The sequence below is a fragment of the Rhamphochromis longiceps genome, linkage group LG6, assembly GCF_057381845.1.
Source record: "Rhamphochromis longiceps isolate RC_006_pf linkage group LG6, R_longiceps_female_GT1.1, whole genome shotgun sequence".
Classification (NCBI taxonomy): domain Eukaryota; kingdom Metazoa; phylum Chordata; class Actinopteri; order Cichliformes; family Cichlidae; genus Rhamphochromis; species Rhamphochromis longiceps.
The window spans coordinates 30,153,967-30,418,817 of record NC_140562.1 but is presented as its reverse complement, the minus strand read 5'-3'; the positions used below and the strand labels follow the sequence as shown (position 1 = coordinate 30,418,817).

The window sequence follows — 264,851 nt, the reverse complement described above, 5'->3', positions numbered from 1 at the left end:
ATGTTATTTTGTTTTATTAAAATCAAAATAACAACAAAACAAAAATAACTAATAAAAAAAATATTAAAAGTATTCAGCAGTGTTTTGTGAAATTTGTAATGAGCCTTAGTTAAGTTGATGTCACAGAAGTTTCTGAATCATTTAGATTGTTCAACAAACTGATTCACTCAGGTAAAGATGGTAAGCTGGAGCAATGGTACGCTTGGAGTTCAGTTTAAGTTTTCAGACAAACATTCACTCGATCAGTTGCAGCTTCTGCTTTTAAATAAATGATTTAGCTGCAAATGTTTAGCTGCAGGTAGCAAAGTCCAAAAGTGACAACATTTCCACTGCAGTCTCTCCAGAAATGGCTTATAAACTTTTGACCAAATTAGACATTTATCCTTGGATCATTGACAACCCTGTAGGGTGAAAATCTTTAATTGTACCTTTTATAACATTTTAACAAGTTACTGTCTCCTGCTGCATGTTTCCTGTTTTGGCTGAACTTCATCAGCAAAGCCCTCAAAGCAGCATATGAAAGAAAGTCATCTTTCATTGTTGTCTCCAGCGTGTTAAAAGAGAGATCGAGCTCAGTGATGAGTTTTGAAGCAGCTGCAGGGACTTCTCGAAGGTTTTGGCTCAAACAGTCGCAGGATGTTGTTCACAGTGGTGACACTGTTGACTGGTGATTGACAAGCACTGAGATACTAACATGACAAACACAAGAAACATCATGACTTATTCTCCTGAGTGCCTGCAAAACACAAACACAAAATCAAACTCAAAGCTTTTCTCTCAGGTGCTGGTGTGGCACAATCTAATGATAAGAAAGGTCATGCTTACAGCTTTTGGAGCACAGCTGCACAAAATAACAGCTTTTGGAGCACAAAATGCATTACAGGTAAACCCAGTACCCAAACATGTTAACAAGGATAAAGAAAAAACCTGAAACAAAAGCAGGTAGTGTGGTGATTTATGTTGTGAGGATGCTTTCACTCCCATCAAAGTCGCCCAGTGTTGAGAACCCAAATGAGCCCAAAAACCTCAAGTGGCTGCAACCAACAGCGAACGTCAAGAAGTGGATACTTGCATGTTGAGCCAGAAACATGCAGAAAACCCAAAAGAGGCAAGACAGCACACCTTGGTGCCACTCAGGCAGTACGAACACCTGGAAAGAGGAGCCCACAGTTCAGACCCAAGGACACTGGTAAGGACACCAGCCAGCCAGTTATAAGTCTAGTTTTAATTTTCATTTTAGTTAGTGTTATGGCCTGTCTAAGGGTGGCCAGACCATAATATAAGGGTGATCCACCCCTGTCTGACCCCAAGCAGCACATCACACAACCAGTACAATTTTGATGGTGATTTTTTTTCACAGTGATTGAATTCTAACAAAGGAAAGGAGCGAACTACAGCTTCGGGGTGGACCCCAAAACAACAAACAAAAGGGACCGTATCTAAAGGATGTACAAAACTTATTTATGAAAAGAATAAAACCAAATAACAATGTCTTATCTCCCTAACTAACAAAAACATGAGAAAAGGGTAATCGAATAGAGTGAACCATAGACTGTATAAAAGATAGGACCATTGCAACTTTACTGCAGCACTTCACCCTTTCACATAGTCCCAGCTCTTCTCTGTCATGTTTTATGGTGCTGCAAATGTCTTCAGTTGGTGAAAGGTCTGGGCTGCTGGTGTCTTGTTGTGCTTGCTATGCATCCCTGACTCGTTTCTTCTTTCTTTTTTTTTCTTTTTTTTTAATGTATTTATTTATGCAAGTTTCAAAATTTTTTTACACATTCACAAACAGCGGGACAGAAGAACACAGACAATAAAGACAATAACAACCAAAAAAAACAAACAAACAAACAAAAAAAACAGAGCAACAAACCACACAACAGGGTACAAGGCCAGCACTTATTAAAAACAGCAGAGAAGCAAACAAAGCAACTGGTATACATGTCAAACAACTCACAATCTAGTGAGTCCAATCCACAAGATCAAATCCAAAGATCGCTAGGAGGAGCTGATAACAATCATGCAAAAACAGTTATGGGCAACAGCTCAGAATGAAAGCAGTTAAAACAATGTGGTCAGGACCCAGGGCGTGGACTGTCCTTCTTAATGTGGTCTATAAAGGGCCCCCATATCTTCCTGAACTTCTCCATGGAATCAGACGTAGAGAACCGAATTTCTTCCAGGTATAGACAGGAGACCATCTCCTCGAGCCACCTCTTGAAGCAGGGAGGGGAGGCAGATTTCCACTCCCCCAGAATCAAACGTTTGGCAATCACCATACCAAACATGAGGGCCTGTTGAACAGCAAAGGGAAGTGCCAAGGAGTCGCCGGAGCAGCCCAGGATCACCATAAGACAGTCAGGATACAGTTGCCTATCATAAACAGTGCTATAGAAACTAAAAATACTAGTCCAAAAGGCTGTAAGCGTAGAACAGGACCAAAAAAGATGCCCAAGAGTACCGTCCACAAGTTTACATTTATCACATTTGGGGGAAACGTTAGGAAAAATCTTGTTCAATTTGGTTTTGGAATAGTGCAGTCTATGGACAACCTTAAATTGAATTAACTGAAGCCGGGCGTTAACAGAGCATAGTTTTATCCGACTTAACACTTCAGCCCATAGATCGTCAGAGATAACCAAACCAGTGTCCCTTGTCCAAGCCTCTTTAATATGGCAAGAGGGGGCTGCCGAAGAAAAAAGGTTGACAAGCCGAGAAATTAAGTGTTTTGAGGTGGGAGGTTCGTTCATCATATTGTAAAAGACATGCTGTATGGGGATGGTATCTAAATTTGAGAATGCTTGCTTGACATAATTCCTAATTTGTAAGTACCGAAAAAAATGACTTGTAGGGAGATTGTACTTTGTCTGAAGCTGAGCAAAAGAGGCAAAATGATTGTCAATATAAAGATCCTTTATAGCAATTAACCCTTTGACAGGCCATTGTTTGAAAGCAGCATCCATTGTACTAGGCGTAAAGCTAGGATTGTGGCAGATCGGGGCAAAAGTTGACACTACCGGGAGGTTCAAGATTCTCTTAATTTGATTCAATATTTTTACGGAGTTGCAAAGAATAAAGTCATCACATGCACTTTTAATAACCGATTTTGAAAATAAGATAGCTGGCAAGGATGCTCCAGTGTGCTCGATAGCAGTGCTAAGCTCCAATTCGAGCCATTTAGGGCTGGACCTGCATCCCACAGCATCACCAACTATAGGCAGATTCCAGAAGACCCAGGCTCTGGCATTACAGGCCCAGTAATAATGTCTGAAAACTGGAAGGCCCAGACCACCCTCGTCCGAGGGCTTTTGCAAGTGAGACTTCGAGATGCGGGGGGGCTTGTAGGCCCAAACGAAAGGCATGATAATGGCATCCAACGCTTTGAAAAAGGAAGACCTGAGAAAAATAGGAACGTTCTGGAATAGGTACATGAATTTAGGGAGCACAACCATTTTGATTATATTGATACGGCCAATCATTGAAAGTGGGAGAAGTTTACACTTGAGCTCATCAGTTAGAACCGAATAATTAAGCCTGAAGAGGAGTTTTGAGTTCCTAGGGATGTTAATACCCAGGTATGAAAAGTAATCCTGGGAGACCTTAAAGGGCAAACTAGACAGGAAATCAGGGCCCAGACCAGACGACAGCGGCATAAGAACAGACTTCTTCCAATTTATGGTGAACCCTGATAGGTGGCCAAAGCTGTCAATCAGCTTAAGAAGTGGAGGAAGGGAGATCTTTAAATCTGAAAGAGCCAATATGATATCATCTGCATACAGACCGATGGTGTACTCTGACGTGCCACAATTTATACCAGAGATATGGGAATTGGCTCTGATGGCAATGGCCAACGGCTCAAGAGCTAAAGCAAAAAGCATTGGAGAGAGGCAACAACCCTGCCTTGTCCCACGGTGTAAGAGGAACGGGAGCGACCTCTCATGGTTGGTAAGGACCGAGGAACGAGGGCAAGCGTAAAGCAACTTAATCATATTCAAAAAATTCGACCCAAAACCAAATTTTTCAAGAGTAGCAAACAAATAACTCCATTCCACTTGGTCGAAAGCCTGCTGGGCATCGAGTGAAATCACCGCAGAATTGGGCAGTGTCGTTGAGTACATCGCATTTAAGAGACATCTAGTATTAGAAAAAGAGAATCTATTGGGGATAAAACCCGATTGGTCAGGATGAATTATAGAGCCTATGTGCTTATTTAACCGGTTGGTTAGGACTTTAGCAATTATCTTTTGGTCTGAGTTGAGAAGACTTAGGGGACGATAGGAAGAAACATTAGTTTCGTCTCTGTCTTTTTTCAGGAGGAGACATATATGGGCATCGTAGAAAGAATGAGGGAATGAGCCGTTTAACACTGCGCAATTTACCATCCGAAGTAGCAGGGGAGCGATAACGTCAATATGTGTCTTATAAAGCTCTATCCCGAAACCGTCCGGACCACATGCTTTTCCATTAGGAAAGGAGCAGATTGCATTTCTAATTTCCTCCAGCGTAAAGTCTGCATCGAGTAAGCCCCGTGCAGCCTCAGGAAGAGTCGGGATGTCTAAAGCATTAAGAAAATTAGTGATTTCAGCAACTGTGGCCGTAGTACTAGATGTGTATAACTGACAATAAAAACTGCGAAATCTGTCATTTATCTGCTTGTGATCGGACAGCAACTGGCCAGTTGCAGAGAGAATTCTGTGTATCGCCCTTTCAGCTTGAATGCCCTTCAGCTGTCTGGAAAGCACCTTGTCAGCCTTTTCACCAAGCTCAAAATGCTTCTGTTTTAATCGACGAATACAATTCATGACCTGCTCCCCCAACATGTGGTTGTAGTCATATTTCAATTTGAGAATGGTATTAAGTGTGTCAGCAGCCCCGGTATCGCGATACTTCTCCTCCAACACAGACAGCTCTGCCTCAATATTAGTACGCAGCCTGAGTTTGTCCCTCTTCTGAGAAGCTTGATAAGCAATAATATGGCCTCTAATAACGACTTTAAAGGACTCCCACAAAACAGAGTCTGAAACTACACCATTATCATTAAATTGTAAAAATTCTGCGATTTTAGTAGATAGGTAAACCGTAAAAGAGTCATTTAGATATAAAGAGGGGTTAAATTTCCAATTGTATTGGGGGGTATATAGGTTGAAGTCAATTACCGTTGAGAGAGGTGCGTGGTCCGAAACTAAAATACTGTGATAAGTGGAACTAACCACTTTCGAAATAAGCCTGGAATCAATAAGAAAATAGTCAATTCTACTGAAGCTGCCATGGACAGGGGAGAAGAAAGAGTATTGCTTTTCTAACGGATGCTGGTGCCTCCAAATGTCAACCAAGTCCAAAGATTTAGTAAGAGTATTGAGTACAGAAACAGCTCTCAAGGTTGGGGCCAGGGACGCAGAAGACCTATCCAACAATGGACCGAAATAACAATTAAAATCACCACCGATAATGATATTATGGTCATTGTATTGTGAGACAAGATTGAATATTTTACTAAAGAAGTCAGGGTTGTCAAAATTAGGGGCATAGATGTTCAAGAGGACTACAGGGGTGGAGTTGACTGTACCTGTAACAAGTATGAACCTCCCACCTGGATCACATATCTGAGTTTTGAATATAAAAGGAATAGTTCTGCGAACAAGAATGGCAACCCCTCTCGCCCTGGAAGAAAAGGCGGACTGGTACACCTGTGACACCCATACCGATCTTAATCGCCTCTGCTCTGAAGGTTGGATATGGACTCGTTTCTTCTTTCTGCATCAAGTAAGGAATGTAGTGAAAGTTCCCAAGAGGTTAAAAACACCACTGAAAAAATGCCATCAGACCTGAGTTGGGACACTTGGATTATGGAGCTTCTGGACCAAGAGAGTGGATGGGAGCATGTGTTTAATAAGTAAGAGAATAACGTCCCCCAAAATGTTTACATTTCAAAGCTCATGCATACATTAGTGATGGGCAGATGAAGCATTGAAGCTTTTCATCCAATTGGTTCACCCCAGCGCAAAGCTTCTTGAAGCTTTATTTGCTCTAGTAGGACACCTACTGGACGTAAAAATATTAGTTGGCATGAATTTGAAGAGTGTGGCCTTTTGCACACAGCCTGTAAATGTCAACAACAAAAGGAGTGTGTAAAACATGTATATTGTAGTGATGCAGTATACTGTGTATATTTATACTGGCAGTATGGAAAATGATTATTTGGAAATGCTTAAAATGGAAATGATCATTTACTGTGAGGTGAGGTGTGGTTGGGGTGTGGACAGTGGTTGTGCTTTTGTAACGTTGAGGTATGGACAGCTACACACTGAGGCGTCAGTCCTGCCCATATTTTATTCAGTAAAAACTAAATTTTCACTGCTTTTATGACCTTTTTAGTGGGGAGAACATAGCTAGGATTTAATGATTTAACAAATCTTATAAATCCTTTGTCCTCCACAATGCTAAATGGCTGGGAGTCCTCAATCACCATGCTAACCAGGTTTTCATCTATTTGAGATTGTTCTCCTGAGGAAAGACAATAAAAACAAAGCACAAATATAAATATCACACACGTAACTTATTACAGTTTGTATAATATTGTTATATCATTTAGTAACATTACGGCATGCTATTATTATCATGGCATTTGATGGCTCACCTGGTCTTGCTCAACAATCGCTGTTCCCCTTATTCTCATGCAAAGCTCTGTAGTGCCTAAGCATGGATGAGGTGTTGTTGTTATATCCCAGCTCCCTGGCACATAGCAAACACTTCACCTTGTACAAAAGTAAATACAGCTTAACTTAAATTGTATTGCACCATCAGTATTATGAAAATACATCTTCTGTAGAAATACCTTGTTGGGAGGAATAAGATCAAAATGTTCCCACACAGGGGAGGACATCCTCCTCTTCTTAGCTGGCTCCATTCTCTCCTGAGTTTCTCTCCTCACTCTCATAAACCTCCAAACTGCCTCCCAGCTGTCTCCAACTCTCACTAACCGCAGCTCTCCATCAAACACCCACATTTTGACTGAAGTCTGAGGGGTTTGTATCGCTGTCACATCTCGCGGCAAAGTTCGAACCACTTCATGAACCAGTCACGTGGTACAGCCGGGCAGCGAGGCTTCGGACGTCATCATTTTCAGCTCCTCCCATAAATGAAGCAAGCCTCGATACGTGCATCGCGGAAACGCCCCCTCCATTACTCGACACATCACTAGCATACATGCACATCTAGTGCTCAGCGTCTAATTGTGTGTTTGTGTTTTTACCTTTTTGCAGTAGCGTAGTGAAACATTTGGGCGGTGGATAAATAATGGAAAATAAAATTCAGACTAGAGACGGCTTCAGGTGAGTACACGTGGTGCACAAGGACCAAAGCTCACCTTCTCAACCTGGACAAAATGAATTATTTTACACTGATACTGTAAACTTTTGTTTGTGTGTCAGGTTTCCATACATCGGAAACAGCTGCTGCATCTGTAATTCTGTCCATCCTGAGGAGAGTCCACACTCTACATCAGATCCTTGGCTCACCTATAATGATGCACAGGTGCTGCACACAACTGGATCTGCAGCTTGTGAGGAACAGCAGCATATACGAAGGGGATAAATAGAATAAATAGGAATAAAAAATAAAAATACAAGTGAATTGCACATTTCAAGTATTGAGTCTATTGCACTGTTGACTATTTACAAAAGTATTGCACAAAAGGTATTGCACAGTGAGGTGAAGAGGCACTACAGCTTAGTTGTTCCCCCCTCCTTTGTCCTCCTGTTTCCCCTCCCTCTCCCCTCCAGAGAGGAGTTAAACAGTCTGATGGCGTGTGGGACAAAGGAGTTTTTAAGTCTGTTAGTTCTTGTCTTTGGGAGAAGCAACCTGTCACTGAACAGACTCTTCTGGTTGTTAATGGCCATGTGCAGAGGATGCCCAGCATTGTTCATAATGTCCATCAGTTTCTTTAATGTCCTTTTCTCTGCCACTGTCACCAGAGTGTCCAGCTTCATGCCGACCACAGAGCTAGCCCTCCTGATCAGTTTCTCCAGCCTGGATGAGTCCTTCTTTGCTGTGCTGCTCCCCCAGCACACCAAAACAAAACAAAAGAGATCGTTGACTTCAGGAGAGCACAGTGGGATCACTGCCCACTTAACATGAATGGATCCTCTGTGGAGGTCGTCAAGAGCACCAGATTTCTTGGTGTCCACCTGGCGGAGAACCACTCCTGCTCCCTCAACACCAGCTCCATAACCAAGAAGGCCCAGCAGCGTCTCTACTTCATGCAGAAGCTGAGGAAAGCCCATCTCCCACCATCCATTCTCACCACCTTTTACAGTGGGACTAATGAGAGCATCCTAAGTAGCTGCATCACTGTCTGGTATGGTAACTGCAGCGTATTGGATCGCAGTACCCTACAACGGATTGTGAGAGCAGCTAAGAAGGTCATTGGAGCCCCTCTCCCCTCCTTATAACACCCGCTTGCTGGAGGACCCCACACAGCCTTCAAACACACTCTTCACCCTGCTGCCTTCTGGAAAGAGGTCCCACAACATCCGGGCCCTCGCTACCAAACTACGGAAAAGTTTCTTCCCACAAGCCGTCAGACCCCTGAACACTCAGTGACTGCACTGGCACACGCACACCTTCACACATGTCACTACCAAGCACTTATCTGCAGTATCTCACACTCATATACATACATACAGACACCAAGTTACTTTTGCACAATACTCAGCATTTTGCACATTTCCATTGTCTTGTGTCTGTTTCGTCCTGTTCTGTCACGTTTTGCACTGTTTTGTCTTGTTTATTTTTGCAATTTATGCACACTGCACTTTATGTAGTCCTGGGTTTGTCCGTATATGTCATATATAGCACCAGGGTCTCGGAGGAACGCTGTCTCGTTTCACTCTGTACAGCACCTCTGCACGTGGTTAAAATGACAATAAAAGCCACTTGACTTGACCTGTTTTGTGTAGCAGTTGCTTGGAGACGAGCACCATACAGTTCAAATGAGCATACATTCCAAAATATGCAAATTTGCCCCATACATCATAATGATGATGTTTGCTGTTCAGGGTATGAACGTTCTATGCTGAAAGTTTATAAATATACAACCTTTGACTGCTTGTTTTCAGTTGAACTTTTGCAAAGCTGAGGAGATTTTGGCTGCGATCACATCAAGTCCAAAGATGTTTAAACTTCTTTTTCACAGAAAGGTAAGTTTGAAGAGACTCGCAGCACATTTCTATGAATATTTTCTTATGGTAAACAAGCATTTTTGAAACTTTTAAGGAAGCTTCTTGGATGATTTCTGTAAAAACTGAATTTTGAATCCAAATGAAGGATTTTGTATTTTCATACCATATACTTTGTTTTATGCCATTACTGATGTTGGTTTTCTTGTTTCTAAACAGAAATCACACAAACAAAACGTGGCAGAGAAGGAAATTCCTTCTACGTCTCATCAGAGGTAAAGAAATGCGCCAGTCTTTAATGCTGCTGGAGATATTTATAGCAGTGGTTGAGTTGGAGCTCTTTTATTTCCCTTTTATTGGCATTTTTCTTCCACCTTGTGTATTTACATCTTTTTTACTCCTTCTAGTCTTGTCTATAATTTATATTGATTCAGAGATTAGCGTTTGAAAATGTAGAGTGTAAATGTACAAAATACATGATTTTGTTCCATTACAGTTATTAATTTTTATCTGCAATCTCCAGCATGTACTCCTTGTTAAAAATTTGCACTTTGAAAAATAACATTTACACTTTTGTCCTCATCAGCATCCCGGATGCTCCTGTTACTGAAAATGGTCAAAAGAAGAAGAGAAAATGGAGACACCTCTGCTGTTCCTCGGTTTGCTTTTACACAAAACATATGAAATGCACATTCTCTTTAAATTGCACTTGTTAATTTAAAGTGACTTTACTTTTTTAATAAACGTATGTTTGTTCGTACTCTGCAGCAAACTGACAGCGATGCAGAGGCAGAGAGCAACACTGTGAAGACACAAAAAAAGTGTCGCTGGTTTCTTTTTAAATTCTGGAAGGTATGTTTTATGGAAAGAGTCACTGTCATCAAGCATTTACTCATCACAGTTAAATGAGAAGAATTAAGAGCAATTTAGCACACAGCCATGTCCTCAAATTAAGTTCAAAGATGTTTAAACGTTTTTTTTTCACAGAAAGGTAAGTTCGAAGAGACTTGCAGGATGTTTCTCTAAATATTTTTTATGGTGAATAAGCATTTTTGAAGCTTCATGGATGATTTCTGTAAAAACTGAATTTTGATCAGAACCAAATGAAGGATTTTGTATTTCATAGGACAAACTTTAAAACTCAATTTAAGGCATGAATAAATTGTTTTTATTTTATTTAAAGATATTCCTATATCTGCTTCATGAGCTGACAGCTCACTAAAGTGATAAATAATATGAAATAATACCAAATTCTCTAACTGGACACTTTTCATGGAGAGACCCACTTGGTATGTTTGTTTTATGCCATTACTGATGTTGCTTTTCTTGTTTCTAAACAGAAATTACACAAACAAAACGTGGCAGAGAAGGAAATTCCTTCTACGTCTCATCAGAGGTAAAGAAATGCGCCAGTCTTTAATGCTGCTGGAGATATTTATAGCAGTGGTTGAGTTGGAGCTCTTTTATTTCCCTTTTATTGGCATTTTTCTTCCACCTTGTGTATTTACATCTTTTTTACTCCTTCTAGTCTTGTCTATTATTTATATGGATGCAGAGATTAGCGTTTGAAAATGTAGAGTGTAAATGTATAAAATACATGATTTTGTTCATGTTGGTATTCCATTACAGTTATTCACTTTTATTAGCAATCTATATTAGCAAAATGTACTCCTTCTTATAAATTTCCACAACATTTACACTTTTGTCCTCATCAGCATCCCGGATGCTTCTGTTGCTGCCACACCAGCTAACCCTGAAAATGGCCAAAAGAAGAGAAAATGGAGACACATCTTCTGCTGTTCCTCGGTTTGCTTTTACACAAAACATATGAAATACACATTCTCTTTAAAATGTACTTTTTAATAAACTTATGTTTGTTCGTCCTCTGCAGCAAACTGACAGCGATGCAGAGGCAGAGAGCAACACTGTGAAGACTCTTTTTAAATCCGGGAAGGTATGTTTTATGGAAAGAGTCACTGTCATCAAGCATTTACTCATCACAGTTAAATGAGAGCAATTAAGAGCAATGAGGCACACAGCTATGTCCTATATATTTATATCAGGTAAGAAGCACCACGGAAACGATCCCAGCAGACCTGAGTTGGGACACTTGGATTATGGAGCTTCTGGACCAAGAGAGTGGATGGGAGCATGTGTTTAACAGGTAAGAGAAAGACGTCCTCCAAAATGTTTCAACTTCAAAGCTCATGCATCCATGCACATACACTGCTCAGCATCCTGACATCTTTCCTAATTTTGTGTTTGTGTTTTTACCTTTTTGGAGCAGTGTAGCATGCGGTGGAGAAATAATAGAAAGTCAAACTGGGACTATAGACTGCTTCGGGTGAGTACACGTGGTGCACAAAGACCAAAGCTCACTTTGTCAAAGTGGAGAAAATGAATTCTTTTACACTGATACTGTAAACGTTGTGCGTGTGTGTCAGGTTTCCAAACATCGGAAACACCTGCTACATGAACTCCTGCCTGCAGAGCCTCCTCAACATTGAGGAGTTCATAAGAGACATCAGGCGTCAGGAGGTTTTGTGGAGCACAGATCCAGAAGCTCAGCTCTTAAGGTGCGCTACGTCAACCTTCTACTTTCTTCAAAAACCTGAAGAACAAAGAGATCTAACAGCAGAAATGTCTGTTTACCCTTTCCTTTCTACAGAAGGCTCATTGATGTCAGGGACTGTCATGAGTCAACAGATTATGGCCTTAAAGATCACCACCTAAGAGCTTTTAAGAAGGCATTCAGCAGTCAAGCTCCTGAATACACCGGCAGTGCACAGAAAGTGCGTCAGCTATTTGGACATTTTGTTTTTTTGCTTTACCTTCTGATTTTGATGTACTGTTTTAAATCTCTCTGCTTTTCTTTCAGGACGCTCATGAATTCCTAACATTGTTCCTCAATGAGGTCAAAAGGCTCGCACCTCACCTGGAGAGGAACGCAGCTCTCCTGGGCCAAAGTTATACCTGCCCAGTAGAAGAGCATCACATTTTTAAAATGGAAAACATGAGGACATGCAAGAGGTAAGCCTGTCTTTCAGAAACGCAGAGCTGGTTGCAATATTTTCATATACCTCTTTTCCACCTACCTGATCTTTACTTTAACTACGTTACTCCTGAAATGTGTAGCTGTGGTCACCAATCATCACAGCACGAGGACTTCACCAGCTTGTCTCTTGACCTTGTTCCAGAGGGGTCTATTATAAACATGTTAGAGACATACTTGAAGGTAAGATCACAAATTCCAATAGAGTTGTAGTGTCAGCGATCTTAACACACCTTTTTTGTTAGTGTTTGTGCGTATGTGTGTGTGCATATGTTGAGATTTCTTTCTACCATAAAGCCTGTTTTCTCTGTGCTGTTGTTCAGGAACAAGAAATAGAATTTCGCTGTGATTGTGGAGGGACGGCCTCAGAACTGAAGTCGTCTTTTGATACACTGCCAAGGTGAGTAAGGTCACATCAGAATTGATCGACTGACCAGGTTTCCAAACTGTGGCGCATCAAATATCAGAGTTTTTCGAGACAATACTTGAGCAGTCGTTTTCTCCCATCTTCTGTTTGTGTTTGACACTCATTCTTCTTATTTTCTACCTTGTTTGTGTTTTTTTTTTTTCTTTTCTGCCAGAGTCCTGATCTTGCATCTGAAGAGGTTTGGCTTTACACAAACCTACAACATTAAGAAGGTGGATGACCCCGTCAGGCTGCAGAGGGACTTGGTGGTGCCATCCAATCAGGTAAAAACAGACTGCAGAACGTCTCAGGCTACGTCCACACTAGCCCTGATAGATTTGAAAACTCCGTGTCCACACTAGTGTTTTCAGTCATTTTCAAATAGTTGTGCGTCTGCATTGAAACGGCCGAAAACGCTTACGTTCCAGTCCTGCGCATGCGCAAAAGTGAGTGAGGATTACAGAATTTGAAGAAAAGCTATCCGGAGCATGTACAAACTGATATTAATCTTTTTTAGGGCTGTCAAAGTTGAGAGCAATCAAAACAACCGCTGTATAATGCACTCGGCTATCTTTGTTTAATTGCTCACATGACTGCATCACATGACTAAAATGCGTCATCGTTTTAGAAAGTCTGCGTTTTCGAGTGTCCACACTGCGACGGGACAACTCCGTTTTGAAATGTGTGCGTTTTCGAGAGCGTTTTCAAGATGCTGTGTTTTTCCTTGAGGAAAACGCCATCTCAGTGTGGACGGGAGGTCAAAGCGGAGAGAAAACGATGTGTTTTCAAACGAAAACGCATTAGTGTGGACGTAGCCTCAGCAAATCAGCTTAATTATGGCTCTGATGTGAGACTTTGTGAAACTAACACTCTTTGGATTTGTTCCTTCTCAGGGTGGTGGCTGTTATAGTCTTGTCAGCATCATCAATCATTATGGAGGCACAGAGTCAGGTAAAACAACAGACTTGTTACAAACAGAAAATGAAAACTTTCTACTTTTCAGTGAAGGACTCACACACAAAAGCTTTTGATGTTCTAAGACGCACTAAGTCAAAATCACTGTTTGCTTGAATCAGCTGACTTCCAGAAGTTGGATTCATTTGTCTTAATGTGATTTCAGGACACTACATCTGTAGTTCTGTCCATCCTGAGGAGAGTCAGCACTCTACATCAGATCGCTGGCTCACCTATAATGACGCACAGGTGCTCCACACAACCGGATCGGCAGCTTGTGAGGAACAGCAGCACTCGGCCTACATGCTGTTTTACAAGAGAAACGTAAGAAGACACAGCATCTCATCCTGAAGTGAGAGAATTTTTAAATGTCCTGTTACCTTGTTAACCAGTTTTGTCTTCATTCTCAGTTCTGAAACAGGAAATGGAAGGAAGGTCATCATCATGCTGAGAAGAAACAACACTCGTCCCAGCCCACCATCGCACACTGGAGGACAAGTACTGGTAAGTATTGCCCTCAGGAGGGAGGGTCCTCCCAGAGAGCCTGGTCCTCCCAAGATTTCTTCCTCCAGGAGGGAGTTTTTTCTTGCCACTGTCGCCCCACATTCACTGGTCTCATCAGCAGGGACATTTTTAACATCCTAAGACCTGAACTCTTTCATGGCATGCATTTTTAATTTCTCTGTGCCATTTGGGTTGATTGGGACCTGATGAATGTGAAAACAAAGACATCAGATTCGGACTATCTTTTTTTTGTTTCTCAAAAAAATGAGATCCACATATGAGGACATTCATTTTAAAGTTCGATTGAACAGGGGCAGTGTAATGTCCTCCCTCATAAGTGGATATCAGGTTTTTGAAGAGCAAAATTTTGTATTTTGGTCTCATAAATGTTATGTCCACATATGTGGACACCAGGTCCTAGGAGGTTAAAACAAAATCTACTAGTAGTGCAGCACTACTAGAGATCGTCCTTTTCTAGACCAGTGTTTGGCTTGCTCTCTGGAACAACAAATTAGTGCTGTCAGCGTTAACGTCATTTTAACTAATGACGTTTACGCTGACAGCACTAATTTGTTGTTATTATTATTAATATTATTATTAATTTATTTGTAAAATAAATTAAATTTAAAAAAACAAAGAAACAATTTGATTCTTTATGTTATTTTGTTTTATTAAAATCAAAATAACAACAAAACAAAAATAACTAATAAAAAAAATATTAAAAGTATTCAGCAGTGTTTTGTGAAATTTGTAATGAGCCTTAGTTAAGTTGATGTCACAGAAGTTTCTGAATCATTTAGATTGTTCAACAAACTGATTCACTCAGGTAAAGATGGTAAGCTGGAGCAATGGTACGCTTGGAGTTCAGTTTAAGTTTTCAGACAAACATTCACTCGATCAGTTGCAGCTTCTGCTTTTAAATAAATGATTTAGCTGCAAATGTTTAGCTGCAGGTAGCAAAGTCCAAAAGTGACAACATTTCCACTGCAGTCTCTCCAGAAATGGCTTATAAACTTTTGACCAAATTAGACATTTATCCTTGGATCATTGACAACCCTGTAGGGTGAAAATCTTTAATTGTACCTTTTATAACATTTTAACAAGTTACTGTCTCCTGCTGCATGTTTCCTGTTTTGGCTGAACTTCATCAGCAAAGCCCTCAAAGCAGCATATGAAAGAAAGTCATCTTTCATTGTTGTCTCCAGCGTGTTAAAAGAGAGATCGAGCTCAGTGATGAGTTTTGAAGCAGCTGCAGGGACTTCTCGAAGGTTTTGGCTCAAACAGTCGCAGGATGTTGTTCACAGTGGTGACACTGTTGACTGGTGATTGACAAGCACTGAGATACTAACATGACAAACACAAGAAACATCATGACTTATTCTCCTGAGTGCCTGCAAAACACAAACACAAAATCAAACTCAAAGCTTTTCTCTCAGGTGCTGGTGTGGCACAATCTAATGATAAGAAAGGTCATGCTTACAGCTTTTGGAGCACAGCTGCACAAAATAACAGCTTTTGGAGCACAAAATGCATTACAGGTAAACCCAGTACCCAAACATGTTAACAAGGATAAAGAAAAAACCTGAAACAAAAGCAGGTAGTGTGGTGATTTATGTTGTGAGGATGCTTTCACTCCCATCAAAGTCGCCCAGTGTTGAGAACCCAAATGAGCCCAAAAACCTCAAGTGGCTGCAACCAACAGCGAACGTCAAGAAGTGGATACTTGCATGTTGAGCCAGAAACATGCAGAAAACCCAAAAGAGGCAAGACAGCACACCTTGGTGCCACTCAGGCAGTACGAACACCTGGAAAGAGGAGCCCACAGTTCAGACCCAAGGACACTGGTAAGGACACCAGCCAGCCAGTTATAAGTCTAGTTTTAATTTTCATTTTAGTTAGTGTTATGGCCTGTCTAAGGGTGGCCAGACCATAATATAAGGGTGATCCACCCCTGTCTGACCCCAAGCAGCACATCACACAACCAGTACAATTTTGATGGTGATTTTTTTTCACAGTGATTGAATTCTAACAAAGGAAAGGAGCGAACTACAGCTTCGGGGTGGACCCCAAAACAACAAACAAAAGGGACCGTATCTAAAGGATGTACAAAACTTATTTATGAAAAGAATAAAACCAAATAACAATGTCTTATCTCCCTAACTAACAAAAACATGAGAAAAGGGTAATCGAATAGAGTGAACCATAGACTGTATAAAAGATAGGACCATTGCAACTTTACTGCAGCACTTCACCCTTTCACATAGTCCCAGCTCTTCTCTGTCATGTTTTATGGTGCTGCAAATGTCTTCAGTTGGTGAAAGGTCTGGGCTGCTGGTGTCTTGTTGTGCTTGCTATGCATCCCTGACTCGTTTCTTCTTTCTTTTTTTTTCTTTTTTTTTAATGTATTTATTTATGCAAGTTTCAAAATTTTTTTACACATTCACAAACAGCGGGACAGAAGAACACAGACAATAAAGACAATAACAACCAAAAAAAACAAACAAACAAACAAAAAAAACAGAGCAACAAACCACACAACAGGGTACAAGGCCAGCACTTATTAAAAACAGCAGAGAAGCAAACAAAGCAACTGGTATACATGTCAAACAACTCACAATCTAGTGAGTCCAATCCACAAGATCAAATCCAAAGATCGCTAGGAGGAGCTGATAACAATCATGCAAAAACAGTTATGGGCAACAGCTCAGAATGAAAGCAGTTAAAACAATGTGGTCAGGACCCAGGGCGTGGACTGTCCTTCTTAATGTGGTCTATAAAGGGCCCCCATATCTTCCTGAACTTCTCCATGGAATCAGACGTAGAGAACCGAATTTCTTCCAGGTATAGACAGGAGACCATCTCCTCGAGCCACCTCTTGAAGCAGGGAGGGGAGGCAGATTTCCACTCCCCCAGAATCAAACGTTTGGCAATCACCATACCAAACATGAGGGCCTGTTGAACAGCAAAGGGAAGTGCCAAGGAGTCGCCGGAGCAGCCCAGGATCACCATAAGACAGTCAGGATACAGTTGCCTATCATAAACAGTGCTATAGAAACTAAAAATACTAGTCCAAAAGGCTGTAAGCGTAGAACAGGACCAAAAAAGATGCCCAAGAGTACCGTCCACAAGTTTACATTTATCACATTTGGGGGAAACGTTAGGAAAAATCTTGTTCAATTTGGTTTTGGAATAGTGCAGTCTATGGACAACCTTAAATTGAATTAACTGAAGCCGGGCGTTAACAGAGCATAGTTTTATCCGACTTAACACTTCAGCCCATAGATCGTCAGAGATAACCAAACCAGTGTCCCTTGTCCAAGCCTCTTTAATATGGCAAGAGGGGGCTGCCGAAGAAAAAAGGTTGACAAGCCGAGAAATTAAGTGTTTTGAGGTGGGAGGTTCGTTCATCATATTGTAAAAGACATGCTGTATGGGGATGGTATCTAAATTTGAGAATGCTTGCTTGACATAATTCCTAATTTGTAAGTACCGAAAAAAATGACTTGTAGGGAGATTGTACTTTGTCTGAAGCTGAGCAAAAGAGGCAAAATGATTGTCAATATAAAGATCCTTTATAGCAATTAACCCTTTGACAGGCCATTGTTTGAAAGCAGCATCCATTGTACTAGGCGTAAAGCTAGGATTGTGGCAGATCGGGGCAAAAGTTGACACTACCGGGAGGTTCAAGATTCTCTTAATTTGATTCAATATTTTTACGGAGTTGCAAAGAATAAAGTCATCACATGCACTTTTAATAACCGATTTTGAAAATAAGATAGCTGGCAAGGATGCTCCAGTGTGCTCGATAGCAGTGCTAAGCTCCAATTCGAGCCATTTAGGGCTGGACCTGCATCCCACAGCATCACCAACTATAGGCAGATTCCAGAAGACCCAGGCTCTGGCATTACAGGCCCAGTAATAATGTCTGAAAACTGGAAGGCCCAGACCACCCTCGTCCGAGGGCTTTTGCAAGTGAGACTTCGAGATGCGGGGGGGCTTGTAGGCCCAAACGAAAGGCATGATAATGGCATCCAACGCTTTGAAAAAGGAAGACCTGAGAAAAATAGGAACGTTCTGGAATAGGTACATGAATTTAGGGAGCACAACCATTTTGATTATATTGATACGGCCAATCATTGAAAGTGGGAGAAGTTTACACTTGAGCTCATCAGTTAGAACCGAATAATTAAGCCTGAAGAGGAGTTTTGAGTTCCTAGGGATGTTAATACCCAGGTATGAAAAGTAATCCTGGGAGACCTTAAAGGGCAAACTAGACAGGAAATCAGGGCCCAGACCAGACGACAGCGGCATAAGAACAGACTTCTTCCAATTTATGGTGAACCCTGATAGGTGGCCAAAGCTGTCAATCAGCTTAAGAAGTGGAGGAAGGGAGATCTTTAAATCTGAAAGAGCCAATATGATATCATCTGCATACAGACCGATGGTGTACTCTGACGTGCCACAATTTATACCAGAGATATGGGAATTGGCTCTGATGGCAATGGCCAACGGCTCAAGAGCTAAAGCAAAAAGCATTGGAGAGAGGCAACAACCCTGCCTTGTCCCACGGTGTAAGAGGAACGGGAGCGACCTCTCATGGTTGGTAAGGACCGAGGAACGAGGGCAAGCGTAAAGCAACTTAATCATATTCAAAAAATTCGACCCAAAACCAAATTTTTCAAGAGTAGCAAACAAATAACTCCATTCCACTTGGTCGAAAGCCTGCTGGGCATCGAGTGAAATCACCGCAGAATTGGGCAGTGTCGTTGAGTACATCGCATTTAAGAGACATCTAGTATTAGAAAAAGAGAATCTATTGGGGATAAAACCCGATTGGTCAGGATGAATTATAGAGCCTATGTGCTTATTTAACCGGTTGGTTAGGACTTTAGCAATTATCTTTTGGTCTGAGTTGAGAAGACTTAGGGGACGATAGGAAGAAACATTAGTTTCGTCTCTGTCTTTTTTCAGGAGGAGACATATATGGGCATCGTAGAAAGAATGAGGGAATGAGCCGTTTAACACTGCGCAATTTACCATCCGAAGTAGCAGGGGAGCGATAACGTCAATATGTGTCTTATAAAGCTCTATCCCGAAACCGTCCGGACCACATGCTTTTCCATTAGGAAAGGAGCAGATTGCATTTCTAATTTCCTCCAGCGTAAAGTCTGCATCGAGTAAGCCCCGTGCAGCCTCAGGAAGAGTCGGGATGTCTAAAGCATTAAGAAAATTAGTGATTTCAGCAACTGTGGCCGTAGTACTAGATGTGTATAACTGACAATAAAAACTGCGAAATCTGTCATTTATCTGCTTGTGATCGGACAGCAACTGGCCAGTTGCAGAGAGAATTCTGTGTATCGCCCTTTCAGCTTGAATGCCCTTCAGCTGTCTGGAAAGCACCTTGTCAGCCTTTTCACCAAGCTCAAAATGCTTCTGTTTTAATCGACGAATACAATTCATGACCTGCTCCCCCAACATGTGGTTGTAGTCATATTTCAATTTGAGAATGGTATTAAGTGTGTCAGCAGCCCCGGTATCGCGATACTTCTCCTCCAACACAGACAGCTCTGCCTCAATATTAGTACGCAGCCTGAGTTTGTCCCTCTTCTGAGAAGCTTGATAAGCAATAATATGGCCTCTAATAACGACTTTAAAGGACTCCCACAAAACAGAGTCTGAAACTACACCATTATCATTAAATTGTAAAAATTCTGCGATTTTAGTAGATAGGTAAACCGTAAAAGAGTCATTTAGATATAAAGAGGGGTTAAATTTCCAATTGTATTGGGGGGTATATAGGTTGAAGTCAATTACCGTTGAGAGAGGTGCGTGGTCCGAAACTAAAATACTGTGATAAGTGGAACTAACCACTTTCGAAATAAGCCTGGAATCAATAAGAAAATAGTCAATTCTACTGAAGCTGCCATGGACAGGGGAGAAGAAAGAGTATTGCTTTTCTAACGGATGCTGGTGCCTCCAAATGTCAACCAAGTCCAAAGATTTAGTAAGAGTATTGAGTACAGAAACAGCTCTCAAGGTTGGGGCCAGGGACGCAGAAGACCTATCCAACAATGGACCGAAATAACAATTAAAATCACCACCGATAATGATATTATGGTCATTGTATTGTGAGACAAGATTGAATATTTTACTAAAGAAGTCAGGGTTGTCAAAATTAGGGGCATAGATGTTCAAGAGGACTACAGGGGTGGAGTTGACTGTACCTGTAACAAGTATGAACCTCCCACCTGGATCACATATCTGAGTTTTGAATATAAAAGGAATAGTTCTGCGAACAAGAATGGCAACCCCTCTCGCCCTGGAAGAAAAGGCGGACTGGTACACCTGTGACACCCATACCGATCTTAATCGCCTCTGCTCTGAAGGTTGGATATGGACTCGTTTCTTCTTTCTGCATCAAGTAAGGAATGTAGTGAAAGTTCCCAAGAGGTTAAAAACACCACTGAAAAAATGCCATCAGACCTGAGTTGGGACACTTGGATTATGGAGCTTCTGGACCAAGAGAGTGGATGGGAGCATGTGTTTAATAAGTAAGAGAATAACGTCCCCCAAAATGTTTAAATTTCAAAGCTCATGCATACATTAGTGATGGGCAGATGAAGCATTGAAGCTTTTCATCCAATTGGTTCACCCCAGCGCAAAGCTTCTTGAAGCTTTATTTGCTCTAGTAGGACACCTACTGGACGTAAAAATATTAGTTGGCATGAATTTGAAGAGTGTGGCCTTTTGCACACAGCCTGTAAATGTCAACAACAAAAGGAGTGTGTAAAACATGTATATTGTAGTGATGCAGTATACTGTGTATATTTATACTGGCAGTATGGAAAATGATTATTTGGAAATGCTTAAAATGGAAATGATCATTTACTGTGAGGTGAGGTGTGGTTGGGGTGTGGACAGTGGTTGTGCTTTTGTAACGTTGAGGTATGGACAGCTACACACTGAGGCGTCAGTCCTGCCCATATTTTATTCAGTAAAAACTAAATTTTCACTGCTTTTATGACCTTTTTAGTGGGGAGAACATAGCTAGGATTTAATGATTTAACAAATCTTATAAATCCTTTGTCCTCCACAATGCTAAATGGCTGGGAGTCCTCAATCACCATGCTAACCAGGTTTTCATCTATTTGAGATTGTTCTCCTGAGGAAAGACAATAAAAACAAAGCACAAATATAAATATCACACACGTAACTTATTACAGTTTGTATAATATTGTTATATCATTTAGTAACATTACGGCATGCTATTATTATCATGGCATTTGATGGCTCACCTGGTCTTGCTCAACAATCGCTGTTCCCCTTATTCTCATGCAAAGCTCTGTAGTGCCTAAGCATGGATGAGGTGTTGTTGTTATATCCCAGCTCCCTGGCACATAGCAAACACTTCACCTTGTACAAAAGTAAATACAGCTTAACTTAAATTGTATTGCACCATCAGTATTATGAAAATACATCTTCTGTAGAAATACCTTGTTGGGAGGAATAAGATCAAAATGTTCCCACACAGGGGAGGACATCCTCCTCTTCTTAGCTGGCTCCATTCTCTCCTGAGTTTCTCTCCTCACTCTCATAAACCTCCAAACTGCCTCCCAGCTGTCTCCAACTCTCACTAACCGCAGCTCTCCATCAAACACCCACATTTTGATTGAAGTCTGAGGGGTTTGTATCGCTGTCACATCTCGCGGCAAAGTTCGAACCACTTCATGAACCAGTCACGTGGTACAGCCGGGCAGCGAGGCTTCGGACGTCATCATTTTCAGCTCCTCCCATAAATGAAGCAAGCCTCGATACGTGCATCGCGGAAACGCCCCCTCCATTACTCGACACATCACTAGCATACATGCACATCTAGTGCTCAGCGTCTAATTGTGTGTTTGTGTTTTTACCTTTTTGCAGTAGCGTAGTGAAACATTTGGGCGGTGGATAAATAATGGAAAATAAAATTCAGACTAGAGACGGCTTCAGGTGAGTACACGTGGTGCACAAGGACCAAAGCTCACCTTCTCAACCTGGACAAAATGAATTATTTTACACTGATACTGTAAACTTTTGTTTGTGTGTCAGGTTTCCATACATCGGAAACAGCTGCTGCATCTGTAATTCTGTCCATCCTGAGGAGAGTCCACACTCTACATCAGATCCTTGGCTCACCTATAATGATGCACAGGTGCTGCACACAACTGGATCTGCAGCTTGTGAGGAACAGCAGCATATACGAAGGGGATAAATAGAATAAATAGGAATAAAAAATAAAAATACAAGTGAATTGCACATTTCAAGTATTGAGTCTATTGCACTGTTGACTATTTACAAAAGTATTGCACAAAAGGTATTGCACAGTGAGGTGAAGAGGCACTACAGCTTAGTTGTTCCCCCCTCCTTTGTCCTCCTGTTTCCCCTCCCTCTCCCCTCCAGAGAGGAGTTAAACAGTCTGATGGCGTGTGGGACAAAGGAGTTTTTAAGTCTGTTAGTTCTTGTCTTTGGGAGAAGCAACCTGTCACTGAACAGACTCTTCTGGTTGTTAATGGCCATGTGCAGAGGATGCCCAGCATTGTTCATAATGTCCATCAGTTTCTTTAATGTCCTTTTCTCTGCCACTGTCACCAGAGTGTCCAGCTTCATGCCGACCACAGAGCTAGCCCTCCTGATCAGTTTCTCCAGCCTGGATGAGTCCTTCTTTGCTGTGCTGCTCCCCCAGCACACCAAAACAAAACAAAAGAGATCGTTGACTTCAGGAGAGCACAGTGGGATCACTGCCCACTTAACATGAATGGATCCTCTGTGGAGGTCGTCAAGAGCACCAGATTTCTTGGTGTCCACCTGGCGGAGAACCACTCCTGCTCCCTCAACACCAGCTCCATAACCAAGAAGGCCCAGCAGCGTCTCTACTTCATGCAGAAGCTGAGGAAAGCCCATCTCCCACCATCCATTCTCACCACCTTTTACAGTGGGACTAATGAGAGCATCCTAAGTAGCTGCATCACTGTCTGGTATGGTAACTGCAGCGTATTGGATCGCAGTACCCTACAACGGATTGTGAGAGCAGCTAAGAAGGTCATTGGAGCCCCTCTCCCCTCCTTATAACACCCGCTTGCTGGAGGACCCCACACAGCCTTCAAACACACTCTTCACCCTGCTGCCTTCTGGAAAGAGGTCCCACAACATCCGGGCCCTCGCTACCAAACTACGGAAAAGTTTCTTCCCACAAGCCGTCAGACCCCTGAACACTCAGTGACTGCACTGGCACACGCACACCTTCACACATGTCACTACCAAGCACTTATCTGCAGTATCTCACACTCATATACATACATACAGACACCAAGTTACTTTTGCACAATACTCAGCATTTTGCACATTTCCATTGTCTTGTGTCTGTTTCGTCCTGTTCTGTCACGTTTTGCACTGTTTTGTCTTGTTTATTTTTGCAATTTATGCACACTGCACTTTATGTAGTCCTGGGTTTGTCCGTATATGTCATATATAGCACCAGGGTCTCGGAGGAACGCTGTCTCGTTTCACTCTGTACAGCACCTCTGCACGTGGTTAAAATGACAATAAAAGCCACTTGACTTGACCTGTTTTGTGTAGCAGTTGCTTGGAGACGAGCACCATACAGTTCAAATGAGCATACATTCCAAAATATGCAAATTTGCCCCATACATCATAATGATGATGTTTGCTGTTCAGGGTATGAACGTTCTATGCTGAAAGTTTATAAATATACAACCTTTGACTGCTTGTTTTCAGTTGAACTTTTGCAAAGCTGAGGAGATTTTGGCTGCGATCACATCAAGTCCAAAGATGTTTAAACTTCTTTTTCACAGAAAGGTAAGTTTGAAGAGACTCGCAGCACATTTCTATGAATATTTTCTTATGGTAAACAAGCATTTTTGAAACTTTTAAGGAAGCTTCTTGGATGATTTCTGTAAAAACTGAATTTTGAATCCAAATGAAGGATTTTGTATTTTCATACCATATACTTTGTTTTATGCCATTACTGATGTTGGTTTTCTTGTTTCTAAACAGAAATCACACAAACAAAACGTGGCAGAGAAGGAAATTCCTTCTACGTCTCATCAGAGGTAAAGAAATGCGCCAGTCTTTAATACTGCTGGAGATATTTATAGCAGTGGTTGAGTTGGAGCTCTTTTATTTCCCTTTTATTGGCATTTTTCTTCCACCTTGTGTATTTACATCTTTTTTACTCCTTCTAGTCTTGTCTATAATTTATATTGATTCAGAGATTAGCGTTTGAAAATGTAGAGTGTAAATGTACAAAATACATGATTTTGTTCCATTACAGTTATTAATTTTTATCTGCAATCTCCAGCATGTACTCCTTGTTAAAAATTTGCACTTTGAAAAATAACATTTACACTTTTGTCCTCATCAGCATCCCGGATGCTCCTGTTACTGAAAATGGTCAAAAGAAGAAGAGAAAATGGAGACACCTCTGCTGTTCCTCGGTTTGCTTTTACACAAAACATATGAAATGCACATTCTCTTTAAATTGCACTTGTTAATTTAAAGTGACTTTACTTTTTTAATAAACGTATGTTTGTTCGTCCTCTGCAGCAAACTGACAGCGATGCAGAGGCAGAGAGCAACACTGTGAAGACACAAAAAAAGTGTCGCTGGTTTCTTTTTAAATTCTGGAAGGTATGTTTTATGGAAAGAGTCACTGTCATCAAGCATTTACTCATCACAGTTAAATGAGAAGAATTAAGAGCAATTTAGCACACAGCCATGTCCTCAAATTAAGTTCAAAGATGTTTAAACGTTTTTTTTTCACAGAAAGGTAAGTTCGAAGAGACTTGCAGGATGTTTCTCTAAATATTTTTTATGGTGAATAAGCATTTTTGAAGCTTCATGGATGATTTCTGTAAAAACTGAATTTTGATCAGAACCAAATGAAGGATTTTGTATTTCATAGGACAAACTTTAAAACTCAATTTAAGGCATGAATAAATTGTTTTTATTTTATTTAAAGATATTCCTATATCTGCTTCATGAGCTGACAGCTCACTAAAGTGATAAATAATATGAAATAATACCAAATTCTCTAACTGGACACTTTTCATGGAGAGACCCACTTGGTATGTTTGTTTTATGCCATTACTGATGTTGCTTTTCTTGTTTCTAAACAGAAATTACACAAACAAAACGTGGCAGAGAAGGAAATTCCTTCTACGTCTCATCAGAGGTAAAGAAATGCGCCAGTCTTTAATGCTGCTGGAGATATTTATAGCAGTGGTTGAGTTGGAGCTCTTTTATTTCCCTTTTATTGGCATTTTTCTTCCACCTTGTGTATTTACATCTTTTTTACTCCTTCTAGTCTTGTCTATTATTTATATGGATGCAGAGATTAGCGTTTGAAAATGTAGAGTGTAAATGTATAAAATACATGATTTTGTTCATGTTGGTATTCCATTACAGTTATTCACTTTTATTAGCAATCTATATTAGCAAAATGTACTCCTTCTTATAAATTTCCACAACATTTACACTTTTGTCCTCATCAGCATCCCGGATGCTTCTGTTGCTGCCACACCAGCTAACCCTGAAAATGGCCAAAAGAAGAGAAAATGGAGACACATCTTCTGCTGTTCCTCGGTTTGCTTTTACACAAAACATATGAAATACACATTGTCTTTAAAATGTACTTTTTAATAAACTTATGTTTGTTCGTCCTCTGCAGCAAACTGACAGCGATGCAGAGGCAGAGAGCAACACTGTGAAGACTCTTTTTAAATCCGGGAAGGTATGTTTTATGGAAAGAGTCACTGTCATCAAGCATTTACTCATCACAGTTAAATGAGAGCAATTAAGAGCAATGAGGCACACAGCTATGTCCTATATATTTATATCAGGTAAGAAGCACCACGGAAACGATCCCAGCAGACCTGAGTTGGGACACTTGGATTATGGAGCTTCTGGACCAAGAGAGTGGATGGGAGCATGTGTTTAACAGGTAAGAGAAAGACGTCCTCCAAAATGTTTCAACTTCAAAGCTCATGCATCCATGCACATACACTGCTCAGCATCCTGACATCTTTCCTAATTTTGTGTTTGTGTTTTTACCTTTTTGGAGCAGTGTAGCATGCGGTGGAGAAATAATAGAAAGTCAAACTGGGACTATAGACTGCTTCGGGTGAGTACACGTGGTGCACAAAGACCAAAGCTCACTTTGTCAAAGTGGAGAAAATGAATTCTTTTACACTGATACTGTAAACGTTGTGCGTGTGTGTCAGGTTTCCAAACATCGGAAACACCTGCTACATGAACTCCTGCCTGCAGAGCCTCCTCAACATTGAGGAGTTCATAAGAGACATCAGGCGTCAGGAGGTTTTGTGGAGCACAGATCCAGAAGCTCAGCTCTTAAGGTGCGCTACGTCAACCTTCTACTTTCTTCAAAAACCTGAAGAACAAAGAGATCTAACAGCAGAAATGTCTGTTTACCCTTTCCTTTCTACAGAAGGCTCATTGATGTCAGGGACTGTCATGAGTCAACAGATTATGGCCTTAAAGATCACCACCTAAGAGCTTTTAAGAAGGCATTCAGCAGTCAAGCTCCTGAATACACCGGCAGTGCACAGAAAGTGCGTCAGCTATTTGGACATTTTGTTTTTTTTGCTTTACCTTCTGATTTTGATGTACTGTTTTAAATCTCTCTGCTTTTCTTTCAGGACGCTCATGAATTCCTAACATTGTTCCTCAATGAGGTCAAAAGGCTCGCACCTCACCTGGAGAGGAACGCAGCTCTCCTGGGCCAAAGTTATACCTGCCCAGTAGAAGAGCATCACATTTTTAAAATGGAAAACATGAGGACATGCAAGAGGTAAGCCTGTCTTTCAGAAACGCAGAGCTGGTTGCAATATTTTCATATACCTCTTTTCCACCTACCTGATCTTTACTTTAACTACGTTACTCCTGAAATGTGTAGCTGTGGTCACCAATCATCACAGCACGAGGACTTCACCAGCTTGTCTCTTGACCTTGTTCCAGAGGGGTCTATTATAAACATGTTAGAGACATACTTGAAGGTAAGATCACAAATTCCAATAGAGTTGTAGTGTCAGCGATCTTAACACACCTTTTTTGTTAGTGTTTGTGCGTATGTGTGTGTGCATATGTTGAGATTTCTTTCTACCATAAAGCCTGTTTTCTCTGTGCTGTTGTTCAGGAACAAGAAATAGAATTTCGCTGTGATTGTGGAGGGACGGCCTCAGAACTGAAGTCGTCTTTTGATACACTGCCAAGGTGAGTAAGGTCACATCAGAATTGATCGACTGACCAGGTTTCCAAACTGTGGCGCATCAAATATCAGAGTTTTTCGAGACAATACTTGAGCAGTCGTTTTCTCCCATCTTCTGTTTGTGTTTGACACTCATTCTTCTTATTTTCTACCTTGTTTGTGTTTTTTTTTTTTCTTTTCTGCCAGAGTCCTGATCTTGCATCTGAAGAGGTTTGGCTTTACACAAACCTACAACATTAAGAAGGTGGATGACCCCGTCAGGCTGCAGAGGGACTTGGTGGTGCCATCCAATCAGGTAAAAACAGACTGCAGAACGTCTCAGGCTACGTCCACACTAGCCCTGATAGATTTGAAAACTCCGTGTCCACACTAGTGTTTTCAGTCATTTTCAAATAGTTGTGCGTCTGCATTGAAACGGCCGAAAACGCTTACGTTCCAGTCCTGCGCATGCGCAAAAGTGAGTGAGGATTACAGAATTTGAAGAAAAGCTATCCGGAGCATGTACAAACTGATATTAATCTTTTTTAGGGCTGTCAAAGTTGAGAGCAATCAAAACAACCGCTGTATAATGCACTCGGCTATCTTTGTTTAATTGCTCACATGACTGCATCACATGACTAAAATGCGTCATCGTTTTAGAAAGTCTGCGTTTTCGAGTGTCCACACTGCGACGGGACAACTCCGTTTTGAAATGTGTGCGTTTTCGAGAGCGTTTTCAAGATGCTGTGTTTTTCCTTGAGGAAAACGCCATCTCAGTGTGGACGGGAGGTCAAAGCGGAGAGAAAACGATGTGTTTTCAAACGAAAACGCATTAGTGTGGACGTAGCCTCAGCAAATCAGCTTAATTATGGCTCTGATGTGAGACTTTGTGAAACTAACACTCTTTGGATTTGTTCCTTCTCAGGGTGGTGGCTGTTATAGTCTTGTCAGCATCATCAATCATTATGGAGGCACAGAGTCAGGTAAAACAACAGACTTGTTACAAACAGAAAATGAAAACTTTCTACTTTTCAGTGAAGGACTCACACACAAAAGCTTTTGATGTTCTAAGACGCACTAAGTCAAAATCACTGTTTGCTTGAATCAGCTGACTTCCAGAAGTTGGATTCATTTGTCTTAATGTGATTTCAGGACACTACATCTGTAGTTCTGTCCATCCTGAGGAGAGTCAGCACTCTACATCAGATCGCTGGCTCACCTATAATGACGCACAGGTGCTCCACACAACCGGATCGGCAGCTTGTGAGGAACAGCAGCACTCGGCCTACATGCTGTTTTACAAGAGAAACGTAAGAAGACACAGCATCTCATCCTGAAGTGAGAGAATTTTTAAATGTCCTGTTACCTTGTTAACCAGTTTTGTCTTCATTCTCAGTTCTGAAACAGGAAATGGAAGGAAGGTCATCATCATGCTGAGAAGAAACAACACTCGTCCCAGCCCACCATCGCACACTGGAGGACAAGTACTGGTAAGTATTGCCCTCAGGAGGGAGGGTCCTCCCAGAGAGCCTGGTCCTCCCAAGATTTCTTCCTCCAGGAGGGAGTTTTTTCTTGCCACTGTCGCCCCACATTCACTGGTCTCATCAGCAGGGACATTTTTAACATCCTAAGACCTGAACTCTTTCATGGCATGCATTTTTAATTTCTCTGTGCCATTTGGGTTGATTGGGACCTGATGAATGTGAAAACAAAGACATCAGATTCGGACTATCTTTTTTTTGTTTCTCAAAAAAATGAGATCCACATATGAGGACATTCATTTTAAAGTTCGATTGAACAGGGGCAGTGTAATGTCCTCCCTCATAAGTGGATATCAGGTTTTTGAAGAGCAAAATTTTGTATTTTGGTCTCATAAATGTTATGTCCACATATGTGGACACCAGGTCCTAGGAGGTTAAAACAAAATCTACTAGTAGTGCAGCACTACTAGAGATCGTCCTTTTCTAGACCAGTGTTTGGCTTGCTCTCTGGAACAACAAATTAGTGCTGTCAGCGTTAACGTCATTTTAACTAATGACGTTTACGCTGACAGCACTAATTTGTTGTTATTATTATTAATATTATTATTAATTTATTTGTAAAATAAATTAAATTTAAAAAAACAAAGAAACAATTTGATTCTTTATGTTATTTTGTTTTATTAAAATCAAAATAACAACAAAACAAAAATAACTAATAAAAAAAATATTAAAAGTATTCAGCAGTGTTTTGTGAAATTTGTAATGAGCCTTAGTTAAGTTGATGTCACAGAAGTTTCTGAATCATTTAGATTGTTCAACAAACTGATTCACTCAGGTAAAGATGGTAAGCTGGAGCAATGGTACGCTTGGAGTTCAGTTTAAGTTTTCAGACAAACATTCACTCGATCAGTTGCAGCTTCTGCTTTTAAATAAATGATTTAGCTGTAAATGTTTAGCTGCAGGTAGCAAAGTCCAAAAGTGACAACATTTCCACTGCAGTCTCTCCAGAAATGGCTTATAAACTTTTGACCAAATTAGACATTTATCCTTGGATCATTGACAACCCTGTAGGGTGAAAATCTTTAATTGTACCTTTTATAACATTTTAACAAGTTACTGTCTCCTGCTGCATGTTTCCTGTTTTGGCTGAACTTCATCAGCAAAGCCCTCAAAGCAGCATATGAAAGAAAGTCATCTTTCATTGTTGTCTCCAGCGTGTTAAAAGAGAGATCGAGCTCAGTGATGAGTTTTGAAGCAGCTGCAGGGACTTCTCGAAGGTTTTGGCTCAAACAGTCGCAGGATGTTGTTCACAGTGGTGACACTGTTGACTGGTGATTGACAAGCACTGAGATACTAACATGACAAACACAAGAAACATCATGACTTATTCTCCTGAGTGCCTGCAAAACACAAACACAAAATCAAACTCAAAGCTTTTCTCTCAGGTGCTGGTGTGGCACAATCTAATGATAAGAAAGGTCATGCTAACAGCTTTTGGAGCACAGCTGCACAAAATAACAGCTTTTGGAGCACAAAATGCATTACAGGTAAACCCAGTACCCAAACATGTTAACAAGGATAAAGAAAAAACCTGAAACAAAAGCAGGTAGTGTGGTGATTTATGTTGTGAGGATGCTTTCACTCCCATCAAAGTCGCCCAGTGTTGAGAACCCAAATGAGCCCAAAAACCTCAAGTGGCTGCAACCAACAGCGAACGTCAAGAAGTGGATACTTGCATGTTGAGCCAGAAACATGCAGAAAACCCAAAAGAGGCAAGACAGCACATCTTGGTGCCACTCAGGCAGTACGAACACCTGGAAAGAGGAGCCCACAGTTCAGACCCAAGGACACTGGTAAGGACACCAGCCAGCCAGTTATAAGTCTAGTTTTAATTTTCATTTTAGTTAGTGTTATGGCCTGTCTAAGGGTGGCCAGACCATAATATAAGGGTGATCCACCCCTGTCTGACCCCAAGCAGCACATCACACAACCAGTACAATTTTGACGGTGATTTTTTTTCACAGTGATTGAATTCTAACAAAGGAAAGGAGCGAACTACAGCTTCGGGGTGGACCCCAAAACAACAAACAAAAGGGACCGTATCTAAAGGATGTACAAAACTTATTTATGAAAAGAATAAAACCAAATAACAATGTCTTATCTCCCTAACTAACAAAAACATGAGAAAAGGGTGATCGAATAGAGTGAACCATAGACTGTATAAAAGATAGGACCATTGCAACTTTACTGCAGCACTTCACCCTTTCACATAGTCCCAGCTCTTCTCTGTCATGTTTTATGGTGCTGCAAATGTCTTCAGTTGGTGAAAGGTCTGGGCTGCTGGTGTCTTGTTGTGCTTGCTATGCATCGCTGACTCGTTTCTTCTTTCTGCATCAAGTAAGGAATGTAGTGAAAGTTCCCAAGAGGTTAAAAACACCACTGAAAAAATGCCATCAGACCTGAGTTGGGACACTTGGATTATGGAGCTTCTGGACCAAGAGAGTGGATGGGAGCATGTGTTTAACAAGTAAGAGTATAACGTCCCCCAAAATGTCCCTAACTAACAAAAACATGAGAAAAGGGTAATCAAATAAAAAGGCAGTCCACCCCTACATGCTCCTGTATAAAGAAACAAGTAACACAAAGCCTGCTGGTTGAGGTCCATGGCGGTGTCATCTTATATGTTGTCTCCAGGTCAAGCAGACAACATATAAGATGGATAGACAGACAGATTTCAAAATAGCCAGCTGGAATGTTAAGGGGTTGAATAACGGGATTAAGAGGAAGAAAATATTAACATATCTAAAGTTATCAAGAGTTTATATAGCCTTTATTCAAGAAATGCACATGTGCAAGTCAGAAGCCTTAAAACTTAAATGTTCCTGGGTAGGTAAAGTCTTTTACAGTCCTGGAACTGGTAAAAGTAGGGGAGTGTCGGTTCTGATTCATAAAGCAGTTAGCTTTGCTGAAACAAAAGTAATAACAGATAAGGGAGGTAGATTTATATTGGTTTATGGACAACTACTGGACACACCAATAATTTTATGTAATATCTATGCACCTAATGCGGACATACTCGCCTTTTTTCATAACCTGTCACAGTATCTTTTGGAATTAGAAGGTGCACAAATAGTGGTAGGAGGAGATTTTAATCAAATACTGGATCAAGACCTAGATAGATCACTTCCTAGGAGAGGCACAGAGAGTAAATCTGTAGTTGCCATAAGGCAGATGACCTCAGATTTAGGTCTGAATGATATTTGGTGGACAATGCATCCAGAAGGCAGGGAATATTCCTTTTACTCTCCGCCTCATAATGTTTATACTAGAATCGACTACTTTATTTCTGAAGCCTTAGTGAATAACTCTATAGATTCTAGTATTGGTAATATAGTATTCTCGGACCATGTGCCAATTTTTCTATGTCTTGGAAATATTTTACAGATACCTCAAAGCTGCAGATGGCATTTAAATGTGTCCTTAATTAAAGACTCTGGGTTTATTAAATTGATAAGAGATGAAATACAATTTTACAAACAGACAAATAATCGAGAGGACACTACATTGGCTACTTGGTGGGATGCTATGAAGGCATACTTAAGGGGGAGGATAATTTCTTACGCTCCCTTTAAAAAGAAGGCAGCTAACAAGAATATCATTACGTTAGAAGCCAAATTAAAGGCACTTGAGGCAGTACATTCCCATACAAAAGACAGAGTTACGTTGAATAAAATTGTTAAAGTTAAATATAAGTTGAATGTACTGTACAACAGAAAGGCAGAATACGCTTTATTTCGCATTAATCAAGCATATTGGGAAATGGGAGAAAAGCCGAGTCGTTCATTAGCATACCGTCTTAAACAGAAAGACAGTATGAACCATATCCCAGGCATACGACAATCACATGGGGTTATTTCAGCTTCTATTAGACATATAAATGATGGATTCAGGGCCTTTTACAATAATCTTTATTCTACACAAGGTAGTTTAGATGAACAGAAATTCGAAGCATTCTTTACTGATTTAAACCTGCCACAGCTTTCTACTACTGACCAGCAGATTATAGATGCTCCAATTACAGTGGAGGAGATTACCCATGCAATTAACAGTATGCCACTTAATAAATAATAATAAATTCCTGGTATTGTATTGGCGCATCTTTGTTCAATCGGTTATTCTGTTACTTTGCCACGTTACCTCTCGTGCTGTCGATGTTCAGTACAAGTCCATATGGCCGCTGTTTGACAAAAGTAAAGGTCAAAGGACATTTTTTTGGTTTATTCAGTCGTCATTGACAATAAAACTGCACATTAAGAACCCCAGTAATTGTGTCCTGTGTGGCTAATCATTTCCCAGGCTACATAATTTTGGTACCAGGAGTGGGGTGTGCAGCAGAAGGAGAGTTTTAGTTCACTAACTTATAACTGGCAGCACAGTGGCATGTTATTTCCTTTTTATTAAAAATACAAAAAAATACGGCAGTGGTGAAGACTACAGGGACTAACCATCACTGCGGGAGGACGTGCGGAGGTGGTGATTCTGCAGAGTTGCTGGTGCGGCGCTTGGAACAGAACCCATCTGGACCTGGCAATCTGATAGCAGCAAACAAGATTTGTCTTGTTCCTTGAACTGGACTTTTCCCATAGTATCCTTATTATAGCTAAACTATACTTAAGCTTGGACTGTGGACTGAATTAGAAGCGCCATTTCAAGTGCTCCAGATGCTGGGGATAAGGCCAGTGGTGGGGATTTATCCAGTCAGGGCCCATTAGAGCCGGCAGGACCAAGTAGGGCTCCAGATGATGAGATACAAAACCAGCTTCAGGAGCTGACGAGGTTGAGGGATGACCTTATCAGATTAACTGATGAAACAAGGGCTCAAAGGGACAGTGCTGGTCGTGCCCTTAACCGTTCATACATTTGTGTTCCACGTGAACGCCAGGTCCAAGTCTTTACAGGGGAATTGGGAAAGGACGGGAGGTCTGTTGAAGAATTTATTGAAGAGGTTGAAAGAGTGACGAGGTCCAGAGAACAGAGCACCGAGGAACAGTGTGATTTTATACTCTCATTGTTGCGTGGACCAGCACTTGAGGAAGTGAGGTTATGTATGACCCAGACCCAGGACCCTGACACTGAGTGCTTCCAAAATAAATAAAAATGTTGTCACCGTTAATGCAAATGTATGTGTCTTATATTACACACACTCTTTTTTTTTAACAGAGGGCACTATAATTGTCAAAGAGCCTGCTGAGAGCATCACTTTGAAGTGTTAAACAGAAGGAAGTCCCCTGAGCAATGATGGATATGCTGGGATGTATCTGTATCATAATTTTACTGAACAGAATGAGGTGTACTTCAATAACAAAACTGTGGAGCGACCAAGACTCAAAGTCAGAATTTGGGTAAATGAAGCTTTCATGAATTACGAGATCACCATCATTAATCTGACCGTGGATGATTCTGGTGTTTACACTTCTGTCTACAAAGAATTGCTTGACAGGAGCGTTGACTCCAACGTCTACAGAGTTTTTGTGAGAGGTGTGTGTTTTTTTTCTTCTATTTGTTAAAAACTCCACAATCTCATTGAGTAATTCACAATGCTTCAGAGTTGGCTAATTGCAGTGTACTGTATGCATGCATACAGTCCCATTTCCATCTTCAAGACATGATGCTTATCTTTTTCCTCAGCTAAGAAAGTGAAAAGTGCAGAAATGTCTAAGAATAGGAAGGAAACTTCCTTTACGCTTACCTACACAGTGATGATATTACACCTGAATGTGGTCATTTGATCTACAAGAAAGTCAGTTTCTCATAAGCCTAAACCTAAAGCTCACAACGTAGTCAATAATTATCCCCCTTGGAATGGGTTAAGGTCTATAAAAAGATTAAAAAGCATATAAAAAGTTACTGTATTAACACAAGTTTGGCACACCTACCCCTGTAGGTGTAGGACTCTTCATGTTAACATAATCTATTTATTTATTATTTTATTACTTTTTACAGTTTGTAAAATGATCTAAAAAGAGAATTTAACAGGTGGCATAGATAGAGGTGGATGGTATACACCCTTCTAGCTATCTGTATGACACATACAACGAGAATAGAAACATTTTTTTAGCTTTAGATGAGTTGTTCTTCAGTGCACATTGCATATTTATTGTTACAACATTCTAATAAAAGATGTACCCCAGAGTTATAGTGTAATTACAGGAAAACAACTAATTTGTTATAACCCATGTCTTCCTATATTTTCACAGGAAATGCATGTACAAACCGAGAAGAGCTCCAGACCACCGCAAAAAAGCGTTATCTACTACTGGTCTTAATCATCAGCACTGGTGTCCTCGGCATGCTGTTAGTCATAACATTCATCATATTCATCGTCCAGAGGGTAAGCTCATGTCCTTCTGCTTAAAATTAATCTTTTCTGGAATAAATCGTTTTGAAATCTGTTAAAATTGTTATACTACACACACACAATCACTGCAGTCTTGTTTTACTATTGACAGGTGAAACAATGGAGTAGCTGCAGGGCAATCCACTGATTTTGTAATCAAAGTTATACGAACACTGGTGTGCAACCTCCATCAGCTCCAGAGGAGTTTCCTTTGCAGTGCCGTTAAATCTAAGGATTTTCTTTTTGTTGTTGTTGATGTTGTTTTAACAATGTAGTAATTTCAATCAAAATAACTGAGACAAAATGTCAAACATTATCATGCTTAAGAGCTAAACAATCAATTCACTCCATGTGCACGACAATATCTGAATGGTGCAGAGAGATGACTACATTTAAGGATTTATAATCCTTTAGTTTGTATCTACCTAAAAGTTGTATGCCCTCCACCCCTATCAGAAATTATACATTAGCTCATTTATCTTTATATTATTACAGCAATTTATTTAATATGCTTATTCTTACTGGAAATTACTGCACTCCCCAGGAGGGAGCTCAGGCGCTCTGTAATCAGTCATCACTAAGTAATCAGAGATGACTCTGACATTAGCCCAGATCCTTTGCTTTGGGGACAAACAAAAAGACCTGTTTTAAAAGATTTTGGTGCATTGTAATTATGATTATTTTGTCACGATCCTGGGTCTTTTGACCCTGAGTTTTGAGTTTTAGTTTTTCTATGTTTAAGTCGTTTAGGTTTTCTGAGTTCATCTCTATTATGCTTAGGTTGCCGTTACAGTTCTTTGTTATTAGACTCCGCTTGTGTCTTCAGCCCTATGTTAAGTCTCCCTTGCCCTTCATGTGTTTCATGTCTGCATGTCTTTTGTCGTCAGGTTCGTGTAGTCATGTCTGCGTTTCATTATGTTTCCTGTTTTATTTTGAAGAGGTCCTGTGTTCAGTGTGTTTAGCTTTATGTTTCCCCTGTGATGTCGTTATTTTCATGTGTGTCAGCTGCTTCCCCATGTGTACCTACTTCCCTCATTAGGGCGGGGCCATCTGCTGCGACTGGTTGGGGTGAAGGACGACAGGATGAAAGACATGCTGTGGAAGAGAGCCAAAGATTAATAACAAGTGTGATTCATCAGATAGGTCTGTTAACACATAGTGAGTGAGAAAGGTGACTGAAAAGGAAATACTCAATGCATCATGGGAATTCTCCAGCAGTCTACACCTATTGCAGCATAACTAAGGGGAGGATTCAGGGTCACCTGGTCCAGCCCTAACTATATGCGTTGGCAAAAAGGAAAGGTTTAAACCTAATCTTAAAAGTAGAAATAGTGTCTGTCTCCCAAATCCAAACTGGAAGCTGGTTCCACAGAAGAGGGGCCTGACCTGAAAATGCATGGATTTTTTGCGCGATCGTGTAAAACTATATCTTCAGTTTTTTCTCCACTTTGCCCACAAGAGGGCAGAGTTGTCATGGCAGCAAATATACAACATCATAACCACTCATATAAATGAGTGTAGAAACAGAGATAGTGATAGATAAATATGAACATAAATAGATAAATATAGGGATATAGGTATAAATATACATATAAATATAAAAGGTGTGTGTTTATGATTCCTTTTTTGGTTTATGCCTGTTAAACATAAAAGAGAAATCTTAACTCCATCTCAGATCAGCTCTGTGAGAAGGATGTTGCTGTTTTTCACTAGTGTATCAATTAATGTACTCAATATACCAAATATTTGGGCACTAGTATTAACCACATGTTTCCTGCTTTTATAAGTCTTTAATCCAGGAATAAAATCCCAGGGATTCATGTGGCTAAAATGACCATTTAATCCACATGAATCATTCTGCTAGAGAGGCTTTCTCACTAGCAGACTATACTGGAAAGCAATATTTATGAGTTGGTGTTCGAGTTAGACAAGGAGGATGAATTCAGTACTTTGTATCAATCCTGGAACTAAACGTAAATGTATCTTCTGGCTCCATTATGGCAGAATTCATGGTTTATACATGAAAAGAATTCCTACATGAATGAATAACTAACTATATGAATAGTTTTATTACTTTTTGGGATTCGTAGTAATAGCATGAATTAAAACTATTGTTGATGAATTGAGTTCCCCCTCTTTTGCTTTTTAATGCTTGGCATATTTATGTGTCTTATTTGTTTTATTGAGTTCTTTATACATTTGTAAACCGTTTTATTCGTACACATTTTCAGAGTGTTACATAAAGCTACACGCTGTCTAAATGAGTGAATGTAATGAATGATTTAATCTCACAGGATGCACACATCATTGATCTACATCAAAAACCATACAGGAAACACTGCTTGTTGTCTGAACTGGTGCATAAGTATGCGCATTGTGTTTGAAACAGAGACTTTATGCTGTTAGTGCTGCAGAGATGGTACAACTCTGTTGGGCCATATTATTGATTTGTTATTATTGCTATTCAGGTATGTCCATTTACTTTTCTTATAATATTTTCTTGTGTTGGTATAGTTCAAGACTGCTTGGAACAATATTTACAAAATCATCAGACAAAGATATTTTTATCCATACTGACTTATTAATGTTGACGTTTATATATTATATTATATTATATTATATTATATTATATTATATTATATTATATTATATATTTTTACACCAACTAATCAGATATTTTATCTTTTTTTTAATAACAGAGAGCACTATAATCATCACAGAGCCTGGTGAGAGCATCACTTTGAAATGTTCCTCAGAAGAATGCCCCCAAAACAATAGTCGATATACCGGGATGTATCTGTATCATAGGTTTACTGAACAGAATGAGGTGTATTACTATATCAACCAGGTAAACAGCAAAGTTTCTGTGCGATCGAGATTCAAAGGCAGGATTGAGTCAAACGGAGCTCCCATGAACCACAGCATCACCGTGACTAATCTGACTGTGGATGATTCTGGTGTCTACACTTGTGTCTACACAGAATCAGTAGACAAAAGTGCTGAGTGCAAAGTCTACACAGTTTTTATAAGAGGTGTGTTGTTGTTTTTTACCCTTCTTCTTAAAAACTCTCTATTTTTATCCTGTAACTCGCATCTCTGTAGAGCTGGCCAAATGCAGGACATTGTCTGTTGAATATGCAAATCTATGCAATGTTTTGTAATCTTGAATTTTGTGAAGGTGAGAAATTGCAGAAATATCCAAGAAAAAGCAATATCATAACCTATGCAGTGGCGACATTACACTTGAATGTGATCTCAGCTTCTTTACAGCCAAAATTTAACTCCAATGGGCTAAATTATATAAATAAAAGACTCTTACTTTTATTATTGTCTTTCATATTGTTTTAATATTTCTTTCAGTTTTTAAAATGATGTGAAAAAGAAAATATCACTAGTCTACCAGTATTTTAATAATTTTTAATGTTCTTCTCTTTCTGGGTTTTTTATGGTTTCTGAGAATTATTTAACAAGCAGAAAATTTATTGATGGAAAAGTACAAAAGATTGTCGTGTAAATATTTTAAGGGCAGCTGCAAGATTTGAGACATTTGGTGTAACCTGCATTTTCCTTCATTTTGCACAGGGGTACATGTAGTGGAGAACTGTTCCTGTGAAAATACACCCAAGATACCCACGAGTGAGTTCAGTACACCGTTATTGGTTTTAAATAGCCAAATTTCTATGATTTTTTGCAGTTGGCTGCAAAATAAACAGGAGTTGTGGTTCTAATTTGACATAAATTAGTCCACCCTTATTTTTATTTTACTGCTTGCCTATATGATACATACAGTTTAGTTTTAGATGACCTCTCTTCAGGGTTTCAGAGAATTCTGTATTGCATTGCAAAGAGTAAAAACAGTACATTTAAAGACGTGCGACCAGAAAAAAAAAATTACAGCAAATTTCTTGTGTAGCTGCACTAAAATACCACAGCTTGTATAAGCAAATATCCAATTTTCCTATATTTTTCACAGCACATCCTGGACAAGATGACCAGCACATCTTGGTGTTGATCATCAGCATTGGTGTCTTGGGCGTGCTGTTAATCGTAGTCTTCATCCTATTGATCATTCAAAAGGTGAGTTCAGTTCTGTCTGCTTAAAGGTTTTAAAGTAAGGTCATGCTCTGCAAGCTATCATGTGCAGCAGTGGTTATTTTGTATAGCTGCAGATACAGTAAGTTTTCACATTTATCAGAATCACTGCAAATGCTTAGAACTGCTGTAATCATTATAAATCTTCTTGCCCTGAGTTCATGATAACATCTAAAACCACTGACTGCTCTGTTTGCATCTTAGAGTGCAGCTGCAGATGTTTGCACGCACACACACACACACACATATATGTATGTATGTATACAAACTTGTATACAAACTTTTTTGGTGTTTTACTACCAACAGGTGAAACAAAAGCGTAGTGACAACATAAGACCAAGACGTTCGATGCAAGAATCCAATGACGTTTACGAAGTCATGACCAAGAGTGACCTCTCCCCTGTCTCAGGGCACTAATCAAACTCAAGTCCCTATGAGTTTGATTAGTAATGCAGTCAAATGTTGTTGGCTCACTGAAGTCTCATGAAGTAATTTCAATCACAGGTCAAAATGTCAAACATTAATTTGTTTTTGGTTTTTTTTTACATTTTTTAAACACTGGTTAATCGAAACCACTTGAATTATTTCAAATCATTCTTAGTATTGATCAGCATTATTTTCACTGTCATATTTCATTGTATAGTATTGGTCTATATTTGAATAATGAAGCACAAGTACTGCAAATAGATAAAGGAGTTGGTACACACAATTGTTTTTCTTTTTCTTTTCTTTTTTTTGCTTATTTAATAGAAAATAGACTATTGTGTTTAAAAATATACACTTAGTGTGTAAATAGATCTTCGGCCAATTAATGGATTCTCATGATTAATTAGAATTAGTCCATTAAAAAAAGATAGGAATGGGTATAGTTTTGCAGCTGAGATGGACATTGTTGCTCTGCTTTTATATATGTGGCCAAAGACCAACCATATACGTAGTACACCAAAACCAGAGGAGAAAGGGACGCGTAGACAGTTGCATGCCATGGAGGTAAGTTTTTAGTCATGTCTGCACTTTCAGAAGATATACAGTGGCTTGCAAAAGTATTCGGCCCCCTTGAACTTTTCCACATTTTGTCACATTACAGCCACAAACATGAACCAATTTTATTGGAATTCCACATGAAAGACCAATACAAGGTGGTGTACACGTGAGAAGTGGAACGAAAATCATACATGAATCCAAACATTTTTTACAAATAAATAACTGCAAAGTGGGGTGTGCGTAATTATTCAGCCCCCTTTGGTCTGAGTGCAGTCAGTTGCCCAGCCCATAGACATTGCCTGATGAGTGTTAATGACTAAATAGAGTGCACCTGTATGTAATCTAATGTCAGTACAAATACAGCTGCTCTGTGATGGCCTCAGAGGTTGTCTAAGAGAATATTGGGAGCAACAACACCATGAAGTCCAAAGAACACACCAGACAGGTCAGGGATAAAGTTACTGAGAAATTTAAAGCAGGCTTAGGCTACAAAAAGATTTCCCAAGCCTTGAACATCCCACGGGGCACTGTTCAAGCAATCATTCAGAAATGGAAGGAGTATGGCACAACTGTAAACCTACCAAGACAAGGTCGTCCACCTAAACTCACAGGCTGAACAAGGAGAGCGCTGATCAGAAATGTAGCCAAGAGGCCCATGGTGACTCTGGACGAGCTGCAGAGATCTACAGCTCAGGTGGGGGAATCTGTCCATAGGACAACTATTAGTCGTGCACTGCACAAAGTTGGCCTTTATGGAAGAGTGGCAAGACGAAAGCCATTATTAACAGAAAACCATAAGAAGTCCCGTTTGCAGTTTGCCACAAACATGTGGGGGACACAGCAAACATGTGGAAGAAGGTGCTCTGGTCAGATGAGGCCAAAATGGAACTTTTTGCCCAAAATGCTATATGTGGCGGAAAACTAACACTGCACATCACTCTGAACACACCATCCCTACTGTCAAATATGGTGGTGGTAGCATCATGCTCTGGGGGTGCTTCTCTTCAGCAGGGACAGGGAAGCTGGTCAGAGTTGATGGGAAGATGGATGGAGCCAAATACAGGGCAATCTTGGAAGAAAACCTCTTGGAGTCTGCAAAAGACTTGAGACTGGGGCGGAGGTTCACCTTCCAGCAGGACAACAACCCTAAACATAAAGCCAGGGCAACAATGGAACGGTTTAAAACAAAACATATCCATGTGTTAGAATGACCCAGTCAAATTCCAGATCTAAATCCAATCGAGAATCTGTGGCAAGATCTGAAAACTGCTGTTCACAAACGCTGTCCATCTAATCTGACTGAGCTGGAGCTGTTTTGCAAAGAAGAATGGGCAAAGATTTCAGTCTCTAGATGTGCAAAGCTGGTAGAGACATACCCTAAAAGACTGGCAGCTGTAACTGCAGCAAAAAGTGGTTCTACAAAGTATTGACTCAGGGGGCTGAATAATTACGCACACCACTTTTCAGTTATTTATTTGTAAAAAAAAATGTTTGGAATCATGTATGATTGTCGTTCCACTTCTCACGTGTACACCACCTTGTATTGGTCTTTCATGTGGAATTCCAATAAAATGGATTCATGTTTGTGGCTGTAATGTGACAAAATGTGGAAAAGTTCAAGGGGGCCGAATACTTTTGCAAGCCACTGTACCTATGTTTCACCAAGAAAAGGCTAAGGAAAGACATAGCCAAAGTTAGCTTCACTGACTCCTCCAGAGAAAATAGATATAGATGTTTCTTACCTGGCTTATTAACAGCTGAGGTGAAACGTGGACTGACAGCCTACCCAGAGTGCCACCGTTTTTGAGGAGACTCAAGAGTAAAAGCATAAAATATTGCAAAATATTTAATTGACACATATTTTGTTTAATTTATTCTGAGTATTGATATTATTCAGAGTTAAAATATAGTTTGTGCTATTTGTTTTATTGATTTTGCAGACATTTTTACAGACCATTTTGGGGTACAGTCTATATTTACTCCCATCTAGCTTTGAAACTTTTACACGCAGTGACTTTAAACCCTATAGAAAATACTATGCTACAGTATCTTTTACCTACACTGCTACAGCATCAAGGTTATCAAACTATTTGTAACTGATTATGAGGCAAATACTTCTGAAGGCTAATGTGTAATAAAGCATCATTCTGATTATTTCATCTGTACAGTAACAAAGGAATGTAAATTATATCTAATCTATTTCTTTCACATCTTTTCTAAAAGTGTTATTTAATTCAAATATTTCATATGTCACTCTTTTATCTCTGTTTGTTGTCTTTGTTGCCACACAAAAATTAAATTTGTGATGCTCTTTCTAGTGTCCTTGAGCCTTCCTGTCCAACTTCAACGTGTATTCTTCTAACATGGGAGTTTCCCCAGTTGACATAGTTCACCTCAGCCTGTCAGACTATAAAAACTGTTCATGTGCTCATGCTGTCTTTCATTTCCAGCATCTGATATATACAGTGGGGCAAAAAAGTATTTAGTCAGCCACCGATTGTGCAAGTTCCCCCACCTAAAATGATGACAGAGGTCAGTAATTTGCACCAGAGGTACACTGCAATTGTGAGAGACAGAATGTGAAAAAAAAAAATCCATGAATCCACATGGTAGGATTTGTAAAGAATTTATTCGTAAATCAGGGTGGAAAATAAGTATTTGGTCAATAACAAAAATACAACTCAATACTTTGTAACATAACCTTTGTTGGCAATAACAGAGGTCAAACGTTTACTATAGGTCTTTACCAGGTTTGCACACACAGTAGCTGGTATTTTGGCCCATTCCTCCATGCAGATCTTCTCGAGAGCAGTGATGTTTTGGGGCTGTCGCCGAGCAACACGGACTTTCAACTCCCGCCACAGATTTTCTATGGGGTTGAGGTCTGGAGACTGGCTAGGCCACTCCAGGACTTTCAAATGCTTCTTACGGAGCCACTCCTTTGTTGCCCGGGCGGTGTGTTTTGGATCATTGTCATGTTGGAAGACCCAGCCTCGTTTCATCTTCAAAGTTCTCACTGATGGAAAGAGGTTTTGGCTCAAAATCTCACGATACATGGCCCCATTCATTCTGTCCTTAACACGGATCAGTCGTCCTGTCCCCTTGGCAGAAAAACAGCCCCATAGCATGATGTTTCCACCCCCATGCTTCACAGTAGGTATGGTGTTCTTGGGATGCAACTCAGTATTCTTCTTCCTCCAAACACGACGAGTTGAGTTTATACCAAAAAGTTCTACTTTGGTTTCATCTGACCACATGACATTCTCCCAATCCTCTGCTGTATCATCCATGTGCTCTCTGGCAAACTTCAGACGGGCCTGGACATGCACTGGCTTCAGCAGCGGAACACGTCTGGCACTGCGGGATTTGATTCCCTGCCGTTGTAGTGTGTTACTGATGGTGACCTTTGTTACTTTGGTCCCAGCTCTCTGCAGGTCATTCACCAGGTCCCCCAGAGTGGTTCTGGGATCTTTGCTCACCGTTCTCATGATCATTTTGACCCCACGGGATGAGATCTTGCGTGGAGCCCCAGATCGAGGGAGATTATCAGTGGTCTTGTATGTCTTCCATTTTCTGATGATTGCTCCCACAGTTGATTTTTTCACACCAAGCTGCTTGCCTATTGTAGATTCACTCTTCCCAGTCTGGTGCAGGTCTACAATACTTTTCCTGGTGTCCTTCGAAAGCTCTTTGGTCTTGGCCATGGCGGAGTTTGGAGTCTGACTGTTTGAGGCTGTGGACAGGTGTCTTTTATACAGATGATGAGTTCAAACGGGTGCCATTCATACAGGTAACGAGTGGGGGACAGAAAAGCTTCTTACAGAAGACGTTACAGGTCTGTGAGAGCCAGAGATTTTCCTTGTTTGAGGTGACCAAATACTTATTTTCCACCCTAATTTACGAATAAATTCTTTACAAATCCTACCATGTGGATTCATGGATTTTTTTTTTTCACATTCTGTCTCTCACAGTTGAAGTGTACCTCTGGTGCAAATTACTGACCTCTGTCATCATTTTAAGTGGGGGAACTTGCACAATCGGTGGCTGACTAAATACTTTTTTGCCCCACTGTACTTTTCTAGTTCTAGTTTTGATTAGCTGACAGCCTAAACACTTTTTACAGCATGCAACACTCACACGCACACTCTCTCTCACACATTCCTGAGCTCCACACCGATTTATAGTTTTGTGTTAACCTACCTTTGAATAAAGTACATTTGTTTTAGGGAAATCTCTTGCCAGATTCTTACAAGATTCATGGTAGAACATTATACTGCAGGATTGTATATTAATAAAATGCTTTTATTACTTAAAATTGTATTCAGAATATTATTCAGGCCGCATTGCTTTTACTTGTAATAGACGCTTAATTATTTTTAGGCTTATTGGGTTTGACTATGTGGTTCAACCAAAACTCCCAATGTGGTCCTAACACCAGCTGTGACACATCCAACCACAAGAGAGCAGCATTTCACAGCACTTCAACATACTTCTCATATTCATGGCTGATGTTAATGTATATCGTGTCTTCCTGAGTGATCGTTTAAACATGACTGCATTTAGACTGGTTTAACTCTACATAAAAAGGAGAAAATGTGAGTTTTGGTAGGTCAGAAAAATATGTGTTCATTTTCTTCTTTCTAATGGGAAGTATGTGGGAAATATTTCCTTAGCATCACATAAGCCTGTAACGGATACAGCCTACTAGCTTCCTTGGTGCTAAACTTCCACCCTGACAATAACCACTGAAGCAAAGCCGGTTGCTTATTTGTTTTTTGCCAAAGAAAATGGCTTCAGGATGAACTCCCTTATATCTCTGATGCGTTTGTCACATAGATTTTATATCAGTGTGACTAAGTAAACAAATTTCCCTTGGGGTAAGCTGCCCAACACTGGATAGATCCTGTTATCTCCTCTTTGGATACGTGCGTAAAAGCGCGTCAGTGGACCTCTCCACCCGCCCCCTCGTGCGCTCACGTTTCTTTTAACATGGTCTTGCGGTCTCGAGATTCTCAACATCCCACTAAAGTGCACATCATTGAGGCATATCTGCATCAGCACTGCCTGCAGTCACACAGTGTCGTCACGCACTCAGCTTTCTGCACAAGAACAAGTGCGGGGAAACTGAGGCAACAAAGTCAACTCCAGTTTCTTTGGTCGACGTGGTGAGAAGGACGACCGACAGTTGCAGCTTCTCTGCTTTTACTGACGAATACCTGAAGTGCACCAGCAGGAAACGCAGAGCATGAAGAAAGCTCAAAATTCGGGTACAGGTGAGTCACGAAAAAGCATCCTTTGAAATATCACGTGCACTAAACTCTTCAAAAAGTAATTACAAGAGTGATTTTTGTGTGTAATTAATGGCACAGACTGGGAAAAAAAAGATTTATTATATACTTTTAAAGTTTTGCATATTGTAATACTGCAGTCAAGTACTTAAACGTACATTTCTGATATATCTTAGATAATTGTAGCTTTTTTTGTAGGTCTTACATCTTAAATTCTATAAATCCAGGTTATCTTTTTTATAGTTCTTCAACTACTTAAACTCTGACTTGGGATTTACCACATCTGTTGTTCTGGTCCAATCTGTTTTGTGGCTGAGGTAGCAGCACTCATGGGAGCACCTCAGGGTCTCCTGGCCTTTACAGTCTGATGTGCATCATCTGTCCTTCCCAGTCTGACCTTCTGAATGGATGGAATGGACCCTTCAGGCTGAGCTGCCTTCCTGGACTCGATGCTGTCTGTGTGTCTGCGTTAACAATCATTTCTGACGTTTGCTTGCGCATGATGTCAGACTAAATGGTTTTGTGTAGCCTATATGTGGGACCCTGCCTTGTAAGTGCATGGCACAACATAGTGTGTGCGTGTTATACAACATGTCTCTGGCCTTGCTCAAGCCCCATCTGTGTGTTCACTCTCCTTTAACATTGGGAACTCAGGATGGGCTCTGGGGGGGGAAATAACATGCTCTAGATTAAACACGAAAATATGTGGCACAAGCTGATGCTGTTGGGGCTTGTGTTGAAAACAGGAGACAAGGTCCACACTGTAAGTGCTTGGACACTTAACGCTTCAGGCTCTGAAAATAAGAAAACTGAAATAAAACAATAGCCAGAACTTTATTTCTGTCTATGTGTTTACATTGATAAGGAAAGAAATGCATTGAGGAGTCTTCCAACTTCACAGGGCTCAATAATAAATTAGTGCTTGACTGTTTAGGGAATAAAGTTGTGGGAAAAGTGCATATGGATCTATTCATGGCTACACCTGCACTGACACAGTATTACTATACAATCACATTCAGTGATTACTGTGACTGTGTTATATTTAACAGCTTGTGGTTCCACTAGCTTAGTATATGGTGAGACTACTGAAGAGGCGGGCAGAAATAAACAGTGTCCAGTGTTTTTTCAAACACTTACCAGAGAAAGCAGCCTAGGAGGATTATCACTGCTGAGTGAATAACGCAAACATTTTCTCTCAAAGGTCTCTGTACACTTTGATCATTAGAGTGTCTAGTCTGCTCTCCCTCCAGAAGAAAGAAAACCCATAAGACCTGGCAGCCGCACTCACCCCTTTTTAGCTCAAAGCTTGTAACTCCAGCGTTTTTTTTCACGCAGCATCATGACCTTAAGGTGTCAGATTTTCTCCCAGGCTAGAGCATTCATGGCTGAACTGAGAGAGAACCCAATTAGTAGTATTGAAAATGCATTTCCCCTAATAAATATGCTTTAACGGGAAGTTTTTTGGTCTTTCTCATTTTGCATATCTTTTTTGCAAAGTTTTAGTTGAAGTGTAACATTACTGGGAGTGCAGATGTGTGAAGTTGTGCGGATGTATTCTGGAGTGTAGCTATGATCTGGTGCATTAGTTCAAACAGCCTAAGATAACAGACCATTGATGTGTAAAATCTTTCATTTTTCGTAATTACTTTAAACATACCTTCAAAGCTAAGGTTAAAAAGTCCCACTGAATATGCCTGAAAAATGCCAATGCTTTCAGAAAGAGCAACTTTTGGGAAGTGTCGGAAGGTTCTCTCATTTTCCTGGTACCTGATGCTGAATTTTATACTCTTAAGTGGGACCGTTGTGTTGTTCCTGGTCAGGTCACATATAAGATTATGTTATGTTGTTCTGATTTATTAAAGTCCGGTAAGACTAACAGTCTGTTGGGCTTGTTGAACTGGAGGTGCACATGTTGTTCTGTAGTTTCATGTAATGTAAACCTCAATGAACAGTGAGATCCAGCGGAGTCAAAGAAGCACTGTTGTCTTTTTTCTCTTGCTCTTCCTATGCATGAGAGATCCCAGTCAGCTGTGATATATATTGTCATGCTTTTTGAAAACAGCCTAAGCTTGAGTGGACTTTTTTTTTAATGGTGGATTTTTGCTGAGGGCTGGTTGTGTGTATTTGCTCGACTTGAATAGAAGATTTCACAGAAAAATGCAATGAAGCAGGAGATGTCGACTTGTGGACGAAATACAGGACACTGAAAAATGTGCAGCTGATAATTAATTTCACATTGCACACATGTTTTTATAGGAATTTTGTTTTGTCTCTCAAAATCTCTACTGCAGTGCTTTGAAGTTGATATATCAAAGGACACTGCAATGGGCACAGCTTTATTTTGAGTACACAGTCCTACCTTTTCTTATATTATAAGGAAATGGCAAATTATTAATGAGTCAACTTCTCTGCAGTGCACCAGCCCGATGATGGCCAGGATTTAGCCTGCTGGATTACATGTAGTGGGAGGCATGGCCCACTCACTACAATATACAGTAGAGTGAGCTGATTTTTGTTAGTACATGCTATACTTCTCATGTGAGTATTTGTATACCAGCAGTCAGACGTTTAGCAAATGTTTATTAAATGTAACTGTCATGTTAAAATGTTATTTTCCTTAAAAATTTTGTACATAATACAATTTAAGACAGAAGTACTGTCATTGATCAGAATACCTTTCTGTAAATATAATTGGCCTCTATTAAGTCAGTACAGACAAACAGTTATTAATATAACGTTTTGTTTTTTATTTGTCAGCAACCTAAAACTATTGATAAAGAATGGGGAACGTCAATCTATCCATGAGAACAGGTTGGATTTTGGACATTAAGACTGGATCTAAAGATTAATGAGCTTTAACAGCACAGTTAACATAAAAATAATAATGCGAAAGCATTTTAAACAGACATTATTAACACATTTACATTTAAATACACATTAACTGCACGGCCTAATCGTTTCTGGCGATGAAGGACCCTGGAATGTACTTCTTACCTTTTTTGTTCACTAGCGATCTCTTTGTGTTAAATATATTATCTCTCCCTGCTGGTAATGCAGCTTCTGCATGTGTGTCCATTTCATGCTTTGGAAAAGCAAAGCGTGAAATCTAAACATGTCACTTGCACATGGTAACAATAGATTTTCAACATCACGGTCTTTACCCACTGTTATGGTGATTGTACCACTAGCTAGCTGCTCGCTCCCTTTAGTTTATAGATATTGCTCAGAAGTTAGCACTATTGAGTCTAACTGATTTCTTTAAAAATCCATCACACTTTAAATTCCACATCATACAGCCTCCCACTAAACCACACCAGTAGGTCCCCTAGAGAAAGAGCAGATGAGGGAAGTCAATGCAGCTCTTTATTTCTTCCTAACAATGGCTCTTTAGTGACAGCTAAGCTAGATTCCCTTCAGTCTGAGTCACATATTGGCCTGGACTGCATTCACTACTTCTCCCTGTGATAATAAGGCCGCCTTTGGAGACTTTGGTATTCATCGGTATGCGTCTGTTTAATTCACTACCTTAGAGTCAGGCTGCCAAGTTTTCCAGTTCATATAATCCTTATCACTTTAAAACCCCTGCTTTAGCGTTTGACTGCTTTTATCAGTCCTCTTTCATGACTGCCATGTACAAAAGCTCAGTTTTATCCCTTAGTGGCGCTCTGAGATAGAAGTTACTCAGCCAAGGTTTTACTCACTGAAAGGTCTGGACTTTTTCCTTCAGATATTAGCCTAAAGCGTTCCCACCTACTGCAGAAAATGTCATTTGATTTTGCTCCGTCTCTTGAGGTTTTACATCTCACTTCGTCCCTGTTAATATCTGTAAGTCACATCTGAATAAAGTTGCTGATGAATAACCTGATATACCCTTGCATATACCCTTGTGCTTAAGTGTACGCGCATGGACACAGACGCACACATGCAAGTATGACATCATTTGCCACTGTGTCAGAGTTTGGCTATAAATAGAGAAGGCGGACGATGACGTTTCAGCTTAACAAAAAACCCCCGTGAATAACATAAGGATGAAAACAGGCCATGTCACTGCTGCTTATCATGATGAACAGCCAGCCAGTCATGAAAAATGTTGCTGCATGTTCATTAAAGAAACACCTGATGTTACAAGCACATGTCATTAGTTAAAGCATGGGATGATCATAATGAGGGCATCCACTGTCCCGTTACATGGTTATTATTAGTGTATTACAGGGACATTTTTTTTACAGTGAGAAAATGTTTCCTCTGAGGTATCAGACAAAATTCCAATGATATAAGGTATCCGTGTCAAAATATTAGCCTGACCCCTTTCACAAAGTAAAAAGACAGAAAGGCATGAATGATGAGTTGTGGAGGATGATCAGTGACCACTTACAATCATCCATTTTTGGCCAGTATCTTTATTTACATCAAACTGAGATGCAGTTTCCATGAACATAAAGTTGAAATCATGTCAGCTCACTTATTGAGCTGCAGAATAACAGAATGCAGTTGCAGTTGGCCAACAAGCAGCTGCTCACAGTCCAGTCCGGTGCTTAATGGTGCTTTTATTTATTGTGGTCCTGGTCTTTGGAACAAGCTGCCTACAGACCTGAGATCAATTATAACTGTGGATATATATTTAAAAACAGACTCAAAACCTTTTTATTCACCCAGGCTTACACAATAGGTCCCATTCTTTTGTTTTATTTTGTTGCGTTCACTGCTTTATGGCGTGGTAACCTACACATGTTTTTATGTTTTTAATCTTCTTGAGTTTATTTGATTTGAGGCTTTTCTGTGTGATGTTTGTATTTTCTTCGCTTCTCTGCATGGCTTCCATTGAGTTACTTCAGCTTCCTTCCATTGTCTAAATGCATCCATTGGATTAAACTAATTGGTGTGGCCGATTAATGGTATGCCACAGCTGTGAATGACTGTCTGTCTAATGTTGTATTGCCCTGCAACACACTGACAACCTGTCCAGAGTGTACCCCACTTCTTTCCCTATGACAGCTACAATAGGCTCCAGCTAGCCTTTGACCCTCAATTGGGTAAGCTGAGGAAAACGGATGGACAATAAATTCTACCTTTATTATGTGAAAATGATAACATAATAATTTGCTCAAGATCGTCATTCTCATGAAGATCTTGTATCACTTCTTGCTACTGTAGCTGCCATTACTACAATTATAGGTATTATTTGTGACTGTTGTGATTATGTACTTAAATAAAATGAAATTCCAGCACAGATTGTTAAATGTGTTTAAAAACAGCAACTCCATTACGTCTTTCTCCCACTGCAGACCACTTGTGAATTTTTTTTTGGCCCACTCATATCTGGGTCACAGTAATTTAATAATAACTGAAGTCACTCTTATCCAAAAGTCGCACTGTAACAGTATCTGCCTCTAAAATCCAGCATGACTTGGGGTCTGTTAAAAATCTCACTAATCTTTTTTTTTTTTCTCATCTCTTTAGAAAAGTCAGAAAAATGTTAATGAATTCTCTTTAACCTCGGATCTGTGCAACACACAGCTTATGTAATTGAAACTCTGTCTTCTTGCATTTATTTGGGACGTACTTCTTTGCCAATCTCCACATGAACACCGCAGAGCTCATGTGTCAGGCACTCGCTCTGTGTGCATCTGTGTGCATGTGCCTATGTGTATCTTTGCCTGTGTGTGATGAGTATGTGCATGTGCTGTCTGGATCCGAGTTGTGGATTTAGACATCAGGAGCTTGGCATGCTGATTACAGAGGTCTGAAGCCACAGGGAACCACAGGAACTCTCCTCTCTTTCTCCCTCCTTTTTCTTTCCAGCATTATCCCTCCATCAGTTCAGGCTAATTTGTAGAGATGGAGGTGAAAGCAGGAGGCCTGGGGCTTATGTGGCAGGATTCTGTGCCTTATGATAATCAGCCAAATCGCATAGCTTTGCTCCTCTCATCCGTGCTGTCTAAGCTTACCTTAGTCATTTACCTAATGCGCAGTTAACCACTGTGGACTGTAAGTTTATAATGCACAATGAGGTATATTACACACTGTAGCAAATGTAGCATTGCTGACAGACTGTTATTGTTAGAGCCTAACAAATCTCATATGGATTTGGGACGTCAGTATTTCAGGCTGTTTTTATTCTGGCTTCTGTGATAATCAGAACTCAAAATGAGCTTTTTAGAAAACAAGAAGTCCTGCACGGTTAATAACGATGCACAGCGGCTTCGGCTACTGTCTGCAGCATCTACTTAGTGTCCAAATATTTATCAGTTGCTGCAACAGACGCCTTATTTCCTGCAAGGGATCAAGAACTTTTAGGATATCCCATTTTATGCAGACTGCTGCCAGCCCACTATCACATCTAATGATTACCTTATGGTGAATAGGAAATAGCCAGCAGTGTTACCACAACCATGCTGGGATGGACAGACATGCAGACTGCACTACTAGCACTTTTACAGCCTCCGACAGTCCAAATGACCTGAGAATGGGATTTAAATTGTCAGAGAACTGGGAGAGAGGAGCCTGTGTGAGTTATAGCTTAAAGGAATGGGCTTTCCTGTGAACTGGATTTGGCTGGATGGACTGTGTGAGCGTGTTTCACTCTGCGTAAGTGTGTGTCATGGATTGGTTCACTTTCTGGTTCTCACAGAGGATTGCTTGAGTGCATCTCAACAAGGATGTACCAGCTGCTGAGTCAGCATCAGTAATTACTTCAGCTATGTGTTTTGTACTGCTAATATTATGAGCTGTGAAACATCTTCTCGGGCGGAGCCTTAACTGTCTTGAGATATTGGATGGCTTGCTTTGAAATTATTTACAGACCTCGGAGATACTCAAGGGATGAATCCCACTAAATCTTGGAACCCCCTTGAACTTGTATTTAGCGTCACCACAAGTTCTGTTCAGGTTCATAAACACGCTAACATGCTTCAGTAAGCTGGTGATCATGGTAGACATTATACCTGCAGCACTGCTATATTTAATCACAGCCTCACTGTGCCGCTGGTGTGACTGCAAGCTGCTCTTACTTCCAGGCGGTGAGTGGTTTATGCCACGGCTGTTCCACTTTGTTGCCTTCAGTGGCCTCTAATGCATCTACAAACACTTTTCAGGTCAATCTGTTGCCTTTTCCTTCCTATAATCTCACCAATACAGAGGGTTGCGGTTTAAATAACAGGAAATACTTAGCAATACGACATGATTAATAGCGACTTTGCTGACTTACGGCATCGTCATTAGATCGGGAACTGCGCCGTTTCTCTTCTGTTTGTTCTTGTGTTGTTTCTATAGTTTCCATTGCTGTTCATTCTGTGATTGTGTCGTTCGCACAATGAGCAGTGGGAGCTTGTTGAAAAAGCGGAACCATCTTAAACTCCCAATTTAACACACAGAGCTGTGCACACTCACAAGAGTGCAGGCCATGTGGCTAGCCATAGTGGTTCTCATATCAGTAACACATCTGAGATTTATTTGTTTTTATCACTTTAGGTCATATTTGTTGTGTTAAATTAATTTACATCCAAGTCAATTATGACCTGTTTATTCTTCTTGCGTTTTTTTAATATGATGAAAAGCATGCATAAAAACATGTAACGACTCCATCATGATTGGATTATTACCACAAAATAAACTCAAATTTTGTTCTTTACCCACAGGAGCTCTAAACATTGTGACTTGCATGTTTTAAAAAGGTGGTTTACAGTTTCTCGTGGCTGATTTCTTATAAGTTGGCCGGGAGTCTACGATCTAAAAACCTGGGATAAGATCTTCTCTCGTTCTTTCTTTTTCTAATTCCCAGATTGCTGTAACGATGAGCTCTCACGGTCTAAAAGTGTCTGAATAGCTCCTGGGCTTTTTGTGATTTAGTGACTTAGAAGGTGGATTGTTATTTTTAGTTCAGTACTGTAGCGTCGGAGTTCTTTTCTGTTTACAAAAATGCATTTCCCGAGGTTTGTGTGAGCACATGGGCCCAGTTCTAAATTTGGCTAGTGTAGATGAGTGATGTGAAGTGTTGTGTCTTCCCTGTACATGCCCCAGGTTGTGTGTGTAGGCTGGAGCAGCAGAAGCAGCAGGGGACGTAAATGAGGAGGACAGTGCCTTTCTCTCTCTCTGTGTGTGTGTCTCACTGTGTATGTGTGTGGTGCACATGCAGCAGGGGGAAGATGAGTGCTGCGTAGCTCTGTGGTGAGGTCATCAGACTGTGGCTAACAGCACCACATCACTTTTTGTTATTACTGTTTTTTTTAGCTCTCCACCATCTCCTGAGTGCAGATGGGATTCTTGAATACTGAACATTTGGAGAAAAGAGAGGATTTGAGCGAGCTGTGCACGTGTGTGTGTGTATGTGTGTGCAGTTAGGCATGTCACTGTCTCTGTTATTACATATGAATATATGTGTTTGCACTGCAGCGTGAATGCGCAGCATAAATTGCAATGTGTTTCTGTATGTCTGCCTGTGTTTTGACAGGTGCTTGTCTGTTTACTTGAAGCCAGATTTATTCTTACGTGTAAATGAGGTGTAACAGCAGAGATTTATTTCTTTAACCTGGAATCCATACTTATAAAGTTTGCTCTGGCTAAAGTGCATTTTCTCTTAAATGTAGCAGAATTCATGGTCACATGAAGATCACAAACATGATGACTGGTTATTGTGGGCTGAGTTTGTTTTCTCCTACATGACTCTAAAGACACCAAACAAGTTCAAGACAGACTCAGTTAGCCAATCAGAAGCCAATCTCCCCTGGAAGGCTCGTCCGTGCGAACATCATCACTCTCACAAGTAAATTAACAATGTAAATAGGATAATTTGGCCTTTTAATAATCATCACATGTAAAGTAAATATGTGACATCTAAAGGTAATAATTCACTTTAGTTTGTAGCACAAGTGTCAGCAGGAACATTCATAATGGCTTTCTTGTTCTGTCCCTGTTAACCATGCCATTGTTACACTGACCAACCGCGCACAATGCCAAGACCCTGAAAGTCAAGCAGCCAAATGAAATCCAACCATCATTCATTTCATTTTAAACTGTTCTCCCCCATCTCCCAGTAAAAATATCTTCCCATGAAAGCACAATGTTTGTAGATTTTCTTTTTACAACTCTTGCATTGCAGCGGCTGTATAACTACCTGAAAATAAACACTCAACTACAAATCAGTTTTAATTTGCCAAGTTTAGTTTTGTCTGTAGAGTGTGCAGTCTGAGTGTAGATCCATCTAAAAGGTGTTTTTCACTCCTGAAGACACAAGAAGCTTTCAGCTCTCACCTTTTCTCCTCTCTTTCCCCTCAATTTGCCTCTTTCACCGCTTCCCATGCTCGCTCCTCCTCTTCTCATTTCATCTTTTATCTTCTACTCGCTGTTTCTTTCTCCTTCATTGTGCACCGCTGCCCTGCAGGCATCCCTTTAGTGTTGGCTTACATGCTGGTGAGCTTTTTTGCCCGACTGTTATATAACTAAATTTAGCATGTTTGAGTCACGTTTTGCCCATAGGTCGGGCTATGCAGTGACGGCTTACATTAATGTGCACCCCAAGGCTCTCCATCCACTCTTAGTCAATGTGTGATAACCTTGCGTTCATCTGGACAGGGTGGGTGGGGGTTGAGCTTGTCGCACATGAGTGAACGAGCGCACGTGCCTTTCTGTCTCATGACCATCTGCCTTATTGGGTGAAATTGTAGGCTACATGCTGAATATAGTGTTTGTGTATTTATGTCAATGAAATGACTTAAATTCATAACAGAGGCACATACAGATAATAGAGGCTGATTATGTGTGTGTGTGTGTGTGTGTGTGTGTGTGTGTGTGTGTGTGTGTGTGTGTGTGTGTGTGTGTGTGTGTGTGTGTGTGTGTGTGTGTGTGTGTGTGTGTGTGTGAGATAGGAGGTTATCTCTCCAGCAGGTGATGGAGAGGTGTTGAAAGGTATGAATGAGGGAGGCCTCTGTCTGTCTCCCAAACTGTCTGATTTATGTCTTTTACAAGCTCAAAGAAACAAATTTCCCATAAACTACGCACAAATTTTGTTTTGCAGCACCCAAAATAAAGTCTTTTGGTCTGTCACATACATCTAAAATGTTTGGGTTTTGCTATACAAAAGAGATTCTTTCTAGGACCAAGGCCAGTTTACTATATATAGTTAAACAGAAGGCATATGCAAGAGAAACGAGGCCATAAATGTCATGTTTATTCACTGGGAACATGAATTCTCTCAAAACTAACACAGTTAAACCCCTTTTTATGAGCTGTTTGAAGCTAATAATGTCCCTCTTTAAACTTGTAATTTACATTCAAGCAGAAAAAGAACATTTAAATAAATAAAGCTGAAAGGTCAGTGTCACTTTAAATAAAGATCCAAAGCACTGCTGCGAGTAATCTTCCAGCAACACTTCCCCAAACTAGGTTATGTGAGATAATTAGGAAAAGAAATGGTAATTAAACTCATAAATAAAATGATAAAATATCTAAAATGTTATTTTGGGTTTTTTTTATCTTTGTTTTCACTTTCATATTAAATAAGTAAACTAAGTCATGGAATGTCTATTTATCCTTAAGTTATAATAATCTTTACTAACCCTAGCTCCTGCATCCACATCATCGGCGCCATTTAAAGGATGTTTCCATGTAAATGTGCACATTCCTGTGTACTAATAGATACCTGCACACACAAATCAGAGAAGAAGAGTGAGACATATATAACAGGGAGAGAGTGCAAGAAACATGATTCTGGAGCATAACTTGTCTCCATCCAAAAATAAAAGAAAACAAAAGTAGCTCTTAATGTCAAACGTGGCATTTTAACACATTTTGCAGCATCAAAAACTACATTTCTGTTGTGTTATATGTGAGTGAGTCAACAAATGCACAAGCACATGTTGTGTGTTTGGTGTGTGTGTGTGTGTGGGGCGGGGGGGGGGGGGTTCTGACCTTGTGATTAACTGCAGCTTTGTAAGTCTGGAAAATCATCGTGGGGCAGAAAGAGCCAGTGGCCAAAACAGACATATCTCTATTTTTAAACGCACACTTTTGTCACAACATCGACTTCCTGCTTGCCATATGGATTCAACGCCAGGACGCTCACTCACAATTTGTCTGTGTTTTTATTCCGATTTGGGGTTTAAAAGGTCTCCTCCATCAGAATTTTATCGTCATCTAAACTCACCAGACGGGTGGAATTCAGAGCTGCGGTAATTGTTCTCAGCCCTTGAAAAAATGGCTGATCTGAGGCAGACTTTCCAAGGTAAAAACATTGCAATTTATAAATGCATATGGATGTTTAGAAATATAAATGGAAATCTTAATTACAACCAACTTATGAGACATAAGATTTTACCAGAATCTTCGGTCAGGTGTTTGTATTTAAAGCCCTTTGTGCGCTATAATCCATGTGTTTTTATTTTTAAAATAGTTATTTTGTTTTATTAACCTTGTTAATGATATATAAAATGATTGTTTTTATTCTAGGTATTATTAAAACTCTAATTATTGCAATTAGCCACAGAGCCTCCCTGGAGCTAAAGCTACTTAAATCCTCACATCGCACCTACACTTGAATATCCCTAATCTGTTTCTTCTGCTCTGCTTCTCCTCACTTCCCTTTTGCAGATGTCAAATGATGGCCCCCGGGACTACAGAAGAGTGGAAGCTGTGTATTTTTTTGTATGTTAGTGGCGCTTCCTGTTTTAGTCAGGATGATCCACCCCTCTACCATTTGTGTTCATTTCATGTGGAAAAGCGTGTTGAAAAATGTGAAATAATGGGAATAATCTTTCCCTTACTAGCCCTGAAATTTGAAACACAGACAAAGCAAAACAAACATTTGGTTACAAAAGACTGAAGATGAAAGTGCTCTGGTAAAAGTGCACTCCAAATAGAGAAAATCTTCTCATCATTACAGGAAATACAGTACTGTGCAACGGCGCCAGACAAAAGGAGCCAGACCTGGCTGTAATTTTTTTTAAAGTTGTCTTCTGCAATAATTCTCAAGGTTTTATGAATGTTTTTCTTTGGACATTGGCTGCTTTTTCACTCACTTTCAGTCCATTCTTTGACCATTTTAATGTGTTTTGTTAGTTCAGCCACTTAACGCTCACCTAAAAATCATCTAAGCATAAAAAGGCATCTAACTCAAGAGATGAACCGGTGTTATATTTATGCATAACCCATTTTAATTACATCTTTAGGCACTTTCTTACTATACTGATTGTCACTGTACTTCTTTTGTTTCTTGCTATATTGTTATTTGTTATATTTGTTGTAATGACCTGGCAGGACCTGAGAAATATATCTGACTCATCAGAAATGAGGGTGACTGTCCAGAAGTAAACATGGTGAAGGCTCTGTCATGGTTTGGGTTCTGCGTTGAGATCTTGTCAAAATTGATGGACTGAAAACATTTGGATCTACCATGCAGTACCATCAGGAAAGCTTGGGACTGAAAGCAGCTTCATTTGTTAGCATTACAGTGATCCCAAACTCACTGCCAATGCAGTGAATACATACCTGAATAGAAAAACACACAATGGAACTCTTTCAGTCGTGAACTTGTGTTCCAAGACCCAAGAGCTCAACATCGTCGTGGCAGTGTACGATCATCTTGACAAAGTACAGAGCAAAAGGCAGCCAACATCCAAAGAAGAGCTCTGAATGCCCTTCAAGAAGCCCGAAGAACTATTCCTTGAGACTGTTTAAAGAAATTACAACAAATCCTGTCTAAGAGAGTTCAGGCTGTGTTTGAAGAATGGAGGTGGTCATACCAAATATTGAATTTCAAGCTCATTACAATTGTATAAACTCTCTCTTTGCCTTGCATACTTTCCATTATGTTTGCACATGTTTCAGTAAATCGCTGCACGTATTTCCCATTTTCCTAACAAAATATAAAGAGAAGAAGAGCGGCTCAAGACTTTTGGACAGTAATCCTTACAGGTTATTTGACCACTTTGTCCAAGGTCTGAATAAAGAGAGATGTTGTCTATCCGCTTGTTTTCATGTATTTTTTTGTGGGTGATACAAAGACTGTTTTAGGTTTATGCTTTCTGCTGACGTTAGCTTTGCAATTTAAAGAAGGGATGTTCCTTCTAAGAAAGAGGAAGTGAGTCGTTGCATGTTAGTCTATTACTCCTCATTCTTTCCCAGACACAAAAACAAAGATGGATGCGTATGAGTTTGTTTTGCCAAGAGAGCAGCTCCCTAAGTGGCCCTTGACCTTGTTGAGCAGCAAGCAGAGGGTCAGGCATGATGTGTGAAGTATGTGTGCATGCTGCTCTGGAGCACCAGTGATTTCTGCTGCTAAATCTGGTTTTGGTTTCACAGAACAATTATGCTTTCAGACTGTGAAAAATGTTGTCATTTCCTAAATGCTGAGCTGAAAGACACAGACACAGAGGTCAACAAGCTTGTTGGTGGAGATCTTGTAATGACGATTATTAGCAAGTTGCAAAGAAGCCTCATTGAGAGGCTCCTCATTCATGAGTGCCAGGACTGAAGTGTTTTTAGATTAGGTTGGATGAGAAATCTCTTTAATCCACTTAGAGACTCATCTGTGGTTTGAAATGTTGGCCTTGGTGAATGTAGGGTTTGTATATCCTGATAGCATAATTAGTATAGCAATGATGACATGGAAACATGTAGTGTGTGTTCTTGGAGTAGTTCAGGGAGTCCTTGTGGACTGTTAAGAGTATTTCTCTTGAAATAAGCGAGTTTATTTTCACATGAGGACCTATGGCCAAGTGGGCTGAAGTTCTATTTGAAAGAGATAATACAGCCTCAGTGTCACGGGAGCAGGCGAGATAAAGAGAAAGGAGGACTCGTTTCGGTATCATGGGGATAATATAAAACACTGGAAAAAGAAAAGTGGAGGGAGAAAAAAGGCGACAGTGAAAAAGTGTCCGCTTATGATAAAAGTCTGTGAAATATGTGTGTAGGAGAGAAAATCAAGAAAGAGAGAAAGAAAAGAAAGCAAGAAAGAGGGACTCCATATGACTCGCACATGGCTGTGGTTGTCTGTTCTGTTCACTTGTTATTCTGACAGACTGAAGACATTAAAACTTGGAGGAAGTAAGAGCAAGGGAGACGGAGGGAGGAAGAGGAGGGAGGAGAGAGGGAGGGTTGGAAGAGGGGGACAGGGTGACTAAGTCAGGAGAAAGGGGAAGTCTTCAAGCAGAAAAAAGAGAGGGAAGGAAAGAGAGGAGAGAAAAGCGAGAGGGTTGCATGTGGCTATCTGAGGTAGCCATTGAGTTATGGAGCGAGACAGAATAGCTGGTAAGTTCAACGTTTTGTTCAGCGTAGCTTCTTTTCTTTTGGTTAGACTTCAGATGGAAGCAGCTTCTTAGCAGTACGGCAGCATTCAGCTATAGCCACCCCACTTGCGTTTGCATTGCTTGATCTGTTGCGGTGGGAGCCGCTGCCCTGTGTCTGTGTGTGTTTGTGTGTCTGTGTGTGTCTGTGTGTGTTTGTGTGTGCGCGTCCGTCTACAGGTCAACTTTAACCTTCTGATCTACGTCTCATAGATGTTGCATGAGCTACAAACCTTCAACTTTTCTTCTTTGTTTATCATTGATTGAACGCACAGCCACAGGTACAGTAGGCTGTAAAGTGCTCAGACTATTTCTATCAGCTCTCGCACACAAAGAGCCAGTGAGTAAATCTCATGTGATGAGCTGTCAAATATGACTTCCCAGAAAGAGAAATCTTCCAGTTGCTGCTGAACTGAAGCTACCAGCTTTGGGTACAGTTGATCCACATACACAGCCCATCAGTAGATAGACAGAGCTGAGTCTCCTTGCTGTCATCACAGCATTTTAAGCTGCACAGCCTAGTTGTCAGATTAGTTCTAGCTGGCACATGCAGTTTATTTTAAATTGAGGGGGATAGGAAGCAGAGCTAATATTCCTGCTAATACGATTTAGCTCTGGAAAGAAAACTCTTTCAACTTTCTTGCATCTGCTGCTACTTAGTTCTCTTCTATTCTATACTCTTTTTAAATGTATAGATTTGCTAAATCTCTAATCTGACTTATTGAGCTTTTTTTAAATAATTAAATCCTGGCATCAAGATGAGCAACAGTCTCTTTAAATCAGGTGTTTGAGCTCAGTGAGTGGCATTATGCATAGACACACATGGCACACCTATCTTTGTTTCCACTTGATGGCACTGTTGCAGTGTCATTTTATCTCCTGCACTGTAGTCACCATTTCTCTCAGTTTGTGAAATTTCCCTTGTGGATGATTCATATTTTACAGCTGAAGTGATTCTTATGGAGGTTGATGAATTTAGTAAAGACTGTCACAATAACTGGGAGGCGGTCATGGGTGGTGTTTTCGAGATATGTGACAGAGCATTGTTTTGCCAACAAGAAAGCATTGTAGTTAGATATGACTTCACCCTGGTCCATGCAAGACTTCCTCTTATTTAAGGAAGTCTTGCATGGCTGTTTCCTGGTTTTCCGTCTGTGCTGTATGGTTTAGTTTGGACCTGTTGTCTTGACAGCTGCCCCAGCCCTTACACCACCCATCGCTGATCCTCTCAGCCTCTGTTTTGTAAATGGTAAGAGCTAAGACTGTGATTGCTTAAAAGTGCAAAAATAATTCTTGTGTGCATTTGTAACACAACCATCTTGTTCCTTTTCTTCATCTGTTTGGGATTGAAGTAATATGTTCAACATGAGATGTCATCTACCATGGCTGTCCTGTATGGTGAACACATTGACTTGTTAGAATTACTTTGAAAATACAACTAAAGGAAAATAAATCAAAGCCTACGACTTGACATAAGAGATGTGTCAAGTTGCTTTATGTGTTAGCATTTAAACTGGAAGGAAATAGCCATCATGACTGTTGCGATTACATTAATTGCAGTATTTTGTGGCCTGTTTAGAATCAAATGACAATAATTCAGTAGATGTAAAAAGGATATTAAATAGGACGGTTAAAGCCCTCTTTGATAGTTTTAAAAAGACAAGTTGATACACTTCCTTTGGGAAATAAGGCAAATAAACATCTCCTCACATTTGTTAAGATCAAGAAGTTTCATCAAGTTCTTGTCTCGACACGTCTTAGTATGATGCATTATATAAACTCTAAACACAAAGTTAGTCTGGTCAGGTTTTGTTAACACAGTGATGACCCAGCAAATTCATCCAAAGCTCAGACTGTGCAATGCTCAGTAGAGTCCAAGCTGCATCTTAGACTCTGCAGGCCTCAGTTAGCATGTTAAATGTTAAAGTTCATGACAGTACAGTTAGAAAAAGACCGAACAAGTATGACTTGTTTGGAAGGGTTCCCAGGAGAAAGCCTCTTTTCACTAAGAAGATCAGGAAAGCACAGCTTGGGGTTTGGAAAGTTGCTACTGAACAAACCACACTACTTGTGTTCTTCTGAGAAGTGGAGATGTCTGGCCACAGTGCACAGCCCCATGTTTGGTAAAAACCAAACATAGCATATCAGCACAAACACCTCATACCAATTGTCAAGCACAGTGGTGGAAGAGCGATGATTTGAGCTTGTTTTGCAGCCACGGGATCAGGGTGCCTTACAGTCAGTGAGTTGACCATAAGACCACATCGGTCCGACAGATAAAGCTTGGGTCATACAACAGGCCAATGATCCCAAGCACAAATCTACAACAGAATGGCTGAAAAAGTATTGAAAAATTGAGGTGTTGCTATGGCCCTGTCAAATTCCAGACATCAGCGTGATAGAAATGCTGTGGTGGGACCTGAAGAGAGCTGTGCATAAATAAATACTTGAAACTTCAATGAACTGAAGGAACACTGTAAAGAAGAGCGGGCCAGAGTTCTTCCACAATGATGTAAGAGATTGATAAAGTTGTACAGAAAAGGATTACTTCAACTTATATCTGCTAAACGAGCTTCTACAGGCTACTGAATCATAGGATGTGCTTTTTCCCTCTGTTTTCAAAAGACTGTATCTATCATTAAAAATGCAGTCCACTTTGTTTGCAACTTTTTGGTTTATGTGAATACGATGTTTGCTTTTCTCCTCGAAGTTATTATATTCTAAAAATGCATCTTAGATGTCTAATTATGTTTGTGGCTATTTATATTCGTAAACATCAGCACGCAACGTTTAGCATTATTTTTTAATTTTAGCCTTCAGATGAATCTGAGCACACAGTCTGCAACTTCTGTCTTTAATTAACTGTTCACTCTTTTAGCACATGCATATGGGGTTGTAGAAGTGCTGTTGTGGTGTATCCACTCTGAGAGCTGTATACCCTCACCCTAAAAGACACGTGCACATAACCTCACCCACATCCACAAATACACATGAACCCAGAGTTGAAGGAAATCAAGGAAATCACTCAGCTCACCATGTTCCATAAAAAAGGTGTACAGGACATCCTCTACGAGTGAACGCCTCGCAGTTCTCCTCCCGCTGCTCTCCCAGTATCTCACCTCATATTGTTTCTTTTATTATTACTTAGTAATGATAAATGAGGGAGCCATGAAAACAGTGCATAGAGTAAAGGAAACTGATAGGGAAGCCCCACCTTCACTCCTCCTGAGAGAGGATTTCTGACAGGTGATGTTATTCAACATGATGGAAACATGGGTTATTATAAGGGTGAGAAAACAGAGATAAACAAACTCCTCTGAAAAGTTCATTCGGGTGCGAACAACTGTACAATAGTGGTAAAGTGTCAAAATATGAACAAAGCGATAGCTGTGTATGGGGAACTTGTGGGAACATTTCATGGACAAAATACTCAGGCTTGCTTTTCATCCCTCATAATGTATGTCTCACCCAAAAACTTAGGAGGCCAATTACTTACACAGGGACTAGCATCCAAGTCTGCAGACCACGACAGCCTCCTGCCACTATAAATTGTCCACGCAAATTTTAAGCCAATTTATCTTACTACGATGGAGACAACATGAATCATTTTATGTTCTCACTAGTTTTTCCAGTGAACAGTCATAGTTAAAGCAAGGCCTTATGTGCCAGTGCTACCCTAGGTGACTGCAAAATGTGCAACCTATATCCAGGCCTAATGTCAAATCTATATAGAAAACAAAGTGATTAAATTATGTCTTTTTCCTAAGAGTATCTGTGATTTTGCTATGTTAGAAATGCTCTACATCTCCAACACTTCAAAGTAAAAATTGTATTTGTGTTCTTTGAGGCATTGATTATAATATAAATGTGCAATTAAATGCAATGTCTCTGGAAAATCCCATCAAGGTGATCTCAGCGTGAATCATTAAATCCCATTCAAACCCCGCTCGTGAAAACATTAAACTGCTCTGGGAATAACGCATTGCTTAAAGGGTTGAACACTCGCGCACAGGTAAAAGACACAAAGCAAACAGTTCTGGTGTCTTTCACTGCCAAAGAGACAGGACGCTGAATGATTCGGGCTCGGTTTATTACAGAGCTCTTTCAGGGACACGGACCCGCAGACACTCACAAACAAACCTGCGCCTGCAGTTACAGTCAGTTTACACAAAGGCACATTTTCATGTAATGTTACTCACAGATTTGTCACTCCAGATGTCACTCTGGATTTTTGAGCTCATGCTGTTGCCCTGCCTGGATTGTGTATCCATGTTTGGATAAATACACACAAGCTTAAATGAGGTGTGTGTTTCACAAGCCGTGTGTCCTTTAGTGCAACTGCTACAGAATCATGTTGCATATTGTCCACAGTGCAGCACAAAATCTACAGTCAGCATACAGAGAGAGCCCACACACACACACACACACACACACACATACACTAATATACACTATAAAGACCTGAACACACAGCTTAATCATTACTTTGCTCTGTCCTTTATTAAGGTGGACTTAAAGCTCAACACGTGAAAATAAATGTTAATATTTTACTATTGGATTTGGAATACACTGCATGTGCTGTGCTCTGTTTTTTGTCCTGAGACACCTTCACAGCAGTTGTATGAAGTAATGACACTGCACCACAAACACACAGTGTTATTCTGTGTTACTGTTGACCTCTCGGGTGTTAGGGTTAGGGGCCACTGGGTGGGCTTGGCACCCAGTGCACCTTAAAATGAAGCTTTTCATTCAGATAGGATTCCGCGAATGCTTCTTAAAAGCTGTAAATGTGCCACGCAACACTTAAGCCTCTTTGTCCATTCTTGTGGTGAAAGACGCCATTTAATTTGTGATACCTAATGTGTGACACTGAAGTAGGAAATACCAGCTTCCTGTGGTTTATTCTTTAGTTTTGGGTTTCCCTTCAATGCCAGTCGGGAATCATCTGCTACATTAATGCTTATGACCGCTACCATTAGTGTGGAAACTGTAAAACTAACCCAGGATCAGAGTGTATTTGCCACAATTCTCATTTGCAGTCATTCCTGTCTCCAAACAGGAAGTTGTGATAAGCTGCTCACTCATGACCAATCATCAATTATCGTGATAGCATCACTGCTGCATTGACTCCGCAGTAGATTCCCGCATAAGAAATCCAGTAGGACGTCCCACAGGGAGACAGTGGAAGTGGTTAAGTAAACGCATGGCTAACTTTGATATTTCACCACTTTGGGTTGTTTTGTCAGCACCTTTTCAACACGATTTCTCTATCGCTACAAAGATCAGTCACCAAATTGGTTAGAGCAGCCTCAAGGACGAGCAATGTAACCATATCTACCACATCAAAAAGCAGGCTTTTCATCAGTGCCACTGCCAGCAGAAGTGCAGTAGTGCTATATTACCTGTGTCCACGGAGCTTGAATTCCCATGTTTCTCCTGATAACACAGTCACACAAGGCGGGCTGGTGCACAAATCACTTGCTGATTGCCCTGAGGCGCCATTGTATATCCCTAATGTCAACTTTCTCCAGGAAGTCTCTCAGGTTTTCGTGTCACAGGAAAGCAGCTACTCCTGAAGTGACTGCACTCTAATTAACATGTCAGCCAGTTTTAGAGGTTGTTTACCCAAAACTGAAACCTCAAAGGCTCACTTTAACTGTAGTCCCGCTCTAGCTGTGCCAGAATGAAGGTATTCTTTATGAAGGTGATCATAACAGCCACAGTTGTAACAAAGATGTCTGATCTGAGTTTAATTTGGTTTTTGACATGCTGTCCACTTCGGCTCTCAGAGCTGTTCAGAGGCTGACTGAGGAAATCACACCTCAGGTTGGTTGGTTGGTTGGAAAGGGTCTCAGAGTGACGTCTGTTGTCTACATGAGTGTGCATGTATGAGTGTGTGGGGGGCAGGGGAAACACACGTACACAGGACATTTGGGAGAAGGGTGGGTGTGTAACTACAGGGAGGAGGAGAAGGGAGGAGGCTTGCCTTTTCTCTCTCTCTCTGAAGTCTGAATGCAGCAACATAGAGAAGTTGGTGGGAAGTCAGAGAGAAACAGCTGATACTTTAAGAGAAACTTGTGGGCTCCGACTTGTTTCACACTGATTCTATTTTTGAGTTTGTTCAAAAGCAACAAACTTTCTTTAGAAGTTGAAAGAAAAGGTTTCTGCCTGAAAAAATGTCTGATTCTGGAGTCAACCCACACTTGGAGGGAATTATTTCAGATTTTGAAGGTTTGTTATGTATTTTTCTGCATTTCTTTCACTCCATCTGTAAGACATTTTCATTGGCTAAAGGCTAAAATTGATCAATAGGTGGTGTTAATGTACATTGTGCTTTTCTTAGTTTCAAATATGTTTCTGTGGGCGGGGGCACTTGTGCATGTATTTAAAAAAACAAAACAAAAAAACATAGCGCTGGATGGATGCTAGCTTCCTGTACCTTTTGTCTGTTATTGATTATACTGAGGTTACAGCAATAACAGAAAGAAACGCAGTATTGAGACGACACAATACCATCACCGGAAAGCCTTCAGCTGTAAACACTGAAAGGGAGACAGTGAAAACCTCAGCAGTAAGAACTAACATCTGTCTAACCCCTCATAAAAAAACTCACAACTCTGTCTCTGTTTGTCAAGCCAGTGTGGAACTAGCACTGATTGCCTTTGTCCTCCTTTTCCTCTGCTATTCTGTCTTTCTTCCTTCCTCCTTGCTTGTTTCTTTCCTGTTCCTCCTCCTGTCAGTTCCTACAGCTGCTGTTTGGCGTGATGCTTACCGTCAGACGTCATGGGCTGATGCTGACTTCTGTATCCTTGAGATTGACCAGATTATTGAAATTACACTTTTGTTTGGATTGTTTAAGTTAAGCAACTTCTACCCAGTAATCTGGTTTACAGTGATTTGATACAGCTTTGATGCAGTTAAGCTGTAGACGGGGATAATATCCATAGATTCAAAAAATATAAGGCGGTATAACTGTTTCATGCTTATTGTGTGTTGTGTCCCGGCACTCTTTCAGAGGTATTTACATATGAGCTTGTTTTGGTCACATTCAGCTAAGGATTTTTTTTCTTTAAAACACTTTTTCAATTATATAAGAAAAGTCTCATCCACTGAATTGAATGCACCGATGCAGAAATTAGACAGACACTGGCAGCAGATGCTTTGCATTGGGGCCTCTGTGGATTAGGCTTGTTAGGACGCATCCCATGGATGCTTGATCAGATTGGGATCTGTGGAGTTTGGAGGATGGGTCAAGCCTGGGTGTTTCTCGTTTCCCTTCTTGAGCCTTTTTTGCTGTTTCACAAGCTGCATTCTCTTGCTGAGACCACTGCCTCTGGGGAGTGTCATTACCGTGGCGGGGTGTGCTAGGTCTGTAACAGCTTTTAGATTGATGAAACGCCTCAAAGTAACATCCAGATGAATGTGTACTTTGCATTGGTGGTTTTAATGTTGTGGCCATTCAATGTGTTATTACACTGACTACATTTTCCATTCAGGGTAGAGAAAGCTGCACAGCAAACACTTGACTGAGTAAATCCCCATTTTACCCCACATCATTATGCTTTACAGTGCATTGCACTCCACTATATTTCACACTGAGGAGGAAATGGGTACCGAAACAAAAAGGCAATTTAATTGGTGAACACACTGAAGATGTAATAATTCCTCTTCGGATAGACCCAATAATGGAATATGGGTGACTGAAACCTCCATAGAAACTACACACTGAAATAATATTATGACTTTCTGAAAGGAAGAGAACGTATCTGTCTAACCTTAGGAACAAGTCCATATTTATATATTCACAGAGACGTTTGAACAGTGGGCCTCTCATGTTTCTTCCAGCCTAAACAGAGCCAAGACATTTAGGCACATTATCTGCTTACAGGTGCAACATTTTTGTCCCGCGTGACATGCATAGACAGAGAGGAAATTAACATCGAAATGAACAGAGTGTCTGTGTGTGGCACATTTTCCAAACTTGGCAGAGAGGCAAGTGTGTTATTAAGTTGGTATGAGTGGATTATGTGCATATATGCAACACATTCTTTACGGTTCTCTGTGGTCCTGTTCATTCTGAGGCAGACATATTACAGTGCAGGTGGTAAGTTATTGCTAATATGCCAGTTAGATAGAGCAGAGATTTCTTTAAGTATTGTATGCTTGGATTCTCTGACCTGCAAGGAATTCGATTCCAGCCCCGTGTTAGTGAATCTGCGTTTGCTGCTTGTGACATCATCACACCCAGAGGCTAGAGATACAGCTGACAGCGCTGGATCGTCACATCCTTTATCTGTTAGTTTAGTGGCAGATTCAGTGCACCTGCTTCGTTTAAAGAATATTTTTTTTGCTGAGGCATCTTCTATTGTGTGTTGTGTGATTCATCTTGCAAAAAGTTCTTCATTTGAACATCATCATTTCTACTTTGAGGTCACTAAGCTCCAGTGAATCACATGTTTAATCTGCATTTTGTCAACCACTTTCTCTCCCCCTCACTCCCTTTATATCAGGACTTTAAGCCCAATCAGTTTGTTATCTGTCGGTAAGTGGAATGCAACAACTTTCTTTATACCTTCACTGATCACTGATGTAAATCTGTTTATTCATGTGGAATACAGTTAGCCAGTGGATGATCAAAGTACAAGAATAAGGATTTATCTCTCAGGTTACAGCCTTGAGAACCTAAAGCCAAGAACTGGGGTAGCCTTTCAACATCAGACTCCAATCAGTTTGGAAAGTGTGCGCATTAAAAAATCTAACAGGTGAAACTACCTCTTGGTTCTGATTAGAGCTCAGATCTTGGTTTTAAGCATCTGCTTCATCAACATTATGGCAAAAAATAAAAACTAAAAATGCAAATTTTGGTCATTTCTCCACACTCGCTTCTCCTCTAATGTCTTTCCACTTCACCACAACACCTATAACATTCCCAGAATTTCATTTTCCTCGGCCAGACCAGTGCAGACCAGTGCAGTAAATCTGACACACTGAGATGTACTGCTCCCCGGCACCATTAGCTAACCCAACACCGTCAGTGGGCAGCTGAAGGAAGTGTGTGTTTGACAGTTTAGCATTAAGGTTTTGTCTTACCCAGCAGAATAGCATAGTGTGAAATTCTATCGTTTATTGTTTGGCCTTGTCCTGTCAATTAAAGCCTTGGTCATGTTTTTCCTTGCCTGACCACATTGATATATATTCAGTGGCTACTGACATCAGATAAACTGCACTGTGCATAAAATGGTCTTAAATAACCAGTGTGTGACAGACAGCAACTGTCTTAATCACTTGACGTATGACTCTGAGGCTAGAATTACTGGACCCAGTTGTGAGTTCAAGGCTATGTAAAATGAAGTACGCCCTCTTATTAATCAAAATACTGATGTACTGTTTTGTTTATGTTGTTGTTGTTGTTTGCACTGCAATATATGCAGTATATATGCAATATACTTTTATATACATTTACCATCTAAAAGGACGTTACCACAATACTCAAATGAATGAAATGTTTGCAGGTGTGCTGTAAAACTACGCCTTTTATCTGACAGTCCTTTATTTGTAATTCTCCCAGTTTTGTCATCTTAGTTTAAAAAAACATAATTTTCTAATCTGCTCCTGTTTATGGTGTTCATTTGCTGTTAAAGCAGTTTGCTGTTAATGCAAACTAAGCACTTTACCCATCTGTTCCACATTAAATGCCTTACAGCAGTTCAGATGCATAATCCCTTCCCTTTCCCAGCGGACCTTTATTGGGCTACATACATAACAAGTGGTGAAGTTCATTAACAGGAACTGAACATCAATCAATTTAAAAATAAAAAAATAAAAATCAGTGTTTTTAATCACTGAAATAAGAACCAGTCATCTCTAAAACTTGCCAGCACCATATGCAATATATTTCATGTTGTAAGATTTTTGTCAATTATATTATTATATTTCCAGTCTTACGACCTTTGCAATCTTATTGCAGCAATGTAATAATGTGTCAGCTCATCCCTTAACAAATGATGTGCGCCTTTGACATACCAAATCAGTGTGGAAAGCCCTCACTCCCAGCTCATGCCAGTAATAGAAGTGCTTACAGTTTTGTTTTGGCTTCTCCCACTTTCTAGTGTTCTGCCTTTCCCTCCTTTCTTTTGTGTTTGTTTTCCGCCCTCAAAGCCCTGACTATCTCTTATTAGTCCATCTGCACTGAGATGATACCGAATGTTTGCGTTCATTTGTTGGGATGTCCTTGAGAGTAAGTGATGACACTGATGATAAAGAGACAGTGTGGCTAGGCACCTGGGCTGCATATAGGATAAATGACAGTGAACAGCTGCTTCTGTTTTTGTGTGTGTTTTGTTTTGGGTTTTTTTTATAGTGGTAGTCCTGAGATACATTGTCTGAGCTGCATTATCTTCCCACAGGAGATAGTGTGAGATACTGGAACACTGGGCAGTGATAGGTAGTGGAGGGACGTGGGGAGATGAGGCCTCTGGCTCCTGTTAATGAGTTTCCTCTGGGGTAGACTGGACCTCTCATTTCTTGCTCATAGTCTGGGAATGCTCTTTCACAGGGAACTATGCTCTTTCATCCATCTGTCAGTCCTGCAGAAATACAATTTCTATTGCTATATGATCCTGTACTTAGGATATTCTTTCTTCCTCTTTTTTCTTTGGCTAAACAAGAAAACAGAACGAGGTATGACAGACTTTATGAATAAGAATATAAGAGTTGACTGATGAGTGAATGAAAAATGCCCCCGAATGCCCTTTTCCACTCTCTTTATTCCTAGAAAAAAAAAAGCAGAGAAAGATTAAAATACACTTGTGCTCTTAAATTATGTACACTTGGCTGCACGGCCTCTAAATACAAACAACCTGAGAGCAAAGCACTCAAACCCTTTGCTCCAGTCACGTGCCTGAAGGCATATAATCACAAAGCAGCCAAGACCAGAAATACTAATCTGCAATCACTTAACAGGTCACTGGAAAACATTTTGGTTCAGCTCTCTGATTTTGGTCAGACTTGTGAATATATCCCCCAGGTTTCGCTTCTCACACTTGCAACTTCTCCAAAGTTAAACAAAAGTCTACAGCAAGTGTCAAGAAAAGTTAAGAGTGTGCACGGGTGTCTGCAGTCCTGACTGCAGAGGAGGTTAAAAAGAATGCCTCACTGATTAGACTCATGCATGTATCACAGCCTCTTTGCTTCCTGTGAAATGTGCAGACTGATTTTGGCACACCGACTCATTTTCTGGTCAGAGTTGAAAGTAGCCATAACCTTGGACTCCCTCTTAGGAATCATCAAAAACAAGACAGCAGGCGTAAGAAGGGCATAGTTCGGTTGCAGTGTGGGTTTGGACACCATTTACAGATTGCATATTCAAGTAATAGACTGTAAAGTTGGATATTGAACTTCAGGCAATAAGAAACAGAATTGTGAGAAAGAATATTGTTAAAGTGTTTATTAGTAGTTGTTAATGATCTTTTGTCAACGTTTCAACTTTTCTTAGTAAAACAGATGTTTTCCACACATAGCACAGGCGTTGCACAGCTACATTATATTCAGTGACTTCAGGTTTTATCTGCCTAATGGCTAAGACAACATTTATAAAACCAGTCTTCTACATAGTAATAGTGCCAAGGATGAAAGGTAACTGTACCTCAAGGTCCAGATGAGTGGTGTACAGGGAGGTGCGGGGAGTTAAAGGGATTTGTAAGACAAATCACCACGAACTCCAAGATGTGAGATCAGATTTATTTATTCCCGCGGTGCATGGGAATTTCCTTGGTGTGTCCAACTAACACAAAAAGGAGAACAAGACATCGGCTTTGGCCTGAATTTTTCTTAGACAGCAAATTGTATCAAATGTCCACCATGCTGCTAGGAGGCATCTCATGGCAGTAAATCAGATTAGGGATGCTGGCTGATGTGCAGCTTTGATGTGATTGTGTTGAGTTCCGCAGAGTTTTGAGAGCAGTGAAGCTGCAGCTCTGTGTCCTCCCTGTGTAGTTGCTTAAAAATAAACATGTATACATTCCCTCAACACATACTTACATGTCTTTACAAGCATTTTGAACAAAACTCCAAATAGTTGCATAAAGACATAGGCACACTTGGGAACACCGCAAGCCACAAACAGATCAAATAATCAGCACTGTGCTTTGGATTGTAAGAAACTAGAGATGCTCTTAAAGGGTGTGCGTGAGTGGACTAGTCTTACTAGTATATCATTATGATGCCAGCTCCTGGCCACTGGCTTGGCACAGCAACTCTGAGAGTCAAATTCAAGTTGACTCTCAGCCAGCACAGTCTTACCAGGGGGTGATTCCATCCTTCAGTGTCTTCTTGGACAGTGCTGTTATTTTCTCACATCACAACTAACCTTGGGGAACTATGTGCCTTTATCTGTGTGTTGACTTTGCTCAAAAACAGGGAGTCTTGGGACTTTTTTTTGCCCAGATGCTTGGCAGTCGATGTTTGACTGATTGCGTGCGCTATAACATGCCGTGAAACGCTTCGAGTGACTCTGTGTGAAAGCCTAGAATTTTATATTGTAGCGTACCACACACGTAGCAAGCAAGGTCATGACAAAGAAAGGCATGGACTGGCTTAAACATGTCAGTCCATACGGCAGCGAAAAACTTGCTGCTGGTGATTGAGAATGAAATTAGATACAGTACACGGCTTAATTACTAGCGCATGCTGTTTCTCTCGAGTGCCACCAAAACTGTTCCTACAGCTTCTCCACCCTCAAACCCCAGGCGCTTTACTACTTGGGTGCTGTTCATAATGCCTTTAGAAAAAACAGTTAACTTTTTATATTTCTCACTTAATTGGTTTGACCTTTTTGATGACTTTTTTATGACTTTGTTCCTGCTACTTGTAAATGTCACCGTTTATAAGCGAAGGATGTACTTGATTTATTTAAGAAATTGTACCAGTAAATTAACGAGCTTTCAACCAGTTGTGTTCTGTTTTATGTGAAAAGTAACCAAGTATGTTTAGTACAAGTTAGAGATACTGCTTGCATGCATTTGTCAAGCAGAAGAGTGTTTTTCCTCTTTTTTACTTCATTAACAATTCCACACTTGTTACAATGACCTGTGATATGAATATAAATATAATTTAAACTATTTTGATGCCAGACAGCAGTAAAAGAGCAAACTGCTACTTGTGAATTGAAGCATTTCTACAGGAACAACAATAGCTTAGTTATGTTGTTCATACATTTCTGAAGATTGTTTTTGTACTTATGTACTACTATTTGCTTACTTTAATTACATATGTAGTGGGTAACACTTTTACCAATATAGACCAATACTTTTGTGTTATTTAACCTGTGTTTTAACTAGATTTTGTGTTGTTATTAATCAGCGCTTTAATTTTCTATAATATTTTATTGTGAATCCACCAACTTTTTGCTTTTTTTCTAGATCACTTGTAAAGCACTTTGTAACTGCTTGCGTGCACTTGAATGACTGTATGAATAAAACGCTGTCTTGGTCTCCTTCATGCAGCCCTGAAGAGGTCCTTTGAGGTAGAGGATGTTGACACTTCATCTCACTCTTCACCCGGCTCCCGCCGGACAACCAACTCACCTCACCGTAACGCCATGTCTCCCACCAGCATCTATTATCGTGACCTCGGTTCTGCCACCCCGGCCACTAACAACAACAACCTCAACTATACCCAGCCCCGCTCTATCATGGGTGGAGGAGGTTCCAAGACTCCGGAGCCTGTGTCCCGCCGTTCTGAACTCTCCATCGACATCTCTTCCTCCAGCAAGCAGGTCGATAATGTCACCAGCCCTGCTTCCGCACGCTTTGTGAGCAACAGCGCCCTGAAACGCCCAGAAGTCCTGGGGCACTCCAAGACGCCCGAGACAAGCCACAAGAGGGAGGTGACTTTTGCCAAGACGCCAACTGACTCCCCGGTCACACGCCGCAATGAGAGCAGCATGAACAACAACGGGACCAGCCGAGCCCCTGAGCAAAATCACACCCGCAAGTTTGAGCCCCCTAGTCCAGGGGATATCCGTAAACCTGATATCAGCATCACTAAACCACCTCCCGAGAACAATGGCCACCATCCAGCAGTGCACCACCCGCACCACCCCAACCCTCACCACAACACCATCGTCACCACTTTCCGCTGCTCCTCGCCTAACCATGGACGCAAATCCCCCAACCCTGACAGTAAGTCTGCTTTCACCATATATCAGTCCAACCCACGCTTATTCCACTCATATTTTTCCTTCTAGTCGTGCCCTGAAATTATGTCTGCTGAACTCTTTTTGAAAAAACACGTCTGAAACACAGTAACTTTATGGTATCTCCATGAGATTTGTTAGGTTATTTGTTAGCCTCTCATCTGCTACTTGTATCACGCACCCTTAAGGCTGTTGTTTCAGATGGATGCTGTTGGTTGTTGATTTGGAAAATTCTCTTTGACAAACTGCTCAGATTTGTTAACATGCTATCTACTCATGCATTCTAACGTCTTTAGTAAAGTGGTGCTTTGGTGCATTGATATAGTTCACCAGCTTGTGTAATTGCTTTAGCATTGACTTACCATATTGATGTGGGAATATCATCAGTGGAAAAGAGATTAAAAGGATTATAAAAGACTGTCTTAAAGTCAAATGAAACCAATTACATTTTCTCATGTGATGAGAAACAGCAACTTTAAACTCCTGGCTGCGAGTTTACATTTGAAAATCCCCCAGTGAGAAATGTTGTCACATTTTCCAGATTGCATTTTATTTGATCTCTGGTGTTATTGGACTTCCATTTGGACTTTATTTTTTCCTGCTCCCTTCTGTACTCACACTGCACACTGCTCCATTCTGCACAAAGTGACCCAAGTATCAGATCTCTAACCAAGGAAAAAGCAGCAGTAAGAGCAGCTGGTTTGATTAATCTGATGTCTGCGTATCTGTCAGTAATACAAGGAAACGTATCTTTAGAGGCCTGTTTCTGGGTAGAAACAGTAGACTGGGCTGTCTGTGTTTGTGGTTATCCATGTCTCTCCTGAACAGCGCATTAGAGCCGGGGCAGTTTTGTGATACGATGAAAGCCTGACCTTTATAGTAATTATGGCAGCTAAATAGTATTTGTCTTAAGTACAAGGTAAGAAAGATGAAGTAAGACCATGAAATGATTTTATCCCACAGGACTGTGTTGTATTTCGAGCCGCTCGAAGCTCAAATGACTGATCGTGATACAGAATATAATTTTTGGTTATGTTTATGTTCAGGTAAATGTGGTATTTGACAAACTTCTTTATGTATTGGGTCTCTCTATGGTAGAGCATCACTTCCTGTTCATGTTACAACTCGCAGTTGTGTTTTTTGCGAAGCCAATTTAATTAAAAACCTATAGATAGTGTCTCAAAACATTTATTCTGTTCATCTAGACATAGTGTTTTCTGAAAACTCTACATCCAGCTACATGCCTTGTGCTATGCTATGTGCCTTGCACCAACTCAGTGTAGAGCAGCTACCTGAACGCTGCTCCCACAGAGCTCGATTGTCTTTTTAATATTTTTACTTCTTCAATGAGTACAATTCTAGACACAGTAGTTCCTCTGAAAAAGAAAGCCTTAAGTCATACTTCCCTGGTATAACTCTCAAATGCACACCTTAAAGCAGGTAACTCGAAAACTGGAGAGGAAATGGTGCCTCGCTAATTTAAAAGATCATAATTTGGCCCAGAAAGCCCTCTGTAAAGCTAGAACATCTTCACTGATTGAATGAAATACAAACAACCCTAGCTTTCTCTTCAGCACTGTAGCTGGGCTGGCAAAGGTCAGCTGGCAGTAGTTAAACCGTTACTAAAAAAGTCATCATTTGAACTGTCTTAGGTAATTATAGGCCAATCTCCAACATTCCTTTTATCTCAAAAATTCTTAAAAGAGTAGATATAAAGAAGGTAAATGATCATCTGCGGAGGAATGGTTTTAATTGAATAGTTTCCTTCAGGTTTCAGAGCATACATTTTATTGATATACACATTTGACACCCAACTTTATCTTTCCATAAAGTAAGATAACACACACCAATTAGTAAAACTGGAGGAACGTCTTAAAGACATGAAGACCTGGATGACCTCTAACTTTCTGCTTCTAAATTCAGATAAAACTGAGGTTTTTGAACTCATCCTTAAAAATCTTAAAATGCAGTTTCCAACCAGATTCTTAGTCTGGATGGCATTACACTGGACTCCAGTAACACTGTGAGGAACCTTGGAGTCATTTTTAACCAGGATGTGTCCTTCAATACACATATTAAACAAATATGTAAGACTGTTTTCTTCCATTTGCGCAATATCTCTAAAATTAGGAACATCCTGTCTCAGAGTGACACTGCAAAACTAGTTCATGCATTTATTACTTCTAGGCTGGACTACAGTAATTCGTTATTATCACGATCTCCTAAAAACTTCCTGAAAAGCCTCAAGTTAATCCAAACTGCTGCAGCAAGAGTCCTGACAGGGACTAGAAAGAGAGAACATATTTCTCCTGTTAAATCCAGAATTGAATTCAAAATCCTGCTCCTCACATACAAGGTCTTAAATAATCAGGCCCCATCTTATCTTAATGACCTTGTAGTACCATATCACCCTATTAGAGCACTTCGCTCTCAGACTGCAGGCTTACTTGTTGTTCCTAAAGTATTTAAGAAGCAGAATAGTAGGCAGAGCCTTCAGCTTTCAGGCCCCTCTTCTTTTGGACCAACTTCTAGTTTGGATTTGGGAGACAGACACTATCTCTACTTTTAAGATTAGGCTTAGAACAGTTTCTTCCTGTTAAAAGGGAGTTTTTCCTTCCCACTGTCACCAAAGTTCTTGCTCATAGGAGGTCATAAGATTCTTGGGGTTTTCTCTTTTTTTCTTTGTATTATTGTAGGTTCATTTCCTTACTATATAAAGTGTTTTGAGGCAACTGTTGTTATGATTTGACTGAATTGAATTGAATTAAATACCTTTGAGCTCTTTCAGCATAAGTGGCAGAAGTAAACATAAAGAATAAACCTTGTCTTCTGTACTTATGAGTAACTGATGATACTAAATTGGGCATGAGTGTGAAGGTCTGCTTCTCTGTATTAACACTGGGAGAGCCCAGCAACCTGTTCAGTGATGGATACAAATATGGATAAGGAATGTATGAATTGGTAGCTTTGTGTAGTTTTTGGTATAAAACTTAAACGTGACATTTTCTTTTTATTTCCTTGGAGTGTCGATTATTTGGATCTGCAAATTAATTTGCAAATGGCTTTTAAAGATCATCATTAGGATTAATTAGCAAAATGACTATAAATCTCTTTCACAGATTCAGGTGATGATTAAGTATTTTAATCACTGGGAGTAACCACTGTCATGTCACACTGTTTTCACAGTGTCATTTATTAAATTGTTATTATAGAAAAATTGGATTATGGCCACAGACTCTACAGCCATCTGCTTTATTTGTTAAGTTTTTGGCTGCACCTTTAGCCGCGAATGCCAATTAAATGGCCATTAGCTTGCATCATTCCAAAGCTAGTATAAAAATGCAAAACTCTGCTGTACTGGATATAAGCTGGATATATCAGCTTTTATCAACAATGCCAAGTATTTTGCAATTATCACTTGATGAAACATAATGTGTGTGTTTTCCTGCTGATTTTAGACATTTAATTTTATATTTACCTGGTTTGAAATATTACACTAGTTTTACCATGAAAACTGCACTTTATCATCTGGCAGATTTTTTGTTGTTCAAAAGTGTCCCAGTGCGCCCATGTGCCTGTGCTGTAAGTATGTCACGTTGTACTTATAGTCTTTTTTTATTGCATATTACTATAAATCTCTTGACGGTGTGCTGAGAGTTTTAAACGGTTCTCTTCGAGATTATGTGAGCTGTAGCCACTTATTTGTCCACAGGGAGAGGCCCAAATAGGGGTCTAAATGAGGGGTGACCTGAATGGGCCCGCCCTCTTCGGCAGAAACGCAAAAGAGAACTGTGGCAAAAACACATCTGCAAAGTTATGCTTATAAATGCACTACTGTCACAGATTTGAAATTTCTGAAGTGTATCTGCCTCATAGATAACAGGGAAAGTTATTTGCAACACTTCAACTAATGATTATGATTTGATTATTTTTTCCATATTACTTTTTTAAAGTGTTTTGCCCTGATTTCCGGCCTATTCAGTTTTTCCAGAAAAATGACATTACACATCATATGAGTACATATGCACACACGCACATGTGCGCACACACACACACACACACACACACACACACACACACACACACACACACACACACACACACACATAGTGTACGCTGTGCTTGCTTCCTTCCGTGTTCTCTCAGTGTGATTGTTTCCCCTGCAGCTGACCTCACAGCAGAGCGCTTCCTCTCACAGGGGTCATGTGATCTAAGTTAGTCAGCTTCCTCGACAATATCCCTCCGTACTTTGATGTGAGCATTAAGGGGAATGAAATACGCCAGGATGTTTAGGTAAAAGGTCAGCATGAAAAGAAATGTGCACGCACATCCACTGCTGTGTGACTTACAATCACTGGTAGATCAATGAATAGCACATACGTCATCTGAAGAGGGTTAAGTCAACAGAGGCCGCACAATTCTGTCAAATTTTATTATACTGCACCAAATCATAGCAACAGATGTCATCTCAGGCAACTGTACATACTAAGTTCATTATGGTGTTTTAGCTAGGGACGTGGACGGCTGTTCTACTCCCAACAGATGCACAAAGACTCAAATGCACATTTGGACTTGACATTAACACTTGTTGGAGTTTTCTTATATTTATCTGTAAGCCACTGTCTTCAGTTTATTCACCCTTTTAGTCTATTAGGTTCCATAAAAAGTTTAGTGTTAAAAAACTGTTTCATTACAGAATTCTAGTCAAAATTTTGCTGATAATAACCAAGGGGTTGAGCTGAACAGGGAGAGACGTGTTTAAATCTCAAACAAATTCAGAATTTTCTATCTTGTATAATGTGGTGAAATATTAAAAGACCTCAATATTGTCTCGGTTCAGCTGTGATAGATGGCAGCTTAAGTACTTGAAGCAGAAAGAAGCAGCTTTTTTAAGTAACAGCTTTAAACTGATCCAGCACATCTAAGAAATGTAACAACAAAGCTTCACTTCAGGCCAGAGGCATTCTGATGGGTATCTGGTCCACTCGTTATCTTGACAGTTAGGCCTGCTATTCACCAGTTCATTGCAGAAGGAGCCGTAATATCTCTGGACAGAAATGCTTGAACCACCTGTAGTCAGAATTTTTTTAGCACTTTTTTTCTGACACATTTTTCAACTTTAATACAATTTCTTCTTGCCGGAAAAGCCTTTATTTTAAGATCAAGCATGGACTTTTATAGTAACTCATTAGAGTGGCTGACCATAAATAGTGTCTTTATCTGTGGGATGATGGGACTGGTATAGGTTATCATTGGGAAAGGGTAACATCCAGTAACCTCATTTGCTCACTTCTTTAGTATTTTGTTGTGATAAGGGTAGAGAGGAAATTCAGAACATCAGAAAGTGTAAACTGTAACACACTAAAAATACAATTGCAAAGGAAACCAAGGCTATGGCTTTGAGAGTAAATGTGTATTTAATGGGTGTTACTGAGGAGTCGCTTCATGTAGTGCCATTGTGTCCTGTCTTCCTGTTGTGATGGTACGGAACAAAAGTGATATCCTCATTTCAGCTGGACAGAATATGTCTGCCTATTGCCTTAATTGATTCCTATTATTATTGACATTTCTGTTCATAATTAAAATGTGGTCACTGTGAAAGAAAGACCAAGTGAGGCCATTTGTCTTTAGTTTGGACTGACCTTCTAAAAGTGAGGAGGAGGCGTCCACAGAGGGTGGAGGGCGATTTGTCTCTGCTTGTCCAAAGGTCAAAAAAGGCCACACACGCACACACACATGCACACACAAACAAGCATGCTTTCTTAATCTCTCTTTTTGTGTGTATGCGTGTTTTTGTTGTCTCTCATCGACACACACACATGCAAACACGCAGCCTCCGGCAGAGGCACATGTGGGGTCAATCCTCTCCCAGTGTAATTACTCTGGACTGATCCCAGACCATTACTCAGTGTGACCCTTCGGCTAATTGCCAAGGAAAAAAATGAGAGCGGGGGCAGGCTTTACCTATGCGCTTGTGAGGAGGAGCTGTTCCTTAATGGGAATAAAATCCTACTTTAGTTTGTTGTTCTTTCATTAACGCGAGAATCATTTTGTTTGAATTGTTTGAAAATCCTCTCTTCTGTTGGATTATAATAATATTTTTTTAGATAGAAGTACATTTTTGCCAAATAATTCAAGATCCTTGATCATGATGATGAGAAATTTGTGGCTTAAAATGACGCTCTTGCGCTGAAGGGGAGACTCTTCGTGTCTGCGTCTTTGGCTGTGCTGCAAATTAATGAGCACTTTTGCTCATGTGAAGTCAGCGAGCCTCGAGTTTACATCTATTTTTTCAGTTCAAAAAACGCCCTGCAGTGACAGCAGTGACAAGCGTCAGTTCCTATTATCTTGTGCATGACTTTCACTGTCACTGTGCTTCCCTAACAAGCCAGCAGGAGGCAGTGTGTGATTAGTAAATCTTGAGTAACCCTATGTAAATAAATTATCTTTGAATCTGACAAAAACGAAATTCATGATATTTGGCAATCGTGTAAAGGAGGAAGAAGTCATTATGTCCATTAATGGAGAATTGATTGAAAGAGTTACTGAATTTTGCTTTTTGGGTGTCATAGTAGATGAAAATTTGATGTGGAAATCACATATCGAGTATATTAGAAAGAAGATGGTTAAAAACATTTATATTTTGGGAAATGTAAGAGATTTATTAGACTACAAAACAATGCGCATTTTATATTTTTCATTGTTTTTCTCATACTTTAGTTACTGTGTCGAAGTTTGGGGGAATACATATGAGAATACTATAAAACCTCTAAACTTATTACAGAAGAAAGTGATATGAATGATTCATAATATTAAATAAAGGGAACATACAAATAAATTATTTATAAAATCGAAATTGTTAATTAATATAATTAATTATGTTTAATGCTAAAAGTAATATTTTGCCTTTTAAGTTACAAAGAGTGTTTTTAATGTGTTCGGGGGGAGAAGACAGCAGAAGGAAATTTTCTTTTAAGCATCAGCTAGCTAGGACTACACAAAGATTAATGAGTCCAACGGTTAGGGGTATACGACTGTGGAACTCTCTTCATTATAATTTAAAGAATTGTATAAATTTACATTGTTTTAAAAAGTGTGACATGCTTAAAACGATAACTCAATATGAAGAATGTGAATGAAATTGGAGTTCATTGAAAAAGGATCCATTGTTTTTTGTTTTATTTATTTTATTTTCTTATCTTTTCTCCTTGTTACTATGTGGAGTGGTATATTCTGATTGTAAATTTGTTGTTTGGTTTGAGTCAGGACCGGAGATAAATGTTAATGTTAGTTTGTTCCTTTATTTGTGGTGCCCACTTGCAATATAAGTTGGATTGTAGATAGGGGGCAGGGTTTAATAAGAATATTTTCTTCTTCCTGCTCCTTTTCACACATTGTTGCAGTGCTTTACTGACAGAAAGTGTGGTTGGTTTGTCTGAAAGAACTAACTGTGGAAACTGTTGTACCAAGTGTGAAATAAATAAATAAATAAATAAATAAATAAATAAATAAATAAATAAATAAATAAATAAATAAATAAATAAATAAATAAATGAAATGAAATGAAATGAGTCTGGGTGGCAGGTAAAATAAAGCTGTGTTTCATGCTTTTTCAGACAGTTTAATTTTCAAATGAAAAATGTTATCATACAACTGCGCTTTCTCTCATGGCTGGAGCTTAATGAAGAAAAAAGCTCCAGGGTCAGAAATTTGAACCATGCTGGTGCAGAAAAGAGATGTCAGGCTTTTCCATTCATATGTTATGAATGTTTTTAATACACCAATATATCAGTGGGATAGACATTTTTTCAATAAACTGCTTTGCAGTTCTTTGAAGTGTGCAGACACTAAAAAGACTTAACATGAAATGTTTTCCTTATTTACAATGAACATCTTACACTGGAAGGTGGAGCTGAATAATGGGAAAGGGACAGCCCTTCTGCCTCAGATAAATAGTCCCACATACACACGCACACACACAGACCACAGACACACACAGTTCCCCTCTCACCCAGAAAAGGCTTTCGGAAGTTAAAGTTTACACTGAGCATCTGGGGGAAGTCAAGGGTTAAAGAAGTTTCCCACCACTGCAGAAAGACCTCTGTCCTGTTAAGTCATTATGCCAAATCCCCAAACTGCTGTAAACACCCCCTTCTCCATTCAGTTACCCCTGCATGCTGTGAACCCAAACATGTTCACATAGTTCTCCTTCACTTATATTTTAAAGCATATGTATACCCAAGCATTTACTACTTTGAATATACTAAACTCATCTGACTAGGAAATTAACTTTTGGCAAAACGTAAACAGCTCAGCTTTAGACTTTCACACACGCACACACATCACAAAGAAGCAGCGACCTTGCCGTAAGAGAAAAAGACAGATAATAGGATATGGGCCATCAGAGCCTAATGAAGGAAGGCAAGATAGCATTTAGTCTGTTGACATTATCTTCATTTATCTGGCCTTCCGGCGTATGATTCTTCCTTGTTATTTATCTAGATATGGGGCTAGTGATTCATTTGTCTTGGAAAAGCTGATGAGAAAATCATACCTCTTATCTTGGTCATGAAATTAAAGAGGAGGTTAAAATGGAATATGGCATGCTATTATCAGCCATTGTTTTGTTTTTTCAGTAAAACTTTGATAAATTTAAAGAACTGATCTTCAGATATGTTCAGGTGGTGAAACTGAGCATTAAATCCACTATTATCATATCAAAAACATTTACAAACAAACCTAAAACGTGACCAGAATGACGATGAATTGCATAATTATGATAGTAAGCAGCATTACACGTATATAACTCCAATTCTAAAGTTGACAAAAACAGTCGGGGTAAAATACATTTCAGATATTGATTGTTTAGAGTCGTTTCAGTGCAGGAGAAAAGTTCATGTGTTTGTCTCCACATTTTCTACTAATGATGTTTTATCCACTTGTTGGCTGATAGGGGGCTGTTTTGTGCATGGACAGACAGATGGCCTTTTGCATCACAGACTTACCATCTGCTGAAACGAGTAAAGCGGAGGGACTGGTGTGTTAGTATGTCTGAAGTGAATGTGCGTGGAAAAGAACCCAAAAATAAAGATGAGATTGTGCAGTCTCGTCCCTCATTGTGCACCAACAACAGGTGATTATCTTAAACCACTTAAAGACAGCGCAGTTATAAAAAATGTGATCTTGCTGATGCTGAACTGTGCAGACTCTGCACATGTGAAATTTAAAAGTATAAAATTTCAGTGTCAGTAAATGACATTTCATAACAGAGAATGAAGTTTAGAAAAAAAACTGAAGTGCTACATAACTTTTTATATTAATAATCTTCATCGCCTCTTTTGCGCTCTTACCTTCACCCTGCTGATTAATGTGTTAGATTAGCTTTGTAAGCCTGATTCAGACATGCTGCGCTGCTGACTGATTGGTTTCTCAGTTCAGAAAGGGCAAGCATCATTACTGATGCTCAAGTCTTTACTTTCCAATAATCAGCACAGACTCTAAAAGCAGTGATCTGGATCTTTTGCTATAAATGGGATTTACAATGATAGTTTAGGGATTTAGATAATATGCCTGCAGCTTTGTGGTTTTTAGTGCAATTACCTTGTTTGAAGAACCCCGTCATCTGTTGAGAAAAGAAATGTACCAATTGAGCTTGAAGGAACTTTGGGTGAACTTTCACGTCCAGCCTCGATGGTGTGAAGGATTTGCTAATGGTACACAGCCAACTGTAGTCATCAGCATCACTCAGCGGCAGAGCGGGCAGATGAGGGTGGAAAACACAACTGCACAGAGAAATGACAAGTTTCCTCAGATTCATTCGTCTCTCATGCACCATCAAACTGAGGTTCAATGTTCAGTGGAAGCCTTATGTGGTATTTTTGTCCTGTCGACAAACGAATGCTGACACCAGTTACAGAAGAAGGATATTTATAATGTCAGAAGCTGAACTTCATTTTCCATCTCTATCTGCTTCCATGTCTGTGCACATCCCAGGTTTCTGTTTAGATTTAATTAGCATCATAACATAGTTAGATGTTTCACGAAGACATGCCGTGACCGCACAAACAGTTTAATCACAGAGCTCCTTCCGTCCTGTTTTCATTTTTAGAATTGAGTCATCCCCAATCCTGGCCCCCGCAGACCTAGCAGGGGGCTAGGGATTCCCCAGAAGGCCAGTTCTCTGTAGTTTTTCTGCTTGGTGGTCAGCAGGGAAGACTAGAGGACATTGTGAGAGATCACACACTGGCTTGTATGGACTAGAAGTTTAACTCCTGGTCTTTCACTTGTGAAAGTAAGAAAGAGGTGCAGAAGGAAAGGCGCTTTGAGGAGATATGACTTCTACTTGCAGCGAGATGTACAACAACCACAAGACAGAACCCCTGTGTGAGTATCTGTTCAGGCATTGTCTTTTTTGTATCTGTGGGAGAGCTTGGCTGTTTTGGACTATCTCCTTACAGAGGCAGAATAACTGTCTGGTTTCCATTAAGGACAATCATGGAAAAGGATGAACAATGAATCCTCCTCAGATGGGGATGCAGGGAAATTGGTGCAGGAAAAGAGTTTTTTTTCCAACATTTTTTCAATTCACAATTTTGCAAAGATCAGTGTTTTAATGTCTTATGAGACACCATTCTGCACTTCCTCCTTTCATTCCTATGAATTGGAAAAACATGTTGTTCTTACCAGAATGGTGATGTGGTTACATTTGAAAGAAAACATCGTTATAGAAGAATGAGTGGGATTTTTTTTTAAATATGGTAATTGAAAGTGGAAGAGGCTTCTACTTCTCTTTGTCTTTTTAACTCATCTCTGTATTAAGCAGTCCAGCTGGGAATGCTTTAGTGGCTTTTTAAGAGAAACAGTAAACCACAAGCAGACACATCTCTTTAAACAACTGCTCGGACCACAAAATCACTTTATCTTCAATGGTTTCATCATTGTTAAAAACAAAAAGAAAGAAAGAACGAAGCACATTCTTTTCTAGTTTGGTACAGTGAAAAGCTAATAAAATACAAGCATGAGCATACGTCATAGTAGCCTTGAGATAAATTGTCCAAGCTGCAGGCTGAAGAAAAAAACCTGGAGCAGTGAAATATTTTACTGTCAACATGTGAAGTAGCTGGAGATATATTTGCAGACTAATCCAGCAGAACTGTTAATATATGTTTGGCGATTTTAACCAGAAGTTGAGTCTTGCGAGAACACTTTTGGGTGTCCTCGCTCATCACACATGCTGTCTCCATTTGCACCACAGGAGAGCAGAGCAACCACAGCAAAAAAAACACAACAGGAAGTCTCCAGCAGACCCAGCTATCTTCCCCATAGATATCTAGGCCAAGACAGATGTTCTTCTTCTTTCCCCTTCTCTGTCTTGTTCCTTACTTTCCCAACCACCCCCACCCGCTACTTTTCCTGCTGCTATCTCTCTTCTCTGCCTCCTCTTTCCCTCCCGGCCTTCCTTCCCTTTGCTTTCTGCTCTCTCCTCAGCTCCCCAACCTCTCCTGGGGAGGATGTGTCACTGAGTCCGCTGAGTCATGGAAGCGACTCTTTTAATCAGCTCAGTATGTGCTCTGCCCTGATTGGGTAGCCTTCAGAAATCAGCTTTGGCCTTAAGGCAAAGCTCGTATTCCCCTCAGCCATCCCTACATATTAGCATTCGGTTACCACAGGTTTTAATGGCTTGATGTATTTGAGCTGAAATTAAAGTGAAAGAGGAAACTCTTTATTTATTTAGATTTACAGTGAAGCAGCGATACGTGGATCAGGCCACAGATAGCACTGTGTGGCTGAAGTAGAGGTGATTGTTGGGTTATTTTGGCCGTCTGAATCACTTATTTGTTGTGCAGATATGAGTCATAGCATTTTAGAATGGGATGCATACTACACTCTAAATATACATTGATAAGTAAGGAAATGTATCTATAATACACAAACACACATATTGCACCCCCGCCTGCTTTTTCTGAAATCCGTCTTTTAGGCTCTTTGCAGCACTAATAAAATGTCTCCTCTCCTTTGATGTTTGTTTCCTCCAAGAGGAAATGGGAACTTCAGACACTGGTGTGTCGCAAGGTCCATACTGACAACATTGTTTATTGTCTGGTGACAACTGAAGGGAAAATATCTTCTTTGATAAAACAGAAATTTGTCAGAAAGCGTGTCACCCGAAAAGGCATGTGGGACAGTGAAAACATTTATCTTTTTGGTTTTTTTTCCCTTATGTAGCAAAAGTTCATTAGATTTATATTCATAATTGAATCTGATGACAGCTGTGATACAAGCCCAGGACATAGCCTAAACTGAACCTTGGAACTGCTGCATATAGCTTAAAGTTCTTAGATGCTTTAGTCATATAGATCACAGGAGAATTAACCATAAATGATGTCTCACAAAGTTATGCTGGTGTTCTAGATACAGACATCAGATAACATGGTTGATCCGGTCCTGTGGTAAAGCTAATCTTTTATCATGGTCCGAGTGAAGGAAGTGAATGTAAACTTTCTGAGCAGTTGCTCAGTATTAAATCGATTTGCTGTTTCTATGTTTGAGATTTCTTAATAGGTGTATCTTAAAAACTCGTAGCTTGTATATGCAAACTGATAACAGCAGTGAATATGTTTGGGTACCTGATACCCACAACACACCATATTGCACGTTTGCTTTGGTTTCATATTCACAACAAAACCGCTGCCAAGAGTCAGATTCAGCTCCATTTTTGACAGGAAGGAAGTATTTCTGCTGAATGTTATGAAAACCTCTGTCAGACCTTCAGCCTGCATGCTGATGGAAAAAAAAAGCAGAGCCAAGTCAACAAAGGAACAAATTAATCACGCTCTTCTTCCAGTAAGTTAAGATTAAATCCACTTTGTAGCAGAAATCTTTCTTTGTCTTTATTCATAAAAATCTGTTCTCAGAAAACAGCTCCTCGCACGCTGACTGCACTATTAGTATTTCTCAGTCGGAGGGATGGATTTGATCAATGTGAACCTCTATGTTGTTGGAGAGGAGGGACACAGGAAGCAGGAGCACAAGGCCTACACATTTCCAAGGAACATTTGGGATTTGGAAATACTTTCTGCTGTTTCGCAGCCAATGCTTACTTCAGTGCAGCTTCACACAAGTACAGTCTAGTTCTTACACGACTATTTCATACACTGAGCGGTGCTGGGTTACCACAGCAAAATAAAAACAGCATGTGTAACAGGGGGAACATCCAGGACATACGTTTTCTGTTGGAAAACAAGTAGTTTGGCATCACTGGAAATAACCGTATTGGGTTTTTGGTTGCAGGTTAAAACGGCAAAGACTTCTCTTACGTCTACCAATTAAGAGTGTACCTAAAGCCCACTGAGGCAAAGCTAAAGCCCAGCTGGCTAAGCATAACAACTGAAAGGAGAAGAAAACAACTAAAGTTAATCATTCCTTGAGTCTTTATATCAACCGCCTTGGACCACAGGAAGCCACTATACCTGGTCAACACATAACCCTCCAAAACAACACTCACTAATTGTTTGGTAAGCTTTACTGGGGGTGGGGGCGTTCTTACAAACTATGAGCTTATTTCCTTGTTGCCAGTTTTTAGAGGGAAATCGAAGCTGAAAAGGGAACGGTGCATAAAACAAGTAGATCCTTTTACAGCATTTTTCGCAAAATATTCCTTTATGTAGTTTTATTTTTATAAACTCTGAAATGTTCTGAATTAGTCATGGTTTTGGTCATGAGTCAGCTACAGCTGGAGGGAGAGGATGCATGTTGGTGTGTGTGTGTGCTGCCTATTATTTCAGAAAGAGGCGCAATGAGGACTGAAGGAAAGACCAAATGCTGTTAGTGTGCACACACAGATAATCTGTTACACTTCTTGCTGTGAAGCAAAGCAGTTGGGGGTGGTAGAGAGCATATGGGCACACATAAGGACAGGGAAGTAGGTATTGCCTGTTGTATTGTGCAAACACACACTCTTCTTTTGTAATTTCCTTTTCCCATAAAGACATAAAACTTTATCTATAATAAATGTGGTTTAGGATAGCTCGCTATATCCACAATATTCCTCATTCACTTTCTTTGAATGAGGGGTGTGACTGCCGAATGCCTTCTTAGCCACTTGGGATGGCAGTCACATGACCACGTGTGGGCGTGGCCGGGAGGAGAAGCGGCAGCCTGGCCTCTACAGCTGAATCTGTGATTGAGAGGAAGAAAGAGAGGAGAGGAAAGGGTTGGGTGAGTTGTGGATTTTTATGTTTACCGTGTACTTTTCTGTTTCGCAGTAACAGTGGGGAATGGTTTTAGAAAAAGTATAAAAGGGGGCAGGCTGTAAGAGGGAGGGAAAGGGAAACAAAAGGGCGGTGTGTCGGTGTGTGGGGAGGGGGTAAATGTGTCCTCTGGGGCTGTTTGGTGTCAGAGTTAGTTTGCTAGGTGCTTCATGTGTGCTCAGAAAGTAAAGTTTTGAAGCTGGGAGTAGATTAGATGGGGGGTTTTTTTTGCAGGAGATCTGTACAGCTAGCCAAATTTAGTGTAAATACCTTAATTTTTCTCCCTTTCCCACTCTTCTTCTTCTTTCCTATTGTTCAACTATCGGGAAGAGTTTGGGGGGTCAGCATTGCTACTCTCCCCCCTCCTTACTTTCCCCCTCCTCCCACCCTCTCCCTTTCTTTCTTGCTTTCCCTCCCCATTGTGTCCTCAACTCTGAAGCATGGATGGGTAGTCAGCCTCGCATAAAGAGGCAGAGTGATCGACCAATCAGGGTAGCCCGTATTCCTCTTTAAGTTGCATGCCTCCAGGGTTCTCTGTAGTAAGGATCCCTTCTTTTAGCCTCAGCTCTCCTCACATCACAGTTTCAAGGCTCTGTTTGATCCAGTGCAGTGGATTAGCCAAGGACCGATGGACCTAAGCTGTTGTGATGTGATTTAATTTTGTCAATCCCTTGTGTCTTCTCTCCAGAGAGTTTGTTGCCAAGTTCAGCTAAAGGTGAAGAGTCAAACAGGTCATGTTGTGAGTTTGAGATTTGCCTTGAGACTTTCTCAGGGAAGGACTTATCTCTTCCTCTAACTCCTGTCAGTTGCTTCAAGCAGGAAGAAAATTGTGCAAGGATGTGATTAGTCACTTTAGCTGTGATCTCATACTTTTGGTGTCTCCGATGATCTTCTCTTACCCATTTTTTTAGTACAGTAGCTGAACAGTTGCTTTGTTGGATACGATGCCCTTGAATCCCACTTATCTCATAGCTAATGTAGCAGATGGATCTTTCCGCTCCATTTGCTCTCTTGTTGTGTTATTGGAAATGTTCTCGTTAACCAACACGAACCAGCTGCATTTCATCTTAATGTCTGATAAGTAAAGAGATGCATTCATCCTTGCGTATTGCGTCTGCATGAATAAATGCATGCATTTTGTGTTGCTACCCTGAAGTCACTGTAGCGCCACAATACCACCAGAACATTATTGAATTAGGAAATTAATTTAAATGTGTTTTTCCCCACAGCAGTCGTGCTGCTGTCACTGTTACAGCTTATCACACAATACATTTGATATTACTTACTCCTAATGCCTCACGTCTGATTTACATGAAGCATTATTACAAAATCCTTTGGTTAAAGTCAGTCATCCATTGTTTACATGCTACTAATCAGATTACTGTAGCTGGATAATAATAAGTAATTCAATCACAACAGATAAACGCTTCATTAGGATTGTTTGGGGCTAGCAGCCCAAAATAAATGAAGGGGGTTACTTCCCCTTCTGTAATTAAGTCTTGCATTATCGTGAGCTTTGGCAGATGGATCATTTTCAGAGACTTATTGTTGTTTTGCGAGCGCATAAAGACTTCAAACCTGATCCTTTAAAGGTATAAATCCACCCCTGTGGACACATAACCCACTGCTGGTGTCATTTTTGACATTCAACACACTTTTGGTGTTCTTGACCAAAGAATTTTCCCCGAAGGAAGAAGAGCTGAGTGGAGAGGAATAGTGTGAACTTGTTTTACTATTAAGAAACAGGCTGACAATATGTTTTCACACATTAGCGTGCACACCTTTTACCCACATGTTAAAAGCTTGCTTGTCTTTCTTGTTCGCCATTGTGAAGTTTTTATTCATTCTTGTCTTTGTCAGGTGGTGGTAGGAAATAAAAATGCACGAGTCATAAATGTCACATTTTGTTTAAAAAATGGCTTGTTTATCTGCCCACAGCTGACATTTTCTGTCTGTACGTATGTCAGTGCCTGGAGGAAGTCAGACATGTCACGTCCTGTCAGAGGTGACAGTTTGAGGACCTGCCGACACTGGGTGGGTGGAGGGGGTTAGAGTGGATTATTATTTGCGGTGGTCTGCTCTACAGAACTGCACCAGTCTATAATATTATGCTCTGCTGTGGCATCTTGACTCTAAACTGGTAATAGAAAATGATACAATTTGGTCTATGGCTTGCACACAGATACCTCATGGTTCTTTAAATTAGAATCAGTTTTTAGCTTTGGCTCACTCTGAAGTCTTGACTTGTAGCTTGTCTATATAATTGCATTGAAAAGGGTCCGTTAATAGACCCGATTAGCTGGATGTTTTTCTGAACAGATAAAGGGTACAACAAAACTGTGTGCAGAAGAAGTGCAGAAGCCATTTGTGCACAGCGAGTTGCTTCTCATTTCCCCCAATTAAGTGCTGCCCATTGATATATGCAAACAAGCCAGCCCCTTTCCCACTTGATGCTTAGTGGTTGCTTGATTTATTCCTTTATGGTCTTTGTTTGTCCTTTGCCCTATCCTACTTCCCTTATTGCAGCTGTGGATGGTTCTGTGGTGAGACCCTCCTAGTTCCCCTTCCATGTTTCTCAGAAACGCCCGGGCTTCTGAGTTACAGCTGTGGTCTCTCAGTCTGCTGAGTGCTGCCCAGAACAGCGGGCTCTCACAGTGGTACACAGCACCACAGTGTCTGCCCTGCTGCGCTGGGCTTTGTATTCTCCTATTGTTTTTCAGCTTGTCACTGATATTGTTTCATTTGGCTCATGTTTCTTTTCCTTTTTTCTTTTCTTGACTCGTCCTTCACCTAAAGGGTCCTCCATTTACAGCTTTCTCTGGTCATCCACTCTCACTCTTTCAATCTTTGTGAGGTATTTTGTTAAAGGTCCTTAACAGACGTTTACGAGTGACAAGCATATCAACACCATCTGCTTTTGCTCCACACCGGGACAGCGGCTGCGTTCTCAGTGGGCTGTCATGTTACAAGACTGAAAGATGAAGTGGGCCAGTAGCCTTTTCCAGACCTTTTCTTGAGTTCTCATTTCAGTTTGTGTCAGCTCTTTCCTTGACTGACCTCACAAAATCACGCCATTTTACGGAGAAAGGAGAACCTTTAAAAGTGGATCTGTTAGGGGTTTCCCCCCCCAATTTTTTTCTACTCCTGGATCATTATTATGCCACTGAGACATTATACAGCAGCCGCTCAGACTTGCTTTTGAAACCTTCAGTTAATTAGAAGAAAGTGCAACAAAGTGTAGGCAAAAGAGCTAAAACAGCTTGTTTCAGTGTGAACTGAGGGGCTGCAAAAAGGCCCAGCAGATAAATAAAGATTATTTTGAAATAAGAATCATGCAAAGCTAGTCTACTAGAATGCAAAGGATAATAGGTCCCTTTTTAATCATTGTGTTCCTGTGGTTTGAACTTACAGATTGGGGGGGATTATGTTTGAGGGATTTCCTCTGTCAGGGATACACATGAGAGCCCAGTGAGAGGCTCCACTACCCTTCCAACTTTGAGCTGTCAGCCTCGCTCTGTCACTGCCTTCTGTAAACATGTCATCATGTTATCTCCATCAAACAGAACACAGGGAAGGATTAAGCTAGGGGCCTGTGCTGCTGTCAGCTTCACCAGGCAAAACCTGTCATAGGCTTTCATGAGGATTTAAGAAGGACTTGTGGATTGAGCGTTTACAATATGGATAAGATGATACAAACACCACTTGGAAATAGACCTTGACGGAAAAAGGAAATGTGAGCTAGTGCTGTGGAGAAGAATTCGTAGCATTCTCACACGATACGCAGTCGTGTTATTTAGACTAGTCGACTTTATAGCTTTTGTGTGTTTAAACTTCAGACCTGTGTTTGGCGTATGTGATCATTATGACTGGAGTCCTTCACAAGAATTCGTTCATGCTTGTGTGATTTAGGTGATTCAGTTTTATCTCATTTCTTTGAAGACAATGTTGTACGCCCTTGTAGCAGGAGTTGATGCTAATATAGGCATATATTTGAAGTGTAAGTGCAATATTGTATGCTCTATTTGTTTCGTTTTTTTAATTGCGTTATTTTGTCTGTGTCACAGTTTCTATAGGATACTTTTGTCTGATATTGCAACTATTGGTGAAAATGGTTAAAAAAAACAGCAGCTTTGAGTAGAACTGAGTTTTAATGCAATTTTGCCTGAAGATGAAAATCTTTTTAAATTCTTTAACTGATATTTGGCATAGAAACATTCCATTAAATTATTAGAGGATGCTAAATTGTGCGTATATTAACCCCACACTTCTATTACTGTGTACTCTTGTGGCTTCCTTCTTCTCTCTGGTCTATCTATTGAACTCTAGACAGCAGCTGGCATAAAATTTAACGATCTCTTCCTCTCGAGAGCGAGACGCCACCTCTGGAAATGTAATTTCTGGTTTAAGAAGAGAGGAAGGGATGAGGACAGCAACAGAAAAACACAAACACACACACATGGGAAAGGAAAGGATCAGGGGATTTGACTCATGGGAACCATGACTTTTAAAAACATAACAGAGCATTCAGAAAGCAGATGATGTTAAAAAGCTGTGTGAGTGCGACAACAAACCTGATCTTCCTTTTACCCAGGGTTCACTTCCCCTCAGGAGGGACTGGAGAGGTTTTGAACACAGGAAGAAAAAGGAGAATCTCAAACTGTAATGCACATTTACCCTCATTATTAAGATTAATTGAATGAAAGTGGACTTATCAGTGATTTAAGTATAAGAGCTAATCAAGATTTCCCAGAGAATTTTTCTTTTTTCGTCAACAGACATTAAACGCTTCACTTAGAGTAAAGAATCTGACTCTTTAACAAGTAACTTTCAGGGAGGTAATCAAGATCTGAAAATGTAAAGTTCAGTAGATTTTTAAAAACTCAAGTGAGTCCAAGACATAAACCAAGTCTTGTGTTTGTATTTTATTATAACAGAGATGCTGCTTATTAACATTGCTGCATGTAAACAAAAATTCAACCAATGCAATATATGTAGGAATTCTAGCCACGAGTAATTTGCAGACCATGTCCTTGGTTATTTTGGCATTCTGATGAGCCTCAGTGCAACAAAGTTAAATACTCTCTGACTGCTTCGGAGGATACTAGCAAAAAGTTTTTCATAATTCTGTCCTTCCTTTCTATGAGGCTAGAAACTTTTGTAGCTTCATGCACTTTAAACCATTTATCTGATGAACTGTTTGAATCCAGAAAAAAAGAAAGTTATGTCCAGCTGTAAAATCCTCAGATACTGGGTTAAGCAGCATATTGCTTTTGCCGGGGCCCAGGTTTGAGTGCATCTTGACCATTTGCTGCTCTCTCCCCAACCCCCACTCTTTGTTTTCCTGTCTACTCTACTGTCGTCTCAAAAATAAAGGCTAAAAAGCCTCACAGTAAGTCTTTAGGGGGGTGCTGTAAAATCCTCAAAATGCACAAATTTCAAAGTGTCAGTCATCGACCACAGCGTTTAAACAGTTTGGCTCATTTGCGCTAATTACATGCTGTACACGCACTGATTCATTTTACTCATTTCTTCTATCTCTCCTTCACCTCCTGCTTCCTTTTCCCTCTGCAGCATTGTCAGGGTCTTGGCTGTAGTCGAACAATAACAGAGAAAAACTTTCATGTAATTTAAAGCAGGGCTGAAAAGTGGTGATGTGGCGTCCGCGGATCGATGGAAACTGAATTTCTTTGGTTTGAGGAGGCTTTTCGAGAAGACAATAAAGGCTTTGTTTCTTGGGAAGGCATGTTCAAGTTTCACTTGGTGAATATTAAATGTAGAGTTGGATATGATATGCCTGATGGGATTTTAATGAAGGGCTTGGGAGGGAGTGTTGAGTTATGTGTGAATGTGGAATGGGAAGGGGATTCTCTGTTACAGCCAAACAGAGTATTATATCTGACAGAAGAGTAATACTGTGTGTTAGTTTTCCAGGAAGGTTATATTACAATGCAGTGGGTTTGGTGTCCAGGATTGCACTTTTTGATCTGTCAGCTGTATGCAAGTTTTGAAATCTCAAAGTGGTCTATCTTTCTACTCTTATGATATAAGAATTGCTGCCTGAAAGCCGTTCTGTGTTTTTGTCTACAAAAAACTGCTGGTGTTGAAGATAAACGGCAATCATTTCTGTTCTGTGAGTCGTGGATGTTGAGCTCTCCTCACTTTCACTCCCTCCGCAGTCCTCTGAGGACATTACCTGATGGAGATTAAAATGTCTTTAATCTGCCCCCTGACTGGTACGAAGTCTGAGTAATGCCCATATGGGGCCATGTAAGAATAGGGCAGATAACTTTCCAGTTAATTACCAGTGAGCGAGGGGTTGTCACGCGTCCTTGATAATGCACCTTCACCTAAACCACCCAGCTAGGGCAAACTATCAGCAGCCGTGTGCTACATGTGACAAAGGTCAACTGCATGAAATTCAACAACTTGGTTCTCCCAGAATAGTTCATATTTTTGTATGACATAAATTTAAGTCAGAGACAGTTTATTGCAGGCTTTGTGAAAGCTTTTTCATATAGTAGATGCAGATAATTATCTATTTTAAACTGAGATGTTCTGTAGCACTGTCACCTAAATCTAAGAGGTTTTCAGATTTCACTGTCCTGATCGTAGCGATCAAAGTTTGCAAGCTGTCTCTGTAATTGCATGGGCTTCCTCCATGTCCTGCACCAGCTCATAGACATGCACGTTAAGTCAGTCATTGACTCTAACTTGGTTGTCGATTTAAGGCAAAAGAAGTCTATGGACCAAAGCACTTTAGGAATGTATGGTTAAATAGGACTTGTCGTTTCAGGCTGGAAAAGCACGATCTACATGTCAGTCCATTTCTATTACATTAGGTATCAAATGGGATCGCTATGGAAAATGATAAGAAATAATAGTTCATTAAACAATAGTCGGTTTATTCAGTGGTACATTTCTATAAGATAAGGCCTAAATATCCTTTGCAGTATCTGCATGTACAAAACTCTGTAAGGCTAAAATATCCCCGATGACGTGTCTAACAACCTCGGGATTACTTTCACAGACTTGACAAGGTTAAATTCAGAGAAATGGAGGATACTGTACAAGTGCTAAGTGATATTTCTTGTGGCAAATTAATTGATCCTCATGAGTACAGTTTGCTGGTGTATGCCTTTAAGCTGTACAAACCGTTTCAGTGCGGATGTAAATGCTGTGGTTTGTCTGCTGTGAGGCCCTCTGTGACAAACAGGAAATCTTTTAGAAAACGTGCACAACTGAAACTCGTTTTAATAGAGCAATTATTTTGTAGCATGCAACTCCTATTAAATAAAGACACATTTCGCCATTAAGACAACATAAAATATGTTTGTGTGGAAAACTGTGTCGACTTCTAAAGAGCAAGAACAAAACAGCAAGATGCCATCTTGAGTGCAAATGAACGTCAGCTTCCCATAAAGTGCCCTCATTTGAAAATAACTAACAAGAGATTGGAGTAATCTCTTTGATGGGATCTATCCATTCATGCAGGGAAAAGGCTTGAACTCCTCTCCATTCATTAAACAGAGCTCTGAAATCAGTTAATCCCAAAGTGCTGCTTTTTCATATTACGAGGCAAAACATCCTCTGTCTAGTGGGGTTTTTTTTTCTTCTTTTGTCCTCTTCAAAGTGATCTTAAGACAGAATATTTTTGCAGATTAATAAAGCTGTTTTCATTTGAAGTAAGATTCAAGGGCGGTAAAATAAATGTAGTGTGCTTTATCGGTATAGGTGCTCGCTGAGGCTCCTTGATGCATCGTTGTAGTCCACTGCACTTTGCCATCAATTGCTTGCATCTCACAGTTTGATATGTTGTTCCATTATGATGACTCTGCTGAGTCTCTCTCATGTAGAAGCAGTCTTTATTCAACGGCTGTGGCAGCCAAATCATGATCTGAGTCACAGCCTTTGTTTCTGTTCATTTATGAATGAGGTTTGGCGATTAATATGTTCTGCCACTAGCAAGCGTTATTGGTGCTTTTCTTGTGGAACTTTACAACATTATAATCAAGATCTGATGAAAAAATGGTTTTAGCAGAATTGGCTCTTATGTACGTGAAGACCACAAATAATTCTTAGTAAAGTAGATGCCCGCTAGTGGTCAGTTAATGTATAGCTCAGCGATTAATTATATTAATCAATTAGCTGTGGGTTAGCTCAGAGATTAAAAATGAAAGTTCTTGGTTCTCCTTGGAAAAGGAGAAGTGACTTTAAAAACAGTTTCAGTATGCTTGACAGCAGAGCGCTTTCAGGCACTTTCCTGGTATTGATACTTGTTCTCCTTTTTCCCTACGTGTATCACACATTTGTCTGTTTTTGCAGGATTTCAGTAGCCTGGCTTGTTTGCCCCACCTAGCTGGTGGCTGTCCATTATTAGAAAGCAGACTTATAACGTAGTAGGTGGTCTGGGGCTGGCATGGTCAGGGTGACCAGAAGGCAGTTTGGCAAATGCTCTGGATATCGTCATTAAAGCAATCTTTCATTCTGTCATTCAAGAAGCTACTGTTGCATTCACGTTTGATGTCATTGTGCATAGTTAGCCAAACAACAATTTGTAAACCTGTACAAATATTCTGAAACACAGGCTAAAGAAATACCAATCCAAAAACCTTATTGTATCATGTCCAACAGACAGCAGTTATGTGTTGGGTTTCCTGAGGACAGCTGTGCTGCTCGAAATGATCACACTGTGCAGTATTGCCAGGAGGTTTACATCACAGCATGGGTTAAACTCCTGAATTGTTGTGGTGGATGGATTTTCCCCCCATCGAATTGAAAAAGAAATAGCATTTTAATTTCAGTTGAGTGATTTCTCAAGAGAAATGCATTGTTTAGTGATCACTTATTGCCTGATGATTGATTTGTTGAATTTTAGCCAAGTCACATGAGTAGTTCGTCCACTAAACATTTGGTCATCAGAGTCTGAAAGTCAGAGGTCTGATGGATACCACAGAGACTGCTGAAGGTGCAATAACCTTACTCGTGGTCCAAAATTGTGGCTCTTTGTCTCGCTCAGAGAAGAAGCGGTCATTGATTTCAGACGTACTCAGTATTATGCAAGTGTGTAGAAGGTTGAAATTATGTTATGTTAGTAGACATTCAGTTCAGTTCAGGTTTATGTATATCGCACAAGCTCACACAAGCTTCTCAGGGTGCTTTGTATTATAAATTGAAGCACCCATCTTTGAGACAGAACCAGTGATGGTCAAATGCTCCCCAATGAGCAAGAACTTGGAGACGGTGGGGTGGAAGAACTCAGTTTTAACAGGAAGAAACCTGCAGCAGGCTCAGGAAGGGGCAGCCGTCTGCTACACCGGTTAGTTGGTTGCTAAGTGGAGGAACGTAGAAAAAAAGATGACACAGAGACACCATGAACAGGAAACAACACAAACTATGGGACAATGTAGACAGATGGTAATGACATGCATTAGTGACGCATGAATGCGCAGGGAGTCGACAAAAGTGAGTGGAGAATGGGACGTCCCCCAGCAGCCTGAGCCTATAGCAGCATAACTAAAGTTATGGTGGTTAAGGGCCAACCCTAACTGTAAGGTTTAACCAAAAGGAAAGTTGTCAAGGTAGTCTGATAGCACTGCAGCCATTCCTGTTTGAAAACTCTTATTTAACTTCTTACCTTCTCGTCATGCATGTAGTTTACCTACTTTTTGTGTTATATCTATTAAAATAACTGGGTATCGGTGAACATGTGTGCACTGTTTTTCTAATCTTGGCTAAGGGAAGCATGCATGACTTGTAAAGTAGAAAAGTCTGTGGTTTTCAGGCTTGTGCTGACTAATGGTGTCCACTTGAGAGTGGACACCCACAATCTTGTGAGTCTTTGACTTTCAGCCTCTGTGGGTAAATCTCTGTTTTCTATGCCTGTAAACAACCAGCATGGTATCAATATAAAAACAAAACGCTCACAAAAAAATGTTTTTGTCTTACCCATACCCAGGAAGAGAGAAACTCTGAGCAGGGAGCAGTATCAGAAAGTTCATTGTCATAACTGCTTCATTTATATTTATAGCGTTAAAAGGCATGATGCTGCAGAAAGCACTTTATGGACAAGCTGTTGTTTTAGCGTGCCTCATATAAAGATAAATCCAGGATGGCTGTAACAGATTCAGTTTCAGGTACACGTCTGTGGTTTGTAGTGTCTTTGACTGCAGACCTCACGCAGGCATCGGCACACGCTGTCACAGTACAGGAAATGATATCTCCTCCTACCATAGGAGTGAGTCTTGCTGTTGATGCAAGCACATACTAGTACAGTTGGTAGGGTTGAACTGTTTTTTTTATTTTGCCTGTTGCAGCAGTGCTTTGGCACACAGCCTTCGCCTTCAATTGATCCGCCTTAAAGTGAGGTAAGCTGTGATTTATATTTGGTCGCTTCTTCCACCGAGGTCTGTTTCTTTTGTCTTCCTTATTAGTTTATCTTTACTGCAAAACACAGCTGCATTGTTTGACTGTGGCTCCAACTTCCACATCATTATTTTTTGAAAAAGTCAACAGCTTTTGTGCAATGGGTTGCTAGCGTGAGGTGGTTGCTGGAAAGTTTCTTGTTCTTCTATAATGTCTCATTTACACAGTAACTTGTAAAAGGGGGTTGGTGCTATGAATTTTGAGTCTGGTATCCTGTTTCACACAGGAAGTCAGCCTCTCAGATGAGTATCGTGTATGATTTGCACTCCTGACTTGGTGTTCACTGCAGTTAATAAGGTTTCACTTGAATTTATGTTGCTTGTTCAAATGTACTAAATTTAAACGTTAACTTCATAAACTAATGTGCTCAAACATCAAGCTTTGGGGATAAACACCAACAAAATACACTAATTTGTCCCCCTCTTTGTGTCCCTTAGGGTCAGAGGTCAATCTGAGCCATAGCAACATGTCTGAAGCCACCAAGCCCCAACCTCAAGCTAAGGGGGAGAAGACCCCGATCAGCGACACCAGCTATGTGGGCATCGATGCCATCCTGGAGCAAATGAGGAGGAAGGCCATGAAACAAGGCTTTGAGTTCAATGTCATGGTTGTGGGTGAGTAAGACACACAACATTACCCAGTGAAAACCTGTGCTGTTGACTCTAACCCTGTCTTGTCAAATTAAATGGCCAGAGGGGCCGATGGCGCGATATGGCAGCCTCGCTTCTGTCAGTCTGCCCCAGGGCAGCTGTGGCTACAACTGTAGCTTGCCTCCACCAGTGTATGAATGTGAGAGTGAATGAATAGTGGTATTGTAAAGCGCTTTGGGTGCCTTGAAAAGCGCTATATAAATCCAATCCATTATTATTATTATTATTATTATTATTAAATGGAGAAGCGGGGGATGCTAAAGATGCTAAATTATGGCATATAAAAAAGATAATTACAGTGAGTAAAGGTGGTCGCTTTCGTACAAATCTGTGGAATGATGTAAAGGCCTAATTCTAAATGTTTTCCTCCCATCTAGTCTGACCTCACACTTTAATGTTTATTATGCCTTCATGTTAGATTTGAATATAACTATGTAACCAGTTTAAACTAGCACAGATGTGTCCAAGAAGGCTTGAAGCTGTAATTGCTCCCAAATGTGGTGTGTTTGCAACAGATATTGTCCCAGTCCTGATTTCAGCAAAGCAAAAAAAAGGGGGGGGAATCACATGGGAGTCATTTAAAACTTTTCAGTTTGTGCAGCAACAACTCAAAATGCAGAACAAAGCAACGAAAGAAGAGTTGTGGTTCAAGTAACACATGAGTCAGCATTTAACTGAGACGCAACACACATCAGGAGCACACATATCGCCAGTTAAAAGAGGACATGCTTGGTTTGCTTGCTGTCGATTCAGAAAATCGCTTTTTATATCTATTACGAGGCTGCCGTAAAGAGCAAAGGCAGGACGAACCGTGCGTGTTTGATAGTGTGGTTCTACTTCCCTTGTTCTGGTAACAGTCAGCTAACGTGGCGACTTCCTCAACAAGCTCTCTTTTTGAGTGTCCACAGTTTATCAGACAAACACTCTCACTTGAGAGGATAAACTTAGGCTGTCAGGCTGAGTAATTGCTATAATGATGGCGATTACTCTGACAAGCTGAAGCACACACTCTGTGTGAGACTTCACGTCCTCAGAAAGCAGCTACGCACCTCCAGTTAAGCCTCACCATCAAAGTGTCAGTACATCTATCCAATCCTGCACCTGTGTGCATACATGCATACAAGAGACACAGACCTATGCTAATGTTGCTTATAAACAAAGGAATGTTATCAAGCTACATAACAATCAGAGATTTTATCTGTTTTGTTTGTTGGTACTGGCCTGTTGGAAGTAACTGTAAAACTCTGATTTGAGGCTCTTCGGGGCTATGTTTAGTACGGTGGCATGTCAGTGCAGCTTCATGGAAATGGATCATAGCATGGCAAATGAGGGCTGCTGCATAGTTACTGTTTATTGCATTGAGTTTGAAGTGAGAGTGTCAGATTTATATTGAGAGCATGATGGTGGAACATGACTCACCGAACGTTTATTTTCTGAGTAAACACAAAAAGCTCCCGAGTGAAACAGCAGCGTGTTTCAATCTCTGTGAGATTTGCATCCCTGCTTACACATTTGTGTTGTTGCAGGAAAACTGCAGATTTCTACCCAACATTGACATGTTTGCTTGCAGTGCCCCAAATGCATCAAGGATAACTGAAAATTAACTGATAAAGTCTATCGCTGTTAAATAACGCTCACTAGGAAAAGAAAAGGCAAGTTTCAACCGGCACGAGGCGTCTTGATTGCCAAAGGGAGCTTTAAAGCAACGTGTCAAGTTCCTCGGGCAATGTGTTAGCAAACACCTAGCACATGATTGGCATCTACTTCTTACTTTCCGTTCAGTGCTGGCCTGCCGTTGGGTTCTGACTGTTTTGACAGCAGGGTGTGCATCATTTTGGTGATAATTGTGAGACTGTCTTCAGCTCTTGCTCAAGGCCATGAAACACAGTAGGAATCTGGCTACCGTGTGTAGTCAGATTACTACTGTTTTGTTGTTGTTGTTTTTTTCTGTAGTTAGATTTGTTAGATTTCTTTTAGTTAACGTTAAGAGATAATCTATTCCCATTCTAATAAAGTTCCTGCTGGCTAACAGATTTGCTATTTGAGTGGTTAGTTGAAATGTAAAAGGTTAACTGGTGTTGGTCTTGTCCCTTGTGGTCTTGTGGTATTCAGAGAATGCATTTGACCCTAATTTCTCCCCTCAGCTACCTAGTCCTGGCCAATGTGTCTAAGTGTGTATGTCAGTAGAAGAAGGAAAGAAAATGGGACCATGTGCTTGTGGGTTAATGCATACAGCAGAGCAGACTGCATGTGAAGTGTGTGCTAAAGAGGCAGTGTGTTTATGTAAGGTGAGAGAGAGGCAGTAAAGGCCACCAAGAGGGGTCACAAAGGGACTGGCAGCTTGGCGACTCTCCATATGCCCTATCAGATACCCACAGAGTCTACATTTAGGATAGGAAATGTGGGACATGGCACACAGAGTGGGTCTGTGTGCAGTGACCCGTTAATCCGGTTACTCCTAATGTTTCAAAATGATGCTAGTATCAAATCAAGATTTTCGCTTCCACCTTGTATTATTTTCGTCCAGTCAAAGGAAACCAACTCGTTGTTGTTTCAGCACAAGCACGCATTTGTTTAGTCGATGTTTCCATTGGCTAAACAAGCAATGAATAGCATCACAGTATCGCTGTAAGTCACCTTTAACTTCATAGACTCGCCATGTTGGCATCCTCTGTCCACAAGTTCGACATATTTAATATCTGACAATCGTGCGTGTCATGGTTTTAAATAATGATGTCGTCAGGCATACAGCTAATGCTTAAGCCAGTCAGAGTAAAGTTGAGCTACAGGAAAGGGAGCTACAGCAACTGTGAATTATGCAAATCTACCTCAGTCTTTAGAGTAAAAATGTAGAAGTGGAAATGAGCAGATTGACTAAATTTTAAATTCATTTGGAAGTCAAAAAAAGAAACGTAGCCGAACGACTCTGGATACCATACTATGCAGGTGCACATTTTTTGAGGCTATTAGATGTCGGAGTATAACTCTTGTACTGATTAATAAATACTAAATGTAATGTATTGACAAGTATGATAAGTATACACTGTGGAAGGGGAAATTGCATTTTTATTCATGGTATCAACAGCAGTGGACCTTTTTTAATTAAGTAAGAGAAATGACACTATAATATTGTATAATAAGTATATATGCACTTTCTACTTAGTTTCCACCCACCCCATCTCACTAAGACCATATTCAGTAGAATTATATAATACTGGAGACACAACGTAAGAGGATTCAGCCCCTAGTGGGTGATGTCTGCATCTCTCTGTGTGGTCTGTACAATACTGTGGCGTCCAAAGGTGGCTCTTCTGGGGGCTATAACGAGGCTCCCAATGCAACTACACACCCACCACACAACCCATGCAGAAGAGCGTATGGTCCTGTTATAAGATGTAGTTTTCCCCACTCTGAGGTTTTAAAAAAGAGAAGCTGAATTGTGCTTTTGTCTTCAGAGGGATTTCCCTTCTGACCGCCTAAGATGGTTGTTTTCCTACTTTTACTAAATGTTGCATGTTCGTCTGTTCGTTTTTCGGATCAGGGCAAAGCGGCCTGGGAAAGTCCACTCTGATGAACACGCTGTTCAAATCCAAGGTGAGCCGTAAGTCTGTGCAGCCCAACGTGGAGGAGAGGATCCCCAAGACAGTCGAGATCAAGTCCGTCAGTCACGGTATGCCGTGTTTTGTAGCCTACCACCTGATGCAGCACATATTGCATTAATAATATGAAATATGGGCTTTCTGTCTAATCTGTCATTATAAATATATAAACGGTACATCGTTCTGGCAAAAGTGAAGTGTCCTAAATTACACGAATCACTTTTTCTTTCTGTAGATGTTGAAGAGAAAGGCGTTAGGATGAAGCTAACAGTTATTGACACTCCTGGCTTTGGGGATCAAATCAACAATGAAAACTGGTGAGCCCAGACTTGATCTACCTGCCTACAATCACTTCCTGTACTTATTCAATTTGTCTCAAAGCTGAAACTCAATTTCTTTCTGTTTTTGTTTTTTTTTAAACACTTTTTCCATTTTATTTTGTTTAATCAAGACGGTGGATTTCATGTTATTATTTTATAATTTAAGTGTTGAGGAAATGTGATTCAGTTTTTGTGTAAGTAAAATATGCATGATTTAATTAGAAGTTATAATGTCTTAAAAGTGTCTTTAGCATTACAGGAACATTTGCCTCCCTGGAGGCAATGCTGCATGTTATAATATCGCTATATCACCGAAAAGGAAAAAAAAATCCGTAGTTTTTTCTTTACAAATTTCTTTGGAGCTTATAAGTTAATGTTGCAGAACAAAAGGAGTCACTGTAGCAGAGTAACTGTTTACAAGAGGTTTTGAGGTAATAGTTTCTTTCCTTAATTTTCTTTGTTACAGCTGGCAACCCATCATGAAGTTCATCAATGACCAGTATGAATCCTACCTGCAAGAGGAAATCAACATTAACAGGAAGAAAAGGATCCCAGACTCCAGGGTGCACTGCTGCATATACTTCATACCTCCCACTGGCCACTGGTAAGAGCCTGTATTAAAATGATACAAGCTCCTACTCCTTTTTTCTCACCACAACTACAGAGGGTCTTCAGGGGACCTCCCCCGACCTATTGTCTCTTTCTAGCTCTTTAACCACATCGCTTTCCTGGTCTTTTTCATCTCACTCTCTAATGACCACATGTGGAACTCGTTCTCTCCTCAAAGACACGTAAGAGTCACTCGAAGGGTCACATTTCACAAAGAAACTGAACTCTGCAACTTCCGCTGTATTCCTTTCATTCTGAGCCGTCTCTCTCTTAAATATCTCTCGGCTTTATCATCTGTGACTGAATAGAGAGATGTGATATCGAGCAGTTGACGGAAACTTGATGATGAAATCCAGTGCGACAGTGGTCGGAGACGAGCGTGTTTCACTGAGCCGCCAAATGTGCAAAAGACGTGGTTGGAGGCTAAAGCAGAAACAAAATGGTGTGAATGATTCTAACATACCAAAGTGTGGACCAAAAGAGTGCAGGTGTCTCATTTAGCAACTAATGCTAGTGTCCTTGTGTTACCTCAGGAGCAAGAAAGATACTGTCTCTTGAGTGTGTGTGATTGATAAAGCCACCTTGGCTTTAAAATATTGTACATATGTGAATTAAAACACTCAAAGCTTTAATGCGCACCAACTGTAAACACCCATTAACTGGCTTTCTTACCGCAGATCCAACCCAGTCGCATATTTCTGTGCACCAATAACTCAACAGTTGGCCACTTAAATGTTTTTCAAGGATCGAGGGATGACATGTGCGAGCCCCACAGTTTGACAGACCCCCTCATCATCTGCTCATGTCACCACAGCTGTTGCTTCAGCGAGTGTGTGTTCGTGTGTACCCTTGTTCTTGTAAAGCAGGGCGCAGGGAGTGGACTCAAGTGGGCAGTGGGCATGCTGAAACTTGCACGGGTGCGCATATGTGGATACCCTGAATGTGTTTGTGGATAATTGTGCTTACAGCTGCAGAGTTCAGTCCACCCTCTTCTATTGTGACTGTGCATTGCTTCTCTTAGTGCCTAAATCCTCCAGCGTCATCTTTGTAATCATAGTATTGCTGCAGGTCAGATACTGCTCATAAGCAGAGGTGCCCGCTTTGCAAAAATTCACACCTTTTTTCTTAATCAAAAGTTATAAACATCTGTCAGGAAGTGATCTTCCTTACAGCTATCCAGAGAGTTGTATGCAAGAATAAAGGAGACATCTGCTGGGGCTACCGTTGGGGTATGGCACGTGGTAGAGAGTTCCTGTTTGGTAGTTTCATACGTACATATAAGGATACTTACAAACCTACGGCAGATCTTTGCAGTTGTTTTTTTTTTTTTTTTAACTTAGTAGAAGTGATTCACAAATAAAATAAGAACACAAGTCCCTGAAAGAATCACAAAACTCTTACCCTATTATGCTCTGCTTGCTTATTTTCTCATTTTAAATTCTCACAGTAATGTTAGCTGAAGGTTTTTTAAATGAGGCCTGTTACCAATTACCCAGACACAATGCCAAAGGCTTCTGGATGCCTGCGCCATGTGACCAAGAATGACAGGAAGCAAAATGACGACAGATTGAGCTTTCATAAGCCTCTATCGTTGGAGATGTGCATTTCGGTTGCTACTGTGGTTTCGGATCGAAGAGCAGCGCTCAGTGAAGCAAGACACAGCCTTGGCATCAAAGAAGCCATTTCCGATAATGGCAGCATCAGGCACATTATTTTCATGTTGTCACGAGAAAACAAAGACTCCACTTTGGCTCTCGTCAACTCCGAGCTGGTTTTCTGACCCGTTGCTGAAATGGTGGGAGGGGAGTGCTGCTCGCAGTGTGGTTGGTTGTTTTCTCCTCATTTCATTTGACCACCGAGCTAACCATTCTCAGTTCATTTAAACGTCACTGCTATGTTCTTCGACTTGCTAGACAGAAGGATTTATTCATGCATGCACAGACATACAGTTGTACGTCTGTGCATGCATCCATGTTTAATTTATAAAGACTGTCCATGCTGCATATGTTGCGGTAAGAGTGCATGTGTACATCTGAAAGTGTGCATGTATGCTCTGTCATGCATGTGATGCTGCACACATGTACATATAGCCCCAGTTTATTTATGCACTGACACACATGGATCGTGAGCCACAGTTTTTCTTTTTTTGGAGGGGGGGATATCCTTCCTGTCTGCGTATTTATTTCACGTGACATTTTGCCCCCTGAGCATTTGATGCCTCGCTTATTCTGCATCGCTCCTCTCTCTTTACCTCTGCTGCTCTGTTTCTCTTGTCCTGTCTCTGTGCTCTGTGTAGCACAAGCTCATCCCATTTTGATGGTGACATGTCTGTCAGTTGCTCTGGAGAACTTGCCTGGCATCCTTCCTCCCTCCAGCTGCCTCTGGGTCTTTGAACCAGGCTGGCTGAGGTTAATTGGAGGGCAGAGCAGACAGCATGAAAGGAAACTGTGTGCAGGAGCAACTGGAGGCAACATGGAACAACAGTGTGCACACTGACGGTCCTAATCATTGCTATGCTAGGCACGATTACAGGCTGCTAAAGGAGAAACGTAAACAACTTTAATCAAACACACTGTTAAGATGTGAAAGATTCACAAAGCCAGTGAGGAGGAATGCTTTTATCTAAACTGGCTTTGAGTTAGGCGAAAGCAGGATATTAAGGACAAATGGGGAAAATGGTGAACCTGTCAAAATGAGAAAGCCCCTCTGTGTGTTACAGCGACATGGTTTCAGGGCGAACAGAAAGACTGCAGTGGACCATGACTGCTCTCTAGTGGTTGTTCTCTTTCTTAAATATAACTTCCAGTTGCCTGTTTGGAGCAGTGAAGTACATGTAATTAACCACGTTTGCTATTTTTGGTGCAGTCAACTACTGAAAAGAAACAGTTTGAGTCTCCCCCCCCCCCCCCCCCCCCCCCCCCCAGTTCTTCTCTTTTACTGCAAGCTAGGCATTGGTCAGTGCTCACACTGGAGAACATCATCAGGCGCAAGCTCCTGGAATTATTGATTATTTCATATTATTAGCAAACATTTGGAATATTTTATTTAGGTACCTGCCTAACTGATTGATCCTGTATGTGGCGATTCCTGTATACAATATCTAAAACCTAAACTGACGTTCCTGCACTTTTAATTAAATTATTATTACTATTCACTTAAAAATGAAACAAGGTGTTTACATCTTGGTGTCTTTTTATCTGTAGTATAAATTGCTTTGTCCTTCCATAGTGTAAGACCTCTTAATTTAGAACCTCCTTGCGCATTTATGTGTAAAATATGAATTATTTTACTTAAAGTAAAATTGAATTTTGTTGTCTTTTTCATCTTCCAGTCTTAGGCCTCTGGATGTGGAGTTTATGAGGCATCTCAGTAAGGTGGTCAACATCGTTCCTGTCATTGCCAAGGCCGACACTCTCACCCTGGAGGAGAGGGACTCCTTTAAAAAGACGGTGAGAGAAGTGTGTTTGCATGCATTGCTGGGTCTTGGTAACTGCATCGTGTTAGCTGTGTGCGAGACCTGGCTTGCAGTAGCCTGTAGGAGCGCTTCAGAGTGTGCTTAAGATAAATAAATGCAGTGCGTTGGTAGATCGGACGACAGAGTGTGTTCATGAACACAGGTGTGTTCAGTAACCAGTAATAATCATTAATCACTGGTGTATAGAAGCTGCCAGGCTTAACCACAAACTGAAGCCATCTGTGCAAACTCACACTCCATCCATCCTGGGAAATACTCTATTATCTCTGTGAACTGTGAACATTTTAAGCTCTTATTAATTACAGATATTTAAGAACTGTTTATCTAAGCAACAATCCAAGAGATTTAAGCCCACTTTCCAGCTAAGCAGACAGGCTCTTCGTTTGGCTACCACTGAATTATGGGGTGAGCATACAATACAGCCAAGCTCAAAGAGGTCTCCACTGTGCAATAAAACATGACTAGAATTAAATGAGTTCAAAATTAGCATTTTAGTAAACCCTGAATATTCATCAGTTTCTCTAAATAATCTGAGATAATTTGCCCGTTTTTGATACGTGAGTTTATTTTTTCATTGTTAAGTCCCATACTGTTTTTTTTTAACGCCGCAGAGCTTTTATACATGCAGTTACGGTTCCCAAACTAAACAACATAATGAATTTTATGATCTCCTGGCTTTTCCTCTATTTCAGCAACATGATGGGCATTTTTTATTTTTGGCAAATGGCAAGAAATCTTTATTGTCACTGAAGTTTTTTAAGCACATTTTAGCAAATGCATCCAGGCTAACCACTGTAAATCTGTGCAGGCTTTCATCCACAGAGTGTAATTTGGGGGTATATTTGGCTTTACAGTCAACACTTTGACTTGTAAACCTGACAATCTGTAGCCTCACACCGCTCACCTTCTTATCATGGCTTTCCCTGCTAAACAGATTCCTGCTTCACCTGGGTTGAGTCCCTACGTGATGCTGAATCTCTTCCTCGCTGCGTTTCTCTGCTGGATTATTTTCACTCCACAGGAGGCAGACAGCCACCTGCCTTCCTCCATCTTTTTCTCTGTGTCACATCCCTTGTTTTAAGAATGCAGACTTCCCAAAAGCTTTATTCATTTTAGAGAGGTGGAAGCACAATGGGTGTCTTGGCTACCAGTCTCCCCTCTATCCCAGTAACACAGTCCAATAAGTACAAAGCAGAGTCTGCTTTCTGGTTTCTGTGCCAGGCCCTGGCAGAGAGTCGAAGCCTCGGGGCTTGTAGCTGGATTGTTTTGGTTGGCTGCACATGCTCTGTTTGACCCTGAAGATTATTGACTAAAAGCTTCTCGTGCCAGTTTTTTTTTTCCCTCCCATTATCCCCGCAGCAACTTAACATGCAACCAGAACAAGCTGAATTTTTTTTGTTTTGTTTTTTATTAAATGTTGGGTCTCGGTGTGTTCAACTATGAATGTGTGTTCACATAACCACCGCTGATGTGGCTTTTTCGTAGGATTTCACTTGGTTCGCATCCTTTAATGTAACCCTGAGAAAGCTTCTAAGGATGCACAATAAAAATGTTTGATCAAGGACCAAGTGGAAATTGTCAGAGTAGTAATTGTGGGAGTGAACAGTCATTCATTAAAAGGACATTTCTCTCAGAAACTTTCCTGCGCCCGTGCCCGAGTTTTAGTCGTTTTAAAAGCATGCTGAAATTGAGGGGTGGAGATTTTATGAGCTGTACCTCTGTCTGGATGTCAGACTTCTCAAGAAAGTCTGTTGTTAACCAGCGTGTCCCTGCCCCTTTCTGTCACGGGTATCAACAGCTAGCTTATATTCTGTTATACTGGTTTGACAAAATGCTCCAGGACACAGTCAAGTGAGTTTGTGCACAACTGCCACAGTCTCACTCTCCGTTTGTACATTTTTATCTGCGTAGACTGAAGCATCTTCATTTATATATTATGTGCCGGTGTGACTTTTTTGCATTTTTTGTCATCTTAACTTTATTGTTTTTGTGTGTCATTCTTTACTTGTGTATAGATTAGGGAAGAGCTGCGAGCCAATGGGATCGATGTTTATCCTCAGAAAGAGTTTGATGAGGATGCAGAGGACAGGATGATCAATGACAAAATCAGGGTAAGTTGATACTGCTTTGTTCATTCACTTCGAATTTTAACAGCAAACCTAAAGAATAGCATCCTGTGGCTACAGCATGGATGTAATGTAAGCCTTTGTTAGATGCAACTTTTTTGATCTCCGGTATGTGTTTCTTTGAAAAACCCATGATAACTGGGGAAATTGCAACAAGTCAAACATGACCTGAAAATCAATCGGTGCAAACACTTCAGCGTTTTCTCTTCATGTTTGCATGTGTGCACTCAACAGGAGATGACCCCTTTTGCTGTGGTGGGCAGCGACCAGGAGTACCAGGTGAACGGAAAGAGGATTCTGGGAAGGAAAACAAAGTGGGGCACCATAGAGGGTAATACACACTTGCAAATAAAACACCACAGCTGGTTAGTTTCCCTGCCAGATAATAGAAAATGAATAACAAGGTAGAACAATGTGATCATTTATTTACTGTCTCGATGTAGATCGGCCATGTCGACATGTAGCTGTCACTGCCAGTGCCACTAATTGCTCCAGCAAAGCAGTTAAAAAAATACTTGGCTTGGCCTAATAATGTTATAATGTCCATCTGGTCAAACGTTAAAACGGCCCATTTCCTGTACTCATGACTGGGTCGCACCTGTCCAGACGACAGTGCCAAAGCCATCTGACTTCACCCAATAAATAATACAGCAGCATGCAGTTACTAACTACAGTTGAGTTGTCTCACCTTGCTCATGCTGGTATTTGTGGTGGCAAAATGACCAGCAAAACCAGCAGACTGATTTTGGTGAACTTTCAGCATGTGGAAAGTTAGAGACTGCTGCTTGAAAACGTGGCCAGCTAGTTTAACCATCTGCTGTTTGAATCCTTGTTTATATAAGTTTCTCTGAGTCTGTAACTTGGGAGACGTAGGAGACAGGAGGAAAAGATTTGCAGACACTTTCTATGTCCTTTGAGATTACAGGAAGAAACATAAAACACACGCACACTGTCTCACAGACACACTTGCATGCAATAACTTCTGTGATGTGGTTTACATTTGTTGGCCGGTGCTGCACGCTCACAGTGCCAAAGAGGTTCTTAGCAAGTAACTGTACTTGCATTACTCACAATTGTGCAAGTGTGTGTGTAGAGATGGAGAAAGAGCGAGGACATCTCTCTGGACACGTAGCAAAAAGACAAAAAGCCAACGGAAGGATAGCTCAGCAGGGACCTATCACTGTTTAATAGTGTCTCCTGCTAAGGACACCCTTCAGCACAGTCCTTGCAGAGCATCTAGTTCATTTGCTGTCCTATAAATGCATTGTAATGTATAAATCATTCACCAAAAAACCCCCTCAAGCTATTTAATATCATGTAAATGATAAATGTAAATGACTCAGACTATGTTTGTTTTGTGATTCAGTGTAGCTGGGGAAACGCCCAGTGTTCACTATGAAATATGACCTTGAAATACTGTGTCTGAAACACAACAAATGTTCAGATAAATAAGAGCATTTCAATCACACAAGTATCTAAACAGTATGGTAGCATGCAAGACTTGGCGTGACGCTTCGAGCAGAAAACACTGGGATAAAAATAAAAAAATGATTTCAAAGATAAGGATTCAAATGCAAATAAACAAAATGCAGTGATTTGTAAACCTGTATTTTATTCAATAGCACATAGAAAACATATCAAATGTTTAAACTGAGAGACTCATGCTCATTTTGAATGTGATGGTAGCAACTGAAGAAAAAAGTATGGACGGAGCAACAAAAGGCTGGAAAAGTAAGTTGTACTAAGAGGAAACAGCTGGAGGAACATTTTAGATTAACTGAGATCAACTGGCATCGGGTCAGTAACATGACTGGGTATAAAAAATGGATGGATGGGTTCAACCTGCAAAAAGCTGTCTATACATTGTAGAATCATTTCAGAACAGTGGATATAAATTATTAATGAATAATAATTGCAATGACTTTGAATATTTAAAATCACTTAAAATGGACTGAGGCAAAGTGGGAAACCGTTCGGTGGTCAGACGGATCAAAAGTTGAAATTATTTTTTGAAAACACCATGTGCTCCAGACTAAAACAGAGGGCCCATCTGGCTTGTTCATCAGCTCTCAGTTCAAAAGCCTGCATCTCTGATGGTGTCGGGGTGCATTAGTGGCTGTGGAATTGGCAGCTTGCACATCATGAATGGCATCATCAGTGCTGCAAAGTAAATACAGGGTCTAGAGCAACATACGCTTCACTGAGATGACCTCTTTTTCAGGGAAGACCTTGGATATTTCAGCAAGACGATGCTAAATCACATACTGGATCTATTGTAAGCACTGGTTCTGTAGTAGAAGAGTCTGGGTGCTGAACTAGCCTGCCTGTAATCCAGACCTTTCACCAAAACATCATAAAGCAAAAATATGACAAAGACAACCCAAGACTGTTGAGCAGCTATAATAATTTATCAGACTAAAATGGGACAACATTCCTCCCCCAAAAGTCCAGCAGCTGCTCTTCTCAGCTCCCAGATGTTTACAGCTGTAAACACAGCACTTCCTCATCTTTTATGAAACATTTTGCCATCAAATTCAAACTGACCTGAGTTTGGACCTTGGTGGTACATTTTCTTAGTTTAAACATTAAATGTTTTATGATAAATACAATATAGGTTTATGAAATTGCAATCATTGCATTCTGTTTTTAATGTACATGTCGCACGGTATCCCAATACTTTCAGGTTTGACTTTGTACTTCTAGTGTATAAACCTGCTTTATATTCAGAGGTGCATGCAGACTTTTCTTCCTCCTCAAAACATGGTACTTTGGACTTTTAACCTTTCAATTTTACATTCTGAAGATGTCCAGTCTACTCATACGAAAGCTTACAAATGAATTCTGTAGAACCACAAGGTGAGGGAGATAGAGTACAAGAATTTCAGGACAAATGCAGTCTTGTCTGGCTAAGAGAACAGTGGCTCAGTTCTGGTTAAGCCAAGTAGTAAGAGAGCGGGAACAGGGAAAAGAAAGGGAGAGAAAGCTCCCGGACATGCCGGCACCATCATCATAAATTAAGCCTCAGAGGAGGACTAAGTCTCTATACTATCACAAGCACTGAAAATACTGTTTATTTTCAGGGGCTGTGTTGGTAACGGGTATATTAGACATACATATCGATTGATATAACAGCTCCTCACTGCTAGTTGAGGAGTAGAGCGTCTAGACACCAGCAATTCAGCTCGTTACAAGTTGGTATCTTGTTCCCTTGATGCCGTTAATCAGCGCTCACAGGCCCAGCAGTTATTCCACTCTCCCACTTTCAAAGAGAATTAAATTTCCTGCCCTGGATTTCAAAGCTTTACTTAAGTAGTAGCCTCCTTTACTTCATTTTCACTAGACATAATCTATAATTCAAACATGTTAGGCCTACTAAAGGCACCACAAGCTTGTCATAGGGAATTTGTTAAAACGTCTTACTTAAAGTTCTCCAATACAGTGAAGAGCTCTGATGTGTTAAATTGCTGGAAAGTGGAGGAGGGAGTTATCATGGCTTAAGAAAATTGCTGTAGATGTCATGTTAGAGGACGCCCTTCAACTGGATTGTGAACGGCACTGCCATCTTGTGACCTTTTTAAGGAATTGCAAGAAAGCAGGATTGGAAAGGATTTGGGATTGTTTTGTGAATTTAGTCTCAGCGATTTGCTCTTTCTCTCTTTGCAGTTGAGAACATTGCACACTGTGAGTTTGCTTATCTCCGAGATCTCCTAATCAGGTGAGCATCCATCACACTTCTACATTTATTTTAATGTTTTTGTTTTTTAGGGGTATAGTGTGATTTGAATAAAAACCCAGCTACAGGTTCACCATTTTGCTAAATCAGAGCTCACTCTGTCTTTTAGATGTGCTGAAATGAATTGGAGACAGGAGTGATTCTATAAAGCTTCAATTTCCGACTGAAATCAATACCAATGAAATTCCTTTTGATGTTTTGAGTGCTTCCCTAGACAGTGGTAGAGCAGGCATTTCTACTCAGGTTCTTCCAATGAATCTGTGCATTTAAGCTTGTTAGTGTAGGACTGACTCCTCGCACACAGTATGCAAATACATGCGATTGTTTCCACAACACATGACCATAAATATAGAGTGATACCTGTTGTAGGCATTTCCTGTTAAGCTTGCTTTGCGGTATTTTCTCATTAGATGTAATACTCTCTTCTTCGTCTTGTTTTCAGGACACATATGCAGAACATCAAAGACATCACATGCAGCATCCACTATGAGACATATCGTGTTCGCCGGTTAAATGAATCCAACATCCTTTTCACCTCTAACCCGCCTGACCATCCTGCTGTTCAGCCAAAGGCCAATGGCCAGCCCGAGGAGCAGCCTGCCACCCCGCAGCCAAACGGAGTCGCTGCTCAGCACGAAGCCTTGTCCCACGAGATGTAGAGGGTCTAATGTGGAGCCAAATTGCCAATTTATGATATCAGGACACAGCTTGGCACAAAGCGTACACTCTCTTGCATATATTCTGTTTACAAAAACAAGCCCAGATGTACACAAACACACACGCATTCATGCTGTGAAGATCATTTTTATTACCAAGAAGGACTACCTAACTACATCTTTTAATTTATCAGGAAGTTACAAGAAACAGAGCGGAGAGTAAATTCCTACATTTTTCCATCCATGGAGCTGTTTTCTCATCTTTTTACATCATTACAGTTGAAAGCAAAATCACATCCTCGCTGTGGGCCACAATATCATACAGTGATCTATTTCTTTCTTACTTTCTTTTAGTTCGTTTTCCCGTCATGATAACTGTCAAGTCCAATCTACATTCAGGATTGTTTACAGAAATCCACAGAAGTCATCCACACACACAGATAATCGAAATTATGGGTCGACAGAAGTGTTGGCGAGCCAAGGCTGCACGGATGAGGAGAAATGTCATGTTGCAGAGTACAGTAGAGCTTTTGAGATGCCAGTAGATTAGCTCTAAACTACACCTAACTTAGTGCCACTGACCCAGTAAGACTTGTGTTGTGGTGTATAGTATTGTATAGTCGCTAGGGTTAAGTAGGGATATGTAGGTTAGGCTTATAGTGTTACAGAGAAAGTAAAGATATTGTTGACACCTCCGCATTGTAGAATTAAACAGACAAGCGGTAGCAGTGTGGAGTAGCTTTTGGAAACAACGAGTCTTGTAATTTTCCAGTGTTTTTAGGATGTTTTTTAAAACCCTCCCCCCTTTTTTTGCCAAACAATATTGTCTCTTTCCATATAATGCCAATGTTGTGTAATACAGTCATTTTGCATTACTCTTTTACTGTTGTATTTTAATTGCTAATGTTCTAATTTTATTGTGTAAGATGGGGGTGCAACTGTTATCCCATGCAGCCGTTTTGTCCTTTTTTTTCTGACCAAATAAAAGTCCATTTTCTTTTCTAAAGAGAAGCACATACAGTATACAGTATAGATCTGATTTTATCAATAGGTATTTATGTGTGTGTTTAATGTAATCACTTTAATTCATCGTTGATTCCAGCTGTTGGCTTCCGGTTTGTTGCAGGTCTTAACCAGTGATGATAATTTAGATTTAGAATATGTTTGGGTTTTTTGTATCATGCAGTATTTTGTACGCTGTTTGTGAGACTTTACCGTACCTGGCAACCAGTAACTTTCCAAGAATTGATCATTTTGTACATTGAATTTTATTATTTACAATCAGTCATGCCAACAAATAATGGGAAGACGGTGACTTTTACATTGCAAGCTTACATCATTTCATCAGAGGCAGATGTCCCTCGCAGTTGTGGCAGAACAATTTGTACCTAAAAGCCTGAAATGATACCTCTAAATGTTGCTTGTCATATCATATGATATACATCACGTGATTATATTCTTTGGGGGGGAAAAGTATTTTTAAAAGCTCATGGGATATTTTATAGAGACTACATCTAAATATACCATTCTAATTTCCAAAAGAGAGTCAACAGTATAATTGAAGTCAAAGATATTTTCATTACTTAAGAGTAAAGAAAAGAAAAACAAAACTATTGTTTATCAAGAGAAAGTTATTGGGTTACACTGTTTACCGTTGTATAGTTCTTGTGTAATTTGTCATGGTATTATAGATCAAGGTTTATCTTTGATATGCTATCTCAAAGAATAAAGATTGATATTTTTATTGTTTAATAGTTGTTTTTTTTTTCTCCAAAATGTACAAATGAAGAAGGGTAGAGGTCATTTTTTACTTTGCTTTTCAAAAATGAAATGAATGGCCCAGTCCTCACAGTGTTTACACTCCTCACAGCATGCTAGTATCTCATCACTTACCGCCTACGGTTAAAAGGATAATCATTTCAAAAATTCTAATTTCAGTTTACCGTATTTCCCGGACTACAAAGCGCACCTGAATATTAGCCGCACAAGCTAAAATCAGGGGAAAATCCTGTTTTGTACATACATTAGCCGCACCTGACTAAAAGCCACAGGGTTCAAAGCTTGTGCAAAAAGTAGCGGCTTATAGCCCGACAATTACGGTACTCCTTTTTTCATATTTAAGACTACACCTCATATACCTGGTTTTTGAAGGCAGATCTTTTTCCCCCCAATCAGTTAAATGAAAGTCAAACGTTAATTGAGCAAAACTTATTTTGGGTACAGCCGTTTAATTCAGTTCAGTTTTATTTATTTATATGGTGCATAATCCCCATTCATAATTATAGAAAGAAATCCCAACAATCAGGTGATCCCGTAAGAGCAAGAACTTGGCGACAGTGGGAAGGGAAAAACTCCCATTTAGGAAGGCAGGAACAGACCTCCAGAGTCAGGGTGGGGCAGCGATCTGAAGTGATCGTTGAGTGAAGATGAAACACTCAGGGCATCATGAGAAGCCCCCAGCAGCCAAGGCCTAATGGTGTGTAACAAAGTGAGGACTCGGGGTAATCCGATCGAGCCATAACTTTAAGCTTTATCAGAATTGAAAGTTTTGAGCCTAATCTTAAAAGTAGAGAGGGTGTCTGTCTCCTGAATCCAAACTGGGAACTGGTTCCACAGAAGAGGAGCCTGAAAGCTGCTTCTCATTTTACTTTTAAATCCCCTCAGGAAGCACAAGTAAGCCAGCAGTCTGAGAGCGAAGTGCTCTATTGGGGTGATATGGTACGATGAGATTTTTAGGATAAGATGGAGCCTCATAAGTCAAGTCCTAATATGTGAGCAGAAGGATTTTGAATTCAATTCTGAATTTAACAGGGAGCCAAGAGAAGAAGAGGGGAGATGCCAGTATAGGAGAAATATGCACTTTCTTTGTAATCCCTATCAATAATACGTTGTTAACTCAAGATCAACCAGGCTACTTTGAGCTGATAGAACCAAGGCAAGCAGTAGAGCATCTCTAAACCTTTGAAGCAGATGGCCTTCGGTAGCAGACCACCCTGGGTAACATTTCTGTCAGCTAAGAACTGGAAACTAAAGCTGCATTTCACATGGGCCCATCAAAATTGGACATAAGGAGATGGAAAAAGTTTGCTTGGTCTCATGAGTCTTGATTTCTGCTACGACACTGATGGTAGGGTCAGAATTTGACATAAGCAACATGAAAGCATGAATCCAGCCTATCTTGTATCAGTGGTTCGGGGTTGTGGTGGTGTAATGGTGTGGGAGGTATTTTCTTAGTACACTTTAGACCTTTAGGGCAAAAATAATGAGCATTGTCTAAAGCCACAGCCTGAGTTTTGTTGCTAATCATCCCTTTGCAACCACAGTGTATCCATCTTTTGATGGCTGCTTCCAGCAGGATAAGACACCACATCACAAAGCTCAAGCCATCTTAAACTGGTTTTGAACATGATAACGAGTTCACTGTACTCAAATGGCCTCCACAGTCACCAGACCTCAATCCAGCTTTGGGATGTGTTGGGACAAGAGATTTATATTATGGATGTGCAGCCAAATCTGCAGTAACCACGAGGTGATGTCACGTGACTATGAATCAAAATCTCTGAAGAATATTTCTGGCACCTTGTTGACCCTGCGGCAGTTCTGAAGTCAGAGTTAAATATATCACTAACTATATTGTTATATTGTTGTACTGTTGTTACTGTTTTTCACTTATCAAACTGTGCAAAGCAAGAATAAAAAAATCAAAAAACTCTATTTAAATTGAAGAAATGACACTGAGTGTTGTTAATGAAGTAATCTCTAAATGACTAACTTTTTTCTGGTGGATATAAAGCACACCAGGTCGCACATATGCTTTCTGAGCCGAGTCAGTCATTGTGATGTTATGATAAAGGTACTGACAAAAAGAAATAATTTCCTTTTCTGAGTGCAGTTCCTAATAGCCTTCAATCATGTAATATACTGACCATCAAGCACCGCATTCACAAAACAAATCCAACTGAGAGGAAATATGTCTTTGCAGCGGCATCACACCATGCCCACATAGCACCGGTTTAATAGGGCTTTTCATTTACACCTCCTTTCACACTTTCTCAACTATTCTGTCGATTGTAACGTGTTGACACCATTGCTTGTCGAAGGTCATTGTCATCCTTTCACACGTTCCAGCTCCTGCTGGTGCTTTTGCAGCCGTCTCTTGTGTTAGATTCAGTCCTCGGTTTGAAAGTCCTCTTTGCCGAGGACGACGCCGCTCTGGTGACAAATGACAAATGTGAAGGTGAGAGACAATGAAATTTGCAGAAAGATCAGTATCTACTGAAAACTCGCGTAACTTTGACACCTCTGTCTAAACAGTTTCCCTGTCAGCCACCCAGAGCCATGAAGGTGAGTGATAATGACATCTCTGACACTGCTATGACAGTGCCAGATTCACTGGCTAGCAGAGGCAGACCAATTTATTGGTGCATGTAAACTGACATCTGTACTTTCTCACTGCTGCCGTTCGTCTCCTACAGTTAGCCGTTCCAATGGAAATCGTACATCAGAGCAATAAAGTGGGCAAGAGGTGGCCTTTCACAGACTGCCTAAAACTAAACTTTCAGAATCACTAAGCAGCAGTTACTAAGCAAGTGTAAAGCAGAGTGTTTACATTTAATGACACCAGAGCAGATTTGCTGTGAAGCCAAGCTGGTTATTTTATGTCACAGAAATAGACTGTCTAAGCCAAAGATATAAACAACTTGGCAATGCCAAGTGCCTTGCTAGAAGCATCTGCACTTTAACAAGCTGATATGTTTCACCACATGGCCTTCATCAGGATTAAGAAACCAGCATGAAAACATAACACACAGAGCAATATATGTTAATGGAAAGGAACCAATCATTTCACTGTGCTGATGATACTTTAGGATATATACCGTACATTCAAGTTTGGGATATTTTTATGAGATATATCTTACATGTTCTGTGTGCCTATAATAAATATTATGAAATCAAAGTAGGTTTTTATCACTGTTTTGTGTTTTGATCTCAAATTCACCAGCATAAACAAGCAAAAAAAGGCCTGTCTCTGCTCTTTTGGGAGTGGAAATTATCAATATCCAATGAGGTCCATGATACATATTTTATATTGTATAGTGCAAACACATTACCAAAGTGCTGCTGCTGCACACAGCTGTTTTTCTCCTTTGTGGCTATTGATAGGTGCAGTTCTCCAGCAATGTTTGTATGACAGCCTTGGAGACAGGAGGACAGCTGCCCTCCTCTCCCACTGCATTACTGCAGGAGTGCCGCTAGCAGGCAAACCCAACGTTAGCACGGTTAGCTGTTGGCACTAATGACAAGAGAAACTGAATGTTGCTAATGCAGTTTGGTGCAGGTGGATTAAAACTTTTGCCAACTTCTTTTCAAAATATGAGTAAGATGACGAAAACATGGTGTTAATAATGACCGAAACACTGTTGTGGCCTGGTTGGTTCGGAGGTTGAGAGGAAGAGTGGCAGGATGTGGGAGGAGAGGGAGGAATTTCATCTGAAGTCTTGTCACTGAAAAAAAGAAAAAAGGGAGTTTCTGCATCAGGTATGTTTTTATTTATTTCTCTTTTCCATCTTAAGTTTTGCCAACCATCTAATTTATACATTTGCGCCATTGTATGTGCAACAGACATAAATAAAAGTAGACTTCTGCTGTACTGTTTGTGATTAGACTATTTCATACACTGATATAAGGATCATTTGAACCAAAATACATAAGCTTTGTACAAAACAGAAATATATATATTTATCTGTGTCATTTCAATTATGCTAACTGGCTGCACGAGGGTTATCCAGCGACCTAGCTTTGTGAAATGCTGTGCCTGCCTAGGGTCTGAAATTAGGTAGTAGCAAATGTTGTTGTTATGAGAGTCACTTTTCTTATGCATGGTCCTGGTAAAAATAAAGAATAAAACTAAACTGAGAGATTAGTGAATGGATAGGTAAGTCAACTCACTTTTACACATCCAGCTTACAAGGTTGTTTTGTTTTTGTTTCTGTATCCGTGGGGAATTTATAAAACCTGACTTTGCTCTACTTATTTGTATTGTATTGTACTATTATATAAAATGCTTAGCTGAGGATATCCTTATTGCTCCCTGTTACTTGCCGGTCTGCATTTCTCATTTAATGTAATGTCTGTTTTAGTAGAAATGTATATTATGATTTTGAATAAGTATTGGTAAATGGACTGATTCTTATATAGCACTTTTCTACTCTCCTGGAGTATTCAAAGTGCTCTATACAACATGCCACATTCATCCAATCACACAAGTACTGTTTCTACCTAACATGTAGACTGGAGCCAGGGATCGAACCACTAACCTTACGATCAGTAGATGACCTGCTCTACCTTCTGAGCTACAGCCACCCCATAACTGCAATATACTAACCATATTTACTGAATCTATACTGAAATGTATAGATTCTGGACTGCCCTCGTGCCTTCATCTGTTCGTTTGTTATCTGGTGTCAGGAGCTTACCACAGTCTTTACTGAATGGCAGCTCAGGATGTTTCTGATCATCTGAACAAACAAAGCTCATTGCTGGCACTGATTGCTGGAAACGTCCTGCTCAGCACTTCAGAAAGACTTCCGACTCATCATCATCATCATCATCATCATCACCGCCATCGCTCATCACAGGCTTTGTTTCCTAACAAATAAGTCACAAGAACAGCAGAGACAGCCCCTGGGGCTGCTTTATGTTTCTGAGTATTTTCCGCGGATAGCTGATGCAACACATATTGAGTTACATTGTGTTTTTGCAGACAACCAATGCTCAGTTCAGGCAACGAGCCAACGTGTAGTGTCACATTGTAAAGCTGTGGGAGGCCTGAATTAATTAGGCTTTCGACAACACTAGCTACACGGCATCGTTTGAAGCTATGTAAGATCAACCAAAGCAGATCTGATGTGTGTTTAAATTTGACAGCAAGTGATGGTGAAATATGTTTTCCTGCTTTCTCTCAGTCAGCGAGCGGCCCATCTGCAGGTGGCCGGCTGGGCTTGTGCCTCACTGATGAAGTGTCGGCTGGATTGACGGCGGTGATGGGGCAGCTGGAGTTTGACAAGGTATGAATGTGTGCCTTTTTTTCAGTGAGGCTGGATAATAATTGAGAGCTCTTTCAGAGGGATGAAAAAAAAAAAAGGCTTCACTGTAACTCTGAACTGATTAATTCTGATAAAGCAAATGGCAGCCAGACTCCCCTCCATCACAGTGCTTTAGAAATATAGAAACTCCCACCAACTCTAAGAGCAGGTACATAATGTGTCTCAGCTGGATCATATCACCTAATATATCACTGCACTTCATCCACAGCCATACTGCTCTAATGCGGCACATCACTAGTGCCCGTTGGTAGGAACACAGACAGGTGGGTTACGTTGCATGTTGATCATTTAACAACAAAGATAAGACACCGTTCCGCCTTTTCCACACGACAGGATATACTTTTGTGTGTAAACAAATACTAAATAACAAAGAAGAGTCAAAGCCAGATTTAGAGAAGGAACAGAGAGAAGAAAAGCAGGGTTCAAAAACACAGGCTTCCTTGTTCCTTCACTGGCTCCGTCGTTACCAGGCAGAGTTCTTCCAGCCAGACAGCCAATGAGCCACCGGTCTAGCCAGACAACCAGCACGCCAACCACATAGACTTCCACTCAGCCAGTTTACCATCTGCCTGGTAAGTTTGTCATTGAGCGAGCCAACGCCCGTCTGCACTGGTGAGGCACTAGTGGCTACTTTGCTTGCTTGTCTCAGTCCCAAAATCACACACACACACACACACACACACACACACACACACACACACACACACACACACACACACACACACACACACACACACACACACACACATCTTTCCTCAGCCAGTCTCCTTCACAGCTACTTATACACACACACACACACACACACACACACACACACACACACACACACACACACACAACAGGAGAGAACTCTCTTATTTCTGCCTGTTCCTCAGTCCTCAGCCGCAAAACACCCAAAACAAAAGGCTGCTACCCGTTGCCCAGCTCCCACATCCCCTGCTTCGCTCCGCAGCGCCTTCAGAGTAATCGATGCAAGGTAATTTGCCGGTAATTAATTCGCTGTTCGTTTGCATTTATTAAAGCTGTGCATGCTGACAGTTGTTTTGCGTGGCATCCAGCTCACCCCGGGCTAATCAGCACCTTTAGATTCGGCAAACTTATTTACACCAAAACAAATACGTGTACACAGACCAGCGCTCTCTGTAATCCTCTGCCCGGTTTACCCTTGAGCCCTGCTGGACATGAAGCATAGTACCCCTGTTTATTGTTGATGTATGCAAATGTGCCACATCCATCTGTTTGTTTAATTTAGATTTTTCTTGTTTCCAGCCATGTTCCCGCCCCTCCTACTCCACCTCTCCCTCCCCTCACCCCCCATCCACACCTTCTATGTCTCCTGCTCCTCCTCCTCCAACCCCTCCTCGCTGTCTCCTTCATACTGCTCAGACATCAGAGTGCTCATCTGCTTAGATCGCAGCCAGCTCTGACGTGGTCAGGACGGAGGGGAGTGTCCACTGTCCCGTCCCGGTCCGTATGCAAATTGGTCGTGTTTTGATTTAAAGACAGCTGCACATTTCATTAAAGTCACCAGTGTAGATGAGACAAGAAAAAGTATACCTCTCCAGGGATGCAAAGGTTGTTTAGCTGGAGTCAGTGTTGTGGGAGCTGCTGTTTAGTGCTGCAGTGGGGAAAAAATAGAGGAGACGAAAGGGCTGCCCAGGGACTGCTTTGGGGTTTAATGGGGCTGACTGACTGGCACATAATTTAAAGCTCACACTGATGCAGAATGTGAATGAATGCACACTGCATGATAACCAAAGCAATTGACAATGAAATATAGACCAGCCTTCAAGGTACTTTGGCATGCCAAGTCAGTTGTATTTCCACCAACCGCTGCCAGGCTGCTGCGAGAAAACAGTAAACCCGGTGTCTGTGTAATAAAATGGCTTGTCGTGTGGCCATCCCTCCACTCTGTGGCAGATAGACTGTTCCCTGTGGACTGGGTGACAGACAAAACGTTGCTTCCCCAGAACATTTTCAGCTTTTCAGAGAAATAAGTTGTTGCTGTGACAGAAGTCACCTAGACCTACAGTTATAGTTCTTCAGTTTGGCCTTACAATGATTGCAACAAACCTACAGTTGCATGAATAATTACCTGAATCCTTGTTACTGTTAGTCTGAATGGATAAATTCCTAAACGGCATCTTTCCCCTGCTTTATTCTCCTTTTGCTATTACTAGTTGAGGGTGATAGTTGTCCAAGAGATGAAAGAGGGGTGATGTATAGGCAGGTGGGCATGCTGTAGGGTTAAACAGTGCAAGCAGGAACGCTGGGGGAGGATCTGCTGGCATCGAGCCAGCTCTGGTTGAATTCAAAGACATGGGGAGGAATTGAGAGGAGAAAGCGTTGGTTGCTCTGCATAAACCATCAGAAACAATAGAGGAAGAGAGCAAGTGGTTCTGGTTTTCTTGACAGGGCTGATTATATTTATGCAGGAATGGAAGTGCGGTTGCGGGGGAAAGGCATTAAAAGGGGTAGTAAGATGTGGGCAGGTGCATGGAGCGCTATTATAGGTGGCCCCACTGCAAAGCCAAGGACATATACCCAAGAGGAGCTGATTGAATGCCATGCCAATAAAAGGAGGCAGTTTCATGCACCATTGACCGAGTTGGCATCCTCGCAGTCTCACTGTAATGAAACCCCCTTCGAGGTCAAGATAATATGAATCACATTGTGTTGGTCTGTAGCTCGTACTGCTCAGAGAGAAAATGAAAGCCCAAACCTGTTTTGTTTTTTTTCTTCTTCTTGTGTTGCTCTTAGAGTATGTTGCATACGTCTAATGTTTTCATTGTATGTCAAAATAAGAAGAAAATTAGATTGTTTGTTTGACAGAAATGAAAAGATCAAATTCTGAGTCACAATAGGTGGGGAACATAATCAGATTTGAGCCCACGGTGCGCCTACAGCCAGAGAGATTGTCCTTTCATTTTCTCTGTAGGCAGAGCAGCGTGTCCCCGAGCAGACTAATAGAATGCTTGTCTTGTGTCTTCTCAGCCATGAACTTTTCTCTGTCACAATTACATTCAGTCTGGAAGCATTTGTGCCTTGCAGCCAAATACAGTATATTAACTAAAATGAAGCAGTCAGATGCTTTTGTTGATCTCAATGAGAAGTCATTGGAGAAGTCTAGTTCTCAGCAAAAAAACCTCTATTTGTTTAGATATAGTTTAAGGACAAGAAAGACAAAACTTTAAAAGATAAAAAAAAATATTTATATGTAGTTTTACATAAATATAGTGAGCTGATAAAACAGTGAAGTGATTTAGCCTTGGTTAAGAGAATACTTAACTGGAGCCAGCTACCATAGGGCAAGAGGCTGCTTGCACCCTGGGCAGGTCGCACCCGGACAACCATTCATGCTCACATTTACATCTACAGGCATTTTAGAATCACCAATTAAGCTAATCCCTCTAGCTGCATGTCTTTGGGAGGTTCATACCCAGGACCTTCTTGCTATAAGGTATCAGTGCTAACCACTGTGGCACTGTGTTTTCCCTTTTTCTAGTATATTGAAAGCATATTGGTTTCAGTAGCTACAGTAATCTACATCAATAGGTCAATTTACAGCATGGACACCTGGAGTTGTAGATGCACAGGAAAAGACAGAGAGAGGAAAACATGGAGGAGCCAACATACTGTCCAGAAGACATTGTAGGTAAGGGGCTGTTGCACTGTGCAGCACCAAAAAAACCCAAACCCAAACTAAACAAAAACTGAATTAGTAATGTTTAAAGCAAAGATTGTATATAAAAGATGGATATAACCAAGAGGATGTCATCCTGGTTTATGAAGCCTGGTGTTAAAGCTAGCACTTTGGCAGTGTGCCATTGCCCAGAAGGTGGAGTTGGTGACACACACACACACACACACACACACACACACCCCACCGGTCCCTAGCAAAAAGTGGTTAGTGAGTGGTTGTTTGAGGTTGTTACTTGTCTGCCTGTGAAATTAACTGCTTTAGTCATTTGTATGCAACATAAACGCTACGACAAAGGAGGATGTCAAGGCGAACCCTGGTCAAGTATGTGCTAAAAAAATACCTGGTACTAGGTACTACCACCTATTGGAAAACCCTAAAGGTTCACTTCAGTGACTCAAATTAGTTGTGTTGTAGCCTAGCAGAAAGCTAACTGCTACAGCCCCCCTTGTCACCATCTATCTGCCAGTCATTGTAGTTTATGGTTGATTGTTTTCAGTTTTAGTGACCGATGCTTTTTACTCAGTTGGTTATAGACAATATTTGACCTCACTGTAAGTTTCAATTAGAAGTTATGCAAAGAAACAAAGCTTTGTGATTTAACACAAGCCAAGAACCATTTTGAATGCAATGATGTATATTAGTTATTTATTTGCTGCACAGTGTAGGGTTATATAGTATTTAGTGTTATTTGTAACAGTACATTTAATGTTTCAGAATAAGTACTCGACCGATTAAAGAACAAATGATAATGCAACATTAAAAAACTGCCTATCAGAGTAAAACATTCAGAAGGCACATGGTTGTGCTCCTGATGTTGCACCATTGCCTCGTGCTGTTTGTCCACAGCTGTAGCATTTGAGGCCAAAAACCCCTCCAAAAACAAACTAATTCCCTACTGTTGGTCCCCAGTATTAATATATATACTGATCCACAGGCACCTTGGAACCTTCTCCACTCCATCCACCGCTCCTTTGCCTGCTGCTCACTCATGTTATCAATTCACAGTTTTTCTCAAGGAAAATATAAGTTAAGCTCACCTTATTTACATTTATATGATCAGATTTTCTTCCTTATGGAGGGTATGCAAATTTGCCCTTTTCTTGAGTCTTCGAGCCACATGGTGTGTAGATTTGTTGCAAGGAATGAGGTAAAAAATAATAACATTGCCCTCCAGGAGGAAAGAGGCCCAAGTTAGGATTTCTGGACCTCATGAATTTTGTAATGATCAATTTTGTTTACCGTACCTCCTCCAAGACTTATCGGGATATATGAGAGCTTGATTTACACCCGAAATGTCGATCTGTTTTAGTCTATATACTGTTGGCTGCTGCCGCTGCAGTGTTCTGTGTATTATTTTTCATTTTCTCCATGTGATGACCTCTAAATTCCACTATCAGTTAGTGTTTGTGCAACATGGGGAGATGCCAGAGTGCACCGAGTTACTGGTCATGTCTGAAATCCTCTGTAAAGGCAAATTTGAGGGCTGGATGGATGACACTTATTTTACTGAAAAAAATGAAAATAAAAAAAAAACGTATTTGTAGTTGTGTATGTGTACAAGTGAGGGCCAGAAAATGTGTATGATGGTGAGTGCTTTACCCGACTGAAACTCGGCTAGGCTTTGCACTTAGTGTGCACATGCAGGGGTGTGTGTGTCCGGTGGAGGGAATAGCTTTCGAGCAAATTGCTTTCTGCCAGCATATTGCCACCGCCAGTCTTTATTCCCCAGGACGAGAAGGCATGTCTCAGACGATTACAGCCCCAAACTCAGGCTCGTGCTGCTGGCCTGCCCCGCTCGGCCCATAGCCCTTCTTTACAATACAGTCCTCTATACCATGCTATACCCAGCATGAATGCTGATATAGAATATTTAACAGACACTCCAAGCGAAACCCAATAATATAATCAGGTAATAAGAAATTAATTTTCCCCCTGGCTGCGCTTTGACTGGGCTGTTGATACAGGGAAGAGAAATCAGGAGGCAAACGTCGGAGTAGGTAGCTTGGCCTCTCTCTCGCCCTCCCTCGCTCTCGTTTTCTCTCTGTGTGTGCATCAACATTTCTCATGACACACTTCGGTGATTTGATAGCCAACCCCACGCATCCATTCACACGCCCCATGCTCCCGTGCACATACAAATTTGAAGGAACCCTCAAAATAACAAGGAAGCCTCGGTCTCTACTCCGCTGAACTGATGACCAAAGTAAGAAAGCCACTCGTGATAGCTACACAACAATACATGCATATGCATATTAACACACAGCGACGACAGTCTCTTACACGTGGTGAGTGGCAGTGGCGTGCTGGCCTGCACCACATACAGATGTTGGTGTGGCAGATGCTTCATGCTAGTAAGAAAGTAGCATCTTTCTGGTTTGATTTGTCCTTTCTTTTCTCACTTTTCATTCCAACCCTCTGCATGCATTTTTCTTCTTTCTCTCTTTGAATATCTGAGCGTGTCCTTTATGTGGTTAATTAGGAGGCAGGAGTCCATTGGTGTCATTTCTCTGGTGTTTTATTGTCTTCTCCTTCTTGGCTCCCCCCCCAGTCCCCAACTGGGAGACATCAATAACCCTCTCCCCCAACACACATTTCATGCCAGAGTATCCACGGCCCTGGCTGCTCTCGCCTGGCATAGCCATCCATCTCTGTGCACTCCCTCTTCTTATATCACCCACCACCCACCCGCTTCTCTCTACTTCTCTCTTCCAACACCCCCCTCCTCATGCTGCTTCTCCATCCCGTGCCATCGCCTCTCTACCTGGAAGCATTTGTCATCCTCGCTTACTGCGAGCTGCGGCCGACACAGTGAAAGAAAAAAAAAAAAAAACAGGAAAAAACCCTCAGTGGCAATATGCAAAAATGCAAAAAGGTAGATGCGGGTTGCCCTGGCAACGGCTCTGAGGTTATTTCCAAGCACTGATGGAAATCAATGTCATGTGCCAGGCAGGCAGGCACCTCCGTCCTCAGGAAAATTAGAAAAAAGGGGGGAGGAGGGAAGGAGGAGAAGGGAGGGCTAGAAGGACAAAGAAAAATGCAGAGGAACAGAAATCAGGTTTTTCTCCTTTCTGAACCTTAAGGGTTCCTGACTTTTCTTCAAAGAAACTCCAGGCATGCTGGCATGTTATTCAGTTCTGCTGCGGGTCACTTTTGTCTTTGTTTTTGCCTTTGCATTCACCATAAATTGTGTCCTTTTTCTGTAAGTTACTGCATGCAATTACTGCCACGAGCCCCGTTTCATCGTTTAATGTGCAAAGCGGAAAAAACAATTTTTCTGGTTGAAAGTGCACCAAATCAACAAGATAAATAAATACATGCAGGAACATGTAGGAAACATGCAGGAGCATAAAAACATACAAGAAGAAGAGGATTTTGAAAAAGGCATATCAGTATAATTATGTTTTTGGTGGCTTTTTGTGTTATTTATTTCTGATTTTACTTTGAAACTTGACAACTGAATTTGATTTTGGAGCAGTTTCCCTCAAGCATATTGAGTGAATATCTTTTTGGATGTAAGTGGGCCAAAGCTCCACTGCTAAACTCCTCCAACGCTAAAAGAATGACTAGCTTGGTCTTGAACTTGTCATATATTAGATAATGTTAAATACCTGCTTATAAATTATCCAGTCCGTTTGTAAAAAGCAGCATGTGCTCAAAAGATTTTCTTAAAAGAAAATCAATTCATGCAGCGCAGTATATCCAGAGGATAGTGTAGAAGCGGTGTCAGTGCCATACGCTGTCTATAACAGATGGATACGTGTTTGAAAAGAGAAGCCACTGAGGACGTGCCTAAAAACCTCATTCTTTCTATTGGTCATCAGCGAGGCGACGGTTGACTGCAAAAAGAAGTCGCTTTGTATACAAGTCGATAGGAAAGTGATCCTCAGTGCTTTCTAGTTGTGTTTATGGTGTCAGTTAGTTTTAAGTATACAGCACAATGTTTATTTTATTAATTATGATTCTTAATAATTAAAAAAAAAAAAGACCATAAAGACAGCATGCTTTTGAGCGGGGCTGCTAAGGTTAAAAGCTGATTGTTCAAAAGTGTCAGGGGATGACAGTAAAGTCACCACACATAGACAGAAGTGCAAGAAAAGCAGCATTAAAGGCACAGACAGTGGCTGCACTCGACACTTTGTACAGTGTTTCACTTCAGCGCTTCGTGTGTTACCACTTAGCTCTTCTCCCACAAACTGGTTGTTCTAAAAAAATTTGACACTGCCCCCTGGTGACAATAAACAGCTACAACATATAGAAAACTGTCTGCAAAGCTGTGCAACAATGCCGGTCCCTTCAGATCCCTCTGTACTCATCCATGTTTGTTTCTATTTTTGTTTTCATCAGTAGTTGTAGTTTATTGAGATACAGCCACATCTGAACTGAGATGCAGTATTATGCAGTCGGCTAATGAGCACCCTAAGCTTTGTTTATTTTTGCCCTGTATGGTGCCTGCGTTAATAAAAATTCCCTTTGGAGGTGGAGGAACAGTAAAGTATATATTGGAAAAGAAGGGCATTTTTATTATCATTTAGTTTACAGCAAGTGATATATTGAATTGATTTTCCTAGGGTGGAATCAATAACCCATAAACTTGAATTTATAGTGTAAACTGCTGGAACCACCACAGGCCATCTCTGACAAGTCTTGTATCAGTGTGGCTGGCGGCTGCGGAATAGATGGGCCATGCATTCCAAGCCAATAGGTTTTCCTCCTCATTTGCATACCTAACATGGCGTTCACACTCCAGTTGACACATTTGCAACCCGCCACTTATCCCATTACCGGCTGTCCCTGGTCACAGCATTGTTTGCTGTGTCGGCACTCTTTCTTGTTGCCTCGCTGCCTGGCTCTGTTTTGTGTCGATGCACTCGCGTGTTTGCTTGGATGCTGGTGAACTTGATGCAACTGGGCACACGATCAGACACGCATGCCAGCACACATCCTCGCATACATACATAATACTACTCTCAATAGTGCATTCCAGTTATAGCATGAGATATATGTAGGATTACCAAAACAAAGCAAATGAAAAGAAGACTAAAACTAAATATTTCTGCATCAAATCCCAGCTACAGTGTTTTAAACTGACATTTTCATGTTTTTCATTTGGCTCCATTTGGTTTTGAGACTCATTTAAGACAAGCTGCATAAGCAAAGTAATACAAACTGTATTTTTTCTGTAACGTTTTCATATGGTCATAACGGTCTTTGACATCATCTCAGCACCAACACAAAAGACCACAAGTAAATATCCTCCTTACACACACACGCACGCACACTGAACCTCTGAACCCCCCTCTCCTTCTGTTTTGTGAGTTGCTAATATAGGGGTAATAATTTGTCATTAAGGTTTAATTTTTGTTGGCGCCTTTGCTCTGGATGTTTAATTTGAGTCTTAAATAAACTCCCCATAACCTGCAGCCATTTTTGCCTCCTCTCCTCCTCCCTCTCTTGCTCCCTCACTGCCTGGCCGCTGCCTCCCTCCCTCACTCCCTCCCTCCAACATTCTCCTTCTCATTCCCTCTTTTCAGAGGGCGGCATTACAACCTAAGTAAAACCGATTCCCACTGGCAACAAAAAGAAACAAGGATGAGCTACCTTGTTCACCTTCAGTTTCGCTGCAGGATATAGTCCGTTACTGTCTCACAGAGCCACAGTGGCATTTGCTTCTTCCCTAAATAGGCGAGTTAGAGTATGCTGCTCTGCAGTGAGTCTTTTGGAGTTTCATGTTTTACAGCAGGGGGTCTTGATATCTCTCACACAAGACTTACATGACATTTCTGTTGAGCTCTGTTATCAAATGGCTGTGTAAACCGGCTTACACCAACACTCTGAACTCAATGAACTTAAAATCACTGAGCAGATTCTCCATGGTGAAGGACCGCAGCCGAACGTTGTATGTCACCCGTGGATTTTCTGATAAGATCGTTTTCCACCCTGCACATCTATTTTTGATGTGCTGTGTTGGTGGCGTACAGAATAAATGAATATTCATGACTGTTTGGAAAGCCTATATGTATCATAGTGATTTCCACCCATGTCATCAAGCTATGCAAATTACATCCTCACATCTCCATACGACCGTACAGCCCCCGCTTTCTCTTTAATTAATGGTGCTGAGAAAATGTTTTTTCTTCCAAGGAAAAATTAGCTCCTTCAAAATGGAATTGGTGCAGATATTAATGAGAAGTGATAATTCAGGACTTGTTTTTGCTTTGATGACTGAAGAAACCGCACGTTCCCTAAATGGCCACACATCTTTATGTTGCTGTCCTGAAACTGAAGTTCTTGAACCCTATACAGGATGAATATTCATGGTGACGTCTGATTGGACGGTCTTTTAAATATTTGTAGTCTTTATCTATAATCCAGTTCTTCATCTTGTATTAATTAACTGACAAATCAAATATGCACATTGATATGATGTAGAGCTCATTTGCAGTAGCAAATCCATTTTCTAACAATACATGAAAGTACCTGCCAGGTTGCAAAATGTTCATATAGAACATACCATATAGAAATTTGTCAGCATCTTTTGTTCCCTTCACTTTACAATACTTAATGTTTTAAATTAAATAAAGTAAGATAACAGCAGAGAAATGTTATGGTCAGCATTTACTATAAATGATCTCACAAAGATACAAACTTTAAAGGTACTTTTTGTAATTACCCTCTACAGAATTTGAAACAAACACCTCCAGGGGGCAGCATTTTACCAGTGGGCATGCTGAAATATGTTTGAACACTGTGAATAAGAATGTGCTCAGAATGCCTTTCTTCATGACTATTTATGATTATTTGGTGCTTTAACTTTGCATTTTTGTCTCGATAACACCGTGTGGGTTTTTTTCTATTTACACAATAATGCAGTTATTATGACAAAACAAAAATTCAAGTTATTTACACGCGTTCATTACCAACAAAATGAAAGAATGTAGAGTATTTTAAGTCCTATCTATGTTTGTTGCTCCAAAAATAAAACATAAAGCAGCCTAACTGTGAAAGAAATTGTTTAACTTCAGTTGATATCTTCTTAACACAGCATGACATTGTTGTTTCTTTACAATCTGTTGGTAGTTTTAAATAATTATGGAATGTTTTAAATGACAATTTCCCCCAAATTTCCCGTGCTGTGTAAATGTAAACAAAAACAGAATTCACCAATTTCCAAATTTCATAAACTCATTTTTTAATCACAATAAAACAAATGTGAGACATTTTAACATTTCATGAAAAATGTTAGTTGATTTTTTTAATTTCATGGCAGCAACACATCAAAACAAAAAAACTGGGAAAGGGAGAACAGAAGGCTCTAGTGGTACTATTACCACTAAAAAAAAGTGGTACTAAAAAGAAACAGCTGTTTTGCAGCTAATTAGGTTAATTGGCAACAGGTCGGTGACATGATTGGCTATAAAATTTCCATCTTAGAGAGACCGAGATTGTAGAAGTAAAGCCAGGCAGAGGTTCACCAGTCTACAAAAAACTGCGTCTACAAATTGTGGAACAATTTCGGCAGTGTAAAATCATCTTCACATCATCATAAGAATCTGAAAGTCAGGAGAAATCTCTGTGTACAAGGTGTAAGGCCAAATATAAGGCCAAATATAAAATGTATCACCAAGTAATATCGATATTGAATGATCTTTAGTCTTTCGAGTGGTACTGCTTTAAAAACAGACGTGATTCTGTCACGGAGTTCGCTGCATGAGCTCAAAAACACTAATAGAAATTGTGATCTGCAAACACAGGTCACCATGCCATCCACACAAAGAAGAAGCCATACATCTACATTATCCAGAAAAGCCGTTTTCTTTTGACCAAAGCTCATTTAACATGTAGTAAAACAAAGTAAAAACCTGTTCTGTGGTCAAATGAATCAAAATTTGAAGTTCTTTTTTGGAAAACATGGATGTTGCGTCTTCTGGACTAAAGAGGAGATAGGCCATCCAGCTTTTTATCAGCTCTCAGTTCAAAAGTCTGCTTCTCTGATGGTATGTGGGTGCATTAGTGTCGATGCAGCTTAAATATCCAGAATATCCAGATGACACTGATTGGCTGTCGTTCAAACCTCAAATACCTGTATTTTACCTTGCTGTGTGTTCGATGTCCTTCAGGAACATCAGCCATGCTGCGCTTTCTACAAACTTCTCAAAACTTCTCATAACATATTATCAGTCATTCTGTTTTATCCTACTGAACTAACAGGCAATGCATTTCATAAATACCTTGCAAACTTATGTTTTGCTTACACTGGAAGGGCAGAGGGTTGACTGTTGCTACCATTACGGCTCAGAGGCCTTTATACGTATGTTCAATAAGTTGCAACACAAAATAAGACAGGAATTTAATTTATATGTAGATGTACATTTTAATAGAATAAAAGTGTTTAATGCATTTTAAAAGATGTAATTCTTTGTATATTCAATGGATGTCTTGTGGCTGGCTGAGCACAACCTAATAAAATTGTTGTATTAAAAAATACAAAACATACCATTTGCGTTTTTGGCAATAATATAATGAATAGTTCCTGCTTTGTATGAGAGGATCTGGCTGAACTGCTATTGGACCTCTGGCTATCCTGATCATAACCACATTCTGGTTTTTTGGCATTGAACCACAAAGATTTTGGATGAAGGCTAAGACGTCTGATTTCAAGCTGGGTATGTTTCCTGTTTACTCTAAATGCATTTTTATCATTTTTAGGAGACACACTTGAACTTAAATGCTCCCCTGCTGTTAATCCAAATGCTAGCTCAGTTCGCACATGAAGCTTTGGTGTAATTTGGTTTTAAAAGGAAGAATGGAAATGTTCTTTATATGCTGCCAGTACTCTTAATTTAGCTGATAAATAATATTGTTGGTGTAATATTCATATAGATTTAAAAATATATATTTTCTGCTTCATTCCATTATAAAACTACAGACTTACGCCTAAATGTGACAAGCATTTTAAATGATGAAGGTTTTTTTCTTACACATACCTGCACACCTATAGCTACTGTTCTTGTATGATATTGCTTAAGTGGCATTTTACGGTCTCCCACAACACATCTAAAGCCCACAAAGACCCCCCAACCTCCTCTATTATAAGATAAAACACCTGAGGGTGGGCAGATTTGCTGAATTACAAGTCGTGCATACATATCATCATCAATGGCAAATGTGGGCGACACAAATCTGGTCTTCATCCTGAAAGATGAAAAAGATGATTGTTTGAGGAATGGAGGTGGACTCATGAAGAAGAGAAGGGCAGAAGTGAGGATAAGCGGTAAAGCTGACATTAGGGTCAAGTGCTGATCTCGTGTTCACATTTCCCTTTTAAATCCATCTAAATGCATATTCTCACATACACACATAGGAGCCTTTAGCTAGCAGTGTGTGGCTGCACGCCCACATGCTCTGCTGGGAACAACCAGCCAGACACACGTGGAGTCACTGAGACAAAAAGCAGATGGATGAAATCAAATGAGTAAAGGAGAATATTGCATTTTATTTAACTGTGCTTGTGTGTGCACGTGCCACAGTGAGAATATATAGGAGAGGAGAGAAAGGGAGAATCTATTCAGGATAGAGGTAGTAGATCACTGACAGCCTGCACTGCCATGCTCAGCCAGTTCATTGCTGTCATTCCTTACTTCTTTTGACATTTTCAATTATGTCTTTCACACATGGCTGGGCACTTGTTTTTTTTTTTTTCTATGCTCCTCTTATCGTCCTCGTCTGCTTTCCTCTCTCGCTCTCCCTCGCTAACACCTTCCTATTCTATTCCCCCACCTTATTCATTCCATTTCCTCTTTAAGTGGCCGCTCCCTCTTTGCTTTGTATGTCAGCGCCTTTCATATATAGGGGTCAGTTAGCCCACAGATCCCATTACTTCCCAGCTCTCCGGTGGATGGAGCGAGTGGGGGACAGTGGAGTGAGCTAGGATAGGGCAACCAAGGAGTGAAAGGGACCCTGTCAAATATGTCAGGGAGCCCTGTTAAATCTATCAGGTTATCCTGAGGGGGACCTGACAGGGCGAGAGGTAGAATACAGGAATACCTGTTTTAATACATGATTATCCCTTTTTTCCCCTTTTTTTTAACCAAGCATTCACCTGATACCAGTGGAAAACAGATTAACACTTGTCAGTAGTGTAGACTGAGAAGGTCTCTAGACTGTAACGTGTATAAAGTTTTCTGGTATGTTATGGTCACCTCTGTGTAAAACCTTAACTTCAGCTGTGAGAGTTTAAGTTACTGTAATCAGCATTCTCCAATCCATGTCACGCATTAAGGAAAATAGCCCCTGATACAGGGGTTGCCTGCTTAACCAGGACACCTATAGGGGTTTGCACTGTAATCAGTATAGTCTTATGCATGGATTTTCAGGATTTAGGTTTTTCACCCAGGAAACTGTGGTTCTTTTTCCATTTTACTTCATTATTTCAAATTATTTTTTAGATTTTCTTTAGTTATTAGTTACTGTTGTTTCATTCATTACTTGTTTTATGTTTTTAAGTTTAGACCAAATAAAATATGTAGCTAGCAAAAGTTTGCCAGTTTTTACTTGTGACTCAGAAGAGCTATTTTTAAGGAATTTTTGACCAAAGAAATCTGTGTGAAGTTGTAAATAACAACATTACTAGTAGGTTAAAATAATTCAAATCTTTACCACATGTGACTACTCTACAGGCTATGATTATCTGAAACTCCTCCTTTGTACTTTTATTGCAACTTTTTGTTATATTTTTCAAATTACAGAACTAAAATATTAACATGTTTTTACACCTTTTTAAGTAGAAAAATGGTGACTTCTTTGGGGAAATACCCATGCTTGTGAAAATGACTCAAAAATAAAATTAACAGAAAAATAGCTAGCGACAGTTTCTGTTGTAAAATCTGCAAACAAACAGTGCACTTTTTTGGCCCGAATCCTTGTCCAGGAACTCTCAGTTATTAGGGGAAACCCCTCGCTCAGTGTAGCTACACACACCCAGAGGTACGACCTGGCCAGCCATTCAGCAAAATTTGCCCTCTTTGTGATGCTGGTGACTTTTCTGTGTTGCTGCAGAAGTTTAATCATAGTAATCCAAAGAACAGACACAGTTTGACATCTTCATGTCAAACATTCATAGAAAAAAAGATAAATAAGTAAAAAAATATATTTTTCATGTTCATTTCAGGAAACAAGTTTAGCGCTTCAGCTTGGTTTTCACATTCTGCACCATAATTAGTCCAAATCCAATGTCAACGTGACTAAAATGGTAATTTATCCAAAAAAACAATAAATCACTAATGTAATGCACTTTCAGTAAACTTTTTGCGGGACTCTTACAAGTCATGATTGTGATTGTGATGATTATGACAAAGCTTTATTATTACAACAGTGATGTCCATTACACACAAACAAAAAAAGGTAACAAAACCCGAGACTGAAAATGAGCATCACCATCCCAATAACAGTAAACACAAAGGCTGTCTTTCATATAGGAAACATTTAAATACTGATTGATGGATTGGCTCTCTGAATGATTATCTGACTAACTAATTGATTGAACCATAATGAGGACATGATGTTTTTCTCCACTAAGAACATCAGAGGAGACACAACATCCATAATGCATGTTTCATATTAGGGAAGGAAGGGATCATTCAAGACTAACTGATGGATTTACTGATTGATTGGCTGACTGAATGACTAATTGATTGGTTTTGCAATGAGGGTAAAACACATTTTTCTCCATTAAGGTGAACCAGAGGGGATTCCCCTTGCTGGCAGCCATGATGTAATGTGTAGGTTCTAATGACCTCAGCATAATCACCACCTTTATGAAACAGGCACTCTGCTCTCTAAACCACTTCATCATCAATGTTGCCTACTCATCCCGACAGCCATCGCTCATTCACTTTTTGCTCCTCTTTAACTAAGTGAGCCAAACAGTTTACCAGCAGTGCTGCCAGAATCGCAGCCAAATCGAAGCAGAAATTTAGCTGGCTGCCAGCAAAGCTTTGTTTGTCTGAGTTTGGATGAAAAAGAGAGAAAGTGAGTGGCTGTGTGTAAATGTGAGGTGGTAGACTGCTGGCATTGCAAAAAACGATGGCCCTGGATGTACTCACTTTCACCAGGAGGCAGACAAGTAGGCAGAAGACCAGATTGCTATTTTTTCAGACTAATCATGAAAAGAGGCTTGCCAGGTATTCTCGCCTCTAATCCCCTCCCTCCCCTCTCCTGCTGACTCTTAACCCTGACCCTTCAGCGGGAGATCCCTCTCTTGGCAAGAGGGATGTAGAAACGCAAGACAAAAAATGGGGGAAGTCAGTGGCACGGGCTGAACAAGAGGAATGGGGAGTCATGGTCAAGGGCTGATTAATGAGCCTTTAATTTAATCAGCAATTCCCATCTCGCCAGGGCCTCTCCACGTGGCTCTGTAGCAGCTTATTAGTTTTAACAAGTCTGTGATCTCCCCCTTTTCCCTGTCTTATCCAGTTCCTCTTTCATGCAAAACCCTTATCTGTGTGAGAGTCAGGCATATGAATAGGGGGAAATGATTAATGGATATTTAAGAACTATGAAGGACGCCTAACTGACTTGTCATTCCACACAGTCACATATGTGTCACAAAAAAATTGGCTAAAATGATTGCGCTTGGTCTAATAATGTGAAACATGTTATCTTATCATCTTATCCACCAAATAGTCTTTTATTTGGTTAGTATTTATTATTTAACAACAGTATTTCAGTACTGGGGTTAGTTTCTCTTCTGTGATTTTTGTTTTGGATCTGTTGCCTTAACACAAGACACACATTATGTGACATAAAAAAGAATTCAGGAAACACTGAAGCCGTTCAGATTTTTTAACATCTCGCTAGGGCGTTGCTGTCAAATTTTACATAGTCTTCTGTTGCTGTCAGCTGTCATTTTAATCTCTGATCAAGCTTCATTAAAAACAAACATGTACCAGAGATATCTTAGGTCATGTGTCGGCTCTTTGCTGGACTTTTTAACTGTTTCGACTCTCATGTGCTGCAGTTTTTTTAAGGCCTGACGCTTCTTCTTCTGTCCTCCCATTTTTTGGGGACGCTCTGCACACCTGGAAATGCCAAATTTGTTGGTTCCGAAATACCACTTTTTGCCATTTGCACTGTTTTTTGGCATATTTTGTAGATTCAAACAAAGAAATGTGAGCAAATTGTGTTTTTTAATTTGCACTGATTTCTTTGCTAAAGATAGATCAACAAGGTGGTTCATAGGTCAGTGTTAAATGGCCTGAAAAAATGGCAAAAATTTAAAAATTCCTCTGAAAATCATAGTTACAAGGAGTGGACTGCAAGTGTCCGAAGAAAAACTTTGAAAGACCTTATGAAAGTCTGGAGAAGTAATCCTCAAGGCCACTTTAAAAATTATAAGCTGGCTCTTTTGGAAGCAAAACGTAAAGAAATCAGGGGTGGCTTGAAGACTTTAGCACATTACAGTAAACACTGAAGTTTCAGTGATTTCTTTTAGTTCATAATTGCAGATATTAAGAAATACATGGCTAAAATGGTCTAAATATGAGATGTCACACAGTCACCAAACAACAAGAATGGTGGAATTAGCAACTTATTTTCTTTAAAGGTTAATATTAATCATGTTTGTACACAATGACAGCATTCTGTCCTCTGAAAACAACTTCACCAGACTCTCCAGACCTCTGTTCCCTCTTCACACACAGCCGCTCTGCCTACTCTGCCTTCACTCTCATTTCGACTGGATAAAAACAGCACACACAGCATCTTTTTTTCTAATGCAGAAGCAATGCATTTATTTCTAGATAATTAGAAATGATGGCAGGTTAAAAAAAAAAGAGAGAGAGAGAGCGTAAGAAGTGATGGAATAAGAAAAGCTTTGTAGTGAGTCAGAATGGAGATGAGAGAAGCTCTTTAATTCTTCCTCTGATTACTAAGTGGCTCCGTCCATTATCTTTACACAGTGAATAGCAGAACACCATAAAAGTAAAATGTGACTCATCCATCCCCACTGGTTATCGCACTCAGTTGCTTATGGAAGTCAACCCTGCACACCCCCACCCCCACCACCCCCATCCATCCGCACACAGATTGACAGTGCCCACTTAATATAGACCTTCAAAAAGTGCTTTTAGATGGTGTGTACTTGTGTGTTTGTACATCGAGGTCCAGACATTGTTCATGTATGAATGTTTGTGTTTGCATGAAAATGTGCATACGTGCCCTAGTGAGTGTGTTTGCGTCTCATGTTATTTCTTCTCATATTCTGAATCAAGAGTAGAGTACGTAGGTCCTCTCTTCTCTTCTGCTGAACTTTTCTGAGAGGTATTGCCTCTCTTATGGCTGTTGAAAAGTCCCATCAGTGCCAGGCATGCTGATTTATGTCCCTGATCCCCTCCACCTCTAGCTCCTTTCCATTAGGCTTTACAATATTCCCCCATTGTTCAGCTCCCTGCGTTATCGGTCCTGCCCAGGCCTGTCAGCAAGACCTGCCTCATACACAATCGCACCGAGAGTAGTAAAAGAAGGGGGGCGGGGGCTGATGGGATGGAGCGAGAGATCGACGAGGTGGGGTAGACACAGAAACAGAAAGACGACGAAGGGGAGGGAAAGCACGGGCGCTGGGATGAAGAGGGACATGGAAAAGTGGCAGGCAGGGATGGGTGGGGGGAGGAGAGGGGAAGGACAGAGAGGATTGGATGAAGAGGAAGACGAGGTGGAGGGCAGCGTGTAGAGGGAAGAAAAGAAATGGGAGATGTCCATCTAAGCCTCGGTTTTATTGTTTCTAAAAAGGGTGGGGGTGGTGATTTGAGGGGGAGTGGTGGGGTTGCTGAGCATAAGTTAGACAAAATGTGAGAGGTTGACTGTAATGATGGGGGTGGCAGTGCCATTTGGATGCATTACTGTGGGACATTCTCTTGGAGTACGTCCATTAAGATATAGATTTTATTGTCTCAGAATGGGCTGGGGTTGCTGTGCATTAGATGTTGACAAAATAGGGTGTTGGAGATTGAGCTGGCTGGTAAAGCTTCTGATATGGACCCCACTCGGCCAATTTCAGCCAGTTTTACTGCCTTGAGGAAAGGTACGATGAACCAGGAGCGATGCACTTGGTTAAATGTAGGTGCCTTTCAGGCTGAGGTTTACAGATGCACCGGAGTTAAGTGCGGTACAATGACTGCTTGAAAGGCAGCCTTGAGAAAGGTCGAGAGGGCCACGCGTGCAGAATGTGAATGAGGGGACGACTATTAAAGAGATTCAGGATCAATGCTTGCCTTGACGATGTGAAAGCAAAGACGCAGCACATAAAGGTTGCTTGTGAGGGTAAAACACTGAAAAAATGTGCTGGTTTACAAGCACTTCAAGGCGACTTTACTTTGCTTCACTATTTAAAGCGTTATCTCTTCAACTGCCAGTAATTTGATGACAATTAAGCCCCATGTCATCACAAATCTAAAATGTATTCTATCCCCCACCTTTTGAATTATTGCCAAAGTCTAAAAAATGTGTGTGTGTGTGTGTGTGTGTGGAGGGGGTGGAGGGGAATCCTATTTGTTTCAGTTCTGCAATTGCCTGCCCAGATAATGGGATGGTAATTTTAAAAGGGAACTCAAATCGCCCCCATTTTTATATGCAGGGGGCTTCTCATCCTTTGAAGAGCTGGATCCTTCCTCTGAAAGATATTTCTGACATATACCTTTAAGAGGAGGAAGATGAGAAAAGGGGAATGAAAAGAAGAAGAGGCAAGGGAGGAAGGGGATGAGGAGGGGTGGCTGATAAGCTTGCTTGCTTTCAACTCTGTGGAGGATAAGGGAGAAGAAGTTTTAATATCTCTAAATCAGCTGCTCGATATTGAAAGTGTCATCTAATTGAAAATGATTTAGGACACCGGGCTCGCCTGGCAATCATATATAAATTCACTCCTGACACCAGCTCCAAAGTCTCTCGATTTCTACTTTATGAGTCATTTGCATGGTGGGGGCCTTGGAGAGTATAAACCATGCAAATGATATGGAGCGCTGCACAAGGTGATGTATCCCCGCTCCCTCCCCTCCCCTCCTCCATCTCTCCATCTCTCTCTCTCATTGCCCCTCTTAGCCTCAGGAGAAATGCTTTCTGCTTTGCCGCTGCCTTTGTCCAGAAAGTCATTTATTTCTCTTGTTGTTTGCTCGCTTGCTATTTTACTGCTTGCCACATAGGTTAGGGGGAAAAAAACAGCTGCCTCCCCATTCAGCTGAATGACTGTCATCTTCTATTTGCAAGCCCGTGTTGTGAGTGGAAGTTATTTCCTTATTTTGTGAAAAGACAGATAGACAAACCCACAATAGAAGCTGTGGTGTATATCCACACTGGTAGAGATTGCAATAAACATACCTGTGCTTTAATGAGGCCCCGAAGTGCATCTGTGTACTTCAATCTCTAATGCGGACTAATAGTGTCTGCGGCTTGAAGCTGAATGAAAAGTTTTCATTTTTCACTGAGCTTTTTTTTCTGCCTTTCCTCAGCGATGTGGTCATTAGTGTGAACACAGACTCAGACCACTAAACACGCACACATCGGTGAGTAGAATTAACCTGAATCACATGGCAAAATCAGAAGAGGTGAAATAAAACAGGACAATACGCGAAACTCAAAATAAGTTAATGTTAGACTTGGTTCTTTAGCTGACTGAACACCTCTCCTCTCAGGTGGATATAAAGAGCGCCAGTGAGAGTTCAGAAGGGCCGACTGTACATGTTCACCCTTTACGACTCCCATAAAACTTTTATGACTTGAAAATCCTCTATTTCGCTCTCTGGAGAGAAAAGCAGAGATTAAGGGATGAGAGGATGAGGGAGTAATGGAGACAGATGGAAAGCAAGCAGAGAGGGGAGCGCGCTCCCTTTCGCCTCTGTTCTCCCGTAAGTGGGCTGAAATTTGAAAGCAAAATCCTTGTGGTCTTTATGGCTACTTGCACCGCCAAAGCTGCTGTTAATTAAGTTTAAGTAAACTGGCATAAGGGCATATCCATGTTCACATTATCATCTAACACTGTGGCTTTCTGTTGTAGAAACAAGACTAAGTGATTCCACAGGGTGTAATTTGTGCGTAAACATGTGTGGCCTCCCCCCCCCCCCCGGATCTGTGGTTTTGGTCCATTTACCAAGAAGCACAGTGGTATAAACCTCTTTATGTGTGTATGCGTACATGTGGTTTATGATTTGTGTGTCAGATTTTGCTATTTGCGTGTGTGTTTCTAGGTTTATTTCTATTTTTTTATTCTCTTTTTTTATGCTTTTTTTGATTTGTGCCTATATGCACTGATAAATATATGCAAATATAGTGTTAGCATATATGCGTGCATGTTCAGGAGACGGTGAGTGAATGACTGCGGCGGTTTCGAGTGTTGCCCAGGGAGCTCCTGTGTGCTGTGGCGGTCTTGTTTGTCTTCCAGCTGCTCAAACAATGGCTCCCCATGGGCCCGCTCGCTGCCTAATTGAGAGACTACAGAGAGAAGAAAGAAGTGATAGGGCCACACTTACACTGGCTCGCTTACACACACACATATATCCACAAACGCACCCAAACACCTCCACGCGTTCACAAGTAAACACAAACACAGACATGTAGCAGCATAAAGCATTAAAAATGGAGCAAATAGTGCTCATAGAGCCACTCTTCATCCCTTTTATGTGTAACAACAACACACACACACACGCCGTTCACCTCAGCTGCACTTAATCCAACAGCACCGAGGAGCCTCACAGAGCAAAACCACATTGTCGATACAATATTTTGTTGTATCTGGTTCTCTTTTTCACCAAGTCCTCCCTCACACAACTGTAATGCGAGCCATGGCTGGTTACAAGCTCTTAATTGTACGAATTATAACTGTATGTCGTATGTAAGTGTATGTAGACTGTACAAAATGGCATATGTGGAGATGCCTCTTGTTTGATGAATGTACAAAATTAAAATGTGATGTGTTATATGACCTCAGATTTGCCATGGGCTACAAGCAAAAGCTTATTAGTTCAATAATCTTCACCATATGGTTGCCCCAATACATTTTTTTTTCAAAGCTGTATATTGAAGAAACCCTGTAGAGGACAGCATCATGTATGGGAGTCATTATATGGGAGTGTATATGGCTGCTCTTTGGACTTGTCTGACAAAAGTAATGGTTAGGAAAACTTGAGTGGCTGTATGACTTTTAGCTAGTCTTATTCAGTATTTTTAGTCTCCATATTAAACTGAACCGTTTGAGTAAACACAATATAGCTTTTAGCATGCATGCCACCTATGACTGTGAAAAAACAATATTTGGCTATTAAGGGGCATAACAGCTCTCCAAAAGCACAGTTATGTTACCTTGATACTTCTTTAAAGGAATGCTACCAAAGAATCAAAAGGGAAAAAAAAAAACAGGGAAACAATCTTTTTATCATAGACTTGATTGCCTGATTACTTGGCTGCATCATGAACAAAAATAAACTCCATTATTCTGATGTATTTCCAGTCTGCAAAGATTACTCATTAACAGCTCCAAGTGGGTGCTTCACAGAACAGGAAGATGAAACTGTGACACAATACTGCAGACGTTTCAGAATTGTTACAAGCCAACAGCATATGCAGCTGACAACTGTTACCACAAAATGTTTTTAATCTTCAAAGGCAGAGGGAACTTGAATGCCAAATATGTAACAAATAATTTGATCTGATTTGGTTTTCTGAAGCAGATGAAACTCATTATGAGTTTTAGGAGAATTATATTCAATGCTGTACAATGCTGTGTAACACATACATAAGCATTTTTAAACTATGGCAATAGGAAGTAAATATTAATGTGCTTTCATAGAGCTGTGGTTGGTACACCTAACATGTGAAGGGTCCTGAATTTGAAACCCACTATTTACTCAACAAATACTTCTGTTTTTTGTGGGGGGGTTTTATATAGAAATGCATGCCACTGAAGCAAGACTTTTATTGTGAAAATTCAAGCTGTCAGAATTTTTTTGACTTCCTTTGCCCACACTCCACCTTTCCACCATGTTTCCTGCAGCATTTGTGTAATACTGCTGGCAGACAGACAGGTATCCTGATCAACAACAATGAAAATGGTTTACAAGGAATACATCTTTTTATGTAGTTATGTAGTTGAGATGGTGTTCCCACCCTTGTCAGAGGCCACAAGCTGTGGGTAGCAACTGAAAGAATGAGGTCGTGGATACAAGCGATGGAAATGATTTTCTGCCAAATAATGTCAGTGGTTTGTCTTGGCAATATGGTAAGGAGCTTGGTTATTCAGGAAGAAGAGTAAAGCCAGAGTAAAGACACTAGTCCTTCACATTGAATGGAGCTGTTAGAGTGGTTTGGGAGTCTGAGCAGGAAGCTTCCGAGGTGAGATGTGTAGGGCATATCCTACTAGGAGGAGCCCCCTTGTAGTCCAAGGACACCCTGGAGAGAATGTGTCAGTGGAGCTGGGGGAGGTGGCGAGGGAGGAGGACACTGCTGCCCCCGTGACCTATAGACCTGGATAAGTGGCAGAAAATGTAAAAACTATACTGGATTTGTTCTTCGAAAAAGAACAAAAAAACATTAGGTGCTCTCCCGCCCTATAATACTCTCTCTCTCTCTCTCTCTGACACACACACACACACACACACACACACACACACACACACACACTCATAGTTTGACAGCAATGGCCCAACATTTCTCTTCTTTCACTCTCAGCACTCCAAGACCATTATAGGAGGAGAAGGACGGAGAATGTGTTTGTGTCTTTTTGTGTGTGTGTGTGTGTATGTGTGTGTGTGCGCGTGCTAAGCTCTCTGGGCCCATTAAAGTGGTAGCACAGGGCGACTACCAAGAGAATAGACTGCAGAAACAAGTGGATTAGGAGTTTCTAATAAGGACAGGCAATACCTCTTGATGGATGACAGCCTTCATACTGTACTGCCGCGCTTCTAGGTTGCGTGTGCTGAAGGGGTTTACTGTATGTGCACATGTTAGTGTGTGTGTGTGCTGTGTGTTCTGGTTTGAATGTGGATGTCTGCATGTCATTACCTTCTGTATCAGTGTTTGTGTAGCCCTCCCTTTCAGAAGAAAACAGCTAAAATTATATCACAAACTTCACATCCCCATAATACGTTTTCTCCTTTTTTTTCTTTCTTTTTTTTGGTGTCGTTTTCCCCCAAGTATCATAGAAGACTATCTCACGGATATCAATATAAATATGCACCGTGCACTAATGCTACAAACCTATTGAAGAAAAAACCCACAAGATATTGTTAAACAGTGCGCTGTGTTCAGCCAGTATCATTGACACATTCAGTTGGAAGTACAATAGAGGCCAGAACGAAGAGGCATGGAAGTGTTGGCTGCTTGTGTAGTCAATGGGACCCTTTTGCAAGCTATTTAAGGGGATATAAAGCATGTCCTTTTCAGCATGACACTGGTGTCAGTGTGTTTCAAAGGTGCTCCAGGGCCAGTGACAGCGCCACCTGCTTTGATTAAAGCGCCACAGTGCAGAAAAGAGAGAGGCAACACTCTGTTAAGTGAATATGTAAATGACCTTCGCCATCCTCTTTTGCTCCCACGCCAACCTTTCTTAATGCACAGAGCAGTGTGATACAAATGAGTATGTCCTGTTTCTCTGTAAGCGACAAGGCATTAAAAGAGGCCCCCTGTACATTTCTAGTTAGGTTATAGCACTCGAGAAGTGTGTGTGATTTTGTGGAGGAAAGAAAGAGAAAGAACATGGGGACATTTGGTTGATATCTGAAAACAGACTCCCCATGGTTTTAACAAAAAGGCTAGCTTTATTTGAATGAGAGAATAAGAAGTTCAGTAACTTGTGGAATCACCTTGATCAGCAGTAACTTGAAGTATAAAATGATCACATCATGGAGTTTTGACCCACTCTTCTCTACAATTACGTTCATTGAGGTTTGTGGCCATTTGTTGATGCACAGCTCTCTTTAGTTCATGCATCGAAGGAGAAACACCTTGATGCTTTTTTAGCCATTCGGTCGTAGATTTGTTGTTGTGTTTGGAGTATTCATAGTGTTCACAGCTCATAGTGGAGTGACTGCAAAGTGCCCAAGTCCCAGGCAAAGCTGGCCCAAATCAGGAGCCCTCTACTACCATGAGGCATTGTGCTGATGTGATAAATTATTCTTCTCCTGATGTGGTTCTGTTCATTATGATCTAACATCTTCAGTTTGTCCTTTAGACAGATCCGTACCGACATGTTTTTGTTTTTTGTTTTTTAGAGAGAAGAGGTTTTCTAGTGGTAACCCTTCCAACCAAGCCATACTTGTGCAGTGCACTTTTTCTAATTGTACTGGCATCATCTTTAACATGTAACATGCCAACACGATTTCAAACCCTGTGTTTTGTTTATTGTTATCAAAGTATACTGTTTTAATTCGATTCATTTGCACAGGCACAGGTGGGACTCTGCATAGCTTTAAAGCAGCTTTATTTCAAATAGATACTATTAGAGGTTTTTTTCTTCAACTTCCCAACTGTTTGGTTTCGTTGGTAATAAAACATAAGAAAATAGTAAGAAAAAACTTGTAATTATTTTAGTTCTGCTAACAAAACATGCTATTATTGTGTTGAAAATGCAAAGTTAAAGTAACAGTCATAAGTAGCCGACCACAGAGCTGTTACATGTTAAAGGGGATAATTAGGGCGATCGTGGCTCAAGAGTTGGGACTTCGCCTTGCAATCGGAAGGTTGCCGGTTCCAGCCCCGGCTTGGACAGTCTCGGTCGTTGTGTCCTTGGGCAAGACACTTCACCCGTTGCCTACTGGTGGTGGTCAGAGGGCCCGGTGGCGCCAGTGTCCGGCAGCCTCGCCTCTGTCAGTGCGCCCCAGGGTGGCTGTGGCTACACAGCAAATCCAGCATGTCCAAATTAACACTGTCGGATTTGATTTCAACACTATTAAAGTGTCTATATGGGTCCACACCAGAGAGTGTTAATTTAACTCTTTTTGGAGAGTTGGTACGTTAACTCTGATTTAGTGTTAAACACCAAATCTGTCTGGAGTTGATAATTTAACACTTGGTGTTAAGAGTTTATATATTAACTCTCAAAGAGTATTTTAGTTTAACTACGTAAGAGTTATCTTCTAATTCATTCTAAAAAGCGGGAATTTTACTGTTCTGAACTTCTAGAAATTTCTTTTGGAAATAAACATTTACTAAAAAGATGCAATGGTTTTTGAAAAACATTTATTCTGAACTGTGCACCACAATTTCAAAACATTTTCTGAAAGATGTAACAGTGTACATGTTCTCACTTTTTATTAGAATTTTGTTTATCAAAAGGTCTGACATGGTAAATGCAAATAACAGCATTCTCATCACTTATTTCTTCAATACAATATGCATGTCCTTCATTCATCCCTTTGTGGAACTTCAACGCACTTCTGCTCTCCCCCATATTCCATCTTAACAAGCATATCCTGTGTGGAGATTGAATAAAAATTAGTTGACACTAATTAATGGCACAAATAATCCAGTAAACAATTGCAGCACAGTAAAAAAAAAGGAATCCTCTTTGAGCCATTACTTGTGTAAAGTATTTTCCCAAAAGACAAGGACACAGGCAACAGGTAATACTGAACTAAATGTAAAACCTCAACCTTTTTCATTTTTACCTAAACCGTGTGCACAAAACTCTGGAGGGATCTAAATGCTAACGTAGAATCGAGTCAGGACGTCAGCTACTGCTGTTTGCTCGTTGTTGTTTTTTTATGGGCGATCGTTTTCAGGCTTCAAGTAGCACCATTACACCAACATTTCACATTCTACACATTGTTTTAGGTGTATTTGACCAAAAGCTTGACTGAAAATTCACATGCAAGCTTTTTTTCAAGGCTGTGGTATTTGCCCGCAAACAATACCTTTCAGCTAGCTAAAACAGAATATTATGCTATCACCGAGCAACATGGCTAATGCCTTTCACACAGCTTTGTCTCAACTTCAAAGAGCCACAGAAGTAAAAGCTAATAACAATTGAAACAATCTTTGAAAAAATGACTTACCAAGCATGGCAAACAACTCAAATATGTAGAGCAAAATGTTCTGAAACGGCTTCACTTCAGCTTCGATTGGAGCCTATGGTGCTGAGGGCGGAGTCTGTGAATTTACTCTATTGGTGTCATAGCCCCTCTAGGAGTTCAGAGTTAAGAGGTCAAGAGTTAATGTTTCCATTTTAACACCTCCAGATTTGACAGAGAAACACTCATTTTTAACACTCGATTTTAACTACTATCATTTTACACCTCAGAGTTACATTAAAAGAATGTGACTCTGCTTAGAGTAAAATTAACTCTACTTTTGCAAGGAGACTATTAACACCAAAAAATTTAACACTTTTGAATTTGCTGTGTACAATGTAGCTTGCCATCACCAGTGTGTGAATGACTGGATGTGTAAAGCGCTTTTGGGTCCTTAGGGACTAGTAAAGCGCTATACAAATACAGGCCATTTACCATTTAAAGATTTTTTTTGTTTTGTTTTACACCTCTTAATAATATTAATAATAACTTAATAGTAATTGATGGGCCTCCTCTCATGTCTTTCTAATCAAACTAACAGCACGCCAAAGATTCATAACTTTTATATATATAATGTACACACACACACACATATATAGTCTCTGTGCCTCTCTTTTCCTCTCTATAAATATTTAGTTCGGGGTAATCTATTCACATTTAGACAGGTTGGGCGAGATATACAAATTCCACCCAAGCCTAAACAGCTATGAAATACTGATAAATTACAATGAAACAAATAATTCCTTCATCTATCTCTGGAAAGATGCAAAAGAAAATGCATATACAGCTCAATACGGATCCTTATTCATAACAGATCACATGGTCGGGCATAGCTGTGTCCTGTAGGTGAGCTCATTTGCATGTGCACTCTGTTACATGCCATTGGCCCTCAAATGGATGTGTCTCACCATGGAAGATTCAAGTAATTAACCCAGCGCAACATAGTTGTCATCCCGTAATTGACCTAATTGTTTGGCTTGTCAGCTCCCGTTCTACGTATTAGGCATTAAATATGTTGGGCGTCATTAATCAAAGGATTATCATGTATTCAGGGGAAGGGAATGCACTGCATCTTGCTCTTATTTAGCAGTGTGAGGTGTTTTGGTATCAACAAGGTGTTGTATAACTCTGTGCTTCTTTATGTATTTTAATCACCATAACATATTTACAGGCTCTAAGCCTTTAATAGCTATTGAAAGTACTTATTTTACAACCCAACAACACTCCATCAAATTATGCACAGGGTTTACTGTGTGTCGTCTCTTCCAGCCAAAGTGGGGGGCTCTTTGAAAAGTGGGTAAAATTGAATTTTGTTTAGCCTGGGTAAATCGCAAATCAAAATCTGTTTTTCCAAACACCATCATCCCATTACTGTAAAGCTCCTCCACTCTAGCCTTAATGTACTGACTGTGAGTGCCGACATCAGCTTACCAGCCCTGATACTTTTCTGTAGGCCCTCATGGAGGTACTTGTGTGCATGTTTGTGTATCTGACTGCGTGCACACCTGTGTGTGCGTATATGTGTGAGCAGGAAGATGGCTCAGGTCCAATTCACAGCTGATTCACGGCTGAGGCTTATGTATTTAGAAGCAGATTGCCTCCAGGTTGCAATAAAAGGTGTTGAGCTGCCACTTTTATTGGATTTTTAAAGTGAGGCGATTACATTCCGAATATGTCTAATAGTTCCCTACATACTGCTTATTCAGTTTCAGCTCTCTCCTCTGGTCAGGTTTTTGTACTGGCTACACCAAACGAGGACGTGTAGCCAGTACAAAAACCCAATGCACACACCCAGTGCATTAATAACAATAACAATAAAAAAGTAATCAAATCTGTAAAAACAATATGTACTTAATGTTGGCCCAGGATCCGCTGCTAAAAGCCCACCTCATCAAACTGCAAATTAGTCTCGGCCGTAACTTTATTACAGCCTGGCCCGGAGACGGGCAGCCATAAATAATTCAGCTGCACTATCTCTGGAAGTGGTGAGATTTAATTCTGCAGACTGGAAAGTGTGTGCACTTGCTTAGATGCATGCATGCCTGCGAGGTTTTGTTTGAGCTAGTATGTGAATGTGGTTCTGAAATTAGACAATACCTCCCTCCACACATGAATAGTCATATAAACGCACACACCGCTAACACCGCCCTCCTCTTTCTCTCCGAGTTGTCATTGGCAGACTGCTAGCCTCCTGTTGCAGGAACATTCCCCGCCAGGTAGCACCATGGCAACACGCTCCGCCGCATCCGTCAGTCAGCTACTACCTCAGCCCTCCCAGCTTTAACCACCTAGTGAGAGACACACATAGGGAGAGTGGAAAGAATAAGGGCTGGGGTGCATCAGTGGAGAGGGTAGAGGATGAAACTCCTCAAAGAAAGACAATAACGATTTCCATAACAAACACATTTTGTCGCAGTTGGCTTCCCATTCATGTTGTAATAATATAACCCGTTCCCATTCCCAGGGCATTAACCACTGTTGTTTTGTTAAAGCCGCTGGCGTCTCACAGATGCAAGCTTTCCTTTGGCGTCTGTGGCATGGTGCAGCGGGTCATGGCAATAGTGAGATGGGTCTCTCGCTATTGGTCTGTCACATTCGGATGCTTCAAAAGGACCTCTCTGCATTTAAAAGCACTGAGTATGCATAGTTTTTCAATGTGAAGGGTTAATATGGTTCAATGGCATTCTTTGACACAAACAAACATTAGTATTTTCCTAAACTTCATCTGGTACTTTTTGGCGCTTAAACCCAACTACAGAATTAAAATATAAAGGGAGTGCAAATTAAACTAATCATAAAGGGAACACAAGCCAAACAAAATCCAAGCAGATCACAGATCACGGTCTTCTGGTTGGCAAATACTCAGAAAATCAAGTCTTGTATACTTTATCTGAAAAACATTATATTTACCGGCCTTTGTTGACAGTCATCTAATGGCTAATGGGTTTTATCAAAATAGTAAGTTTACGTAACAGTCTTGGTACTTGTATACACCTGGGAATGGTTTCCCTCTATCATTAATTTTTACTCTTAACCATCCCATAATATATAACTATATATAACTTTTCATTTATGCAAAAAAGCCAGAAAAGTCTTGCCTAAGTTTTACTAAAGCTGTCCATTTTAGCTATCATACAGATGTGCTCAGCAGCTACATTTCCTGCAGCATTATTAATATATTTTTTTCAAAGGTGATTTGACTTTGTATTAAAGTGACTTTAAAAAACCCTTAACTTCAGTGTATCGATGTAGTGTTTCTAGTTCTAAGCGATTATTGTGGTGAAGACTGTGCTTACGAAAACAAGCTAACGTATTTTCATCCCATGGTGTCAGATACGCAGATACTGCTGTTCCTTTTCTATTGAGAATGGTGTTATTGCACACTGAGGTAAAAGGCATCTTTTAAGGACTAACGACACAAATTTAGAGGTTGGCATTGAAGAAAGTCTTCATACCTCAAAACATTAATACAGAAAAATGATGTTTAAAGGTGGTGCAAAGGGATTTTCTGTGGATAAACTTTAGCCAACTTTTGCATAACAACGGATCTGTAATTTTTCAATGTCAATGAAAACAATAGCTTAAATCAGCATGGCAGAATCTGGATTGAGTTTTCTATCTGACAGGACAGAGAGCTCATTTTCCTAAACTCTTCACTGTATTTTTTTTTCCTCATTGTGTGTGAAACGATGGACTTTCCAAATCACGGAGCAGACAGCCATCGTATGAAATGATGCCTCGGGACAGATGGAGGATGTCTGCTGCCTATGAAATTGTCATCACTGTACCTGTGCCATATATCTTCATTAACACAGCACAGATAGGCATCATGGGAATATGTCCCCAGTTTGCCTGGGAATGCTTAAGTGCAGCACGTTAAGCTTGGTGTGGTGTACAGCAGGCAACTTGAATTCATTGTGTGTGTAGAATCAGCCTATTAGTGGCATTTAGTGTTCAGCACTGCAAAGTTTCCCCAGTATGTTTGTGTTAACCTGTCTGCATGTGTAAGGGTGACAGCAAGAGTGTGATGTATGGCGTGGTGTAGCATCGGAGCATATTACCAGTCTACTGTAAACTCTGACAGGTGTCACTTAGAGAGAGGCACCTTTTATCCACAGGGTGACGGTGGGTGGGTTAGGAGAGGGGGGCGGCACGAGTGGAGCTCCAAGTCTTATAATTTAGCAGTGGAATGAGAAAATATGTAAAAGTGAAAATGGTCAAAGAGGGACAGCTGTGGGCGAAATGTGAAATGGTTTTTTGCCTTGTGGCTAGAGCAGAGGTTGTGGCTTCCTTGAGATTACTGGATGGTGTGTGATAGCAGTGGGGAATGCAATGTGTGCGTGCGTGGGTGTGTCTTGAATGATGTAACACCGAGGCAATATCAGCGGGAATATTGGTGGTCTACGAAGGGCTCGAGTGAGCAGGACCTGGGGGAGTTTGTTTCTCTCTTACTCTCTCTTTGTGTGTGCAGCCATATTTCTGGAGTTTTGAGGACATAAATCAGTTTGTGGTTAGAACAGATTTCGGGTAAGGAAAGACTAGACGGGAGTTCATTACATTGCATTTAGTTATTTAGATGAGTCTCCAGGAAATAAATATATGTACTGTGAGTCACTGCCGTCCACTGCAGTCATGGAAGCAAGGCTGTTTGTGTGTATTTTTGAGTGTGTGCGTTTATACCTAATAGAGCAACAGCTCTGTGACTGCAAAGCACAATCAGTTCCACCAAGCTGACATTCCACCAGAACCTGCCTCGCCTCTCCTCTCCTCACCCCCACACCATCCGCACCCCCATGGCTCGCCGAGTCTCGGCATAGATGCAGTGGCGTGAGCGATAAGGCCAATATTACTTGGGGATAAAAGCAGAATTAGCTACCTGCTGTGAAAAACGGGCACTGTGAGCCGTGATGGGAAGCCAGGGGGTTTCAGGAGGGAGGGTTCCACAGCTTTACACTGTGTGTGTGTGTGTGTGTGTGTGTGTGTGTGTGTGTGTGTGTGTGTGTGTATTGATGTGGTGGTTGTTCTGATAATATTGGATTCCTGTGAGAAAAATGGCCTTAAAACACCCCTTAGGTTGTGCTTCAGTAGGCTCGCAGATACTGACCCTCACTGCTGCACACTGATTCAATTTCATATCCCCTTATTTTTATGTTTTGACTTCTTTATCTGTTGCTGTAGATGCCTAAGCTCCTCTTATTATATTTTAGTTCCATTTCAATAAATGGCCCAAAACGAGCAAGTCAAGTGGTGTCTTCACAAAGAGTAGCAGCACACGATGTAACTGTTAGCTAAATAGTTTTCCAGAAAATACTCCGTGTCAGCTTCTTTCAATCACGAATGTTCCCCCCCTAAAATCTTTACTGTTAAAAATGATAGTGAAGTTCCCAAAACCTTTTCAGTAATCATTTTAAGCCTAACCATAATGCTTTCTGAGACTTCTTTTGGCCATTTTAGCACTTCTCCTGAATTTCATCATTTCAATCTTAGGTCCTGAAACCTAAAACCTTCATGAAAGCATATTTCTGCCTCCACTGATTTTGGAGGGCGCAGACTGACAGTGTCTTCCTGCACGCTGGAACAACATAAAAAACACTTCAGTGTGCAGGAATAAAGGGGAATTCCATTTTTGGGATAATCTGCTACTTGTTGTAGCAGATCATCTCACCCATCATCTCTGGCATCCTCATCTGTCAACAGCGCTGAAGGCAGTCATTGTTAACCAAGTCCGCAAGTGATCCGGTAAGGAAATTTCATTCTTTGTGATCTGAGTGTTTGATTTAGGCAAAAGTTTTATGTCAGACGCAATTCCTTTACATGGAAGTGACCTGAACTCAACCCAAAGTTGTCATGCAATTGAATTCTGTGACTTGGAAGAAGAACAATAAGAGGAGACGAGAAAAAGACTAATAAGAAGAAAAAGCAGATTTGTAAAACAAGCCAAGCTGATAAAAATCCAAAAACAACAGCCTGTGGGGGTCTTTTTGTGTCTTACCAGCAAAATCCCCAGAGATAGACGCTTACTGGAAATACTGAAACCTGCCACTGAATTCATACTCTGTATGAAACACCTACCTCTGCCAAAACAAATAAGACACATACTTCAATGAAACCTCATTTGTGTCCATTTGCTCTTGTTTTAATTCAGGCTTAAATGCTCATTTCCCAACACAACCCTGCCTGAGGGTAGGAAAAGTTGAGGTGTGATGTGGGCTATCGTCGTCCAGATAAAGGGAAATACAGTATAAAGAAAGAGTCCTGAAATATTGATGAGGGCCCGACATGGAGCTTACAGCTCTGTAGCTCAGCTACCACCAAGTGCTTTATCATTCTCAGCTGTAATTGAGCAGTAGGTGAGAAGCCCTCAGGGCAGCTTGCAAGACCCAACAGCTATTGGGCTGCTCCAGCCAAGGACCTCCCATGATGCCTCCCAGACTGAAACAGAGAATTGTGGGGAAAAGACTTTTGTATCTCATATTAATTGGACATCATTTATCTTCCAAATGCTGCTAAGTCCATCTCTGCAGGGACTGACTGGAGCCTGTGCCTGGGCTCTACATAAAGACTTTCTTTATATACATAAATAGATCCTTTCCTGGCAAAACCTCGCTAGTCAGTGGGGTAGAGAAAAAACTCTGCTTCATGTTGTCTAAATACTTGGCAACCAAAATAAATTCATTCAGAACAATGAAGAAATTGCCTGCTTTAAAACTGCTGGAAGCGGGACTATCTCTGAAACAAAAATGGTTGCTCAGATTTAGTCACATTTCATTTTATGGAAATGAGATTTCATTTCTGCTGTTACGCATTATCCTGTGGCTCTTGGCTCAGTTTGATACTGAGATGCACCACAGTCTCTTCAAATTGTAATTTTTGCACTCTGAAAAAACTTAGAGACACCGCCAGCAGCTCTTTTTGTGAGTCTCCCTGTTCATCCTTGGTGTATGGCACTTTCAACATTGCTCTCATTTACATATTTTGAGGAACTCCTCCCCGCGGAGCTGCCCATGATAATGACCATGTTTTGCCCTTTCCAGCAAGCCATGTGGGCACAGGGGCACAGTGACTTGCCAGTTGGCAGGATGAAAAGGCTGCCTGGGGTTGATAACTGTAATCAAACAAGTGAGCGGGTCTGTTGGAGGACAGACAAGAAAAAAGCAAAGAGGGATGGAGCGAGGAAAGAGTAGAGGAAAAAAGAGATGGTGACAAAAATACGCCCCAGTAAGGGAGCTGGTGGAGGGTTTTCATGAAAGGCAGGCAGTTGAGGGACTAGAACCTCCACCCTGTGTCACTTCGATACTCCCATTTAAATCAGTTAATTAGTGTGAGGCTACATAGAGGGAGATTGACGAGTGTGTTGCCATGAGACGACTTGCTTGCTAATTAAGACGAGCTCTGGGAGGGCATGGGATGACTGCGTGCGAGGGAGCGAGCACACTCGCATGAATAACCTTTTGCATAAATCTGCGTGCGTGGTTTTTTTTGTTTTTTTTGTGCTTGTGTATCTGCGTGTATACTCGCATGTTGTGCAAGCATACGTGTGAGTGTGTGTGTTTATGGAGTGCGGGTGGGGTGGGGTGGCACAGGAAGGGAGGGGATGATAGGGGCTGTTGTAATCTGTGGGGGTACCCGTGTGAAACAAGCGTGGAAGGTAGAGAGGGAGAATCTGTTATTTTCTGTAATTACCTCATAATTGTGTCTCTTACTATCAGTGATTGCTTTGTTTATTAGAGGGAGAAGGGTAAATGAACTCCGGGTGGTTTCACTCATACAGTCTCCGCTATTTCTACTGTCTATATTTGTCATTAAGAAAGTGTGCCATGGGGTCTTGTTTGTTAAGGTACAGTAGGCAATTGGTGTATTAATAAAGTGGTTAAAAAATGTAACCCCAACCAGCATGATAGTGGCGGAAGAGGTAGACGTGTCATTGTGCCGTATCACGTCCGTACAGCTGTGTTGAACTGAGAAGATTCATAAGACTATAGTGGCTCAAATAACATCCAGCAGGTCTTCAGTCGGACTTAAAATTTAGAAATCTTGCTGGTTCACTACAAATTATTTAAGCAGCACATACTTTATTCAGATCTCATGGAAAAACATAAAGTAATCACAAAATTACCTATTTGTTAGCATGCATGGATGCATTTTATGTTTATTTTTAGTTCAGCCTGAAGTCTAATTAGTTCATTCACTTAAATTCTACTCTTTTGTATTTATAAAGCACCAAATCACAACAATATTTGTCTTAAGGACAATTTATATTAAAAAGTAAAGACCCGCCAATAGTACAGATAAAACCTCCACAATCAAATGATCCCTTATGAGCAAGCGCTTGGCGACAGCGGGAAGGAAAAACTCCCTATTAAGAGGATAAACCCTCAGGCACAACAAAGCGCACAGTGATGGGCGAAGAGTGCCTGAGATTCAGAATACTGCAAAGTAGAAGGTGAAAAATAGTGAGTGATGGTGAAAAACTCAGTGCATCATGGGAAGTGCTCAGTAGCCTCTGCCTGTTACTGCACAATTAAGGGAGGATTCAGCCCTAACTATATGTTTTATCAAAACGGAAAGTTTTAAGTCTAATTCTAAGTAGAGACGGTGGCTGTTTCCCTCATCCAACTTGGAGCTGGTTCCACAGAAGAGGGGCCTGAGAGCTGAATGCTTACTTTTAAATATCCTAGTGACCACAAGTAAGGCCGCAGTCTGAAAGTGAAGTGCTCTATTGGGGTGATGCGGTGCTCTGGGGTCTTTAAGATAAGATGAGATCAATAAAAAAGGCCTTGCATGTAAGGAGAAAGAGCTTAATTTCATTCAATTGTGATTTCACAGAGAGCCAGTGAAGAAAAGACAGTATGGGAGAAATATTTAGTGCCATCATCAAATATGTATATCAGCTGGGGAATCAAAAAAGTTGAAAAACCTTGAATCAGTTAGTAAATTTTAACCCAAATCATGATCCAAACCGAGCATGTTTGATCCCTAATGTAACCAACTACCAACTGAAAATCAGATTGTACAGTAAAAATGATTGAAGGCCAATGAAAACAGAATCTGAAACACTGATTCTGTATGTAAATCCAAAGAGTTCTGGGAGGCTAAGCCAAGGTGAATATTTCCATGTAACTGATTCTTGGCTGAGGACATTCGCAAGAGTTTCTTAATTTCTAGAGTTTCACCATCTGGTAATTCCTCTGACATTTTCTGGGCTGTGAAAACAGAGAGTAGAAGTTTCTGGCACAAATGCACCACGAAGAGCATGAAGTCTCCAGAAACACGTGAAGCATATAGATAAACGTTATTGTTTGACGAATGCGTTTTGGCTCGTGGGCTTCTGGACTATCCTGACGGAGGCTATGAGCTGAAATTCTTGAGAAACTCGTAGGGCCAACGGATTCTTTCGGCCAGAATTCAGTTAGATGGAAGTACTTAGCTTGCCCGCAGTCTGCATGGCGAGCTTTTTTCTTGTGCTGTTGCACACAGAAAAGAGGGGAAACTTTGTGCCAGTGAAAACGAAAGAATAGATTCGGTTTTTGTGAAGGTAATCCCGTTAATTTGCACATGTGGCTGTTGTCTACATCAAAACAATGTACTGTTCTCCTTCCTACCATGGCTAAAGGGGGGAAAACACATTGCAGCACTTGCTGTGATATATGGTGCAGCATTTGCATATGCTTTTATCGTCCCACATATTTAGATTTGTAATTTTCTCTGCCCACAGTTTGTTATAGGTTTGGGGAATTTCGAGGGATTATTCATTCTATCCCTACGGCAATGAGTTGTGAGAGATTACGAGGTTGCATAGAAAGAAATCTTTATATATGGTGCAGCTCTGTTGTCTATTGCTACAACAATGGCGTTATAATGTGCTGCTCGGGCAATTTAACAAAGTATATCACAAGAAGATGTGCGTTTTTAGTATGAATGGCAAATGACGGCGGGACTTAGGCTATAGTATGCATACAGAGCTCTTAAAGGGCTTGGCTCATTAGAGAGATGAGTTTATGATTGCACACAGTGGGCTGGAACTTCAGCATGTGCATCTACTTTTGAGGTGTACAAAAACAGTTAGTTTCAAAAGGGAAAGGAAAATCACAGGCTTTTCATGTAGTTCCTCTAAAAGAAATGGTCTAAAAGAACAGCATAAGCAGAGTTTTGCCTTAAATTATCCAATCCACGCGGAAGATGTTTGCTTCATTCGTCATCCTCCTTTTTTATTTTTCTGCCTTTTCCTTTCCTCACATTCAGATACAGAGGCTCAAAATGAAAGTACCAAATGACCTTCAGCTGTCTCTCTTCTTCATTGTGCTTCTCCACTTTCTGTTGTCTTCTAAAAATAGAGCTCCCCAATCATCAGCGGAGTTCTGCAACCGGCCCTGTGGGCACAGGCTTCAGCAAGAGGGTGCCAGAGATGAGCCTAATTAACTCATTGAGAGGGAGAGAGCGAGAGATGTTGTGGGGGGTGAGGAAAAGAAAGAGAGAGCGTAACAGAGGTAGGGGGTGGGTGAATAATGACAGAGATGGAGAGGGTAAAGGATGGAGTGGTGCAAAGAGGAAACGATGAGGAAGAAGGGAGAGAGGAGTAGATAATGAGAATGAAGGGTCAGAGACAGAGAAAGAAGAGGCGAGGCAAGGTCTCTGGGGCAAGGATGTAGTCGTGAACAAGGCAGAAGAAGAGTGATGGAGAGGAGCACTAATTAGACATAGGACCAAAGCCCCTTCTCACTTTACATGGGGGGAGAGAAGGAATGGAAGAGAGAAGGAATGGAGATAGATGGGTCGGGCGGCTGCAGCACCAAGATATGAAAAAAGGAAATATGTAATCTCCAATATGGAGAGAGCAAACCGAGCGACTGCAATCTAGCCAACTCAATTAGCCCACGTCTATAAAACAAACTGCTCTTAATCGCCTCTGTCAGGCACTCATAGGCAAATGAACTGGCTGCTTCCTGCAGGAGCGGGAAAGAGCCAGAGATAACGGCAAAGATGACGACACCCCGGCACCGCTCCACCCCTCCTAGCGCTTATCTGACGTCCACTCAGTGTGCTTTAAAATTGTGTGGTTTTTTTTAACTTTTCATTTACCTTCTCCTGCACCCTGCTCATTTTTTACCACACAAATTATCTCTATCTTTTTCCCCTTTGTCACCTCATTTATTGCCCTTTCTGTCTGCTTCACAATAAAAAAAAGCTGTTTGTTTTCGTTATGGCTCTATGTATAATGATTTTTTTCTATTTTAGTTTGCTAAATATTTCCCAGAGTGGTTATTGTAAGTGTAGAGACACAGTTACATCCAGAGTTTTGAAGAACTTTTTAAAGTATGTTAAAGTCAGAGTTAAATTTAAGGTAATTTCTGATAAACTTTCTGACTTTTAACAGCAATGACTCAAATATGAGCCTAATGATGGTTTCTAAGTATATGCCACGAATTTGCTTTAAATAACTACACTCATGCGTAACAGATGTGTATAATCACAGGTGTTCGCCAACGAGACTTAATTAGCAACTGCTCTCCTTCTCTGCCATTCTGCTGACTGAGGTCTAACAAGCATCGGAGCCGGGAGGTTTGATCTGCAAACAGGTTATGTACATCCATTTGTGGCTTTCTCCTGGATAACTTTGTAAATCTGACAAAAGAACACTTTTGCATATTTCATTTTTTTTTTTTGCATATATCGAGTTGTGGCTATGAATCTATGCAAAGTTTCATGAATTTGACCTCAGATGTCCTGGTTTCCATTCATTTCCATAAGAAATATAAAAACCATCACGTTGGCAATCAAATCTGCTACATTATTGTCATAGTTGTTCTTGTGGTGTAATGCAGACATGCAGACGTTTAAAATGAGTCTATGCTAAAACTGCATTACCACTCCGTGATATTGTATCGCTTACGTGAATTTATGCAGACTTTATGGAGGCCAATATGTTTTGTTTTTCTCAATTTGTAGGGAATATACAGATAAGTACCCTAACTTATATGACTTCTACAGGTGGTTCTACAGATTTGGAGCCTTTCTAAAAAAAGATGGCACTACTTTCAGTGAAGTCTCTCTTAAATAAGAGGAAATAAAGGAACAAGAACTGATTATTTGCATCTGATATCAACCAACATTTAAAAATGTCCCTGTGATCCTTTATGTTAGACTAACAAACTATTTTTGTAAGATCTATATTTTATGATCTTTAGTGTTGGCCATTTGTAACACTCTTCACTCTTTGGTGAATCAATGCAGCAGATACCATCTCAGTCATATGTCTCCTTACTCGGCCTTGTCTGCCCGACTGTCTTGCATTCAGTGGCCCCTGATGAGTGGCCTGGCCCAGACTGACTGTAATTACCTAACAGGAGGAGCAAGTAGTCTAATTAACACATTAACAAGCAGCAGCCAGCCGACAAGGGTCTACAGCACCACCGAGCAAGGGTCTGACAACTTCATCCCCCATCTGTCACCATGCGTGTGCAAAGACATGCACAGTGTGCGCATTTGGTGCATTTGTGTGTATGCTGCTTGGCATAAGAGAGGGTCCACCCCCTTTTGCACAGAGGAGGTTAACAGAGATGGAGAGGCACGATGTTAAGCGCCTGTTCTTCATGAGACCCTCCTGATGCTCTTGTGTCACTGTGCAGGGGGTCCCTGCCAAGGTAGAACTATACATCACAGTTGGCATCAGCCAGGTGGTCTGGCTCTCTGTGCCAGGCCCAGCCACACTGTGCCATGCTGTGCCATGCCACATTGAGGAAAGGCGGAGCAGAAGTCTTCAAGCTGTTTGTATGTAGTTGTGATTTCACCATGTTTTATAAAATTATAATTTAGAATGAATATCATTCAGATCAAAATAAGCTACAGAGTCTAGATAATCCAACCTTTAAAGGTAACAGCTTAAAAAAAAAAATTAGCTTTATGAAGCTATTGTTGTACTGTACCATTTGTAGATGACCTAACTTATTTGTGAATATTACACTGGTTTGTTATAATAAGGATTCATATTATTTTTACTGCTCCATTGGCCAGCTATCTTATTTTGAAAAGGAGGCATACCATGAAGTCTATTAGTGAAAATTAGATATTTAAACTCTAAAAGTGAAGTTGTCTTTGAATGGATCGTTCGCTTGGTTGCTCATGTCTGATTGCGTTATCAGATGCTCAGTCACCACTTTGCAAATGAATAATTAGTTAGGAGATTAGTAGCAAGGAGCTACTTTGCTCTTTTTTGGGGACTCTTTTTGGAAATCCCTCCTGATAGCCTGGATACAACTGTACACAACTGTGGTACCATACAACAAACCCTGCTCTGAGACCCTCCTGGGTGATCGAGTTTGTCATCCTATCTCTCAGACTGAGCCCAATTTGAGAAAACTCATTTCCAAAGCTTGTATGTGGGATTTTATTCTTTTGGTTACTGTCATCACCTTGTGATCATAGATAGGAACACAAATCGACCAGTAAATCGACAGTTTTGCTTTGCTTTAATGCTCAGCTCACGCTTCACCACCGGTGTACTGGACACCATCTGCATCACTAAAAACACTCCATCGATCAATCTCACGCTCGCTTCTTCCCTAACTCGTGAACAAGACCCTGAGATACTTGAGCCCCTCCACTCGAGAAGATACAGACAGCTTAAGTGTTATTTCTGGTGTAGTATTATGCAGAGATGAATGCATCTAGACATGTTCAATAGCACACACGTACATCGGTGTGCTGCACAGTAACACTCAGAGCAGAAACATAATAGTTACTCATTTTGAAGCTCACGTTTGGATTTCTTATTTTGGACTGCAGCTCAGACTAATGTCAGGGTTCATGTTGGGTAGGATGATGATCAGGATGTTACAGCAATCAAGGATAATGGGCAACTTTTCAGTGCATTGCTGGTAGCTCATTAAGCATTCTTAGAATGGCAGTTGGGGTGAAATCAGTGGAGATAACATAATGGGCTGAATGAACAGTTTTTGATTAAAATAGCCAGTCTCCATTATTTCATATTGTCAGTGGATCCTGACAGAGTCATCTATTCTGCAAAGGTTGGATGCTGTAGCACAGACTTTTTTTCTTTTTTTTAATGGTTCATGTGTGTTAACGGGGGTTTAGGAATGCTTTTTCTGTCCATCCCTCCTCATGTCTCGATCTCCATCCACTCTCAGGGTGCTGCTCTTCTTCTGTTGTCAAGACAACCGCACACAGCGGCTCTGCCTGTGTGTCCATTTGTCTGTCTGCCCGCGCCCGCCTGTCTATTTTTATTTGTGTGGTACTTTTCAGACATCCAAGTACTTTGCAAACTGAGAGCAGTGTTTGGTTGCAGTTTCCAGCAGCAGCGTGACCGATCACAGAAAGGCTGCGTCTGACCGATAAACTACGAAACTAGGAGTTTTCTGCTGAAGCTTATATCAGTAAGATAAAGGAGCTTCTCTTTTTTTGTAAGTTGCAAATCTAAACTAAAAAGAGCATTTTTCCATGACCCTGTTGTTGTTGTCTAATCAGCTTCTTATTGTGTTTGCGCCTGAGGTCTTCGGTATCACACTGTCTCAGCAAACAACACGCTTTCCCCAGCGGCACGGCGATGCTTCATATCCAATTGGTTTGATTTCCTCTCTGAAAGAATATAAGGCGCATCACCCCCCTCCCCCCCTCCAGCCTTGTGAAGTGTAGCGGATAGTCTTTTCACGCAGTGTAGACCCAGCACTATTCTCATTCATCAGCTTGTGTATTTGCATTTTCAATTAATTGCCAGCGTCACGCGCGGCGACTCCGAAAGCAGCCCCAGCATTGTGTGTGACCCTTAATTGCAATCATTACGCAACGCAAGGAACCCGCCTTTGAGTGTTCAATTGTACACTGGGTTTAATTATGGGAACGGAGTTAAAAGCATTACTCAACAGTCTAATAGACCAGATAGCTGGGTTTTTTTTAACTGAATGAACTGATGGTGGAATGCTGAACTGGTAATTGTTACAGATTTGCATAGCTGCATGGTTTCAAAGAGGATGTAAGCATATTTGAAAACACAGACGGCACTAATGCAGCTTAAAGGAAAAGTGTCACATTCAAGCAAAGCAGCTTATTATGTCTCACTGAGAGTTAGTTGAGATTAATATCCATTTCAACACTGTGTGCAATGTAAAGATGGAGGTAACTCTGTGAGATAGGTGAGCTGGTTCCCATCCACTTACTGTCTTTCTGCTAAGCCATTCAAAATGTTTTGCATATTTACACAAAAGATCAAATTAATATTTATCTCCACATCTAATTCTGGCTGAGACAGCAAATAAAGACTGAAAAGTATGAATATTTTTTAAACACTAACACAGGCTGAGTCTCATATTCATTCAGATGCACATACTCGCAGGCAGCCAGACTCACTCTTATTTATTCATCTGCATGCTGGCACGTTCTCACTCACAAATAGATTTCGCTTCTTGCGTGTGAGCGGTTAGGAACAAAGAGACGGCATGATGCAGAGGGATGAAAAAAAGCAATTATTCTGTGCAGGGCTCTGTACCTGGGGTTAGAGCCTCGCCTCTGGAGTAAATAAGTCACTGTGAGTGTGTGTGCTCACGTTGCAGATCTAAGGAAGCCACATACACACACACGTATATATGCATGCTTCCTAGCGCAGGCACACAAATTCAATCCTGCATCTCGCTACAAATGTAGATCGCACACATATACGCTCCTTCACAGACACGTACGCTCCCCATCCTTCTTTCTGTTGCACAGATAGTCGTCACGCTCCAGTAATGAAGCCCGGTGTGTTGCATTCACACTTGGCCACTGAGCCAATAACAGAAAGACTGCAGCAGAGAGCTCCCCTCTGCTCTCCAACTCCATTTTTTTCCCTCTCTCCCCTTCACCCTTTCCATTTTTGCTTCACGTTTTTTGCTCCCCACTCCCTCACTCCTACACTTTCTAGAGCCCTGATGACAAATCATCCTCTCAGTGCCATGAAAGAAGCAAGGACAATTTGACTTGAGCGAGAGAGCAGGAGAGAGCAAGAGAAGAAGATGGAATCAGTGTGCTCGTGAAAAAGAGAGACAAGTAGAAGAAGGAGCAATTGTGTACTTGTCAGTGTACTACTGGAGTCTGATATAAATCTTAATACCCTATTTAAGGCTTTTCTTCATCATGAGCCCTGATTTATTAGTGGGTCTTCCCCTTCAATTTATCAAAATAAACTATGAGCTCACAGACACGGCCAGCAGGGCAAATTAAAGCAAACAGCCAAGTGAGAGGGGGAAGGGGTGAGGAGACTTACATACACATACATATGTCTTTTTGTCTTCCTTTCTTTACCTCCTTCCATCTCCATCAGTGGCTCAATGAGGTCAACTAGTGTAAATGGTTGAGCTTCCCAAGAGAGAGAGAGAGAGAGAGGGAGAGAGAGAGAGGGAGAGCGATGGGGGAAGAAGAGCGGGAGAGCCCCACCCCACGGATCTAAGACACCGGGGAGAGATTTGTGTAAAAGCTGGATAAATTTGTTTAGGGATCTCCAGTGTATCAGTTGTGAGGAAGTGAAATCTGAAATCCACTCAATTAGTTCTGTGTGCATTGCTTTGGAGTGTGTGTGTGTGTGTGTGTGTGTGTGTGTGTGTGTGTGTGTGTGTGTGTGTGTGTGTGTGTGTGTGTGTGTGTGTGTGTGTAGGAGAGGCATATTCTTGTGTGTGTAGATAAAGGGTTTATTGTATTTGGTTACTATGCACAGCAGATTTTGCAAGAAATTCTTGTCATTATTTGTTTGACAATACAAGATGGAGATGTTCAAAACTGGGTTTTTTCTTGCAAATACACAAAATATTTGCACTAGTAGGTAATATGGAGAAGATGATATGATATTGTACTGATTCATTACAAAGAGAGAGCGTTACATTTACTACATATGTTGAATTTTACATGTGAACAGTACTACAGCGCTTTAATTGGAGCCCAACAAAACTATATCCAGTTTGGTCTTAAAACAGGAACGGTGGTCACAATGGTGTCAGATGGTGCAACAATGATGGAGATGGTGGCATTGACAAGAAGACAGAAGACCGACCTGCAGGATTAGAAACCACAGGTGCAGCTTTGGAGACAAAGTTAGAGAAGCAATGCTGAGATGGGTTGGACATGTACAGAGGAATGATGGTGGGTATACAGGACAAAGGAGGCTGAATATGGAGCTGGAGGAGATTCATGGATGTAGTGAGGACATGAAGGGCGACAGTGTTACAGAGGAACATGGGGCTCTAGAGAGAAAGATGTTCAAGCAAAACCTTCATTTGACCTTTAACAACTGCTACCTGACTCTAACGTAGCTATAAAAATGTTTAATAATGCTATAGTTACCCTAAAATCCCCATATTACAATGTTGAATATAGTGGCCCTCGACCAGTAAACTGATTTTAAACATTTCCCCATTATAGAGAATATAAACCGGTTGGCCTTTCTTATTTAACTTATATTTTATTTTTGTTTTCTGTATATACTCTAGAAGTGCCTTAACTTGCACTCATTTTAATGGCCTCCAGGGGGCAGCCCAAGTGGGAGAAAAAAGACTTTTAGTTGTATGGAAAGTTGTATCCCCACAGCTTTGTGACATCAGTAAACACTTTACTGTTGAATTTATGGGCTCAGTTACCATTTTTGGGGTCATATTGAAAAGAACATTAAGTCCATTTTGTAAATTATGGTCCAAGAGTCAGAAAGAAGCATCATCCAGGATGTCATCACCGGAAAGCTTGTGGGTTTGCTGTCAGATGTACCTCTTACTCGTCAGGCTTTAAAACTCTAAGCCAAGGATGGCAGGCTTCGTAATGGGATATCTCAACCCACTGGGTGGTATGATGGGAGGCTACATCAATCTTTGATATTGTACCATTAGACTAAATGTGAAATGAACAACAATTTGAAAGCACTCTAGACACCGATGGCATCGCACCAACTAAGTAAACACCATTCTTGGAACACTCATCTTTGATTGTATTATATGTTTAATTAGGGCTGGGCAATTAATTGAAAATGAATAAAAAATTGACATTCAGAACCTGAATGCTGGGAGCCTATCCCAGCTGTCATTGGGCAAGAGGCGGGGTACACCCTGAATACGAGGAGAACATGCAGAAAGACCGTATCTGAAAATTAAAAATTATAAAATCATAAAATTATATTGTTAATGCTAAAATAATTATTGTTGTTATCCATAAATTTTCACATTTACTTTGTTCAAAAAAGCAGAAATGTTTTTAAAGCACATCATCATTTTTTGATTAAAAAGCCAAATTACGGTTATTTACTTGCATTACTGAACAGAAGAGTTTGTTTTTGTGGTTGAATGTTATGCTTTATTAATTTCTGACTTCTCGGAGAAGTTCATGTGTTTCACCTCAAATTTGGGTGTAAATGTTTTTCTAAATGTGAATTCAGTTGATTTGCCTAATAAATCATTTTAAAGGATTTAAAAAGCTTTGAAATATTTGGGTTTTCTAGTTTTTATGACAGATGGTCTAATAAAATTGTTAATGCTCTTTCTCTATCTGTCTGTCTGTCTGTCTGTCTGTGAGTGGCTGTATTTAATTGTTACTTGTTCATTATTCAGAACTGAGATAAAAATTTTATTTGAGGTCATATCACAACCTGTGTCAGATTGGCGACCTGCCCAGGGTGTTCCCCCGACTCCTGCCCTATTGTAGCTGGGCCAATCCCCCCCTAACTCTGAGTTAGAAGTGAAACAGAATGGATGGATGGATTTTTAAATTTAGAGCATTCTTGCAGCTCTATATTACACCTGTTTTGTGCAAGAACTCCTTATATTTCTTCTTCATGTATTGCTTTATTTTACAATGCAGCAGATTTTATTGTTAAATTATTGAAAAGTCACTTTTGTGGGGAGAAGAGCTCCAAGAAACTCTACGTCGCTCACATCTATGAAAACCCAAACAACCTACCATTCAAAGCCAGTCGATACACTGTACAGCCAGGGAGGCTCTCTGGGGATCCCAGCCTGTGTGTGTGTGTGTGTGTGTGTGTGTGTGTGTGTGTGTGTGTGTGTGTGTGTGTGTGTGTGTGTGTGTGTGTGTGTGTGCGTGCGCGTGCGTGCATAGCAGCCATAATGCACATACAAGACAGAGCGGATTGGTATGGGTGCAGACATGAGCACACTGTTGGATGAGGGAGGGCTGCAGGGAATTTACACAGGAAAGGAGGACAGAGATTTAAATGATGCACACTGATAAGGGAGAGATGGAAGCAAGAGATTCAGAAATGGATCAAGTTTTGAAGTGAACAAAGAAAGCTAGCAAGAGATCATGCTCTTATTTTAAAAAAAAAAAAACATTTTTTATATAAATACATGCTTTCCATTTATTATTTCAAATACTATTTAGGAAGTATTTTTGCCCTGATGCTAATGCTGTTCTTGTAGGATTTTCTTCCTGTGGGGCAGCTGTGATTTCATCAGACATGATTTCCCCGCAGGCAAGACGTAGCAATGATTTAACCCACCGGTCAATCAGCTGTGGGGTGACTGATCGCCAGCCATGAGTGAAAAGGCTAGATGAGGTCGCCAACCTTGTCACCATGCGACCTTGCTCTCGTGACCTCTGGCTCTGTTGTGGTGGGAGTCTGGCGTAGGGATGCTGGGTTAATCAATAGCAGGGGCAGCATGTAATAAAACAAGGGCTCCCCAGAGAGGATCCCAAACAAGCTATCAGTGTCCTGAGTGACCAGACTGTCTGTCAGACAACTGCTTTATCTCATTTACAGCATCATCCTTTTTTGTAGGCTTGTTTGTGTTAACAGTAGCAGCAGGAGGGGTGTATATATACACAGAGGGGAACACTCCTCTGTCAAGAACAATCTTCGGAAACTCTTTTGCTTTGTTTTATTGCCATTAAGGCTGCAGCAGGCACTATAGGCACAAACAAAAATGTAAAATATATGGCTCTCCTGCTGTGGCTTTTCTCTCCCTCTGCTTCAATCCTTCCCACCAGGAAGGATTCACAGTCAAGGTCACATCTTACGTCCTCTATGAACTGTTTCTTTTTCTGCTGTTTCATAGGGCTCACCTGATCTGGTCTGAGAAGGCACGGCCAAAGCTTCTTGACATTTTTCTAAATCTTGAAAATATGCTCAATTTTTACATCTTCAAATAGCTGATGACACAGTTCCAGATGATTTATATATGGTCAGATTATTCTGTCTGAGGTATAATTTTATGCTAACTGAGGTTTGTTAAACAAAACAAAAAAAGATTCCTGAATGTAGTTTCTTATTTATTGGTAAATCTAATACATCAATTTATCTATGATGTTACTGTAAACCCCCCTGAACCCTACACCGTAATCTACAATATAAGGTACCTGCACCTCACGAGAAATGTAACTGGACATCAGGTTGAAGGAGCCTGTATCCTGCACGTTTCTGAGACTTTTTCACTGTAGTTTTTTAGTTTATCAGTGAGAGAATAACAATCATCACCTCAGTATAAGGAATCATCATCATAGCATCAATATAGGGGTTCACAAATCTCAGCAAATTCCTGGAGGGAGATTGCTGAAAATATCACAACAGTTGTGATAATATTTTGTACAAAGAACTGGAAAAACTGGAGGGGGAAAGAAATGACCACGGCAAAGAGTGGAGGCCCTGGAGGGAAAAAAGTCCTGGCATTTAAAAAAAAATAAAATAAAATATTGAATATGAAACACCGGGACACGACCGGATGGTAATTTAAATGTAACGCAGCAGGACAAACATAAATGTCGGCAGCAACTTTGGCCACTTACGTTGTAGACCGTTCAAAGATTTCCTGCTCAAGTCTAAATCAGCCTGTATCTAAACTGCTGAGAGTGAAAGCCAGAGAGGGAGTCTGAGAAAACAAAAATGTCTCTTAAAGAATGTGTTAGATGAAGAAAAGAGGGGAAGAAATGCCTTTTTGCACATTTGGTAAATGGAGTGATTTTGTATGGTGCTTTTCTACTGTACTTGAGCACTCAAAGCACTTTATGCAACTCATTCATGTCTCATTCCAACAAACTTTTCTCTACGCTTTTACAGATGTGGGCATGATTCTGGGTTTATATCGGATTGTCTGTTTAGTGATGCACTAACTGAACTCACTGGGTTTGTATGCTCGGCTTACGGTGACAAATCACACAAGACTTTTATTTATTTATTTTTTCTCTGTGCACTCTAGTCCTACCAAAATACTGTTTCTAGGCAGATTTATTTTCACACACCCTCCTGCTCCTTCCTGTTTCCCCATTGTGTTTCCATCAGAGAAAACAGTCTAGCTGTTTGGCTTGGCTTCTTCAAAACCTGGGGTCCCACCTTCCATCTCATCCTGCTCTTTCTGTCCGACCATCTCTCCGTTCATCTCTCTTTTATCTTTGTCTCATCAAGGTCTCCGGTGGGAGTGGAGAGGTGACAGGCTTGGCCCTGCTGTCTGCTTTTCTAATGAGCCTGAAACACAGGGGGTCAGCCTATTATGGAGATGAGGAGATGCGGGCAGGCCAAAAGGTGACGGACCTTGCTAATAAGGGCCCTCTCCATTGCTCCACCCTCCTACCCCTCCTCTTCTTTCCTCTTTTCTTCTTCAAGTTCCTCATTCCCTCCATCTATTTATAAGTCTTTCAGTCAGCCCTGCAAGGTCTAATGAAGACACTGGTATGCTAAACAGGAGCTACTGCCTCCTGCTTGCACTCTTCTTCCTCCCCATCCTTCTTTCCTTATCCCTTTATCTTTTCCTCCTGGAGGTTGTTTGAAATTTCTCTCCCTCATCAGTTCAATCATTTCTCTCGGCCCAAGGCCACCTCTGTTTGTCTGCTCGGCCTCAGTGGGGTCTCTTTGTAGCCTCGTGCTGGAGCCTACCACTGCTTCCTTCAGTAGAGAAGTGCGTGCTTTGGTGTATGCATGTGTGTGCGAGCTCACCATATTTCTTCAGACTTTCTTCAGTCATACGCAGCCCTCCCTTTGCCTTCTGGCCAGGCCGCCATCCGTCAGGTTGGCTTTGAAATGAAGCCAAGACTTAGCTATGCAGGGATGACAAAAGACGGGGAAGCTGTTTTATCATCTTTTACATTTTCTTTTTGTTTGTCTGAAGGAGGAGGTGGCAAACACATATACACAGAGACTGGCACATGCAGAGATGAGCGATCTGTTTTTTATCAGATGTGAAATACCTGATACACACTCACCCTCCCCCCGCTTTTTTTAAATTTTATTTTTATTATGCAATTTAGTTTATTTCTCATGGGGGCCAGACAGTGAATTTACCCTGGGTAAATATATACCTGTGACTGTTTAATATTGAATTGTAGCCTTGATGAATCCATGGAGGTGCATTCAATAACCTTGGTGCAGTGTGAAGCAGCAGGGTCACCCACATTGAGTAGTGGCTCATTAAAAAATGAAAAAAGGCTCAGAAATCTGCCTCATTAGCTCTTTCTTCAATATTTGATCTTCGGCGGTCCCAGGGATGTATTCTATTTTACTCATCGGCAGTCAAAAGCTCACCAGGTGCTTTTGGTTGCCAGGTCAAATGGAATGATTAAACAGGAAGCGATTCATTGGTCAGATCAGGTGATATGCAGATTAGAGCTACCGTGCTGTTCCATTGCTTGGCAAAGAGGAAAAAAAAACACATACTCTGAAATGGTTGTTGCTAGGGGAACTTTTGGGGGTTGGGGGAGCTGTGACTTGTAATGAATTCACCTGCATCATTTTTAGCAGGCTTTGTGCATCATTTGATATTTTCCCGTTTTTGAAAGCTGTGATATTTATGAAGGCGTCCTTCCTTTTTTAGTTTAAAAAGAGCACATTAAAAAGACCGAGTTAGAAAGGTTAATATAAGACTTGAAAATTAACAGCGACAAAAGGGGTGTTAGCACTTCTGAGGCCATTCGCGTGTCATATCAAATCACACACACACGCTAGTTCAAATATTTGAGACGATTTATTGAAATTTTATTAATATAATGCTCCAGGCTCTCGTAATTATCTGATTGCCTGCGCCTGAGGTTCCTGCCTCTGAGGGATATTTAGTGTCATAGCTGAACTCACAGTGAGAGGTTGTCTCGATGATTAGCTCCTGTTAGCGTCAGGTCTCATCCACTTCTCTGTGTTATCCCTTAGCATTAGTCTAATGGCCCAGGAAACGCAGATAATGGCTCTCCGTACAGATTAGCATCTGTCGCCACCTCTGCTGCTGCTGCTAGACGCACACACTCACATGTTATACAGTGAAATTTGTTCTGGGAAGGTCAAATATTTCCAAGATGCAACATTAAAGGAAACACAAAAACACAGACCTGAAAGTCTGAACTGAAACTGACTATCGCACCAGTCAGTCGGCATTGAAACAGGTGAAGTGATTAACACTGATTCTCTTTTTTACAGGTAAATGTTCAGCTGGAAAAACCACTTTCTTGCCTGTCTAAAGCATCTAGTAATTGCTTCTAGCCTGTCCAGAAACGCTGCTGTGAGGCTTTTGATCCACTCAAATAAATCTTCTCATATCGCTCCATTTTTAAAGCTTTTGCACTGGCTACCTGCCAGGCTTCCATATCAGTTTAATTCTTGGTTCTTACTTTAATGGTCTTATGGAGGGATGTGGTCCTCTTGCGATTCCGCACGCTAACGTCTGAAAGCTAACACATTGTGCATTTGAAACCTTAGCTGGAAAACTTTGGAAGAACACCCTTGACTAGGTGGCTTCCTTTACAAAGTAGCTGTTCAGACAGGCGTTTCATGTTTGAGGTGACATGTGCTGGTTTTTATTTACCTTTGGAAAGCACTTTGTGACTGTTTCCTTGCCTTGAAAAGTGTTATATGAATAAATTTTATTTATATACTTGCTTGGTTCCTAGAATTCATGTGGATATTATTTTGAGGTGTACAGTATACCTGCATGCAACTCGGTTGCATGCAGGTATGATGATATGCCTCACCACACTGCAAAAAAGCCCAGGAACAGCTTGAAGAACACAACAAAGAGCCTGAGGCATTGACCTGTCCTCTAAGCTGCCCAGATCCCAATCAGATTAAGCTTCTGCAGAGACAAACCCGGTCCACGGAGACTCCTACTTTGCAACCCACGGGATCCAGACGTTCGGCTGCCTTTAATCACTACAGCTCTAGAAAAATACTTAATCAGCTTCCACTTAAATTGATGACAGTTCTGCTGCGGCTCTCTGCGAGTGTCAGCAGTACAGTGAGTTTTTCAGCACTTACCCGAGAACTAAAAAAACCGCACCGCGTGGCTGTGTTTGTGTGTGAGCGCTTAGAGGAGGCCCAAGGCTTCATCTGTGATGTGTTTGAAGAAGGAGTCGTGTGAGTGTTGCAATGCAAATGAGTGTGTGTTTCTAAACGTTCCCGCTCCACCGCATGCCCATGAATGTTTACAACCATATGGGTGAATGTTGTGTGTGTCTGCCTTGTGCATGTATGCATGAATGCAAGCCTCTGTGTGCAATCCCTCCTGCAGGGCAGTGGAGTGGGCTGGAGGGAGGAGGCTTTTTTTCTGTGCTGTCTGAAGTCTAGCCATCTATAAAGAGGCCTCTTCACATGTGGAGCGCTGGTGATAGATAGTCACTTATGTTGCAGCTGACATCCAATCTGGCATCAGTGATTATAAAGCGCTCACCTCTTCATGTGTCCCTCTGTAGCCATTGGACCCCCTCTGCTCAAACACAGAAATCCCATTTTGTGTCACGGGGCAGTGAAATGAGGTTGTGTCTGGGTATGTCTGTATATGTGTGTTTTTCATGTGTCTCTGATAGGAGTGTGTCTTCAGCGTGTGAGAGCCCACAGGCTGAACGCATGTGTGTCATTGCTCATTCTGTCAGTATCTCAGCGCCCCCCCCTCTCCTAAAATTGTTTGTGTGTTTTTATCCAGGCTGAACAAATGTTAACATTTCTGAGGCACCTAAGTGGTGCCTGACTGCCTGCCTGACTGCCTGACTCTTTTTGGCTGTTTTCATACACACGAAGAAATATCTGCTGAGTTGACAGGTGTCTCTGTTTCAAGATTGAACAAAGTCTCCTTGTTCATGTTTTATTCTCGTCCTGTCTCACTTCTCCATTCCTCTATTTCTCTTCTGTTTTTTCTTCTCGTCTGACCTGTCCTGTAGCTTCTTGATACTTGATCCTTTTTGATCCCCGTGTGTGACAGCACCTGGCGCTGTGATTCCAGACATGATCAAGACACATGCACACATTGGGTTGGCGTTCACAGGCGAACTGTAAGCCCAGCACAGAAACTCCTTTGAGAGAGCTACACAGAAATGCATACTGGCTATGTCATTAGGCTCGTATGTATCTACATGTGTGAATATGTGTATGTTTTTGATATGGTCACTTTGTATGTGATAATCAGAAGCCTGTACCTTCTGGGTTTTCGCACTGGCCCTCTCAACACCATTCTGTTGATCCTGAGAGAGTCTGGCAGTCTTTTAATGAGCCTCGACTCACAAAGCACAAATAGCTCTAGAGCGAGCCTTCATAAGAGAGCATGAGTTTAACTCCCCCGGGTCAGTCCCTGTGTTCTCTCAGACCAGGTATCTATGACCCCGCCTGACCAACCACATCCATCATTGCTACATCTTATAGTATGCCGTAGTTCTCTACTGTAATTCAAATATTCCCTATCTTTGTTGTAATAACAATTTTACCTTTAAATTTTATGTTAACAAAGGTTTAGATTAAGTTTTTTTTTATATGAATATAGTCACTCATAACAATAACAGCCACTACCCCTTTTCATGTTTGTTTTTAGGTCTTATTTCCAACAAAAAGATGAAATAAATCCACCGTTCACTGCTCAGAGTACCAGAGCCATATGTAGAAGTAAGCATAGAAGCAGATGGCACCTCAATTTTATATTTTTTTTCTGTTTAGGTACAAGAAACTGTAAGAACAAAAAATGTGCAGTTGTTTTAAAGTATTGACTGAATGTGAATAGACACTGATTTTCAGTCCAGTTTTTGTATATGATCGTTGGAGATTTCTCACGTTTCTTTGCATTATTGTAGGGTCTATACCTGACAATATAAAGTGCCTTGAGGCAACTGTTGTTGTGATTTGACGCTACATAAATAAAATTGAATTGAATTAATTTGACATACATCAGTCTATTGCCTGACATCCTTCCACTGAGATCATTTCTGATGAAGCTTCAGTGAACAGTAGATGGATCCGCAAAAGGACAAGATGCGTCTCTCCGGTCCCGTGCCAGTTCTTTGCTTGATATCTTTTCTATTTCTATTTCTTAAACTCATCTGCTGTGTATAGTTTGGACCAGTGGTCCCCGGGCCACGGACCGGTAGCATCCAAGAGTTGTTTGGTACCGGGCCGTGAGAGTTGAGGCTCGGGTGTGAAATATTTGGCTTTCAGGGTTTTTATCGGTTTTTAGCTTTATTTTTAAATTGTTTTTATCGTGAACTCGGTTTCCCTGGGTCTTTTCCTGTGTGTTATGAATAAAAAAATTTTTTACCGGTACTGGTTACAGTGGTGATTGTTCTTATTAAACATGGCCACAATCTAAATATGTGTGCGTGTGCGTGTGCGTGTGTGTGCGTGTGCGTGTGTGTGTGTGTGTGTGTGTGTGTGTGTGTGTGTGTGTGTGTGTGAGTGAGAGAGAGAGATGAAATATCATATTAAACAGTGCAAATCTACTCTAATAGACCTCTGTAGTAGAAATATGGAGCCTAATGAGCAATACATTCCCTTACAACACTGCATTACATTACAACACTCTAACATAGTTTAACATAATGGTGTTTTAAAGTTATTACATCTGAAAGCAACTTCACACAGCCTCAAGGATGCCATTACAGAGGGAAGATAAATGGTGTGTCAGAGACAAGTGGATTGAGATGCAGATCAGAGATTTCTGAAATTACTAGATAACTGTGGTCATGGAAAGTAGTGCTACTGAGTTTACTAGTTTTGTATCCTTTTCATGTGTCTCCACTACTTTTTGTGCTTTTTGTTTCGCAGCAGATGCCTTATTCTTAGTAACTGGATTTCCAAGGCCGCTTGTATCCCTCTATTTCAGACATGTCAAAACTGATTTTCCTTTGTGGAAGTCTGATTACAGTATACTAGAAACAGACATATCCGTGCCACATAATACTCTACAAGCTCCAAAATGTGTCCTGACACAAAGCCGACGTGATGGCTAATGGAAGGACTTTATGTCGTTTCAGCAGAGGCATAAAAATGGCTTTTAATACCACCTCTGCTTTTTCCATTTAAGAAATCTCTCCTCCACTTTTCCTTTTTCATGTGGTATTTTGAAACTCACCTCAGAGGAAAATGCCAAGAAGACAAAAAAGTCAAAGCCAGGATATTGTATGCTTAAGCAGCTGGTGATAATGATGGTGCATTGAGTCACTAATGGATTTTTGAAATAGCTTTTGTCTGCCAAGAAACAGCTTGACCCCTCTTTGGTTGTGTCTTTTATCAGCCAAAGTGCGTGCCGCATTCTTTCACATTTCCTCACTTTGACTACACTATCTTTGTCATTATGATGATTTTGCCAGGAATTCAGAGAAAAGTCACAATTTAAATATTTACCGGAGACTCTTGAGGGGAAAAAAAGATTTTACCATCCGGCCTTTGGGTCTTCTATTTTAGACTGACTGCCACTAGTTCTTAATGAAAATATTACAATCATTTTTAGCTGAAATAGATACATTTGCTTGATTGATTTTTTTTTTTACTCCATTTAGACAAGAAGCTCTTTTAATTTTTTTTTACTTTGAATAAATGTGCCATAACAAGAACCTTGGCATTCATCTCACAACTCGTTTTCTATTAGTCCTAAGGTGGTTAAATCTGAACATTGCAAAAAAACTAATGTTAATATCTCTAAAGTCAATTAAAGATGAGCATCTGAAATGAAGATATTATCTCTCATTCATTGTGGGAGCTTGCCTACAGTAAAGATTCAGTATCACTACTCTTCTTCTTTTTTCAATTTATGTTTTTGAGCATCATAAAATTGTAATAAATTCTCAAAGTATCTGTCCTGTCATCTCTTAATGGGGCTGCGGTAGTAGTTGGGATAAATTACTGCCTCAGTAGCCAGGTGCTGCTAATCTTATAACTTGATCATCAGCAAGTGCTGAGCACCTCTATAAAAGCAGAATCTTTGGCATTTTGCCGGCCTGGAGCATTCAGGTGTTTGTTAACGCAATGGCAAGAAGGGAAGGCTCAGCAGTGATCTGAGAGAAGCAATTGTTGCTGCCCATCACTCTCAGAGGGGTTATGAGGACATTTCTAAATCCATCTTTCTACAGTGAGAAGGATTATTCACAAGTGGAAAACGGCTAATAAGGTCTTGGGTCTTCCCTGGAGTGGACGTCCTCCAAATTTACCCCAAGGTCAAACTGTGCAATGCTCTGGGGAAAAAAAGCTGTCTCAGACTAAATGTTGGAGTTCATGACAGGGGTTCCAGCTTAGCTCACTGGGTCACCAGGCACCCATATGCTTTAAGCCTGAAAAGCAGCAGTACAGGTAAGAGTCTGACCTGCAGCCCTTTGCCACATGTCTTCCCCTTCTCCCTTTATTCCCTGTTCCTGTCTACTCTTCACTACTGATCTGTTTAATAAAGGCAAAGACTTCAGGAAAAATGTCCTTTAAACAGATGACACCAACTGGAGATGTTTGACCATAATGAACAGCACCATATTTGCAGGAAACCAGACACAGCATATCAGCATAAACATCTCATACTAACTGTCAGTCACAGTTGCGGAGATGATTTGAGTTTATTTGCAGCCACAGGACCCTGGCGCCTTCCAGTCATTGAGCCAACCATGAACTCCTTTGCACACCAAAGTTTTCCAGAGTCAAATATGTGTCTGACATCTAAAGACTGGCCGCAACTGGGACATGTAACAAGGTAAAGATTCCAAACACAGCAGCAAATCTACAACAGAATGGCTGAAAAAGAAAAGAATTGTGGTGCTGAAATGGCCAGTTCCAACCCACTTGAAATGCTGTGGTGGGACCTTAAGGGAGCTGTGCATAAATGAATCCCACAAACCTCAAAGAACTGAACCAAGGCTTTAAGGAAGAGTGGACCAAAATTCCTCCACAGTGATGTGAGAGACTGATAAAGTCATACAGAAAATTCACACTTCACGTTAATTATGTAAAGAATTTCTACAAGCTACTGCATCATGAGGTGTACTTTTTCACACACTTTACACTCTTTAAGTGGCACATATACCAATCAGGTTAGCAAGCTGAGGTATGCAATAAGTCTAGCTTATAGTCATTTAAACAGACTCCCTCCTCTGGGTTTGAGAGCTGTTTTTCATGGTAGCCATGCTCTCCGATAAGGTCTGGGGGCAACTCAGAGCTAGTTGATCATGGTCTAAGGAAAATGAAGATGGTGTCAAATGTTGGAAGCCACTCAAGTAGGACCATTTCTTTCACTTTTGTTTACTAACATTGGCATTTAATCATCTAACTGAATTAATTACATTTGAACTATATACAGATGTATACCCATTCATTTATTTTATTTTCATCTCTTCAGTACACTTGAATGAATATATGTTGCAGATGTGAGATGAGTCTGCAGCAGTCACACTGGATGCTTTCAGCAAAGACCTTACAAGAATCCCTCATCCTGAGCTAAATGCACTCTCTTCTTCTATCACTTATCACTTTTTATGCCTTAGCACCATCCTAAGAGCTGTTTACTGTTCATTTTCACATGGAAAGTAAAAGGCAAGTTGACTAGTAAGGACAAATGTGGTAGTTAGCAAGTGAGTGCTAATGTCTGTAAATTTGTGACTAGTATATTTTTAACACCCAGTACTTGTTAAAAAAGGAAAATTGAATGTAAGTTTTGAGGATAACAGCAGATAAATGACTGTACCCTGTAAAGTAGGACGTTTTCATCTTGAGTGCAATAACTATTAAACCACACAAACAGAAACAACATTACCAAGCATATTGCACAGTGGGGTGTTGTCACGTTATATTTACTAGGATAAGAAACAGATGCTTTCTTTCTTCAATGTCGTACATCCTGTTGTGTTTTTTGTTCCCTGTGGGCAATTCCTGCCATCATTAATTAAAGCTTCAGTTTTAACAAGTGCTGAAACCACTCTGGGAGGAGTTAAATTAAATGCATTTGGGCTTGAATGACTTTTTTTGGTTTGTTTTCTCAAATTCCTTTTTATGTTTTATATTTCTGCAGATATGTGAGGATCATAATTACTTTTATCAAGGAATTCACTTTGTTATTGTTTATTTAACCCACTTTTTCCGGTGGAACATGCTTTTTTTTTCTAATTTCTTGCACACTGTAGTTGAAACAACTGATTTTGTAGTTATTTTGACAGAGGATGCATAGTTACCAGTTAATGTGTGGCCTGTGACATTACTATATGTGTGATAAAATTCATGCAGTACTCAATTTAACTCAACCAACTTTTTAAAATTTATTTTCAATACAATTCAAATCACACATATTCTGTTATAGTGGGCTAATATTGTAAATTATCACCTGTTGCATGTTATTCCAGGTTTTCATCAGGACCTGGGAAACAATGGCAGTAGATAATGTACTAAAAAAATGAATTAAAAACTTCTTGTATTTATATTTTTAATCCCACAGAATAATTTTCACATTTACTAAGAAACAGCTTTACATCCCAGTTAGACCTTTGTGGTTACGGATGATCTAAAAAAGAAGAAGAAGAAGAAGAAGAAGAAAGAACGAAACAAATTGTTTGATGCATTTATGGGCACCAAAGCCCTCTCAGCTCTATGGTCTGTGAAATTGTGTTGCTCCATAAGGACCTCATCATCACACCACTTCAGCTGTGTAAACAATCACACACACATGCGCTTTGGTCGGTGTACAAAACACATCCACCTACAGTGCATACACATGCAGTCACACATTATACAAAGAGGGGCTCAGCATTGTCCCCATCCCTCCTTTGATCACACACTAATTTACAGGCCATCATTGCAGTGATAAAAAAAAAAAGACACTAGCCACAGAAAAGGAGGCTCCCTCTCATCGCAGCGGGGTGCCTCATCTTCCCACATGCCTCCCCTACTGTACCTGCTCCCCCAGTCCCCCAGTCTGCTCTTCCCCTTGGGCCCGGCTAGATGCATCCACACTAATTGGATTAGCCATGACAGTAATGCACTACTGGGTCTCAGCGGCACAAACACACACTAATAAATTGTGTGGGTGGGAATTAAAGCTTTCACTATCATTTGCCAGATTAAAAGAGATTATGAGTGGCAGAATTAAGTAAGTGTGAGTTCCCCTTGACAAGAGGAGGAAAAGGTTCCTGACCTTGGAGCTGTGGACCAGCACCATGCCTGGACAGTCAGACGCAGTAATTAGCCTGCAGACTAAGTAGCACACCAGCAGACAGGCTAATAATAGTGTCATTGCTATTAATAATGAGAGTGATAACAGCGCTCGTAATTATGACAGTCATAATCATAATGATGTAAATCATGTTCCGAGTTAGCACTTTAATCGTGTGTATGTGTGTGTTAGGAATAACATGAAGGTGATAGATTAATTCGAGGGTGTGTTTATGATTTAATGTCATTAGCGCCCTGTGTGTATCCATTGGGTTATCATTTATGTTGCACTGCTGTGCTGTGGGAGCTATCGTTATCTGTCTGGTTGTCTATATATAGCTCACTGATACTTGTGCTCATTAAAAAAAACAAAAACAGGTCTTTTTCACTGCTGCTCTCTTTATTTTTTAAGTCACACACACAGAAGAAACACTGAAGTGTAGCTCAGGCTGGCTTTCATGAAACACACACTCATGAGTACTGCATGTCAGCTTCACACTTATTGCAGCCCCTCATCAACTTGCTCATTCTTTTCTTTAGGCATCAGTAAGCCTCTGTGCCCGGTCCTTCCACTGCGGTTAGTGAACATGATGTTCCCATCTCTACCACATTATTTTTTTCACATCTAGCTCATTTTTACTGGTACCAGCCGACCTTTTCCCAGTGCCTCGCTTCCCGTTGACCTTTCGCTAGTCGTTGTGTCTGCTTTGTCCTTTTGTTTCGCCCTGAGGTAATATCTCACATTCATGCCTAGCAAATTATTTACTGCCTTCCTTAACACTGGGCACAGGCGTACGCAACCACACAAATGCCCGCCACAAGTCCAATTTACATCTTTAAAAAAAAAAATCATTGCCTTTATACCCAAATGTACACACACTTCAGGGTGTATGAAAGGGAAAAAGCCCGGATTGCCCAGTGGAAAAAGATGGGGTTTTTTTTATCAGTTTAGTCCCTGGCTAAAATGAGACGTGGTCTGATTGTGGCATACAACTTGAGCACTTAATTTAAGTCATTCATTGCTCTTTGAATAGGTTATATCAGCAAAATACGCTGCTGATTTGGATTCCCAGAATTTACCTGCAATACTTAAAGAACACTGGGCTCAGATTGCAATCCAGGTTATGGTTGTGCCGATGCCGGATGAGCTCGGGGATCTACCATGATCAGAATAATTACTAATAGCTTAAAAATCAAGGTGTTTTATTTGTCCTTGTTTTCCCGGGAATGGATTAAATCATCCGTCTATCTATCAATCTTCTTTGCTGCTTATCAACTTAAGGTTTGTGGGCGGCTGGAGTCTATCCCAGGTGTGGTAGGATGAGAGACAGGATACATCCTAGACAGGTCGCCAATCAATCACAGAGCTAACGTGGAGAGACAGACAATCATTCATGCTTGCATTCACACCTACGGCCAATTTAGAATCAGCAATTAACCTGACATGCATGTCCTTGGACGTGCAAACTCCACACTCAACCGGCCCAGCCAGCAGATTCAAACGTTAAGTAAATCAAATTATTTTTATTCGATTCCTAATAAATTTAATCTCTTTTGCTATAGCATCATGATGGCTTTCTGTATGTAAACAATACTTGTGACATAGATGTGCGTGTACATGTGTGCTATAAAAAGCCTAAGAAAACAGGCAGAGATTATGACTCAGTTCTGTTTGAGCTGTTCAGCTGATAGCCATATGCTTATTGTCATGAACTAGATTAGACTAAATCATTTATCGCTGTATGTAAACAGTACGCTCTCCAGCTGGTAGAGCCTACAGTCTCTTTCTTTATGCTGGAAGTGGGAGATAAAGTCCCAGTGTCTTTCTCTAGCCCATCAACTATGATGAAGGGCGGCTTTGGGCCACATAGAGTAAGCATTATGGGGAATGGATTGCAATGCCCTAAAGAGTGCACATTAACCCCCACCCACTGTCTCAACCAGCATCCCTGTAGGTTGGGAAAGGTCTTAAGTCTCTATAGTGTCACAAATACTCTCTCCTTCTGTCTTGCACTCATACTGAGCAAATAATCTCATGTTAAATAACAGGAAGCCTCTAACCCACACCAACACAGACTACTTAACATCACAGACAGCAGAAACCAATTCTCCTCAAAATTCAGGCAGTTTTTGGAGAATCTGGTTGGGATTATTTCCACACTTGTCCTTTCTCACATGTAGCACACATTGTAATATTACCATCACAGCTGGGAAGCTGACATTACTATAAACCAGATGATGTCTGATTCATGTGTGTTCTCACATGCACTTTCTTCTGGTGATGTTTAGAAAAGGTTGCAGTATCGGTGAACATGGCTTTGGACTCAGTTGCCCATTGGTGGTTTAAGGGGACCAGGGTTGCAGTCATAGGGGTTGGCACAGTTTTAGACATTGCGGTAAAGTTTGTCAGTCCTCGGGTGAACCCTATGTTCTTGAGCTGCCATGCATATGCCTGTCTTGCTCATTTAAGCTGTTGTGAACAAGAAACATGAAGCAGCCACTGATCCACTTCCTGGAATCCCCAGCCATCAGCCCAAGAAGTGTGAACTGGATCAGACGAATGGCTGGTGAGAAAAGCAGAGCACAGAGAAAGGCACGAGTTCATTACTCCCTCATATCAACTTAGCATGAGTGAGCGTGAAGTTCTTTTAGAAATTTTACAGTTTTAATAAGGAAAAGCAAACTAAACAAATGACTTCAGTTTCACCTTCTTCAACTCTGTTTCCCCTTTTAATCGAGGGACTCGTGCTTCAGTTTTGACTGACTGTCAGTCAGCCTAAGTAGCGTATGATTGAGGTTTATTGCAGCAGATTTGGGAACCTCTGTTTGTATTTGCCGGAGGGTTTTTCTCTGCTGCTGTGTGCTGAGCTGAATTCATTACCAGGCGCGGATTTGGTACATTTCTGCTGTAGGTGGCAGCATCTCTCATACAGTAGCTCTGCCAAAGTTGAAGTTTGCCTCAGGGGCACAGTTTGGTGTAAGAGTTTCTTTACTTTGATTTCTGAGATACTGAGATAGCAGATTCGCTCTGCTATTGACCTAGACTTCTGCACTCACTATTGCAGATATCTCAATTTAAACATCAATCCTCCATCAAGGGAGCGCCTGCCAAAACAAATCCTTAAATCTCCTAAAGATATTCAAGAGAGTAATGTATAAATTTATAAAAATGTTTTCTAACAGGAGTAACTTTCACAGTATAACAATTTCTTAATTCCTTCGTTATTATGATTAAAACAAGACTTTAACTAGTTGGTTGCTTTTTATGTGACGTATACTTCTCTTTATGGCCACATAAATATTTTAATAGATTTGTTTACAGGGTTTTTAAGGCAGCTGTTTCAAACCTTTCTCACTTGTGATCCACCTGTTATTCCTCACCAACTCGACTTGACTTATTACCTCAGTATTGGCAGGACTGTTTTTATAAAATATGGTTTTCCTGTGCTACATGAAAAGGTGAATGGACAGTACTGTGCAAAAGTCTCACGTCACCCCTCACATTTGTACATTTTTTCCAGGATAATTGGAAAGAGGTGCAGCAATTTATTGAAATGGAAATTGAATTGGATATTTAAATGGATATAGAATATATAATCAAACCTTTAACACAGCCTGAACTCTCTTATGCATGCTTTCTTGTCATTTTTGAGTACATCTCAGAAGTATTTCTCCAGGCTTCTTGAAGGACTTTCCAAAGCTCTACTTTGGCTTCCTTTTGTCCTGTTTTCTCTCGAGGTGATCCTAGACTGCCTCAATCATGCTGAGGTTTGTGCTCTGGGGAGGCCAATCCATGAATGACAGTGTGTTTAGGATCATTGCCATGTTAAAAAAATGAAACCATTGCCAATGAGGTGGATCGACTAAATTGAAATCTCTTTTAGCTCCCGTATCAGCTCTTTGCTTGATGCTTTTGCTATTTCTGAAGGACATGACTTTCAGATACTGTTCATCTGCAGCAGATTGTATTTTTGTTTGTTTGTTTTAGGCCCGGCACTACTTTTATCATCCATTTATCCTGTTTTCTCAGTTTATTTTTAAAATACAATGCGCAACATGCCAAGATATGTCAAGTGTTCTTCGAACCTTTTTGGTGCAGAAATACAATGTTATATCAAATTTTGTATCTTTAGCATTATTTTAGGGATCAAGTAAGAAATGGGAACAATTTGTCTGTTTTTGTGTCAGACTGGTAGTAGCAAAGTGTCTTAAGATACAGTTTAAAATTGGTTCAGCACTGGTTCATCCCCTGAGGTCATTGCCTAAAAATAATTGAAAAAGCAGCCAATGTCCAAAGAAAAAACCTCCAAAAGAAAGGTTGGCTCGTTGGAGGTGAAAAGAAATGAGTGGTTGCTCAAAACTTTAGGCAAAAGGTTGAATTCATAGACACATACACATACAATAGATAGATAGATAGATGTCTGTCTGTCTATCTATCTATCTATCTATCTATCTATCTATCTATCTATCTATCTATCTATCTATCTATCTATCTATCTATCTATCTATCTATCTATCTATCTATCTATCTATCTATCTATCTATCTATCTATCTATCTATCTATCTATCTATCTATCTAGTGACAAGTAAAACAAGGGACTTCATGCTAAGTCATCCTTACTGTTGTTTTCCTTACTAATATAAACAAAAACACCAGAAATAGATTAATTCAAGCATTTAGATAATTGTTTCAGTCAGGCTGTGTGAACAAGCAGACTGTCAGCATTATCCGTACTACAATACCCATAAGCCCTGGGGTTTAGACTGTCAGCCAACCAATTAACTCCAAATGGCTCTGTCAGCCAATTATGCTAAAATAATATTTTGGAATCCACAATCCAGAAACACATACACACAAACACACAGATACCACCTTATTTCATCAACTTTGTGCGTTTGTATGCGTTTGTATGCATTTGTATGCGTTTGTATGCGTGTGCAAGCATGTGTGTGTGATGATGATGAAACAGCCATCTGCCACGGGCAGTTGTGTGTGAATCCCAAATGAAGATGAGTGGCTGGCTTCAAACAGCAAAAGCCTGTAAATTTAAATGAATGGAGAGCATTTTTTGCCTTTGGGCAACCTTAACCTACACAGCACCAACACTGCACAGTGCCTTAGATAGAGAAACGCCGGTCAATTACTCCGCTTTATTCATGTTAATCCCATTTCTCCTCCTTTCTCCCCTTTTTTTCTTTTGATTTTTGCTCCCTTCTCTTTGAAGATGATACTATCAGAAGTGGGTCAACAGAGAGCTGTGTCAGCTGTTTGCTGATATTTGTGGAGCATGATGTGCACTGTGTATATAGTGTGTGTGTGTGTGTGTGTGTGTGTATGTTTAAAAAAAAGGAGAGAGAGATTTAAGTGAGCCCTAGGAATGTGTTCATTGAGGTGATACTTAGTTACGCATATTATTGATTTGATGATGTCAGTCCAGCCCTAATAGTTAATGGCATCTTAAGCACCTCCTGGCACTGTGTAAAACTGAAGAAATACATCTAAAGTCAAATTGAACATTTTCATCTTTTTGATTTCAGTGATATTGTTCAGTTAAAGACATTATTTCTTTTTTTCCCTTTTTTTCCATCTTCTGGGGAAATATTATATGGAATAGCTGAAGCACAGAGCTGAAGTTTCACCTCTAATGAAATAATACGTTTTGACATGAATGAATTAAGATTGCAGTTCCCGAGTTTTTACCCTATCCCGACTGTTACCACTGTAATTACTCATAATTAATTATTCCAATGACATTGACCGGCAGGTCTCTGAGGGTGGGAGTGCAACTTTTCATTCGTTTTTCTGGTTGCCCAGAAAACCTCTCCATTAGTAGCATGCATGCATTTTAATTGGCTAAATTAGCCAATAATCCACATGGATGCAAAAACTTTACCTCCAAGCTGTTTTTTGTGTTTGAAGAGAAAATAAGATTAAAATCCAAAACATAACTGAGGAACATCATCTGGCATAAAAGACTACAAATGTTTGTGTGCGATAGCAAAGCTACAACGTGACAGCAGTGGTGGCTTGTTGCCCTTCAGATCTTATCAGTGTCAGTCACTCTGCAGCTGCTGTGCAGGTCCCATTGTGCTACCATCTTTGTGTGCGTGTCATGTCAATGTGCATATATACCTGTGTTTGCTTAAACGACATATGAGACGATTCCTATAGAAGTGTATGTGTTTTCATATCATGCTGCATATGCATCCCATCCTCTGTGCCTGGGTGTTTATGGAGTGCTGTGGGTGTATACAATTGCTTCTGCATGGGTGTAGACAAGCCCCATATGAGACCTCTCAGACACAAAGAACGTAATGTATGTATAGAAGGGCCTCTATGTCCCAGTCTTATGGAAATACGGTCTAGCTTAGTGTCTCCATGCTTCCTGGTAATGCCTGCTGCTAAACCCCAAATGGACCATTATGTGTCTGCAGAGTGGGAGGTCAAGAGACCTCCATTGGAAATTGGAATGGGGGTAGGAATGCATTAATTCAACTTAGGACTAGTCATACTCAGAAAGGATATGTTCATTTGCGTGAAGCACATGCAAACTAACACACACATACACACCGCAGAAATGCATACACCAACATAAAGAGGATAATTATGCACACATACAGATAGGGTGGACGTATACCATGTGTGATATGCATGCATACATGTATAATTAACTGCACTGGATTTAAATCTATAAACGCACGCACGTGTAAGTATACATATAACCACTTATCTCAAACTCCAAAACTCATCATGGACCTAACTCAGTCCCATAATCTACACCAGCCACATGCTTTCAGAGATCAATACAGTGATTACTCCAGAATCGGCCTAACACCCCCTGCGCTCCCCACCCCCAGCAGCTCTGCTCTCCTCTCTCCTTGGCGACCTTATCTCCTAGACTTAATCAAATTGCCAGCCAGATGTAGAGGCTGTTGCTGAAGGTGGCGGATGGAAGATAGGTTGGGAGAGAGCGTGAGAGAGAGAATAATGAATGCACCCATGCAGCTTCAGTCAGCCTCAGAAAAGGAAAGGTGTTATAATAGATGTGGACAGACGTTCTCTGTCAGCAGACAGGGCTCCGTTCAGCCTCTCATCTCCTGCTTTAACGCGCCCTCGCCATCCCTTCCCTGCCTTCCCCACTTTCCTTCCTTCAACAATCCACTGTAACCTTTTGCTATCTTTGCCCGTCAACCTGTCTCCGTCCCTGTCCTCATCCTTTTTCCTGCCGCTGTCTAACATCACACCTCTTTTCGGGTGTTTTTTTTTTTCTTCCCACCCATTCTTCTGGTCTACGTCCTCTCTTCCTTCTTTTTCTCTTCCTTCATTCCCACTCTTTCTCATTGCAGCAGTGTCTCACTCAGATCTACATATCTTCAGCAGTAATTGACATTTTCTATTTGCCAGCCTCTTTTCCTGTCGGCTGCCAGCCAGCGTCACCAAGGCAACTGCAATGGGTCCCTGTGCCTGGCGTGAGAGAGAAATGGGGAAAGGGGAGGAGGGTGAGGGGTTTAGTAGGACTGAGTCTGAACTGGTTTTCCCTCCCCTGACACACACACACACACCTACACAGACATGCACACATGCTTTGACCTGATAGGACCTTCGGCAGCCCACTTAGGGAATAGTTAATAAGCAAAAAATAATCATGAAGGTGCTGTTCAATAAGGGCATTTAAGCTAATTTAAGGAATTAATGAGCATTTTACGATCCCCCAGGGCAGAAAGGGTTGTCGAGAATGGTTATGTGCTCTGTGTACACACACATATAATCCCTCAATATGTTGTGTCCATATGGATTATGATACAGAGGGGTATTAAATGAGTATTTCAAGCCTTTGCTGGGAACACAAGAGCAGTGTAGCTGTTTGATGTATATCAAGTCAAGTCAAGTCAAGTCAACTTTATTTGTCAATTCTGCCACATGTACAGGACATACACAGAATAGAAATTGCGTTACTCTCAAACCCTAGTGATTAGAAAAATGCAAATAAAATAATTAAAAAGTAAAAATTTAAATAAATACAATACAATTTTACGTATAACAAAAAAAAGCTATGCAATATACAATATACAATATTCAAGTAAGAAGGCATAGTGGTGCAAAATAGGCAAATAGTGCAAATGGGGATTTAGTAGTGTACGGTAAGAGATAGTGTAACAACAGAGTCTTATGAGGTCCAATGCTTAAGCAGTCCAATGCTCCACAAAGTGACTGGAGCAGGCCAGTGAGTGCGTCAGAGAGTGAGTGTGTGTGTGAGTGTGACAGAGTTCAGTGAGACCGTGGTGGAGAAGAGGGGAGAGGGGGGCAGAATCGGGAGGGAGTTTAGCTTCCTGACAGCCTGATGGATGAAGCTGTCCTTCAGTCTGCTGGTCCTGGCCTGGAGACTCCGCAGTCTCCTCCCTGACGGCAGCAGCTTGAAGAAGCTTTGCATTGGGTGCGTGGGATCAGCCGCTATGCAAAGGGCTTTTTTAGTGAGACGGGTGCTGTAAATGTCCTGGAGGGAGGGGAGAGAGACACCAATGATCCTCTCTGCAGCTCTCACTATGCGTTGGAGGGATCTATGGCAGGACGCATTGCAGGCTCCAAACCACACAGTGATGCAGCTCGACAGGATGCTCTCGATGGTGCCTCTGTAGAAAGTGTACATGATGGGGGCTGGAGCTCCTGCTCTTCTTAGTTTGCGGAGAAAGAAGAGACGCTGCTGTGATTTCTTGGCCAGTGCTGTGGTGTTGTACGTCCAGGAGAGATCCTCTGTGATGTGCACACCCAAGAACTTGGTGCTGCTCACTCTCTCCACAGACGCTCCGTCAATGGTCAGAGGAGCATGTTGGGTGTGCATTCTCCTGAAGTCCACAACAATCTCCTTCGTCTTCTCCACATTCAGAGAGAGATTGTTGTCAGCACACCACGTGGCCAGGCGTCTCACCTCACTTCTGTAGTCGGTCTCATCCCTGTTGCTAATGAGACCCACCACCGTTGTGTCGTCCGCAAACTTGATGAAGAGGTTGGAGCTGTGTGATGGAGTGCAGTCATGGGTCAGCAGAGTGAAGTATAGTATATATATAGTATATATTCTGAAGTAGGTTCAGATGGCGCGTCGTTCTGTTTATCTTGGAAGTGTTTGAGGCTCTCTTCTCCCATTTTCCTTCTCTTTCTCACATTTTCTTTGATCTCTCGTTAGTCACTCGACGTCTGTGTCTCCGTGTGTGTGTATTTCTCCTAAATTTATGAAGTAACTAATGTCCTCATTGAGGTCATTTGTGACTTTAATTATCGCACTACATCTGAAAAGCAACTTTTTCAGCCAAACATCCATACGATGCTTTACCCTGCTTCCCTTCAGCCATCTCCAGCTTCAGTAATTTATACGTGATACATGGGTATCATTTTAAAGTGACATAGATGAACAGCTGTTGAGTAATTTTTCTTGTTACGCTATTTTTATTTCTTTTTATTTGATATTATGGTTGTGTTGCCAGATCCTGATAGTGGTTTTGGAAATGCAAACTGGCAAATGAGATCAACTTAAAAATGAAAGTGACAAAGGAGATAAAGAAAAATCAGTTTGCCTTAATTAAGGACTTGATTCTCACTCTTCCTGTGTATTTTCCTAATGATCAGCCATTAATGTGAGCAGATTTCAAATTGCAGTCAATGTAAAAGCAGACATAGTAAGAAGATGAAGATCAATGTGATCAGTGGGATAAAATGTGCTATTGTACTTTTGTGTGTGTGTGTGTGTGTGTGTGTGTGTGTGTGTGTGTGTGTGTGTGTGTGTGTGTGTGTGTGTGTGTGTGTGTGTGTGTGTGTGCGCGCGCAGCAAAAAATCACACACTGTGTCCTCAGACCAAGTAATGAGAGCCCATAGTAGAGAGAGCTGACATTCAGTAGTTTTTCTTCTTCTTTTAGTCATTATTTTGTTTTTTCTATACAATTCCAGAGATTTTATTTGGACTCTCATTCTTTCAGTCACTATGAGCTCATAACAGAGATCAAGATCAACTGCTAGAAGGTTTAACTTTTTCCTCAGCTCGCTCTTCACCACATTTCAGTGCACTACATTCCTCCTAATGTCACACCAACGAATCCACCTGTCAGTCTTTTGTTACATTTTCCTTCACATGTGAACAAGGTTCAGAGATACTTCAACTGCCTCACTTCGAGCAGCGACTCAGCCCCAACCCTGAGGAAGCAATACAGCATGTTTCCCACAGAGTGTAGCCTCTTGGCTAATTTATAATACTGCTTTTGTGTCCATCTATGGAAAGCCTGTGCAGAGGATGTTATAGTCTACACAAACATACAAAACACCAACAGCGTGTATCTCAACCTGGACGATGGTGCATATAGGTCAACAGCTGATAAAATTATCATAACAATCCTCGAGACACCAGTTGTGATTTGGAGCTATATATAGATAACATTGAATTGAAGTGAATAAGAAAAAATACATCTTGAGAAGTTTTTAACACTCTTTAGCTCTTTGTTATGCTTTAACTTTGTTCTTCTCCGTAGCTGGCTGAAGGACCTGTAACAGCACAAACAAGAGTAGCCCACAGACTGATTGTTTGCCACACTGCCCCCTAGTGACTGTAAGCTGCTATAGTTTGTTTTATGGTACCACAAATGTGTCGATTCTGGTCGGACAGAGGGTGGAGAGGGGTTTTCACCCACCCCAGTGCACCCCACCATTCTGCACAGTCCTCCAATACCCTGACTGCACATTGCTGGAAGCGGATGACGTTAACATCTGCCAGATTTTGTTTGGAAAAGTGGGCCGAAGAGGGGGCATTCTACCTTTGCAAGACCATAAAACCAACTTAAGCTGTGCATAGAACTGCAGCATCTTCCCACTCAGCTACAAGCTGAACATTTTGGTTTGCAGCCAGCAGAATTGCATCCTCTGCAAAAAGTAGAAGGGCATTTCTAGAGTAGAAATAAGTGACAAATGGCACCCTTGGCTGAGAAACGCATAGACTGGAGACGTGACTTCTTGATGAGATTATGAAACCTCAACCATACAGAAGCATCTGTCTTCAGTGACAAGAAGACCAAGCAGTGCAAATTCTATGGTTCTCACAGCATTCAAAGGCAGGGGGTGGTTACACTAAATATTGATGGAACGGTGTGCACTGTTTGAAGTTTGCAAATTACTTTTGAAAGAAACCTAACTTTACTTTTAGTTTCCAAAGAATTTGCTCGATAATGTGTATCTGATTCATGCTGAACACATGTTCTCGGTCATTACTAAGTAGAATATAAATCATATTCTGCTGTGAAATTTCTAGAAGTAGCCATTTACAGCGTCAGTAATAATCATAGGTTGTCACACATGTACTGTTCTTGACAGAGCTGCATATAAAAATGCCTGAATTTGTCGGATTAGACATTCATTGGTCTTTTCCCTGCCAGCTCCCTACTACAAAGTATGTGTGATGTGTAATTGAGCCCATGCAAGAAAAGAGCAGGTAACTATGCAGAGAACTCAAAGAAAGCAAGTGGGAGTTGTGTGTCATGTATTCTGCCTCCTGCATTCACTACACAGGTGCTAAACCGAACAGAGTTTTTCCATTAGTGTGAATTTCCTGTTGTGTGTTCTATGCTTGAGACAGTCTACAAACGGCTTTAGTGTTTGAAACATCACCAAAAACCTCAGACTTCTGTCAAAAGTACAAGACAGAAATCAAACTTGTGCTCTTAAAAGTTACTTCAAAATTGTGCTACTGTCTCTCATATTGTGAGATGTGGGTTTCCCTACCATCATATGGAGACGTGGGAGCTCAGAGTAATGTGTGTGTTGGAAGGTGGGGCGGTGGGGGTGTTACAAGATCGCAAAAGCAGATTATCAGCACGACCGGAAATACGCTTCGTAAACCGCAGCAATGGCTTTATTGAAGACCCGCGTGATCTCAGTTAGTATTGGGCTTTATATTGCAGCCAGCGGAGATGCATGAGATATGGACGAAGTCTTCAATAAAACAACATGCAAAAGAAATGACATACATCCACAATCTAGTCTCCATCAGGTTCATCTAACACATATCTAGTATGTCTTGTCATTAAAAATGCATCTATTTGGCTTCCCTGCAAAGCAGTCTTATAACTAGGTTGTTGGCATGGCAAAAGTACAGCCAAGAATTACTTTCTCCGCTTCCATTTTTATACAACAAGAGACTCAGTCAGCAGCTCCAGGACTCTGCTACTTTTTTTTACACGCATCCGCGAGCCACGGAGAAAAAGCTCCTTCCAGATAAATTGCTCCATTATTTTTCTTCTTCGTCCAAACTCCTGTTTCTATCCACACACGTTGGTTTCCTGCCTGCTTCAAGGTTCAGGCTTCCTCCCTTGATGAGCAGCTAAATTATTTCAATTAAAGTGTCACCTGTCAGTCTTACAGCTTCAGGTGATGCTTTGTAATGTTGAGCCAACATCAGAGATCCCAAGCCAAACCAAACTGCCGGCGGAATTCATTTCAATCATCTCCGCAGCGAGCGGCAGAACCCAGGGACCGAGACAATCCCCCTGCCTCCACTGCTACACACACCTCCTATACTGTCTCACCTCCGCCACCTCCTCCACCCATCCTCCCCCTCTTCCTAACATCCCCCCTCCCTCCTGTCCCCTCACTTTAATTAGCTACAGATTAAATTAAAAGCTATATGTTGGCGTTAATAGATTTATCTTGAGACAGGGTCTATAATTACAGGTTCTCAATGGAGAGATCGACGCTGTGAGGCTAGAGGCTTCCCTCACTTCATTGTCTGGCTCTCTCTCTATGCGTGTGTGTCTGTGTGTGTGTCTGTGTGTGCATGCATGCACTGCCCGTGTTTGTTGTTTCCGTGTGTGTGATCACCACCCTAAGCATAATAAGCATTGTTTAAGACAGCCAGAGGTTAGTGAGCAGGCACCACTCACCGAGCATGGGAATAAAAGATGATGCAAATAGATGTCGTCTCGCCATAATGAAACACAATTACAGCTTTATTAGAAGATGTAATTGCTTTGTTAGAGCATCTCAATTTGTCCTTGTTGTGCGCCGTTTACTCCTGCCATTATACAATGCACATGCTCATCCGTACTTGACCTGCTATGTAATACGTGACATCCCCCTTCAGTTATTATTCTACAAGCATGGAGAGAGTTGTCTTTATTGTTTTCACGGGGAGTAGTGAGCTCTCACTGGTAATGGGAGGCTTGCTATGAAATACGCTGAGCGAGTCTGAAGGCTTTGGCTGTATCACTGGCTTTTGGTATTCTGCATCATTACACACACACTCACATATGCACAAAGGTAGACACAATCTGACAAAAAACGCTTCCCCAAAACACACTTCAGCATTTCTAGGTGCACAATTTTTAAGACTCACTCAAACACTGGACCCACTCTGCTTTACACGCACATGCTCACCCTTCTCCCACCCAATTCATTTAATGGGGGGAAAATTAACCTGCCACACTCCAGTATTTCTTTCACCCCCATTTTTTCCCTTTCAGTCCACTGTATGCATCCTAATCAGGGCCAGTAGAGTGCCAAGAGCCGTCTGTCTGTCAGTTGTAACACCACGAGTGGCTGACTGGCTGGCATCATGCCCAGAGGTGTGAAATGAGCCCACTGGGGGCTGTAGTCTGGCGTGAGCACTAGTCAAACCGCTCAGGACATCATAAGAGAGGAAAAGGGATGGGTTGGAGGCAGAGTGAGCGCAGTGAGATGGAGGCAAAAAGAAGAAGCGGATGAGAGGAGAGAGAACAAAGGAGTGAGGGAGAAAGAAAAATATAGAGCCAACTCATCTGGAGAATGAGGGAGAGGGGAAAAGAAGGGAGGAGGATGGATAGAGGGGGGAATGAGAGATGGAGAGACATGGCTCATCTGCTTCTATTTTCTGGCTTCTGAGAGATTGCAGGATTTCCTAGATCAGCCAGCTGTGGAAGTGAATTTTTCCCCCCGCTTGTCTCCTCTCACCGCCTCTCTTTCTCCACCTCTCACTCACACTTTCTCCCAATCCCTCATCACATACTGCCTCTCACTGACCAGTGGATTCAATTCCAATTTCTCTTTCAATCCTACTGTGATGTTACATTGTGCTCCTGTATCCCCTGTCTGTATGTAACCATATTTTTATACCTACAGCACATAATTCATAAGAGCCCATTTTCATAATTAAAGCCTTTCAAAATAAATGAAATGATATCTTTCCAGTGTTGCTGATCTCAACTTACATTATGATGTTTGTTAATGTCATTTTTTTGTCCTTCAAAAGAGGCCAAAGAACACTAAGAGTTGTCTGGTTAGTTCACCAGTTCATTTGTTCATCCAACAGTTCATCATTAGACAGACTGATGTAATTCATTGGGTCTTTTTTTCACCTTTTAGGTAGAAAATGTTTGCAGCACACACTTCTAAAGCGTCTGAGATGTTTATTTCCTTAAGAGGTGTCCAGTCAGAGAACATTTCTGTCTCTGTAGGTATCATTAGTAACCCTTCATGACAACTATACCAGCCATGGATATTTTTATAACCCATCCACTTGGATATTAGACACAGGGAGCTCTTTTCCATGAACTCTGTGGGTTTTTGTCCTTTCTAGATTATCCTAGTGGAATTATCTGATGTATAACTTGTCATTTGTCAATGAGTAATGACTAATGAGTTTGCTATGAATGTAGTAGCCATGTGCCTTTGAAACCCACATAAATATTGACCCCGTTGGTGTAAGGTTTAATGACTAAAATCCTTCTAGCAAGAACTTCTTTTTGTCATCACAGCTGTATTTTTAAATTTGAAAGTTTAAACAATTATCATGTCATGTAGGTCAGCGGTCCCCAACCCCCGGGCCTCGGACCGGTACCGGTCCGTGAGTCGTTTGGTACCGGGCCGCAAGAGTTGAGGCTCAGGTGAGAAATGTATAGTTTCCAGGGTTTTTATCGTTTTTCAGCGTTATTTTGTTATCGTTTTTATCGTTTACTCGGTTTTCCTGGGTCTTTTCATGTGTGTTATGAATAAATTTTCTTTTTTTCGGTACCGGTACTAGTTTTATTTTGCTGTATTTATCCGCGACACCTTAAAGGCCGGTCTGTGAAAATATTGTCGGGCATAAACCGGTCCGTGGCGCAAAAAAGGTTGGGGACCGCTGATGTAGGTCATTGCCGGTTTTGGACAATATGTAGCTTAATCAGAACTTGAAGAGAGTATTAATATAGTTATAATAATACTGTGGCTTCCCTTAATTAATTCTTAGATTTGGCTACATGTTGTCAAAGCAGCATCATTAGTAACTAGACTATGCAATTTTTGTAGAAATCGCAGTATTATTGTTGCTACTGGCCAACTCAGTCTGTAGTTTGCCTCTGGTGCAGTTAAAAACTTGGAGGTGAAAAGGTTGGCTAGCAAAGTTGAAGGGAAATGGCTTATAGACGCATAAACACACGGGCAGCTACTTTAATGAGCCACAAGTGTGCTGTACCTGAAATATCAGCTACTCTGTATCTAATGGAATTGCTCTGAGTGGTTGAAATAATTTTTGTCATACAAGTTTATGTATTTGAAGTGTAGCCACCCTCACTGTTCAGGAACGTTTACCTCACTTTAGTGAAGCTGTTCCTCTGCAGTATGAAAGTTTTTTTCTGAGTTCATAAGGAGAAAAAAACATTTATAAAAACTGTGTTGATGTGCAATGCACAGTCCATCCATCCATCATCCATCCATCCAGTTCAATTCAATACAATATAATTTAATTTTACTAATATAGCACATTAACAGCTAAAGCCCATATACACCCATCCATCTAGCCATCCAATTGACAATAATGACAAAAAGTGTCATTGTGAAAAATATTGCATGTTGTACTTTAACTCACAACCTTGAACGTACAGCAGGAGAGGTCAGCAAGTGGTGACTTTGCCACTGAACCACTAAAGACAAGGTGAACGAGGCCTCGCTCTCCAATCAAAATCAACGGGATTTTATCACAAGAAAAAATTGAACGTTTCAGAAGTGATCATTTGTAGCAGTCCCACCAAATAATTGCCAGGAGCTAAAAAATACTGCCTGATTTAAGTTGGGGCTGAGTTAAGTGGGAGGAGTCAGAAAAACATGATCAAAGTCACCACAGTCCTGATCATCATCGCTAACATCTGTCCTGAGAGGAGTTCAGTAGGCAGGAGGCTAGGAGAATGCACTGTGCAAACTAAATATCAGGTTGTAAATGTTATCATTGCAGAGAGTTTAAACTCTCTGCTCAGAATAAGTGATGATGCGTAAATTTTCCTGTAGTTGAAGCAGATACTTCCTTAATTTATCCTTGTTGTAGATTTATTATCAGAGTGCTAACTGTGGCCTGTGACCATTTCTGGTCAATGAATGCCATTCTGATTATCACGCAGGCTACATGTCATCTGTCAACACTGGTGAACTGGATAGTAAAGGTTAATATCTGTCGTAAACATTAAATCTCAGCAGAAGTCATTAAAACGTCTGATCACGTTCTGTTTTATTGCTCACGGCACTCCCATGAGGTAAGCGCAGCGATCACTAAAAAAATCAACACAGATAAACAGAAATGAGACTTGATTTCTGTGATGGCATTTGCTTACAACACCATTGGTTCCAGACCTTTATGCATTTGAAAAATGGATTTGCAGTGTGTCTGGGACAAGGGCTTCTCAGGGGTAGGTAGTTACCTGCATCATTATTGAACACACTGCCATGCTGTGTGAAATTCATCAGCTTGGCTCTATTTGAAGGCACAGCCTAGACAAACAAAGCCTCCCCAAGGCGCTCTACCTTTTGTGTGGGCTCTTCAGACAGAAATAAGTGCCTCTGAAAGCTGAGGTAGGCTCTACAAAGAGTCATCAGTAAACGAGAGTATGTCATGATGTAGCATTTCTGCCAGTGGTAAATCTAAATTAAGCAGCAGAAGCATTGCCAGACGTACCTGGAAGTCTGAGTACTCAAGGAAAACTTACCTAAATATGGAGAGAATACAAACTACCGCCAGGAATTTTTATCCTTAGTCTTTCAATAACTGAACCATTCAGTTACCTCTCCCACAATACTACAAACTAGCCAAATGGGATTCTGTTCATCAGTAATGTCACAAGAAATCATATTTTTACTTCATGAGGAAAAATGCTTATCTGTATTAATTTGAAAAAGCCTTTGATAAGTAGCTAGCCTCTATCTTTCCATGCTGGCCAGCTGTCAAAAACTCTAACCAGCTATCCTTCGAGATTGCAGTTTGCCAGCCTTCCTCCATCTATCTTTCTCTTCTTCTGGACGGATGGACAGCAGATTAGGCCTGCCTTCACTGTAGTCCCCATACCCCATCCTGCGCTAAGTGACCTATGATTAATTGCACATTATTAACTTAACTGAGATAGTTCTCCAGATACATAGGCGTCGATAATGTCTGATTCCTCTTTAATAGGCCACTACTGACAGTATTCATAATGTGCCATTTGCCCTGATCTCTCCCTAATGTATTCCCGCTTTGTGAAATTTCAACTAATTTAGGGGTGGGGGAAATGGGCCAAAGGGAACAGCAGATCAGGAATGGGATGATACTCCCATCGGTTAGTTAGCCCACAGGCACAGACTCATGCCTTTTGGGGATGGAGGGAAAAAGCAAAGTTTGCTCATGTGTGAAATCCTCATTCTGGGGTTTTTTCATGAAGGAGATGAAGAAGAGGTTTACTGAATACAGCTTCTCCATGTTTTACAATAATGTATTTAGAAATTATTGCTCAATTTGCATCTCTCTTTAGTGTTTTTATTTAACTGCATGAATCGTTTCCTTTTCAGTGTTAATCAAGCTAATAATTTAGACTGATGAGCAGCTGCTGTGCAGCCTTATACATTTGTGTCGAATCGATGTTGATTGCTTTACTTTGAAAATCTTGCACTTGACATTTTTTTGCACCATAGGTATTTTTGCTCAGTGATTATTCTGCTCTATCCAACTTGTAATCGTACCATGACTGCGCACACGCACACACACACACACGCGCACACACACACACACGCACTCCGTATCTCCAAATTGCTGTCCTTACAGCTGTCAAAAACACTCCAGTCAAACACTTCAGCTGACCATCGTCTTTTCCACTTTTGTTAATCTTCTTCTCTCCAATCTGCTGTGTTCATCAACCTGCACAGGTTATATCTTCAAATAAGGTGTCCACACAAGAGTGACTTCATGTCTGTCTAGCACTCACACACACACACACACACACACACACACACACACACACACACACACACACACACACACACACACACACACACACACGCACCTTAACCAACACTTTCCAGTCATTCTAGCAGTATCTCTTGAATTCCTCATCACTGTTAGACATATATGTGTGTTTCTGTGCAAATCTGTCTCTATTTTTTTTCCTATATATCAGCATTTATATGTGTTGCAAAAGAGCAGCAGGGTTTATCTTTCTCCCTGTATGTAATGGGGCACTAACAAAGGTGTCGTCCACACGGCCCCAGACTGCTCTGCAGCAGGACTGTAAACATTGTGCCACTACAAAGGGAAAACCCTTGCCGCCTGCGTGCCTGTGTAAATCCCACTGCTTTCACCAATTAAAACCCAGCGATGAAACAAACGGCTGATATTTGCCACTAGAAAAAGAGAGAGACACACACACACAGGGAGAGAGAGAGGCAGGGACAGAGAGAGAGAGAGAGAGAGAGAAAACATATTACTTAGTTGTACGGCAACTGTGGGTGGTACAGTATGCGCGAGATGACGTTTATGACTGTTTAGATAACCATAACCACAGCAGGCGGTGATGGTAATAATGCTATGTTAACAATAGCCCAGGTGGGAATATTACACATTGAAATGCTACCATCTAATTGCCACTTCTATTGTTTTGTAATTAATGCTTAATTAGCAAGCTTGCTTCAATCAGCGGTGGGGTCGTTAAGAGGAGTGTCATACATGCGATAAACAAATGTTACCTCTGCGAATGCAAATTGAGCTGTTTTTTTTTTTTTTTTCTCGTGCCCTCTTTCTGTCCTTGTGCTGCCAAGCATGAGAAGTGAATGCACCGAGGCATCCATCTTGAGAGCTGGATGTGAGTGCTGAAGGGCTGAGTTGAGACAAGGTTTCTCATGTGGTGCTTTACTCTACTGGTGATTTAGTTTTTTTCCTACCTTGTTTCTTTCTAAGGGAACTCTGTTTTTGTCAAGATTTGCGGGTGGCAGATCGTGTGGAGTGGAGAGTGAGGACCCAAATGCAGACAGCGGAGGCAGGAATGAACTTAAACAAAAGGCGAGCCCTTTATTCAGGCTGATTCTCAAAACAGAGCCAAATAAGAAAACCAAACTAAACGAGGAACTAATTGTCAAAACTTAAACTGTGAAAACACTAGGGAACCTGGCCCGCTAGGACTAGAGAGACACAGGAGTCGGTGAACAGTTGCTCTGACAAAGGACCGAGGAAAACAGAGACGATATATAAACTGAGGGATGATTAGGGAAGTGGAAACACATGAGAGCACAGCAGGAACAAATTAGACATAACGAGACAGGGGAAGCAAACCTTGAATACAATGCACATGAGACAAGGACTATCAAAATAAGACAGGAAGTAGCACGAAGACCGAGACACAAGCTTAAAACTAAGACGGGAATAAACAAACATGCAAACACACAACAGACTGGGAAGACAAAGGATGAAACACAGAGAAGAACAGAAGACAGAAGGAAGGCAGAACACCGAGACACAGGGGAAGAGGGTGGACAGGCACAGGTAGGTAAATAAACACGGAGACAAGACACTGACTTCCACAGGAGACACTGAGGAAAAAGAAACAGAGAAAGGGAAACACTAAAGGGAAATCAACCCGAACCACAAGAGATAAAGACAATAATCAGAAAACTCATAAACGCAAGAAAACGAAACTAGGAAAGTAAAGTCACTCTAAGAATGCAACAGTAATGATTAAACAACATTCAAAACACCGGGTCTGCAGAACCATGACAGTTTTTGTCTTTTCTGTTCTCTGGGTTATTATTTAGACAAGCATCCCCTAAGCAACTGGGCTGTCATACTCCAGCCTAAGCAGAGAGGCTGGCGGGAGCAAGGGAGGATGGATGGAGTGGGTGGTACAGGCGTTGGAAAAAAGGCTGTGTGCGTTTATAGATGGGGGAAGCAGAGAGTTGAGGTAGGGAGAAGAAGGAGCATACAGCATGCAGCTGAAAGAGGCAGAGAGGAGTGGAGGCGTGAAATTGGCACTGCACTGTCCACCACCCACGGCCCCCACCCCTCAGTCTCAACCTACTTGCCCCCTCCATTTTGTTCCACCAAGGAAGGGACAACTGTGGTGTGTGTGTGTGTGTGTGTGTGTGTGTGTGTGTGTGTGTGTGTGTGTGTGTGTGTGTGTGTGTGTGTGTGTGTGTGTGCTGGAAGGACGGGAGACCTATGAGTATAGGTCCTATACATGCTCACCCTGAAGCATCAACAACATAAAAAACGCAGGCAAAACCCTCCAACACCTGCGCATTTACCTGACGTAGTATTCATATTATTAGTTGTTCCTGCATGCATTTGTATATGAAGGAGCTCTTCTCCTTTATTCAACCTTTCCTCAGCTGTTCGTTCATTCTGACCTTGAGACATCCCAGTGAGATATATGGAACTTCACATGCATCAGTATCATTAGTATCTTTTTTTTCTCCTTAGATGCTTATCTATCTGCAGCATGATTTCAGTGATATGCACGGAGACAGCCGTATTTGCAAACACATGTCTACACACATGCACGGGCCACCTTTTTGTCTTGTACAGCCTTATTAATCAGTGTCAAATTAAATCAGGGTCATGGGGTGTGAAGGTTGGGGGGCATAATAAGCTCATCAGGCCAGTGAGAAGGTGCTTACCGCTGCTGTGTTGACTGTCATCTCAGGTAATTATTGCAACATCCACAACTATGCTGTCCAGTCTCTATGATTTCTCCATTGTCACTCCATTAGGAACTTACCGAGACAACCTGCAGTCGGGTTGACTCACTCCAAAGCAAGCCGATATGAAGCTGATAAACTGTGGTGGGAGTTTATTGCAGGGACTAATATGGTGTATTTATTAGAACACATCCTAAAGCTTGAGATGAAAAAAGATGGCAAACAAGAAATGGCTTTCATAACACAAGAGAAGGTGGAAAAAACGCTGTCTATCATCCCATGTGTTAGGGTAAGCAAACTGTCTATTGTGAGTATGCTGTCGTTATATCATAAAGCGCATAGCAGGCAGGGAATTTATGTGTTAACAATAAAGATTCATTCATCAAAAAATATCATATTAGGAAACTTGCAAGATGTCCAACTGATGAACACCCTGTTGTCATTTAAGCCATTTTTATTTGATAGCATCTCAGTCTTTTTCATATATTGGGTTTGATGATATTTCTCTTGAGAGTGAGCTAAAGAAAAAAACTGGACTTTGAAGAAACTTTATGATGACCTTGGTCTTTGTATGTGGGGGGGAAGGGACTATAATAACAGATTTGAACATCTCATTCCTTTTTTGTCTGTGTTTCTCTCTCAGCTGTCTACCACTGCAGAGTTTCTTATAGGAGGACATCATTTTCTCTTTTTTAGTGGGTTTGGCTTTTCTTGTGTTAAGAAACTGAACAAGATCAAATTACACTGATTCTGTGGTAAAAGCAGAAATAAATAGGCTGGTTAAGTTTGATATTTTCATATAAAAATTGTAGAGCTTTATTTCTCATGTTCAGATTGAATTTCAAATATAGTTTGGAAATTCATATTTGGTTTATGTTAAGTGTAAAGTTACATTTTATTGCAGTCTTAAAGGGATTAAACTGTAAATGTAGCATGTGTAAGTGTGGTCATCACATAGTACTTACAGCTAGCTGTGAGTCATTGTGTCTACAGTTAGCTGGTGTTTGGAGGAGCGATGTTCCTTTATCTTTGCAATGCTTCCTGTACCGCCGCTGCCACATAACCACATGCAGATCATTTACACCTGCATGCTGAACAGCTTGCTAGGTGTTCTGATAAATAAATGCTGCTCTAAACATTTTCTCGTCCACAGAAGTTGTTTTTTTCAAAACCATTTCTGGCGTACGCAAATGTTGCTTTGCAGAGCCGTGTCGTCAACTTTTGTGATTCGGTTGCAGGTAAGGTTAGTTTCAGATGATTTTTCCATGTAGGCTGTCTTTGTGCATCATTGCTGTGCACAATATGTTGAAGCGGCACTGCCAGTCCTGTCTCAGCTAAAGCTTCCTGTGGATTCTCTGCAGTTTTTAGCTTTGACTTTCTGCCCAGCAGGCAGAAAGTCAAACTTATCTGAAGTTTGACTTGGTCTTCTAGACCATTCCATGACTGCAACACTGTGCACCCTCTTAAGCTTCAATATTCTCACAAAGGCTACAACATTTCAATAAACAGGCTCTATTTCTGGCTTGTGTCTGATAGTGTGCAATTTCTTCCCCCTTTGTGCCTTTAGCACCTATTTTTTTTTCTTGACAACTCCAAATGTACCCACTGTTTTTTTTTTAAAGACAATTTTTGAAGAGTGCCACTTTCAAGATGGAAGTGCTTTAAATTTCTTTTGATAGACTCACTCGGCTTTACATCATTTAATTTTCATGTTCCAATTAGTTGTTTAGAGGATCCCATGGCTGTTGAGTGTTAGCATAAGGTTAAAGAGTATCAGGCTCTGAATTGTCATCTGTTGACAATTCTTAATGAATTCTTAATTCTTCAGCTGCCTGGCAACTTCTGAAAAGTCAACTGAGGTCAAACTAGTTAATCACACTGCAACAATAATTGTTTTTTAGCCCATGAAATTGTCACAAAATGTGCATTAAGAATACTGTTTTTTGGGGTGCCTAAACTTTTCCATTCAACAAGGTGTATTGTAACAAATGTGTATGTACACTGTATGTAAGCATGGATGTGCCCTGTGTCGATATAATGTGGGCATCTATTTAAAAGGCAGTTTAGAAGACATATAGATCCTGATGCCATCCATTTTTCAGTTTCCATTGTGCTTCCATCAGACAAAGATTTGAAATGATACACTTTGACTTTCCAGCACCCAAGACGAAAGAGAACCAACCTCCCATTGTTATCTCTCTTCTTTTATTCCTCCCTCAGTGGTCAAAAGAAGGGAGGTAATTCCAGCCAGGTCCTACTTAACACCTTCAATTTGTCTTTTGCTTCCCACACCCTTGCACTCCCTCCTCCTTCTCATCCTCCTCCTCATCCTTTCCTCTCTCCACTTCACTCCCCCCCCCCCCCTTCCATGTCTCTCCATCTATCTTTCGATCTCTATCCCTCGCCTTCTCTCTCACTCTGTCTCTTTCCCTCATTCCCAGTGATGGCTTTCCCTCTCTCAAGGTGATGGAGGCGGGTGTGTATAGGTCTCAGAGAGCACGCCTCAGGGATTATACAGCCCGCTCGCATGAAAGATTCATGATGCTCAGGAGTGTCGGTGTGTGTGTGTGTGTGTGTGTGTGTGTGTGTGTGTGTGTGTGTGTGTGTGTGTGTGTGTTGCTCACGCTCAGGCACTGACTGGAAAAAGGGAACATGGAGAGACAGAGAAAAAAGGAAAGGAGGTGGGGGATGGAGGGTACAGAGTGTGAGACAAATTGATGGTGCACACCAGGGCTAACTCTCCAGGCTGTGATTATACTGCTGGCTTCTTTGTACACACTTTTGGATGCCATCTTAGTCAGGTCTGTCTTACAGATGACAAAAGTTTTGAACAGAAATAAACTGCATTGACTGGACTGGTGGAAAATACCCAAACATGAGCTACATGAATGAATTTTCAACAGGAGAAACGTGATTGGAATAAAACCCTATCACAGTCAGTGCCGATGTGAATACATGTAATAACTGTCTAAAAATGAGACCTTATCCAAAATGCTATTTGTTTGAATGGACCGAGAGAGAGCTGCGCGATGCACTATCAATTAAGAAGCAGCCATAGTCAGAAAGTGCATTAACTGGATTATTATAAACTAAGAAACAGGTATTATCTATTCATTATGTATTCAAAAACATATTTACATAAATCCATGAAAAGTCTAGTGTTTCATCCAAGAATTAAATATTCTCTAGACAACTGAACAATTAGTAGACAGAAATGAATATTTTTCAAACCAATTCAGTACCTGGCAATGCAAAAGTCATCATTTTATACAATAAATCTCATCAACGCCTGATGATTTCGTATGATGTGGAATCTGCTTACCTTTTTTTGGACCTACTGACTTATTTGATAGCCCATGCCTATTGAACAAGATCCTACCCAGCCTAATAAGAAAAAATTTGGGCCCAATCTAGCTTTAAAGTCATCAGTCAGGTCTTGGACTGAACCAGTAAAGACATCTGATGTACATTTTTACAAAGATCTGCCATGTGGTGCACACAGACAGATAAAAAGACCTGTACATCAAATGCCAAGTTTCCTTTTCACAGAGCTGTACAGGTGCTCAGTCTGAAAATAGCACTGTGGTAAAAAGCAAGCATTTTGTTTGTGTAGTTGTACTGTTACAAGTTCTCATGAGATGAAATGCAATCTGGAGGTTCAGTTTGACCCATACATCCACAAGAACACTAAAATAGGTTTATAATACAATGGAAAAAGAAATGGCTTCCAAGAAAAAACACCTAGAAGAGCCCTGTGCATCGGGACTCCCCACTGTGCCAACCCACAGGTTTCACAGAAACGAATGAACAGGCTATGTTTCAAGCAAGTAAAGCTGATCTGAACAAAGCTCACACAGAGACCGACACGAATACATATTGTGTACTGTCCAGAGGATAAGTGTTGACAATATATTATATGTAGTGAGGATTTCTATAGATGGGGCAAAAGGAGATTAGTAATACAAAACTGGAAGAAAAAGCTGGGAAATTCTCAGGTTAATCGGGGACTAACAAAAAACGAACAACTGATAGAGTTGGGGAGTTGAGTAGAAGGAAAACTAACTTTTTCACTGCCCTCCTCATGTCTCAGCCTTCGTCTTTCTCTCTTCCTCTCTTTGTATGTACATGGCTCCCTTCTTGTCAGGTTCATGCCAGGAAAGGCCGTCTGGCACAATAAGTAGCATTTGCTATGAGCGTCTCTGCCAGAGGAAGTGTGTCAGTGCCAAGTGTCTATTGGTGTAGGACAACTCTATTCATATGCCTTCACCTTGGCAGTCTTTCTGTGAACGGAGAGAGGGGAGGAAGTGGTGGTTGTGTGGAGGTGAGCATGTGTGAGAAATGTGAATGTGTTTATCTAAACCTCTTTCGGTGGCCTAATGGCCCTTTCCCGGCCTGTTCTCTCTCCCTCTCGCCAGCGTCTTCAAACACATTGCATTATTGCCACTTTTGATTGCATTTCAGATTAGAGAGTGCTGGTGGCGAGCACATAAGAGTCAAACAGAGGGAAAGAGAAATGGTGGCAGAGAGAAAGAGATGGATGAGGACCAGAATGAGAGAGCCCGAAGAGAGGCGGGACAGAACGAGGGTGGGGAGGGAAAAAAGAGATAGACGGACAGACGGCGAGGATGAGAGAGAGAGATAGAGCTTAAATGAGGGACAGAGAGGAAAGTGGAAACAGGAAAAACAGAGGAAACTCTGGAGGAGCATATTATATGGCCCTTACCCCCCTCTGGTAAAGCAGCAAATGGGAGCGGCTGAGTACCCACTATTCCAGTGACCTTGGAGGTCAGTTGGAGGAAAGCAGCATTAATCAAACTGACGCCCAGGCTCAGGCGGATGATAGCAGGCAGCAATGCTCACAACAACTATGCACACATACACATTCAGCCGACTGCCATCCCCAGCACCCCCACCACACCATCCCTGCTTATATACACATCTACCTCCCTCCACATTTATTTGTATTTTTCCTCTCATTCTTTCTTCTCTTTGCATTATACCCTCTTTTCTTTCGCCTCTCTTTCCCTCCCATTATCCATTTCTCTCCTCCTTCTTCTTTGTATGCCCTAAACTCCCTCCGGATCTCCAGCTACACACAGTGAATTAACCCATCTCCACCCTTTGTTAATGGACTTCTAAATATCAGCTCTTGCCTGTAGATATGCCACCAACATTTACATTGGTTCTGGGATTAAGTCAGTTGCCTTCTGGCCACTCGCAGACATATAGATATCAATTTGCTTGTGTTGCTCATTGGTACATATTCCATGTAAATGGCTGGTGGGGTGTCAAATATGCATATTCTTCTCTGTGTCTGGAAATGTAATGTTTGTATAGAGGTGTGGGGAAAATGATATCCAGTGCCAGACCTGTATATGTATATCCATATGGGCTTTATTCTGCCCTTTTCCATAATGTCAAACACGCATGTAAATACAGAAACAGTCATTCATATAATATTACATTGACAAGCAAGTCAGTTATTTTTTAATTTTTTTTTAATTGCAACATGTTTGCAATCATAACAAGATGAGGGCAGCAATGGGTAGATCGCCCTCTCCCCTTCCTGTAGCTGGGGATAGATACAGCTACATTAGGACCCTTTCACTCTTTATACTGTGCAATAAAAGCCAGCCAGAAAAGTATAATCAACAAGCGCGTACGTGTGGTGTTTCTGCGTGTCAGTCAGTACAAACCAGTCAATACACCCAGGGCCCTGCTAAAAAAGATGCGTGCACGTTTGTTGTTGTGTATGGGAGAGAAAAGTGTGTGCGCACGTGTTTGCGTTGAGAGCTGGGGGTTGGTTAGAGGAGTCTGGGTTAATCTGTGACCGCTTGTCTGTGCCGATGATAGTATTGATCTGATGAAGATCATCTGAAGGTCAGGATATGTTGTCTTTGTTCAGGGGGCGCCTTGATCGTGAGGCGCTGGCTGTCTTTTCGCTGTCTGTATAACTGCTTATAATACTTCATTTTTTAGTAGACATTTTTTAAATACAAAGTGAAAAGTGAAGAAAAATAAATTTCCAGCTTTGGGCCAATACTAGTATGAGATTAAGTGGAAAACGTGCTTGTATCGGTGTTTTGACAGCATTATTATGATCAGTAGATTACACAGGCTGAAAAGCAAATATTGTTATGTTGGCATTTTGTGATTGACACTTCTACTACTTTCCCTTTCTGTGGGTCATTATCATCATTTCAGAATGATGAAACAGAAACTAGGCTCGTTAGTACTTAATTATTCATTTGAATCCATAAAGGCAATCAATTAAGCTTAAGTGTGCAATAAATCTGATTAACCAGTCAGTTCCCAAAACACCATAAAATCCATGCAGGTCTTATATGCTGGTAATGAGTTTGCAAGAAGGGAGGGGGAAGGGGCTAATAAGTGAGAGTGCTCACCCACAAACACACACACACAAACCTTGGTGCGCAAAACACAATTGTGCTTGATGCATTTTTTTTTTCGGGTGATAATTTGATGTATTAGCTTTTGGGGATGAAAGATAAGCAGGGCTTAATGTATGCTAATATTAAGGTCTGCAGCTTGTAACAAAATAAAGCAAGGTCATCAGAAAACGGCGCATGTGTAATTAATAGATGAATTCATTACAAAAACAATGACTCAGTTTAGAAACACTCATTAACAAGATAAGGCATTTGAAATGGAAATACAAATGTTAACGGTAATGTGTTGACAATCAGAGCGGCTAAATTCAACCTTGAAACGTTTTTAATGCAGTCCGTGCCCATTCGATTGGGCGAATGTGCTGCCCTCTTTTCTGCCACTGCTGTATCATTCCTTATTATTCTCTGACATACTTGCTTGCTGATGCTCTCCCTCCCTCCCTTTTATCCCAGCCTTCATCTATCCTTCTCTCCCTCCCTCCCTCTTTTGCTGGCCTTTACCTGCTCGCTTGTCTCGGGGGAAATTACCACAGCTCAGAAACGCTGTCCTACTGCCTGCACTGCAACGCTCTGCTCTGCTGTGCTCTGCCTCCCTCCCTCCACGCATACAGCACACATATGGACACATGCAAATGCATACACACACACATGCACCGCAGACACACAGTCAAATACAGGCGTGCACTTAAAAGCACCAGCACATACACACAAAGACTGCATAACCCCTTTCCCACCCCAAGCATAAACCCTTTACCAGATGCTGCTTTCTGTTTATTCTTGCTATTATGCTACCCAAAGCAGTACACGGGTACAGAGCAGTACAGAGGATTAGAGACACTTGCTGCCAGTGCTTAGACTGAATTTGTGTGTCTTCATGAACTTCATACATGCTGTATGTGGCTACAGCTAAAAAGAGCACGACTTTTGTACATCAGACCTCTTCTTACACTAATTCGCTCTTTAGTCTTAATGAAAGTTAATGAAAAGGATCCCTCCTCCTCTTCTCCTGCACTAGCATGCCTTTAGCTACTAGCAGTCTTCCTTATCTCCCAATGCAATGCTGCAGACCTTGGAGATGAGCAATGAGCAACTCAGCAGGGTTTTCCCACTCTGTGCATGTATTTAATGGATAGGCACTTCAATCAGCACTGCTAATCAGAGTGAGAAAAGCTTCCCATGAATGTTTCAGTTCAACCACAAAGCAACCCACTTGCAAATTTCGCCTTGAAGTGGCAGAACTGGAGGAGTCACTGTGCAACATTCTTCTTTTATGGGCAGTTAGGAGATGGTCTCTTCCTGTCAGAATTATCATCATGACGGCCCTTTTGCATATGTCAAGTCATGCCTTTGGAAATGTCACTTTGAGAGAAGCGACAGTAGCTCGCTGTCTGCATTTTGATTACTCACATACATAGAGTCCAGACTGATGCAGAGGATTGTGTATTCATAATCAATACCAAAATACTGACATCACCAAGTCATCAGTTACCCCACATCATACACCAAACTGTAAATCTCTTTTTCTGCATTATGTAGTGAGTGAGGTTTTAACACCGAGACCTGCTTTTGGACTTGGTAAATCCTCAGATCATGTTTAGCTAATTCCACAAAATGAAAGCTCTTGGTAGTACCTTTGAAGAGGTGCTTTGTATTTTTGAGTAAGGCAAAGAAACATAGACTGTAAGTGCTATGAATTCATTTAATGATCCCATAAATCTACCTGATCTTTCATAAACTAGATTTTGATCTCAGAAGGAAAAATACAGTTCGGGATTCTTGTTATGTAATTTGTCTGATGCGCCTGCGTTTTAATAATGTGTGTGTGCGCATATTAAAGTCTCAAGTCTCAAGTAGGAGATACTTTGTCTCGATAAGACGTAGCCAGAGAGCACGTGCATTAAATTTGCATGTCGCCTTGTAACATACAAGTGTGTATGCGTGCTTGTGACGTGAGTAAGTGTGCGCGGTAAGCATAGGAATTTGTGGTTTGGTGTATACACATGCATACTTGGGTGAATATGCACGCGTGTGTGTGTGTGTGTGCGCGTGTGGCAGACTCTGGCAGCAGGCTTGAAATTAAAACCTTATGCGGAACAGAGCTCGTGATTGAACTGGAATTAAAACAAAAGGCAGAAGAGCACGGAGTAAAAAAAAAAAAAGAAACGGAGAGAGGAGAAGGAGATGGCGAGAGCAGCAGGAGGAGGAGAGGTGTATTGTCTAAGAAGAGAAGAAGTGAGCGATTGCCACCACTGCAGTACTACAGCTCGTCTGGGTTGTTTCTTATCAGAATGTCAGGCAGACCTTTCCCATTGACTCGCTTCTGTCAGCAGTCTTCTTAAATGTGAAAGCAATTAGGGAAATTGGCGAAGTCAAAGAAACATCTCAAAGACACCTAAAAGAATAGCTGTGATGAGTTGGAGAGCGCATGTGGAACAGGGAGGGATGAGCGCACACTCACATAAAATACATGTGAATGTCTGCACTCAAGGAGAGACACACTCCCTGTCTTTTTTTTTCTTAATGCATATACACCTGAGTAGCTCTTGCCTTTGATGGCTGAGATCGTGTCGAACCACAGTTTTCGTCTCAAGTCTGACCTGTCCTTTGTGCTGCATGCATTTCTGTGTCTCTTTGATATCTCTTAAGTAATGCACTTTAGTTTTCTTGACCTAATAAATCACTGAATTGACGCTTCAAGTAAGCGTATTATATTAATTCAGGGACAAAATGATTACTAGGAACACAGCTTATTCAAATGGCACACATTACAAGCGAATTCCTGCATTTTCCCTTTTAATAGCCTGCACTACACTTGCCTTAAGGCGTTTCTGAAGGCATTCCCCTCTGCTCTCACCTCTCTTAACCCCTGAGCATGGAGCATCTGCTTTCTCCATTCAGTTGGAGCTTGCTGATTTAATAGCTCTGGGCATATTGCCTTGAAAAGGAGGAAGAAAAAAAACTTTTGGCCAGGGCCCCTGGCTTTCTCATTAGTAGTCTCTCCCTGCGATGTATAGGAGCATTCTCACTGGTCAGCCCTCCTCTTTGTGGAACACAGTCTTGACCTGTTCCCACCACACATTGTCTGTGTGTGTGTGTGTGTGTGTGTGTGTGTGTGTGTGTGTGTGTGTGTGTGTGTGTGCGTGTGCGCATGGAGCGGTCATTTCCATGAGAAAGGAGTGCAGAGAATGGACAGGGGCTGCGTTTTCTTTCTGTGAGATGGCTGCAGACGCGACTGAGGGTGCACAAGGGCGACCTCATCCATCATGTTGTGAATAGCCTAAAATTATCACCCAGTGTTTCTGGACATCATGTGATGAAGAGATTCTTGACAAAGGTCATCTTGGGTAAGAGCAACCCGGGGCTGGCTCTCTGACCCCAGTTTTTGGGGGGTTTATTTTCACTTGCTTAAATAAAGTTCACAGTGTAACTGCCAGTTGCTTATGGAATTTATACACATTTACCATTTTAGTTATGCATCACATAATGTATTGTACTAGATAAAATATGAAATCTTATGTAAAATATGTGGCCCTTTAAACAAAAACTATAGGTTAAAAGGAGGCTAAAATGATTACACATGGTTACTAACAAAAGTAGGTTTGCAACTATGAACATTGTCTTTGCTATTATATTGAGTAATTTGATCCATTCTTAAAATTAACTGATTGGAGCAACTTTAAGACTTAAATAGCTAATCTGCTGGGTATATAATTCAAAATGCCTATACTTTCTTCATGTATGTTCTTTCCACAGCATGACATGTCTCACATTTGTTTCTTTTTTAAGCACACAGTGCTTGCTGCACGCTTCAGCAATTACCCTGGACATATGAGCTGGCTGCCTCTGTCCCTTTTTTGTTTTGTTTTTTTCCTGGTTGTCCGTCGCATGGTTGTATTAAAAAGGTCCATCCTCGGTGGCCAGTCGGGAGGTTTGAAGACCGGAGGAAGGCGGGGCGAGTGGGCGGGGTTAGTGTTTTGGTTGGTCGGGAGTGACGTATCCGGAGCGACTTCCTGGTCTGTCTGCTCCCTGGGAGGAGGAGACGGAGACTGCAGTGTTGTTAGTTTGAACAAAATGGCTGCGAGACCACTGTCAAGGAGAGCTCACTGAACGCCTACCATGAGTGTCCGCTCCGCCGTCTGGATCAACACAGAATGTATTTCCCCGGAGTCGCTACTCATTTTGCATTTGCGGTAGCCAGTCCGTCGCTAGTCGTCCAACCGACGACTTAAACAACAACAACAACAAAAATCTTTTGCACTTTAAAACAAGTTGGGTGGCTGGCTGACGGCCGTCGGCTTGCTCCGCGAGAAGTCATCGGCGATTTTTTTTTTAACGAAAACTGCCTGATTTCTCTGGTTTGCAAAACCTTGCAACGGTCGACGACTTACGACGCCAACCAGCTAACGTTAGCTTACATAATTTAGCTGCTTTTAAAAGTCATTTTAATCGTGTTCGTATTTTTTTTGTTTTTGTTATTAGTGGTGCTTCGTCCGCTTCCCCGCCCCCTCCCCCCGTTAAATCGTGACGTTTTAACAAATTGTTTTTTGGTAAAAATAATTTCACAGCGTATGTGTTTTGGGTTTTATTTTTTAATCTTTTTTCTTCTTGCTCAAAGCATAAATTACCGTACTTGCTGTGTATATATCTGGCTGAGTAGCCGTTGTTTACCTCGGTATCTTGTCACCAAGCTGCTACAGCAGCAGTCGGCTTATCTACCAAGTCTGACTTTAATTACGACTAAATCTCTGCTCCATCTCTTTACGGGTAACTTTAGAAAAGACATCGGAGAATGCTTTTATGCATTTCCCCCCCCCCCTGCCATGCATCGACTCTTAACTGAAAGCTGCCAAAGCTGTGATTAAAGCAAGGTAAGTTTATACATGTAATTTATTTATATATATTTTTAGATTCTTGGCAAACTGATGAATAATGTTAATCAACGTTTGGCAATCAAAAATTGTAGCGGCAGCCGAAAAATGAAAATCGCCGTGTTCCTCTATAATTAAGCTAAAGTATATCACTCAGCTCTAGTCTCATTGACATACAGACTAAGCCCGGTTAACAACAGCGGTAATGCCCCGGCAAACGCTCAAGTACTACATCATTAAAACATCCATTAACAGTTTACTAAGCGTGTTTGTTTTGCCCAGATTTCTGCTCACATTGTTTATGCAGGGCATTCTTCGGCAAAGGAAAACACTGATTGAGCCGAGGTATTCTTAGATGTGCCTTTAGACACGGGTTTGATGACTAATTTTAGTGTATTTATTTGAAGGGTCTTGAATATGTTGGGAACTTTTGTGTTATATCATAGCCCTTTTATGATTGGCTGAGTGCGCTGGAGCACACTATGTACATGTGAGTGTGTAATGTGATGGTTTCTTGGAGCCACTGGGAGAATTGCTTTGCCTTTTCCAATGTCTGTGTGGTTATTAGAAGGTAATGGGGCGCTAATTTTATAGTTATAGTTTGATTGCAGATAGCACAGAGTTGCATTAGGGCTGTAACACCTTTTTATATTTTCGTTAAATGTTTTAATTCGTGCCTATCCGATGTAGTTACACTTTTCTTAAATGTGGCAAAGGCACAGTCCCATTTGTTCCCAATTTTCGCTACGCTTCGGTCTGTGGTTCAACTGTATCACATTATGTATCTTGTACACCATTGTACATTCCACTACACTAATTCTTAGTACATTATTAAACATAGCTGTCCTGTCTCTCTTCCCTCCTTTCCTCCACACCCCTCCTTCCCAACTCGGATTGAACTGTCGCTTTCCATTGCTTCCCCCCCTCGTGCATCCTGTCCCCAGGCGCTGGAGTATAGCTTTTAATATCTCCACCGCGTGTCTTAATTGAAGTACATAATTTCCTGTTCAATTTCAAACCCCCTTTTCCTCCAACCCTCCTCTGACATCTCTGTCACCACTGTCTTATCTCTACCGTCACACATCAGTGAGGTGATGAAATGAAAAATGTGCCCAAGCTGTAGTGGCACACCGTACATTTGCAGTCAGATGGGGATGGTTTATTTTTGTGTATGATGGATATATGCACTGTCTGTGAATGTAAATATTTTTGTGGCATATTCAGCCAGTGTCTGCACATGTGCAATGCCTTTCATTTTTTTGGCCATGGGACTGTGTGACTATTTATGTCTAGCTCAATACCTTTGCCATTAAGTAATGTCCTCCAGTTGTTAATCAGGACTTGAGTGCACCCTAGACGGCCAGCTGACAGACGGGCACAAACACACAGCCCTTTTTTGCCCAGAGCTAAGGGTCCTTCAAGGCTGATGAGCATGCAGTAAGGGGATAGCTCTGAAAAGATGTTTTGGGGGGTGTCCAAAATGAGTGGAAAGAATAGGATGCTCTTCACCGTGGAACAAAAAGGAGGAGGGAGTTTAGTTTTTCTTAAATACCATGCAATTACCTTTACCATTACCAGACACAACTGTAACTAGCACTTAAACCACAGCAAGTGGTTTAAGGCACTAGGGTAAATTTTGGGATTGCACATGGACCTTAGATCACCATTGAGGGGGTCACTCCTTAGGCAGTGCATGTTATGCTGCAATGAAGGTGCAGGTTTTCTGCCAGAAGCAGTCAGGAGCAGTGTGGAGTATCTGGGGGTGTAGCACTGATTTTTGCATGCCACTGTCCACTGTACTGTGATACTGAGGGAGCAGTGCAGTAGTCTCTGTGTACATGCAACTCTAGCAACTGTTGCTAATGAAAGCAGACAGAGAGAGACACTCTGGGGAGTTTATTCCCTACTTCCAGCACGAAGGGAAAGTACTATACCAACAGTATTGAAACATGTATCGAAATACGCTTAATGTCATTCACCTGCAGCAGTAAATTAGGTAGTCTGCCCTGCTGGAATTAGTCAACATAAGCAAAACATTATAAGTTGAACTGCCGATGGGAAAACAGTGTTAAAGATTTGCTTGGTTCCTTTTTACTTTTAACTTTAAAAAAAAAAAAAACTTCAATTCATTTGAACTGTATTTATGTGTGGAAAGTGGTTAGCCCACTGTCACTGTTAATGTAACAGTTGTAGTATAAAAATAACCTAAATGTATTAAATATGCAGAAAGTGTGGCATAAATATTGGTATATGTCCTATTGTCACTGCATGGGGTGGGAGACGTTGTCCAACAGGGATGACAGCTTAGCCGCCATTCTCCTGTGGAGGTGGTGAGTGACAGGAGAATGGCGGCTAAGCTGTCATCCCTGTTGGACAACGTCTCCCACCCCATGCAGCAGACTGTGACAGCACTGAGCAGCTCCTTCAGTGGGAGACTGCGGCACCCACGGTGTGGGACGGAGAGATTTCGCAGGTCTTTCCTCCCCACTGCTGTCAGACTCCACAACAAAGACTTTAACTGAACAAACACACACATCCACACATGTGCAATAACACTAAGTGCAATAATCTGGCATTGTTGTATTTTTACTCAGTTGTATATAGCATTCGTATTCTATTTTTATCTTATTGTATATTTTTATTCTATTTTATTCTACTGTATATAGTATATTATTTTATTCTATTCTGTACAGCTGTGTACTGTATTTATTCTTATTGTATTCTAATTTTTGCGTCATAACTTTTGCACTGTCCACTTCCTGCTGTGACAAAACAAATTTCCCACGTGTGGGACTAATAAAGGTTATCTTATCTTATCTTATCTTATCTTATCTTATCTTATCTTATCTTATCTTATCTTATCTTATCTTATCTTATCTTATCTTATCTTATCTTATCTTATCTTATCTTATCTTATAACATTTCTGAATTAAATTAGCTCGGTCTTGTGACGTTTACCTTAGTCCCAAAATGCAAAAGGATTCAAAATGAGAAATTTCATCTCACAGAGGCTCAGACTCAATGAATTGTATTACTTCTTTTGCCTTTTTGGCAGCATTGCAGGCAGGAAACACATTACCCATGTTGGCTCTGGATCTAACCAGGCTTTAGGCTGTTGGCATCTAGACACTGTTTTGATTAGAGTGTATTGTAACAATGCCGGGAGGACAAATCTTGGCAGTAACTCCATCTGCAGCCCCTTATCACTAAAGGGGCAGGATCATTTATTTGAAAGGAAACCCAAGTTGCTTATCCTTAGTTGACCCTTTGCAGACAAAACATGAACACCAGTGTAAGTTACTATCATTAGCCTTGTTTCCACTGCAGGGCCAAGTGTAAATATACTGTATCCACCATGCATTTTTCTGTACAGTGGTAAAATAGTTTATTTTCCTTGTCAGATATTTTGTTGTGGCCCTGGTGAAGCCCCCTGTAGTTGGACTTGTGTGTTGCTTCTGTTGTCAGTCCTCTCCCCCTGTCATTGACCCTATCCCAGGCTTTAGTGTGGTAGTTACTGAGCCTGTGATTATGAGGCTTTTCAAACAACTGGCACAGTCGCGATAGATAACGCGCTTAACACCGCCGCAGGGTGCTCCTCAAGTAAGGGTACATTGACAGTAGAATCAGCTGGATTGAATAGGGGGCTGCCAAAAGCCATTAACCTCTTCCTCTGCTCACTGTATTGCTATTTTAATGTCAAGGGGGGCAGGATCTAGATTTACCAAGCAATGGTGTTTGGTTTAGCCATTGTACCAAATGAGTAGTGTTTATGTGGGCACACCCCTAAGGGGGGAGTGTGTCTGTACTTTGTGTTTGCAGTTGTAATAACAGAGCACCAGAAAGTCATAAATGGTTACAGTGTCCTTCGATGGATGTAAACTAGAAAACAAAGCTTTTTAGGTTACATCCATCCATCGTGTAGACCAGGCTTTACTGTTGTTTTGGTATAAGATGGTGATCTCATGTTATGATAGATGTGATCTCCACGTCTTACACTCTCATACCCATATCTGGCATTTCTTGTGAATTTGCAAAAATTGAAGATGCACTCTAAATAGGCATGGATGAAATTAGTTTAAGTTGTGAGTAAAAGGTGGCAGTTTAAGGAATCTTCTTGTGATTAGTAGCCACACATACAAACTAAAGGGAGGTGGATGTGTAATTGTCCTCCTTATCTAACTTCTGTGCCAATTGAGGGGGCAGGGGCTTTAGGGGCCCACCAAGGGTAAGCTAGGACTGGGTGGAAGCAGGGGGATGGGGGAAGCGAAGCTGAAACCCATCGAGCTGCTGCCTGAGAGTCTTGGCAGGGATCCAGGGGAATGTTCAATGTGCCGAGGTTTGGTTGAGGCCCCGGTCCCTCCCTCTACTTCATGTTAGCTAATTGGAGAGACGTGGACAGAAGGAGATTGGCATCAGATAGAAACTGACAGAGAATATGCAGGACAAGCAACCATATAATATTCCCATTTCCTGCTCAAAATCAACAGACATCCTTACTCATTATGTAACAGGACTTGGTCCCTACAGCACTAACAAAGCTTTCAGTTATGGCAGTGTAAATCGCACTAGCATGCACTAGCTCTCCCTTCACTGGGGTCATGGCTTTGGTTGATAATCCACGTCAATTCTTACCCCTGAACACAAACTTGAATACAATCAATGAACTTTATCCGTCTGCTTTTACTTTTATTGATGTATGGATGTAAAGTGGTTTTCACAGCTCAATTTGCACTTCAATACATGACAAATTATAACAATAGGAAATAAAAATAAATCATGTTTGTTGGTGGCAAATCAGGTCACCTTACAACACAAAAACAACAAGAACAGTATTAAAAGGTAGGAAGAATAAAAACATATAAAACAAGATAATAGCTGATATGCAAATTAGCATAGTACAGTAGGCACAAACCATTGAAGGCAGCAGGAATGTCATTTTGCAAGTATTTTTCATATTTAAATATCTTTATTAGTAGTTTTCTCAGTTTTTTCTCAACCAATAGCTGCAAGACATTTCTGAGGATTGTTATTGGCCACATAGACCTAGGGTGGGTATTTATTCTTATTAGATCAGTTAAGCCAATTTTTACTTTAAATTAAAAAAAAAAATGGTCTAATGTTTCATTTCACTTTGATAGATGTAGGCTTTTTTTTGTGTCAGAATATCTGTATCTCATCTGCTGTCCAAACAGAAGGAGCTGTTGTGGCTTTTTCTGCCATTCTTTTCCTCTAGGCATTGTTCCTGCATCTCTTTGCAGGCTTGCTTCTCACTTTCAGAGACTGACTGATTGCTTATACTGCTGGCAGTCAGTAAATTGCTGATGGGACATTGTGTATGCCCGTGTGCTTAAATATCAATCTTTTCTGAGTAGAACTTTGTCTTTTCAGCCTTGGGTGTGTGATCATTTGGTGGAAAGTAGGGAAATTTTGGTTAGTCCTCACTTCCTGATATACCTTCAAAGGACTCTTTGTTGGTTAAGTCTCAGTTTATGACTCAGGTTAGAATAACATTTAGGTGTGGGTAAGGTAGCCAGATGTACTAGCTGACAGAGACAAGTGCCACTGGCAATGGTAGAATTGCTGGTACGCCGACAGTGCAGTCAAGCTATAGAAAGCACTCAAAAATAAACACATACACCAACACATTCAGCTTGACAGCTTCTTCTTGAATTCACTAAGCTTTAGCAGTGGCGATGGCAAGGACCAGGCTTTGCTTAGTCTTGTGTATTGTGCTGTTTTTCAGTTTAATGAGCTGCCACTGTGTTAAAGTTTCATATCTGCTTGGCAGAGGCAGCAGCCAAGACTGTGAGAGAGAATTTTCTGGAAGCAAACCTCAAAGCTGTTATTTATAGTACAACTGACTCCTAATATGTGGTTGTTTGACATTTCTTCCTCCCCAGTATTCCCCCCGCCGAACCAAAACACTGCTCTCCAGGGGCCATCTCTTCTTTACAGGTTTTACCAACATACAATATGTATTCCACAATTCACTGAGCAAGCCTAGTCTAATAGCAATAAAGTGCACTGTATGTTTTCATAGACCATTTTGACCACCGGCTGTAAGCAAAGCCGACATGCACTGTATGCACAGGATGCTTACAAACCGAGCACTCACTGAGACTGAAGGATAGAAAACACAAGAAGATTGTTATTAGCACTTACCAACCGTGGAATTTACAGGCTTGTTTTCCCCAAGCTGTTCAGGTTGAGAAAACACAAATGCACTCCCACACACATTTGTGGAGATTAGTTGGGGTGTGTTGCAGTATTAGCAGGTATTGAGGAATTATTCCCCAGGTAAAGGCTGCCTAAAATGTTCCATGTAATAAGGCTCTGGAGAGTCTCATAGCTTCCATAATACGACAGGAATGGGTGGTTTTCTGAATGGCAGCGGTGGCAGATTTACCACAATCTGTGGTCATGAGTCTTGACTCTGTTATTCTCCCCCTGCCCCAAGAGAGGAAACTCCTCTTCCTACTCTTGTGTTTGTGGTGTTGTCTGTAGCCATTCCAAACATGATTCTCCATGTTTTGATTGCTCTTCTTTTTCTTTTGAAGTCCTGTGTCTCCCTTTCATTGTAACGCAGAGAATAACATTAGCACAGTTATCCTCCATTTTTCCCATTCTCTACCAGCCTTGCATTATCTTTTGCCCTCAACCTTATTTTTGCTGTCTGGTTCTTTTGACACTAGTGATCAAGGTGTACGAATATTTCAGCCCCCCCCCCCCCCCCCCCCCCCCCCCTCAAACTCCACCCCTGTCCTCCAGTCTCTCCTTGGTCTGCCAGCCTCAATAGAGCTTCATTCAGTTTTGTTTCCAACTCCTCTCCAGTGAGGATTCTTTTGGTCTTTGCCCTTTTCCAGCAGTATTTTTTCTTTCTCTGTGTGCCCTGTCTAGTTCTCTGGCGGCTGTCGTTCTTAATTGGTATTGCTCTGCGTCTGCTTTCATCCTCCGCCTGCTCCCTCCCTTTCCTCCATCCCTCCTCCCTCTTTTCTGCATCCCTGGCGGAAGAAGACAGGCATCAGACTGTCTGGTCCCGTGTGTGTGTCTGTGCTTTTATGCATGGTTGGTGTGTGTGTAGTGAGTTTCTAACCTCTTTCCTGTATAATAGCATGTTTCTTGTCATGTCTCCTCCTCTGTAACTTATCCCCACATATAGAGATATTAAGCAGTTGTATTTAGCATAGTAAGAAAGGGGGATCCTGCTTGGATATGAAATCATGAGTTTCCAGTGGTCAGTTTGGTCAGTAGTCAGTTATAATAGTTATAATACACAATTGAGCTCTGCAGTTACAACATGGAGACACATTAATTTTTATTTTTTTGTTGGGTTAAATGCACCTTTGCATTGATTTTTGTCTTTTTATCTGCAAATCTCCATATGTCATTTAACCATATCTTTTTAAGGGGAAGAATATGAGCTGATTGCTGGTTATTGGCTGTGGTGTTGCAAGTCCCTTTAATTTAAGAGAACCTTAAGTGACACACGCTGGCTTTGTAGGTCATTAATGTCAAAATGGGAAATGTTTCCCTAATTGCAGAGTCTTACTGCCAGAGGGGGTAAACCTGATGCTGGGGAGTGTGGCAGAGAGCGATACAGCCCAGAATCACTGCTGAAGAAGTGCTGCTGTCAGCAGTACTGAGAAAGGGGGAGAGAGGCAGGTAATGCAATATGTAGGGTCAACAGAGGTCAGGATGGAAGCTAACTTTGACGATGACTACATAAGCTCAAAAGTCAACTGCCCGCTCTCTGATTTCACATTCACATGCTGTTAGGACATTACCCTAAATGATATTACAGAGTGTGACACATAGGAAATCAGGATAATAACTTTGTTGTTTTAATACTTGGACCTGTTTTTGTCCAACCCTCATAGTGACAGCAATACTTGTAAACAGACACTAGTGCAATCTTTTGTGTATAAAGACTATCAGGAGGAGCTGTAGTAGAAGAGACTCTGTCACTAGCAAATGAAAGGAAAACAAAAATAGTTTCTGTCACCTAAAACTCCTTTGTCCATTTCTTTCCTCCAGTCGCTCCAATTTGTTCCATCGGCAAAGCTTTTCATTCACTTTTTTCCTATTCCTATTCTAGATGTTTATAGCAGTGCAGCATTTTCTATTATTTTCTTGTTAGGTGGCCAGAAAGAGACTTAATACTATACTTAATAATGGTCTCAAATACGGAAGAGAATTAATAAAGAGTAAGATCACTTCACACTGTTGTCAAAATAGAATTTTTTTTGTTGCACATTTATTTGAAGTGGTTTCAGTGGTCATTTTTCACAGTATCGATGCAGCATTATCAACATCACGAAAAAGGAATAGAATATCATTAATCTATTGGTATTGTGTCAAATGTAGAAATCCCAGTATTGAAATTTCTAACTTTCCCACTCCTATCCACAGTGCACATATTCCATACCGTTATCTGTATGCACACTGGATCACACAATCACATCCACACATAATGGAACCCCTATTTATTCCCCGAGGGCAGCGTTCAGTGGGGCTGTTTGATATAACGATATATATCGGATGACAATATAAAAACATCTATCGTTTCATTTTATGCTATCGTTTGTTTCGTGGTGTGGCAAAATAAACTGTTTACGGTAATATTTTTTCATCGTTTTGATGGTCACTGTAGTGGCTATATTAATTTCTTAAAGTACTCTCTTTCTCTTATATGTAAATAACCACACTACTGACGGACAAGCGCCTGTTTTTATGCGTTGTCATTAGTAACAACGACGGTAACACCATCGCGTGTCCGCTTGTTTATGTTCCACATAAACCTTTCACAATAAAGCTCAAGATCCTGTTGAGACTTTTCAAAATAAACAGAATCACGTGAAAGAGCAGATTATTAACGGATTAGAAGTAAAAAAGAGCCGCCAGGTGCTAAAAAATAAACCTTAGACTCAAACGTTAGAACAGGCTTTTACCCGCAGCATGCCGTGTAATAAATACAAAGAAAACGGCGGCCGTTACAACTTATGTCTAAAAATGTATAGTTTCACGCATTAGTTAAAACAGTCGACTCCAGGTAAAGGACGCGCAGCTGGAAACACTTCACGCAAGTCGAGCTGCCCGAGATTCACAGAATTTACAGAAAATGTTAAATTTTTGTGATTTATATCGTTATCGGGACGATAGAATTCTTATATCGGGATATGAGATTTTGGTCATATCGCACAGCCCTAGCGTTCAGTGAGCTGTTGAGATAGCACAATGAAAAATGGGAGTGTTTTGAGTGTATGCGTGAATGTAAGGGAGAAAGGAAGAACAATGAAGCAGGAAAAGGAACAAGGAAGCTAAAATAATTTCCCCCAGGGATCAATAAAGTATTCTGATTCTGATTCTGAAAAAAAAAAATACAGTTGGAGGAGCAGTAATGCAAGATCTGTATGTTTGCCCAAACCCCTTTATATGATTCCTCTTCCGTTGCTGCCATAGAGACATTACTGCACCATCAGACTGTCTCATTGAAGCCTCTCCTGTCTTTGTGATTGACAGCTCCCTCCCACTGCCAGTGGGCAACACAGTGGGAGACAGGCCTTCCATTAGTCTTCTGTTAGGAGAGTTATGATTCATTCATATATTCAGACTTTGATTCATATCCATGCTTGTGTAGGCACTTTTTATATTTAGTGTTTTGTTCAGTTGTGGTCGATAACACACATTTATCAACATTGGGATTTTAACTAATGATTTTTCATCATATTGATTATTATTGTGCTAATTGTTTCACTAAACCAGATATAATGTCAGTCTTATGTATGTATGTGAAAAAATGCTTTATTCCCTTCACTGAATATGACACATGCATTGATGTCCATTGCACTTGGTGAAGCCTAAAAGCATGCACACAGTCACTGCCTGTGTTCTAGCTCATGCCTTTAATAGTTTCCAGGAGCTGTCACTAAAGCTGAGCCAAAGCAAATGGAGACTGAAATGAAGTACTTAGTTTCCCCTGAGCCCTTAGGCTAGCTATCTAGCTAGTTTGGAACCACACTCCCACTAAAAGGAGATCTTCGTTAGAAGAACTCGTGCTTTATTTTGTCTGTTGGCCTTCATGTTTTATTCCTTTTGCTCCTTTAAATCCTTTCCTCTTTTTTCCCCTTGACTCGTTTGTTGTTTTTAAGCCTTCTTGTTCACACTCACTTCATCTCCCCCTCTGTCCCTTTCCTTTTTGTACTCGAGTAGTCCTCCTCTTTCACCTTCTACATTTTAGTTTCTGATCATGAGGGAAAGTGTTTATCACAAGTTCCTGGATTGATTTTTTTGTATGCAGTGATGCTTGTAGATGGAAATGTTGTTGTTTTTTTTTTTACGTTCTCTGAGTGCACTTTGGCCCTGACTTACAAATGGCTCATAAGGAAGGTACTACAAGTTAATGTGTGCTTTTGAACATGCTTGAAATCCCCTGAAATTAAAAAAAAAAAGTAACAGTAATATTGCATTACCATTTAAGTTCATTTAAAGTTTAAAAATGAACAAAACAAACAATTTACAGTGTGGGGCCAAGATGTTTCTGAATAACTCTTGATGTCCAAAGTCTACAATGCAGATCATACCAGTTATAATGTGTAGAAGTATTCCTTAATTGTGCTCTTCTTTTTTTCTTTTTTACTCATCATTCTTTCCCCTTCTTGTTGAACAGCTGAGAGAAGCTAGCAACAGAAGAAAGAGAACCATTTGATGGAAGAAAAGAAAAAGAAAAAACAAGAAGAAAAGACCAAGAAGGAAATTGCTCAGAAAAAGGTGAATATAAAACCCCTATTAAGGCTTTGCAGACATGTGAGTGCTAATCAAGTGATGCTGACTTGTCCACCATTTTTGGACATGTGACAATCATTGTGATGGTCAAGTTAATAACCGGCAAGTCAGACAGGCCTTTGGACCAGTCAGTGACCCCCTGTCACTAGGGAAACATGTATTCCCCAACCTCTTGGTAAAAACCTCCTTGTGGTTGCTAGCATATTGCTGCAGTCTTGTTTTGAGTGGAAGTGGCAGCCTTGTAGCCTGACCAGCTACTCTCTGAGCTGTGCTGAAACCGTAAAAGTGTGATGCACAATGGAAATTTACAGTTTGCCCTCACAATAAAAGTTGCACACTTTGAAACATGTTGGCTGCAACGCCGAAGTACAGCTTTTACTGTGAAGATGAACCCTCTCCATTTCTGGTATATAAAGTACTTCCACTTCTAGCTGGCAAGTATTTGCAGACGAACATGAAAAACTCTAGGCAACCGTGGCCATCTGTGAGCAACCAAAGTACCACCTTAGTTATGACTGATTTCACCAAGCAACAGCCCAAACATCCAGCGACCTAACAAACAGTGATTGTATCATGTCCGATATGTCTCGCACAGTGTGCGCATGACGTCATGTGAGAAACCTCAGTGCTATCCATTACACACACTTTTCTGTTATTAAAATAGATAGGATACTAGCCTTCACTTAAGTTGCCCCTGTGCATGGAGTGGTTTTATTGTAAGTGCTTAATGGTTGATTTGTTGAAATGTAGGCAGCAAATTTCCATTAAAGGACCAAATGACTACTTCTGTTCACTGATGTCTTGAAACGATAGGCTCACCTTATTCGGTAGCACTAGTCGTTTGATTTATTTGTGAACATCATACTTAAACTATTCATTTCCTAAATCAGTTTCTCTTCTCCTCTGCAGGCTGCTGATCAGAAACCCAAAGGTGAGTGTCATGAGCAGACAAACTACACCCTCTCATATACTTCATTTTCTAACACTACATTCCAGCCACTGATGTACATTAATCAGCTCTGATTAATACATAAAGGCACACACATTATTTATGCATTATACACACGTAGCATTTAGCATTCTTGTACACAGATGGACACACACATTTTGCACATGCATGCACAATTGTGCTGTTTGACTCGGCACACACACATGCAGACGCTCATTAGAGCAAATACAGGGGCGTTTTAATGCAGAGTGACGCTCAGTATGCCAGGAGCACCAGGCAGTGAGGCGTGAGGGGACCCAGACAGCTCACTGAGTGTGCTGTAGGTAAAGCGATGGGGGGATGGGCTATAGAAAGAAGGGAGAGGATGAGTGGGATAAAAGAAGCAAATGGTGTTCAGCTGAAATGCAAAACTAAAGGAACAGTGTCCTCATATCCCCTCTGCAATTTCTTAAGATGTTAAAATAGTTTCTCAGCGTTCTTGTTCCTGTAACAAGTTTGTAATTTGGATTGTTTAAGTAAGACATGTATAACGATCTGTACAGCCAATAGATTTGCATGCTTTTGTTTTATAAATAGATTTCTAAATAGAGTTCTACTTTAATGCAGTAGCTTACATCCACATGCATACCGGTATAAAATGAAATATGGAAGCGTTGTGTCCCAGCTGTCTGCATTAAAAGGAATGAACAATTGTTAGTTAAGAACATCTAAAATGCTCCATTGCCTCCATAATTTGCGATCTGCTTTCAAACCTGAATTTTCTTACATCATGGACGAGGATAATTATCAAGCACACCCTCCCGCTTTGTTGTCACTTAGCAACACAGTGAGGTTATTCCTGTGTTGACACTTAAAAAAATGCTGTTAATGCTAAATACCTAAACTAAAGGTTTCTGTTAATGCATGGTAGTGTTGGATTGAAGATGGCAGAAGATTTCATCCTGTCTGGGTTTTTTTCTTAGTGTGTCTCTTAGCACCTGCACTTTGCCAGTTTGAGCAGCAGTTTGGCCATCTGGGTGAAACTGTGAGGCTTTAACAAAGGTCACCACAGCTTGCCTTGGACTCTGACCTGCCTATTTAATTACCCTCCCTGTGTTTCACTGCACTGTCTGTGAGTTTGACCTATTAACCAAGTTTCAAAGCTGCCTACAAAGCTGAATGCATCCAATTTCAATAAGCATTTAATGCCACTGTTCTTCTGCTTCAGTGAGAGATTAAAATATCAGACTCCTCTAGGGCTACAATTCAATTCAACATTTGTATGACTTCTGCTTGCATAGTACTCAGATGGGGGCTTGTCACAAATATTAACAAAGAACATCAGGAGTGAAGAGGCACATTTTATAGTGGGTTTTCTTTTTTGTACACAGGACATATTCACTGAGATCTTTTCCAGAAACAGTTTGTACTAATATACGTTACTTTCACACATGTATGCTGGCATTTACAACAGAAAATGTATGTTTTGGTCACTGATGACGCATTAAAGGCAAGCAGGACTGCTGCACGTTTATTTGTTTTCTCAAACTTTACCAATGATCCGCATAATGCATTAGACAAGGAGCATGGAAAAGATTATGTTGTTAGGCTGTAGCCGTCCACCTAACCACAGGATGTGGCCAACAATACGTGTCACATGCTGTTTTGTGTTGTGAAAGCCTGCATTGTTTCTTTGTGCATCTTCCTATTTGTCTTCAGAGATCTTGTATTTAAATATGAGGCAATACCTTTTGACCAGTAATGTGTTTTGGCCCTGCAAATCTGCAGCTGTTGCTATTTTTTTTTTTTTTTTTTTTTTTTTTTAAACCAAACCCTCCAATTTAGTGCACTGAAAGTAATTAGATGCATTATATACACGAGCAGAAATGTGCTATAGCCACCGGTGGTGCTCTGAAAAGCATGTTTTACAGCCATCTTCACTGTGCTGCTCAGTTCAGGAGCCCTTTTTACTAACTTGCTTTAAAATGTAGGCACTATATATAAAGCACATCCTGCTACACTGATGTTTCCATTGTTAGATTTGAAAGCCAGTGTGCCAAATAAATGTCTAAATAATGAAAAGCATAGCACAGTCTTCATATTTTCTTGCTGCGCTGTATGAACTGTGTATGTTGGATGTGTGATGCAGCAATTGAAATGCCAAGAAGGGAAGGGGGGAAAACTCTTTTTAGGAGAGAAACCCATGGATTAGGGCACAGTTACGAAGGGAAAAAAGGGAGCGAGAGAGAAGAAATAGGAAGTGTAACGAGCTGTTTTGGTTCCACATAAAAGCAAAAATGAAGAAAGGAAAAGAGGAAGGGAAGTAATGAAGCAGCGAGCAGCAGACAAGTGCCAAAAATGACCGTCAAGAGTCAATGACGACACTAATATAGCAGAGGACTAATGACATGGAGATTTATTTTATGGTGTGTTTAATGAGAGATAGAGAGGGAAAAGGACATGGGATGAGAAACTGATTGCGTTTATGTAGTGGGTAGTCATGCAAACAGACAGATAAAGAAAGTAGGTGAAAGAAGACTAATCGAGAAATCAGGACTTCTGTGAGTTTGCTTATAACCTCCCATCTGCAATAGCTTTTAAAAGGAACGTGGCATCGACTAGAATGAGATGGGTTTTCATGCATGACACTAAATAATAGAGGTGTAAGTGTGTGTGTGTCTGCTCGCGTGTGTGCACGCAAGACCGGGGAAATCGGTATGCGGTAGTGATTTGTGTCTTTCCATCCATATCAGTGCATTCTGTCTTCCTTATACACTTTCAGAAATTCATAGTCACATACACACTACCACTCCCCACCCTCTCTGCCTTTTGCTGCTTTCCTCTCTGCAGGCCTCCCTGGTCCCAGGCATTTCAATTTGTTTGCGGTAATCGATCTCGGCCTGGCGCGTTCATATGTATGAAAATGAGATAAAGCTTCGGCGCACTGGAATTAACTTCTCTGCCCCCTATTAGGCATGGAGCTTCACAGAATGCAAGGTTCCAGGAGGCAGTGTCCCATTGCCCCAACCCACCCCCACTCCCTCCTACACACACACACACACACACACACACACACACACACACGCACAGACAGGCTGGACCTCTGCCTATACAGAGCCTTTCCATCCTCCCCCCCTCTTGGTCCCCCAGTACCTCGGAGACGCTGATTATTCACCCCCAGCACAAACGCACCTTCATCACAATCTTTGCTCCTGCTGCAATCACAATCAGTCGATTTGATTGCTACACATATCTACTAACCTTGACAAAAGCATGTGCACATACACAGAGACACAGGGTACGTAGTGAGTTTGATACCCACAGCCATCAAAACGTGCTCATTGCAGCGACTTGGAGCCTTTCAATATGTTTTCAGTGAAGGAAGCTTACATTGTTTAACTGCAAAACTGCCAAGATAATAATGTCCTTGCCAAGATTGCTCTTAGCATGCACAAACACATGTGCGGACATACAAATATGATTGAATTTGTAAGAAAACATGGCCCAAACAGGAAGTTAGACAAACGGAACTCAAAAATACAAAACAAAAAAAATTTAGAAAACTACATTTAGAAACAAAAAGCCACAAGGAACACCACGCTGTGTCTCTTACATTCCTACTCTCCGATAATCAGAAAATCTGCAGTCTCTGTTTCTCCTGCTTGTGTGCTTTTCCCTGATGAAAGGTTGGAAATTTAATGTGCTGTCTGTCAGTACCTCGTTCCTCACTCTCCTCTTTGACCATGCTGTTACTTCCGCCTGTTTCATTACCCTCTACGTGTCCCAGCGACCGCATCCGAGGAGAAACATATTTACACGGTGTCACCATGGTGGTAACAGCATTATGTTTTCAAAGTGGCAACAGACACACATAAACACAAGTGTGTCCTTTTAATACCGCATTGGATTCATTCGCAATTTCACATGCTATTAATTGCGTCAACACAGCTCAAATGGAATTTCATGAATTGCAATCTAATTAGAGGCTAATTTACTTTAACATTTGGGCTGCTTTTTTTCCGCTGTTAAACACATTTCTAAACACTGAATGAATTAATAGTGAATAGCTTGTGAATTACGTCCTGTGGATTTATGACTGCCAAGCATAATTGTTTTTCCTTTACCCCCTGTGTGCTCACCCCACATGAATGTCAAGTGTTAGGGGAAAGTGAGGGATGTAGGAATGGACCAAGGGAAGCGATAAAGGAAAACAAGGGGGACGCTCAGACTTAAACAATGCTCTCCTCCCTCCGTATTCATGTTGTATGATCACTCACAAGCTGCTGACAAGAGAGCCTCACATACCTCCCCCATCACCTTGTTCTCCCCCACCGGAGAGCTGCTTTATGTCAAATACCAGGCAGATTAATAGGATGTATCGAGAAGGATATGAATGACACTTAAGCCTGTTTTTGAAGCGCGAGGTCTATGCCAATTTGTTTGTTTAATGTTGTAAAACTGTCTGGTCTCCCCCTCATATGGCAGCTTGCTCCCCCAAAAAGGTGATCTTGTCCATATGGCAATTTATACTTGTAGCTGACTTACAGTTCAAGTTCAATGATGTCCATAATCACCGTGACCCATAGGTTTGGGAAGCCCAGTTTTAAGTCGGACTTAAAACTGACCTTCAGCAGCCAATACTTCATCCAAAGACTTTATGGGTGCCTCCCATGTATGCAGAATTAATAATTAAGGGTTCTGTACTTGATTGTTTAGATAGTTGGGCATAGACGTCTATGGGGATTGACTTGTTTTTCACCCATGTAAGTGGTCTTTTGTATAAAATGTAAGGCAATAATGTCTGGGACCTGTAGTCATAAAATACCTATGTATGAAAACATTCTTTTGTAGACCCCCAATGAGTTCTGCTCAGATTGTTAAACTGATACTCAAATTGAGCTCCCTTGACTCTAATAACACTAACATTATAACTGGGGCAGACTTTGTTCCTCATTTATGTATCAGCCTTTAAAAGTTTACAAACCTTGAATCACACTATGGAGCTATCAGAGCCAGAGGGATTCACAGCCGATCGTTGCACTCAGGCACTGACCTCGGAGAGAGGTGTAGTGCGATCTCGTTAAGGCTTTTTACCTCGTTTGAAGTTGGCTGGTATTAGGGTTAAAAAGCAAAAAGGGGTTCTTGAGGCCACTCTGTCATAATACTAACAAGCAGGTGAGACACGGCTGAGATGAACCTGGCACAGCCAGAATATGGCGGCACTAATTATGGAGAGAGTGTAGAAGAGGCGTGGTGGGAGAAGGGGTCACAACAGGCACATGGAGGTGCATTAGGCAACTGTCAGTCTCTATAGTAGTGGTCCTTTTATAGGATGGGTGAGGGGTGAGAATTTTCTCTCTCTCTGTGTGGTTTTTTTTTTTTTTTTCTTATACAGACAGATGGGGCTCTCTATAGACACACCCACTTGACCATTTGAGTGCAAAATCGGACACACGCACATGCATTTGCCTGTAAGTGAAGAGTCATCTCATCGAAACAGCCAAACCTAATTTCTTTGTAGAACCAACGTCTCTTTGCAGAACATTGCCATCTGCTTTATACTCACAATGCTTGTTGATTATATTTAGACATTTATTACACTTGCTATAGAAAGTAACAAATTACAGCAACTGGCGTCTCCAGGTAAACAAGAATATTGTGCCAATTGTGAGAATTGTAGATGAAATGCACAGAGCAGTGTAATGAAAGGAGTCCTGATCAGATTTCTGGGGAGGGACTTGACTCTGATGTGGTGATTGTGGTGTTAGTGCCTCTGCTTACATATTGCCTGCAAATTTAGTCTGTGTTCCACTACTTTTGCTAGGGTATAGACATGCTTTCTTTCTTTGCCTTGTTTACATATGCAAAGAGGAAGCACTGCAGCACACACAGTCGAACACAGTTTGTAAAAAGTTATTGTGTGTAATGCACTTTGTAACCTTCCAGGGGTTTTCTTTACCTTTTCTGCTTCTTGGATGTTGTTACATTGAGAAATTTGGCACCGTGTAGGGCATAGAAGCCTGTGCGTTGCGTCTGTCCCTCCCCCCTCTATAAACATGGCTGCATAATAAAGTGGCTCAGCAGACAATAGAAGAGATCTGTGAACCTGCACTGCCTGGCACTAAGCTCAAGGAGCAAATCAGTTCTTTATAATAGCAGATACCCTCTTTTTGTGCTTCATTCGTGGATTTTCAGTTCTATATGTGATTTTGTTATAAACTTCAGTTTGCGGCTGAAGTTTTTTGTTTTTTTTAAATGTTTTTTTTGCAGACTATTCTTAAGCCACTGATCCTTTTGATTGTGTAATTAACCATTTAGTGAAAAGAATGGCTTTAATTAAAACTTTGGTGCGAGGTTGCAGAGAGTCCTTGAGCTGGAGGGTTTAATGGAATTTGCAGGGCACTTGATACAGATGCTTACTTAATTGGCTCTCATTTTCAGGTTCAGTTAGAGGCACTAAGGGCCAGACCACCACATCATAAAAGCCTAAATTTGGTTTTCACAGCACTAGTTGAAGTTTCAAATAGTTTTGTATTTACAATTGCTAGTAAAACAGTTATTTCCAATAGTCCATTTGTCTTTCCTTGCAGTTTTAAAAATTAGTTTCTTATCGAGATATTGTCGAAAAGTTGTAGTTTGATTTTAAATGCCCAGTAAATATGTCTTCAGATTCTTTTAAATCCTGCTTGTGAGTGAATATTTATAAAATGTTTTCTTTTGCTTTTTTGTTTTTTTAATCTGAGTTAGAATCTCTAAGAAAAGATACTGGACCTTTTAGAAGAGCTTAATAAACAGTGAATTATAAATTATGAATTTATTCAGTAAATTTCATTGCCATTCCCAGTGAACCAGCATATGCTTCACTTTCCTCTTTTAATCTTTTATACTTATACACTTATCCAAGGGACCCCCTCCACCTTCCACACACACACACCTCTTATTTTATTTTTTTCTCCTTGGCTCTCTTTTTCTGTAAACCCCCCCCCCCCCCCACCTCTTCAAAAGCACTTAACCATCCATCATGGATTAGGAATCTCTCTGAGCAAAATAAAAGACGTGTCTCATTAAATGTATTTATGTTTGTGCAGGGTAGAGGGGAACAGTGTCTGTACTATTTTTCTCACCTCTTACGCACTCAGACAGCCATTTTTGCAGTCTCATTTTTGTCTGTCTACACACACACACACACACACACACGCGCACATTACTTCCCTCTCAGGAGAGCATTAATTCTCATTCTCAATTCTGATGTACTTATTAAATACAGATTACACTGAGGGTGGTTACACATTATCCAGTTTGGAAGTGTTATAGAAGAGATGTTTTTTAAGCTTCCTTGCAAGGAAGTTTTGACAGCATGATTTAAAAAAAAAAAAAAAAAAAAAAAAGTTTAATAGTTATTGTATATGTGTGAAAGACATTTATTGTCTTAAAGTACCCTTGTTACTACCACAACAAACAGATTGTATTGTTGTGTGTGTGTGTGTGTGTGTGTGTGTGTGTGTGTGTGTGTGTGTGTGTGTGTGTGTGTGTGTGTGTGTGTGTGTGTGTGTGTGTGTGTGTGTGTAGCTAATCAGACAAAAAAAAAAGATTTTCCTTTTTGTAACAGAAATGTGGAGAACTGGAAGCAAAAGATGTATAGTAGAAACTTTGGGCTGGAGTTTGAAGAAAGACCAAAGAGAGAAGAAAGAAGGTATAAAGGCAGGTTGAATGAAAGGTTGAGATTCGGAGTGGAAGGATAAGGAAGTGGAAACAAGAACATGGCAAGGAAAAAAGACAGAAACAAGGCATGGGTGAAAAGAGACAGAAAGGCTAGAGATGAGGGATCAAGATGGATAAAGGCCCTGAGGGAGAATAACATAGTGAGCAGTGAAAGACAAGGAGGCATGGAAAAAAGGAATGGCAAGAGAGTGAGTGAGCACTGGGGCTACGAAGTAACTTGCTGGTGGGAAGATGAGGGGAGAAACGGGTGGAAACAGTGGGTAGAACAGAAAGGGAAGGGGGCAGGGCGGCGTGTATTCACCATACCGGTGTACGATTGGCTGAGACAATGTCAGGCGGGCAGCGCTGAATTAAATCAGATGTGCGTCACCAGCTGCAGTTCCAAGCCAACAGCCAACCACATACTGCTGGAAGGGGGAAGGTTCTTCTTATCCCTGTCTCTCTCACAGGCTCCCTCTTTCTCTCTTTCTAAAAACTCAATTGAATTGGATGAAAACAACTATGAAAGTGTCTTTTTGCCTGTATGTGTCAAATACTATGCAAAATATAAAATTCTTACCTTAAATGTGCGTTTGTATGCCTGTGGAATAACACTCTGTGTATGGGAAGTGGATGTTTTTTTAATTTATTTTTTTAAAGATCATTATGTTTTGATTTCAAATAAAAATAATACAAATACTTAAAATACTCTCTACAGGAAAAAAAACATATATTAGTGAGTGGTTGTAATTTGTATTTCTTTCTGATACAGATCAATGCAAATTCCCCTGCTGTTAGTGTGTTTCAGCAGGTAGGCACCCTGAGAGGGCCTCTGTTTTCAGCTGTGCTTTTGGACAAGCTTTTGGCAGCCACAGCGAATACCTCTGCACTCTGATTTATTTTAACCTCCTATGCGGTAATGTTGGCTGGTGTGTGCATGTCACTGTGTGGTTAATTACTACCACTGCAGTATAGGCCTGCTGTAGGAGTAGTTTAGACTCTCATACCAGAGAGACTGAACCCCTAAATATAGCTGCAAGCAACTATGGTCAGAGTGCAATAACCTTCCAGCGTTTGGTGATCTCAGTGGGCAGTTTGACCCCATCTTATCTGAGTGACCTTATAGTACCATCTCACCCCACTGGAGCTCTTCCCTCTCAGACTCTCAGAGTAAAATTTGAAATTGAATCTAATTTAATTTTAAATTGAAGTTGAACATATTCAACCAATTCACACGTGTAGTATTTTGGCAAACAGGACCTTGAATCTTTTTATCACTATAGAAAATGTTTATTAATTACCAATGCAAAAACATGATTGTCAACACACCCAATAAGGTGAGCGTATTGCATTATATTTTATTATAGGTTTATTTGTGTATTTACATTTATAATGTTTAAATATTGAAAATGTAGGTCTTAAGTGGTTCTCTGCAAATATATTATTTGCTAAGTGACATGTAACTGAGTAATAAAAGCAGTCGCCTCTGTGGATGACCTCCATTTTCACCTTGTTAGACTGCACCTGCAAACTGGTAAGCCTTATTCTGCTCTGCCACCAAAGTGAGCTTTGGTTGGAGCACTGGCCTTCTAGTTCACAGCAAATCTCAGTAGCAGAACAACTACTAGAGTCTGTCCAACCAAGGGACGAGACCCTCTTTGGGCAAAGAGCTGAGTGATATTGGGGAATTCCCCAGCAGTGCCCTGACTAGAGAGAATGCAAAGGTAGGGAAGGACACAGCACATTTTTTAGTTTTAAAGGGACATGCCAGGGTGTTGTCCGTTAGTAAATCAATCACATGGGTTTGTTCTTTGACGAATATAAAAATATAACATTAGTTGCCAAGTATAGATCTCAGATAATGAGTTGCGGCCACAGCTCTGGCCTAATGTAACTAAAATGAGCAATTTTCTTTTTGTTTTATTTCCTCCTGTTAAATTCTAAATTTTGGAGGTACACCGGATAGTTAAAAGAAAATGTTTGGATGCAAATATTATTGTAAAGTTTTTCTTAGCTTGGTCGCAATATAAGAAGATGAGATCACTCAATTATTTTTAAGTAGATAGGCATTTGCAGCCAGTAATGATAAGAATAAGAAATTCATAACTAATTTAATTAACTAAGTAATAAAGAAAGAGAATGTAAGTAAATACAGATAATAGGATATTTGCAGCTTGGACTAATTAATTTCTATTCCATTTATTTTTCATTCGAACAAACTGGCCATCCTACCTCTACAAATACAAGAACTGTCTTTCTGTCCCTCTCCCACTCCCTTGAGTCAAGGCAGTCTCAGCTGTTGTGTAGAATGGTTGTGTCTATCCAGGGACTATAGAAAATAACATCATCAACTATTCATCATGTATTTTCCCTTGGACCAAAAAACTGTAATTCACAGCAGCTATTGAGTTACAAGCTATTGATGTCAGTATGAAAGCAAATATTTCTGTGCAGCAGGAAATTGTGAGGTAGAGTACTTATACATGCTACAGCCACAGACTCACACCAACAAGCTGCTCAGTTCCCATGACGATAAAGAAGTGTGTAATCTTACAGCACCCTGTAGAGAAAACTTTAGCAAAGCCAATCTGTTTGGTTGCTGACTATCCAAGTCCTACTAATAATAACACCTTTCAGGCTAACACTCGATTAGATGGCTGGCTGGTCAGTGTAACCACAGGGAAAGGTTCAGACTGAGGCCAAACCAGCAGGGAAGGGAAACGTGTGTAAGTGTGCGTGTCTGTGCTGGGAAAGGAAGAGATAGAGAGGCGAGTTTAATTAGGAGAAAAGGAGGTATCTCGTCGTGTTTGTGTGTTGGTGTTCTTTCAGCAGAAAAAATCTGACCTTTTCATAGATTGCATCTGGGTCAGTAACATATGCTCAACAACAGGCTACATGAGGCAGTTAACTTCAGGTGATAGTTCACAGGAGAAGTGCAGAGAAAAGGTTAGATTGCTCACTACCTGGATAGTACCATAAATAAAATGAAATACACTGAATTTACAGAAACTGCATGAACATCTATTTTTAGTAAACTGTCTTTAAAGCTTTTTTCATCAGACTTCAAGTGTCATTAATTGTAGTTAAGACCATTAAATATGCTAGGATATAATTTGATAAGATGACAAGTTTAATGTGCTGGCATGCTGTGGGCTATACATATGGCTCTGTTAAAAAGGTTGACAGCTCTCTTATAAAAAAAGAATAGCTCTATATTTTCAGCCTTTTTCAGTGTTGGTACTGCCCAGACAAATAAATATCTTCTGCTCTGTGTAGTATTAATAGTGACTTAACCCCGACATTAATACCTTGCTACCTGCATCTGTCTTTCTGTGTGTGAATGCTTGTGTGCCCATGTATTGTATCTGTCCAGTGCCAGAGCCTGCTCCCACTAAGCCCAGTCCCGGCCCATCCCACCACCCCGCCAGCCCCACGCTGCCCCTCTCCTCCTCCTCCTCTTCTTCTGGCAATGGCAAGCGCGCCTCCTGCAGTAGCCAGCTCCTGACTCAGACTCCCCCTCAGCAACAGTGCCAGTTGTCCTCTGCCAGTGCTCGCTACCCACCCAGAGAGGTGCCCCCGCGCTTCCGTCAGCAGGAGCACAAGCAGCTACTGAAGAGAGGCCAGCCACTGCCAGCAGGAGCCCTCAGCACTCTCACTCTCTCCTCCTCTTGCTCCTCTTCCTCCTCTTCACCCTCAGCATCTTACTCTTCTTCTACGAGTACCAGCAGCACTACCACAAACTCTACCACGTCCACTGCGAGCAAACACCACCAAGGTTTGTGTCAGTCCAGTAAAAAACATTGCGGCCAAATGGCTTTCTCATATAAATATATATATTTTTTAGTGGTTGCTTTAGGGTGATGTTGTGACTTTTGTCCTTGTTAGATGTGCATTTTAGTGAGTTTAAATAATACAATACATATACATGATATACAAAAACCCTCCTAAAGCATTCAGGAACCATTATCCATCTTGGGATGGATTATGAGAGAGAGATGTTTGCATTTGTAGATGTAACTTCATTTCAAACTTTGCATCCTTTTTTCTTCTTAGAGACTCATAAGAAAAGCAGTACTGGCAATACAGTAAAAACAGTGATTATAATTGCACTTTCTCTGTCAGCAAATGTAATGACAAGACTCGCCACCTAAAATTTTGTGGGTAGACTGACCATATTAAAACGGGCCTCAGACTTTTTTAGTTGATTGCTGCTTTTTTCCCCATTTCCCTTTGTGGCTATTCTGAAGTAATGAGGTTCTGGTACTTGGATGCATGTTTTCAAAGCATGTCTGTGTTTTCTACGTGTATTAGTGTGAATAATGATACTTATAACGGTGACAATTATGTCTTTTTTTCTTTCTTTTTTTTTGTAATCAAAGGCCATCTGGGATATTTTAGTGTTTGAAGAACTTGGTTAAGTGGTTTTAGCCTTGTGCACTGTTTTTAAAATCACCAGCGGTAGGCTTTTAACGAACTCTTTGTTGGCCCTGAAGTTCACTAATGTTGAACCTGCCTTGAGGGGCTCATTATACAGTGGTTTGTGTGTATTTGTAAGCAAGTCATGTGTTCTTAAATCATGGCCATTTATATCAATATTACAACTATATTTCTCTGGTTTTGGACATGAGCATTTTTCATACAGTCACTTTTTATTTTTCTTCTATTTATTAAAGGAATCTTAACCATCTGTTTAATGTACACAGATGCAAAAGTGAGGGTACTTCTCATCCTCCAACGTAACAAGCTGTAGCTTTGAAGACACAGATGTGAGGCTACCTCTGTAGAACACCACACATTGTTTGAGCAGGATCTAGCACGAGCATCTGCTTGCATCTTTGTTGAGCTTCTTCTCCTGTCTCTTTTTTTTCCACTCTAGCTTTTGATCATGCTGCTCTGTGCTGCTTTTCATTATTGTCTCTAAATTTGCTGTGCGAACACGGATTACTCAGTAAACAAATCTGCAGCTGCTGCGGTGTATGGTTAGCTAGCCAGGAGGCTACAGTCCTCAGCATTACAGTCAGCTGGTCTTTCTATGCTCTGCTGCTGCTGCTGCTGTTGTTGTAGTCAAGTCTGTGCCACCAGTCACAGCATCAAACAAAGGCTTTAAGCCTATGCAGCCACCCAGTGACACTCTCTTTGCCAGAAATTGTGCTTTTCAGTCTATTTAGTCAATTTACTATGTTTGGATGTTATTTTTCACTATGTAGCCATTTGATGTTGTTTCACAAATAGTGTTATTAGTTTTTTCTAACTTATTTTTTAATGTATTGTTTTTAAAAATATAATAATAGAGCTAATTAATTTTAAAAAAAAGAAAATAAGATCAAAAAATAATTCTAATATTATGACATCATATAAAAACACAGAATCTATATAAAATGGATTCATTTTAATATTGTCTAAAGAATTTTCACAGGAAGTAAATTCAAGGCAACTGCATCACTGTATTTTTTTAAATTCAGTAAATATATTAAATTGGTGCAAAAATTCAACAGATTCAATCTGTCGGCACAAATTTCTTTTTTATTACATTGGTAATAATGTTTTTTTCTCTATGCACAGCTATTTACTGCAGTGTTTCTTTGGCTGTGGGCCAAGAAAAAATTTAGCTGCAGGCGTAACTCTCTTAAGAGAAACATTAAGTCAGAACCTTCAGATTTGAAAGCATATGTTTCTTCTTTGAGCTCTGGACACGTTAGGATGCCCTGGCTGAGTGTGTTACGTTGTAATGCTGTATTATTGTCCTAGTCCAGCACTTGTTGTCCTAATTGGCCTTTACCTACCTCTGGTTTCCCCTGGAGTCTCTCTGTACAACAGCCTGTGACAGAAGTAGCCATTGGCTGGGTTTTCACCTCCTTTTCCACTCATGTCCTTGTCCTGAGGGCATCCAGTCCACAACATGTTCTTTCCTGTCTGCACTGCCAATAGCCTGAAGCCAGTAACCAGTTGTTGCAGTGCGTCTGCGATACATAACTTAGGGATTGGACACTGAAGTTAAGTCTACAATGCAGAGCAATTATTTAAGTCTGTGGCTTCTTTCATTTCAAACATGACTTTTGCTGCAGAAAATCTGAAAAACTTCTCACCTAAAAATGTAAACCCAGCAAATGTATGTTTGCTGGATTTACAAGTTAATACTGGACTGTGATAGATTTAATGAAGTTTTTCCTGATCATAAATACATCTTTTTTTTTTTTTAAAGTCAAAATGCTTATATCTCAAAGACAATGTCTGCAAATATAGAGGTAAAGTTTCATTTCATTTTGCAAGTTACAGATGAACTTTGTTCCGAGGACAGTGTTTCTATTTTGTTTTCGAGGACAGTGTTTCTGACCTCTGGTGAGGTTACTGAGGCCCTAAGGGTGGCAGTGATGTGATGGTTCACTTTTGTAGTTGCACACATGCAAACACTAACACATGTATATAGATATAATGAATGTGCAGCAGAGAGAGTACTCTAGTCTGACCTAGTTGTGTCCCCTCAGATATGCGTCTCCCTTGCAATCTGCCTCACACTTTAAAGAGGAGTGTACTCACACTGTAGTTTTAGTTAGTAGAAGTACACTGTAAAGATGTTAAATTTATTTCTTTGACACATTTTTGATCACTCCACATTTGGCTTGGAAAGTCAAATTTAATTATTGTAGAATCTATATGAATTCTGTGTAAATCTGTAACGCTTGAGATTCCAACAGGCTATCCAAGCACCCCATCCCCAGTGTCTAAAATGCAGTCTGCTCTCGACACACCACCCTCCCACACAACGTCTTTTCTCAACCCATTCAATTGTCCCACCAGACAGAGACCCCCTGTCCCATTTCCATCCCCCTGTCACACCCACCATTCCCATCTCTCCAGCTGACTGGAGACCATTTAAGTAGTCCGGAGCATCCAGCAGCCAGACAGACTCCCCAGTAGCAGGTGCTGGAATGGGGTCTCTTAAGACTGTGGGAACTGTAGCCCAACAGCTGTTTGCCGGTCACCCAGACAGCACGCGTAGCCAGAAGGCACTCTGCTGGGTGCGGTTTAAAACACTTGACCCTTTCATAATGCTTCCTTTGATTTTTAGGTAAATTAGCTTAGATTTTGAACACATCTTAAGTAAACTGTTTGGTGTTGCTTTATTTAAAAAACAAAACACGTTTAGAACACTTGTGCATTTTTACATTCTTTAGATATAATCTTATAAAAATGTTGTTTACCTCTTCTGACATCATCAAAAAAATAAATCTGTTATTTCTACGTTTTTTAAAATCAAATGAAAAGATCACTTGGCCCCAAAGAAGCCACGGAGGTATAGATTGGTCCATATGCTCAAGCTGTGACACACACATAGGCACACACAAGTGAGAGAACCCCCTAGTGGCTTCATTAATGCAGCCTCTCTCAGGGAAACCAGAGAAGTCACTATGGTCTCGCTCTTCTATTTTCTCTCTTCTCTCAGCAGAGGTAAACAGACATGAATGATGAGCTTTTTAAACCCCACGGAGACCGTCCCCTCTGTTTTTCTTTTTCTCTATGTTTCCGGAAAAACATGTGCATGCCGTCCTCTATGTGAGTGGGCGTAAAGTTCTCCTCAAAGAGAGATGGAGAGGGTCAGTATGGTGACAAAAGACTAGTAAAGGTTCCCTCCTCCTTTGATTTTGGGTTTATGTCATCCCATAATTTTAACCGAGAAGCCGAGCTGCCTCTGTTGCTCACACTCAAGCTAAAAGAATCACTTTGTCACTACAGTTATTCTCATTCTGTTCATGCTTTCTCTTTCGCTGTCTCCCTTTCTTTTCCCTCACCACTGTATGTGCCGACCTCTCCCCACCCCCACAGACTGTCTTCCATCTCTCTCTACCGCACTCTTCTTCTTTCTTTCTGTCACCCAGCCCTTTATTTCATTCAAATGGGGAAGAAAGGCATTTAATTCTTGGCTTATTGCCCATTTCCATGATGGCAGCTAGTGTCATTAGCAGGAATTCACCTCTTGCTTATTTGTGCTTCAACTCCGGCTGGTATCACACAGCTCCACTGCAGTGTTGATGCTGCTTGTCCGTGTTTTGTAGTAAGCACTGTCGGTGTACCTACATTAGGATGTTTTTATTATTAAACTGATGTCCACCATTTCTGTAGTTCAGTGCAGGTGAGAATAAGCTAGACTCCACATACACGCATACAAAAAGGCTGTCTTTCTGTCCGTTTGAAACGTGAAGAGCTACAGAGATGCTACTTTTTTTTCCTTTCCGTTTTTGACCCTTTTCATTCACAAGGCATAATCATAGGCTGCCCTCCTAATTGCAACCAGAATGAAAGCAACACATTACTGACATATGATTGCAAATGGTAGATGGAAATAATTCTCCCCTTGCCTTTGTTTTTCATATTCAGCTTGCTTTCATGCCCTTCCCGCAAATCAATGATTTGCCAAGAATCAGCAGTACCTTTTTCTGGAATGCCTGGAAAGGGAGTTGAAAGGGGAACAATGGAGGCACATTAAGGTGAAAAGAAAGGAAGGCTGTTTTGCATTAGTCCACTCGTACATGTTGGCAAAGATGCACCAACATTAAAACCTTTGCAGTGTAATGCAACCCTGTAATCCTGTTGTAAACACTCCTTTTGTGGAGCTAATAATGGTCCGGTTTTGTTGAGGTAGATGTCCACATGTGCTGCCTCTGCAAAAGGATTTTTTTTTTTTTTTGCTTCACTGACTAACCTGTTGCAGATGTACTAAGATGATGTCTGCTGTTTCTTATTCTTGCGTGGATCTGTGTAAGCACTCTTAAGACTAAGGCTGCTATACTTCTCCTCAGGTATTTTTCCATTCTCTCGCTCTCTGACCTCCTTTCTTTTATCATGTGCATGAGAGTCACCTTTTCTTTCATATTTTTTTATGTGTGTGGTTTGGGGGGGCTTGTTCAAAATTAGCTTTGTACATTTCCTCTGTGACAAAGGTGTTGAGTGTGATAAAGGAGGACTGCTTTGCAGAGTTTACATTAGTCAAGTAATCTTTTATTTTCAAATTGTGCGAATGAAGGAGGAAGATATGCTGGGTGGTAAGGAACTGACTGAACAAAATAGTTTTACTTTGACTGCCCTCCCCTGAGCTTCTTGGATAGGGTCCACAGAGTGATAAAGTAGTGCTCCTATTTGCTTGGAAATCGACCACGTACAGTTGGACAAAGAGAAAACAGTAAATCAGTGGGCTTTTCTGATCAGGATTTGTTTTCCTACTGACTACGGTAGTAGTAAAAAGTTGTTTTGAACAATTTAATATAAGGCCAATTACTTTTGCAGTCTACATCAGTTTAAACTAGGAGTGCACAATAAACTTTCCTAAGGGGCCAGAAGAGAAACTGAGTATGTTGTGGAGGGCTGCATCAGTAAGCTAAACTCAGTTCTGCTCAGTAGCTCTGGGTTTTGAAAAGTCCTATACAAATAAAGTTATTATTATTAATGTTATGTTTTTGTAAGCTGGTGTAGCTCTCACTACCAGTTTCTGAGTTTTGACCCCAAACTTTTTTCTTATATCAAGTTGGGCTGGGCGATATGGCCTAAAATCCATATCACTGTATAATTTGAAGCATGTGCGGTAATATGATATATATCGCGATATATTCTTTTCTTCTGTATTAAGTATTTTACACACTATAGGGACATTTAAAATCCTTTAATTTTCTCAAAAATCGACAGTGTGCCTTATGTACGAATTCTGGTTGTGCTTACTGACCTCAAACTGATTTTATGTGGTTCACGCCACTCAAAAATCTGTCAAAAATGTTTTAGTACGACTTTGGTAAGCTACGAAGGCGCACAGCTTGATGGATTGTCGGAGCATTATGGCTGCCGTAGTCAGGAGCCTTGCGGAGTAATCTGGTTCCTAAACTCCGTCTGGTTCAGGTCCCAAAGTCACACGATCACTGCGGCATCACTGAGAGTTAAAACTGTCTAAATTATTTCATCTTTAATAAAATGATCAGCATTTCTGCTTTACCAAGTGTAACAATTAAGTTTAACATCTAGGCATCCATGAAAATCGAATTTATTACATTTAACGGAGTTAGAAGTTAGCAGGAAGTTAGCTCGCTAGTTTTGCTAGTTACCTAAATATGATATAGCATGTTCTGACTGAGAGATTTCTGAAACAAATTAAAACGTACTGCTCTGCTACCAATTCCAACATTAATGAAGACAGAAAACTAAACAGCAGTGATGTTTGTAGGGTTACTGGAGTTGGGCTAGCTGGTATATAATGATGTGCTACGTGATCGCTAGCAAAACAGCTACGTTAGCATAACAGCTACATTAGCATAACATTAGCACAGTGAAGTTGAAGGATGGCCGCTAACTTTTTTTTCACTCAATAAAAGTTAACGTGAGGGTTTCTGGTGGTTAGGGACCAATGCAATTGCATGGCAGGATGCTGTAAACGGACCAAACTTCAGTCAGGAGAACAACTGAGATAATCCATCCACAATACGAGGTTAGTCATTAATATACTGCAACAACATGGGAATAGAGCAGTTGTTAGGGAATTCAGCATGAATTGATTGATAACATTGATTCATTCAGCAATGAATCAATGTTACGGAAGCGCAGTTTTTGGCTTTCCCTATATTCCAAAAGTGCTTTGTCTCTGCTATTACTGTCGCCCAGCATAATTTGCAGATGATGTTGTTTGCAGCCACTGCAATGCTGTCGACCAAAATAGGTGCAGCTTGATGACACCATCAACATGCGCTACCGTTGGCCAAATTTATATCATTTCTACCGTATACCGTTCACACCGCCCACCCCTAATACCAAGCTGTTGTCAGAAGTCAGAAAACCCATGGCAAGTGTAATTTAAAAACTTTCTGATGATAGGCACACATGGCTTTTTTTCCAGCATCTTTTAAATGAACGTAAAAAGAAAAGTACACTTACAGCAAATATGGGGATTACTTTTGTTGTGATGTTTCATTAGTTATTTCTGTTTTCAGCTGATTGCAAACTGACTGTAGATTAATGTTGGTGTGCATGTGTGTGTCATCAGTCTGATGACCCTGAACGATAAGGCTGCCTGGGAAGTGGAGATAAGTGAAAATGTAATTCACAGCCTCTGTGGCACGTTCAAAGTATCTAAAAGTCATACATCTGCCAGAATATGTGTCTTTGTCTTCACACCTCAAATAAATGGACTTTTCCTTCTATATCTTGTGCTGTGTAACGTCTTGTTAGGATGGCAACAATTTGATAGGATCTTCTTTCCTGTCTTAAGGTTCTATCTTAAGCTATACAGTTTTACTTTAGAAACACATTACATTTAGTGTGGACTTTAGCAAAAACAAACTCCGATGTCTAGTTTTCATGTACAAATGTTTATTATTATCAATTATTAATAAGGTTAGTTGGTCTGCGCAATGGTGATATTCGTAGCTCCTACTTCTCATTAGCTTTTCTGCCATTTGCCTGAAGCTACCCTATTGGTTAGAGTGTTTGGATGCTGGATCAATAGCCTCTCTGCTCTCACCCACTAACATTAATAAGATTATTGATTAGCTGCCTCCCACAGATTGATTATCCCTTTGCAGCATCAACCCAGTCTATTATTAGTTCACCATTTGATGGTGGCTGCTTTTGTGCCTAACGAATCTGCTTGTGCGTGATTCCATCTTGATCAGAGTTGTAAAAAGCTGCGATTTGGTAGCTTGGTGAGGGATTTGTAGATCATAGATCATAAGTAGAAGGACAAAATCTATGGACAATCCCTCATTTTCAGTTTTGTCATACAGATAATTCCTAGATATACAGAATCGCATGTGCAGTATTATGTATATGCAGGTAGTGAGAAGCAAATAGACACACACTTATTCACACAAGCTTGGAGGAACTGTTATGTGGTTTCTTATTGCAGTGCAGTTGAAGGAGGAGTAGGCCCAGTAAAAAGCGTAAGGAGTGATGGATGAGACTCTGTCCTGGTTTCATTCCAATAAATGAACGGCGTTCCACTTGGGCTTCCCTTCACAGTCCCAGCCAGTGAAGCCACGATGGAGACGGATGGGTCTCTCGCTGCCGGGTGTTGGAGGAGTGCAGAAGGGAGAGAGGGACAGGGTGAAGAAAGTGGTGGGGGGAAAAATGGAGGAGGGAGACATGAGTATAATAGGACATAGGTGAGAGATGGGATAATAATAAATAAATGACTTTAGAGAGTGAAAAGGGAGTAAATCAGTAACCTCTGTTTAAGAAATGGAAGTTAAGTAAAAACTGGGGAGAAAAAGAGAAGGAAAGAACGATGTAAAAAGAAAGCAAAGGCTCCATCTCAGTGTTTCTGTTTGGCTGACTGCACCAGAGCAAGGATATATGGATATCCTGAAGCTGATATGACAAGAAGCACGCTTGGCTGTGCATTCTGATTATGTTTTAAATCCTGAAACATGCAAGCCTGACCATCTCATCCTGCCAAGTCTGATAGCTAGCGTTAACTAACCAAGAAGATAAAATTGGTTCAGGAAGCTAACTGTAGCCTGGTTGTGAACTTGCATTACATGATTCTCCTTACTCTAAACTTGTGAATTTCTTTTCTTTCTCCCCTCCTCCTTGTCCTCCCTGTACTTTTACTCCTCTCTATCTGTCTCCTTTGTTTAATCTCTTACCCCCCCCCCCCCCCCTTTTTTTTTTTCTCTTTAGACATATCCCTCCAGTGTGGCCCTGGTGCCCAGTATGAGATCTCTTATTGGGGAGCCTCTGTACCAGTTGACAGCCCATCAAGTGCCAACAGCTGGGACAAAGTGATTATTGACAAGAGTGATACAGAAGCTTGGCCCTCCATCAGCCGCAGTAGTGACCCCTGCAACCCTGTAACACCAGAATGCCCCTCGGGCTCCACCAGCTCTAACCTAGACACCAGTGCTGTCACTACTACCAGTAGGAGTAGTTTTGTGAGTATGGCCACAGGCGCAGCAGGCCAGCAGGCCCACTACCCCTCTCTCAAAGCTAACAATAACATGATGACAGGACCTGGATCAACCAACGCATTAGTAGGTAATAGAGGCTGGGTTTCAGATGGTAAACAAGATGGTATGAATAGTGGCAGAGTTGGAGCACCCAATAACTGGGGCTCTTCCAATTTTAACTTGAATCTCAACCCAAATGCCAACCCTTCAGCCTGGCCTGTTCTGGGCCATGAGAGTGTTGGAGGTGGTACCAGTGGGGTGTCCAGCTCTTCATCCCTTCCACCAGGCATAAATGGCAATGGAAATTTAGGAAATGGGAACATGGGAGGTGCTGATAACGGTGGGGGAAGTTGGGTTGGCATGATGAGTGCTACAGAAAATGAGCAACAGCACCCTTCAACCAACACAAACTTGTCCTTCAATATAGAGCCTGTTAACCTTAACACTGATGGACCAAACCACACTAAACAACAACAAGCTCAGGAGCCTATGAGCCCTATCCATGGTTTAACTGGTTGGGGAGGCCAGTCACCCACTGAGTCATCCCAGCTCAATGGGGATACAACCGGCAGCTCTGTATGGGGTAGTGGAGAAACCAAGGCAGCTGACTCCCCCAAGGACTCCAGCTGGGACTCAACAACATCTGGAGGCCTCTCTGCTTGGGGTCGCCAAGGCAGTGGTGGTGGGAGTGGTGGAAGTGGTGGCTGGGGTGATTGGGGAAAATCCTCTGGCGGTGGAGAAGCAACTAAAGGTTGGGACAACATAGATGCTGGTAGTTCTGGCTCAGGCCAAGACCAGCAACTGAGCTCTTGGGGCCAGCAGCTTGGAACAGCCCCAGCAAGTGAGGACAGCGGAGACAGCAGTGAAGGTCGATCCCAGCGTAGAGACAGATCCTCCAGCATGGAATTTGCCCCTTTGCTACCACGGCAAGACCTTGACCCTAGAGTCCTGAGTAACACAGGTTGGGGACAGACCCCCGTCCGACAGAACACTGTATGGGAGATGGAAGAAGCAAACTCTGATGATGGAAAGAGCAGTAGCAGCTCAGACACCATAGGAGCCTCCAGCTCCAATGGTGGACCCTCATCTACCAATGGCACCATAACTCCTACCATTGCTCAGAGGCCTGGATCTGGAGGGAAAAGTGACAGTGAAGGATCTTCATCTTCTGGGTGGGGAGCTCCAGCATCTCAGCCAGTCCAGACAGGATCAGGATGGGGTGACCCCCCACAGTCACTCAGTAAAGCTCCGAATGGCACTACTAGTGGCTGGGGAGATCCTTTGCCTTCCAGTGGTCCCAAGAATGGGGGTACCTCATCCTGGGGATCAGAGGACAAGTCATCCAGCTGGGACAATGGCCTAGTGAAAAACCAGCCTACTAGCTGGGGAGAAGGCCCCAAAAATGCCCATAAGTGGGGCAACAATAATGGTGGTTCTAATGGCTCCACCACAGGGGAATGGGGAGAGCCAGACATCAAGAATAATGGTTCCTCTAGCAGCATGTGGGAAGGAGAAGGAAGTAACGGAGGAAATGGTGGATGGAAGGAAAGTCCTCGAGGAGCAAATGGAGGAGGCTGGGGCAAAACTCCTGCTGTGAGTAATAGCAGCTGGGGGGAGACCTCACGTGCCAATGGACCAGTGCAGGGTGGCTGGGGCTCCTCCAAGCCACAAGAAAGCAGCAGCAGCAGCAGCACTGGTAGTGGAGGAGGTGGAAGTATTGGTTCTTGGGGAGGTCCCAGTTCTGTGAAGCAGAACAACTCTAGCTGGGGTAATGTCAGCAAACAAGACCAAGGTATGGAGCCTACTGGCTGGGAAGAGCCCTCTCCTCCCTCCATTCGTAGGAAGATGGAGATTGACGATGGAACATCTACCTGGGGGGATCCCAGTGCCTACAACAAGACAGTCAACATGTGGGATCGTAACAATCCCACTAGTAACCCAGGCAACAGCGGCCCCCCTCCAAGTAAGAATGGTGGAATGATTATTCCCAACAATAACAACAACAATCACTCCGTTGGACCTGGCAACAACAATCACCATCACTCTCACCCTCACCATATGCACCACCATACTCATCATGGCCAGCCCCCAACTCACCTGCAACACCATGGAAACAACAATGGGTCGCCCAACAATGCAGCATCACATCCAAGTGTGGGGCCCCAAGGCAGACCCACCCACTCCAACCCAGGTATTTAAAAGACTTAGACATTAATGACCTAAAATCTTATTTTGCTTAACATTCAAGTAGTATTTGAAATTCAAAAATGAATTAAAATTTGATTTCTGATCTTGTAGTCTCCCACCATACTATATTCAATGAAATGTTTAAAAATTTCAAACTGACTTTTACAAAAGTGGGTATTTCTTTCTAACAGCATATGTGTGTTTTATTCAAGGGATACTGATTTTCTTGTCTGTTAACAAGCCAGGGAGACAGACAAAGACAAAGAGATTTTGTTTTCACCTGTTCCCATAAAATGAGAAAATTATAACAAGCTTGGGAACTATGGTCCTTCCTTTCAAAAAATAATTTCTTTGAAGAATTTACAAAGTGACTGTTTTTGCTCTCAGAGAAGTTAAAATCTTCACAGTTGTCATCAGCATTTAATAGTAGGTTTAAGTTTGCGCTTTCACAAGATCTAGTAAGTCTTTGAAAAACAAAAGCCCTGTGAAGCATAGATATTTGCCAAAGCTTTAATGGCAAACAGTTTTAATTGTGAATGAGACCACTGCCATCTGCTGTCTGCAATTTGTGCTGCAGTGACTAAGGAGCATCATGAACACTTCCAAAACACATTTAAGCCAAATAGCTGCCCATTTCTGCTGATGTCATTAATTTAGGCTTTTCCTAATCTGCTGCTTTGCTTTGTCTTGTCTCATTCACCTACACATTCATAGACACAGCTTGGCAGGCTGGGGTGGTGAAAGGCATATAATTATAAAAAACCACAGCATACAATAGAAAAGGTTACTATCACTTATTGATATGTCACTAAAGCTTAGTCTCTTTAGACCTTCATGCTATGTGATGCTGGCCTTGATGGGAACAGTGGTATTATTCCATTTGTTTTCAGGGAAGCACATAAGAGGATTAACTAATGATGTTTTAAAATTGATGAAAATTTCTGCTGTAAAGAAGCTGATTTCATTCTTTTAACTAATTAATTGCCCTTTCTTCCAGGCTGGGGGGAGATTCCAAGTGTTCAGCCCAAGTCAGAACCTGCTTGGGGAGAGCCAGCAGCTCCAACATCAGCTGTGGACAATGGTACCTCAGCCTGGGGCAAGCCCCCAGGTGGGGTAGGAGGATGGGGAGACGGTGGCCATGAGTCCTCTGGCCCCTATGGCAGGGGAAGTGGACCCCCAGGTTCTGCACCTTGCAAGCCAGGTAACACTCAGAATTTATTGTTAATGCTGGATGTTAATAATAGGAGTTGATTAGCTGATACCACCAGTGCTATATTCAGTGCCATCAATTAGTTCAGACTTACAAAATTACTGTTTTTCTGCTTTAACCTGTGAACACAATTGTCAACTTAGGCACTGGTTTGCTTTGGGTTCACTATTTTGTTTATGGCAGTAGCTCCATAATATGTTTGCACAGCACACTTCAGTTAGGGAACACAAACGGGAAGTTTCTACAGAACTGTACCGTTTGTGCCAGTTTTGAAAGTTTTTGTTAGTGCTGCTGGAGTGTTGCTTGGATTAAAGCAATTCCACGCCTCAGTGGAGCTTGGTTATTTGTGCTGTTGGTTTTAAATGTTGGAAACGATAGAGGGGAGGTGTAGGGAGAAAGTGCAGACTGGCATGTAGCAACAGTGGCACCAAGTGGCTGTGTTTAAAGTTACGTGCTGCTCAGCTTCTGAAATGGTATTGTGAATATAGAGGACACATAGTATCGAGTAATGCACTGAAGATTTTTTTTCTTTTATTCCTCACAACTTAATCCTATATTTCCCATCCCTTTCTTTCAGGCCCCAAACCTATGCAAGATGGCTGGGGAAATGGAGGGGAAGAGATGGGCATGTCTACCAGCCAATGGGACACTGAGGATGGGGATGTATGGAACAGCCCAACCCCCCAGGAGAGCAGCTCTTCTTGTAACTCCTGGAGCAATGGACCCAAGAAGTGCCCAAACAAGGTCAGTGAACTCGCCTGTCACAGTGGCATTTATGACCTTGGAAACATCATGTAATGTTGAATTCATAATATTTTTGCTCCTTTGTTTTCAGGGGAAGATGGGCAACAAGCCAGATGAGGCCTGGATTATGAACCGTCTCATCAAGCAACTCACTGACATGGGCTTTCCGGTATGAACCCTGCATATTTAGAATTAAGTGTCAATGCAGACTCAAAGCACTCGCAAGCTTTCTTCTGGAATTTTTGCTTTAATGCCTCTGTGCTGGTGGCAGATTTAGCTGCGAGGCATCATTTATTTAGGTTATCAGTTCTGAAAGTGATACTCAGAGATGAAGGTCACTATGACCTCTAACCAGGAATTTGATATTTATTCAACACAGGAAGAAATTTCTTACGATTTAGCACAAGCATGCACTAGCGCTGTGGAATGAACAAATTGGATTTCAATGGTCAAAGGTTATTGTGACCTTAAACAAAAATTTTGGGGCATTATAAATGAAACCTTTTCAGGCTGGAAAAACTATCAAGTGATGAAATATCAGCTCTTCTGGCAAATTAATCCCAGTCTGGTTATGCTAATTACAAGGTTTTTGTACTTCACAGAGAGACCCTGCTGAGGAGGCATTGAAGAGCAACAATATGAACCTTGACCAGGCTATGAGTAAGTACACCAGCATTTTCGTGTGTCAACCTTGTCTTTACGCTTGCTGTTCTGAGATGTTTGTTTTTATTTGAATAAATCAGTTCATTCTCTTCAGTTCCGCTTGGTTGAATACTGAGGGACCTTTTTCTTTAAAATATATATTTTTACCACTAATGAGATTAAATAAAACTCTCTTTTATAGTGACACAATATATTTATTTGGCTAGATTTCACAACCTCTGCAATCACCTCTTCTCCTTCTAGCTGCTCTTTTAGAGAAGAAAACAGACCTGGACAAGCGAGGCATGGGCATGTCTGATTACAGCAATGGCATGAACAAGCCTTTGGTGTGTCGGCCTTCCGCACTCTCCAAAGACCCCTCCGAACGCAACGCCTTCCTCGACAAGGTACGTCGGGTATAAATGCATGGTGGTATTCAATTCAATTTAGTTTTATTTATACGGCACCAAATCATAACAACAGTCGCCTAAAGGCGCTTTATATTGTAAGGTAGACCCTACAATAATATGTACAGAGAAAACCATATGACTCCCTATGAGCAAGCACTTTGGTGACAGTGGGAAGGAAAGACTCCCTTTGAACAGGTAGAAACCTCCGGCACAACCAGGCTCAGGGAAGGGTGGCCATCTGCTGCGACCGATTGGGGTGAGAGAAGGAAGACAGGATAAAGACATGCTGTGGAAGAGAGCCAGAGATGAATAACAAGTATGATTCAGTGCAGAGAGGTCTATTAACACATAGTGAGTGAGAAAGGTGACTGAAGAAAAAACACTCAATGCATCATGGGACTCTCCAAGCAGCCTACACCTATTGCAGCATAACTAAGGGAGGATTCAGGGTCACGTGATCCAGCCCTAACTATATGCTTTAGCAAAAGGAAAGGTTTGAGCCCTTACTGTAACTTTAGGCTTTTCTCTAATTATATGCTTAGATTGTAGCTTTTATGATATGTTAACACATCACATTGGAAGGTTTTTAGATTGTAACGTCTTGGTTAGTACAAGAAATGTTTTTACACACATATAATTAACATTGTCAACGTGTAATGTTTGATGTTGCACTCATCTGCCTTTATTCCCCTCATTAACTGTTTATTTTCCTCTGGTCTAGGATGGCGTCCTGTCAGACGACACCCCCCCATCACCGTTTTTGCCTTCCCCCAGCCTGAAGCTCCCCCTGGCCAATAGTAGCCTTCCTGGGCAGGGTCTGGGACAGGGCAACCCGGGGCTGGCCATGCAAAACTTGAACAGACAGGTAAAGCAGGTTTTCTTTTCTTTTTCTTTTTTTTTTTTAAAATATATGTAATATAAAATACTACATATGTAGTATGGGGGGGGGGGGGGGGGGGTGCTTTGCACCCTTGGACAGCTGATACAGACAGTATCACTGTGCACAACCACTAATTTGCAGTGCTCTCTGTGGGATTTCCATATACAGATTGCAGTAGCAGCAACAAAAGATGTGTTAAATTGTTTTATACACATCTCTCTATTCACATGCTTTCCCACATCTCCCTTTTTCTGTTGCTCACTTTTGTGTATAACCTTGCCTGAAGAGCCCATTGAAACCAGATAGTTATGCTCTATCAAATATCACCCCTAGAGGCAGGCATGGCCCAGAAAAACTACAGGATGTCCTTGAAGTCCAAACAAAGGCACTGCAAGCAGCCTTTTTTCAAACTGAAAGGAAAGCCCTCTTCAGCAGTATGGGGTTAGAAATTTGAACAAGTGGCTTTTACAGGCTGATTGTTTTTCGTCAATTTAAAAAATGCAATTTCTGACATTTTTATGATCAAACAAACAGTTGCTCTCACCTTTTTCCCTCAGTATATGCTCTGCTGTAAAACACGTGATCTAGACCTAATCAAATTTTGCAATATTGCAGACACTTCACCTTTTCTTTTTTTTTCTTCATTTCAAATTTTTTTTTATTTATGTATTTTTGTTTTGACGTTTTTTTGTTTATACTGCCATTACATGGCAGTACTCTTGAATATTTAATTGTACCATTGTGATTCCTGCATACAGATACCCAGTGGAATGTTTGGCAGTAGTGGAGCAGCACAAACCCGGGCCATGCAGCAGCAGCCTCCTCAGCCACCAGTGCCACCTCTCAGCTCCTCCCAGCCTAGTCTACGTGCTCAAGTGCCTCCGTTTCTCTCCCCTCAGGTAGTCAAACACATGATAATGCATATTAGATTTATTATGTGCTACTATGTCAAGTCCTAACACATATAAACAATCGCTTAAAGCTTGAAGATTTTGTGATATGGCCGAGGAACATGATTCTTTTCTTCCCCCACGTGTATATTTTGTATATTTTGGGCTTTTTAACTCATTTTAATTCTGTTGAATATGTCGTCTTTGTCCTCTTAAAATCTCCACAGCGTAGATCGCTTTTTACCTTTTTTTTAAAATCACACTTAAAAACTCATGTGCAGTTTCAGTGATGTGGTTGACATACTGTGGCCATAACTCTTGAAATTGCAAGATTGCCTCCCAGACCTTTCACCTCCCTTCTTTTCTATCCTGCACAAATGCAGCGGTGGCTAGTTTCATCTTGCCAGAAGGTGCTTTTATGTACAGTTATTGTGATGTGCAGTGACTAACTTGTCATCTCTCTTTTGTTCCACCTCCATTTTTTCTATTCGCTTCAGGTCCAAGCACAGCTCTTGCAGTTTGCAGCAAAAAACATTGGTCTGAACCCTGCACTTTTAACTTCACCAATAAACCCTCAACAAATGACCCTGTTGTACCAACTTCAGCAACTGCAAATGGTGAGGTGCCATCGCTCTTTGCATTGCATTTGCAGCGCAGCTTTAACCTTTACAGCTTGTGCGAGAGAATATGTCTTCTGGACCTTTATTTTCATTTTTGATTTGACTTTTTAATTAGATTTTACTTCCTATGAATATGTCATTTTTAAAAATGACGATATCTAACAATGCATGAGAAAGGGAGTGTAGATTTTTTTATTGTTTACATCAACGTATTTCTTTATTTGTCTTCATCGATTCAGGCGTACCAGCGTTTACAAATCCAGCACCAGATGATGCAGGCGCAGCGCAATGTTTCCGGCCCTATTAGACAACAAGAGCAGCAAGTGAGTCAATAAATGTGTCATTACAAATAAAGTATGACCGTGAAGGTCTTTTAAAATTTCATGTGCGTGACTACATGTCATCGTACTGTGACCCAACTTCATTTATTCCTTTTTTTTTTTCTTTTTTTTTTCACTTATTTTTTGTCACATCATTACAACAGCGAAAAGAATATGCTTTGTAACAACAGGAGTTGCTGAAACGTTTAGATAACACAGGAACTTGTTACTTCCCATTATCTGACAACTTCTCCATTTTGCAAAAGGGGATAGTTTGTTCTCCTTTTTGTAAAAGAAATTATGTTTTGTTAAAAATAACCCACAAGATCCATAAGATATAGGTAAATCTTATCTATCTAACATTTTCTGTTTAAGCTTATCTTTGCAAACCACCCCTGCGTGTTCTTTTTGTTTGTTTTTGCTTGCGTATCTTTATCTATAACATTGAAACATTTTATTTTCCTCTTGCTTTTCCTTTCTATTCTCCACTGTCTCGACTTCCTCTTTGTTTTTCTTTTGTTTCATTATTTCCATCCATAATTTGATTAATGTTGTTGCTCTCCTGGCCTATATTTCCCAGTGCTTTCTTTTGAAATACATAATTATGACAGTCCTCCTTTTCTCTCCCAGGTTGCACGTACAATCACCAACATGCAGCAGCAGATCCAGCAGCACCAGCGTCAGCTGTACCAAGCGCTGCTGATGAAGCAGCAACAACTTCCCTCTCATTCCTCTTCTTCTTCCTCCTCCACTGGTCTGCATCCCCCCGGTGGCCCCGCCGGAGGCCCCGGCTCTGGCAAATCAACCCTGGACCCCTTCACAGGCACTCACCAGGCTCCGAGCCTTGCCGATACACTGCACACCAAAGAGCCGCCGTCGTCGCCCAGCGCCTACAGCACCTACCCTCTCTGTGAGTCTGCTCTAGCAACAACACGGGGCTGAAAGAACTACACTATGGTCACTTTGTTTAAAACTCAAATTTTCCCATGACACAGAAATAAAAGAAGAACCCTCATTGTGTATTACAGCCTGTGTAGCACCTGATTTTGTGTCATGTGAAGTAAAAATAAATCAGCAACTCTTTAAAAAAAAAAAAAAAAAATCGTGCAATTGCCAAAATGCTTGCATCTTTTGTCTTATAGTTGTATGTGCAACACAATGTATCAAACAGTGTATCGTTGTGTTGTGTGTTTGAAATATTTGTTTTTATTTGTGCAAATATTAACAAAAGATTCCTGTGTTTTGTGTTCAGCTGGACTGAATCCAAACATGAATGTAAACTGCATGGAGGTTGGGGGTCTGTCCCTTAAGGAGCCCCCTCAGCCCCAATCCCGCCTGTCCCAGTGGACACACTCCAACTCCATGGACAACCTCTCTGGCAACTCTTCAAATCTGGAGAACAACCTCAATAAGCACGGTACTTTGCACAATAACACAGACAAGCATGCTCACATAATGTAGAGGCTTTGAGAAAATTGTTAGATGAAACCAGCCTGACATTTAATGTTAAGTTGTTTTTTTGCATAAATACTTTCCAACGCCTTTTTAAAAATAATCTTGAGATTTTTGTGCAGGCATGCTTCACTTGTTGAGGAGTGATTATAAGGCACTATTGCAAACGCCACACCTCCTAACACACTTAGGACTCGTTGACTTGTTTCCCAATGAGTAACTCAACAACTGACAGTAGCTTTTTGCCACTTGTATCATGCAAGACTTTCGACTGTGCGTTTGTTTTTTTTCGCACGTTCTGTTTGCAAGCTCATTAAGAATCCCTGAGTCTGAGGTGTCATAGTTCCACCCAATAACAATGACAGGTGTTGCAGTCACATCCTTGAATATAATTGTGACATTTCTGTGATTTTCGAGAAGACAAATGCAGTCTTATATTTGTGTCAGTTTGAAACCACTGAAGTACACAAAGCACTCAGTAATGATGTCAGTTACTTTCCATAAAAACAATTTCTGTAATGTTTTGAGAAACTAGTTAACTGACGCAGACTTGTCAACTACTGCATTACTTTCATTTTAGCATTTAAGATTTCGTCAGGTTCTGCATTTCATACACATGATCTGTTTTCCAGCTTATACGTAGATAACAATCTGTGGACTGCAAACAGTTATTCTTAGCTCATAGTTTCATCTTTTTTCTCCCACTATGGAAATGTTTATTGAAGATCTTAATCTTACGTCTACTGAAGCTCAATAGGAGCATCAGTAGACTTAAAAATAGACTTAATGTAGACACCATTTTTAGGGTGGTGTTAAATGTGCATTTATAATATTAATACTTGCAAAAATGTGTATATTTTCCTACTAAGTTGGACTAGGTTCAGGTGACTTTTTTACTTTTTCCTTGTGTGTTTCAGGTGCCATATCTGCTGCCTCTACCCTGGTCCCTCCTGGGAAGCCTCCTCAGCTGGAGGACTCATACAGCCCTTACAATCTAATCTCCAGCTCTGAGTCTCCCACCAGCCCCCTCGTGCCCCCTGACTGGGGCCAGGGCAAGAGTCCCAGTGAAAAGATCTCCAATGGGACCAACATTAACTGGCCCCCAGGTGAGAATGAGATGCAGAGGTATAAAGGTGTAGAACAGACAGGTGTTTTTCTTTAAATTGTGTGAAAAAGTCTCTGAATCTTTGGATACAAAGGCATTTATGAACATGTCGGGTGTTTATCTAGAACGCAGTACAATCTCACTGGACTAATAAAATACAAACAGTACTTTTCTTATGTCGTAATTGCTTAATTGCATCAATTAAGGCTGCTGCTAAGGAAGCAGCTATTCAGTCTACAAAATTCAGAGGAAGATTTAAATACGAAGCATAGCATTAGATCAGGTTGGTTCACCACAATACCATTTTACACATTTACATGGCAGCTCTTATATAAAGTAGGCTAAACAGTATTACTGCTAAACTTAGCCTGTCCAGAGTGGACCTCTATCTGCAAGCCCTCTTGCAATTCATCTCACGCACCCCAGTTGCTGCAGTTGCAGTGCACCAAGTATAATTCAGCGTAACACCTCGCTTCACACCTTTGTGTACATCTAACCTTGAAGTTTTAGCAGTCCTTTATTGTGTGCGTGTGTTTTAGAGTTCTGCCCAGGGGTGCCATGGAAAGGCCTTCAGAACATCGACCCCGAGAATGACCCCAATATGACCCCTGGCAGCGTCCCCAGCGGTCCCACCATCAACACCAACATCCACGACGTCAACCGTTACCTGCTGCGAGACAGGAATGGAGGTATGACAACAGACAAGGGCCCAAATATCAGTACGACCGATAGCCCCACCGAAAAGTCGCGCTTTATAAAGTTAGATGAATATACGTTAGTAACCACTTCCACAAGCCTATCCATGCTACCATATCTGCTTCACCACAGACCCCCACCATCATGCTGCACAGCATATATGAAATTAACCTTTTTGGGGGTTTGTGTCTGCTCACCACACTGTTCTCTACAACCATATAGCCACAGCTTCTCCACTTCAGAATGGCTCTTTGCCTCCAATCAGCAGCGACTGGCCCGTCAGTGGCTACTCTAGATCTTTCAGACTGTCGTCCTGTGATGGAGATGCCTCAGGTACACATCCCACGTATTCCCACTCATGTGTGGACCTGCTGACCTTTCCTTGCCCAAATGGAGAAATTCTCCTTATCTTCAACCTTACTTAACCTCTGAACTTTATTTATACATGTCCTTACCTCAGTCACACCTAAAAACCTGTTCCTTCAGCGCCTTAAACATCCTTTACCAAAACTCTTTGACCAAACCCACAAAAAAAAACAAGCCTCACCTAACTGGTCGTGACATTGGTACACACCCTATGTGTTCATGAATCTTAAAAAAGGATATTTGAAGTTTTTATTTGTAGACATTTTTGCAAAGTATGGTGTAATTGAAGACAGGTGGGTTTGTGGCTTGTTTTGCTGTTCATTTCCACATTTTGAAGCTACTATAAAGAAGTTCCAGATGATCCAGTTGAACGGTCATATTACATATAAAAAAAATAAATACATTAAAAAACATTTTTTAACAGTATCCTCTTTCTCTTTCTCTGTTTCTGCTCTCCATGTACAGGTAAACTGTCTGACATGAAATCCACTTGGTCCCCAGGGCCCATCTCTCAGAGCCAAGCTTCTCTGTCCCACGAGCTTTGGAAAGTCCCACAGGGGCCACGCAGCACCACAGCCCCATCACGGCCTCCGCCAGGCCTCACTAACACCAAGCCCTCCTCTACCTGGGGAGGCAATTCGCTGGGTCTGTCTCAAGGCTGGAGTGGCTCATACTCCTCTGGTGAGCACTCAATTTCTTTTTATCAGAAATAGTGATGTGAAACTATCTGATACGTCATCACTGAGTTTTTATTGAAAATAAGCATACTATTGGAAAAAGAGAAAAAAAACACCAGTATTGACAGTTTAGTGTGTGATTCAGGCACTTCAGGTGTGTGATTACTCCACTTTACATTTTTCTTCAGTTCTTGTTTTTATTTTGTGTCGTTCTGTTTTGAATTGACTTTAGTTTCAATGAGTTTCCTGAGTGAGATTTCTCATTTCAGTATCTATTGTGTCTAGTTTTAGTTTAGTTTTTATTCGGTGTTAGTTTTAGTTTTGTTTTTACTACACGAGGAAGAGTCAGATTGTGTGATTTAGAAAGTTTATAACGATATGATGTTTCTTTTCAAGCTATACAAACACAGTCATGTAGACAGTCTCAATAACCAGATTCCCCAAAGCCTGCTCAGACTGGTTGCGTTTATAAATTTGATTATAGTAACATAAAGTAAAGACATTATTCCTTTTTTATTTTTTAATGACACACTTTACAAGTAATTTTCTTATTTTCTTTTTTTTCTGAAGTCTCATTTATATTTATTTCAGGTGGCTAAAATGGTTTTTAATGCCCAGTTTTAGTTTTCATTTTCATTTCAGCTTTAGTTAATGATCATCATGTGGGTTAAACTGCTTTTTTAAAGAACAGTGTATCATCATCATAACTGCAATATTGGCTATTTACTTCATGAACAAATAAATATCAGGTTGCTTCTAACAATTTCTTTGAAATTGCTGAGCTTAAGCTGCGTACAGTGCCTGTAATTTACAGAGGACAAATCAGGACATTTGAGCAGATTGCCGTGACCACGAATACAGGCGAATACATCTCTATGATGTATTACACGCAAGCCACAGACATGGTTGCCTATGCATAGGTGTGGTGTTCACAGCTGCGACTTAGCACAACCCAACTCTTGGTATTGTAAAGGTTGCCTGAACACACCCTGCCAAACTGACATCTTGAGGTTTACCAGCTTTCGCGTGACCTCGTTTTGACATGACAGATCTATACTTTATGCAGCAAAGAGGAAATAAATTTAGTGTGTGGAATAGATAGCAACTGGTGTCATGTTTTCCTTAGTAGTTGAGCTCTTAGACTTCAAGGCCCAGAGTCTCAGGGCTCTGGAAAAAGTCTCATAATATCAGAGAGTGTTGTATGTTGAATACAGCTATTTTTCTCTTTCTGTTAGAAGGGCACTGTCACATTGATACACACTCACTTTATCTTTCTTTAGAAAGAAGCCATCTAGGCTTCTTGCAATGCGTGCCTGTGCCTGACCAAGATTCAGTTTTGACATTGAGTCAAATAACTTGTAATGAAAGTATTTCTGCAAATCATTATTCCAAGAAAACTCTTAATTTTTAACTCTGTCTGCATCCGTGTTACAGAGGGAACCACATGGAGTACAGACAGCTCCAACAGAACCAGCAGCTGGCTGGTGCTGAGGAATCTCACCCCACAAGTGCGTATGCTTTTCTTTTTTTCTTTTTTTTTTTCTTTCCTTTTCTTTTTTTTTTTTGCTAGTTTTTCACTGATACCTTGGGCCATTATAAGGAATTCGAGTTTAGTCCGCTCAAATTTGAATCTGCAGTTGTAGATTTCTGCTGGTGTAACCTTTTATATAGTTGCAATGACAAAAGAAACAAAGCAAAAGGAATAAAAACAGAAGGTAGACTGTGTTTGAGATAAAATGGTAAGATAGTTGTGACTGCAACTTTAGTGTGCTAATGTCTTGTTCTTTGCTGCAGATTGATGGTTCAACTCTGCGGACCCTGTGTATGCAGCACGGCCCCTTGATCACATTCCATCTCAACCTGACCCAGGGGAATGCTGTGGTGCGCTACAGCTCCAAGGACGAGGCTGCCAAGGCCCAGAAGTCCCTGCACATGTAAGCGTTAGCACAAGTCTCTTACATCAGCAAAAGTGGACTTAAAAACGGGGGAAAAGGGCACTTTTTACTGAGGCAATATAACAGTGAAAAAAAAGACAAATGCTTGGGGAAAACACAGTGTTCCTGATTTCTTTAGTATCTTTTCTCATGAATAGAACAGTTCAACATTCTCAATAATTCCAAGCAATGTTATTTTTGTGTCTGGGACAGTCACATGGGGGTGGGGAGTCACACCGTGGTCAGATGTATTGCAAAATTACAGAGATTGTTGTGATAATTAGTTCATCATGGGAAAAGAGCAGTGTGGAGACACGTGTTTAGGCTGCACGCTCACGTTGTTATTTCTGTGAGTCTCATGAGAGTTCCCTGATTCGGTTTAGCTAATAGTTTGTTGCCATGGAAACAAAATACAAGCCTTGTGACCCACTTTTCATTATCAGCAGCATTAAATGTGGTTACAGTGTAATGTTGGCATTAAGCACAAAAACAATTGAATAACATTAAAAGCAATCATCTGTCATGTCTGGTTTGCTCCTGATCGTAAAAACCATTCATAATTTTTTTTTTTCTTCTTCTTCTGTGCGTTAAGGTGCGTGCTCGGAAATACCACAATCCTGGCGGAGTTTGCTGGCGAGGAGGAAGTGAACCGCTTTTTTGCACAAGGCCAGTCGCTGGGGGCAAACACCACGAGCTGGCAGGCCAACCCGGGAACCAATCAAAACCGAATGGGCGGGGCAGCGCAGTCCCACTCAATTGGCCAGTGGAGCAGCAGCACCGGCGGAGGCAAGGCCAGCGGAGGCGACCTGCTGTGGGGCGGTGTGCCTCAGTACTCCAGCCTGTGGGGTCCGCCCAGTGGAGAGGATGCACGCGTGATTGGGAGCCCCACCCCTATTAACACCCTGCTGCCTGGAGATCTGCTGAGTGGGGAGTCCATGTAGGATGATGCCACAACACACTAACCAACCAACCAACTAACTCACCGCCACCATGTCATGTAAGCCATTGGTGGAGGGTGGGGTGGATTAAGAAAAGAAAAAAAAAAAATCAATGTGAACAGGAGCAAAACCCAAGCAAATCATGTGGTGATAATCAGTATCAATTTGAACTGTTTGAACTGTGAATTGTAAATCAGAAGGTTGGGGTCATTACCACAGACTGCAGACCCCAGTCCTTTTGTTTTACTTTGGTCCCTTTCTCATTTGGTTTGCCGTTTTTTGTTTTGTTTTTGAGGGAAAACAGCCCTTTTTGTCCTCTTGGTATTTTTTAAAATGCATTATATTAAAAAAAAAAACAAAAAACTGAAGTGAGACACAACACAAAGAAACCTTTTAACTGTTTTATTAGTTTTTCCATAAGTATTCATGGCATTCTGTGGGAGGATTTCTTTTTAGGAGAAGCAATCAAAGCTGCCATCTGAGACTTTCCTTTTCCCTCCTAAAAACAAATAAAAAAAATCATCCCAAAATAAGACTTACAACAACCATTCCCAGCATATCCATGGCCAATGATGTTGTTCAAAGACCTTTACTAGTTATGTTAATGTTTGTTTCTCAGCACTAATATTAGCCTTAAGTGCTCTCTGGCCCAGGTCCTTCCCAAGCCGTCTTTGTTTTTTGTTCTTTTTTTTGTTTTGTAACTGAAGAAAAAGCTGAAATCTTGCACAGTTTCACCTCTGAGCCAGCGAGCGGTACAGGACACAACTGGTGACTGACTTTGTCGCCGGGCAGTAAGAAGGCCTGGCCACGCCACGTGACTGGCACTACCAATCATCTACGTATTATTTTAATTTGTCTTAAAGGGATTGACACAGTTGTTTTTTTGTTTTGTTTCTTTGGTAGGCCTAAATCCAAGCAAAAGTTTTGACACCCATCACAACGAATAAGCTGAGAGAAGATTATTTGTCAGCCTTGCTGCGTTTGTCCATTTCCTTATGAATATGTATGTCCGGTGGCACCTAATCATTGACCTCTGTGAGCCCGGATCCTTCTGGTCACCTTTAAAATCGGAACCCAGTTGCTTTCTGGTGCTTTTCGAATTTTCTAATGACAGATTTGTTATGAAGCCCAGCGGCCTTTATGGTCGGCCAATTTTCGGAGGAAAAAAACCTCAATTCTACTTTCAAGTGACAGTTACATTGTGCAATATACACCATAGACCTTTCTTCCGTCCACAGTCGATGTCCACCGGAGCTGGTTTGTCTAATATTTTTGTTTTCTTGTTTGTCTTTTATGTTTTGAATGTTGCTGATTTCAGCAAAAAGACTTTGGAACTTCAAAAAAAAACAAAAAAAACCCACCTTACCCCCATTTTTCAAAACTTGGATTCCCTCCAGACCACCAGTCCCCTTGAAACTGTTGGGAAAATTCTGCAAAGAGGAAGAAGCAGCTGTTGAACTGTGTATGCAGCAAATTGTACTAAAAAGTGACACTGGGGTACACAACAATGCACACTTCCTCTCTGCGTGCCACAGCCACACCCAACAGAGACTGAAACCACAGCGGGATTGGATGGTTCTGGGCATCTGGCACAATACCAAATAAGAGGGGTTTCTCCTAATGCAGTAGACCTACGAGTGTTCCTTGCGTTTGGTACTGTACAAACAGAAGAGACTAAGATTTTTTTTTTGAGTTCTAAGGGTTTTATCATAGCACTTATGAAGAGCAAATCGCTTCAACTGCAATCCAATAAATCAAAAAGGAGCAGCAAAAACGATGAAAACAACACAAAAAAAGTACTGCTCTTTTATGTACTGTATCTATTCCATGGAAACGTGTCTGGCGTTGTTCCTCTGGTAGCAGGCTGAAGGGAAACAAAACTGAACTGTACCATTGGACTTTTGGGGGGAAAAAACTTCACTCTTGGTTTTTTCCCCTTCTTTGAACTATATCAACGTGATTATCACTGTTACTCCAAAAATTGTTATCCTTGCTCTCTTTGGAGGCTCTAGACTTTGCAGTGTCAGTGGTCTCTGACACCCGCTGGACAGCCAATCCGGTCAGTCGGTGGTTGAGTCAGAGTGGGGTGAGGTGGGGGAGTGTCCACTGAGTGCCTCTTTGCTGTGGTCCTCTGGATGTCGAGCGGCAGCCCCACAGCGCAGCACTTCCTCCTGGGCTCCACTTGACCGTCTCTCAGTCTGGCGTGAAAAACGGATCCTCCGGGACTGGCCAATCACGGCTCTCTGCCGCACACACGGCATCTCCAACAGGGGCCCACTCCCCCACCTCCCATCTCTCAGTTCTTTGACACAAAGATCACTTTAGCTGGAAGATGTAATAGTCATATTTCTGGAATTTTTGCCAGTGTACTTTGTATTTTTTGGAAAAGATCATTTGACTTTTTTTTTTTTTTTCCAGTGTGTTATATTGTTATTTTTATCTACATGCAGTGGTCTACAAAGTACTGGCTGCTGAACTAGCCCTTCACTGTTCATATGCAGAAACACTTTGGTCAGAGGTGCCTCTGTATGTTCATCCTGTGTATTGAATGCAAAATGAGGATCAATACTACAGACCGTTAATGATTGTCTATTTGTTTTTAACTGATCATGCTTTCTTCGTTTGACAGTATTCTGTAGTACTTCCAGGTAGTATCTTGAGATGTGTAAGAAAAAAAAAAAAGGTGTCTCAGACGGGGGATGTGGGTGTTTGCCGCTCCAAGCTGCTCCACCTGCCCGCAGGCTGTCCCCCCTTGCCCTTTGCCTAGCTGCTATGCTATGACCTCCTCTCCTCCTCCACCACAAGAAGACCCAGTAGCCCTCCCCTGACCAAGCACCTACAGGCCCTCATATCTGTTTCTATGCAAAAAGACGAGAGGCTGGGGCCCTTTACAGCACGCCAAAGCTGTCTTGGGAATGAGCACTCCTCCCAGAGCTTGGCATATCCTAACAATTGTCCCCCACGCGCTCCTGTCAGCACTTCAAACTGGCCGCAGTTTCTGTAAAGTCAGGCTCAGCCACCAGAACACTGTCATGTATCTAAAAGTTAGAACACTTTATCAAAAGGTCGGCCTTTCTCTCTGAGCTGAAGACGCTTCTGTCCAGCTTGATCTCAGGGTAGGGGAGTTGATGATACAAAGTATGAGATGCAGCTCTCCGTATCTGTCCTTTCTACTGTGAGAGCAAAGTCTAAAACTTCGAAGGCCATCTGCACGCAGCAGGACGTACAGACCTCATGCCTCGAAACTGAATCCTTATTGTTGGGGGGAAGAGGCTCGCATTGAATCCTCTTCCCAAAAAGATGGCCTCTTGTTATTGTTTGGGGAGACATTATTGCATGTAAAAAGATGCCAATGTATTGTGCCAATATAAATTTGCTGTGTCATACTGTATATTTATAGAGAGCACTTCTGTTCCCTGTTTGGAGGAGCTTTAATGACCTTTGCAGAGGGTGTAGGGGGGGACAGGAGGGATCAAACAAAAGGGCGGCAGCATCACACCCTGAAGCGACTGAGATTTTTTTTTTTATGCTTTTGTGGGGAATGCCCCAAGCTAAGGAGAAAATCTTTACTCAGTTGGGGGTTCCGGTTTGCTACAGTGCACAGTTGATGATGGGTAATCCCGGGTACATATTTTTTTAAAACCAAAAATGAAATTGCATTTTAACGTCATTTTTATGAAGTTTGACATAAAAATCTTAAAAATGCTAAAAAATCTAAATGGAAAAAAAAAGATCTATAATATGTTAAAAGCTCTGCACTTCTAGCTGAAACGTCTCTGGTCATCAGCCTCTGCTACCAACATCTAAAGGAGCAGAGCGGTGGCTGGGGTGCCTTTTTTTTGTGGATGCTGTATTTATCTCGTTTTACGTTTGTGCCCTGCTCAAAGCAGGCCCACTGAACTGTACATTTCCACAGACCCAGGTGGCTTGGGCCCACTGTATCAGCCTCACTCTCTGATTCTGCATCAGCAGGAGCAGAGAGGCACATTTCAAGAGGTACAAAGTCTTAAAAATGAAACAAAAAAACAAAAAAAAAAGCTTAAAAAATATATATAAAAAAAAAAAAAAAAATAAGAAAACGGGAAAAGGCTACCTTTCAGGACTTTCAGTCCTGCAGCACACAAGCAAAAATCACTATTGCCTGTTTCTGTAACTGCCTTGATCCAAGCTCAGACAGACCCAATAGCCGAGGACCTCCCAGCATCCTGTACTAACTGGAGAACCCTGACAGTGAAGGGGGTTTCCCATGCTGCACCAGCATCGAGAGGCTCTCCTCTCTACAGCTCTGTTCTAGATAGCAGTATATGTATACACTACATATAAATATATATATCTATATATATATATACTGTGAGTACGGTGTGTGGTATCACCTCTTCAGACTTCTTGGATCGTAACCTCTGAAACTTTCATTTTAGTTTGAAAGGTCTTGGTTTAACACAGCTGAAAATGAGCAATATGTATTTTCCCCGCAAATAAGTGAGACAAAGGAAAGAATTTGGGCCGGGTATAAACTGATACTTGACTGATCGAAAGCAAAGTCTTTCTTGTACGGAGTCAGATATGCACGTTCTGGTTTTGATGACATATTACAGTACTATGAAGTGTTTGTACTGTATATGTGTGTTATTTGTTTGTTAATTAGGCTGCCTAAAAGCCCAACCTGAATCACCTGGTTTAATGCATATTTTACCCAGTTGATTAAAAAAAAAAAAAAAGAAATCACAAACATATCAAAACAAAACAAAACATTGAACAGAAATACTTGAATCATTGAACGCCAATAACATAATGTGAAGTCAGTAATTATTATTTTTTTGTTCTTTCCATCTGACAGGTACACTTAGGGGCTTTTAGAGAACACCAGATGTGTATTGCATTAAGTTACAAATACAAAATCTTTGAAAAAAACAAAGTCATCTTAGATGTGTGCTTGAAAGTCAGATGTTTGTATGAATGTGTGCTCAAGAAACTGTGTACAGGGCACGTGGCCTGCTGTTATGTTCCACTCAGTACGTTATATTTTGTGTCTGTTTATATCTTCTTTTTTTCGTTGTTGTTATTGTTGATGATCTGTCAAAAACTATTCTGATAGACGTTGTTATCTTCTAACGTTGCACTGAGTGTCTTCTACCCCTCACTCAGCTAATCGTAGTTAAACGAGTCTAAGTACGGAGGGGCGATGGTGACAATTCATGTGTACATGTTTACTCAAGGACTTTGTTTTTCCATTCTGTAAAAAGTTTATCTACCTTATAGTGGCTTTTATTGTGGAATAATCCAATACAAGGATTATCTTGAGTATTGCACCATTTTGTTCCAATTATATAAAAAAGGAAATAGGAAAAAAAAATTAAAAAAGAAAAATGTGCAAAAAAAAAATGATAAAAGGAAAAAAAAAGAGTAACAAAAACAAAACAAAACAAAGAACTGTGGCCATAGATAGCTGTAGAAGGACTAGTAATCCCGATTTTAACTTCATGGAGAGACGGAAAGGGATAAAGTGTGGGAGGTGAGTTTGTTATAAGACTCATTTCAGAGGTGCCTATCTTTTCTTTTTTTATTTTGCAAAAGCCACCTGTCGTTTACAAAGCATTTCATTTATCGGAGTTCAAGGAAACAGGAATGTTTTTTGGTTTCGTTTTTTGTTTTTAAGGACAAATTTCATCTTCCATCAAATATGGACATGAAAATCTTGCAAAATGAAGATTTATGCTACTTTCAGAACTCTGGGATTGATCAGTGTTGTCATATTTCAATTTTTAATTTCTCTTTTAGTATCGATGGACTATCTCTGTATGTGTTACATGGTGATTTTATGTTTTCTGTAATACTGCAACGCAGTTTACTCACTATCTTGCACACTCATTAAAAAAAAAAAAAAGATGTGGATTTTGTCTCAGGAAGGCCAGGGTTCCAGATACCAACTCCATCATTTCTAGGTTTGATGTTCGTGTGAAAATAAGCAACTGAGAACTATTAAACTCCAAGAAAGCACTGAAGTTTATGAGTTTAACAGAATATAGAGAGTACCATTGTTTCTTTAAAACAACAAAAAATGTTCGTAGCAAGTCACATATTTACCAAATAAGACTAAGAATCAACTTTGAGAAAAGTGGAGCGCTTTACATGTGAAATTTGAAGTAGAAATTGCTTTACATTTAAACGCGATC

The 264,851-nt window shown here is 40.9% G+C and overlaps 4 protein-coding genes across 10 annotated transcripts; all 4 read left to right on the top strand.

Annotated features, from left to right (window-relative positions):
* The first annotated feature begins 9,173 nt into the window (after window positions 1-9,173).
* On the top strand, window positions 9,174-14,105 carry LOC146668283 (ubiquitin carboxyl-terminal hydrolase 12-like). Its single transcript, XM_085408632.1, has 18 exons — window positions 9,174-9,200; window positions 9,399-9,454; window positions 9,766-9,838; window positions 9,948-10,031; window positions 10,520-10,575; window positions 10,895-10,985; window positions 11,071-11,133; window positions 11,243-11,343; window positions 11,467-11,523; window positions 11,624-11,755; window positions 11,848-11,971; window positions 12,058-12,209; window positions 12,315-12,414; window positions 12,555-12,631; window positions 12,813-12,921; window positions 13,531-13,588; window positions 13,758-13,915; window positions 14,002-14,105. The coding sequence occupies exons 1-18, from the start codon at window positions 9,174-9,176 to the stop codon at window positions 14,005-14,007; spliced, it is 1,524 nt and encodes a 507-aa protein (XP_085264758.1). The 3' UTR covers window positions 14,008-14,105.
* A 9,818-nt stretch (window positions 14,106-23,923) lies between these two features.
* On the top strand, window positions 23,924-28,928 carry LOC146668282 (ubiquitin carboxyl-terminal hydrolase 12-like). Its single transcript, XM_085408631.1, has 18 exons — window positions 23,924-23,950; window positions 24,149-24,204; window positions 24,516-24,588; window positions 24,698-24,781; window positions 25,270-25,325; window positions 25,645-25,735; window positions 25,821-25,883; window positions 25,993-26,093; window positions 26,217-26,273; window positions 26,374-26,505; window positions 26,598-26,721; window positions 26,809-26,960; window positions 27,066-27,165; window positions 27,306-27,382; window positions 27,564-27,672; window positions 28,282-28,339; window positions 28,509-28,666; window positions 28,753-28,928. Exons 1-18 carry the CDS (start codon window positions 23,924-23,926, stop codon window positions 28,756-28,758), a joined length of 1,524 nt encoding a protein of 507 aa, XP_085264757.1. The 3' UTR covers window positions 28,759-28,928.
* A 16,612-nt stretch (window positions 28,929-45,540) lies between these two features.
* LOC146668281 (septin-9-like) lies at window positions 45,541-115,659 on the top strand. 4 transcript variants are annotated; one of them, XM_085410188.1, is made up of 11 exons: window positions 45,541-45,583; window positions 73,377-74,054; window positions 99,177-99,353; window positions 102,931-103,059; window positions 103,224-103,305; window positions 103,775-103,912; window positions 107,249-107,366; window positions 109,408-109,503; window positions 109,753-109,849; window positions 113,182-113,233; window positions 113,694-115,659. In XM_085410188.1, the coding sequence occupies exons 1-11, from the start codon at window positions 45,556-45,558 to the stop codon at window positions 113,908-113,910; spliced, it is 1,812 nt and encodes a 603-aa protein (XP_085266314.1). In that variant the 5' UTR covers window positions 45,541-45,555; the 3' UTR covers window positions 113,911-115,659. The 4 variants fall into 4 exon arrangements, with proteins under 4 accessions (XP_085266314.1, XP_085266315.1, XP_085266313.1 ...); XM_085410189.1 differs by lacking the exon at window positions 45,541-45,583 and adding an exon at window positions 59,762-59,839; XM_085410187.1 differs by lacking the exon at window positions 45,541-45,583 and adding an exon at window positions 65,883-66,105.
* A 3,524-nt stretch (window positions 115,660-119,183) lies between these two features.
* On the top strand, window positions 119,184-264,346 carry tnrc6c2 (trinucleotide repeat containing adaptor 6C2). Of its 4 annotated transcripts, XM_085410183.1 has the most exons (23): window positions 119,184-119,445; window positions 120,873-120,974; window positions 221,943-222,043; window positions 222,968-222,989; window positions 234,061-234,462; window positions 243,342-245,798; window positions 246,792-246,995; window positions 247,582-247,748; window positions 247,840-247,917; window positions 248,351-248,408; window positions 248,655-248,797; window positions 249,522-249,665; window positions 250,439-250,579; window positions 251,068-251,187; window positions 251,430-251,513; window positions 252,141-252,420; window positions 252,763-252,927; window positions 253,880-254,068; window positions 254,607-254,756; window positions 255,595-255,810; window positions 257,241-257,314; window positions 257,601-257,740; window positions 258,333-264,346. In XM_085410183.1, exons 3-23 carry the CDS (start codon window positions 221,981-221,983, stop codon window positions 258,679-258,681), a joined length of 5,646 nt encoding a protein of 1,881 aa, XP_085266309.1. In that variant the 5' UTR covers window positions 119,184-119,445; window positions 120,873-120,974; window positions 221,943-221,980; the 3' UTR covers window positions 258,682-264,346. The 4 variants fall into 4 exon arrangements, with proteins under 4 accessions (XP_085266309.1, XP_085266308.1, XP_085266311.1 ...); XM_085410182.1 differs by lacking the exons at window positions 119,184-119,445; window positions 120,873-120,974 and adding an exon at window positions 210,457-211,276; XM_085410184.1 differs by lacking the exons at window positions 119,184-119,445; window positions 120,873-120,974 and adding an exon at window positions 218,831-218,938.
* The last annotated feature ends 505 nt before the right edge of the window (window positions 264,347-264,851 follow it).

Bases quoted from the DNA above. Each gene is read 5' to 3' on its own strand.
- LOC146668283 (XM_085408632.1), top strand. From the start codon at position 9,174: ATGTTTAAACTTCTTTTTCACAGAAAG. The intron at 9,455-9,765 runs GTAAAGAAATGC...TGTCCTCATCAG, and splicing joins CCTTCTACGTCTCATCAGAG to CATCCCGGATGCTCCTGTTA. The intron at 13,589-13,757 runs GTAAAACAACAG...ATGTGATTTCAG, and splicing joins TTATGGAGGCACAGAGTCAG to GACACTACATCTGTAGTTCT.
- tnrc6c2 (XM_085410183.1), top strand. From the start codon at position 221,981: ATGGAAGAAAAGAAAAAGAAAAAACAAGAAGAAAAGACCAAGAAGGAA. The intron at 222,990-234,060 runs GTGAGTGTCATG...GTATCTGTCCAG, and splicing joins TGCTGATCAGAAACCCAAAG to TGCCAGAGCCTGCTCCCACT. The intron at 257,741-258,332 runs GTAAGCGTTAGC...CTGTGCGTTAAG, and splicing joins GCCCAGAAGTCCCTGCACAT to GTGCGTGCTCGGAAATACCA.
- LOC146668282 (XM_085408631.1), top strand. From the start codon at position 23,924: ATGTTTAAACTTCTTTTTCACAGAAAG. The intron at 24,205-24,515 runs GTAAAGAAATGC...TGTCCTCATCAG, and splicing joins CCTTCTACGTCTCATCAGAG to CATCCCGGATGCTCCTGTTA. The intron at 24,589-24,697 runs GTTTGCTTTTAC...CGTCCTCTGCAG, and splicing joins GACACCTCTGCTGTTCCTCG to CAAACTGACAGCGATGCAGA.
- LOC146668281 (XM_085410187.1), top strand. From the start codon at position 66,051: ATGTCTGATTCTGGAGTCAACCCACACTTGGAGGGAATTATTTCAGAT. The intron at 103,913-107,248 runs GTAAGAGCCTGT...TTCATCTTCCAG, and splicing joins ATACCTCCCACTGGCCACTG to TCTTAGGCCTCTGGATGTGG. The intron at 109,850-113,181 runs GTAATACACACT...CTCTCTTTGCAG, and splicing joins AAAGTGGGGCACCATAGAGG to TTGAGAACATTGCACACTGT.